General features: G+C 42.9%; 5 protein-coding genes and 1 long non-coding RNA gene across 25 annotated transcripts; 3 read left to right on the forward strand and 3 right to left on the reverse strand.

The window, feature by feature from the left end:
* Positions 1 to 576: 576 nt before the first annotated feature.
* Positions 577 to 48,191, forward strand: LRRC72 (leucine rich repeat containing 72). 11 transcript variants are annotated; one of them, XR_005594043.1, is made up of 12 exons: positions 577 to 664; positions 803 to 867; positions 3,584 to 3,657; positions 16,233 to 16,322; positions 17,600 to 17,669; positions 21,460 to 21,541; positions 24,841 to 24,954; positions 36,424 to 36,513; positions 39,756 to 39,920; positions 41,287 to 41,826; positions 43,119 to 43,146; positions 46,511 to 46,623. XR_005594043.1 is itself a non-coding variant. In XM_039524456.1 (12 exons), the coding sequence occupies exons 3-12, from the start codon at positions 3,630 to 3,632 to the stop codon at positions 46,674 to 46,676; spliced, it is 894 nt and encodes a 297-aa protein (XP_039380390.1). In that variant the 5' UTR covers positions 592 to 664; positions 803 to 867; positions 3,584 to 3,629; the 3' UTR covers positions 46,677 to 48,191. The 11 variants fall into 11 exon arrangements, 10 of the variants coding, with proteins under 10 accessions (XP_039380393.1, XP_039380387.1, XP_039380392.1 ...); XM_039524456.1 differs by lacking the exon at positions 41,287 to 41,826 and adding an exon at positions 9,431 to 9,491 and having other exon boundaries at positions 592 to 664; positions 46,511 to 48,191; XM_039524453.1 differs by lacking the exon at positions 41,287 to 41,826 and having other exon boundaries at positions 581 to 664; positions 46,511 to 48,191.
* On the reverse strand, positions 5,970 to 28,815 carry LOC120397865. The gene is made up of 3 exons (XR_005594051.1): positions 28,750 to 28,815; positions 14,686 to 14,833; positions 5,970 to 6,193 (listed from the first exon to the last, which is right to left on the reverse strand). It is a non-coding gene; the product is annotated as an uncharacterized LOC120397865 (long non-coding RNA).
* A 2,003-nt stretch (positions 48,192 to 50,194) lies between the features above and the next one.
* Positions 50,195 to 81,096, reverse strand: ANKMY2 (ankyrin repeat and MYND domain containing 2). The gene is made up of 10 exons (XM_039524440.1): positions 80,874 to 81,096; positions 71,343 to 71,407; positions 67,354 to 67,492; positions 62,208 to 62,306; positions 60,767 to 60,927; positions 59,158 to 59,372; positions 58,217 to 58,352; positions 55,145 to 55,273; positions 52,676 to 52,817; positions 50,195 to 51,089 (listed from the first exon to the last, which is right to left on the reverse strand). Exons 1-10 carry the CDS (start codon positions 80,938 to 80,940, stop codon positions 50,866 to 50,868), a joined length of 1,377 nt encoding a protein of 458 aa, XP_039380374.1. The 5' UTR covers positions 80,941 to 81,096; the 3' UTR covers positions 50,195 to 50,865.
* A 131-nt stretch (positions 81,097 to 81,227) lies between these two features.
* On the forward strand, positions 81,228 to 175,409 carry BZW2 (basic leucine zipper and W2 domains 2). Of its 8 annotated transcripts, XM_039524433.1 has the most exons (15): positions 81,240 to 81,346; positions 82,176 to 82,353; positions 84,332 to 84,409; positions 87,029 to 87,078; positions 119,973 to 120,037; positions 126,519 to 126,695; positions 131,707 to 131,810; positions 135,751 to 135,816; positions 146,991 to 147,126; positions 152,158 to 152,267; positions 154,228 to 154,398; positions 154,802 to 154,948; positions 160,492 to 160,630; positions 167,718 to 167,840; positions 174,958 to 175,409. In XM_039524433.1, exons 5-15 carry the CDS (start codon positions 119,980 to 119,982, stop codon positions 175,011 to 175,013), a joined length of 1,287 nt encoding a protein of 428 aa, XP_039380367.1. In that variant the 5' UTR covers positions 81,240 to 81,346; positions 82,176 to 82,353; positions 84,332 to 84,409; positions 87,029 to 87,078; positions 119,973 to 119,979; the 3' UTR covers positions 175,014 to 175,409. The 8 variants fall into 8 exon arrangements, with proteins under 8 accessions (XP_039380369.1, XP_039380365.1, XP_039380367.1 ...); XM_039524435.1 differs by lacking the exon at positions 82,176 to 82,353 and having other exon boundaries at positions 81,228 to 81,346; XM_039524436.1 differs by lacking the exons at positions 81,240 to 81,346; positions 82,176 to 82,353; positions 84,332 to 84,409 and adding an exon at positions 109,603 to 109,669 and having other exon boundaries at positions 86,851 to 87,078.
* A 23,547-nt stretch (positions 175,410 to 198,956) lies between these two features.
* TSPAN13 (tetraspanin 13) lies at positions 198,957 to 218,228 on the forward strand. The gene is made up of 6 exons (XM_039527813.1): positions 198,957 to 199,166; positions 207,816 to 207,983; positions 212,084 to 212,164; positions 215,880 to 215,993; positions 216,379 to 216,489; positions 217,045 to 218,228. The coding sequence occupies exons 1-6, from the start codon at positions 199,104 to 199,106 to the stop codon at positions 217,117 to 217,119; spliced, it is 612 nt and encodes a 203-aa protein (XP_039383747.1). The 5' UTR covers positions 198,957 to 199,103; the 3' UTR covers positions 217,120 to 218,228.
* A 4,072-nt stretch (positions 218,229 to 222,300) lies between these two features.
* On the reverse strand, positions 222,301 to 237,576 carry AGR2 (anterior gradient 2, protein disulphide isomerase family member). 3 transcript variants are annotated; one of them, XM_039521137.1, is made up of 8 exons: positions 237,465 to 237,576; positions 229,535 to 229,675; positions 229,109 to 229,172; positions 228,831 to 228,883; positions 228,227 to 228,300; positions 227,732 to 227,795; positions 223,552 to 223,635; positions 222,301 to 222,619 (listed from the first exon to the last, which is right to left on the reverse strand). In XM_039521137.1, exons 2-8 carry the CDS (start codon positions 229,665 to 229,667, stop codon positions 222,570 to 222,572), a joined length of 522 nt encoding a protein of 173 aa, XP_039377071.1. In that variant the 5' UTR covers positions 229,668 to 229,675; positions 237,465 to 237,576; the 3' UTR covers positions 222,301 to 222,569. The 3 variants fall into 3 exon arrangements, with proteins under 3 accessions (XP_039377071.1, XP_039377070.1, XP_039377069.1); XM_039521136.1 differs by lacking the exon at positions 237,465 to 237,576 and adding an exon at positions 234,502 to 234,674; XM_039521135.1 differs by lacking the exon at positions 237,465 to 237,576 and adding an exon at positions 231,403 to 231,533.
* Between the last annotated feature and the right edge of the window lie 30,534 nt (positions 237,577 to 268,110).

Consider the following 268,110-nt stretch of genomic DNA (forward strand, 5'->3'; position numbering starts at 1 on the left):
CTGCAGTGCTTTCCCCATACAGCTGTACGAAGACAGATTTAACTCCCAGCGCTGTACAGCTGCAAGTGTAGCCATACCCTAAAAAACCCACCTCCATGAGCGGCGTGTGCGCCCGGCGCTGGTACACTCTTTACGCTGGCACATTACAGCGCTGAAACTTGCAGCACTCGGTGTGTGTGTTTTTTCACAGCCCTGAGCAAGAAAGTTGCCGCACTGTAAAGTGCCAGCATAGACAAGCCCTGAGATTAGCTATTTCAGCTGCTCCCACTTCCTCCCACATAAACCCCTCGGGATCTGCCTTCAATCCATGGGCCACTGTGGAGGCTTAGGGGCCACTCTACTGTTAGACCTTTGCCTATTTCTTCAGGGGTGCTGGAACCATTTTTATAGTGGGGCCGCTGAGAGCCACTGACTGAAACAGTAAACCCCTGTATACAAGGGAAACCACGTCAAGCCAGGCCGGGGGCGCGGCACACCCCTAGTATTTCTTTTAGCTAAGCGTCCAGTCAGTTTTAATACATTATTTAGTCCCCATTGTCGCCAGCGCTGTCACAAACCCCCATCATGCCCCTCCCCCCAGTCACTACGGCCAAACCTCCACTGCCCCGATCACTGTCCCTCCCTCCCACACCGGCCCCTCGCTTTCCCCCCGCGCGCGCTCCCGGTGAGTGAGATTCTTAACTGGGCGCGCCCCCGTCGCCCCGCCCCATCTCGGCTTCCTGGGCCTTGGCTCTCCGCCCGTCTCGCCCTCGTCCCCCTCCCGCTCCCCTTTGACGCCTCTTTGCTCTTTCCCCGCCCCCAGGAGCTCCGGTCGCTTAGGAACAGGAAGCCAAAATGGCGGCTAGTCGCAGCGGCAGCAGCTGCCAGGTGAGCCCCTCCGCCTCCCTGCGCGGGGGTGGCCGCGCCACGCTCTTGAGTCCAGCCCAGCCCAGCCGCCAGCCTCCCGACCCTCAGTGGGGAGCGGGCGCCGAGCCGCTAGCCTCCCCCGCGACCATCCTGCGCAACCCCGCTTGGTATAGCCCCGCCCCTAGCGCCCCCGCCCCGTATAATCTCGCAGCCAACCCACGCGCCCCACGGTCGGTCGGTGTACGGGGAGAGGCTGACACGACCTCTGCCCTTTGGGGTGAGACACTGACCCCTCATCATCTCCCTGAAGGAGAGAGGCAGGAACCCCCACAGGACCCCCCACACCCACTGCATGGGGGTAAAACTGTGACCTCACAGCAACCCCCAAGAGGGGTGAGACCATGACCCCCACAGAACCTGCCCCCATGCCCTCTCCATTGGGGTGAGACAGTGACCCCTATGCATCCCATCCCAATGGGGGTGAGAGAGTGCCTCCTCCCCCACAGCAACCCCATGCATCCCATCCCAATGGGGGTGAGACAGTGCCCCCCACAGCAACCCCATGCATGCCATCCCCATGGGACAGATAGTGACTCCTATAGTAAGGAGATAGCTCAGTGGTTTGAGCATTGGCTTACTAAACACAGGGTTGTGAGTTCAATCCCTAAGGGGGCCATTTAGGGCAAATTGCCTGGGGATTGGTCCTGCTTTGAGCAGGGGTTGGACTAGATGACTTCCTTAGGTCTCTTCCAACCCTGATATTCTATGAGTCTAACCCCCATGGGGGGTGAGACTGACCTCCACAGTAATTCTCATGCCCTCTCTATTGGGGTTAGAGAGTGATTCCTTCCTGCACTGTTCCAAGGGAGTGAGGCAGTGACTCCCACACAGCAAAATCACTTTCCATCTCATCCCTATTGTGGTGAGAGAAAAATGTACAGAAAATCACCAAACCTTGCCATGCCATCTGAATAAGACTGCCTACTCTTCCCTTATGCCATTTTATCTCTAAAGGGAAAGGGTCTTTGATATATGCAGCAACTTCCCCTCCATCACATCCTTACAAGAAAAACCTGTAAAATAAACAGCAACATGTCACCTCTCCATTTCATCCTCAAGGGGTTAGAAAGAAACTGACACAACAAGTATAATGAGATGTCATGGATTATCTCAATTTTAAAGTCCCAGATTCAATCCCACTAGTATTAGCCAGGCAGCTGGATTATCAACTAAATGCCCTATCCATCCCTGTATGCTCTAATTCCTCTGTTTGCCGCTTCCTTGTAAAATTGTGCTAGATATGGATGCTCAGTATGAGTTATCCTATAAACCACTTTTTGGTAGTGAGGGAGATTCCATGAGGAAATATCTGGTATGGAGAAGCTTCAAATCTGGGCCCTGTTCAAGCACAGCTGGAACCCGCCTCAGGAGAATGGGCAGGAAGTTTTAGCAGCAGTAGGACCAGGATCTAGATTCATCATGTTCCTGTGGAACACGGAGAGGGCTGGTTGGGAAAGGGGAGGCAGCAGGGAGGATTGCATGCTTACATGAAGGATAAGGAGGGAATGTGGAAGGAGGCTGAAATATTGGGATTTAAACTGTCTTTAACCTTCTCCCAGATGTCAAAACCGTGCTGTGCATGTTTCTCTTACAAACAGTTGTGCTGCGCAGTTGTCCTGATTTGCATTTTAAAAACATCTGATCATTATTACCACTGGACAGAAAACATTTTTTGTGCAATACATTTTCCATTTTTCATTAAAATTTCTACCCAGCTGTAATTACTCTACAAACTGCAAAATCCTCTATCCTCGGAGAAGCAAGGTTGTAATATACTCATATTGCCATATATCAATGTTCCCAAGCAATTTTGTATTTCTAAAGTAAAGTCAACATCTGTGTTTACTATATACTATAGATAGATTAACTTTTTAGATGTTTTGGACCACACTAATCTCAGATATAATTTACTATATACTATAAATAGATTTTTTAAGAAGTTTTGCACCAAACTAGTCTCAGACACATTGCGTATATTGCAGTATATAGTAAAAACCTTGCTAATTCTCCCATAGTAAACCTACTGATTCTGGCAGAAAAATCTCATGTTCTCTGCTATGTTTCAGCAAAGTCTTAATAGCTGAGAGCCATAATGATGCTTCATGTTGCTAAGACTTCATTGCTTTTGTAAAATATACCATGGTAATTTACTGGTATAGTATACCATGAAAAATCACAATTAAAACTACATTTGTCAAAATAAATGGACAAGTTACATTTTGTGATTAAGTAGTTGTGTTTTTTTAAATCCTGTTTAATCACTTAGGTTCCAATCCAGCACAATTTATCTACGTACATTAATGCTCATTGTGTACAGTTAAGCTGTATATGTGTTTGCAGGTTCTGCACTTTATTAATATTTAAGATTTGATCATCTACAAGGGTCTGCTGGTCATTAGCAAGAATTAGTGTGCTGGTTTTATTCTATCCCAATCCTGCCCTTGAGAATGCACTACTTGTGCAGTGGTGTTTTCCCCCAGATACGTAGCAATGTATCTATGTAAAGAAACAAATATGACAAGGATAAGAAAAACTGGAGTAAATGTAGGTGTTTTCTTCTTATCAATTTAAAGCAGAAACTTCCAGTTTTACCTCTCTTTACTTTAGACCTTATTGTTATTGCTTGCAAGGTCTTTACTTGCAGGGATGAAGTCTGACAAATTAATTTTGTTATCAGGCAATAGAAAATCAGCTAAAGATATGTGGCTTTAAGAGGGACATGGATGTCTCAGTGTTGTACCTTGCTGGACAGTAAGTACAATTTATATTACTAATACAGAGGGGTTTTGTATTAAATAGATCCAGATGACACTGTGTACGTTAGTTTTTTGTAGTGCTGTGTATGTCAGATATTTTGTGAAAGTTATTTATATATGAAGCACACAGTAAATCATACTTACACAACAGATGGTCGACCAGGTATAAAAATAGAAAGAAATAGTGAAATTTTGCTGACATATATAGGCCAACTAAATTCACAGCTAAGTAGTTCACTTCCTCAGCCGTCGATGTAGATCCAGCTGTAGCAGTGCTTGAAGGTACATGAGTTCATAGAGCTCTGCATGACCTTCCAGCACAAGAAGGAGAGAAATCAGGCTAATAAGAACATAAGAACGGCCGTACTGGGTCAGACCAAAGGTCCATCTACCCTAGTATCCTGTCTACCGACAGTAGCCAATGCCAGGTGCCCCAGAGAGAGTGAACCTAACAGGCAATGATCAAGTGATCTCTCTCCTGCCATCCATCTCCATCCTCTGACAAACAGAGGCTAGGGACACCATTCTTACCCATCCTGGCTAATAGCCATTTATGGGCTTAACCACCATGAATTTATCCAGTTCTCCATGGGCTGCTCTTCACTTGTCTGACTAGCTTGTAAAGTTGGGTGGGAGAAGCAGCAAGAAGGCAAGCACAAGTTGAGGGTACAGGAGCATCATTGGCTAAGAACCTGCATATCTGTCTTTATGTTGTCCATCCCTCACTTCCTGCAATGGCCCTGGAGTTCCCAGGCATGAGAGCAATTCACTGCTATCTAGAGAAGTAGTAGGATAGCTATAGTGGCTTCTTTTACCACCTACTGTCAATTGTCAGAAGTAGCCAGAGATTTTTGGGAAATGGGAAGGAAAGGGAGAGAGACCATAGCACAGTGGTCCCCAACCTTTTTGTGACCAGTAGCACATTCACATTTTCAGAAGAGCGTGGCGGGCGCCAACAATTTTTCAAGGCTTATTTTGTATTTGTATATTAAATAATACAAAAAACATATTTAATATCACATAATATATGAATCCAGAGAGAAGAGAGAAGCTGGAGAAAAGCCACAAGGACAGAGAACACCGGTGCCCACAGCCCTGGAGTACTCTGTCCCCAGCAGGCGTGGGGCCCCAAATTCTCTTCTCTGTTGGGCACTAGGTGGGCCCCGCACCTTCTGGGGACCAAGAACACCAGCACCTGCAGCCCCAGAGTTCTCTGTCCCCAGCAGTCGCGGGGCCGTGGCTTCTCTCCCCTGCTGGTAACTAGGCAGGCCCCGCATCTGCCGGGAACAGAGAACACCGCACCCGCAGCCTGAGTTCTCTGTCCCCGGCAGGTCCCCTGCTGGGCACTAGGCGGGCGCACATAAATGCCCCGGCGGGCGCTATGGCGCCCACGGGCACCACGTTGGGGACCACTGCCATAGCAGTTGGGAGGGGTCAAAGACACCAGGAAGCTTATGTGGAGAAGAATGACAGATTATTAGGTGACATGTTAGGATGAACATTTTGATAGGGTGCCATAAGATATAGAGTGCAGAAAAGAGGACACTTAAAAGTTGTTTAGAGGCTCACTTTGAATTTCCGATTAAGGACTCATCCAGAAATTGTTGTACTCCTGGCTACAACCTCACAATTGCACTGTGCATATCATGTTTACACAGCTACGTTAGCGTAATAATATAGGGCCAGTTTTTAAAAGGTATTTAAGTGTCTAAAGGTATGGATATGTACCTTCTGGGATTTACATTGATTGCCCAGATTGATTTCAACGGGAGTTAGGCATGAGGGGCCAGACTTAGGCCCAGATCCTCAAAGGTATTTAGGCCCCTAACTCTCATTTATTTCAATGGAAGTCAGGAGCCTAAATACCTTTGAGGATCTTGGTCTAGGTGCTTTTGAAAATCCTGCTCAGTGCTTATCTGTAACTTGGGTACCTAAATATTTCCAAAAATCTGCCTTATCTCCTGAATTGCACCTAAAAGACTCATTCCCTGAATTGCATTCAAAAGGCTGTGCTACTGTTTGAAAATAAAATGTATTGTACATTGGTGCTGAAAAATTATTAAAATAAATGTTAGAGAGAACTTAACATATAGAAAGTATAAATCAATAAAGATATAAACCATTAGGAAAATAAAATTAGTTTAAGTATAAACTAATGGAAAAAAATTAGAAGTGTCTATGATTGTAGAAAAATATATGTGATATTATTTTGTATTATTTGACTAATAGGTGATCATGTAATTAAAAATTATTATGCATACACATAAGGGGGCAGAGTTAAGTCTGCATGTAACCTTACCAGTTGTGTTTCCTGATTTTGGAGTGATAAATGTGTAACTATAGTGCTATTGCAACAGTTTTTGCTCAGGAATAAAAAGAACAGATCAGATGGCAGATATGGAAATGATCAGTATGCTCAGCAAGGGATCGTTTTCCCCATTCCAGTGTACGCAATCCTTGAACCTCAGCCAGTCTCAATATCAGATGATATCCCCGTATTTTTGACTTGACATGATGTTCTGCTGGCTAAACTAAGAAGAAAAATTAATTATTAAAATCTGTCAAACTAGAGATGAAAATCATATTTTAAAACCAGTGCTATTAAGGGGACATGAAAAAATTTACCTTTGAACACCAAAAGCTGGAAAGAAATGCTGGAGGCCAAAAAGGATGACTTTGTAAAAGACATGCAAAGGCTGGAAGGCATATGTAAAGGGACAGGCTCTTTTAAAATGTGAAAGGAATTAATCTCTACTTGGGGCCATTTAAATGCCTTAGTACCAGAAAGAACAGAGCAAGAGTCAAGATAGTTAAAATGAGCATATTATTAGGGAGGGAAGAAAATGAATTAAAATGTAGTTTATAAAATTAAGAGTAGTGCAGGAAGTGCAAAGACAATTCCTCTGCTAAGAGACAGTAAAGAGAAACTTCAGCTTGATGGACTGAAATAATGCAGGATTTGATCAGTAAAACTATATAAAAGAATCATATAATAGCCCTGTAAAAGAGTAGTCTAAATATGAAGATCCTGATCCAATACATTTTTTATTTCACTACTTCGAATAATCTACTTACTGATTACTCACCTTAAAGCATGTGAGTAAGTGTTTTCAGGATCATGTCTATGGATTATTTTAAGGAAGGCCGATTTACCAAATTAACAAAGGACTATGAGTCTGTATTGGACTATCTAGGCTTCAAAAAATGGAAGCATAAGCGCATAAACCCAGATTAAAGGTATGCCTGTGCTGTGAGTGGGGGTGTAATTCCCAGATCAAGGAGACATACCTGCTAGTTCTGATGGTGTGAACAGCTAGCTGCCCCAAGTACATACTTATGGTCTCGGACAGATACATACTCGGAGTAGCTAACCTCTTGCATCATCGTGGCTACACTCCTACTTTTAGTGCACTAGCTTGATTAGAGCTAGTGCAGGTATGTCTCCTTGAGCAGGGATTGAGCTGGGAATTACACCAGCTCGTAGTATAGATGTACGCTTAGTTGGTGGGGTATGCTTCAAGCAGATTATTTTTAAAAACTGGACTAAGCAGAGGTGCCTAGTCTCATCTTTCCTCTTCTCTTTTTCCTGGATATGGAGCAGTTTGCATGGAAGATTAGAGAAAAATCAGATACTAAGTTTTACAGTTCATTCATAAACAAATCAATTGGCACTTTAGACTGATGATATGATGTTAGTCATTTCTGATCCTATTGCTTCCTTACCAAACACAGGTCCTGATCCTGCAACTTGGTCAAGTCCATTTACAAAATCAATTTTAAGATAAATATCATAGGGGAAACAAAAATCCTTTATGGCAGTGAAAGATGAGGGAGAAGCAAGTATTACAAAAATTATTGGGCAGCTCAACTCGGGTTTTCTGGTGATGGAAGTTTATTGTCATTTATATTACCCTAGTGACCTAAGGCCCCATTGTGCTAGTTGCTGTATAAATAGAAAAGAGACAGTCCCTGACCCAAGGAGCTGACAGTCTAATTTAAAACAAGACACATCAAGTGAGTGTAATTAAAAAATAGGAGGGAATGCAGGAGAGAGGAGGAGTGTAACAGTAATCATAGCTTCTTCTTTGAATGATGTCCTTGTGGGTGCTCTGTTTGTAGGTGCGGGAGTGCCACCTGTGCCTGAGATCTGAGATCTTCATCAGCAGTGCCCATTGGACTGCATATGTGCCCCTCCCCCTTCTTGTGCTGTGAGCAGGATGCAGATATATCACTGTGTGGTCCAACCACCCCGACTTCCTTCTCTACCGACTTTGGTCTAGGACGGAATCCACTGCAGAGCCTGCTTCTCCTCTTACCTCACTAGATAGTCCCTTACCTGTTAGTGTAGTTAGTATTTTCTTCTTCACCTTTCTTCCTTCTATCTATAAACATTTTTTTTTGTTTTTGACCCTGCCAGCAGGTAGGGGATCTTGGGGGACAACTACTTTACTGGTGGGGTGCAAAATAAGCTTTATTAAGAAAAATGCAAAAACGGAAAATTCAGTAGTGAGGGGTGTGGGGTTTGTTAAGGTAGACAATTGGGGAGGGGTTTCTTTTAGTAAATAGTATAGGGGGTTTCAATAGTGGGGTACAACACAGTTGGGTACAATACAGTTGGTAAACAATTAAAACTGAAGTATAAATGTAACAGGTAGCTAACAATTTCTATGTAAAGGGTGTGTCACAGCAGCATATAACCAACTAACAGTTAAGGGTAAAATGTGTTAAATAACCAACAACTCTAGGTAAAAATGCGTTACAGTGGTGTAAATGTAAAATGTGAGGTGTGTCAGAGAGAAAAGGGGTAACCAATGGGGTTTTATGCTAGAGCAGAGACCAAAGGCATAGGCGCTGCGGAGGGAGATTTAAACTCAGGGAGACACAGAGAACAGACAGGCTGTAAGTGACTGGGGAAGCCCGGGGCAGGGGGGCACGGGAAGAACGGGAGAAACACAATTATACAGAACACAACAAGGTCTTTATCTATGATCTAACTTAACCAACACTACACAAATTAGCAAGTAACAAAACACAATACAACAATTCTCTAAGCCTAACTTACGGAGTACAATGCAAACAATTTTCTAAACCTAACTTAACCACAGCTATGCAAAATTAAATTACAATTTATCTAGACTAAAGGCTAACCCTAACCTAATGGGTGCACCCCTATACTAGGGGTAGTTCCAGAGGGCAGAGTGGTGTGTGTGCCCAGGATACAGCTCCAAGGGGGGGGGTTTAAGGTGGTGGCTGCAGCAGTGGGACGACTGCAAGTAGGCTGCCCAGGATAGAGTCCAGGGAGGCACAGCTTAGCAGCGGCACAGGTTTATTCCTAGCAGCAAAGGCGCTGCGGAGCTAGAAGCAGAGCAGTTACAGAACACAGACCACGGAGTTAACTTGGGTCTGCCTGCTGGGGGAAGAAAGCCAGCAGTTAGAACAAGGGGAGTGTGCAAGAGGTTTTCCTTACCAATCCCCAAAGCAGCAACAGGAACAGCAGTTTTAGCATCAGAGGACGCAGATTATTATTCGCTTACAATAATCAGGAGATCTCCAGGCAAAATTCGTTGTTCGTGGGAGGGGAGTTTAAAAATGGGGGTATGCTCAAAAACAAACGAGAGCGGGGAGAGGGCCCCCCAAAGACCCCTAGCTGATCAGACCAGGTGGCAATGCAGGAACCTCTCCGGGGGTCTGATCAGAAAATGTCTAGTTTTAAAGGCAAACTCAGGCAGTTTCCCGCCAGTAACTCTGATTGGTTCCCCTTGTTACAGGGGAGGAGAGAAGGCTGCAGGTGAGCACAGAACATGCCTGGGCAAGTTTTTTGAGCCACAGGTATGACTCATACACTCAGCTATTTGGCCACTTTAGGTCTTGCATTCCTGGGCAGAGCACCCTACATCGAGCCGGGTCTGAACAAAGAAGCTAGACAAAGGAACAAGAAGCCCCCCTCCCTGAGCAGAGTAATGGCTCCAGTCAGTCTGCACAAGCCATCCCCATGAGCAGGGCCAGGCTGTGACTTTGGTCAGTTCAAGGGCCAGGGGGGCGGCCACTTAGCACAAACAGAAAGGGGGGGGGGAAAGGAATCCAGCAGGGGGACAGCTGTAACAGACAGTTTTAACTTTACTTTTACAGTTATTTCATAGCTTAGGTTTCTGTTTTCCCTGCTTTCCACCCTTCCTGACCAGAAAGCCTTTTTCCTCTATCCTTATGCCCAGATCCCCTGTGTTTAAGAGGTGTGTTTCTTGTGGCTCCACCTTCCCGGTAACAGGTGACCCCGCACCGTGTATTCACTACCTTTCCCTGAAACCCAGAGCCAGAAAAGACCAGGACATTAGATTAAAACTTCTCCTCATGGAGAAATTGCTGCAGCTGGCATTGGACCTGGGCCCAGACTCTTCCCCGGAGAGGCCTACATACTCTGTGAGGTCATCTCTAATTCTTACTCCCCACATCCCTTGAGGAGAAAGTCATCTCTTTCTTGCTTGGATGAAAAGAAATGGGCTCCCTCCTCACACTTTGAGGCACACCCTCTAGAACACCATCCCTGGCAAGATCTGTTGCCTCAACCTCATCTGATGGGGCACAGCTCCAGGGCCTGTTCAAGTACCTCTGGTATCAATATGAAGAAATAGTCTAAAGACCCTAACTGGGCAGACCTACAGCCCTTGGCTCCGCTTCCCAGCTCTGGGGAACAAGACAGGCCAACTTCAGGAGCTATTGCACCTATAAACTGCTAGCACCTGTGCCCTTTCTGACACCGACGAAGCCATTGGCACCGAGTAAGCCCTCAGCTCTATCGAAATCATTGGCACTGGTCACGTCATCAGAACCGGCCAAGTCATCGGCACCAACCAAGTCTCTGGCGCTATCTACAGACATTTTGGGAGAATACACCCTTTCTTTGACACCGAATCATACATTGGCACTAACGATGTTTTTTCCCCATCCACAAGACTTTAGATACCCTAAAGACCTGCTGGTCTCTAACATCTCTGAGTCTCCACTCCTTCGACTTGTCCCCCCCCCCACTTCCACCCTTCTCTCCAGACTCATTACATTCCTCCCTTTTTCCATTGACAATGGCACCTCTCTTCCCCAGTGATGAGAAGGAGGAAGAGGAGAGCTCCATTGCTCCCTCATCTACTAGGCAGATCAGACCTGCTCATCCTCACTATCCACAGTCTACATCTGGTCCACAATCTTCACATGAACCACTTGAGATGCAGCCACATGTTACACTCCCTCCACATTGGCCATATTGGGATCCTTGGGCCATGTACAGAGCACAGTTCAGGACCCCCTGAGACCTACACCTCTTCCTTCTCCATTGGTCTCTCGCCCTCCGCTGGTTGAATCCCTGCAGATACCAAGTAAAGAGGAAGATAAGGAAGAGGAACAGGAGGAGGAGGCTCCACCAACATTACATTTTTCCTCCTCCACCCCCAATATCTGCTGATGACTTCAGACATTTTCAAGACTTATTCTGCAGGATTGCAGACTCCCTGCAGATTCCTTTGGAGGAAGTCAAGGACCAGCAGCATAAACTGCTTGATATTCTCCACACATCTTGGTGTTCCAAAGAGGATGGAACTGGGCTGTTCTCAGTGGTGGCAGATGACAGAACAAGGAGCAATGGTCTCAAGTTGCAGTAGGGGAAGTCTAAGTTGGATATTAGGAAACACTATTTCACTAGAAGGGTGGTGAAGCACTGGAATGGGTTACCTAGGGAGGTGGTGGAATCTCCATCCTTAGAGGTTTTTCAGGCCCGGCTTGACAAAGCCCTGGCTGGAATGATTTAGTTGGTGTTGGCCCTGCTTTGAGCAGGGGGTTGGATTAGATGACCTCCTGAGGTCTCTTCCAACCCTAATCTTCTATGATTCTATGACCTACTGGAGACCAAGAAAGAGCAATTCCAGTCCCTAATATTGGAAGGACACCTCCTAACCTGTACAACCCTACAAGCCTCGTTAGAATATGCAGACACCACTGCCTAATCCTTCATGACTGCTGAGTTCATGAGGTGTGCATCATGACTCCACCTCTCAGGTTTTCCTAAGGAGGTATAAACCACAGTAGAAGACTTACTTTTTGAGGGCCAGAAGCTATTCTCAGAGTGCATGGATGATTGTCTGCACTCCCTTAAAGACTCCCAAGCTACACTTTGCTCTCTCAGAATTTACATGCCAGCACCAAAGAGACACTCCCAATCACAGGAGTACAATCCTCAACAGCATTATGACACCCAGCACCGAAGACAAAAGGCCTCCTATGAAACATAGACAGCCCACTCCTCAAGGGGCTACCTCTCAGGCACTCCCCACTGAAACAACAATTTTGAAGGTGTGGTGGAAGCCCCAAGAAGCCTCCCCCTCTTCCTATCATTCCCACCATCTTTGACATTCCACCAGGTTGGTAACTGACTAGCTCAATTTTTCCCATCTTGGAGACTCATCACTTTGGACAAGTAGGTTCTAGAGATAATCAAGGAAGGATACTCCATCTCCTTCTTAACTATCCTGCCCCACCACCTCCTCTCCCCATCCCTTTTCAGGGACTCCTCTCACGATTCCATTCTACGGGGAGAAATAAATCATCTTCTGCAATGGGGAGCCATGGAACCAGTCCCTTCCCAGCACATGGGACAGGGTTTCTACTCCCACTATTTCCTGATCTGGAAGAAATCTGGTGGCTGGCAACCCATCCTGGACCTCTGCAATCTAAACAAGTTAGTCAAACTGCATGCTTCAAGATGGCTACCCTCTCAACTGTTAGTGCAGTACTGGAACAGGAGCACTGGTTCTCAGCCCTCGACCTCCAACACACATGCTTTCAGTATAGTTTCACCCATTTAATCCACCTTCCTGACTTGTGGTGGAAGACTGGGAAGGCAGTAGGGCAATACCATGGCTTATGTATTCTGGGGAAGATGTAAAACACTAGTCAGACTCTATGCTACTGACATTTGGTGCATCTCATTTAAGGAGACCATTTATATCAGGGGCTCTCCCAACTTCATTGCACTGCGACCCCCTTCTGACAACAAAAATTACTACATGACCCCAGGAGCGGGGACCAAAGCTTGAGCCTGCTCGAGTCGCACCACCCCATTGCTTCAGTTCTATGGATCAATGGTTCTCAACCTTTTTCACACAGTGCCCCATACAACAACAGAAAAATGTTGGGATCACCCCCTCGTCTAGCCATAAAGAAAGGAGGTGTGATCTCACTGCCCTGGACCTATTCATCAGGGGTTCCCAGCCTGGTTTCAGATAGCTCTACCTAAACAACACTCTCAAAGAGCTGAGCACACACTGCTATTGAGTCCCTAAAAGGCCAAAAGACTCTGAGAACTCTCTGAGAACTAAGACTTGTGGGCAGTCCAGAGTGCTAACATGCCTATGCATTGCACAAGGACTTTAAGTTATAAGATTTCTGTCACTTAAGAACCACTGGATCCACTATTATTTCGTGGTGAACATACTCTGGGATTGAAGGCCTGGAATGGAAAAGCGAATTCAGCAGAAGGTCGCACAGGGTCCTCTTCAGCTTGTGCCCCAATTCTTCCAGCAGATTGCTGCAGTCACAAACACAAACAGATTCAGCCCATTTAAAGGGGGAGGGATAGCTCAGTGGTTTGAGTCTTGACCTGCTAAACCCAGGGTTGTGAGTTCAATCCTTGAGGGAGCCATTTGGGGATTGGTCCTGCTTTGAGCAGGGGGTTGGACTAGATGATCTCCTGAGGTCTCTTCCAACCCTGATATTCTATGATTACAATACATCCTGCCCACAGGCAATTTCTCTGATTTGTCATGGGCAATGACCAGTACAAGGTGCTGCCTTTTGTACTGTCCATGGGTGTTCTCCAAGATTCTTGCAGTAGTCAGTGCCTACCTAAGGAAACAAGGAGCTGTCATCTTTCCATACTTGGATGACTGTCTTCTCAATGCCGCATCTGAAACCACGCTCTGTGAGCCGTTCACATAACAATGGACCTGTTCATGAAGCTGAGTTTCCTTGTGAACCTAGAAAAGTCCACTTTAATGCAATTCAACAACTGGAATTTATCGGGACACAGTTGGATGCCATACAAGCCAGAGCCTTCCCACCACCTCACTGATTCTCATGTATGGTATCCAATTCACAGATTTGCCCCCAGATCTCTGCCAGAACATGCCTAGGCCACATGGCAGCAGCCACTTTCGTGGTCAGTCACGCAAGACTACACAAGCAATGTCTTCAGGCATGGCTGCGTACACTATATCTCCCCCACAAGCACAGTCTCCACAAACTTTTATCCATGCTGATGAGAGTCAAGGACTCACTACTTTGGTGGACACAGCCTAACAATGCCTATGTTGGAGTTCCTTTCCTCCAACCACCACTGACCACGATCCTAACAACTGATACCTCCCTAATCAGTTGGGGAGTGCATCTCCATGATCACACAGTGCAGGGGAGATGGTAGTTAACCGAACCCAAACCACACATTAATCTCCTAGAACTACAGCAGTCTGCAGTGCCTGCTGACATTTCCTCCCTCCACTCAGACCATCAGAGTCATGATGGACAATCTCACCTGCATGTGTTACACCAATAGGTAGGGTGGAGTGAGGTTCCACTCTTTATGGTCAGAGGCACTCAAATTGTGGAACTGGTGTATCCAACACAACATGATCATTTCAGTAGCATACCTTCTGAGACACCAGAACAGCACTGTGAACGTATTGAGCAGGAGGTTCTCCCACGATCAGGAGTGGAAACTGGATATGTGAGCGCTTCAGCGCATCTTCAAGTGATGAGGATTGCTACCATAGATCTTTTTGCCACATAGCACAGCACCTGCTGCCCTCAATTCTGTTCCAGAGTGAGACTGGGACATGGATCTCTTGGAGATGCATTCCTCAGAACATAAGATGCCATTCCTTTATGCCTTCCCTCCCCGGCCCCTCCTATTTCAAATACTTAGCAAGATACAGGAGGATCAAGCTCATGTCATACTAATAGCGCCAACATGGCCACAACTTACCTACTCCACATGACGGTATGCCAACCAATCTCTCTCCATCTAATTCCGTGGCTCCTTTCACAGGACATAGGATGCATCCTCCATCCCAATCCACAGATGCTGCACCTCAAAACCTGGCTCCTCTGTGGTTCTGGGATTCAGAAATAACCTGTTTGGATGCAGTCAAACAGATACTTTTGAATAGCAGGTGTGACACAACTAGACGCACTTAGGTTCACAAATGGACTAGATTTCAATGCTGGTGCGTCTCCCACCAAGTTGACGTAGCATACACTTATCCTGGACTACATGCTACACCTTAAAGTATCGGGATTATCCACCAGCTCCATTTGTTACCCACAGTTCTTTCAACCCAGAGCTCTTGGTAACTTTTACTCTGTGCGAGGAGGTGTCAGGAAATAAATCAGGGGAGACACAGCCGTCTGAACGATAGATGGCTGGCACAAACAGGACAACACAAGAGTGCTTTCACTTAAAGCTAAACTTTACTAGTCTCAAGCACTTACACACGTCCGCAACAAGATTAGTAAAACACCCCCAATCCTTGATAATTACCAAAGCTGAGTGTGGCTTTCGAGTGACACAGCAGCATCCCATCTGCCGCTGGGGAACAGAAGATGCATCCAGAGGAAGAGACCAGTCCCGAAAAGTCCCCAAATGAGTTCCCTTATTTATACATTAGTAATAGAATGACATGTCCCTTAAAGAAACCTTGTTAAGTAAGCATTTCAATCATCAAGCAAGAGGTTCCTTCTGATTATTGATTAACCAGGTGTGGGTTATTCCAGAACTTGCAGCCTTGAGACCTCAATAGACATTCCAGGGGCATATCCTACTCTTTTAAAATGCATGTATCAGCAACTTCAACACAATTCTTATCAGGAAGGACGTGGGGTCAAGCTGCCCTTCCGTGGCACCCCAAAACCCCCTCCCCTCCTGCCTTGGTCAAGCTGAGTTTGCTGAATGGCCAATTTACAGCTTGCTGACTAGGTTGCTTTTTAACAATAAGCCATAGTGGTTTTAGGCACTTTACTGGTTTGCCAAAGTCTCCCTGTACACATTTGAGTACACTTGGCAGCAGTCATTACTTTTCACTGCCCCATAGATGGTCATTCTGTTTTTACACATCCACTTAGGAAACGTTTTCTGAAGGGTGTCCACAATCTTTATCCATACATAAGAGACCCAGCCCCTGCCTGGGACCTTGTCCTCATCCTACGTTCTCTGACTAGACCCCTGTTTGAATCAATGAAAACTTGTTCTTATGTGCATCTGTCAATGAAAATGGCCTTCCTTGTTGCCATCATTTCTGCCCGACGAGTTGGTGAAATCATGGCCCTTATGGCATATCCACCATACAGACTGTTCTATAAGGACAAAGTTACACTACGCCCACATCCAAGATTTCTACCTAAGGTTCCAGCATCTTTCCCTCTCAACCAACCAATACACCTTCCTTGTTTCTTCCTGAAGCCTCACAGTAATCAACAGGAGGCAGTTCTACACACCTTAGATGTGAGACTAACATTATCTTTTTACTTGGACAGGACTAAACCTTTCAGAAAACCACCACGATTATTCCTCTCCATCATCGAAAGATCCAGAGACACAGCCATACCTAAACAACGCCTTTCAAGGTGGATCTCGCAGTCTATGCATTTATCTTACAAACTCCACAATAGACAAACTCCTACCACAATCAGAACACATTCCACATATTCATTATCCACCTTGATAACTTTTCTCAACAATGCCCCTATTGCTGAAATTTGCAAAGTGGCTACATGGACATCAACAGACACTTTTGCATTACTATGTTATTACGCACGATGCTGCAGCAGACGCTCTCCTGGACCTAGGACATGCTGTCCTATCATCAATAGTAAATGTCACTCCAAAGACCCAGCCTTCCAATTAGGGGCACTACTTTCTAGTCGCTTACAAGTGGTGCACCCATAGGGACATCACTTGAAGAAGAAGAGAAGGTATTCACCCTGTGCAGTAACTGAGGTTCTTCGAGATGTGTGTCCCTATTGGTGCTCCACTTCCCATCCTCTCCCCCTTTGCTTTGCAGTCAAAAACATATGCTCTGCGGCAGGGAAGAAATGGGGGGTGGTCGGATTGCACAGCGGTATATATCTGCCCCTCTCACAGTGTGATGGGGAGGGGTGCGCATGTGCGGTCCGATAGGCAGTGCTGATGAAGATCTCCAATCCCAGGTGCAGAGGGCACTGCTGCACCTACAAGTGGAGCACCCATAGGGACACACATCTCAAAGAACCTCAGTTACTGCACAGAGTGAGTAACCTCCTGTGTTTACATAGCCCAGGTAATTACATGACATATATTGAGTACAACACCAATTCTTAATGAGAATTTGATTTAGAGAAGTAATGTTTAACCCTAGAAATATCAGGTCTGCTCAGAAATTTGTCTATCCATTTGTTGGGTTTCAATTTTCCATCTTTTTCTCTTTAGAGCCATGTCTGGTAGCTCCAGGCCACACCTTCAGTAACAATTTTCCCATTGGCTTGGTGGCCTCCCAAATGTAAGAATTCTCAAGGGTTATAAGCAGTATTTCTTTGAAATGCAAAGCAGCTGGGACTCCTGCTGTAATAATAATTTTTTTAAATAACTTTTTTTCTTCAGAGAAATTGAATTCAATTTGGAGAAAATTAAGATTTTATTTTCTTTACAAAAGAGTTTTCTTTACTACTTTGGTTGCTTGCATTCCCAAGCACTGATCATAACTACACTACCACAGTCATATTATTCTGTATGTCTTTCTCTATTAAAGGCTCTGTTAAATTGTTGCTTTATAATGTTTGTATAGTATAATTTGACTGAAGATTAAATTATATTTACAGAATAATTATGAAATATTGAAGTTGGACAACTTTTTTTTTCTTCTCAGGGGACTAAAAGAAGTCCCTAATCTGTCACGATTTCAGATCTTAAGGTATTTGTGGCTTAACAACAATAAGGTAATAAGACACTTTATTAAAATATGAATACTGGTACCTAAAATAATTTTTTATTACTACCTAGTGCTTTTGCTATTACAAAACATTTAAAAATTACAAAATTGGTAGATATAGTTGTTTTTTTAAAAGATTATTTCTCATTTCTTTACAAAAATAGGAATCAATTAATTTAAGTGATATTTTTAAGAAACCTGTTTTGATATACATATTAGAGTATAAGTTGACATTTTCCCCTTTAAAATAATAATGAATTATATTCATATTTAGTTCATCGAAAGGGTTAAGTATCTCTACCAGAGTTATAAAAATAGAGAGATTTTAGAAAGATCTGATCTATTTTCCAAATCAAAGACCTTCCAGAATTAAGGTACTGAAAAATGTGTTTGCTAATATACCTAAGATTGTCAGTTTCTGACCTTACCAGAAGGCAGTAAATTGTTTTGCTGCTCCTAGAGCACCCTCAGGGGAAAATTTATTATGACTCTGAGGCACAGTTTCACTGTCAATCTCCCTGCTGTTTCAGGGAGGGAGTAAACTGTAACAGGTCTATACCTGCCCCAGTATATGCTCTCCGACAAACAAGGGTAACTATCCTGGTAGACACTTTGGGGACGGCAGTAGAGTTGAGATTCTGCCCACCCCGCCCTCCTATCTATCTCTACAAAGGGGAGATATAGCAGCTCTTTGGAGCCTGCTTCCCCATGTGTGCAGAAAGTGGTGGTATAAGGAAATAAGGGGGTGCCTTGCGCCAGCGTGCTGGACAGGCCACAATCTCTCCCTAAATCAGTTGCTTGTAAGAACAAAAGACTAAGAGCAAGACCCTCAGTTACTGTAAGTTTACCTGTGTTTTGTTTCCAGCTCATTGACTCACTGTGTGACCCTAAGTCAGTCACTTAGGGTGGCAGCCATGAAGGGACTTAGGTTTGTGACACTGAGTGTCATGGTACCTAACTTTTACATGCCTAGAAAAATCACAGGAACAATGCTGTGATCCATAAAGCTGACTTTGGGATGTAGGAGACCAAGGTTCAATTTTTCCCCTCCCCTGAGTGGGAGAAAGGATTTGAACAGGGGTCCCCTGCTTCTCAGGAGAGTGCTCTAATCACTGTGCTATGGGACATTCTGATGTGGGGCTTCCTCAGTCTCTACAATTGAAGCTGTTTTCTTCTGGATAAATAATTAAAGGGTGATTGGAGCAGCGGGACTGGAGCCTGGGTCTCCTATCTTGGTGCCCTAACCACTGGATTACACAGTCATTCTTTCTCTCTCTGGCTCAGTGACAGTTCCACTGTGGATAAATACTTAAAAATGCATTGGACCATAGAGAGACCGATGTTCAAATCCTTTCTCCTCCTCTGACAGAGGCTGGGTGGAATTGAAGCTGGGTCTCCCACATCCCAGGTGACTGTTCTAACCAATGGGCTAAAAGCTATAAGGTGTTTTTTACCACCACATCCTCCTCCTGAATTTTGAATGAGACTGGCTCCAGTAGGTGTGCTCAGAGGCCACCTAACAGATCATGCCTCGCATGCGACTTACGTCTGTCTTTCCCTGAAGGCCTTTATTTCCCTAGTTTGTGAACTACTCTGGGGCTTAGATGGAAGACAGGCGTCTGGATGCCTAGAGGGAGGAAGCAGTGAGTGTGCCCAGAGGCAGAAATTTCTGAAACCAGGGAACTTTTACCTTAAAAATGTAGGCACTAGTGAGTTTAGGCACCTACAGTGTACAGTGGGAGCTTTGTGGCTTGAAGTGGAGGCAAAACTGGGTTTTAATCACCTAAACTTGAGCTTTAGGCACCTAAGTCTGAGGTTTAGGTGCTTAACTACTTGTGTCCTAGGGGTGGTATAATGAAGATTATACTACTTAGTGTATACCATATGGGCTTTGAGGCAATTTTGTAAAGTACTCAGGACCCTCAGATGGAAGGTCTGATATAAATGCAAAGTATAACACCCAAAACCAAAATATTTCAAAAATCGGCTAATTGGCAACAAAACCAGCTCTTCCTTGCTCTTACCAAGTGCAAATCTGCACATTTATTCACTGATCTTTAAAAAAATGAAAATAACTATCAATTTGTACTGAAAAATTGATAACTCATAGTAGTTTAAAACATTTAAAACTTATTTATAAGTTACTGTTCTGTAGTTCACATGATTTCTCAATGTGCTCAGTATCTGAGGACTCTGTGTGCAGCAGTACTTGCTAAGATAAGTATGCAGTTTTGTGAAGAAAAATTAGTATACATTCCACATAACTTAGGAGTGTGTGGATTTCTGCTGCCTCAAGCCAACATTAATTATAAACCATCTCATGTCAACTCTGTTGAAAGACTTGTAGTTATTCAAATGTTTAAAAACTTTTAATGATGGAGACATAAATGAGCGGAACTAGTTCATGGCATTGCTGAACATTTCTGAAGGACATGAAGTGTGAGAAGATAGGACTTCTTGATTACCAAGCAATATTTAACCTGCTGATCAACAAGACAAAAATCAGACCCATTTATCCATATTCCCCATCTTCAAACCTAAACAGTAACAAAGACTAAATTAAAAACAACGAGGAGTACTTGTGGCACTTTAGAGACTAACAAATTTATTTGGGCATAAGCTTTCGTGGGCTAAAACCCACTTCATCAGATGCATGGAGTGGAAAATACAGAGGCAGCTGTAAATACACAGCACATGAAAAGATGGGAATTGCCTTACCAAGTGGGGGGTCAGTGCTAATGAGCCAATTCAATTAAGGTGGAAGTGGGCTATTCTCAACAGTTGACAAGAAGGGGTGCTGCTGCCAACAGCAGCAAAGAAATAAGGGTGGCAATACCATACCATGCTACCCTTAGTTCTAAAATGCTGCTGGCGATGGTGTTGCCTTCAGAGCTGGGCACCCAGCCAGCAGCCACCACTCTGCCTTCAGAGCAGCCGCCGGTCTCTGGCTGCCCTTCTCTGAAGGCAGTGCAGGAGTAAGGGTGGCAATACCGTGACACCCCTACAATAGGCTTGTGACCCCACCAGTTTGAGAAATGCTGTGGAAAAATCATACATTTTTCATGAGTTGGTTACAGCATAAGTAGCAAATTTGGCATTTATACTGTGACCAACCTGCAAAAAATGTGTGATTCTCTGTGATTTAAGTAGGCCCCTACTTATATGGAAAAAATAAGAATTCTCATAGACTAAGATTTCATCAGAGGATAACACAGTTGACTCTCGAGGTTGCTATACATACAGGTTTTGCTATAATTATAATCTGTTTGGGTTTGGAAGCCTAACTAAACTTCAAATGTTTTCAGGAAACCTAGAACAAATACATGCTCCCTCAGATCAGTTGGTGCTGGTGTAATTTTTAATTTGGATGTTGAGTTTATTCTAAGGATATTACCTTTGAGAGTATTCTTAAATCAACACAGAAATGTTATATATTATGAGAGGAGATTCTTCTCACAATACAAATATTTCAGCTGAACAAAACTTCTCGATAGCTAGGAAAGTTTAATTGAACACCAGTAATTTTCAGTGAAAATGTGTTCCAAAATACAAAATCTAAATCACGGAGTCAGAAGGTTCTATAAGAATTTTCTATAAGGTTATTCTATATGTATTTATCACACATAATTAATATTATTGACAAGTTTTCAGCTCTCAAAGAAGTCCTAAAACAAGGGACCATTTTCACTGAAACAAGAACAAATACTTCTTTAAAAATATACTATATATTAATATATAGTTCTCCAAAATTAAAATTTGACTGACAGGTACCTATTTCCCTGATTCTCATATTTCAGATCCAGAAGCTAACATTCTTGATCAATAATTATCGCTTGACAGAACTCTACCTCAACAATAATGAGCTCATAGATATAGCAGGTATTGTCTTACATTTTAAACTTTAGAGCAAAAATGTGAAGTTTTTTTCTGTGTATCAGCAAGCTAAGTGAGTTTGATTTAGGTGGTCTGTAGTCAGTGACTGACCGATAGTAGCTGAAAATAACATCCCACAGTTTATAACAGCATACAGACGCCCCCCGACTTACACAATTGTTCCGTTCCGGAAAGCCTTGCGTAACTCAAATTTTGCGTAAGTCAGAAACATATACCTGTACGTTACGCAAAAATTTCTGCAACTTGAAAATCCTATTTCTGGCTTATGGAACTTTTTCCGTAAGTGCGAATTTGCGTAAGTCGGGTCTTGGGTAACCTGGGGAGTGTCTGTGCACAAAAATGATGTTTTAGGAACATGATTTATTACACTACACTTGAATTGTTATATAGTGATATTTAGGGTCAGATTCAACCATGACGTAAGTGGGTGCAGCTTCATTGCATCTACTTCAGTCAGGGATAAATTTGCCCCTTACTCTGTAACTTTTGTTATTAATTGGCTATTTTAAAATGTAAACAGTAGTGTAGTGGGGTGTCTTGCCCTGTAAGGGCCAGAGGCATGGAGCTGGCCAACCCCATACAATTAGTCCTCCCTGCCACACCTGGGATTATGTATGAGATTTAATTAGAACCAGCTGGATATGGAGGAGCTGACTCCCCCATAATGGGCAGCAGAGCGATACATAGAGGGAAGGCGGCCTGGTCTGAGATGAGGCAAGACCAGGCACGACACGACACCAGGGGAGTTTGCGGGCTGTGCCCAGCTTAAGGCTGGAGGGAAGATTTTTGTGTTTATTTTTTGAATTTTAAGTTAAACCAGACTCTGAAGAGGGCTGTTGTTATTAGATTTGTAAAAGACTCTTTTTGAGTTTACTGAGGAACCAAGATTGGAAACTGAGGTGAGGGGCTTCTTGCAGGGCTGCCCTGAGGCCACAAGGGGGTGCTTGGAGGAGGCCACTTGATGATAAGTAGATTGAAATAAACAATACTAATTTAGTAAGACTGCATTTATATTTTTTGTTTAAAGTGAACTGAAAATATATTGATTCTGGAAGCATAGTACACCATTTTGGTGGAAAAAATCATGCCGTTGAAATACATTTCAGATCTACTGTGGCAAGTTCTCTTATTCAAATGAATATGCAAGATTTGCTGGTCAGACAATTCATAATTAATTAAAAGTACCCTTTGGAAACCATATAAATGTATATGATAGTAAACTGATTAGCAAGACTGACAGACATACCATGAAACTAAAGGATAGTAAAGTAATAGATTGTCTCATGTGTAGTATGTCTGCAAAGGCTCTGCAATTTTCCTACCAGTATAATTGTCACTTACATTTCAAGTACAATTGTACTCTGTGAAGTTACTCCGCAAAACTGGCTTCTTGTGAAGCTCCATCTTTATCTCTCAAGGACTTTTATTTTAGTTTTGTCACAGAATCTGTCCCTTAGTATTTAAAAAAATTGTTCATGTTAATATTTTATCTCTCTCTTTATATAATGTTAGATTGGAGAAGGAAGTTAAATGACATTGGTTAGTGTCTTTGAGACTTATGGGAAATGTGAATCTTTAAGAAGGGAATGGGAGGTTATTCCAAGCATAGGGGGCAGTATGGAAGAAGGTAACAAGATGTGGGAGAAAGAAACAGCAAGGCTGGCTTCACTGGCAAAACAAAATGGGTGAGGGGTAAGGTTGCCAACTTTCTAATCACACAAAACCGAACAACCTTGCCCTGTTCCTGCCCCTTCCCTGAAGCCCCACCCTACCCCACCCCTTCTACGAGGCCCCACTCCTGCTCACTCCATCTCCCCCTCTGTTGCTCACTGTCCCCCACCCTCACTCATTTGCTCATTTTCACTGGGCTGGGGTGGGGTGCTGGAGTGTGGGAGGGGGTGAGGGCTCTGGATGGGGGTGTGGGCTCTGGCGTGGGGCCAGAAATGAGGGGTTCAGGGTACAGGAGGAGGCTCCGGGCTGGGGCAGGGGGTTAAGGTGCGGGAGGGGGTGAGGGCTCAAGCTGGGGGTGTGGGCTCTGGGGTGGGACCGGGTCTGAGTGGTTTGGGGTGCAGGAGGGGGCTCTGGGCTGGAGTCGAGGGGTTTGTAGTGTGGGAGGGGGCTCTGGGCTGAGGAAGGGGTTTGGGTTGTGGGAGGGGGTGGGGCTGGAAATAAGGGGTTCAGGTTGCCGGAGGGGGCTCCAGGCTGGGGCAGAGGGTTGGGGTGCAGGAAGTGAGGGCTCCAGCTGGGGGTTTGGGCTCTGGGACGAGGCCTGGGATGAGAGTTTTGGGGTACAGGAGGGGGTTCCAGGCTAGGGAAGGGGGTTGGAGTGTGGGAGGGGGTGCAGGCTCTGGGTGGCTCCCCAGAAGCGGCTGGCATGTCCGGCTCCTAGGCAGAGTCATGGCCAGGTGGCTCTGTGCGCTGCCTCTGCCCACAGGCCCCACCCCCGTAGCTCCCATTGGCTGCAGTTCCCAGTCAATGGGAGCTGTGGAGCTGGTGCTTGGGAAGGGGGCAGCGTGCAGCGCCGCCTAACCGTGCCTCCGCCTAGGAGCCAAGGGACACGTCGCCACTTCTGGGAGCCAGGCAGAGCCAGGTAGGGAGCCTTCCAGCCTCGCACCAACTGCACTTTTAATGGCCTGGTCAATGGTGCTGAGCAGAGCCGCCAGGGTCCCTTTTCGACTGGGTGTTCCAATAAAAAATTGGACATCTGGAAACCCTAGTGAGGGGAGTGACATAATCTGAGTAGGCAAGTGAGTGACTGGTGGTGACTTTTTTTTTAATGTAAGGTTATTTGAGGTGGAGCTAATGTTCCAGAGGGAATGGAGTTTAAACTGGTTAATATGGAGCCTGTGAGGCAGAGGTGGTAATTGGGAAGGGTGAAACCGGTATGATAGGATGGGGATGATAGATGATCCAAGATCGTTGTGGTTATCAGGGGAAGGAGGAGGCAGTACAGGTTGGATGTAGATTTTTGGAGGTGAGGTTAGGGAGAGAAGTAGGGGAGCAGGGATGGGAAAGAAAGAGATGAAGATGCAAATGCTGTGATTAGAAAAGAGGAAATAAGAGATGCAAAATTTCTGTGATGAGGTAGAGGAGGAGGAAAGACAAGAAGTAGAGTTGCTGAAACAGAGGATGAGTATAGTCAGCATGAGAAGTGTTGTATGTAGTGGTGGGAGTGGATGGATAATTAGGATGGCAAACTAAATGTGTAGCATAGCTAAACAAATTAGCAAGTCAAGGTAGTCAACTATGGTGAGAATCATTTATAATAATACATTTTATTTCAGGTGCTCTGAAACATTTGCATGCATTGCAGATCTTGCTGCTTCACAACAACCAGCTGAAAAACCTTGACACAACAGTGAAGGAATTAAAGGGAATGATAAGTCTGCAGACCCTCAGTAATGTATCACTTTTTATTATGCATAGCTGCAATCAGTAACATTGGAAATTAGGGAAAAACAGACATTTTTGTAAGTAGGAATAGAACTAAATCATTCAGATGTCCAAGTTATTTTCCTCCTCTTTTCTCCAGAGTAAATGGATTCTCACATACAATAATAATATTTTTTTTAAATTAAGCATTCCAATATCTGTTTAACTAGTGTAGGCATTTTGATTACTGTGTAGAGTAAGTGGTAAATGAAATAACTGTAGTCTCTGAAATTTCAAATTAACATGAACAAGACAGTGCTGGCGCCACTAAGTTGTACTGTGTGAAGTAGCCTCAAGGGAAGTAGGATTATATGCTATTAACCTATTGAAAATGAAAGTATAAGCAATCTTTCTCCATCTTTCCTAAAGGAATGTGCTCATAGATCATACCAAGCTCTCAGAACTTTAAGAAACAGGAAACTAATTTCATGTCTTAGTAACATAATTAATGGAGGTGTATAATATCATCAGCCCCTAGCTTATGCATTCAAAAACCTGGATGTTTGATGGCAAGAAATAAAAAGATGGCTTGAAAAGTACATTTTTAAATTGAACCTGAAACTGAGCCAAGAACTGAAAAACAAGTCAAGTGTTATAAAGACAACATACCAGTCAAATTATTGTAAGTTATTCCATTATGTGTAAAATCTAAAAATAGACCTCTAAAAATGAAGTTGTTTGAAATGATTAGACAAAGTTTGGACAGACATCCCATTTCTCAGTGGTCCTGTCACTCGGATTTAGTGTTACAGCGAAAGCAATTAACAGGGAGCTTCAACAAGCACAAACAGTTTGCTTCACAGTATTGTGAAACAAACAGTAATAGCAAGAATTCAAAGCAGGGTTCTAATGCTGAACTGATGCATACATCAGTTATAATGACATGGTAATGTAGTTCCCATTGGTCCAACCACTAGCAAATAAAAATAAAAGATAGAACACTCCAATTTGCTCTGATACAAAATTTTATTCTCATTTATGGATTCAGGAAAAAAGTCCATTTTATAGGGGAACATATTATTGCACTATACAGTATATACTCACTGGACTTTATAACCCATACAAGAAATTGGCAATTCCTTTCAGTCAAGAATTTATATTAAGGTTATAAAGGGGTCTTATATTACGAAGACTATTATTTTAATGAAATACAGTATACTACCCTTCATTATCACATTAGAAGAAAATGACTGTCAAACAAATGAACAAGTGTACATTTTTAAGCAGTATCTTTACTTCATAAATAATATTGGTTTGGTTACTTGCTAATTGGCAGCGTTCAGAAATTTGAACTGAGCCTACCAGCCTTTAGTGTGAATTAGCCAGATTCTGTGGCTATCCTTTATCAAATATTATTCTTATTCCTAAAGATTACTTTAGGAATAAGAAGATACCTATTATTGCTAGATGGTTCTATTTTATTGTTGGATAGTCCAATTAAAAATAAAATGTACTCAGCACCCTTCAGTGTAACATCTGGACATATAACATATAACATCAATTTAATATTAAGCATCCATGGGGGGATTATTATTTGAGCAGCCTAATAAACTGTTATTGTTTATAGCCACATCAGTTACCAAAGTATCCTACTTCCCTCCTTTAGGGCTTTTAGACACTGCCCTACATTGGACATGGTATGCAGCAGCCCTGCTGCAGCAGGAGTTCATGGAAAAAACTGTACCTCCTGAAGTTCACAGGCTGGCTTTCTTGCTAGTGCACGCTTTCAGGGGATGCAGCATGTGCAGTAGAGGGCATGGTCATGGCCTCAGTTCATCCCCACCCCATCTTTTTGGCATACAAACTCTTTGTGTTCCCTCCAGGGTTCTCCTGTGCCAGGCCAAGCCACAATCTGGCCTGGGCTCAGTGAAAAAGACTGACTTAATAAATGCACCTTTCACTGTGCCGGAAGATCACCAGACTCAGGTTCTTGCAAACAGCAAGAGGCAATAAGTTCCATAAATATGAGTCCTCAACAGTACCCTGCTGCTACTTCTAACTAGGTGGTTCTTCTTCTTTTCTATAGGCCTATAGGCTCCAGCCAAGATAAGTTTCCCATTGTGCTACATTCTAAATGAACAAGATAGACAAGAATGGGGAAAAAGAAAGTATTATCCCTAATTTATGGATGGGGAACTGAACCACAGAGATTAAAGGCCTGTGGCCACAACGAAATTGTGTGGTGGAGCCAAGGAACTGAACCTAAATCTCTTATACAATGCTACCATGCTGATGGACAGAGCACCTAGAGAGATTTATTTTTGGAACTGACAGCTGTTCTCAAACAAGATGACAGGACCCAGAGGGACCATATTGGTGGCTCAGTGGTGAGGGAGGTGCCTAAGTGTCTTTTGTAAATGGGAATTAGGTACTTAGCTGTCATTTGTGCATTTGAAAATCTCCCTTTCTGAAGCCCCACTCCATTCCAAAATGATATTACATCAAATCGAAAACGAAACCAAATTTTCCTAAGGATTAGGTTCTTCTAAGATTCCCTTCCTAAAGACCTATTTCTCCCAAACAGTAGCATTCATTTTATTCACTAGTGTAGGCTTATGAGCTATATATAATGTTTTAGAATGTACTGACTGAACTCTGCAGCAGTAAGAATGGAACTCTTTCTATTACTGCCATCTTGTGGTTCTCCTAATACAATTAGATGCAGTGATTTAAAAAAAAAATCTGATCTAAAAATCACCCTACCGGGAGCATAAGAAGAATGCAGATATTTCACAGAGCTCTCCTCCCCCCCCCCCCCGATATTTTAAACAGCCATTTCCAGCATGGAGAAGACCAATTATCCATTCCCATATCCTGCCTATGTCAATGGGCCCCCAAAACACAACTGGCCAGTAACATCTTTCTATAACATAAGAGAGTGTCTCTTCACCAGTCCTGTCTGACAATTGCTTTATGCCCTGAGGAAGAAGGATTGACATCTTATAACTTTCTAACCTGTGTAGAATATCTGATATTCTACACAGAGAGATTCTGTGTTTATTCAGTTAAGTGAATAATCCTTTATGAATCTCACTAAACTGTTTGCTTCAATATCTTATCCCTCTTTCCATAACCTTATCTTTATCCTTATCCTTTCTCTCCATAACCACTGAAGTTGCATAATCCACAGGAGTTGTTTCAGCCTTAGGGTATATCTACACTGATGTGCATACCTGAGTGCTGGATTGTATTCATGCAGGCGTGAGCCAGGCAAATCTGCCCCGAAAGTCCACATTTGCTGTGCTGGACATTGTACAACAATATGTACCTGCATTCATACTGCTGCTCTAGGTACAGGGGTTTAGCACTACCATTTCAGGGTTCATATCCCAAGGTTCTTTGTGACATACAGAAACACTTTAAGAACTGATGTGTGGTGTGTTGTTGGACTGGAATATAGTATTTTCCTGGACACCTGCACAGAAAACAATTTTCCCCGCTTTCCCATGTGTGCCAATGGCACTTCCAGATTATGTGGCCCCTGACTTCTATCCTTGCAGAACTGGATGGAAGTCATGGATTCATTGGATGAGCTGGTCCTACTCTTGCTCTTTATTGCAAGAGAAATGTTTATGCAGTGAGATAGGCACTCACTGAGACACTGGATAGCCTTTTGACAGCATTTTCTGACTCACTGAAGACAACAGGCCATGAGGAATGAGGGCAGTTGATTTATGGCAGGCTGGACAGATCTGATGAAAGCTGCTATTGCCATGGAATACCCTTTGGTTTATTGTCACTTCTGGTATAGGAAAACTCACATGGTGTGGTTGGATCACATCGTTTTGCAGACTTGGGACAACGCAGCAGTGGCTCCAGGTCTTCTTCATAGAGCTATGTGAGGAGCTTGCACCAACCCTCCACCACCAGAACACTCAATTGAGGGAGTCATAATGATACAAATGTGTGTCACTATTGCCCTATCCAGACAGCTACACTATCCCGGACAGCTACAGGTCTCTAGCAAATCACTTTGAAGTTGGAAACTTAACTGTTGGGTTCATGGTAGTTGAGGTTTGTGAGGTCATTAGCACTGTCTTTACCTCTGGTGGTTGGCATAAGAAACATGCCTGAAATAATAGCTAGTTTTCAGAGGACGGGGTTCCCATTCTGTGCTGGGACCATCAATGGCACTGGTGCTCATAGTTCACCCACCAGAAGGGGCAAATGAGGATGAGGACTGCAGAGGGTAATATTCCACTGTTATGCAAGACTTGGTGGACCACAGAGGCAAGTTCTTCAACACCAATATGGAAAGTATAGGAAACATTTGTGACATTAGGCTGAAGAGATCTGGTTTGTACCTGAAGGGGAAAGCAGGGACCTTAGTCCCTGGAAATGTTATGAATGGGGTATCTGTGCCAACTATTATTTTGGGGGTCCTGCATACGCACACCTGCTTTGGCTGATGAGACCATACCCTGATGTAAGTGGCTCTGGAAAAAAAGGAATTCAATTTCAAGTTCAGCAGCTGCAGCATTTGGTAGGCTCAAGGCTCGTTGGAGTTGTCTACAAATCCATCTGGGTGCCAGACAGAAGATGATGTCTCACTTGTGCAGCTGCTGTGGGCCACCTTTCAGTAAAACTAATTTAACCTTGCATGATGTTACATGCCAGCCTAGGTACAGATCACAAATTCTGTTCACGTGTTTTGTGTTTATCTGGCTGGGGTTTTTTCTGTGTTTGTGCTTGTGACATTGCGCACCTGTATAAAACCCATTGTTACAGGTTTTATTAAGGTTGAGGCTGGAGGAGACTGTGATTGATTGGGTTTCCACTAGGGCAGTCAAGTGATTAAAAAAATTAATCGTGATTAACCGCACTGCTAAATAATAACTGGATACCATTTATTTAAATATTTTGGATGTTTTCTACATTTTCAAATATATTGATTTCAATTACAACACAGAACACAAAGTGTACAGTTCTCACTTTATATTTATTTTTGATTACAAGTAATTTGAACTGTATAAAAACAAAATAAATAGTATTTTCTAATTCACCTAATACAAGTACTGCAGTGCAATCTCTTTATCATGAAAGTTGAACTTACAAATGTAGAATTATATAAAAAAAACTGTATTAAAAATAAAACAATGTAAAATTTTAGAGCCTGCAAGTCCACTCAGTCCTACTTCTTGGTCAGCCAATAGCTCAGACAAACAAGCTTGTTTACATTTGCAGAAGATAATGCTGCCTGTTTCTTGTTTACAATGTCACCTGAAAGTGAGAACAGGCATTCACATGGCACTGTTGAACCAATGTTGCAAAATATTTACAGGACAGATGCGCTAAAGATTCATATGTCCCTTCATGCTTCAACCAACATTCCAGGGGACATGCATCCATGCTGATGACGGGTTCTGATCGATAACAATCCAAAGCAGTGTGGACCGATGCATGTTCATTTTCATTATCTTAGTCAGATGCCACCAGAAGAAGGTTGATTTTCCTTTTTGGTGGTTCAGGTTCTGTAGTTTCTGCATCAGAGTGTTGCTCTTTTAAGACTTCTGAAAGCATGCTCCACACCTTGTCCCTCTTAAATTTTGGATGTCACTTCAGATTCTTAAACCTTGGGTCGAGTGCTGTAGGTATCTTTAGAAATCTTATATTGGTACCTTCTTTGCATTTTGCCAGCTCTCCTGTGAAAGTGTTCTTAAAATGAACAACATGTGTTAGGTCATCATTTGAGACTGCTATAACATGAAATATGTGGCAGAATGCAGGTAAAACAGAAGAGGGAACATACAATTCTCCCCCAAGGAGTTCAGTCACAAATTTAATTAACACATTATTTTTTAATGAGCATCCTCAGCATCAAATCATGTCCTCTGGAATGGTGGCCAAAGCATGAAGGGGCATACGAATGTTTAGCATATCTGGCATGTAAATACCTTGCAATGCCAGCTACAAAAGTGCCATAGGTTATGCTTGTTTTCACTTTCAGGTGACATTGTAAATAAGAAGTGGGAAGCATTATCTCCTGTAAATGTAACAAACTTGTTTGTCTTAGTGACTGGCTAAACAAAAAGTAGGACTGAGTGGACTTGTAGGCTCTAAAGTTTGACATTGTTTTGTTTTTGAGTGCAGTTATGTAACAAAAAAAATCTACATTTGTAAGTTGCACTTTCATGGTAAAGAGATTGCACTACAGTATTTGTATGAGGTGAATTGAAAAATACTGTTTCTTTTATCATTTTTACAGTGCAAATATTTGTAATAAAAATAATATAAAGTGAGCATTGTACACTTTATATTCTGTTGTAATTAAAATCAATATTTTTGAAAATGTAGAAAAACATCCAAAATATTTAATGAATTTCAATTGGTATTCTATTGTTTAACAGTGCGATTAAAACTGCAATTAATCGCAATTAATTTTTTGAGTTAATTGCATGAGTTAACTGCGATTAATCGACAGCCCAAATAATTTTTATTTTTTTGGTGCAGAATTTTTAGTTTTTTGGTGCTGAATTCTCCTAGGGGCAGAAAGTGTAATGGAATAAAACAGAGCGGTGGTATTGTCATGCACATTAGTCCTGGACAGCCTCACTCCTTGCATTTATAGCACCTATCCCATTGACAATGATGTGTTTTGAGGTACTTGGCTGTGACTTATGTTTTCCACTTCATGTCATTGTATGGTCTGGAAAATTTTGCAGGAATCAATGTGAAAAACTGCTGTAATCTCATAATAGTTGGATAAAAATCAAGGCTGGAGAAAGTTTTAGGAATATTTGCTGTACTTAAGCAAATTTTTTACTTTTCAGAGAAGCAGTTTCCTCCGCTTACTAAAGAAATTGCAGATTTTTAATTTTTGAAATTTCTTTATTACACTTTTTACAACTGAAAAAAACACATGCTCATGGAAAATCCTAGCAGTCACAAAATGGCTGCATCTGTCCTTGCAGCAACCTCACCCCACTCTGTAAACACAATCCAGGATACCTGATAAGAGGGGTTCCAGGCACCTGTGAATTGTGTCAGGCACTAAACAGTGGAAACTAGGGCTGTCAATTAATCACAGTTAACTCACTTGATTAACTCAAAAAAATTAATGGCGATTAATCACAGTTGTTAATTGCGCTGTTAAACAGTAGAATACCAATTGAAATTTATTAAATATTTTGGATGTTTTTCTACATTTTCATATAGTATTCTGTGTTGTAATTGAAATCAAAGTGTATATTGTTTTACAAATATTTGCACTTCAAAAATGATAAAGAAATAGTATTTTTCAGTTCACCTCATACAAGTACTGTATTGCAATCTCTTTGTCGTGAAAGTGCAACTTACAAATGTAGACTTTTTTTGTTACATAACTTCACTCAAAAATAAAAAACAATGTAAAACTTTAAAAATTCTTAAACCCAAGGTTTAAAAATCTGAAGTGCTTTCCAAAATCTGAGAGGGACGAGGTGTGGCGCATGCTTTCAGAAGTCTTGAAAGAGCAACACTTGGATGCAGAACTACAGAACCTGAACCACCAAAAAAGAAAATCAGCTTTCTGCTGGTGGCATCTGACTCAGATGATGAAAATGAACATGCATCAGTCTGCATATCTTTTGATAGTTATTGAATAGAACCCATTATCAGCATGGACACATGTCCTCTGGAATGGTGGTTGAAGCATGAAGGGACATATGAATTTTTAGCGCGTAAATATCTTGCAATGTCGGCTACAACAGTGCCGTGCAAATGCCTGTTCTCACTTTCAGGTGACAGTGTAAACAAGAAGTGGGCAGCATTGTCTCCTGCAAATGTAAACAAACTTGTTTGTCTGAGCGATTGGCTGAACAAGAAGTAAGACTGAGTGGACTTATAGGTTCCAAAGTTTGATATTGTTTTATTTTTGAATGCAGTTATTTTTTGTGCATAATTCTACATTTGTAGTTCAACTTTCATGATAAAGAAATTGCACTACAGTATTTGCATTAAATGAATTGAAAAATACCATTTCTTTTATTTTTACAGTTCAAATATTTATAATAAAAATAAATATAAAGTGAGCATTGTACACTTTGTATTCTGTGTTGAAATTGAAATCAATATATTTGAAAATGTGGAAAGCATCCAAAATATTTAAATAAATGGTATTCTATTATTGTTTAACAGGGCGATTAATTCTGATTAATATTTTTAATTGCTTGACAGCCCTAAAATTATGCATACAATATTTTAAAAATCTGCATATTTTATTTGTCAAAATAATTCAACATAATCATGCCAGTTTACATTATTTTGGTCATTGATTTAAAAATACCTGTCAGTAAATATGTCTGTAACAATACAGACAACAAAAAAATCAGGAAATGTTTTTTGACAAATAGATTCCTTACTAGGCATATTAATACAGAACTTTGAGTAATAATTCATGTAATTACAATACAGAAACGTATTTCCCACACCCCTTAGAAGGTATGCAAAGGCTTGGGTGAGTCAGTGCTAACAGAGTAGCTGATGGAGAGGGAAGTAGGTGCTGGGAAGAAACCTAGGAGTGGACCTGGAGGGTTGTTGGTAGAACTATGGGAAAAGGTTTTTTTTGCAGGGGTCGGGGGAGGATTGGTAGGAAGTTGGGGAGCCTCTCCCATGCAGAGCCTGGCTGACCCCTGGCCTCTTGCATTCAGTCAGGCACATCTGTCCCTGTCCCCATGTGTTCCTGCACTCTCCCTCCCCCATGTTCCCAGGTGGCCCTGCATCCCTACTTCCATTCAGCCCCGGCTCAGTGTTGTGACCCCACTAGCTTCTGTGACCCCGGCTCTCTGCCCCAGTCTCTCCCCCCATTACCTCTTCTGAACTCCAATCTGTGTGACCCTACAGCAGCCTCTTGTGCCCTGCTCTGTCAGTTCCTTCCCCCTCCCATGCCACCTAACCTGGCCCTGCAGGCAGGGCACTGTGAGGAAGGTAACCTCTGCCCCTTCCCTCTCCATGGCTGGCTGCTCCAGCCTGTCAACCAGCTGCTTTCTTTTCTGGCATCACATCAGCCCCTGGTGGGAAAAAGGTGTAATTGCAGCATGACCCCTCTCGCAGCTTCCCTTCACCTCCCTGTCAGAATCAGTTATTCTGCGGTGGGGGGCAAGGACATTAATTCTGTGCTTGCACAGTGACGCAGAATTCCCCAAGGAGTAACTTTCACCACATTTCAGCCCTTAAAAGATAAGGTTGTACACCACAGTTTGGTGTTCATTAGTAAAGTAAGGTTACTGGAAAAATTAAATAATGCATTAATCGGCCTTACTTCAGTGATTTATAATGAAGGGTAATTGAACAGCTTTTTAAATGTATACAGTGTCGTTGTAGCCATGTCGGTCCCAGGATATTAGAGAGACAAGGTGAGTTAGGTAATATCTTTTATTGGACCAACCTTCTGTTGGTGAGAGAGACAAGCTTTCGAGCTTACACAGAGCTCTTCTTCAGGCCTGGGAAGCTTACTCAGAGTGTTACAGCTAAATACAAGATGGAACAGATTGTTTAGCTTAAGTTAACACATATTTCAATGGACTATTCAAGGTGAAATTGACCATTTACATGAAATGGACCAGTCATAAGGAGAAAATGGGTGAGGGGAGAAGAAATCTTTCCTGAACCCCCTTTTCTGGAACACCCTTTGAACTTCCCCTCCATCACTCTATATCTGACCTATACAGTCCTCATTCTCAAAGGAAAGCTGCACGATGCTTTCAAAAAATGAGTCTGGGGGCTTAGATTCATAACTTTGCTAGACACTAAAAAACATGGACTGACTCAAGATACTGAATTTATGTCTTATTACAACAATCTATAACCCATTAATAAGTCCCTCAGAGCCCCTCCCTATGACTGGCAAGGTATTAATGGGCCACTTCACCTTGAATGGTCCCTTGAAATATGTGTTAACTACTTATGCTAAACAATCTGTTCCACCTTGTATTTAGTTGTGACACTCTGAGGCCAGGCTACACTATAAACTTACATCAGTACAACTACGTCGCTCAGGGGTGTGAAAAATCCACCCCCCTGAGCAATGCAGTTATGCTGACCTAGTCCCCGGTGTAGACAGTGCTCCCACTGAGATAGCTACTGTCTGTTCTGGAAGTAGCCACTCCTTCACCACATCCACAGTGCTAAGTGAGCTGGTATGGGGCTGAGCCACAGCTCATCCGGGCACGTATCTGCTCACCCAAGCACCTGTCCATACCGCCTCAGGTGAGCTAGCTAGCTCGGCATCTACTTGCCCTGAGACACGCGCTTCAGGGATTTCTGGGTGAACAATAGGGTGGTTTGGACACAACTGGCCATATGTAGAGTCAGCAATGTAGATACCCCTAGAGTAGCTGTGTATCTGCCAAACAGGTTCTAAGAGAGGGAGGAAAATTCCAAGGTGACTTATAGGCCCTCTATAATGGTGGTGAAACTAACGGGTTTGGGGGATTTCTCTTTCACCTCTAATCAACATGCAGGGTGGGTCCTGCTCCACTACTTAACTCCTATACTTTCCTTTTGAAATACTGTACATTACAGTAGTTATCTCTGGCCAGATAGCACCTTCTCTTCTACATGGCTGACAGACACAGCTGTCACGTAAAGAGAAGAAATAGGTTTGCTGCACAACCCATTTTATAAACCATCTCTTCCGGCCTGTCTGCCAGTCAACCAGGGAATGAGCTGGACTCCATTTTGGTGTGCCCACTGGATTTCACTGTGTCCTGTGACGACATTCCCATGAACCCAAATGGTCTGGCATTTGATCTAGGAAGACTTTGTGTGTCCACCCCTGGCAAAATGGCAATATTGGGCTGATACATATGTCTCTCAAAGAAAAATAAATGTCTTCCATTAAAAGGGCTTGTTTATTCACATAAATATTATGAACTCTGAGTAACTGAGCCAAATTTTGAAAAGAGCATAAATGATTTAGGAGCACAAGACCTAGAGTCGTACAGGACTTAAGCACTTTTGAAATTTGTATGCTTCACCCATTGTCCGATACGTATTTGGAGTTGTCTGAGGCATTTCCAACTAGATATAGTCAAAAGTCAGAAAACTGTCATTCACATTTTATATTCCATGTATATGGTAAAACTGCTGTGTACTTAAGTATATACTTATCTTACAGTACATACCAAAATCAAAGGCAAAAAATGTGTGGCTTTGTCAGTATATCAAAAATCTCCTAGTTAATCATAAAAGATCAAGCAGGAACTTCAAAGGCTCAGCACCTTAGGTGGCACCTTAATTCATTTATTTTCATTGAACATTTCACAATGGGCCAAATCTTGCAGTCCTTATTAAGGCAAGGGAATTTGTTTGACTAAAGACTGCAGGGCTTGGCTCATAGTATAAAAACAATGTGGGTGTATTTAACTGTATTTTCTGCAATATCTTTGCCAAATGGTGATAATTTTCCCAGGCTTGTTCATTTTTATATTTTTTCTTCCTTCCTTAAACTTTTGCAGATCTATTTCACAACCCTCTGTCACAAGACCCAGGGTACCGTCTTTATGTGACATACTTCCTTCCCTCAGTACAGCTCCTCGACAGGAAGAGTAAGGACTGCTTTCCTCTTTTCACAGTGAATTGACAGTCACTTAAGACTCTAGCCCATTTAGAAAAGTAGGTGAATTCTTCCTGTGGCTGTTCTCCTTCTTCCTTCTCCTTCTTGCTTATATACCAAAACGTATAATGAATGTAATCCAATTAATGGTGAGATTTTGCATGCAGGTAGAGTTTGTGTGAACTAAACAATTCTCTGCTTGATATCAGACCTTTCATGTTGAAACTGACTAAAAGATTTGGCTTCTTTGCTATTTAAAATGTGTGTGTCTACAGTCTGAGATCTCATTTGTCTTACATAAAATTCTGTGGAACAAATTTAAGAGAGGTTAATGTCAGTGTTCAGAAATATGAACCTACCGTCATGTGTGCAAATTGGGTAAGTGCATGTACAATGGCTAGTTTATTTCAGTTTGTGCTCACCCAGAGGTCTGCACACCTCTGTAGCTTTTAAATAAATGCATGCACATTTCTTAATTGATCTTATCCACATAAAACTGGCTAAGCCCACCAGAAATAAAATTATCATCCCTATATCCCTCCCAGCAAGCCCTCAAGGTAAAACCTGGGCAAGTAGGGCTCTGTCTGGAGAATAAACAGAAGTAGTAAATCAGATACATACGTTAATGACTGGATCAGCTAGGTTCTTGTAGATGCCACAGAAGAAATAGATCCTAAAGATCAACTTCTTCAATAAGTGCCTAAGTTGTGTATTTACCAACATGACTTTTTTGTCATCTGAGTGAACTGTTCAATGATGTGGAGGAAGGAGGTTGAACATTAGGAGGAGGAATGTTGGGAGACAGTGGGTATGATTCTCACCCTGCTCCAGTCCCTTTATGCTGGATGATAGGGCTGGAGTGGAAAAGGGGGCCCTTGAAGCCCCAGATCTGGCCAGGGGAGAATTCTCCTGGTGCAAGACCTGAGGCTCAGCACCCTCTCACCAGTGTTAGTGATGGGGTGTGGCTGAGATGGGAGGGGTCAGGTGGTGGGAAGGGCCACAGCACACAGTGTTGTGGAGATTCTGGGCAGTGGTGCTGCCATTCAGGGAGGCTGCCATAATTTGGACAACACCCCAGGATGTGTCTAAATTATGCTGGAGGCCACTACAGACCTGGAGTAGCTCAGAATCAGGAGGGTGTAAAGTGACTTAAAGTCATCTTTGACCTTCCCCCTCATCCTCCTCAGCTATCTGTTCTTTACTGTGCCTCTTCTACAACACAAAATGTCACCCATAGTATTGAAGCTGGGAATTACTGAAAGGGAGAATGAGTGAGTTTAATTCTGGTGGGATGAGAGGAATTTAGTTTAACTTTAAAAATCTACAATACAACTCTGTAACTAATAAGACTCATCTATCATCACATTTTGTCTGTATGGTGCATCACGTTTCCCCTTTGAATTTTCAGTGTACCCTCTTCCAGACAGAAACCTGTCTCTTCTGCAGTGTCTGAGAACAGAGTGCAGAGTTTTGGCTCCACCACAATCTAAATATTAAAAATAAAATAGTTCTATTGACTTTGCTGGTTCTACTTGAGAAAGAATTGTCCTCACAAGTAATGGTTCGCAAGATCAGCCCCACGTGACAATTTGTATGTGCACTTCCCTGTTATACACATACAGGTTTGCAAGTGGACCTCAAGCCTATTTCTGAACATAGAAATGTAGTACTGGAAGGAACCTCGATAGATCTTCTAGTCCAGTCTCCTGCACTGAGGCAGGACTAATTATTAGCTAGACCATCCCTGGCAAATGTTTGTCTAAACTGTTCGTAAAAACTTCCAGTAAGGGAGATTCCACAGCCTCCCCAGGTAATTTGTTCCAGTGCTTAACTACCCTGACAGTTAGGAAGTTTTTCCTGATGTCTAACCTAAATCTCCCTTGCTGCAATTATGAGCCCATTACTTCTTGTCCTTTCCTCGGTGGCTAAGGAGAACAATTTATCACCCTCCTCATTATAACAACCTTTTATGTACGAAGACTATTATCATGTCCCCCCTCAATCATCCCATCTCGACTAAAAAAAAAAAAAGTTTTTTCAATCTTATAAGTCATGTTTACTAGACCTTTAATCATTTTTGTTGCTCTCCTCTGGACTTTCTCCAGTTTGTCTATGTCTTTCCTGAAGTGTGGTGCCCAGAACTGGACACAATACTCCGGTTGAGGCCTTATCATAGTACATTTGGCATTGTTCAGAATAACTTTTTCAGTATTCAAGACAGTACTTCTCTTACTGTTGCAATGAGGATCATTGCTGGATAGAGGAGAACTGGCTATAATTTAATCTAGGGAAACTATATTGATATTTACAAAGTCCAGAGATAATCTTGTTAAATTCATGGACTTAATCTTCTTTTAAATACAACCATAGTACAATGATCATTCCTGAATTAAGTTAGGCAGTATTTTTTACCAAACTTTAACCTTGACTGTAAATTTGAGAACTATTTCTTTAACATTACAAACTCCTGTCTTTACTATGCAATATTACTAAAATATACTCCTGTCTTCCTCATTTACACAAGACACTTAGTCACACTTTTGTACCCCCAGGCATAACTACTGCAGTTCCTTTCTAATTGGTCCCCTAGACATCAATGTAAAAAGACTTTACCGAATTCAAAATACTTCTGCCAGAGTTTTTTGTTTTGAGTCTTTAGTTCACATTTATCTCAGTTTGAAAGTGCTGAGATTAGTAGGTGGTGCATATTCTTAGTGTCAAAATTCTCCTTTTGATTTATAATCTTAACCTCTTTGTTTAAAATTTACAAGTGATCTTCAAACAAAAGGGCAAATGAAGCTGCAAAACTTTTTTTGATTGTACTCCTACAACTTTCTGTAATTGAGTGGTGGGAATTATTACTGACTTTGAACTAGAATTCTGTTTTATTGTGAATATGAATCTTACAATTTAAGACTTCATTTAGTTCTCTAGTATAATGCATTTAAACACCATGCAAACAGAGTCTAGGGATGAAATCCTGGACCCAGTGAAATTAATGGGAGTTTGGTATTGACTTCAGTGGGCTCAGGATTTCACCCTAACTCTTCAGGCAGTATAAATCAGTATCTCTCTCTATTGAAGTAAATGGAACTATACAAATTTACACCAGCTGAGGATCTGGTCATAATTCTGTAGAGAAAATAGTTTTCATCTGAATGCTAGCAAGCAGCTAAGCTTAGATTTTATTCCTTGGTATAGAAAGGGTAATAGTTTTTATTTCTCTTTTAACAGAAGTTACTCAAAAAGAAAGGGAATCCGCTTTACATATTTACAACCATGAAAGGTCCCGTGTTCTCCAGTCTATAGGTTTTGGAAAGAGAATAGATATGCCAATGGTGGCTAAGACAGTATCTACCAGAACCACTCCATGTGCCAAAAGTTTGCTGCTGTCTCCAGGTATTTATAATGATTTAGTGAAAGCATATATTTCCAGGTAATTTGAATTAGAAAGAATAATTTTCACCAACTTGGTTGTAAAATTAATTAGATTTAATAATGTAATAGATATGCTTTATGAACTCAGTCAAATTGCTTCCTTATTTAATTAACAAACTGTAGCAACATGCAGTGAATGTGTCCTTCCTACTAATTTGTATATTACACTATGTATTTTAATCAAACTCTGGAACAACAGAATTGCCTTTAAGGCAGCTACTCAAAATAGAATTTCATTATTTTCAAAATGTATTCTCATTGGTGTTGAAGTTTTTACTTACATTTTCTGTTTAATAAACAGATTTAACAGGGAAATTAATTTTTCCAGGGTACTGTACCTATGCACTGACCATGAATGTCTGTATGCAGTGTTGGTTTAGTCATGTCAGTCACAAGATATTACTGAGAGAAGATGGGTGAGGTAATATTTTTTATTGGACCAACTTCTGTTGTGTAAGTAGGACAGTTTGTCTCTCTCACCAACAGAAGTCTCATGAATACCTGTCAGACAGATCCGGCTGTTTAGAGTTTTGGTGCCCTCTGGTGCTTGTTTGACATTATAGACCTTTTCAGCCTTCCGAAGAAAGAGTTTTTCTCTTAAATAGTGTTGCAGATGGTGCATCAGCCTTTTCTGTAGCATCTGAATACACAAGACTCTAGGTCTGGATCCTTCTGCTTAAAATATGTTAGAAATATATACATATTAGAAATATCAGTCACACAAAAGTTTGTATTTTTAGTAGACTTACATACTTAACATCTCTCACTACCTGTTTTATTTGTAGAAGTTTAAAATGTGGTTTTGCTTTGAATTGTGACTTTCTAAAAATAGCAACGTAGCATGTCATGTTTGTTGAGTCTGTGTGAGTCCAGATGAAATTTGATCCCTTTAAAAGAAAGATGTTTTTTCTAACTCAAATTTAGAAGGGGCTTTTTGTCTTGCACACCGTCTTTACTAGTAAAAATCCTGCAAATGAAATTCTTTCATAAGGTAGACATGAACCATAGTGGCTTCAAATTATGTTCTCAGTGACAAATATGCAATCCCATTGTTTTCCATGGGGTTGAGCAGGTGTAAATGACTGGACTTTGGGTGTGCAGTTGGAATTTAATTAACGATTTGCTCATTCTAGACAAGCTGTGATCTTGTCTATACAGGGAGTTAGATCTTTTTGTGGAGACTGCTAAGCAGAAGTCTGCAAGGGTTCATGACCATATACCAACCAGTACCAGATAAAGAGCAAACCGCTCAGGAGGACCTATATTAAAACCAGGGATGAGAGGAAAAAATCCATCAGGAGACATGAAACCTATCCATTTTTTGAAGGGTTGGACAGGATTTTCCACAACTACATGACCACCATACCCAGAAAAAGTTTGGAGCCTGCTGCATGCTTTCTTCCTCACTCCACCAAGGACAACTAGCAAAACTCATTGGAGGATGAGCATGAGGAGGCCACTGACACATTGCAGGGTCCATGCTGGCTGACAGCAGTTTGAAAATGGCACTAGCCCACCCAGAAAGGAAGTATGGGGTAGAGACAGAGGAAGCCTGTGATTTTTAAAAAATTTGAACCTGCCTGGCATCCATTATGCAGCCCACAATGCATAGCAAGAAAAATCCCAGAATGCATACTGCTTAGCAGCAAAGCAAAGGATAATGGGATACTCTCCAAGAACACCATGCCCTTAGTACTCAGCAAACCACCATTGTGTGCACAAAATAATGATGCATATTAAAAGTAGGCACACTGTTCCACATGTACGATATTAGTGTGGTATCCGTCTTTCACATTACCTCATGCACATCAAAAAGCTGCAGATTGACCCCCCACCTCCCATAGACAAACCCTGAAATATAATCCAGGTAATTCTCTTTTATGTCTCTGAATTTAATGGAGCAAAAATAGTCAAAACTTTCTTTAAATCAGGCTGGTAGGCAGAGATGACTCTCTCTCTGAAGTGCTGTTATACATTTATTTTAGTAAGCTCTACCACTGTAATGCAGGGGGTGCTTTTTTTTGTATGGAGGAATTTGTTAAGAGTTGTTAAAATATCTGCTTGAACAATGCATTATGGCCCTGGTGAAGCAAAGCACATGATTAACATTAAGCATGTGAATTAGTCCCACTGAAGTTAGTGTGAGGCTGAGTGTAGGCTTTCTTAAACAGCAAAATATGGAACTCAGGAGCCATTGAAAATGGGTTTATATTATAACCAAAATGACAACTTTTTACACTGCTGCAGCTTCACTGCTACCAACAGCGGATACTTTAGTAGTAGAGAAAGGTCACAGGTGATTCTACTGTCATGTCATCTGAGCCTGCTCTAAAAACTCTCATGCCCTATCTACAATACAATACTGTGTCCACTATAGATAAAAATACTTACAAATTTTCTCATTGTAGCCTTAACATCATGCAGTTGGTTATAATAAACCAATTTCAGGAGTTCAGAGTGCGACATTTGGACTTTAAAATAAGTTAATTGCAAGTGATTTTGGAGTGTAATGTTTTGCAGTTTTAAATCATATGCAAAACAATGACTATAAGTGTTACTAGTTCAATAATAATTTCTAAAATGCAGGTTAAAAGAGTTATTTTTAATCTTTTTCCTCATAGTTCATAAGGACCCCTGGGAAGTTAGAAACTGAAATCTTTGACAGTGTATCATATGTTCACATTGCTTTGCTATTGGAGGGTTGGTGCTATCATTTCTTTTAAAGAAAAAGAAAAAAAAAAAAAGGAAGGCAGTATTTTGAGGGGGGAAATAAAACATGAATAATTACACAGCATAAGCAGTCAGAAGAAACCATTTAGTAACCAGGAAGCTGGGACCTGTGTGGAGCAGCCCCCGACCCTGCTCCCTGGCTGGAGTGCTGGAGGGGGGCATGCCCCAGACCCTGCTCCCCAGCGGGAGCTCGAGGGCCAGCTTAAAATGGCTGACGTGCCAGATGCAGCCCATAGTTTGCCCACCCCTGCACTAAGTGCTAAAAATAGCCTATATTTTGATTTAACTACAAATATTCAGTTGTAATGGCTAGCACTCCTAGGGATTGATTTTGCACCATTCAAGTCAATGGGAGCTAGAACAAACTGTAGTTCTTAAATGGTCAAAGTGATGTAGAAATATTTACTTATTATAAATTTGTTGTTACAGGTTATGAAGTTGCAAATCACATAAATAAGTAAGTAGTTTGCTTTGTGCCTATTCACTCAATCCTCTCTGCCCCCCTCACTCCCCCCAAAAGCAGTAACTTTTAAAAAATATTCTGCTCTTTTTTTTGTGGTGGGGTAAACCACTGTGTCCATCAATGGTGAGACAATCCACCTGCTGCTATCTTCAATACATTTTCAGTAGTATTCCTGATTAGGAAATGAGGAGTATCATAAAATGCAGTTCATTTTGTAATATCAAACACTAAGTCCGGGGTGGGCAAACTTTTTGGCTGGAGGGCCACATCTGGGAATAGAAATTGTATGGCGGGCCATGAATGCCCACAGAATTGGGTTTGGGCTGCGGGAGGGGTTTGGGCTCTGGTTGGGGGTGCGAGCTCTGGAGTGGGGCCAGAAATGAGGAGTTCAGAGTGCAAAAGGGGGCTGCAGGCTGGGGCGTGGCAGTGCTTACCTCAAGTGGCTCTCGGAAGCAGCGGCATGTTGCTTCTCCAGCTCCTACGCAGAGGCGCGGTCAGGCGGCTCTGCATACTGCCTCGTCCTATTGGAGTGCTGGAGGGGGCCATTGGAGTGTGTAGTAGTCGGAGGGGGGCTATGCCATGCCGCTGCTGCTGAGAGCTGCGTGGAGCGGCCCCCGACCCTGCTCCCTGGCTGGAGCACTGGAGGGGGGCATGCCCCAGACCCCGCTCCCCGGCGGGAGCTCGAGGGCCGGCTTAAAGTGGCTGGCATGCCAGATGCAGCCCATAGTTTGCCCACCCCTGCACTAAGTGCTAAAAATATTGTACATTAATGTATTAGAGCAGCCGAGTAGTTCTGCTATAACATGGATGAGACAATTTCCTTCTAACCGCCTATTCTTAAATAGGCACCTTCTTGGAAAAAATGCTGCTCTGTGGAATGAAATTTCTCAGCCCACAGTTGGCTTATTTTGTTGGATTTTTCCATGTATAATAGAAATAAAGATAAAATTTAGTCCTCTCTCTGTGTTGTGATGGGGAAAAAATGCTATTAATGCTCTGAGACATTTTTAGATGCATTTTTTTATGAGGCAACTTTACAAGTTATTTTAAAAGTTCATGCTTGTTTTAATTTATCAGTGAGCAACATGTGTGAGTAGCTATGTTTTTAAACATAGACATTATTGAGAAATATATTTCTCAAGTTAGCATGTACACATTAGTGCACATAAGTTCACTACCATTTCCTTTAACAATCTAAGTATACGGAGTTATCCATTTTGAGGATAGCCCTACGCAATCAGGCAAATCATAATGAAAACACTTCTATGCTGGTTTCAATACCACCCTGCTTGCTGCATGTACTTTCTGTAGCTTTTAGGTACTCAGGTGCCAAATTCCACAAGGTACTTAAGCACATGCTTAACTATAAGCACTGGAATAGACCTGTTGAAGTCAGTGGAACTACTCACATGGTTAAAGCTACGCACATGCTAATGTGTGTACATGCCTTTATGCAGAAATTCTGTTCAGTTTTTATGCTGTGCCCAACACCTGAGCACCTATATATGAGAATGACTGTACTACCGAGTTTCTTTCTACCTCTACTCTCTTCACTGATTTTGTGAGTCTACAGCTCACATCTCCCATGGTACAACTAAAGTATGACATGCACAAAACGAGCAATCAGAAGTTTGCACCTTGATTATCCAGAAGACTAACAATGAAATAAACATCAGTTGCATTTGCCTGAGTGTGCGATCACTTACATCTGCAAGAGAGACTATAAATACAGTGTAATGATTAAGATTTTACATGTTCATGTAACCCTTCTGCCAGGTGGGGCCGGCAGCAACCAGGGCTGGGTTTCAATATCCATGGTTTTCTTTTCAACAATACAACACAGAACTGGCTCAAGCCGCCACTCAATAACCTAGGAAAGTTACACACCACCCCTGGGCGCCTCTGAGGGGCAACACTTTCCCATATGCAAGCACAGAGTCGGTGTGTAGAAAAGAAACTTTTAATGAGAGAAGTCACCTGGCATGAATTAGGGAAAATGCCACAAGGAGGATTCATAAACATAAAACTGTCAGCAGGACACCCACCCCAGAGTGCATGGGGCAGAAGATGATTTTCTACAACCAAAAGTCCCTTTACTGTGCCCCCCTCTGCTCCCTTACCATACCCCACTCACAGTGGTTGTCCTTGGTCAGCGAGGACCTAGGGTTCAGAGGCACATCTGTGTGAGTTCACCTCCCACCTGGAGAAGAAGGCACCTTGCTTGCACTTGCCCTGGCTGGCTGCCCTGCCAGTCGTGGTTCCTTGCTGCCTGGCCATCCCACCAGCCAACTGTTTGCCACTTTTGCTGGCTGCCCATCAGTTACCTTCTGCTGCCACCTGCCTCTCTGCTCTGACCTCTGTAGGTCAGTCTCTTAGTGACTTTCAGTAGGCTGGGCAGAAATGCTACCCTACCACAAGTGATTTCGGCTCTTATTGAATATTTGAAGTAACAAAAGGCTCCTAATTAAGCCTATTTAGCACTGTCTGTGAGCAGTAGAGAAAACAGATTAAACCAGATCAGGGACCCTTAAGGAGAGTCCACACCTCATGGCTAGGACACCTATCTCCATCGCCTCTTACTTTCACAGGGGTCTAGCATTCAAGCCCCTGGTTTTCAGCTGAGGGTGATCCCCTCATTTGGGATAGGTTAAGGACAGTTCTGCTCCCCTTTATTCATACAATAAAGACAACATTGATAACAACATTTCACTACCCCTGTATTCAGTACTAAAGGGGTTTGTAACCCAACACCAGCCAAAGTTGATCACTTTGAGCAACACAGCTCTTTCTGCTGTATATCTTGGCAGAATAGGTGTGTTCATGTAAATACAGATTGCTGCTGAAGTCTCTACCCCTCCCCAGCTAGCTGTCAGAGGAGAGTTCATTCAGACCCTGCTTACATAAAATTGTTACAATTCCTACTGTAACCAGATCTATATGCACAGAATCATATTCCTGTGTATAAATGCAGCAATTTTGTGAAAGTCAGCTCTGAGCAGTTAATATTATATTAATGTATCTTTTTGCACTGAGTTCACTTGTTTTTTAAAGTTAAGGAAAATACATTTTAATTAGTTTCTTTATTGTATTTAGTTTAATCAAAAATGAAGTTTCTTTTACTTGGACTTCTATGAGTCTGCCTTTTTTGATTCTCTTTTGTTTTGTCTCATTTTGATCTCAAGTTTTAGAGAGGAAGCGTACAAAAAAAAGTTGAGTAGTTATAGTCTAGTCTGTTTAATCAATAATTGCCTCTACTATTACTTTCCACATAACTGTTTCCAGAAATTATTTCCAAAGCAGTTAGGAAAAATTGTTTTTATCTTGTCAGTTATTTACATTTGTTTTGTTATTTTTGTAGAGTTCCATTTGAGAACCCTGAAGATGCTGTTTTTGTGAGGGCAATGAAGAGATCTATAATGGAATTTTCCTCTGTGGATTGGAATAAAATACCCACCGGTCTAGGAATACGCCTTGAAAACAAACCAGAAGAACCCCATGAGAAACTGACAGTCAAATTCAGATAACTCTTTGGTTCCTTAAGAAAATATATACCTACATGTTGGATATTAAACTTTTGTTGTAAGTTAATATCCATAAGACATGTATGCTATAACTTATACTTGATTAAAAACTTTCAGCAGGAAAATTTTAAATTCATTTCCTTTGATCCCAACTGTGGGGATTCAAGGATTAAAGTTAGAAAATGCTGGTCACAGATTTGCTGTAACTTTATCATAATGTTGCCACTAATTGAATTCTCATGAGTACCATACTGTCTGTTGTGACAAATTAACAAAGCACACCTGTACATTAATTTTTAGGACACTAAGGATGAATATATTCATGTTTGATAGTCTTTGCTGGTGGCTTCCTCTTTTCTAACTTAATCAGGTTTCTCTTACCACCTTAGTTTCTAACACTTCCAGGTAAGATTAAAGCTTCATGTGGCCTCTCTCTTTCCCAAATGAAGTTACTGCAAGGTTCTCTGCGTGTAAGGTTGTTATATAGTCCTTATTGTGGTTATCTTAATTTTTTCCCCTTTCCCAACTCCTGCTACAATCCACTTTTGTTCTTTGCTGATTGTTCAAAGGAAAGTGTTTGGAACTGGCGGCAGGGAAAGCTAATTACATTAGGAATGTAGAGAAGATGCAAGGTAAGTCCACACTGGCTTCTTACAAGAGTCCCAACATTTCTTACCTCCTGTTAGCCAGAAACCTTTCTTGGCAATTGTTCTCAAAGTGGTCAAGCTGAAACACTAGGAATTAGCCAGACAGAGGTGTTAATCACTCCTCATGGGAAAACTCTACTGCACTGCTCTCATGGAGAACCTCTTGAGCTGTTCCATCAAAGAAAAGGCAGGATTTATCTCCCAGTGGATGTGGGGTAGGGGAGAGCTTTTGGTGGATCAGAGAGCCATGATTGAGTGCACAGAGCCTAGCCTGCATCCCAGCAGTTAAACACTGTAGGTGCTTTATCCCAGGATGTACAGTTAGAAGGGATCTAATATTTTATCTCACAGCAGTATGAAGCTGAGTGTGGTGTAGAAGAAAATGTCAGTCTCCGGGGAAGAGGGAAGTACATTGCACTGGGACAGTTGCAATGTAAGGTTACGCTCTAATTTACCCAATTACAGAAGTAAATTTCGTGTTGTTAAATTCTCTGAAGATTTTGTTTGCACTGAGAATACTCCAGCCTAGGACTGTAGGGACACAAGCATGACTTTCCCTCTAATTGCTCCTCCCCACTACCAGGGACTGATGTGCCACCAAGCATTGGAACTGACAGCAAGGAGACTGTCTCTCCTGTGCTGTCAATGCCCCCCCCCCCCCGCTAATATGGAAGAGAAGGAAGAAGCTGCCTGACTGAAGAGAGATACATGTGGGGAAGGTGGCTTGCAGGAGTCAGAGGGTGAAGAGGAACAGAGTGGGGACAGCAGGAACAGGAGCTAGTGGAGGGAGACAGAAGCTGTAGTGGGGTGCATGGAGAGGGAGAGGGGCTGAAGGGGTATATATATAGGCACAGAACAGGAGGAGGGCATAAACCAGAGGATGGAGGGGATTAGATAGAAGCAGAGGGGGGCAGGGGCATGAGCCAAATGGGGGACTGGATGGGAGCAGAAAGGGAGGGAGGCAGGAACCAAGGTGGGATGGATAGAAGTAGAGGCATACCCCTGCCATACATCCCCCTTCATCCCTCTCCCCTTGAGGCAGCCCCATACTCCTCTCACCCATGTTTTCCCCCACTTCTCCACCCCATAAATGGCCCTTGGTCTCCAGGCCACCAAGCATTCATGTTCTAACTTTTTGGTTTAAAAAGAAAAACAAAACCAAAAAACCCCCTTTGATTACATTCTGCCAAAATAATGTAACTCTGGTAGGAGAAGTGAGAAGGGGGGTCAGGTGAGGGACATATGGGGGTGACCACTAACTCCTACCAACAAACATTCCTCTAACTCTTTAGAAAACTAGGAAATTAAATGGCAAAAAACTTCCTTAAGACAGTGTTACGGTTGCCAGGTGATAGCTCATGCTCCTCCAGACTGTTAAGATCAGCCAAACTCAAACTTATGAAAACTAGGAACGGTAAATGAAGTCAAGGTGAATGCCCATTCACCCTTAACTCTTCCCTCTTTGAGAAATGCCCAATACATCCCTCACATCCCCTCATCCCCTCTGCTTTTTCACTGTAATGGACAGGTGCTACCTGCGCTTGCCCTCTCAAACACTGAGCCGACTGCCTTGACAATGCCACACTTGTAAAATTTAACAGTGACTTCATACCCTTTTACAACCCCTTCACATTTAGGATACCACCTAAACCTATGCTTTCCTCTATCCAGTCTTAAATCCACGGATTGTTCTCATATCCCACCTCACTACTGACAATACCCATAGCAAGAAGACCCCAGTGCCCTGTTACGGACAACCTACACAATTCTATAATGAAGTGATGCAGACTGGAACTTCAAGCGATACATAAATCTCCTTCGTTGATAACACACAAAACGAGAGGTGGGGGGAAGAGGACTCAGACACAGAATTCCTCATATCATAATCACAGGTCTTCCAGCCTGGTCCAACTTACTCCTTCGCCATTCAATATAACTACACCTAACACAGCTGGAGTTTCCAGTGGCTATTGCCAGCTGCATGGGAGCGGAGTTAAGGTTGTGTGGGTGTTTACCTTAACCCTGAATTTCCCAGATTTCAGAAGTTTGAGTTTTGCTGAACTTGACGTTCTGGAAGGGCACAAACTATCACCTGGCAACCTTAACTCCGTGTTAAAATTTTTGCCATTTAATTAAATGGCAACTGGTATACATGCTCTCTGGGATATTATTTCTTCCTTTAGATTGACTAGGGAGTCCTGTTTTCTCTATGTGAGCCTTTTAAAGACCCAATCCTACACACACTAATTACTAAGCATAGTGATTCCTGAAGCCCAAATTCCGCTACCCTTACAAAGGGTGAGTGGTACCTTACTTTGTGAACTGTCCCTTTGATTTTATGACATACTGTACCACTCATCAAATATAAGGGTGAGAGAATCAAGGGTGACTAGGAATTTTCCCATTGGCTTCAATGGGGCCAGAACGTCACCTTTTTGTCTTGTATGGCCATCAAATGTGTGGTCAATGCTTACCAAATATTTCAGAAACATAAAATCTCACTGTTCTAGGAAGGAAACCTTTCCTTAAAACGAAATTTAGAAACTATCCCACTCTAGTCAATGTAAATGTTTAATATTAAAAACTTGGGGCTAATCTTTTCATTGGTCTGTGACAGACTTGAATATCTTTGAAAAAATAATTGCCCACTTCACTTGAAATGGTCTCCTACAGCATCTGTGAACCACTTACCCGTAGCAACTTGTCCCACCTTGTATTTAGCTTACACACACTGGTTAGCTTCCCCAGGCCCAAAGAAGAGCTCTGTGAAACTCAAAAGCTTGTCCCTTCTACCAACAGAAGTTGGTCCAATAAAAGATATCACCTCACCTGTCTTGTCTCTCTGAACAAATAAGTAATTATTTGAAAGATACATTTCACAGTCAACTTGAGACAGCTGGATCAGCTGTATCATTTAATGAAAATTGTCACAAAACAGACAAATTATATATTGCTCTGCACCAATAGCGGAAACTAACTAATCACAGTGAAGACAGTGAAGAGTGTTCAGAATCTAGATGAAGACTCAAAAAAACAAAAAACAAAAAAAAAAAAGTCATGAAGAGTTTTAAAGCAATTTAACTGCTCAACTTCCATATGACTTCATAAGACTCTCTCAGCTTCAATTTTATTGCACGTGGAGAAAAATCTTTAAATTTACTATATTTAGGATTTTAATTTTTGAAAACAAGGATAATCCAAGTGATTTGAATGTTTTCCCATTTCACTAGCAAGTGGCTTATTTTCCACAGATATTCATAGGTTTACTACACTTATTGTAGGTACAACCAGAGGGATATATGAAAATATAGTATTGACCAGAGTATAAATGACTTGTCTTGACAACCTATGATGGAGTTTAAAGTATGTGATTATGCTGGCCTATTTCTTAACTCAGGAAAAAAAGAGACATATGCTATCTCACACAGGAAGTCTTGCATATGCTATGCAGTGAGGGCTATAAACATATTCCACATAGAATATGCATCGTGACACTGAAGTACAGGGACTTCAGCCAAGACCTTAGTCCCCTGCCCAGCATCATCTTACTCTTCAGATTCTTGAACTTTTTGCACAGCAATGTCAGCTAAGCTGGTCTCACTTTCAGACTGATTGTCAGGACGAGGTTGTGGGGCCGCTGGCTCATTGTTAAGCACACTTTCTTCTGTTCTGTCAACTGCATGATTTGGATCCACTTCTTTGGTAGCTCCTGGATGAGGGTCTGACTGCTCCTCATTTGTGGAACTAGGATCAGCTACCTGTGCTTCATCTAAAAAAAAAAAAAAAAAAAAAAAAAAAAAAAAGACATATACATCTCATAAACCCCATCATTAACAAACCCCTGGAACACTCACACAAGAAGCAGACGTTGTTATTCTTAAAGCTGAATTTGGCAGGTACTTTCTCTTTGTTTCACTGAGAAGTTTATTCACCCTTCTATCAAACAAGTTTCCTAATATTTATTCTTCTAAAAGTAATAAGGAAGCAGGACTACATTAAGTGACCTTAGACACAGGAATTCTGCCTAAGGCAGGGGTAAGCAAACTATGGCCTGGGGGCTGCATCTGGCCCTCGAGCTCCTGCTGGGGAGCGGGGTCTGGGGCTTGCCCCACTCTGTGCGGCTCCAGAAGCAGCAGCATGTTCCTCCTGCTCCTAAGTGTAGAGGCAGCCAGAGGGCGCCACAAGCTGCCCCAGCTCCAAGTGCCACCCCCTGCTGGGAACTGCAGCCAATGGTAGCTGTGGGGGCAGCGCCTGTGGACAGGGCAGAGCACAGAGCTGCCTGGCCATGCCTCTGCTTAGGAGCCATAGTGGGGACATGCTGCTGTTTCTGGGAACTGCATGAAATAAATGCTGCCCGGAGTCTGCACCCCGACCCCCTCCTGCACCCCAACCCCCTGCCCCAACCCTGATCCCCCTCCCACCCGCCGAACCCCTTGGTCCCAGCCCAGAGCACCCTCCTGTACCCCCAACCTCTAGGGTCTACTCAGGGGTCAGAGTGATTAAAAAAGCCCATTTTGGCTCCTTAAATTTTACATGAGATGGTCACTAGGTGGAGTTGTTTTCTGATACACTAAACTGCTCTGCAGTAGTATTTTCATAGCCCAACTGAGGAGAGCTACTCTCCTGTGAGTAAGGCAAGCATGACATGGCTCCTGTATTTTGTAACTGCCTACAATAAAGTTAAAACATATAAAGTAGTGATAATAAAATGGGGAAGGGTGGGCTAAGAGATAGGAAGTGAGAATGAGCACGCATGCTACTTCAGGGACTTTCCGTTGAATTACATACAGAAAAATTGTTTTGGAGGAAGGGTGTTACGCATTTTTACTCTGTTGCAGGATCTTCAGAGTTTGTCATTTTGTTAGTGGTTGAAAGGAAAGAACCAAAAAAAAAAAAAATAGCCACCCCCTACATACTCACACAAGAGTTCCTCTCCCTATACCCACAATATAGCAAAGAATTAACTTCGGAGTTAAACTTTCGGACAGTGGGTTAGTGTGTGGGTTGGCAGTTTTGTTTTTATTCAACTTGTCAGTTGGTCTTCCAGTTATACAGTGAAGTTATACAGTTAGGATTTCAGGTTTTTTGATCAGAGCTTTAAGATTTGAAACAGCAAAGTTAGAATTCTTGGTGCCCGATTGTACTCAAGCGTCATGTGTATTTCTGGTATTGTATACAAAAAGTTATGCTTTCACAAATAAGAAGTCAAGCATTCCAACAATTACTGCCATTTTTTTCTATCAACCAAGACATTCTCTTAAACCTCCCTTAGCAGTAACAGAATTTACTTTTGCTTCTTGTAGTAGAATTTGTTAGTGCAGCATTAATTTTAGTTAGCAAACTGTAGATCCTAACCTCTCTCTTGCTTTTTTTCTTGTCTCTGTTTTTCTTTGGCAGCTTCTAGCTCTTGCTTCTCATGAGCTTCCTTCAGCGTCTTACAAACTTTTTTGTGGGTAAACCAGTGTATTTTCTGGCAGTTCTGGTCACAATAAATAACCTGAAAAAGTTTCCAGAGCCATTACTTCACCTTCATGTAACAGGGCTGTACAATAGTTTAACTTTAAATTTTTAGCTTTATCTCCCTGTAGTGGGGTGGACTGCCCCACTCCCTGCGAGAGTGGGCTGTGGCAGGCCAGGACGCCTGTGCAGACAAGGATCCAATCAGAAAAGGGCTTATGGGGAGCCAATCAGGGCCCAGATTGGAGGGAGCCAATCAGGGCCAGGCTCAGCCACATATAAAGGCTGTCCAGGAAGGGAGCAGTCAGTCTGTCCCAGGCCTTTGAGAGGGGAAGGTCAGTCTCCAAGGGTGGAGACTAGCACAGCAGACAGTGCAGTGCTGGCCAGGCTTGGGGAGGCTAGAGAGCTTGAGCCCATAGCCGCCAGGCTGCAGGCCCTGAAGGGAAGGGCCTAACGGGTGCAAGGGGCCGTAGGGAAAGCAGCCCAGGGAAGCAGACAGACGAGGGGAGAGAAGGAGGACAGTGAGGCTGCTGCCAGAGGGTCCCTGAGCTGGGACCCAGAGTAGAGGGCGGGCCTGGGTGTCCCCCCCCTTCGCCCCTTGCAGTACACCCAGCCATTGGCTGTAGGGAGCGGCCATTATACTACGCCAGATCCCTGACAAGAGGGATTGGACTCAGAGGGTGGTTGGACATGGTGGCTGGGGTGTGAGACTGCTGATCACAGACCCCCGGAAGGGGGTGCGGATGGACTAAGGGGCACTGCCAGAGGGCAGTGGCCTCGAAGAGGACGCTGCCGAGCAGGGAGCAACGCAGGCCCAGAGACGCCAATGGAGGGTGGAAAGACGGACGAAACACCACCAGGAGGGGGCGCTCCGCTGGACAGAGCTAATTCCCAGATTCACCAGCAGGAGGCGCCAGGTGGTGAGGCCCCAACCTGTTACACTCTCCATAATCAGGATATTGGAACAATGTTTTATAGCCTAAGTACTTCTTTGAAATTACAATTATAAACTGTTAATAAGGTCACACAGAGTGGATATTCTATACATTATCTCAGAAAGGAAACTATTGTTTTCCTGTAATTAATTTAGGAAATCTACAATGTATTGTAACTCTGCCCTCTAACCCACACAGTCTTATTTGGGACTTTAAATATTCCTACTTCTTGGATTCAAGATACCTGCACCACAAGCAGGTGTTTTGTATCTCCTGAGTCTGAACATACAAGTATTTCTGAAAGAGCTACAATTACTGGTAAGTAACCTTCCTTTTCCAGACTGGCAGTAATATATTCAGAGATTACAAGGCCAGAAGGGACCATCAATTGTGATTGTCTAGTACAGGAGTGGGCAAACTTTTTGGCCTGAGGGCCACATTGGGGTTCTGAAACTGTATGGAGGGCAGGTGTAGTGTATTCAATTGCTCCCTGTACGAATGTGCTACTTACAGTGTACTACTTACGGCTGCCAGTCCTGGTGCTCTGAATGGCACAGTAAGGGGGCAGGAAGCAGGGGGGTTGGATAAGGGGCAGGGGTCCCGGGGACAGGGGCGGTTAGATAGGTGTGGAGTCCCGGGCCTGTCGGGGCGGGGGTGGATGGGGTCGGGGTAGTCAGGACAAGGAGCGGGGGGGATTGGATGGGGGTGGGTTTTGGGGAGGGTGGCGGTTAGGGGCAGGGGTCCCAGGAGGGGGCAGTCAGGGGACAAGAAGCAGGGGGGATTGGATGGGTCGAGGGTTCTGAGAGGGCAGTCGGGGTGGATAGGGAACGCGGGGGCCAGGCTGTTTTGGGGAGGCACAGCCTTCCCTACCTGGGTGCAGTGTATTAAATTGCTCCCTGTAGGAATATGCTACTTACAATGTGCTAGTTACGGCTGCCCGTCCTAGTGCTCTGTAATTAGCACATTCCTATGGGGAACAATTTAATACACTACAGCAGGCGGCTCTCGCAGCCATGCTGCCCGGCAGGACCTCGTAGCCCTGCCGCCCAGACTGCTGGTGGCATAGTGAGCTGAGGCTGCGGGAGAGGGGGGACAGCAGGGGAGGGGCCGGGGGGCCTAGCCTCCCTGGCCAGGAGCTCCAGGGCCAGACAAGATGGTCCCGCACACCGGATGTGGGCCGTAATTTGCCCATCTCTAGTCTAGTATGACCTCCTGTATAGCGCAGGCCATAGAACTTCCCAAAATAATTTCAAGAGCATCTCTTTTAGAAAAACATCTGATCTTGATTTAAAAATTGTCACTGACGGAGAATCCACCCTGACCCTTGGTGAATTGTTCCAATGGTTAGTCTCACCATTAAAAAATAGGCAAATTCAGACTGGAAATAAGGCACATCTTCAACTTCCAGATTTTTTAAACTATAGTCTCTTACCATTTTACATACTGAACATCTTTTGTCTGCTCCCTTTTCCCCACAGGTTGTACAGAATTCAGCATCCACAAACCCCACTTGGCCAGTAATTGCTTGTGTAAGTACAGAGAAAGCAGTAGGATCAGAGCCCTGAGGGAAGAGGAAAAAGTTGGGCAAAAAGAAGGGAAAAATACATAATTTAAAGACTGCAGAAATATGACATGTATATTTATTTCTCTTTGTTTCACTGAGAAGTTTATTCACCCTGCTATCAAACAAGTTTCCTAGAAGAAGGCGGCACGCGAGCTGATTTTCAGTGGCACTCACATTGCCCAGGTCCTGGCCACTGGTCCGGGGGCTCTGCATTTTAATTTAATTTTAAATGAAGCTTCTTAAACATTTTAAAAACCTTGTTTAATTTGCATACAACAATAGTTTAGTTATATATTATAGACTTATAGAAAGAGACCTTCTAAAAACGTTAATGTATTACTGGCACGCGAAACCTTAAATCAGAGTGAATAAATGAAGACTCGGCACACCACTTCTGAAAGGTTGCCGACCCCTGGTCTAGTCTGCAGTTTCTAAAGAAGGGGAGAAAAAAATATTTTATTTAATCTTAGAAGCTTAAATCCAGTTTTAGGCTAATCAGTTTAGAATGAATATTTAAACCCACATTCCAATGCTGCCATCACTTTAGAAAGTAGTGGATGTGCAAAATCCTCCCTCACCATTCCTGTCCACCATGTGATCTGCAAAAACTCTGATGGCCAGGATTTCAGAGCTTTTATAGTAGCTTTCAAAATACTGTAGCTGGTCCAGTAAGTCTATGATACAAAGTGCCAAATTCTACCCTTGGCTAAACATGCACACCTGATGACTTCAAGGGGAGCTGTGCAACATTAGTCTTGGACAGAATTAGCCCGAAAGGATAACAGTACACAAACACAGCAGCATCTAAGCTTCTGATGAAGCATATCTAAAGTTGAAAAGCTGTATCTCCCAGTACCACTTTAGCATTAAGTGTGGCTTTAGATAGAGCACAAAGGACTTCTTAATGTCACATTTAATATTTTCTTATTGTAACCCCTGCACTTACTACAAAGTGTCCTTTGTGAGCCTATAAACAAAAAGCTTTTTCCAATGGAATTTTTTTTAAAACACTTATGTGCCATTGCTTGAGGAAATGTTAAAAGAGAATGTCTTTCCCGATTGAGGTTCTTTCCCCATTTGGAAACAATGGATATTGTCCCTGTATCTAATGCTGCTGAAATTAACATACTTTTGTTGTATTCACTCCCATTTGTGGCATCTGGTGAAGCAGTTCTCCAGTATATCTGCATAATGGGGCACCACTTCATTTTATTTCACACAGATGCCCACGTGTCTTGATATCAGAACATATGCGATGTTCCATTGTTTTAGTTGTTTTGTCATAATTAAAACATCCTTTTAATGTATTTGTTGGCTGAATTAATGAACTGTACTTTGATATTCTTTTCACTTAGGGTTGGCAGTTTGTAAAGAATATGCAACAGGATTGTGCAAACTAGTGTCTGTACTGGCTAGAATGAGAAGTTTCTCTTGGCACTGACATACTGGAGTGTTCCATTTCTTCAAATATTCCAAACTGAATATTTGCAACCTGGAAACTTTAAAATACTAGATACAATTTGCAGACATCCTGCTCCTTCAAAAAGTACAAGCAGTAGCCATCATTATATGCTACTCTGGTAATGTTATGAAAGTGTTAAGAATCCCTTCCTGGAATGATGCTAACACTGGAGGCGGGGGCTGAGGGGAAAAACCAAACAAGTTGTTCCAGCTCAAAAACAAATCTAAAACCATTTAATCATCTGAGAAAGATAGTAATTGCTACACAAGAGGCTGGGTTTTTCTCATACTGAATCTGCATAATTATGCATGCCTAAGATCAAGTACTCCTGAACAAATGTAACTGATAGCACAGATTCTTCTAGTGTTTTATAGGTATGCCCAAAAGAGTCAAAGCCTGTGCAATGAAACAGATTTATTTGAAGGGAGTCGGTAGGGGAAGAGGAGAGTGCCAGGAATAGAGGGAAAAAAGTAGAAGCCGCCACTGTAAGGGTGCCTTAAACAGTTTGAGACAGAGTATGAACATTCAAATCATTATGCTGTCTTTTGTTCTGATCTAGATAAATTGTTCGGATTACTACTGCAGAAATTAAACTATAGAACAGTCAAATGTATCGGATCCCTGTAAGATGAAGGATATTTGTAATTCATTAAAGTGTATAACAGTTGTCACAAAATTAATCATCCTTATCTTAACACACATACTGCATAGCTTTCAGAAACAGATGCTGATGTGCTTTCCTCTGAAAAATAAGTCTCTTGTACAAGATTTATTATTAGCCAATTAAAACACTCTTTAAAGACAGTCTCCTATCAGACACATCTGGGAAGATGTAAAGTTAGTTTTCTTACTAGGCATCCATGACACTGGATACCAACAGCTGTTCATTTTGCTTCTTCCGTTTATAAAGGCAGTTTCAAAAAGATGCTTTTCTTCCAAGTTACCATCACCTATTGCCATCCACTTCTGGCCCATTGGAAATAATGACTGCAAGAGTCCCAAGAGATCCTGCAGTCCTTACACCCCTTGCTGTTTTGCCCAAGCGCAGTATAAGGCTACTAAGCTACATAACACCACTGAATTTATGGAGTGAGTTTTGCAAGGAGAAACAGGGAGAGAGAGTGTATCTCTCGCCTCCTCGCCAAATAGAGAGAAATACAAAGTACTCTGCTCTAGTTTTCTGATGTGAAGATTTTTAATAAATAATGTTCCACAGTCAAAGCCACAGTAGGGGAACAGAAACCCAATTGTCAGGGGTCAGAACTTCTACTATATTTGTTAAAGAAGTAGAATCCCAATTTTTTTTTTTTTTTTTAATATCTCAGGGGACATTCAAAACTTTTGCATCCTAGGGAACATAACTCAAGGGACACAAAGACATGTTAAATTCAACTGAATAATTGGGATTTTACTATGTGGGCTATCTAAGTTAATCTGTTTATAAAATAGCACTTATTTGCTTAATGGGAGACACTTACAATTTCAACTGGAGCAATACTTCTCACCAGCTGCTGGAGCAGGGTAGCTTCACAGTAAGGAAACTTTCGAATGCACTCTCTGATAAGCTTCTCTTGATACACAGGAAAACCATCTGTATCTCTGCCTTTCGATAGACTGAAATTTTTAAAGCAAAAATTAAATGAAAATCCACTAGCAACTAATGATTAGCATTTACTAACAAGCATGGTCCAGGCTGTTGTTTACTCCGCTGTCCCCCTGGCTGCCTTCCTCATACTGCAACTTTATGCTAAAATTCAGATTCAAAGTAAATTCTGTATTCCCAAAATCACAGTGAAGTTACAAATGCAAAAGAAGCTTTTTGTACGTAATTACACAATTTTGAAGTATAAAATAAACTTACAGCTAAGTTCTGGAAATGTAGATCCACTGTATTTCAACTACCTAGCCCAATATTAGCAATGCCAGATCTACAGCTTATTAGAGAGGCTTTGCTTTGTTTTAAATGATAAGACATGGAGGTACAGTTCTTGTTCAAAATATCTCCTCTTTTCCCTTATTTATCCTCTTAATTCTTGAATCACGGCTGTATTAATTGATTTTAATATTTCAGAAACAGGGTTATTTGCTTCATTTATAACCCAGTTTTCAGAAGCACCTACACATCCACTGAAGTCAGTGGGAACTCCAGATGCTCAACACCATTGAAAGTTAAGCACCTAAATCAAAATAGCCTATTGGTACTTAGGCATGTTTGAAAATCCCACCCAAGATATATACAAACCCAACTGGCTTAGAAGCAAAAATTCCACTGGCTTTAAATGGGACTTTTGCTTCATGCCTGCTCAAGTCTATGCTGGGGAGTAATAGACATCCTAATAGACACATTATTTTTGATAGGTATAAAATTAATTTATGTATAGATCCTCAGATTCCTTTTAAATTCTGTATAAATGCATACCTTTTGATTAATCCATCCAGTTTATCCTCTCGCTCTTTGAGAAAATTAATACATTTCTGGAAGATGCAACTGATATAGTGCATTTTAATAGCCAGTACTTCATTCATATCTCTCTGCTTCATGCATTTCTCACAAATCAGGTCCAACACTCTGTAGCACTTCAGCAGTGCTTCTACTTCTGCCAATAGGGGGTTCTCTTTGACCAGCAGCACAATCTACAGGGAACAGTGAAGAGTGTTTAATGTAATGAGAAACCCTTTTTTCCTTTAAGCATGTGAGTTAAAACATGTAGGTTAGATGGATGAAAATAGCTAACTCTGCCATTTTTCAGTCCATTTTCTCTTCCTATGTTGTGCTTCCTTCCTTTGCTAATGGAGCATATTACTGAGTAATAAATATACTGCAATTCATAGTTACCATCCAAGACTTTCAAAACTAAGAGCAAGACTACACCCCCCGAGCAACACAATTTACAGCAATCTAAGTGCTGTCCACACTGGTGTGATGTTGGTGTGAGACACTCTCCTGCCTACATAGCTTCTGCCTCTCACGGAGATGAAGTAATTATGCTGGCAGGAGAGCGCTCTCCCATCAGCATAGAGCGTCTTCACTAGATGTGGTGCAGCTGCACCAATGTAGCACTTCTAGTATAGACCTGCCCTAAGACTGATCAATAACAGCAAACAGATCTAAAAAAGGAAAGTTGTATCAAGAATTAAAATCATTTACAGTGTAACCAAAACACTATAATGATTACCCTGGCCCAACATCCACCTCTCTCAGGTGCATGTACAAGATGGCATTGCATGATATAGGTTTACCACTATGGAGTTAGCCTAAAGTAAGCCTAGAGTGCAGTAAACAGACTGTTCATAGATTGAACTGAACACTTTCAAAAGACAGGTGCCCAAACTGCTATTCTGAGTAATGCTGTACATAATTACCTGCTTGCACATGCCATAGATACCACAATGGTACCTGAACTATTTCCTATTTTAAATGCAGATGAAAACTATGGTATCTCAGATTGGTGATAGCTGACAAATGCTAACTTTCAATGGCAAGCTGTAGGAATTTGGGGCTACTTATTTCCTGAGCTACACAAAGAAATAAGCCATAAAATATAGCTCTTTTTTTTTTTGACTGTTATACCAATAGGTAAAAACATAAGTCAATTGCACATATGTTCAAAAGTTGCAGCAACAGACATTACTGCAATGAAATAGTGATTAAAGAAAAAAAAGTAATGGTAAGACATCTGCTGTGACACATTAATTGAACGAACAGTGAGCTTAGGACTGGATGGTGCCTGTTTAAGCATTTATTTCAAGAGTATGAACCTCTGTGACCAGAGATGTGAGCTCAGTTTGTGACTTACCTGTACCATACTAAATCTCATGATGTCTTGCATGAGCATGAAGTATAAGCCATAGTATGCAATAATACCACTTAGTTTGATATCTCAGATTTAATATTCGTAATTATGGGCCAGATTCTGCCATGCCTTCTCATTTCAAAGAATGCCTTATTTTGCAATAAGATAATTCTCAACACAAGAGTTACAGAATCTGGTCCTATGCCAATAAAGAAGATGTATACATTACTGCACCTTAACAGGATGCAAGTTTGTAGTAGTAATAATTTTGTGAAGAGGCCCAGCTAACTTCACTGGCAGTTTCGGTTCTTTATCAAGTCCTTGTGGTTTAGTGTAGTAGTCTAGCCTTTCCCGTGGAAAGAAGTTGTTGATAATGGTCACGCAATCATGTTGACCTAAAATTTTAAAAAAAGCTATTAAGAGTGAAAATGTAATTTAGTTATTACTCTCCCAACCCCCAATACCCACAGGAGCTGGTTTGGCACAATTTTTAAACTTTTGGCACTAAATAAGTACATATAAGATGTCAGGCTGTAGGGACTGAGAGAGAGAGAGTCCCTTAATTTCTTCTCCCCAAGATCCTTTAATAATATATTTAATATTAAGCATGAGGGGAGTCAGTATTCCTCTCAATAATCCCCACATATTTTCTTATTCAAAAACATACAGGGGTCTGTCATATTGGTGTCAGCAAGTTTTCAAGAGGAGCTCTCTGGCAATTGCGCCCTCCTGCTATTCATTTTGAGAGAGTAATCTATTCACAAAAGTAGGTCAAAGCATTGTCTATAGGATGCATGGGATGTAAGCAGGGGAGGGGGGACCTTTCCCCAGGCCTAAGACACATTAGAACAGTTAATCAAAGTTGTGTTAAGAGAAGAGACGAGATGAGACACTGGTTGTTGGAACTGGACATCGATCTCAGGATTTAGAGCACTAGTTAATTCATGAGAAAGGAACAGGTAACCAGAGAAACTAGAGAGTCTTAATCACATACCTTCTTTTGGATGGGAGGAGAATAGGTGCTATATTAATACTTTGTATATGGATAATAAGTGCCATATAAATATCTCAAAGCACTTTGCAAAGGTGCATAAGGATCTTCATTTATAGATGGGAAAAGAGAGGCACAGACTGGCTTTGTGCTTTGCCCAAAGACACACAGCAAATCAATAGCAGAGCTGGAAACAGGTCTCAGGTCTACAGTACCCTGCTGTAACCATTAGATAAGTAAAACTTGCTGGACAATTCTCCTAACACATCTGGGATGCAGGCTGGTAAATATTATTATTTCCCTTTTTATAGGTGGGGAAAGCAGAGGGTGAAATGACTCATCCACAGCAAGTCAGTGGCAAAGTCTACATCAGAACTTCCCAGTCTGTCTTATGGTTTGGAAAGTGATGACCCAGTGTAATTTACACACTTTTAGCACAATAGCAACTATCTTCACAGATTTCAGCAGAGTGGAGGATCATAGATGTTCTAACATTGTTTAGAATGAAATCTGACTGTCTGCTCGCTCATTATAGGAGGAGACATGGGATAAAATCTAATCCCCTGTTTTTAATCAATTAATGCAGAAATGTGAAGTAATGTTCCTCCAAGAATAAACGGCGTAATCCACCAAACCATATAATCTTACAGCCCTGGTGAAAATTAGGAGATAATTTCAATTTACCCACAAAGGCAGCCATCTGAGCTGCTGTCCTTCCCACAGAGTTGACAACATCAGTCTCTGCTCCAGCCTCTAACATCATCCAGGTGATTTCTTTGCTGCCTGTATTTGAAGAGAGAAGACATACAGAGTTTTGTTTTGTCTTTTGTAGATGCACATAATTTGAGAAGACCAGTAGCTAACTTCAAGTTGAACTTCAAAACCTAAAAGGGACAACATTGACACAACAAATCCTTGATGTCCTTGGTTTAAAACAGTGGATTAAAGAGCCAACAGTATTTTTCTCTTATTTGCAAAGCCCAAGGAATAAAAATTCACACTCCCAGGGTCAGATTCTCCCCTCAGTTATGCATGTTCAATTCCCACTGAATCAAGTGTGTATCTCTCAGTGCCAAGATTTGGACCCCCAGTGGGTAGCAATATAGATGCAAGGCCTGCTATTCTAGTTTGATAGTACAACTACAGCATCTTGTCTTCTAAAAGAAGAACAAATTCAGTACTATTATGGAGCAGAAGCGTAGAGCAGAGAACAGATGGTTTCTTTCTTCCCAAGGGGAACTAGGTGTTCAGGCTGGGATAAATACCAAATAAATACGATGAAGCTAAATTTGATGGCAAAATTATATCACTTAACTGGTGCCCTTCAAGGAGACTAATAAAGACACCTGTGACCAGGCTTGTTGGTTCTATTTTCCAGAGGTGCTCTTCCTTTACTTTCTGTTTTTGTGGGACTGCTGACTAGGGTGGCATGACTATAAAGGAGGAAAAAATATAAATGTTTCTTGCATTTGCTCTAATCTTAAAGTGACACTGCTTCAGCTGTGCTCACATTTTTTTTTGAGCTCAAAGATTAAAAGGCTGAAAACTAACATCCAGGAGTATTCATACTGGAAATTGTGGACCACTGATTTCACTCTACGTCTAACTAATATTTTACACTAATGTCTCCACACCTAGCTAAGAGTTTATATTAATTTCACTAGGAATTATGCTTTGGAAAAGATTTGAGTGACCCAGAAAGGAAAAAGTTTAAAAAAAGAGTCAAACTTCCCTAATCCTTATCTTCTACCCCTCATTCAGAGATTTAAAGCCCTTTTCCTGATTGTAAGAGAATTATTGCTTATCTAAATCAGGGAACAGAAACAATACCATATGACCAGTGACAAATAATAAATTGAGCTCAAAGTTCAAGAATCAGATACATGCAGTGAACTGTTAGTGATCAATCCCTAGAGGAAGGAAATTGGGTGAGGGATCTATCCCTTGCCAAAGTTTCGCTAAATACATTCAGAGGAACTACAATCTGCTTGCAGCCATTATTTGAACAGAAAGACTAAATCTGACAAGCCTCAGAAGTATTAAAGTGGCATTGCTTATTAAAAGCTACAGTTGGAGAGTCTTAAAACTCCACCCATCCTTCAGTAAGGGAGTGTCTTTCATAGGAACTCAATGTAATTAAACAGAATTCACCCTGCTGCGCAGGAAAATCATTGCATGACAGATGGAATTTTAAGGTTCCAGGACTAAGTACGGCAGTATTCCTCCCTATACACTAGGAATTATATAGCCTATGCCTCAAATAGATGAACAAATCAACTTAATATAGGACAAAATAAGTCATAGAATCATAGAATTCAAGATCAGAAGGGACCATTATGATCATCTAGTCTGACCTCCTGCAAGATGCAGGCCACATAAGCCGATCCACCCACTCCTTAAGCAAGTGACCCCTGCCCCATGCTTCGGAGGAAGGCGAAAAACCTCCAGGGCCACTGCCAATCTACCCTGGAGGAAAATTCCTTCCCGACCCCAAATATGGCGGTCAGCTGAACCCCGAGCATGCGGGCAAGACTCTCCAGCCAGACCCTCTCGAAAAAGGCTAACAATATCCTATCATTGACCCATTGTACTAATTACCAGTGTGGCACTTTATTGACCTATTGACTAAGCCAGTTATCCTACCATACCATCCCCTCCATAAACTTATCTAGCTTAATCTTAAAGTCATGGAGGTCCTTCGCCCCCACTGTTTCCCTCGGTAGGCTGTTCCAGAATTGCACTCCTCTGATGGTTAGAAACCTTCGTCTAATTTCAAGCCTAAATTTCCTGACTGACAATTTATATCCGTTTGTCCTCGTGTCCACATTAGCACTGAGCTGAAATAATTCTTCTCCTTCCCTGGTATTTATCCCTCTGATATATTTAAAGAGTGCAATCATATCTCCTCTTATCCTTCTTTTGGTTAAGGAAAACAAACCGAGCTCCTCAAGTCTCCTTTCATACGACAGGCTTTCCATTCCTCGGATCATTCTAGTGGCCCTTCTTTGTACCCGTTCCAGTTTGAATTCATCCTTCTTAAACATGGGAGACCAAAACTGCACACAATACTCCAAATGAGGTCTTACCAACGCCTTATATAACGGGACTAGCACCTCCTTATCCCTACTAGAAATACCTCGCCTAATGCATCCCAAGACCGCATTAGCTTTTTTAACGGCCACATCACATTGCCTACTCATAGTCATCCTACGATCAACCAGGACTCCTAGGTCCTTCTCCTCCTCCGTTACTTCCAACTGGTGCGTCCCCAGCTTATAACTAAAGTTCTTGTTAGTCATCCCTAAATGCATAACCTTACACTTCTCACTATTGAACTTCATCCTGTTACTAATACTCCAGTTTACAAGGTCATCCAAATCTCCCTGGAGGATATCCCGATCCTTTTCCGAATTTGCAGTACCTCCCAACTTGGTGTCATCAGCAAACTTTATCAGCCCACTCCTACTCTTGGTTCCCAGGTCAGCGATAAATAGATTGAATAAAATCGGACCCAAAACCGAACCTTGAGGAACTCCACTGGTAACCCCCCTCCAACCCGACAGTTCCCCCTTCAATACGACCCTCTGCAGTCTCCCCTTTAACCAGCTCCTTATCCACCTCTGGATTTTCATTTCGATCCCCATCTTGTCCAATTTAACCAGTAATTCCTCATGCGGTACCGTATCAAACGCCTTACTGAAATCAAGATATATTAGATCCACCGCATTTCCCTTGTCTAAAAAATCTGTTACTTTCTCAAAGAAGGAGATCAGGTTGGTTTGGCACGATCTACCTTTCGTAAATCCATGCTGTAATTTGTCCCAGTTGCCATCGGCCTCAAGGTCCGTAACCACTCTCTCCTTTAAAATTTTTTCCATGACTTTGCATACTACAGATGTTAAAATAACAGGCCTATAGTTACCCGGGTCACTTTTTTTCCCCTTCTTGAATATAGGAACTATATTAGCTAATCTCCAGTCAAACGGTACAACCCCCGAGTTTAGAGATTTATTAAAAATCATCGCTAACGGGCTTGCAATTTCACTCGCCAATTCCCTTAATATTCTAGGATGAAGATTGTCCGGGCCCCCCGATTTACTTCCGTTTAGCTGTTCAAGTTTGGCTTCTACCTCAGATACCGTAATGTCTACCCCCATATCTTCATTCCCATCAGTCCCTCTATCACTATTCCTTAGTCCTTCATTAGCCTCATTAAAGACCGAGGCAAAATATTCGTTCAGATATTGTGCCATTCCAAGATTATCCCTAATCTCCACTCCGTTTAAAGTTTTAAGCGGTCCCACTTCTTCCTTCTTGGTTTTCTTCCTATTTATATGGCTAAAAAACCTTTTGCTATTGGTTTTAATCCCCTTCGCTAGGTCCATCTCCACTCGGCTCTTTGCCTTTCTCACTGCTTCCCTACACCCTCTGACCTCAATAAGGTAGGTTTCTTTGCTGATCCCTCCCATTTTCCACTCCTTGTATGCTTTCTGTTTTTTCTTAATCACCCCTCTAAGACGCTTGCTCATCCAGCTCGGTCTAAAACTGCTACCTACGAGCCGTTTTCCCTTTCTCGGGATACATGCCTCTGACAACTCCTGCAACTTCAACCTGAAGTAACCCCAGGCATCATCTGCCTTTAGATCCCTAAATATGTTAGTCCAATCCACTTCCCTAACTAGTCGCCTTAATTTAGTAAAGTTAGCCCTTTTGAAATTGTATACCTTAGTCTCAGATGCAATTTTGATTATCCTCCCATTTATTTTGAAACTAATTAGCTCATGATCACTCGAGCCAAGGTTGTCCCCTACAACTATTTCCTCAACAAGGTCCTCGTTACTCACCAAAATCAGATCTAAAATGGCATCCTCCCTCGTCGGTTCAGCAACTACTTGATGAAGGAATTCATCAGCTATCACGTCTAGGAAAAGCTGAGCCCTATTATTATTACTAGCATTTGTTTCCCAATCTATATCCGGGAAGTTAAAATCCCCCATGATCAAACAGTTCCTATTAGTATTTACCTCCTTAAAAACATTAAAGAGCTCTCTATCCATATCCAGGCTATATCCCGGTCTATAGCACACCCCAATTACTATCCCAGGGGAGGCTCTAGTAGTTTTCTTCCCCAATGTGACCATTGCCCAAACAGACTCGGTATTATCCATTGCATTGCTAGTTATTTCGTTACATTTCACCTCATTATTGACATACAATGCTACTCCCCCACCTTTACCTTTGCATCGGTCTTTCCTAAACAGCACATACCCTTCCATACCTGTACTCCAGTCATGGCTACCGTTCCACCATGTTTCGGTTATTCCTACGATATCCGGTTTCAATTCCCGGACCAGGAGCTCCAGTTCCTCCATTTTGTTACCTAAGCTTCTCGCATTGGTGAACAAACATCCTAATTTTTGCTGTTTGGCTCCTCTCACCCTTTTCACCCAACTTGGTAGGGACACAGTACTACCAGTATGACTTGTTGATCTAGTATCCGTCCCCCCCCTCTTCCTTACACCTAACCGTCCCCCTCTGGCTGTATCTGTTGTTCTCCTGTTGTTCTCACTCCCAATGTATAAATTTGGCGTGGAGAGCACCTGGACCTCTCCCAACCGTCTCCCCACAACAGCATCTCTCCTGCATACTGGGTAGTACTAGTACTTCTGCAGTTACACAGACCCACTCATTACTTCAGTAATAACGTCTTTTTATTATTCCATCCTAAGGCAGTGTCCTGAATTATGAACTATTGCAACCTCTTCATAGGCCTGTTGTCCAGATAGCAGTATTATAAAAATTTGAAAATACAAATTTAGAAAGAGTTTACCTGAGAGTCCAGCAAACATCAAGGCAGTATATCCATGTTCGTGTTCATTGCAGTTAACATCCGCTCCGTGTCGCAAGAGCAACCTGCACATGTCAACTTTCGCTTTGTATGCTGCATGCATTAAAGGGGTCATGCCATGCTAATGAGAGAAGAATCAAGAAAGAAATATACTCACTTGTGGTAATTACATTTATAGCTCTTTGTACTGCTCAAGACTCCCACCTGGTAATTACATACCCATGTACAATGCCTCATTTGATGTGTGGGTTAACAAAACCAAAACATAAAGCAAAGTGTGGGGTAAAAGGACTATACTGTATATATAATGGATTTCACACTCATTCATTACACTGTTTTATTTGCGTATCTTTTATTCTGTACTATTACCATGCAGTCTTCAAAAAACAAAATACCTATCGCCATTTGCCAAAGGTCTCTACATGTACTTAGCATTAAAGACCCATTATACCCTATAAACCTAGGAAAGTTGCCAGTCTCCTAGGTTGGCAAATGAAAGTTTTCTCCACTGCACACATGTGGGAGTAAGAATATTTAGTTCAGGCTCCTCTCAGTCTTTCTATTACCAAGATTTATAGACACCTAACTGTGAAAGTCATGCTGTCAATTCTTAATTATAATTGATGGAGCTGTAACTATATTACCCCTCCTCCCTCCCACTTACTACCTATACACAATACCAAAAATATGAGGGAAGGATTCACCCAGTAGCTGAAGGTTTTTCCCAAGAACTTCTCTGGTGTAACTACAGCAGTGTAGTTATATGGGTTCTAACTCCTTCTGTAAACCCACTGCAATAGTGCAAAAAAAGGGGTAAGCTGCAGTAAATGGTTCAGTGTGTCTGCATTAGGGGTTTGTATTGATGCAACTACAACTATGTAGCTACATTAGTGTATACTTCCCCACACTAGCCTAATCTTAAGGAAAGCTTTAGCAACCAGGATGACTTGTTGTGAGGACTATAACCTGACCTTGATTGAAAAGTGAATGAAAATTACAAACACTTCTAATTGAACAACTTATGCCCAAATAAATTTGTTAGTCTCTAAGGTGCCACAAGTACTCCTCGTTCTTTTTGCTGATACAGACTAACATGGCTACTACTCTGAAACTTCTAATTGAGAGCATGAGGTATGGCAGTGTACCTTCTCCTAATACTGGAGAATTGAGAGGAACGCATTTTAGCGAGTCACGATTTCTAAACGAAAGTGTCAGGACGAGACAGTCTCCATTTTGTAATCCAGATCATTGAATTCAGACAACTGTGTGGATGCAGCCAGCCCTGCATGAGGAAAGGTCACAAGTTTGAAATAATCTAATCAGGTGGTTAGTTTAGTGTTCAGTCTGGGGGATAGTGTCTAATGCTATGCAATAGGGTTAACAGTGAGCATATGAGCATTAAGGCTGCAAATCTGTCATGGAGGTCACAGATTCCATGACTTTCCGGGATCTCTGTGACTTTTGCTGACGTGGCTGGCCCAGGGGCCCCTGAACAGCTTGGGAAGCCCCTGGACCAGCCGCACTGACTGCTGCTGGGGTAGTCTGAGGCCACCGCACCCCTCCCTGCAGCAGCAGCAGGAGTTTGGGTGTGGGAGGGGGCTCCAGGCAATGCTTCCCTCAGGGGGCTCCCCGGAACCAGCGACATGTCCCTACCTCGGCTCCTAGGCAGAGGGACCAGGGGGCTCTGCGTGCTGGCCACACCCGCAGCTCCCATTGCCCACGGTTCCTGGCCAATGGGAGCTGCAGAGCTGGTGTTTGGGGCGGAGGCAGTGCGTGGAGCCCCCTGGCTGTGCCTCCGCCTAGGAACGTGTCGCCATGCGGAGCCAGGTAAGGAGCCTCCCACTCCCACCCCTTCCCCCAGCGGCAGCACAAGTCCCAGGCCACACACTGCCACCCTCCCGCCGAGAAACCCCAGGCTGCCCACCCCCCCAAGCACCCAAAATTTAGTCTGGGGTATATAGTACGAGTCATGGACTGGTTATGCATTTTACTGCCCATGACCTGTCCATGACTTTTACTAAAATACCCGTGACTAAAATGTAGCCTTAACGATCATTTCTCAAGAAAGCATCCAGAGACCTTGACTCCCCCGCCCCGCAACTGCATTGGGCCAAATATAGACAACAATTAACATCCTGCATAATAATCCTTGGGAGCAGATATCCACTTAAAATTGTAGTATAGTTTTGAGGCTTAAGGGTTTTGGGGGAGGGGGGCAGAAGAGGAAGTGTAGCTTAGACTTAGGCAATGTCTAGGGGTAATGACTCTACAGGGTGTGATTTTTAACATGCACTAACACAGGGTTACCATATTTCAGGTTCCCAAAAAAGAGGACACTGCTACAGTGGGGTGAGGGGGAGCTGAAGGAAGAGGGGATCTGTAGCAGGGTGGTCCCCTGCTCCTGCCCTGAAGGGCTTGAAACAGCCCAGGAGAGGGCTGTGGCTGGCCCAAGAAGCCTGGGCTGATTGGGGAAATTAGGCTCAGCTGTGGCCATGCCCCAGTCAGGCCCAGCTGGCCCCTATAAGAGGCTGTGAGCCAGAAGCCCAGAGAGTCTTCCTCTGCCTGTAGAGGGAGAGGGCCTGGCTGCAGGGAGCTAGAGACAGGGTACTTGAGTGGAGCAGGGCTGGGGAAAGGCAGAGGAGCTGGGGAGCTCCAGCCTGCAACCTAGCATTGGGCTAATAGGTACTGGGGGTTGCAGAGGGCAGCCCAGGGGTAGGCCAGGCAGCAGGTCCAAACCCTACTTGCCAGTGATGAGTTGGCTGATACTGTAGTCTGCCCCAGGGTGTGGAGGGCTAGACAATGACTGGCAGTAGCCGTATACTGAGACAAGGTGGGGATAATGGGTGGGGGTTTCCCAGGGAGGGGAGACCCTGAGAGAAAAGGGGTTGCTGCCAGGGAGCAGCACCCCAGATAAAGTGGCACAGGGTCCTCGGAGGGACACAGGGGTCAGAAGACAGGCGGACCACTGGCCTGCAGAGGGCGCTCCTGGCTGGCAGTGAGCTAATTCCCAGAAGTGACCAGCAGGCGGCGCCGCAGGGGTGAGTCTGCTCGTCTACAGGATCCTATTGTCATGGTAGTAGGGTGGCTGGTGTAAGCCCAGGATGCAGCAACAGCCATCACTCAGCATCTCTCTGCAGGACCCCCTCCCCATGCCTGGAAGCTGGGGCCTGGGTGGGTGAGATCTGGCAGCTGTGGCTTGCAGGGGACTCAACCAATCAGATGCAGGGGAAGGACCAATCAGGAAGGAGACCAATCGGGGCTCTTTCTGAGCTGCAGCTTGTCTGCTCTGCAAAAACCCTGGACATTTCCTGTTATTTGAAAAATCTGCCTGGACAGAGAAAGGAAGCTCCAAAAGAGGCTGTGTCTGGGAAAACCCGGATGTATGGTAACCCTAGACTAACATGTTGCATATTAAATGCTCTGTGTTGGTTCTTGAGACTTCTATACTGTCCTCTCTCTTTCCTCCCTTCCCCTAAAGAGGGCTGTACCCACTTCAGAGCTAGTCAATGCCACTGGCTCCTTAATCAGCCAGCATGCATGTTGTGGGGGCAAAGCACCGTTGTTTTGATGGCACAGTTATCCAATAATGCAGAATTTGCTTGAAAATGCACGGATAACCTGTGATAGCATGACTTCTTTCAGAATTAAAATTTAGAAGAATTGCAATAGGAAATGCAGATTATAAACTCTTTGTGGGCTTCATGTTATACCATTTCACCTGTCAATAAAGCCTGTAGAGAATTTGAGAGAAAACACATACTATATCTAAGCTTAAAGATATTAATCCTCTGAAATACTTTTATAGATTAAGAGTAGTTCAGAGGCTTACTAATAGCTGCAGGTTGAAAAGCTATTCAGAAGTCTGCCACTTAGCTCCTTGGAAGCCTGCAGATCTCTAAATAGCTTTCCAACCTGATATTTCTCCTTGATAGACCCACTAAGATACTTTTAATTTAGAAGTTTTGTTGTACCTCATCCAAGCAATTGACACGGACATTCTTGCTGCCCAAGAGCCTTCCAGCTTCTTCAGTGTTTCCTTAAAAATAAATAAATAAGCGGTTAAAAATAAAATAAAATGGTGTTCATCAAAAGTAAGGGGTTAAAAGGGAGAAATGAAGAATCAAAGCAATGCAAAATCTTTCTATTTCTGATCTTAAATGAAATACTCAGACTAAATTTGTCAAGTTATCAAGCATGAAGAAACTCAGGGATGAATAATATTAAATTCTAGAAGCTAAAAGCCAATAAGTTTTAAAATCAAAGTAAAGTAATTAGAAGACTTGCATTAATGGGAACTGACTGCCCAGGAAGGAGTACTGCAGAAAGGGATCTGGGGATCATAGTGGACCACAAGCTAAATATGAGTCAACAGTGTAATGCTGTTGCAAAAAAAGCCAGCATCCTTCTGGAATGTATTACCAGGAGTGTTGTAAGCAAGACACGAGAGGTAATTCTTCCACTCTATTATCGTATATACTCATTCATTAGCCTGTTCGTTTATAAGCCAACCCCCACAAGATGGTTAGGTAAAAATAGCAAAAACTGTATGAGCCTTTTATAAGCCGACCCTATATTTCAGGGGTTGGCAAACTTTGGCTCCCATCCTGTCAGTGTAAGTCGCTGGTGCGTCGGGACATTTTGTTTACTTGGAGCTTCTGCAGGCATGGAGCCTTTCAGTTCCCTGTGGCTGTGGTTCGCCGTTCCCAGCCGATGGGAGCTGCGGGAAGTGGCGCACCCTTGGCTGGGAATGGCAAACCGCGGCCACAGGGAGCTGAGGGGCTCCATGCCTGCAGACGCTCCAGGTGAACAAAACGACAATGTATTAGATATTCAATTCAATGATTCCATAGAGTTTTAAATCATAAAATTTTGGTGTAGACCCATTTATAAGCTGACCCCCGCTCTCTGATGTGTCATTTTTTTACCAAAAATATTTGGCTTATGAACGAGTATATATGGTAAGTACAGTAGATATGGGTGTGTGTGAGAAGAGACTGAATAAGGGAGGGAAGTGGGTTCATCAGTGACCAAGGCAAAAAATATTGGAGGAAAACTCTAAGTGCATTTAAACATGGATATTTCTCTGGTGTGTGACAGATTTCCAGGTTGGAGTAAGAGAATGGTTTTGTTGTTTCTGGATAGTACTTTCATACTTATGTCTTAAGCTGATTTTATAAAAAAGCCATTCATAAAATAATTTTGATGTAGCTTTCCTGTTGATCATATTTGTGCTGTATACAAATTAAGGTGTGTATTATGTTGAAGATGTTTGATTTTATAGCTACTATTGATGAAGAAAGTGGGGTGCGCAAAAAAGTAAGCTGATAGTAAAAATCCCAAACTTAAAATAAAAAGGTTATGAACTACATTTTACAAGAATGCAGGGTAAATATCTCACTTTTGAGATTCAAATTCTAATCTTTTAAAAAGCCTGGTTCTGCTTCATTATTCTGACAGTAGTAGCAGAAGATCTGAAATCCTAATTCATCAAAGACAATGCAAGTGATGATAGTACTGTATTAAATACTAAATTGTTCTGACCTTGGTTTCAAAGTCAAATTAGTGGGTCATTACTACTATAATATATCTATGTCAGACATAATGACTGTATTTCTTGTGCAAGTGGTCATCAAGACCAAAAGCCAGAACTGTGTCTAATCTCCAGCGCAGCCCCCAAACTCCCACTCTACCAGTGTGCTAAACATATATTGATTATTTAATGACAAACAAATTAAAGACCATCCATTTTTTTATGGGACAAAAAGGATAAAAAATGACATCATAAAAATAAAATTACCTGGCATGAGCTGGTTAAACAAAGACGGATACTAATAAATACTTCAGCAGTTAGGTTGTGGGAATGTTTGTTTACCTTGTGCATAAGCAAACCAAAGTGCAGCCAAGTTATTTTTTTAAAGAGTAATTGTTTAGAGTTCGAAGAACAGAGCAGGCAGTGCCTGCATAAGTCTCAAACTTTTGCCTACAAAATCCTTTCAATTGAGCCACAGGGATACAAGCTTGATCCAAAGCCCACTGCAGTCAACGTAAAGACTCCTTTAGGTTCTACAGGCTTTGGATCAGGCCATAACTGAACAGAAAATAAGGCTGCAGGGAAAGTGGGAGAATGAGGGGAAGAAAGTGGTCTCTATAATTAAAAAGTTCTAGAACCTTTTAAATGAATGATAAAGCTTATTTTGACCTGGGGGATGGGGTGTTGGAGAATGAGATATGTAGGTGTTCTCTAAGCAACATTTCAGCATAACAATACTTGAGACTGTCTTTAGTTCATCCTCTCCCCAGGAAAGCATGCCAAGTGACAGATCATTTGTTTTAAATACTGCACTAAACAGTTCAGATCACACCATAACAAGCTTCCTTTTGTGTGATTTTCCAGGAAATCTGGGTTGTACAAAGAGGGTAAATCTAGAGACATTTTGCCTCAGTGTTCTTCACAGATATGCAGCTAAATATGCTGAGTGAAATGAAGGGCCATTGTCCATTAGTTTAGCCCCAAAATTAGTTTTTATTAAGTAAAAACCCCCCCAGTATTATTAGAACTGTTAAATTAAGGGCTTGGCTACACTTACAAATTTGCAGCGCTGCAGCAGGGTGCAGGCAAACACCTGCTGCGCTGCCTGCTGCAAACAAAGCGCGCACAAGTGGCCCAGCCCCAGCGCCAGCCCAGCGCCCAGCGCTGTCCCGTCCCGCCCCCCAGGGGCTGAGGAGCGGGGAGCGCTGGGGAGTTTTTCCCAGCGCTGGCGGCGCTGACTTAGCGCTACTTCAAGCGCTCAAAAGGCAGCGCTGCCGCGGCAGCGCTTTGAAGTTTAAGTGTAGCCATAGCATAAGATATTTAAAAACATTGCTGTTTTGTTGAAATGTTTAAATCCATTGTGGTAACATCTGAGAGCCAGACATTTTAGCTTTGTTTTGTTTTTTGATCCAAGCTGAAGGGCAAGTAAATCAAAACCATTAATGATGACAAACATTTGATTGTTAAGTGCATCACTTAGGACCTCAATCTTGCAAAAAAGACCCATGCACAAGCTTATTAACTTTTTGACGGCCAGCACATCCCTTGGCCCACGCCGCTTCCCGCAGCCACCATTGGCCTGTACCTGCGAACCGTGGCCAGTGGGAGCTGCGATTGGCCAAACCTGCGGACGCTGCAGGTAAGCAAACCGTCCCGGCCCACCAGCAGATTTCTCTGACAGGCTGCGAGCCAAAGGTTGCCAATCCCTGACTTACACTTATAACAAGAATTGGATGAAAATATTTTAAAGCTTATCTGTGTTTTAAGATGTGGTCTATATTCTTATGGCAAAGAATTAAAATTATATTACTTGCCTTAAAGTTTTATTTTTAAGTACACCTCTTACCCCGATATCACACGGTCCTTGGGAGACAAAAAAAATCTCACCGCGTTATAGGTGAGACTGCCTTAACTCAAACTTGCTTTGCCCCCCCGCCCCCGTTCCTTGTTCCCTGACTGCCCCCTCCAGAGACCCCTGTCCCTAATCACCCCCAGGACTCCACCCCCTACCCAACACTCCTGTTCCCTGACTGCTCCGACCCCTATTTCCCCCCCACCCCCCAACAGGCACTCACCGGCAGCGGTGCGAAGCAGAGCAGCCCGGCCCCCGTCTGCTCCACTCAGCCAGCTCCCAGCCGTGGCACTCCGCTTCCCGCCGCCGATGAGTGCAGGGAGGTTGGGGAAAGGATGCCCTCCCCCCGCCCCCGCACTCACCTACGGTGGTAAGCGGAGTGACGCGGCCCCGGCCCGCTCCGCTTTCCTTGCCCCAGGCACGGCGCTCCACTTCCCGCCGCAGGTGAGTGTGGGGAGGTTGAGGAAAGGACGCCCCCTGTACTAACCTGTGGCGGGAAGTGGAGCGCCGCGGCTGGGAACTGGCGGAGTGGAGCGGGCTGGGGCCAGACTGCTCCACTTCTGCCGCTGCTGGTGAGTGTGTGTGTGGGGGGGATCCCTTCTCCCAAGCCCCCTCCCCCTCGCGATACAGCTGGGGCTGGGGCAAGGGAAGCAGAGTGGGCTGCTCCCAGCCCCCTACTAATTCCCCGGGCCACTCTGTGACTGTGGGGCCCCCAAAAGTGCCCTCCCACAGCTCCTGCCCCCCAGACCCTGGGGAGGAGGGGAGCCCTTGACCACCCCCAAGATCCTCTGCCCCTTATCGAACCCCTCGGCCCCGGCACCCTTAAAACGCTGCTAAGAGCAGCGTGTCAGAGCTTTACTGCCTTGTATGCGAACCCACGTTGTATCGGGTCGTGTTATATCGGGGTAAAGGTGTAATTATAATTGTGCAAATTGTAAGTAATTGGAAAATACTGTGCTCATGTTCATTTTTCTTAGAGGAGCACTGTCAACTATTTGCAAGTTGTTTGCTTACTATTGCTAACAGTAGCTCTGAAGATTACTGTAACTGACAGAAATTAGAAGGAAAAAAGTCTGTTTCCTTTCCCCTCCCACCACACTCAGTTGGGTTACTTTGTGCATTTGATTGCACTCTGGTTATAGTCAGTTTCCCCGTTTCCCTTGTAAAATCAGTTTCCTCTATTTTTGTGGGTCTTTCCTATGCTAATAGGTAAAAGAAAAACATTATAATTTCCTGTTCTGGCATTTAAAAAGTCAAGAGCAGATTAAAAAAAAAATTACTGGATTTCAAGATGGTCCCCCTCCCTCAAAGTCTCTCTGCAGAACAAACATGCAAACAAAAACCTAAGGCCCCTCTTCCACTTGCTGTTTATGAATAGCAAGTGATCAGCATCTGGAACTACATAAGGAAGCTGACATCAGCAATGTGTTGAACAGGCTCATCCTCAGGTCATCTTCATATACACAGACCCAGGAAACTACATTTTGAATCCTGTATGGCCACAGATCAGCGTGAAAAGCGATGTCATTTTCCTTAGCCAGGACAGTAACAGATGAAAAATATTAAGGGCCCAGCAATCCTATTATTTGATGGGAAGTGTTTTTGAGAAGTTAACGCACTGAAACACACTACAAAGAGGCCACTAGCAGTTTATATATTAGCCAGAGAACATGCTAGTGCAATGCGTACAATAAGAGGGTATATGTGTGTAAGTGTAAAAATTTGCAGTGAGGCATCCCCATATCTACCAACTACACAATATAATAAATCCTCTCTAAATCTGGGGCAGGACTGATTCAGAACCTGAATTATGTGTTCCCCCATGTAGAGCTAGGATAAGAGGGAAAGGAGCCAGCATTGTGTGAGCCTTGTCACCTCCAACAGATATAAAAATCTGTTCGCCCATGTGGATCCCTGTGAGCAATAGGGTGTGAGCAGGACCAGGTGGTGTTCCCCCTCCATTTGTTAAACTTTTGAATACCATATTTTTTTATTGCATTTGTAGCTCATTTCATGACTTGGATGCATGATTTGCAGGCATACTTTATCCCTGTCGTATAAGATGATAAATTTGCATGCTAGGATATGTAAATCTGTATTCCTGCCATATAAAAACGAACAAAAATTTGTTTCCTCTAAGCTTATAGAAGCTATTTAATTTTAAGAATAACTGAAATATACTAACATCAAGAAATTGAACTGTACACCAACATTGGGTGGACCAGTATTAAATAGTGTTACAGTAGGTGACAGCCTTAGAATGTTAACCCTAGTCCTTTAGTTCAAAAGGTCGCTTTTCTTGCCTTTGCCCTCACAAACTGAAGTACCGCATCAGAGAGATCCAAAGACTGGCCAATGGCATTCTCAAGCAATAAAGTAGCAAGTAATGTCAGTCTTTCATCGGCCATCGTCGACTGAAGATATGTTTTAATGAATCTTAGCTTCAAAAAGCTGTGCTCCACTTGCGACTGACAGCATAAGCAGAATCCTCAAAGCTATTCACAAATTAGGAAAAGTGTCCTTCAGCTCTGCATCATAAATTAATTGAGAACCTGGGGTGGAGAGTGCTTCCTGTGTGGCAAAATGTGATGGATGTTGTCCAATTCAACATAGAGGTCTTTATCATCAATGTCCAAACATTCCCATGTCAGCATCTATACAATTGTTCAAAAGTGTTTTCCTGTCCCCTAGCAGCTTACTAAGGTCATACAAAAACAGATCTTTTCATGGTACTTTATTTATCCGAACCTTACTTTGATGGACACCCAAGCAGTGTCAACAAAAAACTCCCTCGAATTTTAATTCTGAGCTTGCCATCACGTCATCTCTGCCTTCGTAACCAAACGGTCTTGTCTTCTGGTGAATACAAGCTTAACTCCTAAGTTTTCTACCATTTCTTTAGCAGTGATAGCACCTTAAAATCTGTTTTCTTTGCAGGCCACAACGAACTCAAGACAGCTTCTCATCAAAGTAGTAGTGGTGGTCACGATGTCCATTGACTGAGTTTGTAATGCCTTGCTTACAACATTTACTTGGAACAGAATATTGTGCCCAACCACATTTGAGACCAGAAATTTGAAGTCAGTGATCTGGTTTGCCAGGCTTTGTGCCTCATGTCAGATTCCAGCCTTGACTTTATTCAACTGTACCAGTTCCATCAGGGTTTTGTAAATCTCAGTCACTTGGTACCTCACTGGCCTTATGCTGTCAATGCGGCTCTCCCAGCAAGTGTCACTTAGAGGCTTCCCGGTCAGATTTGTAACACTGTCCATGAGGATTTTCCACCTGATGGTTGATGCTGAACAGGACATATATCCTTTCAGTATCTCTCTTCAGAGTACTGCAATCTAAAGAAGATGACACAGCATCTGACACAACCAGACTGAGGGAATGACAGCCACAAGGCATGAAGAAATCTCTTAGATTCAATGCAAGGATCCTTGCCTGGATGCCACTATTTCTTACCTTCATGTTCATGCCATTGTCATAGCCTTGGCCACGGCAATCCTGAAGCTTTATTTTATTCTCATTAAAAATATTCATAAACAGTTCTTTTAGGCCTTTTCCAGTGGAGGCATTCACAGTCCGGAAACAGATCAAGTGTTTATTTGGATACAGACATCCTTGTCAACTAATCTTACTGTAAATGACAACTTTTCACGGTGACTAATTATTTGTTTGCAAGGAAGAGGATAATTGAGATCAGACGCTCAAGCACGTTCTTCCAGTGCTGAGTTTCTACATTAACAACATGCTGGTTTTCTGCGTCTGTGCATTTATTCAGCTTGAGCCTGGTCTTGACCTCCATCCTTTTGGAATAGGCCACAAAATGGTGGGGTTGCTTCAAAGCATCAGCTAAATTATGCCAGTAACTGTACCCAGAAAGTACAAGCAACAATTTGGCATTCTTGTCAAATATTTTGCAACAAAACCAGAACACATTGTCAGTTAATTTCAAGTAAACTAACCAATGCCAATTCAGTTTCTCACCATTTTCCAGCACTTTTTCGCAGTGTGCCTTTGAGAACTGTTCTGCTCATTTACTGGAAACATCATATCCTCCATTTTGCTGGCATGATCAATATCTGTAGAGTTTAGGATTGCCAGGCATAAAGCAGGCTCTGATGTATTGATCTGTAGTGTGCAATTTTTCTCACGGCTGTTTCTGTCATCATATAAGCCTAATTCTTCTTTATAATTTCTCTCCTTTTCATGTGAGCCACATTCTTCTTTATCATCATTCTCCTGTACATGGCCAGGAAAACTGGATGATTTTCCACCACTTTCCTCACATTTCCATTCCTTATCTTCATATAAATTGAATAATCCTTAATAATAGGACTTCCATCATTTATGCTTTGCTCAATTTTTTCTGCACTAGGACGATCACTACTGACCTAAAGTCCGGTCTATGTTGTTCTGTTTCAGATATTTTCCCACCAAATTTGCTCCTTGCTGCAAACTAGATTGCAATTGAGCTTTTTACTTCCTACATTGAGCTCCTGAAGGCTTCTTTGGGGGAATCTTATTTTCTACATGGAAAACAGACAGTATTAGGGAGTGCAAAAGTCTATGTTCTGCAATCTTAGAAAGTCATCAAACATTACATGTTAAGCATGGCAAAAAAAAGTAATAGTATTTATTTTATATTGCTGTATAGATAGGGGTTCGATAGGTATCTCTGGTGTCTCATTAAATATGTCTTTTATTAGTCGCTACTTACACTCTTCAAGTCTTAAAACACAAATTCACTTTCACAATTATACAATATCGCAGCTGGGCTCTCACTTCACTTTGATTCAGTCTTATGTCTCACTGACTGACTGGTGACACCCTGTCCCTTATATACCTGCGAGGGCATGGCTAATAACACTGTAGGATCTTCAAGGAAAATGTAGTTCTCAGAAAGCCTGGAAGGTTCTATGAGATGCTACAAAGGTCTAGGCTAGTGAAAAATAAATCCACATACGGAATACCTGCAGGGACAGCTCCAGGCCGCAGCACGCCAAGCGCGTGCTTGGGGCGGCATGCCGCGGGGGGCGCTCTGCCGGTCGCCGGGAGGGCGGCTCCGGTGGACCTCCCACAGGCGTGCCTGCGGGAGGTCCACCGGAGCCGCGGGACCACCAGACCCTCTGCAGGCACGTCTGTGGGAGGTCCACTGGAGCCACGGGACTGGCGACCGGCACAGCGCCCCCCGCGGTGTGCCGCCATGCTTGGGGCAGCGAAATGGCTAGAGCCGCCCCTGAATACCTGAAACATGTTATTTCAAACATTATATTTTTCCTGGTGCCCCTAACAAGAAAAACAGCACCCAAGCCTGGCGTCCCCCCAAGCCAGGCACCCCAGGCAGTCACCTACCCCTAAATCTGGCTCTGGATATGAGGAAAACGAGCAAGAGGGAAAGTAACAGGGAAGAGGGCAGCTGGTCCCCTGGGAAACTGATTAGACTCTTCTCTGTTTGCTCAAGCAGAGAACTTGCGATGGAAATAGGGCTGCAGTGACCCACACCTGTTGGGTTTGCAGCCTGGGGCAGAGAAGAGAGGCAGGAAAGTCTGCAGCTCCCGGCCCTTCAGGGCGCGGGCGGTTAGAGTTTCAACCCCCAGTGCCTTTGGGGGGGGGGGGAGGGAGAAACGGGCCCAGCTCCCAGCCTGCCCGGGAACACGGCGGTCAGTAGCCCAGTCAATCGCTGGTTTTTCCCGCGGGAGCCGCCACGCCAATGGGGCTCACTCCGCGCCCGCGAGCAGCTGGGCTGACCGTGGAAGCGGAAACACCCATTCCCCTGGCTAGTGTCGGTCTCTGCGGGGGAGAGACCGAAGCGCCAAGGCGGCACTATCCGTGCCCGGCTCGGCCCCGGCCAGCCAGAGCCACCCCGGGCGCTGCCCCGTAACCCAGCGCGAACAACGCGCCCAGGGGCCGGCGCCGCAGTGACGCTCACGCCGCCCCCAGCCGAGCGGCCCCGGGCGCTACCGCGGTCCCCAGGCGCCGGAGGGCTCCCGGGCTGCCGGCTACTCCCGGCCTTTAGTGCGGGAAACCTCCTCCCCGCCCCCCGGGCCGGCTCTAGCCGCCCCAGTCCGAGCGCCGCGCCGGGCGGGAGCCCGCGCTCAGCAGCTAAGGCCTCACCTTGGGCGATCACCGCCAGCAGCTCCTTCTCCGCCGGGCTCAGCTCACCCCTCCGGGGGGGCGCCATGGCGCCTCGCGGCGGGGCCGGACACAGCGCCGCGCCCGCTACTCCCCCCGCCTCGGAGCCGCTCCATCCCCCGCCGGGGGCCCAACCATTCCTCCTCCGGCGGCGGGGGCGGCCGCCTCTTCTGCGCACGGAGGGTTGATTTCCGAACACAAAGGGCCGCCCGCGCTGCCTTCTGCGTGGGGGAGGGCCCAGGCCCCGCCCTCGGGGTGGTGGGGTCCTGTCGTCTCCATTCCAATCCGCCCCCCCCCCCGCGTTAGCGGACTGATGGTACGGCCCGGGGAGGAGGGGGGGAGAGAACAGCTGGGTCGCTAATGTATCTCTGCGGCGCTGTCCTTCGCCGCTTCATTGTGTGTGTGGCTGCTGCTGCGTGCCGGCTGGTGCTCCCGCGGCCCGGCAGCCCCCAGAGGTAAGGGTGGCGGGGACCCTCTGGCAGGGAGAAGCGGGAGGGAGTTTGGCTGGGGGGTTGCGCCTCCATTCTGGACACGCTCCTCCGCAAATTGTCTTGGGCATCAGCCGGGCACCGAGTCGCCTGGCCCCTCTGGAGCTGGGGTGGGTTATTGCGTGTGGTGGTGGTGATGGGAGCTCTCCGGGCACGGCAGCCCTGCAGGGAGGTGGAAACGAATGGCTCAGCCCTGCGGTGCCCCTGTGATGAAGCAGGTGGCTGCTTAGTTGTGTAGCGTAACAAAAAGAAGAGTTTGTGTGGAGCGGTGGGTCGGTCGGCTGCTGGGTACGCTGCAGTTTCAAACAGGGATGCTCACTACCACCCTGGGAGATCAGGGGATCGCAACCTTTGCATTATAACAACCACCCTCACTCAATTGGTAGGTGGATTCCCCAGCTTGGTTGTGTTTTAAAATATGCCTCCTGTATGAATTATAGGCTGTGAGGTCTGACCTCTGTGGTATTATTTTAAATATATCACTATATAATTAAAAAAAGACTGCTGAGGTTATTTTTCAGGATTGCAAGCTACAAATTGTGGTTGCAGGTGTCTGCTGACCTGTTGGTCAGAAACACCTTTGCGTTTTGTTTAAAGTACTTTTATTAACAGACTTCATTTATAATATGTCCAGTTCTATTTCATTTTTATGCTCATAGAGTTAATTACCTTTCAAGTAGATGGGGTTTTTTTTCGTTAAGACTCAAGGTTCAAGGCTTGTGAAAATACGCAGTTGGAAATTTTACTAAATATGCATTTATACTCTTTATACCTATTTATACCCATCTATCAAAAGGAAATTGCATTGCAGTTATAAGAGGATGGATTAAAGGCCCAATGTAAAACTAACAGATCCATGAAATACAACAGAGTCTGTTCAAGTTAAATTGTCAACTGGAATTTTAATCTACCATATCCTGTACTACCTAATAATAGACGTGAAATGGATTAAAGGACTTGTAAAGAAAATATAGGTTTGTGACATTTTGTTGTTTTTCTGCTATATAAGAAGAGCTGTACACTTCTTGTTTCTGCTTTTCCCTTCCCCCATTAGTAATTTAGTCAGGGTGGATTTAAAAAAAAAAAGTAAAATCCATTTTTAAAAAATCTATTTAAAATTAAATTTGAAACTGACAACCTAGGTTAAAGCCCAAACGTATAATCTATTAAAACCATTTAAATTAAATTAAAAATATTCAGGCAGTATATGTTTGCTGCTAACACTTTAAAGAATGTCAGTCTACTGTGCTGGTGGAAGTCATTGGCTAAGCACCTGGCTAGAGTGTCTTGAAGTGCCAAACCAGCTGTAGACAACAGTATCCTCTTCTGTAGGTGTACAGAGATTATCTTCATTTCAGTTTATTTAGCTAATTCAGTTCAATAACTACTTCATTCAAAGCTGAGAAACTGAGCGTTGAAAAAGCTACAAAGCTTGTTTTCCTCTTCCAGTATGATTAAAATAAATTGTGAGAGGATGAGATTTGTAATTCTAAAATCTTGAAGGACGCGGTGACCAGGAACATTCAGTTCAATCCATTAACTACAGATAATACTTTCTGTTATTTAATAAATAAGCTAGTTTTAGATGCAAAAAATGTTAAACTTTTTTTTCTTGTGTATACAGCACATTTAAGGTAGTTTTATTTAACTATAAAAACAATTTAAAAATGCTTATTTTGTACATGCAGTATTTAATTGAATTCCAATTTCAAGCCAAATGCAGCTTGACACAAATCATGAATTAAAATGTTAATCATCATCTAGTAAATAAGAAATGCATTATTTGCCATTTTCTAACATAATTAAAGTAAAATTGAGAATTTTAATAAATCTGTTAATCTATAAAATTACTTACACAATATCTATACACATTTATTTATCTCCTTGTATATCAAATTATGCCAACTGATAAGAATAATCTTTTCTTTAGGATAAAAACAAAGTAAAAATGCAAATCAATATTAAAATTGAGTATTTAAATGAAAGTTTCTTGCTTGATGAATTAAATTACTTTGAATTACAACTCTACCCCGATATAACACTGTTCTCGGGAGTCAAAAAATCTTACCGTGTTGTAGGTGAAATTTATATCGAAAGTTGTATCGAACTTGCTTTGATCCACCGGAGTGTGCTGCCCCGCCCCGGAGCACCGCTTTACCGTGTTATATCCGAATTTGTGTTATATTGGGTTGCGTTATATCGGGGTAGAGGTGTAGTTAATCCACCTTGAATTCAGATCTTTTCTACTTAAGAAGACTCTGGCTCACTGAAGAACCGGTCGTATTATGGCATCACAAGTACCTAGGAAGTGTAATCTGATAAATTTCGAGGGGAAGCAACTTTCATTCAGATTTTTAAAAACTCTTTTATTTTTGTAGTTTATAAAGCCAGAAAGAATCATTGTGATCATCTAGTCCAGTGGTCCCCAAATTTTTTCCACTGTGCTCCCCTGCCCTCTTAATGGAACCTGTCTGCACCTCCTCCTGGGAACTAGGGCGGCGGCTGGGGCTGCAGCAGAGCTGGAGGCAGAGCAGGCCTGGGTGGTGCTCCCTCCCCACCCCCTGTGAGCACTGGCCTGGGCCCCACTGCACCCCCCTGAACGTTCTTCTGTGTCCCCTGAGGGAGTTTGCCCCATAGTTTGAGGACCACTGATCTAGTCTGACCTCTTGCATAACACAGGCCATAGGACTTCCCTGAATTAACTCCTGTTTGAATTAGAGCATATCTTTAAAAAAAAAAAAAAATCCAATCCCGATTTAACAATTGCCACTGTTGGAGAATTCTTCATAACACTTGGTAGGTTGTTCCAATGGTTCATTATTCTCACTGTTTAAAAAATTGTGCCTCATTTTAAGACTAAATTAGTGTAGCTTCAACTTGCAGGCAGTGGATCTTGCTATACTTTGCTAGATTGAAGACACCTCTAATACTGCATTTCTGTTCCCTGTGTAGGTACTTACAGACTGTGATCAAGTCACCCCTTCACCTTTTCTTTGACAAGCTAAGTAGACTTTAATCTTTCACTATAAGGCATGTTTTCTAATCCTTCAATAATTCTTGTGGCTCTTCTCTGAACCGTCTCTATTAAAATACTCAAGGATCAAGTGCTTTTTGTTAAGGCTTCAACTCTCCATTCCTCTAACTGAGGGCTCAGAGAGCTTCCAATATGCAGTTCTTAGGCCGTTTAAATCAGTTTTCAGTTTAAAAACCGGATTAGATCAATTTTAGGCACAAACGGCCCTTTTTTTTTACAACCTTTTTTACATTTTCCTTGCTCTTTTAACGCCTCTCCTCCGTAATTTTAATGTAAGCTAGTGGATGAGGACATATCGGATGAGGGTATCGTATTATCGGATCGGATTATCGGTATGGCCTCGGGCGCTATCCTGGGTCACACCCCTCCAGTGACCGTAGATGCAATGGCTCTGATGAATCCAGTGAGTAATGGAGAAAGCCCAGAAAACAGAAAAAGGCCGAGGATTTTTTTGAATATTTCCTGTTTTGCCCAGAGGAGCCATGGTGGCAGTCGATGGACAAAATAAAAAATAAAAATGCAATCCAAATCGCATGCGCGGATGCTCGCGCCAAGAAAATCGTCTAGGCAAATCCGTTCTACAGAAGAACAAAGAATCAGAGCAAAAAAAATCAGCACTGCGGCATTCAGGGACTCCAGAGCCGGCAGAGCGCAGACTGGCGCGGAAAGCCAAAAATGGAATGGAATGGATGCTCATGGACGGGGGACTGAAATCCTGCATTTTCTTTCAGCCTCGAAAGTATTTGCATTCTGGGCTGAGCTCCAAATGCTTCTGAGGGTCAAACACTGTGTCAGTGGGTCATCAGGCACCTTGGGGCCACCCACACCACCCACCACCCACCCACCCCACCACCCACCCCAAAATCCTCTAATATTTTTTGTCACCTCCTTCTTATGCAAGTGCAGCACTGCATGCGAACATCCCTGCTCCAACACAACATCCTCAACTCCCCCCCCCATGCTGATGGTACATAACAACATTGATGATCATCCTCATCATCATCCTCCATCATCATCACACCATCAGCAGCCATCATCATCATCCATCTATTGATGGAATTTGCAATTTGGCTGTGGATGGCATATTGGCTTGGACAATCCTCATCATAGCAACAGGGCTGAGCTCCACCAGCCCAGCCCCCACACAGCAAAAGACCCATGAGCCTGGACCTAAAGTGGGATCTGCCCTACACTCTCCTACACTGTCTGCTTAATGTCCTGTCTGCTGTTCTGCAGCACTCATTCACCTTTCACTCATTTCTCACTAACATCTTTCTCACTAATAAGTCAGTGTGTCTTATTAATTCACATTTTGGGGGGGGGTCACACAAGTGGGGACAATGTGGGAAGAGTGGGGGATGGGGGGAAGAAACAGGTGGAGCCACCCCCTGTGAATACATGAATAGCATGCATTTCTGCTACAGAGCACACAGGCTCAGGCTCTCTCTCTCTTCTAGCATCTGGTGGTTCTCTCTACTATATATGTTTATAGGCAGCAGATTCTATTATTAGATAGCAAAAAGGAGATTTTGGGAGAGGAGTCATTCCTTTTTCCCCTTTTTTTTTTGGCTGATCGGGCCCCAGGAGCACTTATGACAGCAGCTAATGAACAAAAACTATGGAAACAAAACGATGGAAGGTGCAATATGGCTAATAACCAATCTGCTGTTGGCCAGGGCCACTACCAGCAAGCAACAAAAAAAACTGTAATCATGATCATCCTCAGTTCCAATATCAGTTTTATGGAATGATGGGTGGGTTATGGCTAGTAACCATCTCTGCTAAAAGCAAAAAATGCAAAAGCATGCATCTGCGCTGCTGAATCGCCGCTGCTCTGGCATCTGGACACACAGTACGTGAGAGTGAGACAGCGGCAAAACAACAACACAAGCCATGCATGCCATGGCATGGCATCTGCCAGCAATCCAGGGGAAAAAAAAAAAAAATGAAATTGCGTGCTTTCCTCCAGGACGAGGAGTGTGACTGATTTCATACCCCAGAACCACCGCGACAATGATTTTTCCCCCCATCAGGCACTGGATCTCAAGGGGGAAGGGGGAGGGGGGGCGGTTCCATGGGAACAGGGGGATAGCTATAGCTATGCACACAGCCAGTGCCAGAAATCCAAAACGCCGCTAGACCGACCCACACACCACCAATGTTTAATGTAGTATTTAGCTCCACGCGCGATTTTATATTTATCAATTCTGTTTTACAAAACCGGTTTATGCAAATTCGGAATAATCCCGTAGTGTAGACGTACCCTCAGGCTATGTCTACACTAGAGAGCTTACAGCAGCACAGCTGTACTGATGCAGCTGCACTGCTGTAAGATCTCTTATGTAGCTGCTCTGTGCTGATGGGAGAAGCTCTCCTGCCAACATAGTCCTGCCCACACCGGCGCTTATGGTGGTGTAACTTATGTCGCTTGGGGCGTGTTTTTTCACACCCCTGAGTGACATAAGTTTTGCCAACATAAGTGGTAGTGTAGACATAGCCTTAGTCACTGAGAAGCTTAACAAAAACAGGAAAGTAAAGTCTCTTCTTCTCTTAATGTTTCTTAAGAATTTTCAAGATACATTGAGTTTGTGCTCTTTTTTTTGTTTCTTTTATAGGTAATCTTTTAAGAGATTGTTTAATCAACCAACTGAATTTTCTTCTATTGGTAGGTGCAAGTCAAATCATTATCATTTTATTTGAACATATTTTTGTGGTGTTTAAATCCTGCTCCATTGTTTCAGTGGTGTGAATTGCCTCACTGAGTTTCAAAAATCAATGAAGTCCATAGATGTGTAACGTATGTCTTGTTTTGTTGCTGCTGTTATAATAAATATACAAGTGCTTGTGGCTTCTGTTTTATTGTACCCATACATTCCAGATTACCTCTCTTCTGTCCACTAGTTTTTAATTACTGGGACTGTTTGGATTGCCATGCTTTGCCATAGTCTCTTCCATTCATAATTTAAACAAAAAACTTTAGCTGCTTTGTAAATGTGCTCTAACTAAATAGATTGAGAAGTGAGGGAGGGCTGGTAGTGACCCCTGTGTTGAGGTTGCCTACCACTTTCCATTTAAAAGGATTTGTGCCTTTTTTTAATTTTGAGAAGCTCTGACATGGGGTTTCCGGAGCCCACAGTAAGGTACAAGGAATGGTGGAACAGTACTGGCTCAAGAAGGCCCTGCCTTTCAGCAGCAGCTGAATGGAAGAGACTATGGCAAAGCTGCTGGGCATACTCCCTATGCAGGATGGTGATAATCAGGCAAGAGTGGAGGTTTTTTAGGTACCTGATGAGGTCTGAGATCAGGGAACCTCTGGGAGGGACTGCTATCAACACCAGAGATGGAAAGAGAGGAGAGCCATAAGCCACAGCAAGCATAGGTGAGGAGTACCCAGGAGAATGAACGGCAGCCTCCATGCATGTCATGCCACTCAAGGCAACATCGACTTTCCCCAAAGGGGACAAATAGGAGGAATTAAGTGAGCTGTCAACAACTGACATGTTTTCTGACAATCTGTGTTTCGTTGAAAAACAAATAAATGACCCAAAGTTGGAAAGCGCCTGCGAACAGGTCACCTGAGTCAATGGCGAGTTGCTGAAACCTCGATTCCTGAAACAATGGCCATACTTCAAGCTAGAGGTGAGAGAAAATATATAGAGCAGAGAAGGCCCATCAGATGGGGAAGGTTAAAGTGCAACTGCTTGTCCCAAAAAAGTACCCCAAAGAAATACTACACCTGGCACATGCCCTACCCTGTGAGGGGCACATTGATTCGGGGGGAAAAAACTCCTAACAAAGTTACTTTGTTTCTATTGGCTGGTATGAAAGTACTGCATCTCCTGCCTGGAATGCCAGTGGACAAATCAAGGGAAAGTACCCTGGGCCCTGCTGATACCCCTCCCCGTGGAAGGGACCATGTTGGACCTGGTGGGCCCATTGGAAAAGAATGCACCTGGATTCTAGTCATATTAGTCTATACTACAAGGTACTCTGAGGCACGTCTTCTCTGCTCCATGAAGTAGAGCTCATGAAAGTGTTCAACCAGGTGGGGATCCTTCAGGAGCTAATCACAGATCAGGGCACCAACTTTGTCCCAACTTATGAAGGAACCAAGTAGAGTATTGAGGATAAAAGCTTTAAGAAGATCAGGGTGCCACCCTGAATCTAACTGGCTGGTAGAGAGATTTAATAAGACCTTGAAAAGTATGCAGAAGTTAGTGGCCTTGGAACTTCACAATTGGAACCAATTACTTCCATCACTCCTTTTGCCATCCCCAAAGTTTCTCAGGTGTCAAAATGGATTCTCCCCATTTAAATTATTATAATAGAGACAGGTGAGGAGAGTAGTAGACCTCCTTGGGGAGATGTGGAAGGAACTAAGTTCCAAGGTCACGAACTCGGTACAGTATGTGCTGTGGCTGAGAGAGAAGTTAAAGACCTTTAGAGGAGTATGCGAAAATCTAGCCAACGTGCAATGGGCAAACACAGGCATACAACAAGGGAATCTGTATCTGGGAGTTCCTGCAGATGGAGCTAAGGCAGGAGATCCAGCAACTCACCCAGTCTTTTCTGCAGTTCTGGGACAGACTCACCTGGTGTTCTATCACATAGAGATCGAAACAGGGGGGAAAGGATGAGAAAACTTTCGGTCATTGCCAAGGTGCATGTGGGAAATGGTATAGAAGGAACTGCAAGCTGTGTTAGGTCTTGGGGTGGTTGACGAGTCAGACAGTGAGTGGTGAAGCCCTATAGTGTTGATAACTAAACGTGATGGGTCAGGCAGTTTCTGCACAGACTTCTGGAAGGTCAGTGTGGTGTCCAGGTTGACACCTAATGATGTCACCACCCTTGACCTACCCAGGGGTTACTGGCATATCCCCTTTACTCCAGAGTCCTAAGAAAACATACCCTTCTAGACGTTGTTTGGCCTGTACCAATTTAAGATAATGCCGTTTGGCCTGCGTGGCATGGCAGCCACCTTCCAAAGGCTTATGGACAAAGGTTTTGGCCTCATGGTCAGTATGCAGTGCATACAACTATGGCATCGTCATCTCTAGCAAGTCCTGGAATAAACATTTAAAACATGTTGCAGTGGTTTTGCGGGCTCTCCGAAGTGCTGGACTTACAACTAACCTCACCAAATGCCACCTACCTAATCAAAAGGTGATGTACCTGGGATATACAGTGGAGGCGGGGTGGGGGCTGTGGCCATTGGTAGGAAAGCCCCGAACCTACCACAAAGTGTAGATACAATGCTTCCTTGGACTGACAGGCTGTGTAGGTGGTTTATCTCTAATATCGCCATGATTGTGGCTCTGCTACTGGACCTGGTGCTACAGCTCCCCAGAAGGTCCAGTGAAAAGATCAACTGTGTCAGGAACCCGTCCTGTTTCACCCTGATTTTTCTGAAACCTTTCATCTTGCAGACGGATGCCTCCAGTATTAGCCTGGGGGCCATGTTGTCCCAAGAGGTGAAGGGAGGAGAACACTCAATCCTTTACCTCAGCTGGAAATCGTTTCCCAGGAAGTGGCATACTCAGTGATAGAAAAGGAGGCCTTGGCAGTAAAATGGGCCATTGAAGCACTCTGCTATTATTTATGGGGACAGCCATTTCATCTCATGACGGATCAGGCACACCTCCAGTGACTTGAGTGCCATGAAAGACCATAACCCACGGATTATATACTGGTACCTTTCACTACTGCCGTATGAGTTTGAGGTACTCTATCGAGCAGAATTTGACTAGAAGAATGTGGATTTCATTTCATGGGACAGATAAGACTCATTTTTGCAGGCTGACCCTGTAGTGCTCAGCCTGGATGGGGAAGAGTGTGATGGAATTTACAGACCCACACTAAAGAACAATATTGGGCCAACAAGGCCCTGCCCCTCAGCAGTTGCTGGGGCTTGCTCCTATGGAGGACCTGCTTAAAAAGGAACTCTGGTAGTTCAGTTGGGGAGTCGGGAGCAGCATGTATGAGAGACTGGCTGCAAGAAAGCAGACTGTCTGCAGCCACTGAGGCAGAGCAATCTACAGGGGAAGGTCCAAGACCATGAGTAAGACTCAGCCTGAATTCCTCTTCCCCCTGACTAAAGGGGAGAGGGGGCAACTGGACTCTGAGGGTGAGTTGGGAAGCATCCCCTACCCTGCACAGCTGAAGCCCTGAGCTACTGAGACTGTGTAAGCAGAAGGCTGGGGCCACACCTCAAACTGAAGGGAAAACTGGGAAGGTAGGAAGCAGTCCAGGGGAGGTTGTTCTGGAGTGGCAGTCAGAAGGGACTGCCCCTCACTTCTTTCTCCTCAAGCCCTGGATTGGGATTCAATGGAAAGGGAGGGCTTGGGTCCCCCATCCTCCCCTGATCTCCTGAGACATCTCAATGGATTCCAGAGAGACCAATGAACTGGGGCTTGCTTGCCAGGCCCCTAGACTGCCCAGAAAGCCTCCTCAAGGCTCAAAGAAGCTGTTTTGCAAGCTACTAGCTCCCACACCTCTATTATTTGCATCAGACTTTTCCCTTTCTGAATATTAAATGCTCTCAGACTACAGAAGTACCTTAGTTTCTGCTTAGTGCTGGCACAAGGCTGACAGAACCCCAACTCTACTAAGAAGACTTTAAATGGTCTCTTGCTGGATCTTTGTGAACCCACTGTGAACTTTCCAGTCCATGGTGGAGGGTTGAACTTTCCTCCCTGACCTTATTGGGTTCCTTGGCCTGCTTCTAAAACTTCTAGGCCCTCATTGGCTACTCAGGACAAGGTCTTCTCAACCTCCCACTTTATTGGAACTCTCAGAGAAGACATTGGAAAAACCTCTCCTGTCCCCTGACCCCAAATATCTCAGCCTCATCTGGAGAAGAAATCACTCCACAGTCAACATTGCCTCCTCCTGAGGACTTCACAGTTTTTCTGGACCTCATTAGGAGAGTGGCCACATCTGTGTGAATACAAGTGGAACCATGTGCAAGATAGTCTTCACAAACAGTAAAACATTTTGAAACTCCTGCTTCTGGAAGGGGTGCCCTTCCCATTAATGAAGACTTTTTGGTAGACATCTACCTTTATCCCACTCGCTCCCAAATGGGTGAACAGATATTACTAGGTTCCTCCACACAATTTAGCATTTTTCTTTACCCATCCCATCCCAGATTCATTAGTGGACACAGCAGCTAACAAGCATTCAAGGTAGCCTCACCCTAGGCCACCCTGAAAGATACAAATTATAGGAGACTGGACCTGTATGTCGGAAAGGCATATACCACCATAGCCTTCATATGAGGATATCAAATTTTCTAGCATTGTTGTCCAATTATTAACTGGTCAGCAATTTCAAAATTCACAGGCCATTCACAACACAGGGATTTGTTTTTGGCCACAATTTTGAAATGTCATCTCATTGCTTGCACATCTCTCCACGAGCAGTGATTGACGTGTCCGATACTGTGTCTTGTTCTATGGCTACAGCCATTTCAATGAGACACTGTTCTTGATTGCAGGCCTCTGGCTTTCCAAGAGAGCTGCAAAACACAATAGAAGGTCTACCATTTGAAAATGCTAAATTGTTCTTCCCAGAAGACTGATGATGCAATACATATGTTGAAAGATAGTTGTGAAACACTGTGATCTCTGTGTGTATACACTCTAGTAACAAAGAGGAAGCAGTGTAAGCCACAAATGCAGTACAGGTGTTACTACCAGCAGAGGCTTCAGGAGCCCCATAGAAGACAGACCTTCTAAACATTGCCCTTAGGCATCCTCTGTAGCGGCGAATCTCTCCATTCTTTGGTGACTTTTGAATAGTGTTTTGATACATTTGTTGCGGACAATATACCAATTGTCTCATCTCTTGCATCACACCCCTCGTCCCCCACATTTGGGAGACCTCTCTCTTTTAGGCCTTATCTACACTACTACTTTACAGTGCTGCAACTTTCTCACTCAGGAGTTTGAAAAAACACCCCCCTGAGTGCTGCAAGTTTCAGCACTGTAGACAGTTCACCAGTGCTGGGAGCTGCTCTTCCAGTGCTGGGAGCTACTCCCCTCATGGTGTTGGGTTTCTTTATAGTGCTGGAAGAGCTCTCTCCCAACGCTGGTGCCGCCACTACACAGCCACGTTAAAGCGCTGCCGTAGCAGCACTTTAATTTTGCTAGTGAAGACATACCCTTAGTGTGTGGACAGAGATTACATTGGACAAATTGGGTGCTCAGCATAGTAAAGTAGGGATACACATTTACCTCCCTCCCTGTCCCTTTCCAGGGACCTGTCTTATGAGATTGTTTTGACATCAAGAAGTCCCATTTTTTGTTAGTATTGGGAGCAATAGAGGAAGTTCCTTACCAACACAGAGGGGAAAGTTTCTCTGCCTGCTTCCTGATTCACAGAAAGAAATGGTCTTTGGTCCATTCTGGACTTAAGAATGCTGAATTGATTTGTCAAAAAAATCAAGTTTAGGATGGTAACCCTTGCTTTTATTATCCCTTCCCTGGATGCTGGATATTCTGCCCTCGACCTGCAGGACACTTACTTTCACATGACGGTTCATCTGTCCAGTGAAAGCTTCTTTGATTCATAATAAATGGTATGCACTACTAGTGTACAGTCCTGCCCTTCAGTCTCTCCTCATCCCCAAGGATATTCACAAAATGGTGGTGGTGGGCCATCTATGCTGTCTAGGAATTCAAATTTTTCCCTACCTGGTTGATTACTAGTTTGAGAAAGAGTGAAGTCCTGTATCCAGAACAGCATTCTTGTTATTAGAAATCTGTTATCTCATCTAGGTCTAAGGCTATGTCTGTGCTTATAGTGGCATGTATTGTACAGCGACTGCACGCCTGACTAGCACAGATATAAATAGCAGGTAAACGGGTGAGCGACTGCTTAGGCGTGCAGAGTACAGACATACCAGAACCTTTGCATATACCTACATAGCTCTGTCCATGCATATACTGCAGAAAGTGATCTGGGGGTCATAGTGGATCACAAGGTAAAAATGCCTTTGGTTTGGCTCATGAGGAAAAAGGGGGCACATACATTGTCTACTGGTACAACTGGGAAAAGTCTGTGAGTGGAGTGAATTGGGTGCACATACATCTACAGTGGAATGTATAGGTGTGCAACCCATCTCGAAGAACAGCTGTTACTGTACAGGTAAGTAACTGTTTATTTTTCTTGATCAGGTCCTAAATCATAGAAGATTAAGGTTGGAAGAGACCTCAGGAGGTCATCTAGTCCAACCCCCTGCTCAAAGCAGGACCAACCCCAACTAAATCATGCCAGCCAGGGCTTTGTTAAGCCAGGTCTTAAAAACCTCTAACGATGGAGATTCCACCACTTCTCTAGGTAACCCATTCCAGTGCTTCACCACCCTCCTTGTGAAATAGTTTTCCCTAATAGCCAACCTAGACCTCCCCCTCTGAAACTTGAAACCATTGCTCCTTGTTTTGTCATCTGCCTCCACTGAGAACAACCTGGGAACCCCCCTTAAGGTAGTTGAAGGCTGCTATCAAATCTCCCCTCACTCTTCTCTTCTGCAGACTAAATAAGCCCAGTTCCCTTAGCCTCTCCTCATAGGTCATGTGCCCCTGCCCTCTAATCATTTTTGTTGTCCCTGCTGGACTCTCTCCAATTTGTCCACATCCTTTCTGTAGTGGGGGCCCCAAAACTGGACGCAATACTCCAGATGTGGCCTCACCAATGCCAAATAGAGGAGAATAATCACTTCTCTCTATCTGCTGGCAATGCTCCTACTAATGCAGCCCACTATGCTGTTAGCCTTCTTGGCAATAAGGGCACACTATTGACTCATATCCAGCTTCTCGTAATCCCCAGGTCCTTTTCTGCAGAATGGCCGCTTAGCCAGTCGGTCCCCAGCCTGTAGAAGTGCATGGGATTCTTCCATCCTAAGTGCAGGACTCTGCACTTGTCCTTGTTGAACCTCGTTAGATTTCTTTTAGCCCAATCCTCCAGTTTGTCTAGGTCAGTCTGGACCCTATTCCTACCCTCCAGTTTATCTACCTCTTCCCCCAGCTTAGTGTCATTCGCGAACTTGCTGAGGGGCAATCCATTCTGTCATCCAGATTATTAATGAAGATGTTTAACAAAACCGGCTCCAGGACAGACCCCTGGGGCACGCTGCTTGATACCACCTGCCAGCTAGACATCGAGCTGTTGATCACTAGCTGTTGAGCCTGATGATCTAGCCAGCTTTCTGTCCACCTTTATATATGACTATTTAGGATTGCTTTGTGCACTGAGTGATTATCAAGCTCGTCTTGCCTCTTTACTTTTGATGTTTTCTCAGCTTGTTCATAGAATTTTCATTCTGCTTGCTCAGATTTAAGGACCCTTATTTGTGCTGCACTGAAGGCAATAAACTGTCATCTATGTGTGTGTCACTGTTAGAGCCTACAAATAAGAACAGTTCCATACTGAGATGTCAGAGATGCCATACATTTCATCTCAGGGTTGATGTGGGCGAATATTTTAAACGTGGGCTTGGGTAGAGATACAATTTGCTTGAATGCTTAAGTGATCACTGAAAAATAAGATTTCTTCCCCAATTTGTTAGTTGTTTTTCATTATTCTGGAAATACTGATTATCCATCCAAAGGCAACTGAAATATCCAGTAATAGTGCCACATTGGAAATAAGTTGACAAATGAAAAAAAATTATTTGTTCTCCCTGGAGTGTGTGTGGACTATATTCCAGTTCTGTGATGTCTAAGGACACTTCTAAATTTGTTGTACCATACCCTATGTTGTCAGTAGCTACCGGTGTGGTGTGGTGCTCTGCTCTTGTTCGCTGATAACAGTCGGCTGCGTGCGTGTTCCCTCTGTGTGCTGTCCTGGCTCTGCACAGACAGCAGACACAGCAAACCCCGAGAGAACCCCCAAAGACCACAGACTCTAGTAAGGTACGAAGGAACCTGAGCCAAGTTTATTGTCAAACGAAGCACAGTAATAGTTTCCTATAGACTCTACAGGACATACTACGAATATGTGCCCCCTGGCAATGGACACAGCTCAGTCAGTGGCAGGACTTTCCACTGCCCCCTAGGCTGGACAAAGATGCGCACTCCGGGACCTACTTTTATACAGTTACAGGACAGATTGCTCATCCCTCCTGACGTAATAGGTTCAGCCCCTTGGCTAATTAGGGTGCTGTCTCCCCTTTGATCATGTTATTCCAGACAAACAGATCTATCCATCATGCTGTCCTGTCTTTAAGATGCACCTGCCTGTTCCTTGTTATGTCTGTGAAGTGTCCTGATGTCATCTTGGCACAAGTTCCTCTTCTCACCAGTTCTGTGAGTGAGGCCTGCCTCTGGCTCACAGCCCAGCTTTTGCTTAGTAATGCCTGGAAGTACTTTGGTTCAGGCTTCAAGCTTTTAGGCCTCAGACTAGGCCTCTGACACAAGAGTTTGTTTCAGGGCCTCATCTTACTACACCCTAAATATAATTAGGTGATAGGCTAGCTAGATGAGATGTGCAAGAAAGCTGGTGATTTGTAGGTATACAATGTTTCAAATTTCTCTAGTTCAATTTGTTCCCAATCCAGCAGAGGATATGCTCTTCTCGTATAGTAACTTTTATTTATATGTTACATAGGAAGCTCTTGGTGAAAGTTTTTACATGTTGTATTACTCTTCTGTTGATTTTTAGTTCCCAAGAACACAGGAAAACTCTGCCAGGAAAAATAATTGGTATTGATTCTTACCACATGATAGAAATCTTGCTTACAGGCAGCCATTTGTTTCTATGCTTCATAGAGCTTTGGCAGTTGGAAATTCTTTTTAAAAAGGACTTTCACACAGTGAACATCTTTAAATTCATTGCAACAGGATGATCTACGTTAGGTCTATGCCTAGGAACGTAGGTCTCCTGAACTGAGTAATCCTGATGACAGATCGTTGAGTCTTGCATAAAGGTGCATTATAATTAAGTGATGAGTCATGCTAGCAGATGGATCTTGTTAGCTCCAACCATGCTATAAAAGAAGAAAGAATTAGCTCCAACCATGCTTGGCCAGCAGAAAGAATTAGGGTTGGGAAAGTCATGCAGTGAAAACCTTAGGAACAGAGAGGTCATGCAGCAAAACCTTAGAAAAATGGGAAAGATGTGGAGACAGATTAGTGGCGTTTATACTTAGTGGTTCTTCTAGTTGACAGTAAAGGTAAACTCCAGGAACATGGCAAATAGACAATATCAAATACATAATCTGTTCAGAGGAGACAAGGGAAAAGGGGGAGAAATTGGTAGCCCTACCTACACAGTTCTAGACCTCTGCAGGTGTGTGGGAGAAGGTTATTGGTGACTTCATGTTTATAGTCAAAGCCCAGCGTATCAGGCGGTAAGTGGAACAGGATTTCTTTAGCTTTCCAATATGGCAGACTGGACATTGTATGAATGATTCAGGTAAACTAAAAAATGAAGATATTTACTGAAATTAATATAAAATTGACTGTTTTACTGTTAATGATTGTATTGTTCATTTCTCTTACTCTGCCTCTATTTTTTTTATTTTCAGTGTGCTGCAAATTTTTATATAGATAATTAATAACTATACACGTGTAGCTATCTAGAAATTGTTGGGGGGTAAACTGGAGATCTAAGCATCTGAGTAGGTGACTTAAGTCTTTTCACACACAAGAAGGGTTGAGATGTGTTTTACGACTAAGATAATTACAGTAGTTGATTATCTGCTAAAATGATTAGCAGTGACATAGCTAGTAATCTTGACATTTTAGACTGACATAATTAGGCTTCAGAAATAACACAACTTAGATGAATTCAGTGATTCACACTTCTCAAACACTTTTTCAGTCTGTACACATGGAAAAACTACGTTTTGGTTCACGTTTGGGAGGGGAGGCTTTCTTCACAACCTTAAATGTAAGATATAACTTAAAAGCAAAAGCTCATGCTGAAGAACAGTTATGTGGCAAATTGTGTTTCTGTGGCATGGGACCCTGCCCATAAGTTCTGTGTTCTAGTGACAGTGTTTTATTTAGTAGTTTTCTAGAACCAAACCTACTCCCTTCTTTAGTGGAGTCAGGTAGCTGAAGCACTGGAACTGTGCAGGTATCCACTTCCCCATCTCACTGCTGCAAGAGACGACATTGTCAGTAAATGACTTATTCTTTCTCTCACTGTCTTGTGTTAAGCTATGACCCATACATGGCTTTGAAATTGTTTGGTACTAAACAGTTCTCTTTCCCCGCCCCCTTTGGTGGTGTCGGAGAAAAACTCAGTTCTCACTTTTTGTTTGAGTGCAGCAAAATCAAATACTTTATTTATTCTCAAGCAATTGCATAGAGGGAGGGAGTGCCCTAAGACACAGGGTTGCCCCAGTCTCAGGCAGGTCTCTCAACAGGTAAACAATTTACAGCCAGCATTTATACTTTTTGTTACATACAATAATAAGCAACAGCTGCATTTTGTTTATACATAGGCCATCCTGATATCTTATTTTTCTCACTTCTATTTAGATGCCAGTCTACATTCTTCATTATCGACACAAGGTCGCAACAACTTCTCACACAGTTCTTTCCCACTCGCCTCACACCATCCCCTCTTCTACAAATTTCACGTTAGTAGGGTTACAGCTAGCCTAACTCTTGCTAACAGAGACTGTCATGCATTAAGATCCCCTACAAATCTCTGTCAGTTCTTTCTCTACTTCCACAGTGGTATCTTCGGAGAATAACTCTCAAATGAACAGTTTAGTCCCATCTCCATCCCCCATTTGTGAAAACCCCAGCTGACAGTTTTATTTTATTTTTCTGTCTTTTGAGTTTGGACAGATTATTTAGCCCTAATACATTTTTCAGTCTTGGGATGATAAACACCAAAGTAGTCCAAGTTGATTGAAGCATAGTTGCAGCATTTAACATTTTCCCAGGGACACTGTTTTGTTTTCCATTGTGTTGTGTCCCTTTTGACTCTTTCATTCTGTACCCAGTGGCTGCAATTTACTGTTGGTTGATAGATCTTGACAACATTTGAATGTTACAAACACCATCGATGTGGGTAGAAAAAATGGCACACACCTTTTAACTGTGCTGAAATTCCTTGGTCTATGAATAATTTTTGGACTGATGGGGTGGGTGTATGGTAGGATTTAACTGAGTACTCATGGTAGCAAGAATGTGCAATAAAAATAGGAACAACTGGCACACGTGAGTTGTTGTCATTACAGACTTCAAGTAGATGCAACCTAAAGAGTTTTTATTGGGATTTGAATAAACACTAATAAAAAAACAAGCCCCACACACAACCACAAACCAATCTAAGTGCCCCATTATTTTGCTGATTTCATACCTGAAAACCTGCTGCCACATCGTACTGTTCCTATAGAAAATTTTCAAGTAATTTAAAAAAATAAATGGACTCAATACTGACATTCAATTTAGATTGTAACAGTGTAATTTCTTACCGAATAAGGCATTCTACTAGGGATGAAATTTCTTAACAATATGGATAATCAACGGCCCCACAGTACCATAAGTGAAGTGAAACAGTATGTCATCTTTAAATTCACAATGCAGGCTATGCTAGGGAATTTTACTCCACAATTTCCCACTGATGTTGTGCTGGTGTTAATGTGGTGGGAGCTCTTCTGTAGACGAGGCTTTAGCCTTTGACAGTTTATGGCATTTTTGCCACCACATCAAGTAACCATGCTCCAGTCTTGCCTATAGTAGGGCTCCCACTTGTGTAGGTGAAATAGTGGTAGTTGTGTGTGTGTGTGTTCATACAGTTCTGGAGAACCCAAACAGTATTTTTAAAGTGATCCAGCACACTATGCCACAACTCAGTTGGCTTTGTTTTTAATCTGATTGCAGTGTTACTGCATGTCAGTAATACAGAAAAGTGGATACAAATTAGAGAAGGGACATGCTAATCACTCTGCTTTCTAGCTCTTAAGGTTTACACTGTTATTTTATTTTGACTTTAAAGTATAAAACTATTTCTCAACCTGAAATTTGTCACATTAATGTACTATACATGTGCAAAATGTATGATCTGATTGTATTTACAATTAAAATAATAAATAGTTCTGCTTTTCACAAATATCGATCAGATTCATGGGTAATAAAGCAAAGCTAATGCATGATTTCATCCATTGTCGCCCTCATCCTCTCTTTTATTTGTCTGTTCCTATCACTTGTAGTGCTGTTTAAACTTAGGATAGGTATAACTACAAAGTTTTGTTCGAATAGTTATGTCAGTCAGAGGTGTTTAAAAGCAAGCAAACAAAAAAAAACCACACCCTTTAGCTGACATACCCTTGCCAGCCAAATTCCTAGTGCAAACACAGCTGAGTGCTTCTGTTGGGGAAGCTAATGCCATTTGGGGAGATGGTGTTATTAGGCCAACAGAAAAATGCCTTCTGTAGTGTGGGAAGAGATTAATAAATGGAAACTGGATTATTCAAGTTTAAAATTTTACAGGGAAAGTGTAATATTTTATATGTTTTTGTGGTTGTTGTTGAAAATTTAGTTCCATATACCGCAGGAAAAATAACACAAGGAACAATCTGTCACGCACAGCATAGAAAAGCAGATAATCAAACATGTTGGGGATCCACCAAAAGTCTGCGTCGTCTTGGCATTTCCTATACCAACACAGTGTCTCTTCTGTTGCAAACCTTCATTTCAGAAAATGTTATGTATATCAGAACCTTACTGAAAGTATTCTTGATAGAAATTGTATCTTTTCTTATACCATTGTTTTACAATCTTTTCATGAAAGGTATTTTTTGGATTTTGCTGCATCATGGAAAAATTTGAAATAAATATTGGTTAAAAGCATATCTAACTTTATATATACATTGTCTTCTATATTAATTTTTCTTACAGAATGCATATGCATGAAAACAAGGTCTTTTTTGTCTTTATAGTTTGCTCCTGCTGCTTAATCCTTAGCTGAAGTGATAACCCTCTGTTTGACATCAACTGGTTGCTGTGGAAATTCTGATGTCAATAATATAAAATTGACTTCAGGTGGGAAATAAACAGCGGGAGCTGATTAAATCAAATAAAGATTCTGCTTTTGTGAAAATAGTTACTATAAAGAGTGAAGAGGAACACAGAAATGATTCTAATCAGAATGAACCAAAATCTGTTTACCTTGGGGTAAACTCAGACTAACTGCATTGACTTCAGTGAGTTACTCACTTCTGTTGGGACTACTCACGTGCAGACGGTTAAACAAGTATACATTTCTTAAGGCATATGTTTTACTTTTATTGACATTTTACTAACAGACATTTTTTTAAGACATCTGTAAAAATGAACTCTTCCTTGAGTAACTTTTTCAAACCAAGAGATTCTGCTATAATGAGGTCCAGATTCTGTATTACTGACACCAAGAACACTCCAGGAGCCCCAGCAGTGCACTTTTCACATTGAAAACTCCTATTCCAAAAGGCAGTTTTGTATATGCAAAATCAACTGCCTTGCTGAAGGATTTTGCTTGTGGGAGGAAGGTGGTGGAGAAAAGGAAGAGGTCTGAATCCAATTTTAATAGATGAGAAATCTCTGAGAAGATGAGAATTTTGAGGTTTTTATCCACTCCAGAGGCTGGGTAAGTTACTGGCATAATATATGTCCTATAGTTTTATATTTCTGCTACCAAAAGGCTGTTGCTTGAAGTCACAAATGCACAAAAAAAGTATTCATTACTTGTGACAGCATTCAGTTTGGAATATTATAAACCTGAATGTTGAGTCTTGTGGTGAATCAAGATGACTGGCCCAGGTCAGTGTATTACTTGTATTTGTCCTGGTGAGAGAACCTCTAGTTTAGGTTGGCTTTCTTAAAGGGGGAAATGTTGACTCAAATTCTGCTCAGTTACACCAGTGTAAACCCTATGTAATTCACTGAAGTCAGTGGAGTTAGTTGGAATTCACTCCACTGTAAGTAGATTTTGGTCCGTTCTGATTAGAATAATGTATTCCTCTTCACTCACTCTTTATAATGGTAAATACTTTTGTGAAAGGAGAATCTTTGTTTGATTTCATATACTCCTGCTGTTTGTTCTCCACCTAAAGTCAAGCTTACAATTATGACATCAGAATTTTCACAGCAACTAATTGATGCCAAACAGAGGTGAAATGTGTGCTTTCCCCCGCCACCACAGTCAAGGCATTTCTGAGGCAAATTGATTTCACTGAATTCTTTCCACAATTTTTCAAATGACTGTCCACACCAGGAGAAGAATTTTATAATCCTAGATCTGAAATTTTTCAAAGTGATGACCTGTCTTCATTATTGTCCCTTCATACACTGGTATCTTCATCCTCAGCACTACATCATAACATACCTATTGGTGGAAAAAGGAACAACCTCACCACCATGTTTGTTTTATTTAATTATTTTAATTCCAAAATGGGCATGAGCTAGGTATTTGTGTAATTCTGAATTTTGGATTCTCTATATCAACTAGATAAGCTTTGAGTTGAGACACCCTTTAATCACTGTTAAAAGTAATATCCAAAGATATGTCTTCATTGTTTGTGCACAATCTCCTTTTTCTTCCATCTGTTTTTAACCCCCTTTTTTCCCTCCACCAATGTTCCTTTTAGAATATAGACTCCTATGGGCTACTTGCCATCTAAATGATCATGGTGAAATTGCTTTGTTAGGTGAGCAGGTGACCAGCAAATGTTAGCACTGTGCCGAATACAGGGGTTCTCACAACAAATTTTTTGGTGGCCTCAAAGTGCGACCACCAACTCTTGCTGGTGGCCGCACTGACACTTTTCCCTAAAATTATTTTTCCTAAAGTTAATAAACTAATGCACATATATTTATTTATGGACTTTTTTTGCAGACTGCATAATAAAAATCCTACACAGTTGTCACTATTCGTTACTGAACCTAAGAGAATAGAAACACAAATAAGGTGCTTTGCATGTTCTTGTCTTTTTTATTATCGTTTCTTTTGCTTTTTTAGTAAAAGTGGTTGTCTATATAACAATTCTGAAGTAAATTTAAAAATGCTTTTGACATAATAGAAGTCCAAATAATAATGAAAAACATCTCTGGGTAGCTTGGGTCTGGGGAGGGAAGGGACAACTGTGGCTGTGGCTGGCCCTGGGCTCCTTGGGGTGCTCTGGGCTTCAGCCAGCCCGGGGCTCCTCCAGGCAGGGGTGTATGTGTGTGGGTGGGTGTCTCGGGGCTTCAGCCAGCCTGGGCTCCTCTGGCCACGGAGGGAGGGCGCTTGTGGCTCAAAGTGGAGGGGGTCTCAGGGCTCCAGCTGGCATGGGCAGAAGGGGTGAAGTCGGGGGCTAGCCTCTCCAAAAGGGGGCTCTACCTGATGCCCATACACCCACCGTTCACCTCCTCATCCCATGCCCAGCTCCTGTATCCCTCCTCACTCTCCCACTTGCTACTCGCCTATGGTGTCGCTCACCCCAGCCCGCTGCAAGAACCTCCACTTGCTGGTGGCTCACCACTCACCTCCCCACTCCCCCACTCATAGTCAGGCCCACCTCGTCTCCCTGCCACTTGCCTCGCTGCTTGCTTCACCCCCTGTCTGCCTGTCACTCACCTCCTTGCCCCCCCCGCTTGCATCTAGCTCCCCATGCCCACCTCATCATGCTGCTGCTTGCCTCACTGCTCGCCTCCTTACTCCTCTGCCAGGGCGCCGCTCGCCTTGCCGCTTGGCTCCTCACCCCCCCCCCACTCGCAGCTAGCCCGCCCGCCCACCTCATCACCCTATAGCTCGCTTCGCCATTCGTCTCCTCACCCCCCTGCCGCTTGCCTTCCCACTCGCCTCCTCACCCCCTCCACTCGCAGCTAGCTCCCCCGCCAGCCCACCTGCCTGCCTCCTTACTCCCCCTCCCGCTGCTCATCTCATCACTCGCCTTCTCACCTTGCTTCTTAAGTGGTGTGTGTCCCACCTGTGTCTCTAGAGAGGCGGTGCATACAGGAGCAACAGGGAGGAAGGGGAGAGGCTGATACTCCCGCCCCCACCCAGGAACCCCCCCGGTGGCTACATGCATCCATGATGGCTGCATTTGAGAAATGGTGGAGTAATATTTGCTCTAATGCTGTAGGTGAGGGGCGGGCAAACTTTTTGGTCTGAGGGCTGCATCATGTTTCGTAAATTGTATGGAGGGCCGGTTAGGGGAGGGGGTTGTGGCCTGGCCTCCACCTCCTATCTGTCCCCCTAGGACTCTTGCCCTATCCAACCCCCCCGTTCCTAGATGCCCCGCCCCAGGAACCCTGCCCCATCCAACTACCCCTTCTCCCTGTCCCCTGACCGCTCTCAGAACCCCTGTCCCTGACTGCCCCCCTGCTGCCCCATCCAACCCCTTCTTCCCCCCTGACCACCACCCCAAACTGCCCTCTATCCAACTCTCCCTGCTCCCTTACCATGCTGCCTGGAGCACTGGTGGCTGGCGGTGCTACAGCCATGCTGCCCCACTGGAGCCGAGCCATGCTACTGCCACTACACAGCACAGAGACCAGGTCAGGCTGGGCTCCATAGCTGCACTGCCCCAGGAGCTCACAGCTCTGCCACTCAGAGCATTGCGCTGGTGGCGGGGTGAGCTGAGGCTGCAGGGGAGAGGGAACAACAGGGGAGGGGCCTGGGGCTAGCCTCCTGGGCCAGGAGCTTGGGGGCCGGGCAGGACAGGCCCACGGGCCAGATGTGGCCTGCGGGCTGTAGTTTGCCCACCTCTACTGCAGGTAGTATATTTACCTAATGAGCCCAGAATGATGATTTTAGCTGATTATTCAGGTGCTTTATGCCACATGATGGCATAAAGCACATTTATGTAGATTTTTGTTTTGCTGTTTGCATTTTGAATGATTGCACATCAACTTCCGAACGACTGCCACAAAATTGCTTATGTATTTACAGCTTGTATTGAGCAGAATTATATCAATAACTGCCTAGAAAACAGAAACTGTTTTCTATGTATGTCTGATAAAGTGGTCTCTGTGCATCTGAATATTTACTGGTTTATATCATGGACTTTAGAAATAACTATATCACCAATGTTACTGGCCTCTCTGAAAATATCTATCTTTTCTGGATTGTAACTAACCAACCATGAGAGAGAAGAAATAGCCACAGGGATTAGGAGACTGGTAATGAGATATGGAGTGTTATTAATTGGTTGTAGAGTTTCTCTTTCCTAGTGAACATTGCTCACAGCATAATTGATGTGAACTGACATTTTTGGAGTATCTGAGTTAGTTTCTACATATGCATAACATCCAACATCACTACCGATTACATCCTGCACTGTATCTTTTTAACCAGGGAATATTAGAATTCCAGTTTCCCAAAACTGGTTTATTAACCTGAGGTTAAAAAGAAACACGTTAACTTGGTGGTCTGCCTTATCTAGCACATTTTCTCAAAAAAAGGAGAGAATCCTCCTCAAAACTTGCATTTGCTGCTTATAGCAGTTGGCTTTTATTAAAGCAGAGGCCTTCACCGCGTAAAAGAATATGAATATCTTGCCTGTTAATAATAACTGTTTCCTGTATGTGTGTTTTAGTTGATGAAATAAACATGTAAAAGTGTAGGCAACACATTTATGTCAAGTAAGAAACCTATATATACAGAATAAATGAATAGTTTAACAAAATGCCCCCCCCCTCTTTCTCCATGACAGATAGGAGCTGCGCTGAGAAGTCAGGAAGGTAGATTCCCTTAGAGGAGTATCATTTGCCACTAGAGTTCTTGCTGTATGGTTAGTGTCTGAAAAATCCACATAATGACAAGCAGGGAATTCCCCTGGCAGTTGGAGGCATTGTTTTCTGTAAGAATCTACACTTGACTCTTTTTTTTAAATCGCTGTTCCAGGCCAATGGGGGCTGCTGGAAGTGGCACGGGCCAAGGGACATACTGGCCGCCACTTCCAGCAGCTCCCATTGGCCTGGAGCAGCAAACCGCGGCCAGTGGGAGCCGCGATTGGCCAGACCTGCAGACGTGGCAGGTAAACAAACCGGCCCGGCCCTCCAGGGGCTTTCTCTGCACAAGCAGTGACCCCTGTTTGAGAAACCCTGCTTTAGCTCTTTATCGTTCTGAAGAAAACCTACAGGATTTCCACTACTACACTGCTGTATTTTTGAGTCAGTGGACAGCCCCACTGCCTTTGCTGATGCTTAGAACTTTAAGTATCAGAAAAATGAAATTGTGAAGTCTCTCAGATAAGTTTTACTGGTGCTATTAATTGCAGCAGTACACTGGGAAAAATGTCATTCACTCTGCTACTTCTGGAGAAAACTAGCATAAGTAGAGGCAAGTACTAAAAGCTATTTGTCGGGGGAGAATGACCTAAGAAAGCAGAAGAGATGGGTAGTGTAGAAGAGGCCCCCACTCTCTCATACCAGCCAGCAGCGTGGTGTTGCTGACAATAGCAGAACCCAGTTCTGTCCAATAGTCAGGAGACTCAAGAATTGGGAAGAGAGGACAGAGGGAGAAAATAGATCCTTCTAGCTTCCAGCACGGGGATGGGGCGTTTCAAACTCATCAGTTACCTACTAGCCAGAGATGATATGTAGCCATCTAGAAGATGAAGCACTTCAGCAGGGTCCCAGGACAGCACCCTGGTGGGAATCTTTGCCCTCCCCTTCACCAATTGGGATGTGTGTGTGTGTCGGGGTTGGAGGGGTTGCTGGTGCTCCCTTTCATCACCCCTAGCCTCTGCCCCCAACTGTGGCCCAGCCGCAGCTCTGTTCCCAGCCCCACCCTCAGCCTTGGCCCCGATGGATGCAACTCTGGCCCCAGATCCTGCCCCACCCCCAACGGGCCCCCATCTCAGCCTCCATATGCAGTCTGTGCCCTGCTCCTGGCTCTGAGGTGCAGATGGGGTAAGTGGGAGAGTGACCTTAAAACTTTGGGGACCACTGATCTAGATAATACTTGAGTGCAGGGGACTGGACTAAAAGACCTCTTAAGGTCCCTTCTGGTCCTATGATTCTGTGACTCTGTGCCACTGGAGTCCTGGAGCTCATACTTGGTAGTTTAGCTCTTAAAATCTGAGCTGGAACCAAAAAAAGGTGCTGCTTTGACTTTTGTGGTGATGGTGAGAGATTACAGACATTTAGTACATTTCTTGGAAGTATATCATAAGGGTTGGAAGGGACCTCAGGAGATCATCTAGTCCAACCCCCTGCTTGAAGCAGGACCAATCCCCAAATGTCCCCCTCAAGGATTGAGCTCACAACCCTGAGTTTAGCAGGCCAATGCTCAAACCACTGAGCTATGCCCCCCCATATATAGAGAGGCTCAGAAATCTAGTCATGGTATCTGATCTTCCGCATGCAGATTAAAGATGGCCAATTAAAGATATAGGTGGGAGGTTCTGTTTCTCTGTAACTTGATGGTGTGGAGCACTCATGCCTTCTAGGTCTTGTCTATACTGGGGAAAGAATTCCAATTCTTGCTAATGTCTGTGCCAGTGAGAAACCTAGTACTAATGGTGCTCCAGCAGCTCTTTTAGCATTGTGGCAATCAAATGTTCTCAGCACAAGTCTACACAACATGGTGTTGAGCGCCACAGCTGGAACCAGAAGACTGTCTATACCTAGTGTCGCAACCTACCAAAGGGGATAACTTTTTTGTTAAAATTCCCAGTGTAAACAGACAAAATCTCAGCAGAGTTTAAGCAATCTCTCACATTTGACAATGCCTGGCATTGATTTTTCTGTAGTCATTATAGTGAATTTTTACTGCGGTGGACCAACTGTTGTATATAACTTGATCTTGGGCATATTAATAGTGTTTGGAGAATCTTGGATGCTTCAGAGCTTCTGTTAAGATAACTAGACTAAAATAATGCCTTTTAAAAATATGTGGTATGGAAATAGGTTTCCAATATTTCCTGTTTTCAGTCCAAGCTTGATATCTTGCAAGAACTGAGGCTTGTGTAGATATTTCAGCTTCTAGTTTTGACAGAAAATGAAGAGAGCTATGAAGGTTTTAGACAAACTAAAAGTTAATTCTTGATTTTGGTTTTCTCTCTCTCTCTCTCTCTCTTTCCCCCTTCCCCACCCCAAACCTCAGATTGTGTTTTTGGTTCAAGCTTGTTGCTTTTCTTTTATCTGAACCATTTAGCCTGTCACTGTTTGTTAATTTAGGGCTCCCATAAGCAGGCTCAAGGCAATGAGGGCATTTGAGTACAGCTGTCAGTATCTAATTATAAAGACTACTAAACAGCTACAACTGTTTGTTTTTGCCCCTTTCACCATGTGATGTTAGCTCAAAATAGGTTAAAGAGACAGCAAAGTATAAATTTCACAAGTTCAACCCACACAGTTTTCAGAAGAATGTAAGCAACTAATGCTATTTCATTTTGCAACAAAAGACCTGTCCTAGATATATCTAGGGCAGGGGTGGGCAAACTACGGCCCGGGGGCTGCATCCGGACCTCCAGACATTTTAATCCAGCCCTTGAGCTCCTGCTGGGGAGCAGGGTCCAGGGCTTGCCCCACTTTGCGCAGCTCCCAGAAGCAGCAGCATGTTCTCCCTCCGGCTCCTATGCACAGAGGCAGCCAGAGGGCTCCACACACTGCCCCAGCCCCAAGTGCCACCCCGGCAGCTCTCATTGGCCAGGAATTGTGGCCAATGTGAGCTGCAGGGGTGGCACCTGCGAACAGGGCAGCATGCAAAGATGCCTGGCCATGCCTCTGCTTAGGAGTCATAGGGGGACATGCCACTGCTTCTGGGAGCTGCTGGAGGTATGCGTTGCCCGGAGCCTGCACCCGTGACCCCCTCCCATGCCCCAACCCTGATCCCCCTCATGCCCTCCAAACCCCTTGGTCCCAGCCCAGAGCACGCTCCTGCACCCCCAATCCCTCATCGTCCTCAGTCCCACCCCAGAGCCCAGACCCCCAGACAGAGCCTTCCCCCTCCCTCCCTCCCGCACCCCAACCCACAATTTCATGAGCATTCATGGCCTGCCATACAATTTCCAAACCCAGATGTGGCCCTTGGGCCAAAAAGTTTGCCCACCCATGATCTAGAGAGAGTTATGAAAGTTCTGAGTTCTTACTGCCATTTCAGAGCCATCCATACTAACATGCATGGGGGGAGGACAGAGAACCCAAGGAACTAGGCAAGGTTCATCTTATAGATTTTTTTTACTGTTCAGTGGATTTTGGAAATGAGTTTGAATAGGTTCCAGTCTTTGCTTATCCCCAGGATCCATAGGAACCCTTCTGGGATGTGATATGGGTTGCCCTGTGATATTGTCCAGCCTGCTCTGCCCCAGGCAGCCTAGCTCTGCATTTGATATACTCTCCTGTCTTGGAAGTATTTTTGGATGTGGAGCAGAAATCAAGACTGCCCTTAGCAGCATTAACTTCTACAAAGAAATCTTTTGGGTCATGAGGAGAGAATCAAGAACAAGTGTGCCCCAATCTCTTCCCAGCCACTCCTAACTTTTTTGGAACTCCAGTTGGGTGAGAGAGGCATGCTGAAAAGTCACTACTTCCTGTGTTCCTCCTTTCCCCAATACTTCTCTACTCCCAGAGACAATCACAGTTCTTCTATCTGGAATTACAGAACACTCATATCCTTTGGTACTGAGCTTCCTGAAAATGGCTCATTTCAGTATGGAGATCTTATGTAAAAGTTCAAGGTCCTGAGTGTTTTGTTGCCTCATTATACATTACAGGTACATTTTGTTGTGAGCAACACATTGTATACAATTTAAAATTCAAGATGTGTATGCTCTTTATCTGCAGTCCCTATAGTGTTGACACAGGAGTTGCTTTAAAAAAACACTTGACAAAGTTTTCCCTTATGGTTAGAATTTAATTTCAAAACTCTTTTCTTTTTTAACTGGAAACTTTTCATCCATATACATTTTATTTATTTGATAACAGAATTGTGAAATCAGACTTTCAGTGTCTTACATCGTCTGCACTGTGGATGGGTGTTAGATTATTTCTAAAGAGCTAAATCTGTTTTGCTCAGGCTAGTGCTTCTGCAATTTCCTAATGAAAGTGCTTTTGCTCCTGGGCCAGTGCTTTAGTGAGTACCTTATAAAGGCTGGCCCTCACTAGGGCAGATTAGAGGGCAATGCATTTAAAGCTAAATATAGAACAAGGCAAATCCTATGCTCCTCCTAATAACTACTCAAGAGTTACTGCTGTTGTACTGAACCTTTGATTAAATTTACTGCAAGTGGTAAGTCTTGTTTTGTTCTGTTTGTTCCCAGGTTCTATTAAAGGGCATCTCTTTGATGTCCAGAAAAACAATATTAAAATCTAATTGTCAAGCTTCAGGTATGTGAAAAATGTTTTTTAGTATTGGAAAAAAAAGACCTCCCCATCCCCCACAACAAGGAAAATGTGCAGTAGTAGAAATTAATGTAAAAACAGAAGACTGCACAGCTGCTGGGAAGTCTTATCTACTGCACTGTGGGGAAGGCAGGCTGGCTTTCCATTCCGCTACCCCAAAGGAAAGCTGGTGTTTTTTCACCGAAGGAGTTAAGGTGTATGTATTCAAGTCTGCTGGCTTATTTATGCTCTGAAGGGTTGTGACAATAGGATTAATTAATGCGTATTGTATAGTTAGCTTTGTTTTCTTTCCCAGGCTGCTGTAAGGTTTCTGTATCCTCTTGAAACTAACATCATGTTTGTTGCAATGAGAGAACATTCTTCCCAACCAAATGAGATACTATGACAACTAGCAGAACACAAACATAAAATCCACTGTTAGTAGCAGACTTACGGAAATGCAGATTTTTTAATTTATTTTTTTTAGTACACATCAAACTCTTTCACAAATGATTGGTTGTTAGACAAAATAGATATGTCAGATCTAGCCGGTCACTAGCTAGAAAACTTAAAACCTGCAGGCACTGGTGGCAGTATTATCTGCCTACTTCATGTAGAAAGCATGTACTGGTGATCTAGATATGTTGTCGGATGGTAAAGGGCTATATCTGTCTTTCTCCAACCTCCTCCTCTGAAGTTCCTGAGCACTCCACAAGAGAGACTGCTGGACTCTGCTCATTGGAGAGCCTCAGCTCCTACAACACTTTCTAAGCTTCACTGTGCCATCTCATTCACCATCCTTGATTTTAAGTCACAGAATGCAAGTAAGAACATAAGGACGGCCATACTGGGTCAGACCAAAGGTCTATCTAGCTCAGTATCCTGTCTTCAGACAGTGGCCAATGCTAGGTGCCCCAGAGGGAATGAACATAATAGGTAATCATCAAGTGATCCATTCCTTGTCGCCCATTCCCAGCTTCTGGCAAACAAAGGCTAGGGATACCGTCCCTGCCTATCCTGGCTAATAGCCATTGATGGACCTATCCTCCATGAATTTATCTAGTTCTTTTTTGAGCCCTGTTATAGTCTTGGTCTTCACAACATCCTCAGGCAAGGAGTTCCACAGGTTGCCTGTGCATTGTATGAAAAAATACTTTCTTTTGTTTGTTTTAAACCCTCTGTCTATTAATTTCATTTGACCTCTACTTTGTGTGTTATGAGCAGGAAATAACACTTCCTGATTTACTTTCTCCACACCAATCATGATTTTATAGACCTCTATTATATCCCCCCTTAGTCATCTTTTCTCCAAGCTCAGAAGTCCCAGTCTTATCAATCTCTCCTCATATGGCAGCCATTCCATACCTCTAATCAAGATGTCTTTCTTGAGTGGTAACGGCTAATTTAGACCCCATTTTTTTATATGTATAGTTGGGATTATGTATTCCAATGTGCATTACTTTGCATTTATCCACATTGACTTTCATCTGCCATTTTGTTGCCCAGTCACCCAGTTTTGAGAGATCCTTATGTAGCTCTTTGCAGTCTGCCTGGGACTTAAGTAGGCAAGTACATTGCCAGAAGGTTGGCGATGCAGTTTAACTGTACCTTCTTTAAATGTTCTTAATTTCTGGTAAAACTGTAGCTTGTTTTTTGGGTTTTTTTGAGAGAGAGGATATTCTCAGTATGCAAACTGTAACTGCTGGTTGGGTCTTTTCTTATGTTACAACTTGAAGACAGCAAAGCTAATCATGACTCTAAACTTTTCTGGCTCTTTATGCTTTCTCTCTCAGGCCTGGTCTACACTAGGACTTTAATTCGAATTTATCAGCGTTAATTCGAACTAACCGCTCAACCGTCCACACCAGGAAGCCATTTAATTCGAACTAGAGGGCTCTTTAGTTCGAATTTGGTACTCCACCCCGGCAGGTGGAGTAACGCTAAATTCGCACTTGCTAGCTCGAATTAGGCTTGGTGTGGATGCTAATCGAACTTAGCAGCTCCGGGAGCTATCCCACAGTTCACCACTCTGTTGACGCTCTGGACAGCATTCCGAGCTTGGATTCTCTGGCCAGCCACACAGGAAATGACCCGCGAAAATTTGAATTCATTTTCCTGTCTGGGCGGTTTGAATCTGACGTTCTGGTTGCACATCGGGGCGAGCTCCGCAGCACCTGCAACGATGCAGAGCTCTCCAGCAGAGGAGTCGGGCAATCCCAGAATAGAAAGAGGTCCCCAGCATGGAGTGACCGGGAAGTCCAGGATCTGATCGCTGTGTGGGGCGAGGAGTCTGTGCTCTCGGAGCTGCGCTCCAACAAGCGGGCAGACCTTGAGAAGTTCTCTAAAGCCATGAAAGACAAAGGATACAGCCGGGATGCGATGCAGTGCCGCGTGAAAGTGAAGGACCTAAGACAAGGGTATCAAAAAGTCAGAGCGGCAAGCGGACGCTCGGGCCAACCCCAGACATGCCGCTTCTACGAGGCACTGCATGCCATTCTAGGTGGGTCTGCCACCAGTGCCCCACCAGTGACGGTGGACTCCGAGGACGGAATAGTGTACGGGACAGTTCCCCCTCCTGTTCGCGATGGGGAAGATGAGGAAGGGTCTTTAGAGGACGGCGCAGGCGACATCGAACCCACTCCCGCTTTCCCTGACAGCCAGGATCTCTTCATCACCCTCACAGAGATCCCCTACCAACCGTCCCCGCCCGTTAACCAGGACTCGGAATCAGGGGAAGGATCAGGCGGTAAGTGCTACAAACAGGGAAACATTTATTTTTTTAAGAAACAGGGATTTATATAAAAAATAGAAATACTATATAAACATTTTTAAATATGAAACTAAACAAACAGCAGGTCTACACAAACAGCAATGGAGCAATAGTCCTCTGGGGATATTTCAAAAAAGCTCTCAGAGAGCAGCTGGAAAAGCCTCAGCAAGAGGTTTCTTGGGAGAGGTGCTTTATTGGGTGCTCCGTTGAAGCACACTCTTCGCGCCATGCCATCCTCAGGTAGAGGGGACCATCGCCTCTCTGAGCATGGCAGCGTAGGGTCCTGGTCTGTGCAGGGCTTCTATTAACATCCGCTCTCTCTGTGTGCCTGACACGCCTCAGGGTGATGTCGTTGTGGAAGTGCTGCATCTAATTAGTGGAATTAGTGTACTGTTACTATTGTGCATGGTAGACTTTTACTTTGCATAAGAATGACCCTCGCTTAACAGAGTTTTACTTTGCATAAGAATGACCCTCGCTTAACAGAGTTTTACTTTGCATAAGAATGACCCTCGCTTAACAGCCACGTGTTGCAGGCCTCAGAGGAAAAGCATACAGGGGTCTTTCGCGGTCACTGGCGGGAGATGCCGCATAACGCTCATCTTTTCTGCTTTGCACATTGCCTCCAGCAGGAGAGCACAGCTAAGCACTATCTGATAAGCAGTCTGTACTGTAAGGCTTACCAGGACTTTGTGCAAGAGGATGCAGCTGTCTCTCCTCGCATGCGCTATCCAGTGCAATCGCGCCGCCAATGAGGCGTATTCGAAATCTCGGACTAGTTCGAGATCTCCTGAGACTTAGTTCCCTGTTTGGTCTTCTTAACTGAAAATGACTAGACTGTGTTTACTGTTGGCAAACATGTATTTGTTCAAGGAAATCACCTACTTTTGCATCACACAGCTTGGCTCCTTCACGGACTGCCCGCCATCCCCTGCAGAGGCTGGCTCAGATTAGGCGCCGAAAGAAAAGACAAGGGACGACATGTTCCAGGAACTGATGGCCAGCTCCAGAGCGGAGGCGGCAGAGCAGAGACAGTCGAGGAGAGCCTGTGTCAGCAGCATCGCACACACCTGGAGCGGGAGGATAGGTGGCGGCAGGAAGACCAGCAGGCGACTCAAGCGCTGCTTGGTCTAATGAGGAGCAAGCGGACACGCTCCGGCGCCTTGTAGATGTTCTGCAAGACCACAGGCAGGAGGAGAGCCCCCTGCAGTGCATCTGCAACCGCCCTCCAACGCCAAGAAGTCCTGTCCCCCTCACCCAAAGTGACAAGAAGGAGGCGGTAGGGGCCGTGAGAACTGTCACTGCACCAGCAGGCGCTAATGTACAAGACACCTCTCGCTGTAAATTTGTAGAAGTTCTTCCCTTACAGGATCACCCAGTCCCAAATCCAAGTTTCAACCCCCCACTGTGTATAACATTATTAAAAGCGGTTTGCTGTTACTCTCTGTTTCCGTCACGTTTCTCGTGTCAGAAGACTTTGTGGGGGGGGGGGATTTTTAATTACAGTGCATAGCCCACATTACCAGGGTACAGACTTGGGGGCAGGGTCAACTGCAGGGCCCACCCAGACTGCAGGCACTAGGCACCAGGGACAGTGTGTGTGGTGTATGCTGCCCGGGTCTTTCCTTGATGTGTAGGGTCCTGGTGCCTGACATCTCCGAATGTAAAGGCAGGCTTCCCTTCACATGCATTTGGACCGTAGTCACGATCCTCCCCGGTGCCCCGAGCCCCAAAAAGAGACCTCATCCAGGGGCAGATACTCACCCTTCCCCCACACCCCTCACCCCTTCCAACGCCCAAACCCACAGCCATCATGGTAACCCCTATCCAAGGACGGCACCCCTCGCCCCTTCCTGCAAACCCACCCATCAGTGCACACCTTAACCAGCACAGAATGCTTCCATGTTTCAACGAATAAACAGAAATGCAAAGTCAACGAAAGATTTATTATTAATTACTAAAACATGTCCTTAGTTTTAAAACGTCCTTGGGAAGTGGGAAAACTTGGTTTATGATCAGGCTCTCTTAAAATCAAGTGGACAGTCACAGGTTACCCTGCTCTGCGAGGAAACTCGCTTTCAAAGCCTCCCTGATGCATATCGCTTCCCGCTGGGATATTCTCTCAGCACGGGTGTCTGGCTGATCATAAACAGCAGCCAGGCGATTTGCCTCAACCTCCCAAGCGGCCAAAAAGGTCTCGCCCTTGCTCTCACAGAGATTGTGGAGCACACAGCAAGCAGCAATAACTACGGGGATATTCTTTCGCTGATGTCCGGCGAGTCAGTAAGGTCCGCCATCTCCTTGAGGCGTCCGAAAGCACACCACCACCATTCTGCACTTGCTCAGCCGGTAGTTGAAGAGTTCCTTTTCAGTGTCCAAGGCGCCTGTATAGGGCTTCATGAGCCAGGGCATTAGCGGGTAGGCCGGGTCCCCGAGGATCACTGTAGGCATCTGCACATCCCCAACCGTTATTTTGTGGTCCGGGAAGAAAGTGCCTGCCTGGAGGCGTCTAAACAGACCAGAGTTCCTGAACACACGCGCGTCATGAACCTTGCCCGCCCACCCGACGTTGATGTTGGTAAAACGTCCCCTATGGTCCACCACAGCTTGCAGCACCATTGAAAAGTAGCCCTTTCGGTTAATGTCCTGGTGGGCTGGTGCCAGGATAGGGATGTGAGTCCCATCTATAGCCCCACCGCAGTTTGGGAATCCCATCGCGGCGAAGCCATCTATGATGACCTGGACATTTCCGACAGTCACTACCTTTGAGAGCAGTTGCTCAACGATTGCGTGGGCTACTTGAATGACAGCAATCCCCACGGTAGATTTGCCCACGCCAAAGTGGTTCGCTACTGACCGGTAGCTGTCTGGCGTGGCAAGTTTCCAGAGGGCTATGGCCACTCGCTTCTGCACAGTCAGGGCTGCTCGCATCCTTGTGTCCTGGCGCTTCAGGGCAGGGGACAGCAAGTCACACAGTTCAAGGAAAGTGTCCTTACGCATCCTGAAGTTTCGCAGCCACTCTGTGTCATCCCAGACCTGCAGCACTATGCGGTCCCACCAGTCTGTGCTTGTTTCCCGGGCCCAGAATCGCCGTTCCACACCATGAACTTGACCCATTGCCACCATGATCTCCACTGCCCGGCGTACCCTGCTTTCTGAGAGGTCTGCGCCACTCTCCTCACCGTGCTGCGGAGCCTCCTCGCCCGGTTTCTCAGCATCTGACTGTGGAAGAGGTGGGCGATAACGTCGCGAGGAGTTGACAACGGCCATAAGTGCAGCGATGATCGCAGCGGGCTCCATGCTCGCAGTGCTGTGGCGTCCGGCGCTGTAACCGACCAGAGAAGAGCGCGAACAGATTTCCGCCTGCGCTTTCAAGGAAGAGAGGGAGGCGGGATTGACGGTTCAATGGCGACACATTTTCCCCCAGCATGCATTGGAAATCCCTAATTCAATGGGCAGCGGGAGTGCGGGAACTGTGGGATAGCTTCCCACAGTGCACCGCTTCCAAAGTCGAAGCTGGCCCGTGAATGTGGACTCAAGTTCAAATTTGTGTATTTAGTATGGATACACAAATTCGACTTATTAAGGTCGAATCCACAAATTCGACTTAAGTAGATTCGAAATAGTCCTGTAGTGTAGACAAGCCCTCAGATGTGCTGGCATTTCCTAACTCCAGATAAATCATAGTTCTGGACTAGAAAACACTGATCTGCTGAGTTACAAAAGTGAAACACTGTTGGAATGACCAACAGAGGGGCCAGCTAGTGACATCATAAGAGTTGTTAAATAATTAAAAAATAATCACAATTAATTCACAACTATTTTTTAATCGCAATGTTAAACAATTATAGAATACCAATTTAAATATATTATAAATATTTTTATATGTTTTCAAATATGTTGATTTTAATTACAACACAGAATACAAAGTGTACAGTGCTCACTTTATATTTTTATTACAAATATTTTCACTTTAAAAAAGATAAACAAAATAAATAGTATTTTTCAATTCACCTCATAAGTACTGTAGTGCAATCTTTGTATCATGAAAGTGCAACTTACAAATGTAGAATTTATTTTTTTACACAACTGCACTCAAAAACAAAACAATGTGAAATTGTAGAACATGCAAGTCAAAGTATGAAGGGGCATACAAGTGTTTAGCATATCTGGCATGGAAATACCTTGCAACACCGGCTACAACCATGCCATGCGAATGCCTGTTCTCATTTTCAGGTGACATTGTAAATGAGAATCGGGCAGCATTATTTCCTGTAAATGTAAACAGAGTTGTTTGTCATAGCGATTGGCTGAACAAGAAGTAGTACTGAGTGGATTTGTAGGAGATGAATTGAAAAATACTATTTCTTTTGTTTATCTTTTTTACAGTGAAAATATTTGTAATAAACAATAATATAAAGTTAGCACTGTACACTTTGTATTCTGTGTTGTAATTGAAATCAGTCTATTTGAAAAGTAGAAAAAATCCAAAAATATTTATATGTTTAAATTTGTATTCTATAATTGTTTAACAGTGCGATTAAAACCGTGATTATTAACTCAATTTTTAAAAAAAGTTGTGAATTTGTTTTACATTTATCACATGCCCTAGCTGTGATTAATTGACAGCCCTAATTATAACTGGAAAAAATAGACATCTCAGAAATTGGAGTAGATTATATCACTAGCATATTGTTGGGAGGGCTGTTCAAAAACTAATTTCCTTGGATACAGAAAACCAATTAACTGGCAGATTCTACCAATTAACTGTACAGTAATTTGTAATTGATAGAATCTGTCCAGCTGTGAAACCAAGAATTCACTTTGTTCAGTCTAGGAGGAGGTGATGTAGTATAGGTGTGTAGTGTATGCTTTGAAACCAGTAGCATGAGTGAGACTTGCTGTAGAATAAATCTTCTCTATAGCATCTATAAACAAATGGGCCTAAAATGAGGTAGGGTGTCTGTGTGTAAATGTGGGTGTGTTAAACTTATTGGGTTGTTGTGTTTTGTTGAGTTTTTTAGGTGTTTTTTTTTTGTTTGTCACTAAAACTTGATTTGCGATAGGTAAAACTTTAGGGTGCTCTCAGATGAGTCAAGAATCTTGGTAGAGTTTTATGTCCTGAATTATGTGAAATGGCTTACCCAGTCCAAACAATTATCTCCTCTGTGGGGAGGATGGGGGGAGATGTAAGAGAACTGGTAGGTACAATGAAACTTCATTATATTCACTCTTGTGGCAAATTCAGGCCAATTAGCTACCTGGAGAGGGGTAACAATTAGCCCAGAAGGCTTAGCCAGCAAAATAAGGTTCAGCTGGGGCAGGGGTTAGGAAGCAACTAATCAGGTTCAGCTGGCCCCAGTTGCTAGAGACCTTTTAAACCCTCCCTGACAAGCAGGGGCGGCTCTAGGCACCAGCAAACCAAGCTGTTGCCTAGGGCGGCCAAATCTAGGGGGCGGCAGGCTGGGCCGGTGGACCTGCCGCAGTCATGCCTGCGGGAGGTCCACGGGCCCAGACGACGGACCTGCCGCAGGCATGACTGCGAGGGGCGGCTCGGCTGGACCTCCCGCAGGCATGACTGCGGCAGCTCAAGCGGAGCCCGCGGGAGGTTTGCTGTTCCCGCGGCTCGGGTGGAGCTCCCGCAGTCATGCCTGCGGCAGGTCCGCTCGTCCCGGGGCTCCGGTGGACCTGCCGCGGGAGCTCAACCGGAGCCGCGGGAAGAGGGGACCCGCCGCGGGACCGAGGAAGGGCGGCGCAGCACACCGCGCTGCCTGGGGCAGCCTAATTTCTAGAGCCGCCCCTGCTGACAAGGAAGCAGAAAGGGGGGAAGGAGGATGAGAGAAGCAGGGCAGCTGCCAGCAAGGAGGGACAGCTGAGCTCTGAGACTCGTTGCAGGACGGAGGGCATTCTCCCCAAGGGGGGGGAAGAAACTAGAGGGGGGGCTGAGAAGGAATCAGCCCGGCCTTGTGAGATTGAGAAGGGTTTTCTTTTCCCTTGTGCCCTAGCCTGTGCCTCTGGGGCTGGGAAGGACTGAGCTAACAAGCAGAGGGGCAGGTATTTTGCCACACTCTATATTACGTATTTGCATTTGTTTAACAATATAGGGTGTGAAGCTTATGCAAAATATAGCTATGTAATTAAATCCATTACACTAATATACTCAAAACTGAAGAATAGCGGTTCTCATCAGATAATATGCTACAGTATTTAATAATTATGATTGAGTAAAGGTTTAATCAAAATTGCCATATTAATCTCACATTAATTGAGGCCTGTATGTAAGGAATACTCTCCAATACTTTAGGCCCAATATTCGTCCTAGCTTGAAAATCTAGATGGCATTCTATTAAATAATATCAAGTATCTATTTAAATACAGAATTGCTGATGGAGGAAAACTAGCTACCATTTTGTGCGGGACACAGAAGGCGATGACTTCTCTTCCCAGTTCTTTAGTAGCTAATAAGCAAGTCATGGTTATAAACACTTGAATAGGGCAGGAAAATATATTTGGTATTTGGGAGAAGTATTTGCCAAAGACTTGATCCTGTAAACATCTTTGTTGTAGAACCCATATTGATTTCCATGGGACTCTGTAAGGCATGAGTTGTCATTTATTTTTCATCACTAAGGGCTAGATTATTGCAGCCCTTTGCTGGTTGTGCAGGGGAGTCAGGTTCCCCCTGATTTTCTTGCTCAGATTTTTAGTCTGCTAATGAGGACAGCAGGGGCTATTCTCCCTGCAAGCTAATAGGTAGTGAAGCGGCAGAGAGTGGGAGGATCCATGCCTCCGTGCTCCCCTTCCTGCCAGCCTGGGTAGTTGACTGGGTGCACAAGACAAGAGTAAGTTGCTCTCTGAAAAGGTGTGAAGTAATTTACTCCCTCCTCAGAGTGAGGGGCAGTCGGGAGGAATTGTGACTTTTGTAAATCACAGTTTGGTCTTTCCTGAACCAGTGAAGCACCTGGTTGTCCCCTACCAGGTCAGATAATAAAGTTTCAATCTAATCTTAAGTGTTTCTGGGTTTTAATTTTGTTTTTATCTTAGAAATCATCTAAATTATATAATGATGCCAATATATATTAATTTACAAATCATGATCCTATAGAAGATCCTATGGCTGGTTAAAGCTGGCCCTTATTAGAGCTAGGATTATTCTTGGTCCTGAGACTCATTATCTAATACTGTAATTAATTTCTCTACTTTACATCTCTTGAAATAGAGGCAAGACAAATGATATTGTGACAATACAACTTTTGAAATTATTTTCTGGTACATTTCTGTGTAGAATGAAAGTTTCCATTTTTATAGTATTGTCATGAATCAAGCTTTGTCAGGGAAACAAATTTCAATCCAATTATGCTAAAATTATAGCTCTGTTTGTCTTTAAAATAACAAAAACTATTTTTTACAAGAATTTTTCATCAGTGTTGCTTGAATCTATGAATTTCTTTTTTGCTTTACTGTCACGTTACCATGTTGTCTGTAAGTACTCTGATTAAATTGATATATGTAGTTAAACTATTTTTCTTTCTCTTGCAGAAATTTTATGAATAAGCATCAGAAGCCGGTGCTAACAGGCCAGCGGTTCAAAACTAGGAAGAGGGGTAGGATTAATGCTTTATTTTTTTTCCTCTTCATGAAGATGATTAGAATGATCACAGTCATATAAAGCATTGATTGCTGTCCTCTCATTTGAAAGTTTAGTAGGATTAAGGTGTCCCCTCCTACCCACCACCATCCTCCCATCAGTGTTAAGGATACTGTTAGTGTTTTTAATGTAACTAAAGTTTATGCTTTTTGTATACATTTAGGACTACATATAAGACACTTGGAGCTTGGCTTTGTTTGTATTAGTGTGCAGTAGCCTCCGGAAAGAGCAAGTTTTTAACCAGGATTACAGAAGATTTGGATATTAGGAAGCATGGTTGATGATGATTAGACACTCCTTCCAGCTGCCACTGTAAAGGCACATTTTTTATTAAGAAAGCACAACTACCAAAAGTTTCTTAAAAGACAAGCAGTATTCAGAAATGAACTTCAACTGGTAAGGTTTTTAGAGTCAAATCTATGCAATCCCCCAAAATGTGCCCCTAATTTCTACCCCCTGAAAGTGGAGGTGTGTTCTATACTTAGATTTCATCAACCAAGTAACAAGTATGAACTTCTCAGAAACTATAATAGCCTTAATAGGGAGCCACAGACAGTCCCCATGAGTAGTCCAATCTATCTTGCCACACAGGCAAACCTGCCTCTGTGATAGATGGTCCCTTACACCAAAAATCACAACAATATCCAGGTTACTCCCAGTCCCAAAGGACCAGTCACTTACCCCAGGTCAAGTGCATCCTAGATCTCTCACCAAAGACAATGCGTATAGCCAGTCTTACAATAGGTATAAGGCTAAAGCAGTTACACACGTACAGTGCGATACAATCTTAGGTTCCAAAAGATGATAGTAGCTGATATAATATGAAAGCTTTATATGCCCTTTAGGGCTAACTCAAACTAAACAGCTGAAGATCTCTTGCTTATGCTTAGAAATCTTCGCATCTTCAAGTTCAAGCAGCATAGGGATATCAATTTCTCAACATGTATTTTTATTCCCTTCTCATAGTGATCAAGCAGCGATGGGATGGGGCTTGTGCGTTATCCTCTTCAGAGGTGTGGGGGAAGCAATCTATAGAGTCTTTTGTCCACAGTGGCTTCTCTGATGTCTGTAGACCTTCTTTTGTTGAGAGAGGAGACAACAGCTCTTGTTATAAACTAGCACTTCACACTTGGTAAAATGCTTCTTCCCTGACTGTGGGATTTACAGTTTTAGCAAACATTTTAAAGTTGCAGAGCCAACATTTAAACATTACTTTATAATATGGGATACAGATATTATAAGTAGGATTAATACATGTGGCATCCTACAAGTTTCCATAAAGTTTTAAACACATTCTTATAAGTGTAATATCTATTTTAACAGTACTACCACACAGGTAAGCCAGACAGGTTTCCAGCTATGCATTTGTCAGTGTTCAGTGAGGCCTGGGGACTTGGTATGAGCTGGCACTGGGTTTGCCAAAATCACCAAGGTATTCTAGTGAAATATAACCTTTTACGTGCACAGATGCATCTCATAATGTATTTTACAGCTCACTGGCTGCTGTAGGTTGTGTTTAGTCTGGGAATTGCACCAATAAAGGGCTGCTTACCAGTAGTTCACTTTGACTGTGAAGAGAAACAATTGGTAATAATGGATGTGATACTACAGAAACCACTGTGAGCAAAATGTGTGTGTGTGTGTGTGTGAGAGAGAGAGAGAATATGAATTATAGATATATCCTCGCTGCTATAGTAATTTATTCTATTATCTGTAATTTAACCTGGATTTTAACTGCTCTGGTTTACAATGGATTTATCAGAACAGTTACATGATATTGTTTTTTTGCAGCTAATTAAAATTAGTTTCAGTGTGTATCCTTTTAAATTATTGGTTTATCTCTTCTGGAGAGGCTTTTGGAGCTGTATGTCTCTTGACCACTCCTCCAATAAATTATGATAGTCTGCTCATAGCTATAATACATGTCTTAATGTGCCACTCGTATGCACGTTTCATTGGTGGCACTGTTGTTTTTAGTGCTTTTTTAAAAAAAAAGAGTTCTCGTGTGTCCTCGGCAAAACTAACCTTCCTTAATTAAGTGGTCCAAGAATCAAGTTCAAGGTCCTCAGTGGCCTGGGCCATTAGTGGTGGTCTGCCCATGTGGTGCTCTAGCATGTTGGCTTCTGAAAAGGGATTTAGCCTGATGGGAACCATTGCTGCTACTCTCTTCCCAGCTGTGTTTTGTCTGTTTGGGCTCCCCTTGCCCTCTGCCTACCTCCCAACCCTGCCAGAGGAGCTGTGTGGAACATGACAATTCCTTGGAGGCTAGCCTGCCATGGGACATAGAAAGAAACAATTTAAGATGGTTGTGGACATTCCTGGAGGGGCATGTACTTGCATACCTGGCCATTGGGCAGTGGAGTTCAGAACAGTGATCAGAGCAGTCACGGTAGGACACCTCCTGGAGGCTACTAAAGTCGATGCAAGTAACGCAGCGTCTACACTGACACTGTGTTGACCTAACTACGTCAACCTAAGTGCAATATTAAGTCAGCGTAGCATGCGAGTTACATCGGCAGGAGCGACATTTTAGTGTAGACGCTTACAGAGTTAGGTTGACATAAGCTGCCTTGCATTGACCTAGCTCTGTAGTGTAGACAAGGCCAAAGTGACTGGATTCTGGGTGGCTCGCTTTTAGGGTGCCAAACTTGGAAAAACCTTGAAGAAGCCTGTTTTTTTTCAGGAGGCAGTTCTCAGCTTGCTTCTTGCTTAGCTGTTATGTTGTATTACAGCAGTGCTCCAAATGTGTTGGGTGCTGTGGAGACATTTAGGAAGACGTAGTTCCTTCCCTGAAGAGCTTAGTTGTCTGCTGGCAACTAAAGAAATTGCTAACATACATCTGTTAACAGTGCTTTAGTTGCCAGGAGTTAAAATTACTAAAGCGGGAGAAGGGAGAGTGCGGGGAGGGGGCAACTGGAGTGGTGTTGCAATGTGTGATAGTCTAAGATGCAGTCCCTCTTTGGGCTTCCCCTGGGTGGGGTGGCTAAATGTTGCACTCTGGCCTCTACTATCTGGTTACTTGCACAAATAGGAGAATTCTAGTGAACTCTTACTCAGTGCAGTCTTTCCTATACTCCTGAATGCTGTTTTTTCAGTGGTCCTATCTGCAGTAGTTGGGATCAGGCCAGGATTTGTGGACATGCACAGATATACACAAGCCTACCATATTGGAGCATAGATGTGACTGCACAGAGTATTCCTTTCCTCTTGTGTTTCAGGCTCCTGTGAAATGAGAGAGAAGGTAGGATCTGGAGCAAAATCACCAATGCCTGACCAGGCTGGAAAAACACATGCCCACATAAAACACTGTAGGTGTCACATGGGCCCAGTGGCATATTGGCAATGCTTCATGCCAGCACATGAGACCCAGATCTATTCCTGTGATATCAGAGATGGGAGTATATCCTTCAGAAACACACAGTCTGGCAAACTAAAGAACCATGCAGATGCTATTAGCCAGAAAGTTGGTGAGAATGGGTAAACTGCAGTATAGGAGGAAGTGAAGAAAAAGGAAATCCAGGTGCCATTCAGGAAGAAAATTGTTCAGTAGAAAGTCAAAATAAATACTAATACAGTAAAATGAGGTCAGAAAGGGGATGGGATGGATTGTGTGGAGGAATGAATTCAGTTTCCCTGGCTTGTGAGCCTTTTGTTGAGGATTAATTTGTTAAAGAGGAAGATTCAAATGTATTTTATGATGTGGTGCATCTGTACAGAAGGGAAGAGGGTGACTTCTAGAAACAAAATGAGTGGAACTGCTAGCTGGCCTAATTATGCACTTGAAAACTTCACATACTGTTCCTATTCCATGATGACAGCTTCTTATTCAGCTTGTTGTGCTGGTTCAGCACTTCACTTCTAGGGATGCAAGTTGTTAAGAGAACAACATTTCACTAATGATGTGTATCACTCTTCGGGCAATTTAAAAAAAAATCCTCTTCCTACACATGTTAAATTGCAACAGAGAAGAAAATATTAGGACATTCCAGATGGGAAGAGACTTGTAGGCAAGAAAAGTATCTGGGTTTAAAATAATTGTAGAAAATATTAGTGGTGGTTGTGTTTGTGTTGCACTGTGATCCACAGCCCCCATAGTGCTAGACACAGTGAAGCCCTCGAAATTTAACACATTGAGTATTTTTAAACCTGCCTGTCTGAAAAATATAAAAACATCCATACATTTAAAACTCTTAGGGGTACGGACTTTGTCTTCTTAACTGTCTGTAAAGCACCTAGCATGCTGTTGATATCGTGTGAATAATACATATTCTTGTGGTTCCCCAAGGAGGAATAGTTTGTACTTCCTTTGGTTGTTTGGTAGCATTCGTGATTCTTCTCCTGGTATTGTGTTTCTTGTGCACAAATAAAAATATTTTGGGCATTAGTACACATAAGGTGAAATGATTGCTTTTTATAGTCCTTGCTGAGAAGAACTCTAGGAGGCTCAAGATATCTGTGAATAAGCAGCATGACTGCTCAGAATGACTCTGCTACAGTTTTTCTCCATGGATTTTCCTGGAGCACTAACTTCCACACTAAGCCCTTTCTTTTCTTTCCATTCCCTTTAATGCCCTGCCAAAATCCCCACTGAGTTACTCTCGTTATCAATACCTGCACTGAAATTCCTCACAGACCATTGCAGAGTATTTTCATTACATGCCCCACAGCTCCTGGGACCTGCTCCAGTAGGAGGTATAGTTTGAATAGGGCTAGTTTAAGGGTGCAGTGGCAGAACCATTTGCTTGATCTAGGTTTTTAATAGATCTTCATTTTTACTAGTAAATGAGAGGTTTATTCCTTCACGTGCAGAGTCTATTATATTCTTAAGTAATTATTGCTGTTATGTGATCATATGACTTGGCACCAATATCTAAAACAGATGACAAAATGCTATGTAAAATTCATGATTGTTTCTGTTTAAACACTCTCATGCCTGGTCTATGCTGCACAGGTAGGTTGGCGGCTACACACTACAGCCTTGTCCCACTGATGTAAGTGCATTACACCTCTCGTGGAGGTGGAGTTACGTTGGTGTAGTTAGGGCGATGCAGTGTCTGTGTAGACACTGCATTCCTTACATTGACTGTTGGCTGTCTTGTCAATTCCAGGGCTCTGCTGGATCTCTGCTCCAAGCCATGCTGCTGCCCAGGCTCCCCTCTGGCTCCTCGCTTCCTGCCGGGACCACGGCAGCCGACCAGACTGTTGGTTCCCCAGCAGGAGCATGGCAGCTGACTGGACTTCGGGTGCAATTCTCCCGGCCGGAGACGAGAAGCCAAGGGTGGTTGCCCCCCAGCTCTGGGCAGGGAGTGGGGAGGCGAGAAGCCCAGGGGGACAGCAGGGCTCCCAGCGGGAAGATGCGTGGAACTGAGAGCCCTGGCTCTCAGCCCCCCACACTCCCTCTCTTTGGTCAGTGGAAGTGCTCTGGTGAGGACACACACCACTGACAGAAGGAGAATAGTGTGGACATCAGCCACTGTAGTAATTACTGCAGTGGCTGTAAATCAACCTAATCTAAGTCGATTTAAGAGTATAGTGTAGACATGCTCTCAGACATAAGCCATTCAAAGCGCACAAGTGTAAATCCTTGCTTTGCTGGGAGGTTTCAGGTGTACATGGCTCCCTATTAGCACCTTGTTAGTTTATCAAAGAAAGAAGAAGCAATAGGAGGTATATGTGTATGTGTCTAAGATTAATCTAGATTTGCAAGTGCATCCATTATGACTAAAGATCTTGATTTAGAGATGCTATCTGAAGGTCAAAGTGAGCATTTTAATCAAGGGTTTCTACCGGGAACTGAACTAGGTGATGCATCATTGAATGTCACTCTTCTCTGTTTCAAGAGCTGCTGCTCTCTGTCAATCTGGGGAACAACTGGTGACAACACCATGTAAACCCCCACTCACACTCCTCCGTGCTGATAGAACATAGGAGTTTGTTGGCTGTTGTGATCTCTTCTCTTCGCCAAGATTTGCATACGTCAGTGCATGAATTAAGTTGCAGTTAAAATTCAAAGAAGAACATCAGAAAATGAAAGTTCCTGCCGCACTTTTAACTAGGCAGCTTTGCACAGCCTGTATTTTATCATCTAATTTAACAACATATATAGTAACATATTGAGGAATGCATTTAATAAGAGAAATAGCAATAGAAAATTGTACATATATACAGTTTAATTTTGCATTAATGGATTTCTTCTATTTAATTTCCCCAAGGTAGGTTGTGCATATTCCTTTTTAGTTTTTGAAAAAGAAGGGGGAGAGAAAAAAGTACAATTCCCAGAACTAACAAAAGCCACTGATACTTGTGAAATAGGATAATCAGAATGGGAAATATGTTATGCTCCCATACCACAGACATGTCAGTTGTTGTCTAATATGTAAATCTAAGCATATAGATGGTTGGTTGACTTTTTTGTTTGTTTGTTTTTCCTTTCCTAGATGAAAAGGAGAAATTTGAACCCACAGTTTTCAGGGATACAATCATCCAAGGCCTCAATGAAGCTGGGAATGATCTGGAGGCTGTAGCCAAGTTTCTGGACTCAACAGGCTCAAGGCTAGATTATCGTCGCTATGCTGACACGCTGTTTGATATCCTGATAGCTGGCAGCATGTTAGGTAAACTTTGCGCATCTTGTTGATGCTAGAAAATTTCTGTACATAACATTTTAGTGGAGGAATGTGGTTAAATAGTGTACACTTTGCTCCACAAAAGCTATTAACTCTGCCCTCAGTACCATCTATCTAGGTACTTATTTAGTCTGCAATCAGATAGGTGGTGGTATTATTTATTATTGTGTTATGGTAGTGCCTAGGGACCCCAGTCCTAGATGAGAATCCTACTGTGCAAACAAAAAATGGTCACTGCCCTGAGGCACTTAAAATCCACATATAAGAGAGGCAACTGATGAATACAACAGAAAGGCCAAATGTGTTGGCATGAACAGCACTGGTACAGGAGGAGAGGAAGACGCTAAGGCAGCTTTTTGTATGAAGTGAAGAGGAGAAAGCTGCTGTAATCAAAGGGAAGGATGATCATGATTTGGGCAAGGGCTTTTTGCAATAAAGATGAAAGAGAGAAGAACTGTTGTTTTGTTAAGAGCTGTTTATGTAGAGGAGGAAGCAACAGGATTTGGCGACAGCCTGAATGTGGGAGGAGAATGCAACACAAAGGTAGTGAGCCTGGGTGATGTGGCAGACAGTGGAGTTGTCGGTGGGAACGAAGGGGGTTTGGAAGGAAAGTAAGCTGAGTGTTTTGTGGTGTTGAGTTTGAGATGGTAGCAAGTTGTAAAGATGTGATTGGGAGAAGGGTATCTGGAGATGCAAGACTGGATGTATGAGGCAAGGTTACTGTTAGGTACATGTAAGAGTCTGAATTTAAAGATGATAACATTGGATAAGTGAAAGCAGGACCGGCTCTAGGCACCAGCAAAACAAGCACATTCTTGGGGCGGCACATTTCCAGGGACGGCAACCTAGAGCCGGCCCTGGGTAGGAGCCCTGTAGCAGAAGAAGCCCTGCCTGTTAACCGTGAAGGTGTCCGTGAACTCAAAGTAATAAGCCAGCATCACGGTCCCTGCCATGATCGCCAGCTGGAAGTAAAGCATGCTGGTGAGCGCAGAGGGCACAGGCACTCTGTCTCTGGCAGCCGCGGCAGCCCCCCTCCCAGTCTGCGCGGTCCGTCCGCTCCCCGGCAGCATCCACTGGGGGAGGAGGCAGGTAGTCCCAGCCAGCAGTGGCGGTGGCACCTGGGCGCAGGCTGGAGCACATGGGCTGCGCAGGAGGCTGGTTAGTTCCAGGCAGCGGCTCAGTTCATGGGCTAACGCCGGGCAGCTGCACAAGCACAGCCCTGGCACAAGCCCATGCCCATGGGCTGCTCCTGTCAGGCAGCTGCGCCTGGGCACAGGCTCGTGCACTGGGGGAGCAGGCGGCAGCTAGACCCAGGCAGCAGTGCCAGCTCCATCCGGGCACGTGCAGGGGGAGGCGGGTCTCCTCCCTGGAGCAGCCCCTGGCCGCTGGAGTGGGGAGCCCGGCTGAGAAGCGGATCCAAGGGTTCCCCTCTCCAGTGGCTCTGGGGCCCCAGTGTTTGAGCCAAGCCCGCCCCCGGGCAGGTGCCTGATGCCTCTGCCCAGCACCAGCCTCCCGCAGGAGGTAGGGGAGCGGGAATCCCAGTCACTCCGAGCCCACCAGCTCAGCCCGCATGATCCTGGCTCCTGGCAGGCAACGCAGCCGCCGCTCCTGGGCTGCCAAATCCACCACCCTTTTCCCTCTTAGGATTTTGTGTCTTTGTCCAAACAGCTGGAGCAATAATTGCCCGTGCTGAGCAGCCTTGTGCACAGCCCCTACTGCCACCTCCTCCACTCTAGCTACTTGCTAGACTTGGCGGTGCAGAGCTGTCCTCCACGCCAGCGATGCCAGCCCATGAGAAACACACACACGCTGTCAGACTCCTCATCATCTGCTTTAACCTCGCTTTCCAAATTGCTGCACGGGGATTCCAGGGAGTTTAGCAAAGGGGGCACCCCCCTGCCCCAAACCCTGCCCAAAACTTTGCGCTATTGCAGTTTGTTTGCAAGACAAGCACGTTGATGCTGCCTCTTTAGTGCCAACGCTGGGTGCAGCTCGCGATCAGCAGGCAGTGGGCAGCTCCCTAGAGGACCCTCGAGGCAGTCCCACCTGGAGCACTCCAGTGGGCAATGAGAGGGAGGGAGAGCCTCAGAATGGACTGAAAGCTCCCCACAGCCTATTTCACCACCAGGCTTATCGAATTTTAATTTAGTTAACAAGGTTGGTCTATAAGAGGCTGATCCCAAACCCACTGAAGTCGGCAGCCCTCTTTCCATTGTCTTTAGTGAGCCTCTGATCAGACCCTAAGCGCACACTTTCTATGCTCTGCTTCTTATGTGAAAACAACTTCATTCCCAGGACAAATATTTAATCAGATGAGCATTAAGAATGTTTACATTTCTAATAAATGCTCAGAAACCATAATATATTTCTCAATAGTACTATAACAAGTACTATACAGCAGTACAATGATTAAATGCTTTTACTGTGTTCTTTAAATGCTTTATATGTATATTTCCTTCATATAAGCTGCTGAATAAGCACATATAAGCACATGAATAGGATCTTACCTGAAAGAAGACAATGTATATTTAACTTTGGTAAAATAAAACAAATAAATATTCCATCCTTTGGGGAAATCACACTTACAATATAAATGGAAAAAGGAGTCTTATTTAAAAATGCAAGCATTTTAAAGATTAAACAAAAAATGGTAAATTCTTTTACAGGTGTACCAATATATTCTTCAAAAAGTTATGCTCTGAGGTCAGAACTCCAAAAAATAAATACAGAAGTGGGCTGTAGCCCACGAAAGCTTATGCTGAAATAAATTTGTTAGTCTCTAAGGTGCCACAAGTACTCCTGTTCTTTCTGCGGATACAGACTAACACGGCTGCTACTCTGAAACCTACAGATAACAAGTAACTTTCAGGTTGTGCCCCAAAAGGACAAAAGCCAGAGACTGTAGTCAAAAAGCTCAAATGGTCTTTTTCAAGGCCACACTGTTAACCTTAAATCCATTTTAAACTTTACTTGGCTTTGTTACTACAATCAGTCAGTCTGATCTCAGTTGTAAACCAGATTTGACAGTTATTTTTCCCCCTCTCCTGCCAGAGCAAAGGAACCTCCACAGATTTTGTGTGTGCTTTACCTTTTTTCCTGTGCCATACTAACAAGAAATACTCCCTACGGAAGGACTGGCTTAGCATAGCATGGAAATGTGGCACTGGAACAGCAATAGGGCTGGCAGATTCTGTCACTTTGGTAAAGAAAGTGCTGAATAGGAGAATATATTTAGAAAATGGGGAAAATTATTCTTTCAAACACACATACAGCTTTGAGAAAAGTCAGCTTCACTTATACTGAAAAGTTGGACTCAGAATGTAAATTATTCACAGTTGATTAGACCAAGACAAGCGTTTCTCAAACATTTCTCAATGCTTAAAATTAAATGAGGCACTAGTAGGAAATTGTTTTATTTCACTAACTACAAATTCTCTGTTTTCATTTTTTTAATTTTAAACAGTCAAAAAACAAAACAAAACAAAAACATTGCAAAGTGCAAACATGTAAAAGCCAAAAAAAAAAAAGCAGGGGGAGGAGCCAAATTTTTTTTTGCTTGGAGCGGCAAAAAGCCTAGAGCCGGCCCTGAGTGAAAGGGACTAAAGGAAATCACGCAGGGAGCGAGGGGAATGCTCAGAGGATTACTGACATACAGATTAGTTACTAGTATCTCAACAACTGTATTTATAGCAGTGAATTTGAGTGTGCAGCAGTATTTTCCCTTTACTCTTCAGTTACTTTGACTGCGGTTTCTAAAACAGTGGTGGGCAACCTGTGGTCCCTGTGGCCTGCCGTTTTCCACAGCTCCCATTGGCCGGGAACGGTGAACCACCGCCACTAGGAGCTGCAGGAGGCTGTGCCTGCGGATGGTCAACATCAGCAAAATGTGGCCCACAATCAGCTTACCCTGATGGGCCACATGCGGCCTGTCTGCGGCAGGTTGCCCACCACTGTTCTAAAAGGAATAAGCTCTGATCCCATTTACATAGTTTCTGGATGAGCTATATAGAACCAGCCCACATCTACTTCAAAATATTTCAGCATAATGGTATTGGATGAAAACTCTATTGTGTCACTACCTCCAACAGCCACTGGAGAACTGAGAGCGAATAATCTGCATTATTGACTGCAGAAGCACAGATTTTAGCCCTTGATGTACCAGGAAAACTTCCACTATAATTCCCACCCATGCTATAGCTACAAAAGCAGCTTGAAATATGGCTGCATGATTCCTGGAATAAGGGTGGAAAATCAAACTTGAGACATTCGGAAATGCTGTCCCAACTTGTGAGTATCCTCAAGACCTCACAGCACTGAGGATTTATAGATTACAAATGGGAAAGAAGTACAAACAAATGCAGACAGTCTGTTGAAAGGGTGATCAATAGTAATGATGCAGAAGAGAGATGATGTTTAAGAAAAACAAACACAAATTGAACTAATTTGTTGGGGGAAGATTGGTAGGCAGAAATAGTTTTCAATAAATAATCAGCTGCCTAGCACCTGTGTCTGAATTGCAACTCTGTGTTTTTCCATTTTATATTTAGTAGATTTTCCTGAAGCATAATGGTCTATATTTTCAATATTAATTTTATCCGAGACACTTTTTTTAAGCATCTTTTATGTTCAAATTCTGTTTGGGGTGCTTGATTACAAACCTGTATCAATAACCTTTTTCATACCGTAACTTTATCTAGTTATTTCCACTGTTTGCTTTTTCCTTTAGAAAAAAAGTTAGTTCTCCCCGCTGTTCCCTGAAACTCTGTATTAATATATTGGCATAAAAATGGTAGAGGAGACAAAATGTTTGACCTTAATTCACTTGACTTCAGTGGGGCTGTTCACATGCTGAATTGAGGCCTATTTTTGCTATTGCTTCTGATGCCCATTTTCATTCCACCTTGCACTAGTGATACTGAAGAGGTTATAAGCTTTAGTAAGTTTAGGGGGCCTTATCTGAATGGTGCATCTTTATTGTGCTTTTTCTCTTTCTTTTTAGCCCCTGGAGGGACACGCATAGATGACAATGACAAGACCAAGATGACCAGCCACTGTGTATTTTCTGCAGATGAAGATCATGACACTATCCGAAACTATGCTCAGGTTAGGGTAGGAAGGGAAACCCATTATTGACAGGCCACTGTAGTCTGTTTATAAGTCATTAGAAAAGATAATAATGATAAATCTGCAGATTGACCTTGCAGTAGACTAATTACAAAGCAATTAAGTAGTATAGTTGTACTAATCTGCCTTTGTCCCCTCTAACCTATAAGCATTAGATAAGAAAAGGGATTTCTAGAATTATCTGGTCACAAGTCCTTTAAAAGACAATTATAGGGCTGTCATACATTTATCTTTGATCCTATTTCTTGTGAGGTTTATCAATCATTTCCTATTCTTCTCTTTAGTTTGGGCTGTCCTTTTCTACATACAGAGTTATTTTATAAAAGGTTTTAGCAAGTTTATATTTAATTAACAGATGGTACATAAGAGTAATGACTGAAAAATTTAAAGCCTAATCCTACAACTCTTCTTCAGGCAAGTAATCGGGATTTGCACAAATAGTCCAGTTGACGTCAGTGGTCCTCTACAAGTGATGAAAAAGGTTATTCACAAGAGTAAGAGTTTGAAGGACTGGAAAAATAGGCCTATGTGAAATAAATATAAATAAGCAATGAAACATAAAACATTATGCAAGAATATCTCAAATCCCGTAACTCCTTAGTGGAGTATAACAAATAATAACAATGAGTAATAGCAGTGCATCATAATCTGTAATATTCTAATAAGGATGAGTATTGTCATTACAGAAAAATGAGCCACCCTATAATTCTGCATATAAGTAAAACTAAATTTAAAAAAACAAAATCTCATTAGTGTGTGTCCAGGTATAATAAATAACAATAAATCTGTTATTTTGTAAATAGTACCTATGTAACTAATTATTATTGTAACACTGGATACAATACATGAAAGAATAAGAACCATTATCCCTGCCGATATGTTCAGGTGATGTACAAACCCTCGCAAGACTCGTACAAAGGGCACTAGCATCAAGAATTGTTTCAATAGAATATGTTGGCTGAGATGTGCGAGGCTACTTTAAAAATCCACCTGGAGGAGTGAAATTATTTTGTGTAGCAAGCAAAATGTTTAGCCACTCCACCCCATGTTAAGAATATGCCTCTCTTTTTAAGAACATCTTTATTCATAATATTTATTACACAAAATTGTTGCTTTTGGTTCTTCAGCTTGGATAGGTTTTAAAGTTGTCTGGTAATGACAACTGAAAATATAAATCTGAGGGAGAGAAATTTAGCTTTGCTATTGAATCTGCATTTAAGTGTAGAGGCAAGAAGTTTGAGGGACTAGAAATGCAGCACAGTCAAAGTAGTCATACCAAAAGTCAGCAAAACAAATTAGTATTTTGTAGTTAATAACTGAATTGATGCTTCCATTACTGACTCTGCCAACTGTTTTTGGACTAACAGGAAACAGAGGTTTGACTCTAGCATGAAGAAGTGAAATTAAGGCTAAAATAACGATTAAAGTAACACTCAGGGTCTGCTTTAATCCTGCAGACCAGTCTTATGTCAGTGCATACTTGAAGACTCTTAAATGTGCCAGTGATGCCACTACTTGCACGGCACTTTGCTGCTCTGTGTAGACAAGCCCTGTGTGCACAGCAAGGGTATGATTTCTAAAGCGCACTAACATGTTGCACGTTAGCTGGTCCTTGTAGATGCTATCGTTGCACATTAAGATTATGTCTACACTAGAATAAAAGTCCTGCAGAACGACCGCAGCTGGCCCAGGTCAACTGATTGACTTGGGCTCATGAGGTGGAAGGGAAGGGTCCCAGAGCTCCGGCTGGAGCCTGAGCCCAAAAATCTACATTGCAATTAAACAGCACCTTAGCCCGAGCCAGAGTCAGCTGCCACAGGCGAGCTACAAGTGCCTAATTCCAGTGTAAACATGCCCTAAGTATCCCAAAGCACTTCTCCACATTTCAAATTGTGTCATAATATGTAACATTTTCTTAGTTTTTTAAAAGGCAAAAGGCTTAAAAACCCTAGCTCAGGGGTCGGCAACCTTTCAGAAGTGGCATGCCGAGTCTTCATTTATTCACTCTAATTTAAGGTTTCGCGTGCCAGTAATACAATTTAACATTTTTAGGTCTCTTTCTATAAGTCTATAATATATAACTAAACTATTGTTGTATGTAAAGTAAATAAGGTTTTTAAAATGTTTAAGAAGCTTCATTTACAATTAAATTAAAATGCAGAGCCCCCTGGACCGGTGGCCAGGACCTGGGCAGTGTGAGTGCCACTGAAAATCAGCTTGCGTGCTGCCTTTGGTGCGCGTGCCATAGGTTGCCTACCCCTGTCCTAGCTCATGATTTTCATTCTCTTTCTACATCTTAATTAACTATACATTTCCATATTTCATCCTTTATTTCATTTTCTGCTGCTGTGCAACAAGAGTGCCAGTCATAGGCTCTTGACACCCTCTTAAAAATACATTATCGAAGTAAATGGATTCTATCATTTACCCTCAGGTCACAATAACCTGGCAACAACAATAACAAAATTAAATTATATTTATTGTAAACCAGCTCCCCATCCCAGTTGAATCCCACGTCAGTCACAAGCCTGGTGCTGGCTCTGCACAGTGGTGAGAGCACTGATTTTCAACCTCTCTCCTCTCAACACCAACACACCCAGGCTACTGCAGCCAGAGTAGCAGTATGTTACCCTCCACCTTTTACCTGTGCTGCATCAGATGGAGAGGACAGGGAACAAAGGATGAAGAGACAGAACAGAGACAAATGATAGGGAGGCAGTTATGGAAGGGGAAGAGAGGGAAACAGACAAGTGGAGGACAGACATGAATAGAAGGCAGAAGTTGATTTGAGGGGAAAAGATCAGAGTATCTTGGGGGAAGGGGAGAGACTTGGGGAGCCGCTAGTGGGAGGAGACCTATGTCCCCTCAGGAGAGAACAGGGAAAGGCCCACTGCTGTCTCTTCCCAGCCATCCACTACCCCTATAAGAATTAAAAACAAACTCTGAGAAGAGAAGGGAGATGTTCCTGAAGATGCCAATGTGGGGAGAAGGGGAAACCTCTAATGCTTATTCTCTGAATGTACCAGAAAAGGATATGTATGCATACACATACAGACATGGGAAGAACCTGCTGAGGAGAGGAGGGGATTTTCGGTGGGGAAGGGAGAAATGCAAGACTCTTTATGAAAATTCCAAAACTTTTGAGGCCCAGAATTAAGATACTCCTATTAAAATAATCTGAAAGTTACCAGAATGTGCCTGTTACACTCCGGTAGAACTGACTGTTGGTTTCTTGCAGAGTTGTCCCTGAAAAGATTTTTAAAATAACTTTGCTAGCACTGTAAAGTATTCTCCCTCTCCCTCTGATCATAAAGCATTTTATGATACTTTGGTAAAGGTCTTTGTTAATAAGCCTGCATCTACTAAAGGTATTTAGCCTTAACATCATGGCATTACAGGCCCACCTCAGTTTGTTCAATCCCCCAGCCTTCCAAGGCAGCTAAGTTGTTAGAGGATGTATGCAAAGTGGGGATATCCCCATTGTTTCACTCCTGCAACTGGAGCTATGAATGGGGTAAAAAAGGGATGATGGGGCACTGGGGAGAGAGAGAAGAGAGGGGAGCAGGGATGAGAGGTTGAGAATCAGAACATTTGTCATGGTAGCTTGTGAGACAAGAGATTGCTGCACAAATGCGCACAGCACCTGTTGTACTGGGTAGCTGCTACTTTCCTGGAAACACTGTATATTTGGTCATATTTAAAAGAAAATCATATAATAGGACATAAAAGCTTAAGAAGCCACTAATCCCTACTTCTTTCTCCTCAGAGCTGGAATAGGTCTTCTTTTTTTTAAAAAATTCTGTATTCCAAGGGTTATCACAGATAAGTTATGGGTGTTCTTTACTGACTTACAGGAAACAGTGCTAGTTCCTGGCCTCCTACCTGTAAAATATGCTGACTTAATCTATTTTGTATTTAGGTCTTCAATAAACTAATCAGGAGATATAAATATTTGGAAAAGGCATTTGAAGAGGAAATCAAAAAGGTAATGGTGCCAGTATCTCTCTGGGCTTAATATCACCTACCCTCTGTCCAAAGTAACTGCATATTCTTACATCCTGGGAGGGCGGCATTTGGCGGGCAGCCTACTTTGTAGAGCCGCCCCTGATTCTTACATGCTGTTGTTGTTGTCTTGATTTAACTTGGCTGGGTCAGAAAATGCAAATTGCAACTCTCAGAAGTGGTAGCTTTAGTTTGTCATTGAGGGTCTATAAGAGCACTGCCTGTGGAGATTGTCCAGGATACATGCTGAGTCAGTGCAGCCTTGGCTCCTCAGACTACCCCGACCCCCACTTTCTCATCTTAGCCTGTGGTGCTCTGATGGCTATGGAACCACTTGGAGAGCACTCATTGGGATGAATTTCACCACCAAGGCCCTATATCAACAGAACCTAGAGTTGTCTCAAACTCTTAGCATATATTTTCTATATAGCGAATGCAAATCTACCATGCATTGAAGTAAGATTGCTTGTATGAGTAGTGACTAGTCTGGTGTGTATAGGTTGCAGAATGAGCCCTAAACCAAGTTTTAGGTGATTAGGAGGCTTTGAATGCATTTCTGTGACATATTAAGAGCAAGTATCACAACGACAGAGTTGTTATTGTATTTGCTTACTTTAGACTTCAGTGAATGTGGTGGCCGTGTTTTGAATTGTGGCATTTACTGAATTATATGGAAACCTGAAGAAATCTGTGAAGAAATGTTTGGATTTATTAATTCTGGCCAGAATTAATATATAAAATATATTGTAGGTTAATGGTTGGAATAATAAAACTGTGGTCAGTGCTGATGTGTGTATAACTGCTCCTGTGGTTAAAATACCTCCATTTAATAAAAATGAGCAAGAATATGGAATACTGTTCCAAGTATTAAATATCATACAAAGAAAAACTGAGGAAGTGTCTTTCTGATGTCAAAATGACTCCCTTTTACAAATACAGTGGCTTAGGGATATTGGCTCTTATTTGCACATTCTTGCTAGTTCACGAAGCTGTTTTTATAGTTGTGGTCCATATACCTTTTAACTGATGCTGATTGCTTAGTGCATCACTCATTGTAGAACTAAATTTACCTCTCTTCCCCACACAAATCTGACATTCTTGCTGTTAATTATTATAATCGTTGACATAAGAAATGTTGACTCATTCAAATTACGGAAAGCGTTCTGCATATTTAACAAAGGAATACCATGTCAATTCAAACCGCCTCTTCTTTTTAACTTGCTTTGTAATTTGCTTCACTTCGAGTTTTGTGCATTTTTAAGAGAGCATATTCCACAATCGTGCCACTTACAGATTGTGTTCAATACAAAGTCATTTGAGGCTTTATCAATCCATTAGCCCATTTTCTTTAATCATCAGTTCAAATCAGTAATGACAAAGTAGCTACCTAAAATGGATTGCTGGTGTTCTAGCACATGTGAACTGGTACCAATCCCATCTCCAGTGGCAAGTAACTCAGCTGAAATAAGAATTATAGTTGGCACTAATAGTCACCCTTATCGGCAATGTCAGCAGAGACTCCAACACTTAACTGGGTGTGGAAATATTATTCTTACCATTCATGGTGGTTGTTTGATATTAGGGTTGAAGCATGTTGTCAGAGCCCTGGTGGAAATCTTGCACTGCTGCTCCCTAAAATTGTGTATTACTGGAGGATATTAGTCTCTAGGACTGGCTATTTTTGCTTACCCCAATTAACAAATAAGACTTACTTTTCAGCCATACCCAGTGATGAGCTGCCAAAATCTTTACAACCGGTTCCCTATAAAAAGTTCTGATTTAAGGGATGTGCCACAGTATGTATTTTTTGTACCAGTAGGGTTACCATATGTCCGTATTTTCCTGGGAGGAATTTTTTAAAATTTAAAAATTCCTCCCGGACGGCGATTTAAGAACCAAAAAGCCTGACACGTCCGGGAAAATACGGATGTATGTTAACCCTACTTAAAGTTCTTTTTTTAAAAGATGGGCCTGAGCTAGAAATGAGCTCCATTTCACATGTGTGGGTCCCCGCCACTCCCTGGGGGTGTGCTAGGGTGACCAGATGTCCCGATTTTATAGAGACAGTCCTGATTTTGGGGTCTTTTTCTTATATAGGCTCCTATTACCCCTCCACCCTCTGTCCTGATTTTTCACACTTGCTGTCTGGTCACCCTAGGGTGTGCACATGTGTGGGTCCCAGCTGCTCCCTGCCCCCCTCTTTGAAGCAGGTGTGCAGGGTTACTGTCCTGGGAACTGCAGGGCACCAGTGGACGTGGGGCTGGCTGCAGACAGGGGCGTGGGGCAGGGCTAGCTGGAGGCAGGGGTGCGGGGCTGGCTGTGGGCAGGACAGGGGGTGCGGAGCTCGCTGGAGAGAGGAGGGTGTGGGGCTGGCTGGAGGCAGGGCAGGGGCTGACTGGAGGTAGGGGCTGGCTGCAGGCAGAGCAGGGGTGTGCGGGGCTGGCTGGAGGCAGGGCAGGGGTTGGCAAGGCTGGAAACAGAGGAGTGCGGGGCTGGCTGGCTTCAGGCAGGGGGTGCGGCAGGGGTTGGCTGGAGACAGGGCAGAGGGTGCGGCAGGGGCTGGCTGCAGGCAGGGTGGCGGGTACTTATGGGGAGAGGGGCTCGGAGCAGCCCGAGCAGCAGGACGCAGCCCAGGCCCAGCAGAGCAGCCAGGGACCCACCAGGCAGCAGCATGAGCCCCCCGGCCAGGGGTCGGGGGAGCAGCAGCGGCAACAGGGCCAGGCGGTGGCCCACATGGCTCCTGCAGTGCAGCACCCCTGGCAGCCAGAGGAGGAATTACATCACTTCCTGGCCAGAGCCCATCAAAGCCGCAGTGCCCTCTCCTCATAGGGAAGTGGTTTAACAACCGGTTCATGTGAACTGGTGCGAACCAGCTCCAGCTCACCTCTGGCCGTACCTCCGCAGGCTATGGTCTTCTCAGGTCTCACAATTTAATTAGATATCAGGCTGAGGGTAGATTAGTAGTTGGATGAAAGATCTCAAGAGCCTACTCTGGTGCTGCATAGTGAATAGGCTATAAGCCGGGGTGGGCAAACTTTTTGGGCTTAGGGTCACATTGGGGTTCCGAAACTGTATGGAGGGCTGGGTAGGGAAGGCTGTACCTCCCCAAACAGCCTGGCCCCTGCCCCCTATCCGCTCCCTCCCACTTCTCGCCTCCTGACTGCCCCCCTCAGAACCTCCAACCCATCCAATCCCCCCTGCTCCTTGTCCCCTGAGCATAGACACCAACTTCTGCTGTTCCCGGTGGGTGGTTGACTCCCCTCCGCCCCTGCACCGCCCTCACCCTGCCCCCATTCCACCCCCAAGTCCCTGCCCCTGCCCCGCCTCTTCTCTGCCTCCTCCCTTGAGTGCGCTGCGTCCCCGCTCCTCCTCCTCCCTCCTGGAAAATCCTAAGGTGCTGTTTGGCAGCGGGAAGCGCTGGGAGGTAGGCGGAGGAGCGGGAACATGGTGCACTCTGGGGAGGGGGAGGGGGTGGGCAGGGGAGCTTGGCTGCCAATGGGTGCAGAGCACCCACTAATTTTTCTCCGTGGGTGCTCCAGCCCCAGAGCACCCATGGAGTCGGTGCCTGAATGCCCTTCCCAGGACCCTACTCCCTATCCAACACCCCCTGCTCCCTGTCCCCCACTTTGTTCTTTTTTGTGCACCTACTCTGCAAGTAGGCACCATCCAACCCATAGAGTAATTCAGTTTAAGGGCCATTGTGGTAGTATTAGGAAGACATGAGAAATGATGCCTTGATGATACCATAAGAAATGGTTGTGACTGTCCCAGCAGTGAAGTTGATACTCTGGCAGTTACATCATCCAATTTAGAGTGTTCAGGTAGTGCTGGTGGAAAGTTCAGCTAAGGTAAGAGACAGTCATGCCGAAAATCAGGGCCAGACCAGCAGTCTCACTTTACTCAAGCAGGTGGTATTTGGGGAATCTTTAATTTTTTTTTTAAGGTGAGATTGTCTCAGATGGCAATTTGCACTGTAGTGCTTGCTTTCACTGGGTCATATTTTATTCCTTCCTGTTCATAATTATTACAAAAGATCATTGATAGTCCTGTGAACCTTGAGAAGCATTTCCCTTTCATGTCTGCTTTTGGCTTTCAAATCTTATTGTAAAAGAAGTGAGACTTAAAAATAGGATTTTTTTTATAAGGACTTCCTCCCAATTGTGTAAGTATGCCACAGATTTCAGTAGCAATTTCTCTCTGATAAGCAATTTTTAATCTAGACTTATTTCATGCAAGGAATTTCAAAAATTGTTGGAAATCATGTCCTGGCACAGTGACTAAATTTACTAACCCCCTACTATTAATATTATCAGTTAAAGTTCATGCCAGTAGTTCACAGATGCTCGGCAACATGGTGAATTGTCACAGCCCAAATAAGAGAGACAAGGTGGATGAGGTAATAGCATTTATTGGACCAGCTTCTGTTGGTGAGAGAGACAAGCTCTCGAGCTTCCTCAGAGCTCTTCCTCAGGTCTGGGAAAGGTACTCTGTTCCACCTTGTATTTAGCTGTGACACTCAGATTGTTTAGCATAAATAGTTAACGCATATTTCAAAGGACCATTCAAGGTGAGGTGGGCTGTTAACATCCCTCCAGTCATGGAAGCAGGGGAGGGAGAGAAGAAGGCAGGGGAGGAAGAGTGGGATTGTTCATGGGTTACAGATTGTTGTAATAAGCCATAAATCCAGTATCTCTATTCAGTCCATGATTTTTAGAGTCTAGCAAAGTTATGAATTTAAGCTCCCAGGGACGTATTTTGAAAGTGTTGTGCAGGTTTCCTTTGAGGAGGAGGACTGATAGGTCCGCTGTAGAATGATTTCTTTGTGAAAAGTGTTCACCCACAGTTTGTGGTGTTTTTGTCTTTTATCATTTTATTATTATATTATCATAGTTGTTGTTCAGGCATTTAGTGCACTGTATGAGGTACACCATATGTTGTGATAGGCATGTGTAGGACTCATAGATCTTGAAAGGTGTGTTGTGAGAGGTGTTGATCATTGTAGTGATGGAGATATGTCTGCAAGTTTTGCATCTGTTGTTCTGGCAGGTCTGGCACTGCTTCGAGTTAGTGTGTCCTAGTCTGTGGGGAGCTTGCTTCTGATGAACTTGGAGAGGTGGGGAGTTGTTTGAAGGCCAGAAGAGGGGGTTCAGGAAATATTTCTTTCAGGATGCGGTCCCCATCAAGTATGGGTTGTAGTTGTTTGATGATACCCTGTATGGGTTCCAGTTTGGGATGGTAGATAACTAAGGGTGTGCAGTCAGAGGGGTTTTATTTCTGTATTGAAGTAGGTTCTCTCAGGGAATTTGGATGGCCTATTCCATGATGTGATCTGCTTCTCTGGTGGAGTGTCCTTGTTCGGTGAAGGTGGTTCTGAGGGCTTTAAAGTGTATATCCCAGACTTCCTCTTCAGAGCATATTATGTGGTATCTGAGGGCCCGGCTGTAGATAATAGATTTCTTTGCATGTTGGGGTAGTTACTAGATCTATGAAGGTAGGTGTGGTGATCCATGGGTTTCTTGTGTATAGGTGTCTGTAGGGTTCCATTATTGAAGCTGATCATCACGTCCAGGATGTTGATGCTAGTGTGGGAGTGTTCCATAGAGAGTTTAATGGACAGGTGTTGGTTGTTGAAGTTGCGGTATAAGCCTAAGTTTATTTACTACAATTAAGATAATGCCTAGGAATCTGAGGAATCCTAAGAAAGTACTTGGGGCCAAATCCTGCTCACCTTACTCTTGTAGGTATTCCTGTTAAAATCAGCGGGACGACTCATGTATAAAACAAACAGGATTAGCCCCATATACATGTGCATGCATTAGCCTGATGTTCTTGTGTCTATCAGTAAAACATAATTATATATATAATATATACAGTAGATATAAATGGTTCAGCCTTGCAGCATTCTACTTGCTGGCTATCTTACCTAACTTTTTTCAAGGCTAAGGAAATATATTTTTCTCCATTATAAACATCCATTCTAAAGGGCAGATGTGTAGATTTTTGTACTTGCACTGGTAAATGTTAATGAGGCGTACAGGAGTATGTGCAAGTAGTGAGATATGGTACAAGGAACTTTGGTCATTTTTCCTCTTTCCCTAATGAAAGTAATTGCTTGAAACTATGTAGAAGGATACCAGAAAGGTGGCTTGCTGAGAGATCAAATATGGATTAGGCATAAGATGCTGTGCAGAACAGAACTGACACAATCATGGGATACTGTAAGAAGCTCGCTGTGCTTCTCTGTGGATATGTAAAGTGCTTTTATTTTGCAATGCTGAAAAGTATTTTTAAAACAATTGTGTGAATTTTAAAGCAATAACACACTTCAGGAAGTGGGGTTATTCAGGAATAACTGCACTTTGTAGGTGGATGGAGGCATTTAGTCTTCTCAACCTTTGTGCTTTTCCAGATTACAAAAGAAGTCCATATACCTTTTTGTTTACATAGGATATGTGTGGATAGTTTATACGGCACAGAACTTCACTTTAGGTTTAAAAAAAACAAAGAAAAATTTAAAATGTCTTGTAACACAGCACAATAGACCTGATCCTGGGCCCATTATGCACTTAAAATTCCCACTGAAATAAGTAGGAGTTGTAGATGTGCTATGAATATAGTACTGGAGTCAGTTATACTTCTTATTTTTCATACTGGGAACCAATTTGCATTCAGAACCAAATGCAGTAATAGACAAGTGATGCTATCAGTGGGAGGTTCAGAACTATTCTGAAATAACTTGGGCATTTTGTGACTCCCCAACAGAGGTTAGTAACAGTGTTAGTAAAGGAAGAGCTCTTAAAGTAATCAGTAATGAAAATCTGTAATAACAGCTTAGATCTGAATATCTTGGTTTTTTAATTGTTCCTAAGTGGGTTAATTAAAGATTTTGAAGTTTTTCCTTAATACTTAATTAAGGCTGCATTTTGCAACTAAATGAGGATTGTATAATAATACCCTGGAATTAAGAAAATGATCCTGTACATAAGCTTCTTAGAGCTATCTTTTTAAAACTTCATTAGTTCAAATATTCTTATAGCATCAACAGAATATTAGGCATTTGCAGGCAGGAAGGCAAGGTCCCTGCCCCAAAGATATTGTATTGAAATGTAATAAACTTAAAGAGCTTTTAATTAGAACCTGTCCCAAAAGACCTTTTGTAAGCAGAAATTTTGGTTTCGGGTGGGGTCTGAGAAGAAACAGGAAACATCTTAAACAATATTATGTGACTTCAGATCTTGTAGTAACCTTTAAAAAAAATGCTAAAGTTCAATTTGTAGATTTCTGAAATTCAGAAGGATTGATACATGTTAATGTTGTAGGTTTTTAATACTATTATACGTGATTTTTTTTTCCTATGGAAAGAGGTGTAACAAAGTTTTTTCCATGTGTCATTTTTCATATGTTTGTGAAAAAGTGTTTCTGAATAATACCAATGGGTTCCTATTATTATTAGTGCTTTGGTAGTTAAAGATGTTTCTGCTCCCTTTATAATCTCCCTCTCTGTGCAGCCTATAGGAGTGTAGAACTCTGCTGCCAGTAGTAATGGCTTTAAAAATAGCAGCTTTTTGCCCAGAATTCAGACCTGGTGCTTGGGACGGCATTCTGCAAGGGGCGGCAGTCCCTGTTGTTTTTCCGCCAAGCAGCGCACCGAATTGCTGCCCTGGGCGGCGGGGGCAGTCCGTGTGCCTTTAGGGCGGCAGGCGCGTTACCGTGGTGAGGACAATTCAGCAGTGGCTTCTATGTTTAGCTGTCCGGGGCAGCTTCAGCTAAACATAGAAGCTGCCGCCGAATTGCTGCCGCTGCGGAAACACGCCTGCTGCCCTAAGGGCACACAGACTGCCCCCGCCGCCTGGGGCGGCAATTCGGCACGCTGCTTGGGAAGGCGAAAGCTGTAGAGCCGGCCCTGTGTGAATGCATGCAGTTTCACTGAATTTGTCCCAGGGATCTTTATGGGTCACATACACAACAATGCAAGCGGCACATCAGGAGTAGGATGGTCAAAAATTAATACTGGTTTGAAGTGCTAAAATAGTGCATGCACTCAATTTGGCTACCATTGGGTGTACATAATCCTTCTTATTTATTTGCCAAAATGGGGACCAAAGAGATGGGTGATGTAGCAGGAAAAGCAAATAACTCCAGGGGGGAACTAAAGATGCTGCCCTCTTACTAACAACTTTGCTGGTAGTCTCAAACTGGAAGGTCTGAATTACTTTAGCTGTCTCCAAGTCACGTTTCAGGTAGCACATTTATAGGCTTGGATCAAGAAGATTTAGGTCCCCACGGCCATCAGTCAAATAATTTGTACTGGCATTACATTGGAATATTTTAAAAATAGATTTCAGCTTTCACACTAAATCTGGCTCCTGAGAGTTTTGACCCTGGCCATTATTTTACCATTGGCATTTCTCTGCGTACTTATAGTCTGAACACTTTGAGCTCTATATAAAGAATATTAATAGGTCTCTTGATGTCAGTGTTCCTGTGGCTATTAATCATAATTCACAGTTACAGTAGATTAAACAAAGGCAATTAAAATGCACGTTTTAGATCGGTACTCTAAAATATAAATCCCATTTTTCCCCAACCTGGATCTGTTGGTTTTGATAACGTTCTTTAAATAACTTTTCCTGCTAACCAGTTAGCTGCTGTATTAAGCTGGAATCAGTCTGCACCTTCTTTGGAAAAAACAGCATAGCCAAGTATTTTCTCACCCATATATTTATAAATCTTCTAGACATCTTTATCCCAGGTTTTCTTATGTTTTCTGTTTGAGTCATAATTTGGCAGAAAGAATAAAATTACACTTGAGATTTCATTTTCAATTCATATTTTTTTAAAGCTAAAATAGCATGGTGCAAGCAGATGCCCGCTAAAAAGCCAGATGATGGATTTCCTTTGGTTGAAGCATTTAGGGCCTGTGTAAACTATAATTTAAAGCTATGTTACATAATCACTACAGTGTGAATGAGGAGAGCTTCATTTTTGAGCTTACAAATATACAGCAGAGTTATTTGCAAGACATGATGGCTTTTTAAAAAACGTATTTTATGAGTGATCTTGAATTTTAAATTGTCACTATATTCAAACAGCTTATATTTAACAGGAAACTTCTTGGTGAGGGTGACAATGAATTTATTGTCAGCAGGAAGGTACAGGAGCACACTTGGTATTCTGTCTTAATCACATGGATATCAGATACATTTAAGAGGTAATGCCCCTGATTTGGAGATAGGATAAGAAAATGTGCATGCTAGCATGGGCTGCTCTTTATCGCTTCAGTGGCTATCTCCACAGGCTGCATGTACTGTATAGATGGGGGAGGGGAAGGGGGAAAGGGCCATGACAGTGGTAAGGAGTAGGCTCAAGTGTTGGTAGCTGGAGATGAAGAGGAGTTAGAGAAATGCCAGTATTTTTATAAATCGATAATGATATCCTAAATTCTTGTTTTTTCTCCTGCTGAATGAACTTGCTTCTGATGGAATCTATATTTTGCAGGAAGTGAGTTTTCCATTGGTAGAAACCGTTTTTAGCCACTCCTTTCCCCCAAGACCATCTGGTTTAACAAAAATGGCATGTTTTGCCCTGGGAAGAAGTTATTTTGCACAGCTTTGTTCTGGTAAGGATGGGAGATGATAAACTGCATAGTAAAATTAAACAAAATGAAAAATATTCATATATAAAATGGGGAGGTACATTAAAGGAAATTAAAAGTAAACGTAACACCCACATAGGTTTATACAGTACTTGGACTCCAGGTCGTGCAAAGGGTTTGTAATTGCATATCTGAAAACAGCTGATAATAAACAGTAATTTTTAGAGACCCAAGAGATGTAAACTTGACTGTATTTTCTCTGAACAGGTCAAATCTTCTTTTGCTTCACACAGCAGGGAAGCTTGTATTTTCTTCTCAAACCAATTTGCTGCCTTACTGTAATTAGTACTGGGAATGATGAGGTCTCGGCAGCAGCTTACATTCCTGCATTTCCTTTGTCAGCTTTATCAAGAATATCAGTATTGCTTAAGTTAAGAAATTATTTTGAATTTCAGCTAAGAGAGAATCTGTTGTAATTGCATTCCCTGCCCCCAATCCCCATAGGAAGAACTGAAAGCTCTCATATTTCTGTGTTCTCTTAGCATGCTTGATAGCTTTGATAAGTCGGTAAAGCAGTGTTCCCCAACCTTTTCGTCTGGCAGGTGCCAGACGAAGGACCGTGGCGGCGGTCGAGCATCCGCCAAAATGCCACCGAATTTCTGCAGCATTTCGGTGGCGACGCCTCTTGATGACGTCGCTTGTCCGCGTTGGGGACCCCTGTGGTAAAGGAACTGCAACTGTGGGCCTGATCCAAATCCCACTGAAGTCATCAGTGGAAAGACTCTGATTAGCCAAATGAAGTCAATAGAAAGACTCTGCTAAAAGCATCCTATTGACGTCAATGGTCTATGGATCAGGCCCTTAATGAGAAACCATCCATAACTTTAAACAGTGAAGGACAGATCTGTCAGTCTTACTCATGTGAGGTAGTGCCTTACCCTGTGAGTGATTTTATATTCTTCAGTGAGATGATCTATGGCAGCATTTCTCAAACTAGGGTCTGCGGACCCCTGGGGACAGGGGCAGTGCATGGGGCCCTCTTGGCCACCCTGTCTAGGAGCTGCTGCCAGAGAGATGTGCTGGTCGCTTTCGGGGGCCAACCAAGGGAAGTGTTGCCCATCCGGAGCCCACCCTCTCCCGCACCCCAACCACTTGCCCCAGCCCAGAGCCTGCACACCACACCCAAACTCCCTCCCAGAGTTTGCACCCCTTCCTGCATCCAAACTCCCTCCCAGAGCCCACACCCCTTTGTCAGCTTTATCAAGAATATCAGTATTGCTTAGGTTAAGAAATTATTTTGAATTTCAGCTCAGAGAGAATCTGTTGTAATTGCATTTCCTGTAAGTGTGGCAATGTCTGGTGCTAAACTCTTTAGGTCAGATTCTGTTATGGTTCTGGTGAGTAGCACTTCACTCCACTAGCATTCCCATTGACTTCAGTGGACTCTTTGAGAATTAAGGGGTTCATAATCTGGCCCTTAATGTTCTTCACGACACGTTGTCATTCTCTGTGGTAACTGTATAATGGCTCAGATATATCTGTTTGTCTGATCTGATCCACAGCTCCTGTTGTTCCTTAAAGCCTTTTCTGAAACAGAGCAGACAAAGTTGGCAATGCTCACTGGGATCCTGTTAGCCAATGGAACACTTCCTGCGGCCATATTGACAAGCCTTTTCACTGACAATATTGTCAAAGAAGGTAAATTTTTTGTGTGGCGTGCTTTTTATTTTTAATGGTTTTTCTGATTTTAGCTTTAATAGGTTTGGGGAGAAATGTATGTTGTAGCACATACATTAATATTCGAGACAAGGTGGGTGAAGTAATATCTTTTTAATGTGCTAACTTCTGTTGGTGAAAGAGACAAACTTTTGAACTCCACAGAGCTCTTCTTCAGGTGAACAGTTGGGGTCTCTGATATCCTGGGACCATCACAGAAACAACTACACTGCAAATAACATATTAATAATGCCTTCCCTCCAAAAAAAAAATAGTTAGCACTGCACGGCAGGGTGAGACACCTCACGCCAACCATCATGGCAGACTCTAAACAAGTGGTTCCCAATCTGTGGGGTGTGCCCCTCTTAAGGAGGCATGGAGGAACATTTGAAGGGGCCCAGTGGGGCTTGGGCCAGTCCTTGTGGGGGGGTGGTGAAGGAGGGAGCACCACCCAACTCTGCTCTGCCCCCAGCTCTCCCCTAGCCCCAGCTCCAGCCTCAACCCCTGGCCACAGCTCCAGACCCAGGTGTGGCCCCGACCACAGCCCTAACTCCAACTGAAGTTCTGGCTGCAGCTCCACTCCCGGCTCCAGCTCCAGCTCCAGCCCTGGCTGCGGCTCTGGTCCCACATCCGGCCACAGCTCCCAGGGGGACATGGGCAAAGTCCATTATGGGCAAGGATGGGCTCATGACATAAAAAGTTTGGGGACCACTGCTTTAAACCCTCAGGATTTAAACCCTGCCTGACCTGTGCCTGACTCATCCCCCCGATTGATGAGCATAACTGTTCTGTCTGGGGGAGAGAAACATTCCTGGTAGATAGGTGCTTGGTATGCAAATCCTTCTCCTCAAGGACTCACAAGTCTATGGAGGTGCAACTCACCTGGCAGCCAGCAGACTTCTTGAGCAGGTAACCCATGTCCAATCATGAATGATCCCTGCAGATATTCCATATTTAGGGAATCTCCATAATACTTGTTTGTTACCAGAGACAATGCCAAGTGTGAGAACTTTTGCTCCAGATGGGGTCTAACTGTATGATTATTGCCAGACGCCTTCCCCCCTGCAGTGTATGAGAGGCCTGCTTTATGCCTGTCTACTGATTCCCTTGATTCCCAGAGTGATTTCCAAGATCAAAAGGTCATTCTTGTAGCTTATATTGGCTGAGGCAGTTTTGGCTGATGTACCTATTACAGATGACCATCAGTCCCGGATCTCACACTGTCCAGACCTGATCTCTCAGCCCCATGGCCAGATGCTCCACCCAGACCCATAGTCACCACATTTGGTTGCATGGCTGTTGGCTGGCTGAGTACCATGGACAGGGACTGCTCTCTATAGGTCAAGGAAATCCTGATAGAGAGAGAAAAACATCCACCTGAAAAACTTTCTAAATAGAAAAGGTTCTCAGTAAGGGCAGTCCAACATGGTCTGGACCCTGTCCAGCCCCCAGTACCAAGATCCTTGGCTACTTACCGCATTTAAAGCAGGCCAACCTTTTGTTCATCTCTATTAAGGGCACTCTCTGTAACACAATACATCTCGCTGTGTTACCATCTGGTTGGTGTACCTTTACCATAAAACATCAAGGCTGCAACGTGGAGCAGCCCACTGACCTTTCGCAAATGCTATGCCTTGGACTTAGCTGTAAGGCCAACTTCAGGAGAGCAATACTTCAATCACTGTTAGATACAGCTGAAATTCCTCATTTCCCACCATCGTGAGTGGATCAGCACAGACCCATACTCGAAGAAGAAAGAAGAGTTACCCTGTATTAATGGTGTTCTTCAAAGTGCTGTTAGTGTGGATTCCCAGACCTGCCCGCTATCCCCACTTTGATTCCTCAGCAAACAAAGTCTTTAATATATGAAGGAAGGTCATGGGCACGCTGCCCTTTATGTCCTTGCATGGGAGCACACAGTGCACATATGTGACCCCAGTAGACACTCCTGTTAAAAAAATCTGAACTCACGTGCACCTACAATGGGATCCATAGTGTTACATCACCTTGGAGAACCACAGCCAAGGTAGGGCAAGTAACTGTTCTTTCAATCTTCTGGTGCATTGTGATATTTCTTCTGCTTTGGAGACTTAATATTTTTCCAGATGCTTTTTTTTTTTCACATTTGTTTCTCTGTGAATGTGGGTTTCCCATCATAACTCATACACGTATGGCAATGTTGTACTTTTTTTTACAAAAGTATTTTTTTAAATGAATCAGTGTTCACTGCAACGTATTGCAACTGTTCAAAGCAGCTGTGAGTGGAACATGTTCTCCTTTACAGCATGCTAACCCTCATCACATTTGTTTTCTAAATGCCACAGAAAGAAAGGACACAGCTGCAGCCCTGCTCTGCCATCACCCACAGCTTTCACAATGCGAATAAATCTAGGAGAAAATCCAACCAAAAGCACTAATCTATGTTTTAGGGTAATGGCCTGTAGTGCTTTTAAATGACAGCCTGTGTTAGTTACAGGAACAAGAGGCATCTGGAAACACAAAAGCTTAGGATTTATTTTTACCTTAAACTACTATAAATCCAGAGCAAAAAACCTTACTTTATGAACCCATATTCTTAGGCGTTTTAAACTTTTGAGAGCTCCTTTTTATTCCTAGTGCTTTTGGTTCTTGGCATATATTTAGCCAAAAACGTCCATGTTTTTTCTGTTGCTTTTTGCAACCAGTCAGCCTTTTGCTGTTGCACACAATAATATTGATCTGTTCCATACAATGAAGTATCGTGACTCAAGTAGCTGCTGTGAGGTATCAGACTTTCAGTAGAAATATGTGTTTAAAGCAAAATCCTGGTAATAGCTATGCCAAAAGGCATTGCTTTATGAAAAGTCCTTATGGTAACAAAGTGGAATGTTTCCCTCACCTGAGTTTACTAGAATGTTGTATTGTATAGCGTGTGGTATGTATATAGACCAGGGGCGGGCAAACTTTTTGGCCTGAGGGCCACATCGGGTTTCGTAAATTGTATGGAGGGCCGGTTAGGGGAGGGGGTCATGGCCTGGCCCCCACCTCCTAACTGCACCCGCCCAGCCCCCCCCCCCCCAGATTCCCACTGCCCCATCCAACCTCTCCTCTCATTCCGGATGGCCCCTCAGGGACCCCTCCCCCATCCAACCACCCCTTCTCCCTGTCCCCTGACTTCCCCTGGAACCCCTGCCCCTGACTGCCCCCGGCCGCCCCATCCAATCCCCCCTCCTTCCTGACTGCGCCCCCTCCACTGGACCCCCTGTTCCCCCCCGACCACCTCGACCCCTATCCACACCACCACCCCAAACTCCCCTGCCCTCTATCCAACCCCCCTGCTCCCTGCCCCCTTACCGTGCGGCCTGGAGCACTGGTGGCTGGCGGCACTACTGCCGCCGCCACCACCACGCAGCACAGAGACTGGGTCAGGCGGGACTCTGCAGCTGCGCTGCCCCAGGAGCTCACAGCCCCACCGCCCAGAGCATTGTGCCAGCGGCAGAGCGAGCGAGCTGAGGCTGCAGAGAAGGGGGGAGCGGGCGAGGGTCTGGGGACTAGCCTCCTGGGCCAGGAGCTCGGGGGCTGGGCAGGACGGTCCCGCGGGCTGTAGTTTGCCCACCTCTGATATAGACTGTGTATAATGAGTTCTAACTATAAATGACTTGTGTTGTCTTTTATACAAATTCAGTTATAGATTTGGAATGAATAATTTTTTTAAACTTCGGTAGAGTGAGCTGTGGTTAAAATGAGCTATTTTGCAGATACATAATCATAGGCATGCATTGTTCATTAAATCTTGTGTTAGTCAAGCACACTCCCACTGCTGAATAGTCAGAGGCTATGTAACTGTGTTTTTGCTTCATGTCAGTTTCAACTTGATATACAAACATAAAAGTAAAATGCAAAGTAAAAAGTCTTAGGCCTGATGCTGAGAGGTGTTGAGCATCTGCAGTTCCATTTAGCACTTGTCTCATGCTCATGCCCCACAGCCAACATTCCACTCAACAAGACTGGAAAACCTGCCGTAGCAATGTCATTGAAAATCATGCATGTTCTTTCTTTCTCTTTGGGGATGCTCAGGGAATAATCTTTTCAGAAGATAGTTTATGATTCGCTACAAATGAAAAGAGAGAAAATGAGCATCTGTAAATTGGCAAAGAATAACCAAGTCATGCTCGCTTCCTACCTAGCTATGTCCTATTTTCATCTTAAAACCATATGATTTTGAGGTGAGGGAGAAGATGATGAATACTTGGGAACAGGGTGGGGCAGCTGTTGTTTATTTTTATGATGTTAGCACCCAGGAGCTGTAGTCATGGACCAGAACCCCATTGTGCTAGGCATTGTGCAAACACAGAACAAAAGAAGGTCATTAAAGACCTGTAAAAGACTCAATTTCAAAGAGAATGCACTCCTACTTTAAGATATTACGTAGGTGTTTTGGATAGCTACAATCCCATGGTGATTCTAGATACAGGAACACAGAAGAAAATATAATACATACTATATATTTTTTCCTTACATTAAGCTAAACCATGTACAAAGGAAGTAGTGTTGTTTGGTTTATGATAATAAAGCACTACTGTATAACTCTGGAGGGTTTTCAAGTCTCCTCCAGTGAGTACTTTAAATTCTTTCAAATTATTTAGACAGTCAAGTATCCTTCTACTTAAACCGATTCCCTATCTAAATCTGTCAAAATTAATTTGTTTTTTTAATCATTGACATATTCTATAAATGAAAACAAGACCAATTCCAAGAAAAACAATGGGGGAAATCTGAATGGTCCAGTGCAGATAGAAAAACAGCATGTTTGAAAGTACATGTGAACTTTGCAGAATAATTCAGAAAAATAAGATTGCATTTAAAATAAAAATAATCTAAACACAAACTGTAAATGCTTGTTATCGTTGACAAAGAATCCACAGAACACATAATCTTGCTTTCTACCTAGTTTGTTAACCCTCTTAAGCGTTGCTAATTCATTCAGAAAGTTGCTGAAGTGTGTGTTCTTGTTTACTTTATTTTCTTAAATAGGAATTGCGGCATCTTTTGCTGTAAAGCTTTTCAAATCATGGATGGCAGAAAAAGATGCCAACTCAGTTACCTCCTCTTTAAGAAAAGCCAATTTAGACAAGCGATTGCTAGTAAGTACCATGTATTTTCTGGGAGTTTTTGTTGTTTGTTTTAGGAAAAGGAGGATATGTAAAGCAGATGCTACTTTGTCATAAATGTTAATTCCCACTAATGCTCCGAAAAAAAACCTGACACATTTTGAATCACATCAATAATGTTAGAGTTACTGTCCCTGCATCTTTGTTAAAGCATCAGGTCCTGTAATTTTTTTCCAGTCCACTTTTGTTTTTCCATAGCAGAAAGCCTTCTGGAAGACTGAAGAATATAGTTTAAAAAGCCAGAGAATTAACTAACTTTTATTTGTCACTGTCCACTGAAACTCTGGTAACAGAGTATAAATAACAAGTATGTGTGTATTTGGGGCTTTTATTTTATTGACGTGGTTTGGTAGTTGCACAAAACCATGAGTGAAGCAACAGTGGTTTATGAAATTATTATACTCTTGAAAATGAATTATAACTCTATAATTTAAAGTAAAATTTGTGAAATAGTGTTGGGATATCATCATAAAGTGAATAAAAGACTAAGCATTTTGGTAGAGTCAGTGGTTCTAAAATGATAGTTGCAGAACCACTAAGAGCAGCGTGTGGTCAGGCCAATGGCCTTGTGGTTCATGCATATAATTCTTGGACCATAGCAACAGCCTGAAGTGTTGAGAATTGTGGGTTCCTGGGAAGAAATAGTAGATTCTTGCTGTCTAATGTGCAGGTCTCTTCTTGCATTTGCTTGAAGACTCTTAGATTATAAAAATGGATTATAAATCTGACTTTCTGCATAACACCGACCAGAGAGTTTTTCACCCAGTAATCCCTGTTTCTAGCCCAATATGTAACTATACTAGAGCGTATCTTTCTGTAAAGACATCAAATCTTGATTTTTAAAAGTCCAAGTGATTGGAAAAAATTTACCATATATCTTGGAAATCTGTTCCAATAAATAATTACCCACATAGTTAAAAAATAAAATAATTTTTTTCCGTATTATTTCCAGTTTGAACATTGCTGTCTTCAGCTTTTAGCCACTGGAATGTATAATGATACTGTCTGCTAAATTAAAAGGCTTCAGTATCAAATGATATCTCCTGTGTAGGTACTTGTAGACCAAGATAGATAAGTAAATAGAGTGTGCTCCTTTAGTGTCTATTGTAAGGCCTGTTATCCAGATCATGAATCATTCTTTCAGACACTGGGACTTGGTGTGTAAATAACTGCCATTGTGTCCTTGACAAGATGAGGTGCTAGTTGTAGTAGCAGACTTGGGAGTTGCTTTTTTTTTTTTCATAGTTCGAGTCTCATAATTCACAGGTCTGCTATTGCTGTGAATTATATGGGCTGAATGATGCCACCCTTGTGAATGAGTTATTTTAATAGTGTGCTGTCTATTAAATGCAGTAATTTTCCCTATTTGTTGGATGGCGCTCAGAAATATTTCTATTTGCCTTTGTGCAATATATGGTAAATAACACACTGATATATTCTCTCAAAATGTAAATATGTAGAAATGCTTTGTGGTCATGGTCACTGATCTTAGCATGATGGCTTTATGGTCTACATTTGTGCTCACTAGTACACAAGGCTTCTGGAACTAGGTGAGGTGGGGGAGGAAGAGAGCTTCTTTCTCATTCTGTATAATGTCTCTGATAATTTTGTTTTGAAATGTTATCTTAAACTCAAGTTTTTTTTCATGAATATGCAGACTTAATATTAATTTGTAAATTACTTGTCTTTTCTTTGTATATAACCTTAAGAGTTGTAGTTTTCTCTCTCTAACCATCTTTAAAATAAGCCAATATAAAAATTAATGTGGTTTCTCCACTGAAAATGTAAACATTAATTTTCTTTTAAGTCCATTGCCAGTTACATTTTTTCATTTCAATTTGAGGTCCCTATGTTAATTTTTAACCAGTTCTCCTTCATCACCATAAGCATTCTTGGTTATTTATTTAACAGAGAAGCATTCTCTGCCTTCTAGGAACTATTTCCAGCCAATCGGCAGAACGTGGAGCATTTTGCTAAGTACTTCACGGATGCAGGGCTAAAAGAGCTCTCAGATTTCCTCCGAGTCCAGCAGTCACTGGGAACTCGTAAAGAACTTCAAAAAGAACTACAGGAACGTCTGTCTCAGGAATGCCCAATTAAAGAGGTGGGGAGAGGTTTTTTTATTTTTTATATTCATACTGTTACCCAATTAGGCAAAGACTTAAATGAACAGTGACTATAGGGAAATATGTGTATACCCCCACAGGCTTCCTCTAGCCATCTTAGAATTATTTAATTTACTCCTTATTTAATTCTGCACAAAAACATAATCACAGGGCTTCTGTGTTGCCAAGAATGGTGCTAGAATTTAGTTTTACATTGTACATAAAGACTTGAAAAATGAACAAGTTTTACTCTGTAGGACATTTTAAGGAAAAACCATTCCATACATGATTGCAGTTAATTCCACTTTTGTTGTCTGTTATAATCCATACCTTAGATAAAATTCTGAACTATAAATACACTAACTGTACAAACTATTGTGGAAAGTTTCTTTCTTCCACCAGGTAATGCTTTACGTAAAAGAGGAAATGAAGAGAAATGATCTGCCAGAGCCTGCAGTGATTGGACTCCTGTGGACCTGTATAATGAATGCCGTTGAATGGAACAAGAAGGAAGAGCTGGTTGCAGAACAAGCACTTAAACATCTAAAGGTGTGTATGCGTGTTCATGTGCCAGGGTTGTAAACAACAAGAAAATATTCCACAGGTGTCAGTAAACTTTTTTTGACATTTAAATCTGGAAGGCATAGAAGAACATGGTGTCACATTGATATTAAGTATTAGAACAACATCTTGCATATATGGGGAATAATGCCCTGTGCCTGCTGTATGGTGACAGTCAGTGCTTTTGGCCAAAGTACTGAGGAAGAGAAGGTGACCTCATAAGGATACAAACACTTTACAATGTGGCTGAAATGTATTCAGAGGCATTTTAAAAAAAACCCCACCAACAATATTATGGCTAGTACTCCCCAACTGAATTGGGAAGAACTGTAAAATAAATATCAGGCACTTGAATTGGGGAGGAGAGCATAATTCCACTGAAGAGTTCTTGTGAACTTGTAAACTCTGAGTGTGAGGCTATTATGCTCACCAGTCTTTTAAGACCAGCATATTTTGAGTGATGGTTGGGAAATTGCTGAACTTCCAGTTTCATGTATGATGACATGGATCTGTGCTTTGCACACAATGCCTCTTACCTTTCCAAATCTCTAATGTTGGTTGCCCACTACTGCTGTCCCTTCTTCCTCAGTTCCTTCTCCTAAGGTTTGTATACAGCATACACAAAGCACGTGGCTGCTTGGGGTCCTGCATCCCACATAGGTTCTGCACCTTGCATGCTGGTTATGGAGCCTTTTCCAGCTGTGGGACCAGATGGGAAGAAAAATTCAACACAATTCTCTTCCAGCAGGAAGATGCATTTTGGAGTTCCAGCAGTGACTTTATTTACCACTTTGTGGTAGTGATTGGTTTAATCACTTAGTTCATAGTTTGTAGCATGAGGTCAGGTTTTTGTTTTTTTAACATGAGGTGTAGTATTAATAATGCAGTTCGTGTGTTAAAGTACAACTTTAAGAATATTAACATTGGAAATAAATAGACAAGTTGTTTTTCAGTACATTGTGATCTACAAATATTGTTGTCTTGTAATCCAGTCCTGCAAAATTTACTCTCAGAAGAAGTCCTTACTTATGGGAGTAGTTCCATTGAGACCAGTAGGATTTCATGCCTGTGTAAAGGTTGCAGGCTTGGCCTGTTGATATGCACATTGACCTAAACCCACTGTCTCAACCCAGAACAGCACATTTTCTGTCCATGCTGGAAGGAGGACAGGAGGCCATGGCCGTGGTTTAATTAGGATACAGCTTTATTCACTTAAAATATCTGGGAGTACCTGGCAACAAATAGTACAGTACAGGAAAGAGGGGGTCAGCTCCCTGCTGATCCAGACAACATGCTTGGCTGCCTTCTCACCTCCCTCTCTAGGTTTCCTGAATGTCAGATTCTTTCCTTCCTTTTTTTCTTTTTTTTAAACTGAGGTGAACAATAGCTGCACTCAGTGTCCACTCCCAGACTGCCTAAGAATGTACAAGGAGCGTCAGCCAGTCCCACAGCCTGCCTCTCTTTCCATGCCAGCTCAGGACTGCCTCACTCCGTAGGCCCAGCTGTGAACTGCCCAATACCGTGGAGGCTCCACCTGTGTGCCCAGTATACAAAGTCCACCCCACCGCTCAGTTGGCCAGTCTGCATGATTCTGAAAGTGGAAATACAAGAAAATTAACCCTGATTCTCTACCTGAGGTCTCACATATATCCTGTATGCATTTGAATGCTATCGGCCAATTGCCTGAATCACTTTGGCCCCTGACCTTAGCAGGGCTGTAGCTGTTGCAGCTCCTATCCGGAAAAAGTGGGAACCAAATTCTTGCACTGGTAGCCCAAGGTTTGTAAGCCCCTTTTTGAAAACTGTAACCAATTGATATGTTGTGAGGAGGGGGCCTTCCATCATCATGAATAAAGAGGGGCCACTCTTCAATGGGTCTCTGTGCTGTATAAGTCCTTCAAGCCGTTACTGGGCAAATCCTTGCCTTGGCCTGCTCCTATAGCATTATGGAATCAGTATCACCTCCCTACACCCCCACAGATCGGTTTTTGAGAACTGCAGGGTTAAGAAGACTGATTGCTCTTCCCACTGTAAATCCCTCCACTCTAAAGCTCTTCCTGAAGTATCCCTCACTGACCCAGGCACTAGTTCACTGACTTTAAAAGCTGCAAAAAAACAACCTTGAACAAGGCTACCTCCTGTCTCCATCTGTGTATTTGACAGAAAACTTGCACCAAATTTTTAAGTTTTTGAAGTGGGATGGGATGACATGGATCCTCTATAGGGCACGTGTCCTGAGACCAGTCTACTAAAAACCTCAGGACTAAGAACCTTTGACAAGGATCTGGATAACCATTCATACTACTGGCAAAGTTAAGGCCTAATGGATGCAGCCAGCCTTCGGGGTGCCAGAGACCCCATGTATTGAAATATCTGGTCTTCTGGAATAAGCGATATCATTGCCAGATCCTCCCTTCTCTGGAATTGCACAAAATTATTAAAACTTCTGTCATAGACCCTAAACTTTCATGGTGCTACTGAGCTCTGTGCTACCCTGAGAGCTATCATAAGGCCAGGTTCCAGAGTGCTACTGCCATCCATTCTGGTTCCTTGTTGGCCTGTGCCAGCTCCCAAAATTTGTTCATCTGAAATTGAGGCAATGCATCAGCTATGCCATTATCAATCCCAGGCACATGCTTGGCAGAAAAACATATGTTAAGATTTAAACAATATAATACAACTGCCCTTAATAGCCTCATAACCCTGGGTGATCTAGAGGACTAGCAATTGATAACGTACCACTGCCAAGTTGTCACTCCAAAAATGTACTCTTTCTTTGGCAAACTCCATTCCCCAAATATTACTGCTACCAAAATGGGAAGGAATTCCAGGAATGTTATATCCTTTACTATACATTTTTGTATCCAATCTGAGGACCATTTCTGGGCTCACCACTTGACTTTGCAAAATACTCAAAACCCATTCCTCCCAATGCTTTTCTTCAAAACCAAAACCAACCAACCAAAAAACCCAGTCCTATTACAGATGGAATGTGCCAGGTAATTGATTCTCGTATGACTGAATTTATTAGGTAACTTGAAGTTACAAAACATGAAGCAAAATTTTCAAAACCATGTAAATCCCATTTTCAAAATTCACTTATGAGCCAGAGTGATTGAAAGGCAATGAGATTTAGGCTCCTAATAAGTGACTTTTTTGAAGATGGGACTAGAGATCCTAAGTAAGTTTAGATGTTTGAAAATTTCATTACAAACCTGTAACCTGTTGAATTGATTGACCCTATCAGTCATTGGGTAAAAGAGAAATGTGAATGGAGTGGATAGAACACTGAAAGGATCAAGGTCTCCCTCTATAAACAGAGAATTTGGGCTATATTTTTAAAATAAACTCCTTAGTATTTATGTAGCAGCAGGAGACCATTAATCTCTGGACAATATTGGAGTCGCATTGACATTATTGAATAGAGACATGTAGCGTGTATTGTTAAGTCTCTCAACATCTGTATCCAGTTAAACAAATGCTGGACAATTGAAGGGCCAAAGAGGGAAGGATCTCAATACCCCAAGCTTGCACCTCAGGGTTGGCACTGTTGTTGCCAAAGTGATAACTGCACTGTTGATAAATATTTGGGTATACTGGAGAGTGAATATTTTACTTGCTAATATTAACTAAGTTCTAGCAATTTTTGTACTTGTAGTTGCTTGGTGGGAGAGGTTCAACACTTAAATAAAAGTTGGAAACAAGAACCTTACAATACTGTACCTCAAATTACCAAGCTCGTATTACAGACTGTGTAGCTTGTGTCTCTGCCTAGGAGAATAGCTGATGAATCAATTTTCAAAAGAAACTCTGAATACAGTAACTCCTTGCTTACCGTTGTAGTTATGTTCCTGAAAAATGCAACTTTAAGCGAAACGATGTTAAGTGAATCCAATTTCCCCATAAGAATTAATTTAAATGGGGGGAGGGAGTAGGTTCCAGGGACATTTTTTTCACCAGACAAAAAACTATATATTATATAGATATACACACAGTATATGTTATAAACAAACAACTTAATACTGTTCACAGCTATGATGATTGTGAAGCTTGGTTGAGGTGGTGAGTTAGAGGGTGGAAGAGCGAGGGATATTTCCCAGGGAATGCCTTGCTGCTAAATGATGAACTAGCACTTGGCTGAGCCCTCAAGGGTTAGCACATTGTTCTTAATGTAGCTTCTCACACAAGGTAGCACAAACACGAGGGAAGGGAGACAGCATAGCAGACAGAGACAGACACACACCTTGTGTGTGTGAGAGAGAGAAAGGGAGATGCACACTGCCCCTTTAAGTACGCTGACCTACTGTTAAAGTGCATTGTCTTTTTAAATGGATCAGGAAGTTGAGACAGCAGCTGCTGCCGCAAGCTCTCTCTGTCTGTGTCTCCTCCCTGATCTATATGGAGAAGGGGTAAGTGGGGTGCAGGAGCAGGGGGGAGGAGGACACCCTGAAATTATCCCCCTCTTCCCCCCCCCTGCACAGCCAGCAGGAGTCTCGGGGAGCAGCTCCAAGGCAGAGGGCAGGAGCAGCACATGGCAGTGGGGGGAGGGACAGCTGAACTGCCGATTGTTAGCCTGCTGGGTGGCTGTAGCACAGGGAACTTAGGGAAGCAGGGAGCTGATAGGGGGGCTGCCGGTCCACCCTGGTTACAAGCCCCCACCTGCTAGCTGCAACGGGCTGCTCTTCCTGCAAGCAGTGGACAAAGCAGGCAGCTGCCAAATGACATTTGAAGGGAGCATTGCACAACTTTAAACAAGCATGTTCCCTAACTGATCAGCAATGAAACAACGTTAACCAGAACGACTTTAAATGAGGAGTTACTGTACTTGGCCCAAGTCCTTATGCAATTTTTACTCAGTTCTATTCCTGTTGACCTTATTAAGTAAGAACTTCAGTGTACTATATTAAATAGTTTAATTTTGTGTACTGGAAAAGCTATTGTGTTCTTTGCATAAGGAAAGGTCACTTCTAATTCATGGCCCAGCATGGTGAGTCACATGCTACTAATTTGTTCAAGTTAATGGTTTTCATATACTGGATTTTATTATGATCTCTGAAGCCTCCATGAAACCGGGGATTTAAGATTATCAGGAGCATCAGCTCTGGGTGTGTGAAATTGTTGGTGCTCCCTTTGCAACATGTAGCATCCAGAATATTGTTGAAACATCATACATCATAGTTGCTTATCTTTGGCTGTACCAAACAGCGTACAAATGACAATACTCCAACATAATGGGTCTTATAACTTCACTTTACACAATTCAATAGCAAAGTGAAACATTAAACTAATCCATAGCACGTGCACCAACACTGTTTTACAAAAGCTTGTGTATATTTGTGTAAATGGCACTAGGGGAAGTGAACATTAGTGGCAATAAAATCTGTGTAAATGTAGCAACCACATCTTTCTCTAGGTGATTGTTTTGCAAAGATGAAATTTACAAGGAGTTAAATTGTAGTAATGGTGTCTGTGATTTTTCACTTTCAGTACTTCTATATAAAATAATTTGCCTTTCCCCCCGCCTCTTTCAGCAATACGCACCCCTGTTGGCTGTGTTCAGCACCCAAGGCCAGTCAGAGCTAATTCTTCTCCAGAAGGTTCAGGAATACTGTTATGACAACATCCACTTTATGAAAGCCTTTCAGAAGATAGTGGTACTCTTTTACAAAGGTATATGTCCATATCTGCCGTAGTATGGTGTACGGTGAACATTGTGTCCTGTGCCTATTGGAACATACTGTACTAAGATATTGAGTAAGTTTGGCATGTATTTAGATTCTGAAGCTGGTCTCTCAGGTCTGTGCAGAAATCACTTAAACCAGCCAGAGACAGAATTGCCCCTGTATAAGGAGATTCTCCACTGCCGTAGAGATGGAGGAGGTGGCATAGTCACTTCTTACACCAGCCACCCCTTCGCCGATGATGTAAGTATGTGGGGAGGGGGACGGAGAAGTTACAGGCATTTTGTGTGTTGGAGTGGATATGGTAGACCTGAGTTCTGCTAGACCTGCTGGCATTAAGGACCTTATACCAGCAGTAAGCTAAAGCAGATTCCTCCTGCTCTAACCTATGGTGGTGCTGGGTGGCCCTAAATCATGAAGTCATGAAATCATGGGGGAGGGGAGGGCTAATCAATGTTATCTTGAAAAGAACAGTGATCAAGGTTTGTCTTTTGGCTTCTATATGGGCATTATTCTGTTCCCATTGATGTCCCTGGAAAATCTTGCCTTGACTTTAATGGAAGCAGGATCAGGCCATAGCTAGGCACTGTCAGATCCTTGGAGAAGCCAGGATTTCTTTTTTTTTATAGTATAGATGGTTCCTTAGTAGGTTTATTCAGTTCAGGTTGTCATAGAGACTAATAGTCTTGCACTGCATGTGAGAGGTGGGTGATAAGCAGTTTGTTCTGACATTCTTGCTATAAATAGTTGAAGGGGGAAAATCAGTGTGAATAGAAATGCTCGGTATAGATTTTTTTGTTCATATTGTGTTTTCACGTATACTTTCAAAAACACACACAACTGATGACTAAAGTATTCATATAGGTTTTCAGAAAGCAGAAATAAGTGAGTCAACAATATTTATTCTCATCCTTATTATGTCTACATAAACTGACCCCAGTAGCTTAAAAAAATAGAAAATGTGACCATTTGAGAAATATTAAGACTTAACAAGACACAAACATTCTAATTTGATTTTCTTTCATGCATCCTCAATATTGTGTTCCATCCTTAGTTCACTCTGTATATGCTGGATGAGCATTGTAGCTTTTCTGAATGTTATTTAAGTTAAGTACCACAAATAAAAACATAAATAGTTTAAGTACGTTTGTCTTCAGTTTGTGGTGTAAGGGACCTAAAATGAATTTAAATAAGTAACAATGCAAATGTGAGAGAAACAAAGCTATTGAGAATTATTTGTACAGTTGTTATGGATAATATCTTTAATATACATTTCCTCATAAAAGCAACATAAACATATCTGGTGAAAATTTTTAACAAGTAATAGACACTTTCTTTGCCAGTTTGAACCCAGTTCAGAATATGGCAGTGATTACAGTCAGGACTGGGACAGCCAGGCTGTCCCCATCTTCTGATGCCCCCAAAACTGCTCAGACTTGATTTTGTCTTGTGTGCGAGCTGTATTTTATTCTAAGCCTGTCCACCAACCCCAGTACAGTGAAACATCAGAGTTTTAACTTCACTTCTTTCAGCCTTTCTTTGCCAGGGTCCTAGGAAGAAAGGAGGTCTCCCTCACTCTAGGGAGCTCCTTCATTCCAGGCTCAGCTAGCCCTGTCTTCCTCTCTCTTGTAACCCTTCCTTCGTGGGTTTTTATCAGGTTGGTCAGCTGAGGGCTAATTAGTCCCTTACCTCCCCAGCTTCTCTTTCTGATTAGCTAATTATTTAATCAGCCACTGATTACGGGGAGGGGAGGGGGACTAATTGAGGCTACAGTGATCAGAGTGCTGACCTGCCTGCCAGATCTCAGCAGTCTGTCGCAAGGTCCACCAATAATGATGATAAAGAAGGGTTTTTATATCCACACTTGCTTGGAAATAGACTCCAGGCTGAATTTGACAGACTGTACGGTGTTGATGGCCTCATGGATTATTATCTATGTTCTTACTCTAAAATCTGTCCCTTTTGTAATGTACAGATATAGGGCCAGATTTCTTCATGCAGTGTGGCAGCTTTGTGCCACGTTGCTTGGCATAATCTGACCTTTAAAGACAATTTAATGAGCCCAGAGAGGATCATCCTAGTGTAAAGGTGATTCTCTGGTGATTTAGAGATGATCTAGGGGGCCCCTACATTATTACTCCTCCCTGCTGCTGGCATAGAATGGAAAAGGGATGTGACCAGGATATCCCTGAGCTATGCCAATCCTAGACTGTAGGTTCCCCCCCACTCCCATTGCACCCCAGTGTAAGTTAGATCAACACAGTCCAGACAGATGAACAGAGCAGGATCAGAGGAGTCTGAAGGTGAGCCTTAAGCAAGTTTTGAACAACCCCCCTGATCCATACGGCGTTCATTTCAGCCTCAGCTGGAGGGTCTGGGTGCTAATCTTTCATTACTGTTCAAGAGAGTTTGCATATATAATCTCTTTTAGTTGATATAATTGTAAACTCATATTCAAATGTGGTAATTATTTATAAGGACCTCCACATTGCTGATCCACTGTCAGTTTAGCAGTAAAAACATCAACCACATTCTTCCAACTTTTGAAAGTCTTAAATCCAGGAATGAATAATAAAACAAGACCTTTAAGAAGTTATGTATTATAGCTCTAATTATAAGAAATTCTAGGCCACATAGGGCCTCTAAGACCTGATTCAAATCCCATTGAATATGTTGGGAGTTTGCTATTGATTTCAACATGAGAAGGGTCAAGTCTCTTATCAGTGCAAAAGACCAAAAATATTCTGTTCTGTGTATATATTTTATTTATAAGAAATATGTAAAAGAGCACCCTTTACACTCTTAAAAGTACAATTAATGATAAACAGAGGCTGGCAATTGCTCAGTGGCAATACAACCCCAACAGCAACACAGGTCTAATAAAAAAATTAATAAGCCTCACTCTTCCCCCAGATCTGTACTGGCCAGCCATCATACGTAGGATGATGTAAGCTTTCAGTCAATTCTAAATCACCTAGAACATCTTCATTTCTGGCTGAACTATAGTAGGAAAATAATGAACATAATTAACATTGGATTACATATTACACTACGTTCATTAACCACAGAATCCCCTGTAGCTCTACTAAATTTATCTCTAACTTAGAGATCCGGGGTGAAATCTTGGCCACACTGTAGTCTATGTCCAAACTTCTGTTGACTTGAGTGGATCAGGATTTCATCCTTGAAGAACAAATGTTCCTGACATGGAATAAAACCTTTTTTCTGTTCTTTAAAGGCCACTAAAGCTACATTTTATTAAGTTTCTGGCCTGCAAAACCTCCTGAAGAGATGAAAAGAATTGGAAGTTCCCATGGGAGAATACGCCCACTTGCTGCACCTGACTGAGGCCTTAAAGATGCTAATGATTTTATTTTGCTCTTGTCTCCATTTTGGAGTCTTTATAACAAACAAACATTCGAGCCACTTCTCTGAACATACAATCTATTAATCCTCCACTTCAGGAGGTCTTCAAACTATAATTTACACACAATAATTTTCCATGGGGTAAATTTCATTATCTCTACTCAATTATTCCAATTTCCTTCCCTAGGAAGTGAAAGATGGCTTATGAATCTTTCACAGCAGAAAATACACACAAAAGAAATGCAAGCATTTGGCCACAATTAAACTGTGGGTAACATTACTTGAATAATAATCATGATAATCCAGAAGCACCATCTAAGGTTCTGTCTTTGCTGCAGTTAACTCAAATTAACTCCTTTCAAGTTAGGCTGCCTCGAGTGAGAGCAGCCACACTGCGAAACAACACATGAACTACAGTGCGATTGTGTTAGCAGCTGACAAGTTGTGCTAAGTGAACCTGTAGTCTGTACCACCTTATGGGCTCCTTAACTTGAGTTAAAAGCACCACCACACTCAAGGGTTTTTGTGTCTGGACAGGACTTGAGCTAGGGGCAATACTTAAGTTATAGTTCAAGTTAACTCTGCAGTGAAGACATCCTTATGAAATGTGCCTTGGGACCTCTCCCTTTCACCTGGGGCGCTAGTGCTGGGTGGCTGGAGTAGTAGTTAGCTGCACTGGCAGGGAAACCAGCTCTGGATCTCCAGGGCTGACATCACCCGTGGCAGTGGATGTAACAACACAGAACTGTACCAACAACAGCATTCAGCTGAAACTATTGCAGCACGTAAAAAGTAATTGTCATCATCTTTAATCAGAAATAACTAAAATAAATCACCCCCAGTATTCCCATTGCTTCAGAGCAACCCAGGGCTATCATTAACTACACCCTGCCCTGGCTGATTGCTTAATTGAGCATCTCTGCACTGACAGGAGAATATTATCCCTTACACACACTGGGGGCATGAATGAACTACCAATGATGTTTCTCAGAAATGAAAAGAAAGACGTGATTGTCATTTCTGTAACTGAAAGTATTTTTATTCCTTCTCTGGGTGCATTTTCTGTCAGTGCAGGAACATTCACTTCATTTTAGTGCCAGAGAATCATATGCAGGCAAATCTCTTCCCCATCATCTGGGGGGCATTCTCATCTTTCAGGCAGGTAATGAGACGTTGCTGTCCTGGATTTAGAGCTATCTAATTTTTGTAATGCTTGGCCACTAGAATGGGCTCTACTATTGTTGCAAATCCATCATCCTCAGAGCCCAAGTTTAGGAAAACACTTAAACATGTGCATAACTGTAGGCACTTACTTACATGGTGTACTGAATAAGGGTTCCATTTGCAACATTTTCCATGCCTATGACCCCATGTTAAAATATTTAATCCCTTCCCCACCCCTGCTTAGCCAGAAAGAAATGGAGGCTAGTCACAACATCCTTCTCTCCCAGGGGTTATGATGCACAGGTTGAGAATCTATATCATAGGTTGCTGTATTTCTTAGAATTTCATGCATGCGCTATACAGTATATTGGAGTACAGTGTTTTTTCATGAAGAAATTATATTTGTAATCTCTATTAAAAGTGCCATGTAAGTACTTTGAAGCTTGTATCTTGTACACTCTAAATCAAAGTCCAAATGTGTGTTATAGACATAATGCCAGCAAAATGCTGGAGCCATAATAAAGAATATTGGGTTGACATTTGTTTAATGCCAAATGTCACATCTTCCTTATAAACTTTATTTAGTTCCTGTATCTAATTTTTCTCATGACTCTACCATTTTTATTACTTTTGAGTACATGTTCCAAGTGCAAAATAGTGGATTTTTTGTTATTCAGCTACATTTTTAGTTAAATGTTAGAGCTGAATTTTTACAAGGGGAGAGAATGATAGTTGTTGGTACAAGTAGTCATAGTCTTAAACAGGAATTTTGTAGTCTTGCACGCACACACACACCTGTCCCACCACACTGTTTTCAAAAGGAGCGACACTCCTGCTCTTCATCTACCTTCAGCTTATTTGTTTGCTGATAATGCCAAATTGGATGATAGCTTTGGATAGTAAAAGGTATTTGTGAGACGAGAGACTTCTAAACACATTTCACTTGTTTTCACCAGATTTGAAATCTCCAGGGAGACCCAAGTGTATTCAGCTTCCACTTATGAGTGACTGGTTGGCTTAGAGCAGGGGTCGACAACCTTTCAGAAGTGGTGTGCCGAGTCTTCATTTATTCACTCTAATTTAAGGTTTTGCATGCCAGCAATACATTTTAATGTTTGTAGAAGGTCTCTTTCTATAAGTCTACAATATATAACTAAACTATTGTTGTATGTAAAGTAAATAAGGTTTTTAAAATGTTTAAGAAGCTTCATTTAAAATTAAAGTAAAATGCAGAGCCCCCTGGACCGGTGGCCAGGACCTGGGCAGTGTGAGTGCCACTGAAAATCAGCTTGCGTGCCGCCTTCGGCACCCGTGCCATAGGTTGCCTACCCCTGGCTTAGAGCATTTGTAATTAGTCCTCCATTATCAGCTCAAATAGTTCCAGGTCACTACTATCTATTTGCTGTTCCATAGCTTATGTGAAGTGAGTCTGTGGTCTCAGTCCTGTTTCCATTTGCACAGATGTTTTAAAGATGTTTGTTCATTTATTTCATTATAATTGATTCAATTAATTTTCTTCTGTCCTTCACTGCTGGCATCTGCCTATAATCTTTGTGCTACAGTAGAATATGGCTGTGTCCTGATATTCAGCAGGGTAGCAAAGGCTATACCATATTCCTGGTATACTAGGCAACACTGAAGAACCTGATGTAAATCACTTCCAAAAATGTGCAGCTTGTGAGGGGCAGGGGAGGAGGATGTTAGTTTGACCAGTACATGAAAATGAAAATGGTGGCGACACCCAAAGGTACCGTTTTTATTCTGGCCTCCATGTCATCCAATGGCCCTGAAGGCTAAAGTGCATCACAGATATTGGCTTCACGACAGTCACCTATTCAGCTGCAAGACTTCATTGGATGGCAGAAGTTCTGTCACTTGGGCTAGAGGCTTATTGTTTCACATCAGCTAGGATTAGTGGGCATCCTGGCACGGTTTATTCAGCCTGATGTTCCTCTTGTCCTCAATTATTTTGTTCTTGACACTTAAAAGAAGAGTTTTGGGAGCATGCTCCTTTTAAATGATTCCCCTGATGACTGCTGTTTAATCAGCTGGGAAAGATAAGACACTTCACATTATGATGGGATTTTTGTTAATTTTTTTCCTTCACAATTCTAGCAGTTTTACTCTTGCATAGCTCTATGAGTCAACAGCAAGAGAAACTACAGTATTTCTTACTGAGGTGAGTCCTAAGATATACAGGTAGATTTTATTGACGTCCTTTGCAATTGGTGTGTCTTATCTCTCTTATTTAAAGCCAATTGAATAGAGGAGTAATTACTATTTACAGAAGCATGACACTGAATGGTTTATTTTAAGACTAGCCTATTTAGTTAATGACTGACTTTACAGTATGTGACACAGCTGGGATCCCTCTAATGTGACATACTGCAGTTATAGCCTAGTGTCAGGTACAATGCTGATTCAAAGCTCACCTCACTCTGATCAAAGTGATTCACTTCTTACTGCCTCAGAACCTAGAAGTTTTTCAATTGTCTTCTGTCTTATAAAAATATGCTGCTCTCTGCAACCACTGCTCTGAATTTCAGCTGATGTCCTGAGTGAAGAAGCCATCCTGAAGTGGTACAAAGAAGCACATCTTGCTAAAGGCAAAAGTGTATTTCTTGACCAGATGAAGAAATTTGTTGAGTGGCTGCAAAATGCTGAAGAAGGTACAGTTCCATTTAAGTTAACAGTATTTAGTAGCCTCTTGGCAATTCCATTTTGCAGATGTTAGTTGTATTATAGTAGTGCCTACAGGTTCCAGTCATGCCCATGACCCCACTGTGCTAGGTACTGTACAGAAGTATGGTAAAAGACCGTACCTGCTCTAAATTGTTTACAATCTTAGTCTTTAGAAGGCAGGCACCACTGACTATTTTTCAGGTCATTAATGGAGTCCACATAATAGAGTCTTGAGTTCTTAAAATTCCATGTGTCCTGCAGTGTGAATTTCACTGAATTCCTGAATGAGAAGAGCAATCATAAAGGCACAAAGACTGTAGTTACTGTTAAAAAGGAATAATGGGAAGGGAAATGAATGGGTGTTTGGGGCCACATTTCCTTTTTTCTGATGCCCTACAATGGTAAACACTTTCCTTCTGGTATAAGAACAGGAGAACTGTCTCTTTAAAGCAGGGATCGGCAACCTCTGGCACACGGCTCACCAGGGTAAGCCCCCTGGTGGGCCAGGCCGGTTTGTTTATCTGCCGTGTCCACAGATTCGGCCAATCGTGGCTCCCACTGGCAGCGGTTCGCCGCTCCAGGCCAATGCGGGTGGCGAGAGGCAGCTCCATGGGCACCAGGGCTGTGATGGGCTCCTCCTACCCACTACTGTAATAGAGTGAACCTCTGGCTGAGTTACTGAGGTCCTCAAATCGTGATTTAAAACCTTCAGGTTACAGAGAATCCACCATTTACACTAGTTTAAACCTGCAAGTGACACAAACTCCGTGTTGCAGAGGAAGGCGAAAATCCTCCAGGGTCTCTGCCAATCTGACCCACAGGAAAATTTCTTCCCAACCCCAAATATGGTGATCAGTTAGACCCAGAGCATCATACCATCCCCTCCATAAATATATCAAGCTCAGTCTTGAAGCCAGTTAGGTTTTTTGCCTGCACTGCTCCCCTTGCTCCCTATTCCAGAACTTCACTCCTCTGCTGGTTAGAAATTTTTGTCTAATTTCAAGCCTAAACTTGTGGATGGCCAGTTTATACCCATTTGTTCTTGAGTCCACATTGGTGCTCAACTTAAATAACTCCTCTCCCTCCCTAGTATATATCCCTCTAGTGTATTTATATAGAGCAATCATGTCTCCCCTCAGCCTTCTTTTGATTAGGCTAAACAAGCCAAGCTCTTTGAGTCTCCTCTCAATAAGGTAGGTTTTCCCTTCCTCGTATCATCCTAGTAGCCCTTCTCTGCACCTGTTCTAGTTTGAACTCATCTTAAACATAAGAGACCAGAATTGAACACAGTACTCCAGATGAGGTCTCACCAGTGCCTTGTACAATAGGACTAACACTTCCCTGTCTCTATTTGGAAATACCTCGTCTGATGCATCCTAATACTGCATTAGCCTTTTTCACAGCCGCATCACAGTGGTGGCTCATAGTCATTCTGTGATCAACCAATACACCCAGGTCTTTCTCCTCCTCTCACTTCCAACGGATACATCCCCAGCTTATAGCAAAAATTCTTGTTGTTAGTCCCTAAATGCGTGACTTTACACTTTGCACTATTAAATTTGGCCTGAGAAGTTTGGTTTGAAATTGAATTGCATTTGCAACATACTTTCCTCAGAGGTGAATAATAAGTCAGAGATTCAGCATAATGTAAACTTTTTCACTTGATTTTAGTTGGCAGTTTGGGGATGTGTGGTGTTTTATTTAGATTTTTTATAGCAAATATTTGACGTGTGTCAATCTAATTGTACTGCCACTACAGTTCTGTGAACAGACTGTGTATCATAATAGTCTTCAGAAACTGATTTATCTGATAGGGCACATCAGCTGCAGTATGTAACTTGTATTCTGGACAGCAGCAATCCCACCTGGACATATAGATTAGTTATAGATGGATAATTATTATTTTTTATTAAATTTAACCTGTGTATACTTGAACTCACTTTATTTTGTGGGAAAGTTAGGTCTAGATTATCCATAGTGAATCAATTCTGTTCTAAATCTAGACCTGTACAACTGAGAGTAGAATTAGGCGTTCTGTCTGCAGTATTCAGAGTGGTAGCCGTGTTAGTCTGTATCAGCAAAAACAAAGAGGAGTCCTTGTGGCACCTTAGGCCTGGTCTACACTAGGACTTTAATTCGAATTTATCAGCGTTAATTCGAACTAACCGCTCAACCGTCCACACCAGGAAGCCATTTAATTCGAACTAGAGGGCTCTTTAGTTCGAATTTGGTACTCCACCCCGGCAGGTGGAGTAACGCTAAATTCGCACTTGCTAGCTCGAATTAGGCTTGGTGTGGATGCTAATCGAACTTAGCAGCTCCGGGAGCTATCCCACAGTGCACCACTCTGTTGACGCTCTGGACAGCAGTCCGAGCTTGGATTCTCTGGCCAGCCACACAGGAAATGACCCGTGAAAATTTGAATTCATTTTCCTGTCTGGGCGGTTTGAATCTGACGTTCTGGTTGCACATCGGGGCGAGCTCCGCAGCACCTGCAACGATGCAGAGCTCTCCAGCAGAGGAGTCTGGGCAATCCCAGAATAGAAAGAGGTCCCCAGCATGGAGTGACCGGGAAGTCCAGGATCTGATCGCTGTGTGGGGCGAGGAGTCTGTGCTCTCGGAGCTGCGCTCCAACAAGCGGAACGCGAAGACCTTCGAGAAGGTCTCTAAAGCCATGAAAGACAAAGGATACAGCCGGGATGCGATGCAGTGCCGCGTGAAAGTGAAGGACCTAAGACAAGGGTATCACAAGTCAGAGCGGCAAACGGACGCCCGGAGCCCAGCCCCAGACATGCCGCTTCTACGAGGCACTGCATGCCATTCTAGGTGGGTCTGCCACCAGTGCCCCACCAGTGACGGTGGACTCCGAGGACGGAATAGTGTACCGGGACAGTTCCTCCTCCCTGTTCGCCGATGGGGAAGATGAGGAAGGGTCTTTTGAGGACGGCACAGGCGACATCGAACCCACTCCCGCTTTCCCTGACAGCCAGGATCTCTTCATCACCCTCACAGAGATCCCCTACCAACCGTCCCCGCCCGTTAACCCGGACTCGGAATCAGGGGAAGGATCAGGCGGTAAGTGCTACAAACAGGGAAACATTTATTTTTTTAAGAAACAGGGATATATATAAAAAATAGAAATACTATATAAAAATTTTTAAATATGAAACTATACAAACAGCAGGTCTACACAGATAGTAATGGAGCAATAGTCCTCTGGGGACAGTTCAAAAAAGCTCTCAGAGAGCAGCTGGAAAAGCCTCAGCAGGAGGTTCCGTGGTAGAGGTGCCTTGTTGGGTGCTCCGTTGAAACACACTCTTCCGCGCCAGGCCATCCTCAGGTAAAGGGGGACCATCGCCTCGACGAGCATGGCAGCGTATGGTCCTGGTCTGTGCAGGGCTTCTGTGAGCATCCGCTCTCTCTGAGTCCTCCTGACACGCCTCAGGGTGATGTCGTTGTGGAAGTGCTGCATCTAATTAGTGGAATTAGTGTACTGTTACTATTGTGCATGGTAGACTTTTACTTTGCATAAGAATGACCCTCGCTTAACAGAGTTTTACTTTGCATAAGAATGACCCTCACTTAACAGAGTTTTACTTTGCATAAGAATGACCCTCGCTTAACAGCCACGTGTTGCAGGCCACAGAGGAAAAGCATACAGGGCTCTTTCCCGTTCACTGGCGGGAGGTGCCGCAAAACGGTCATCTTTTCTGCTTTGCACATTGCCTCCAGCAGGAGAGCACAGCTAAGCACTAACTGATAAGCACTCTGTACTGTAAGGCTTACCAGGACTTTGTGCAAGAGGGATGCAGCTGTCTCTCCTCGCTTGTGCACTATCCAGTGCAATCGCGCCGCCAATGAGAGCGTATTCCGAAATTTTGGACTAGTTCCGAGATCTCCTGAGACTTGGTTCCCTGTTTGGTCTTCTTAACTGAAACTGACTAGACTGTGTTTACTGTTGGCAAACATGTATTTGTTCAAGGAAATCACCTACTTTTTCGCATCACACAGCTTCGGCTCCTTCCCGGACTGTCCCGGCATCCCCCTCGCAGAGGCTGGCTCAGATTAGACGCCGAAAGAAAAAGACTAGGGACGACATGTTCCAGGAACTGATGGCCAGCTCCAGAGCGGAGGCGGCAGAGCAGAGACAGTCGAGGGAGAGCCTGTGTCAGCAGCATCGCACACACCTGGAACGGGAGGATAGGTGGCGGCAGGAAGACCAGCAGGCGACTCAAATGCTGCTTGGTCTAATGAGGGAGCAAACGGACACGCTCCGGCGCCTTGTAGATGTTCTGCAAGACCGCAGTCAGGAGGAGAGAGCCCCCCTGCAGTGCATCTGCAACCGCCCTCCAACGCCAAGAAGTCCTGTCCCCCCCTCACCCAAAGTGACAAGACGGAGGGGCGGTAGGGGCCGTGAGAACTGACCCTGCACCGCAGCACACCGATAGTGTTCGAGACAACTCTCGCGCTGTAAATTTGTACAAGCTCTTTCCTTACAGCATCAACCAGTCCCAACTCCAAGTTCAAACCCCCCACTGTGTACTACATTATTAAAAGCGGTTTGGTGTTACTGACTGTTTCCGTCACGTTTCTGGTGTCAGAAGACTTTCTGTTGTTCTGTGTGTGTGTGTGTGGGGGGGGAATTGTAATTTCACTGCATAGCCCACAGTGCCATGCTACAGACTTGGCTGCAGGGTCAACTGCAGGGCACACACAGACTGCAGTCACTAGGCACCAGGGACAGTCTGTGTGGTGTATGCTGCCCCGGGTCTTTCCTTGATGTGTATGCTTGTTCAGGGTCCTGGTGCCTGCCATCCCCGAATGTAAAGGCAGGCTTCCCTTCACATGCACTTGGACCGTAGTCATGATCCTCCCCGGTGCCCTGAGCCCCAAAAAGAGACCTCATCCAGGGGCAGATACTCACCCTTCCCCCACACCCCTCACCCCTTCCAACGCCCAAACCCACAGCCGTCATGTTAACCCCTATCCAAAAACGGCACCCCTCGCCCCTTCCTGCAAACCCACCCATCAGTGCACACCTTAACCAGCACAGAATGCTTCCATGTTTCAACGAAGAAAGAGAAATGCAAAGTCAACGAAAGATTTATTATTAATTACTAAAACATGTCCTTAGTTTTAAAAAGTCCTTCGGAAGTGGGGGAAACTTGGTTTATGATCAGGCTCTCTTAAAATCAAGTGGACAGTCACAGGTTACCCTGCTCTGCGAGGAAACTCGCTTTCAAAGCCTCCCTGATGCATATCGCTTCCCGCTGGGATATTCTCTCAGCACGGGTGTCTGGCTGATCGTAAACAGCAGCCAGGCGATTTGCCTCAACCTCCCAAGCGGCCAAAAAGGTCTCGCCCTTGCTCTCACAGAGATTGTGGAGCACACAGCAAGCAGCAATAACTACGGGGATATTCTTTTCGCTGATGTCCGAGAGAGTCAGTAAGGTCCGCCATCTCCCCTTGAGACGTCCGAAAGCACACTCCACCACCATTCTGCACTTGCTCAGCCGGTAGTTGAAGAGTTCCTTTTCACTGTCCAAGGCGCCTGTATAGGGCTTCATGAGCCAGGGCATTAGCGGGTAGGCCGGGTCCCCGAGGATCACTGTAGGCATCTGCACATCCCCAACCGTTATTTTGTGGTCCGGGAAGAAAGTGCCTGCCTGGAGGCGTCTAAACAGACCAGAGTTCATGAACATGCGCGTCATGAACCTTGCCCGCCCACCCGACGTTGATGTTGGTAAAACGTCCCCTATGGTCCACCACAGCTTGCAGCACCATTGAAAAGTAGCCCTTTCGGTTAATGTACTCGCTGGCCTGGTGGGCTGGTGCCAGGATAGGGATGTGAATCCCATCGCGGCGAAGCCATCTATGATGACCTGGACATTTCCGAGAGTCACTACCTTTGAGAGCAGTTGCTCAACGATTGCGTGGGCTACTTCAATGACAGCAATCCCCACGGTAGATTTGCCCACGCCAAAGTGGTTCGCTACTGACCGGTAGCTGTCTGGCGTGGCAAGTTTCCAGAGGGCTATGGCCACTCGCTTCTGCACACTCAGGGCTGCTCGCATCCTTGTGTCCTGGCGCTTCAGGGCAGGGGACAGCAAGTCACACAGTTCAAGGAAAGTGCCCTTACGCATCCTGAAGTTTCGCAGCCACTCTGTGTCATCCCAGACCTGCAGCACTATGCGGTCCCACCAGTCTGTGCTTGCTTCCCGGGCCCAGAATCGCCGTTCCACACCATGAACTTGACCCAGTGCCACCATGATCTCCACTGCCCGGCGTACCCTGCTTTGTGAGAGGTCTGCGCCACTCTCCTCACCGTGCTGCCGGAGCCTCCTCGCCCGGTTTCTCAGCATCTGACTGTGGAAGAGCTGTACGATAACGTGCGAGGAGTTGACAACGGCCATAAGTGCAGCGATGATCGCAGCGGGCTCCATGCTCGCAGTGCTGTGGCGTCCGCGCTGTAACCGACCAGACAAGGGCGCGAACAGATTTCCCGCCGGCGCTTTCAAGGAAGACAGGGAGGGCGTGATTGACGGTTCAATGACGACACATTTTTCCCCCCAGCATGCACTGGGGGGAAATCCCACAATTCCAATGGGCAGCGGGGAGTGCGGGAACTGTGGGATAGCTTCCCACAGTGCACCGCTTCCAAAGTCGAAGCTGGCCCCGTGAATGTGGACTCAGAAGTTCGAATTTGTGTATTTAGTATGGATACACAAATTCGAATTATTAAGGTCGAATCCACAAATTCGACTTAAGTAGATTCGAAATAGTCCTGTAGTGTAGACAAGCCCTTAGAGACTAACAAATTTATTTGGGCATAAGCTTGGATTTTAGCCAATGAAAGCTTATGCCCTAATACATTTGTTAGTTTCTAAGGTGCCACAAGAACTCCTCTTTGTTTTTGTCTGCAGTATGTTTCTTGCTGAGCTGCTTTCAATGATCTGACTGCCCTCCCTAGGAAATGTGATATGATGCAAATCTTTATTCAAATATTCTATTGTTGCTGTTTACAGGAATAATGATACAACTGTCACTGTAAATCGAGTTCAAAAAGAGCAGAAAAGTTTTTTACTTTTTTTTTTTACCTCACAGAATCAGAATCGGAAGGCGAGGAGAACGAAGATAGTTCAACAAAGCACAATCTCTAGGCTACTGCCAAATGCTCTTTGGGAATGCTGTACTGTTCAAGCAAAACAGGTTTTACTTCAGTGTCCTACAAAAAAATCAAGACTAGGCTTTCCTTTTGTTTAGAAGAATAAAGTTCTTTAATGGAGCTCTGAGGCATTAGATGCTCTCCTTGGGACTCTGCCTACGTTAGTGTACAGTGAGTCAGAGTTAAAGACATTCAGCAAGGAGCCATATAGGAAACGTGAAATGAAATACTTATAGACTCCTTTTTCTCAGCAGTCTTTTTAGGTACTGTGATATGTGAACACTCCTATGTCTGTTTATAGAATTGGTTGATCTGTGTTTGTAGCTTAATATTAGCTTGTGTATGTGACTTGACATCACTTTTTTTTTAATAAATGGCTTTTTGTATCTTAGTTCATTTGTTCTCAATGCATTTGTTTCATAGACTTATTGTCTGCCACTAAACACATTAAGATTTATTGTTCCTTAGGTGAAAACTGAGTAACAGGCTATTCAGAGACTTCCTCTACTCATTTTTTTTTGTATTTTTAAAGTTCACTATTCACAAAGCCACAGTCAGTTAAGGATAGGCAGCAAGCCCATTTTCCCCCTCAATTTTGTCTGATCCAGTGTGGTTCTGGTCAAACTATCCAGATACCTGGACAAATCTTGGTATTCTCAATCTGTTAATAACACAAAGAAAATACAAAACTGCAAGCTGTGTTGATCTGGACCTTTACATGTATAGTATTTGCACATGCAACAAATCAATATTGTGGGCTCAATCTAATGGCATGCAATAATTGGTAATCACCAGATTTTCATGAACAAAATAATTCTACATATAAATCTGGTGGTTGCCAATTTAAATATATAACTGAAATTTACACATGCAAATTTGAGGTTTCCTATAGGACTATGTAGGTTAATGCCCCCCACCCACTAGTCACTTGTGCAGAGAAAGGTCCCTATTCACCCCATGAAACCAGCATTCTTTAACTATTCCATTGGCCTAGATTTTCATTGTTCACTATTCTAATACCTCCACAATAACTGTAATACAGAGAGGCCCCTTCTTGATAGCTTGTATGCAAATAATTTTTAAAATGTATGTTATATACTTAAATCTCTTAACTGATCTGAAGTCTTTGCTATGGTAATAGACATATGAAGACTAAAACAATGATGTAGTGAAAAGCTACTGCAAGTGTGCACTTCACAATTTTCAAATATATAAACCTCCATTTGTTGTTTTTATTATAAAGGGGTTAAGTCCACATTGTGGTGAATGATCCCAGCAGAGTTTAGAAAGTCTTTTTTAATCATGGAAGGGCAAAAGTGCATCATTAACCAGAAAAGTAGCAATGCAGTTGGTAACTCTAAAACTATCCAACAGATTGGGGTTTGTTTGAAAAGTATTACATGCCAAATGGTTCCTGGTGCATCCAACAGATAAATTCTTGCCTCAATATATACCCAGCCTTAACTGCAGGCAGCATGCATCAAGCAGAGAATAAATTCTCTTGTATGCCACCTTTCAGCCAAGAACAACAGTTTTGCAGCAGAAATCGATCTAACAGAATATATAAAATAGACCTTTTCAGTAACTATAGTAGCACTAGCAGGCACCAGGATAATCACATTATAATGGAAAACTGATGCAATGACAGAACACAGCTGAACCTAAAGGGGTTCTTAATGTCTACAGAAACGAACTTACCACAATCATTATTGCCCTTGGGTGGTATTTGCATAAGCTCTGCTGCTGAACTGTTATATTAATATAATGTTGCTTCTGAATAAGTTTTTATCAAAGCATAAATTGAACATACAGTTAGGGTACGCAAAATAATTATACATTTGTGTTAACCTGAAAATCAGGATGCCTTCAAAGGTGCCAATCCAGGATAATGTGCAAAAAGGTTTAATAATCCTGCCTTCAGTGTGTCGCTCTCTATCTATCGAGGAAGACCTTGTCAAAGGTGGGCATGAAAACCATGCTCACAAAATGTATATGCACCTTTTATCCTCCCTAAAAATCTTTGTCTGTTGGAAAAAGGGACATGCCCACATGCACGTGCAGTTACATATCATTCATGTCCAGGTACAGGTCTTCACAGGTACCGTGTGGATATGTATAAACTACTGGTTACTGTGTTGCGTCCCCCTCTGTGCCTGATGCAAAGAGAAGGTGAGCCTGTTAAAGCCCCCCCACTGACAAATAACTGGCTCTGTAGTTCAAGCTGTAGAGACGCATGCTTTTAGCTTCCCTTCTGCAATCCCTGGAATCACTCCAGATGGTGACTTTCCAGGTGTTTTGGATGCAACAGGTGAATTGTCCTTTAAAGACCTTGTCCAGTGTATGTTCTGGAAGCTGAATGTTGCTCTTCTAGATAAGTATTTTTAGAATAGCTTTTCCACAAAATGAATTGATGCATTGAAGTGTATATAAATTAAGGCCTTGACAAAAGTCTCAAATGAGAATTTGGGCAACAGGTTGAATAGAACTTTTTGAGATGGGTGGAGAACAATGTTTATCTTGATTTTTATTTACTGACTCTTGGTCAAATGCTCAGCATTATTGGAACACAACATTTAATTTCAACAGACTTGGATCAACACTTCAGGTGGCATTAAGATCCAGGGTTAGTCTTCGAATGGTGTGATTGTTGAATAAAAATGTTCTGTATATAAATATGCTTCACGATACAATAGCATGTTATTTCAAAACATCAGTAGACAGTGTTTAAATGCTAGAACTAAAAATATCACTCTCTTTAAAATAGACCACCATGTGGGGAAGGAGCTTGGTGTGACCTTGGAGGGTTGTTGGGTATAGGTGGGAAAAGTATGGAACAGGGTTGGGGGGGCAGGGAGGGATTGTTAGGGAGCTTCTCCCATGCAGACCCAAAAAAGCGAAGCACTCGTTAACTCTACTAATGCACATCATCTTTGAAAATCAGGCTACTTGTCTTCAAAGACGTTTTAAGAACATTTGAATCCTTAATCTTAGGCTGATACATGACAGCGCAGCAAGAGTTCTTTATGAGGGCACGCTTTTAATATTTCACACTACAATTTGACAGCTCCACACAGAGACACTTGGACTGCTGCTGTGAGTGCGGTTTGGTGGATGGGTAATGTGTACTACTGGAGGAATTCTGTGTCACTGTGCAATGCAGAATTTGTGCACAATTAATGTACACAATGTCATGTTTCCCCCCACAGAATTGAGGCCGCAGAGCTGCTGGCGGCCATTAGGGGCTGATGGACTCTGCAGAGCCTAGCTCTCCAACCCACAGTGAGCGAAGCACCCACCCTAGTGTGGATGGAGGCGCTGAACACTTTGGCTGACCAGCTTTGATTATCTTCTACCCGGGGACAGGAGAGGGTCCAGGAGACCCAGCTCTGGCAAAGGGTGAGGGAGGGTGGGACCACACAGTGTCCCCCAGTGGGATAGAAAATAAGCTGGAGTAAAGGCTCTGGGGAAGGGGGGTGCTGGTGTGTGGGCTGGGAGGGTAGCCCGCAGCTGGGCTCGGGAGGAGGAGGTTGCGGGTGTCTGAGCTCTAGGGGATACCACACAGCACCATCCAGCACACCCCAACTGGAACTAGGTTGTCATAGGAGTTTCTTAAACTCTCTACTCCTGGGGGGGGGAATATTTTTTTGTTGCCTGAAACATTGACATACTTGTTGACAGGTATTTTGAAATAAATTACCAAAATAACAAACTGAAGAGATTATATTATTTTGACAAATAAAATATGCAGAATTTCAAAATATTGTGTGCAGAATTTATTATTTTTTGGCACAGAATTCCCCCAGGAGTAAATTTGGTATGGCCAAGGGACTATTACCTGAGGGACTCTCTCACTAGCAGGGGAAGAGAGTTAGATGGACTGCTGCCAAAATTACTTGGGCGGGGAGGGTGTATTTTATGCTTAATTTACCTATGTAATGCTGACAGCCCCTGTTGTCATTAGCCAGGATCAAACCTGTGATCACTGGCACTTAATGCATGAGCTTCTATTGCATGAGGTAAAAGACACATCTCTCTTAGCCAAGGCTATTGCAGACTCATCATTCTCTAGCTGTTCTAACTACCACTAGAGGGTGATAGAGTACCACACCAAGCAGGCATCTCTCTCTCTCTCCCTCCTGCCCCCACCCCAGGTTTGTCCATTTTCTTCACCCCAATAAAGATTTATTTCTGTCTGATAAGGGCACCCAGGGATCTATTTAGTTTTTGCAGGTTTCTGGGTGAGGACTTGAGGCAGTTTGGTTTTGTCAAGAGGGACCCAAAATATATTGAATCTGACCATTTTTGCTGCCAATAACCACCTGATGGAAGGGTTACACACATCTTCATCAGAAGCATCTACGTCTTTACCCATAGGTTCCCAAATTATTCAGTGCCTGTAATAAAACTGGGCCCTTTATAAATAGCTGAATTTCAAGGTACAGTTTAAAAAGTCTCAAACTCATCCATGGTAACAGGGAAATATACTGAGAAAGTGGCTTCCAAAAAGGAGTCATTTTATTCATGGTGCCATTGCATCAGTATGTCTTGCAAGGGTCATTTTTTAGAATGGAGAGAGGTAAATAGTGGTGTCCCCCAAAAGTCTGTACTGGGATCAGTACTGTTCAACATATTCATAAATGAGCTGGAAAAAGAGGTAAGCAGTGAGGTGGGAAAATTTGCAGATGATACAAAACTATTCAAGATAGTTAAGTCCAAAGCAGACTTCACTGCAAAGAGTTACAAAGGGATCACACAAAACTGGGTGACTGGGCAACAAAATGGCAGATGAAATTCAGTGTTGATAAATGCAAAGTAATGCACATTGGAAAACATAATCCCAACTAAATTACTGTTGCCACACACAGAGTTCTTGGAGTCATTGTGGATAATTCTCTGAAAACATCCACTCTGCAGCAGCAGCATTCAAAAAAGCAAACAATGTTAGGAATCATTAAGAAAGGGATAGACAATAAGATGGAAAATATATTGCCTCTATATAAACCCACGGTACACCCACAACTTGAATACTGCGTGCAGATGTTGCCCCATCTCAAGAAGATATATTGGAATTGGAAAAGATTCAGAAAAGGGCAACAAAATGATTAGAAGTATGAGTGCAGTTTCTGAATTGGAGCATTTCAGGCCCCGAGGGCCTTCATTACACGTCTTTTCAGTCAGCAATGAGCACTGGAGCTAATGACAGATCATCTAATGTGAAAGGATTGTAAGGTGACGGCACCATTTTGCATCTTGAATCTGTCACTTCCATGTTGCCTAGCTGCTAGAATCCTGATTCTCTTGGCTCAAGTACTCCATTTAGCAGCTCAGCATTAGCCACCACAGTTGAATGCTATGCATACCTGGCCTTTACATTTACAGCACCACACCACTTCAGAGTGCATCTATGCAGTACTATGCTTATTTTCATTTATATAAGATCATGATCCAAAACGCCATATGCTGGCACTTATTCATGTCAAATATTTTTGCAGAGCAAGGAGTTCATATGCATCAATAAAGCAAATATGTATACAGTTCTGGTGAGAACCACCACACCAGTGTAATCCCAGTATGGCTTTGGTTTGGAAGTGAAGAATCCCTCCTCCAGGGGCATTTTTGTTAAGTGGGATATAGTTAATTTGTGTGAGATGCTAGTCTGAGGAAAAGTGACATCAGAACTTTAATGAATGAGGAGGAAGGATTTTGGGGTTATAAGCCTAAAAAATAAAACACCCCCCAACATCGGAGTGGCCCATAAAAACTACACTGATTCAGAAGGTAGAGAATACTGCATTCCTAACACCTCTCCCTGCAATACCTCCATTTCCCTAGAGATTTCCTCTACAAGTAGTGACTGGAATTGACCCTGATAATTTATGAAAGTTGATTAATTTTCTCTATATCCCTAATAGTTACTGCTGGGATGCATAACATTTTGCATAACCCAGGTACTCTTAAAAGATGGTGAAAGGTGGGATAAGAGAACTCCAAAGTCTGGTTATCAGACCCTTTGTCATAAGTTCAAAGTCATGCCACATCAGTAGTGACCAAAAGTAGTCACCATCTAAAGACTACTTGGGGACCCAGGTGAAGTAAATTGGTGCACTCAGTCTCCTTCTAATGGACAAGCATCCATAAAACCCACCACCCTTGCACTCAGTTTCCAGTTGGTACTTTCAACTGAAAGGCCACTGCCTTTAAGAGCATGAAGATTAAACTTCCCTCTTGCCATTAAAGGTGGTTCCCCTCCATTGTAAGGCAGATGTTCGTTGAGGAGAAGCTAGAGAGAGGCAGGAGCAGTGAAGCTTTCACTACTGCCATCTGCGCTGTACCTGTCCTGTGGATAAATAGATTTAAAAAAAAAAAAAAAAGCTTTCTTTCACCTTTCTCCCCCTGCCTTTTCTATTTACATTTTGTATCTCTGTGTAGATAGAGATTCAGGCACATCCTTTTTCAGTACTTTGGAATTCGTATTCCCTGAATTTTTGAGTTTGATTTGAATGGAGCTGGAAACCTATAATAAAGTTCTGTTTGAGACCATCAAGTTGTATCTGGCTTCAGATCAAGATCATGGGTCTGATCCTGAACCCCAGCTATGAATACCCTGAACTTTCCCAATTCAAGCACTGCCACTCAGGACCACCTCTTGCCACCAAAAAGATTTGTTTTTCATCCATCTCCATCACTTGGCCCAGCCTTGCTCACACCTGGCCTGAATTTTCAAAAATATCTGTGAACAATTTGTCAAACATGCTCTAAATTTTAGGTTTGTTGTGAAACAAGAACCAGGCTTGATTTTTGTATCATACAGACGTGTTAAATGGCTATTACATGGATGATTTCAGCATGCTGTATTGGGCCAAGTCCATACCTGGTGTTAGTCAAATTCTACAATGAGGAAATTATGACCAAATGAAACTGGCCCATTATTTGTTAGCATTTTAATCCATTTGTTGAAAAGCTATAGCATCATTTTGGGAATGGAATCTTAGTGCCCTCTAGTGAGTATCAGAGGCTGAGGCACACTCTATAAACTGTGTTTCCTTTTACATTGTTTCACAGGACTCTGAATGTAAAACAAAAAAAGACAGTGCCACTAAAATCTCACCACTGTGCACATTCCACTGCAAGTCTATTGGTTACTCAAAATGAAGGCAGCTGTCTTTTACCTTTCAAAACTGATTGGCTGTGTGATGGTGTGGATCCTTGTTAGGCAGGTCTTGGTGTCCGAATACCTAGGAGCCCTCATCTTGGTCACTGTAGCATCCAAACGCCTGTTCCTCAGGTCTCTTTTCTGTTTTCATGAGCAAGTCACATGGTTCCACAGCCTGCCACAAGGGAACAGAAAAGGGACAGTGTCTGCATACATGCATCTTTACATGCCTAAAGAAATCCAGAGCAATGCAAAAACCAAATGAACATCCCAGAATTATTATTTGTATTACAGCAGTGCCTAGAGACTCTAAACAGGGACGTGCAATCAAGTGTGTGGAATGACTGCCCATGGAAGGGGTCTTCCACCCTGTCACCTCGCATGAATGGAACTGACAAGCGGGAGGGAGAGCAATTTGTCAGAGTAACTGGGTGACTCGTGCTGACATGCTGTCGCCATTGAACCTAAGCAGTACCCATGTACTCAGAGTTTGAATCCAGCTCTGGGCAGCTTTCTGACAGCATGTGTGTTGTAAAACATCAGTTACTTTCCACTTACATTCTAGAGAATGAGGATGGGCTAGGAGTCAGGGCACTATTCTGAGACTCAAGTTCAATTCCCTGCTCCATCATAGACTTCTTGTGTGACCTTGAGCAAGTCACTAAGCTGTGTTTCAGTTTCCCCAGGTGTAAAATGGAGATAATAGTATTGCCTTAGGTGTTAAGGATCAATACATTGAAGACTGTGGGGTGCTCAGATCCCTGATGATGGGGTCCATGTAAAAACCAATGTTTTTAACAGAATGAGCAAATGCTCATGCATGGATGTAAATTTGTGCCTGAAACCCAGAACCTAACTGATAGGCCTAAATTTAGTTTTTTTAAATAATCCTTTTACAAAAAAGAGTTCTTGGTCTCTGCCTAAAAGAGAGGTGCATGTTTAACATATTGATTTAAAAAAATGTGGTGACTGGAACTGGTTAAAATGTTCATCAGTTTTTTTTTTAATGAAAAATTACTTTTTGATAAATGGAAACTTTCATAAGAAAATTTCTACTGGGGCTTTGTTTAAAAAACACCAAAATATTCAGTTTTCAGTTGTTGAAAACCTGAAAATTTCAGTGAAAAATTCCTAACGAAAATGAAAACATTTCATTTTCTTCAAAATTTAATGCAGAATAAAATACATTTTTGAACTATGTTTTGAGGTAACAATTAATGGGACACTTTCAATTAAAAAAAATCACACTTTTATAACAATAGTAAGTATTTACATTCATACAGGTTACACCAAAGGTTACTGTAACAAAGATTAGAGAAACTATTTCTCTTTCTTTCCAGTTTCTTCACTTTGTGCATTCAACATTGCTTTGTGGAGATTTAGTTTCACTGTTTCCCTTATACAGTCATCTTCCTCCCTTTTGGTTGTGTGGTCTTTCACACAACAGGGAGGAAAACCTTTATAAAAAATGTGACTGTACTGCCACAAATATGGGGAAAGGGATTTAAGGGCAGGTATAATATCAAACTACTTCAAATTCTACTAGAGTAGAAATTGAGTAGAGCTTAGGAGTTATGAGAGTATGAAATAGCTCAATTGAGAGGCTTAGGACAAAGAGGCTTCTGTGTGAGTTATTGGAATTGTACCATACAGTAACTGCAAGAAATGGGGAAATGGCCACTGTGATCGCATAATCTCCTGTAGACACAAACACAACATCTTTACAACCTAAATCAGAACTGACTTGGGTACGAGGCACAAGATGAAAATATCAGATATACATTGTCAGTAAATATGAATCTTTTTGGTCCTTTTTTTCTTGTATATTACATTCATTTGCATATTAACCATTCTCCCAGAATCTTTATGATATTGCAAAGTGTATCTTGAATTCTAAGGCCCAGAGCATTAGTTCTTTACCTGTGAGTGACCTGTACTCAGGAGTTTTTAAATGTGATTGAGTGTTGGGCTGTATCTAATTATCATCAGCATCTCCAGGTCTGTGGGAATATAGATGTTCAGGGAAAAGACCCCTCAAACAAATAAAAGTGTCTACAGGAGTATGTTATAAACAAAACTGGGTGACTGATAAGGGATAATTGTTATTGCAGATGGGTTCTGTAGTGGGTAAAATAATCGCCCATTGAAAAATGGGTAACTCATTAAGAACTGTTGGTTGTCACAGTTGTTAGTGTATATGATCAGGTTAGAGAGTCCTTTTTACTCATCAGTCAAGTAAACTGAGGATCATACAAGAAATTTCATGAGTAATTAGGAAACAGTACACATGGTAAACTCCCAAAAGCAGTTTCTTGTCTCACACCCTATAAAAGGAACTACTGTTGGAAAGTTAGTTTGAGAATGAACACTATCAGCATTGCACCAGGTACAGAGAAAGGACCAAACTACCATCTCTTCACCATCTACAGGGGTATGTCTTCTTTCTGTATAGTGCTGTATGCATCTTTGATTAATCATCTTTGACTACATAATTCCATCTGAGTCTGCTAGCTGAGCATCTCAAATCCTTATCCTATTCAAACAAGTAACATCATAAGAAACCAACGTGGATGAGTCAAGTTCTTACTGATACCTTACTGAAGAAATGTTAAAGCAGCTGGCTCTCAGGATTTTAAACTGCAGTGGTTTTCACAAAGGTTAGGAAGAATTTTAAATATTTCAAAAGTTGGTAGCAGATGGGTTCTGAGTTGGGCACATGATGATGGTGATATTGCAAAACAATCATGGAAGCTTTTAGAGTTGAAAATTCCCTCATTTTGTATCTCTGGGATAGGTGCTGACTCCATGGGTGCTCCAGGGCTAAAGCATCCATGGCGGGAAAAGGGGGGTGCTCAGCACCCCCCAGCCACAGTTGTTCGGCAGGGCCCAGGGGCTGGCTTCCAGTCAGCTGTTTGATGGCTGGTGGGAGGTGCTCCTGGGAGGACTGAGAGGAGCCAGCCGAAGGCAGGGGGCATCTTGGTGAGGGGGCTGAGAGGAGTGAGTGAGGGGTGGGCGGGGAAGCCTGGGGGAGGGGCTGGAGTGGGGGCAGGAAGAGGCAGAGTGAGGGCCTCTAGTGAGCACCACCAAGAAAAATAAAAGTCAGTGCCTGGGCCTCTGGGTGAATGAATTAAATAATACTTTGTTCTGAAGATGCTGTTTCTGTGTCATTTCAAACATATTGTCACAAGTTCCTGAAAAGAAACTTCACTGGAACCAAATGCAGTTGGGCCTGTCACATTAACATGATTGGAAAACGGGTGGGCTGCAACCCAGAGGGCCAGTCTCCTAGTGGTTGAACTGTAGGTTTCCATGCAGATAGGGGTTAAGATCATGAGGCCTGTCCCTTAAAGGATGCACTCGAGGGATTAAAAGAGGTCAGTGATACACAATAATGCTGATACAAACTTACAATAAATGTATCATTCTCCAAAAGCAGCATGTTTAAATCTCATTCAATTATTGTATGGAGTATACATTGGATGGGGAATAACTCAGGCAATATTGCTCAAGCAAGTGGTCTTCAACAGAACCTTCTGAAAGACTACTTCATCTGGACCTGGATTCTTAGAAATATCAAATGTTCCCTGCAAGATGGATGAGATTTGATGGGGCTCTGGCATCTAGCAGGATTGGGTTTTTAATATCCTAAGAACAGGGGGGAACAGGTGTTAGGTAAGAGAAGCTTCCATCATCACCATGTGTTTGGATCTCAAATTTAGGATGGGGGTGGGGGGAAATAAAAAGGTCAAAACCCTACCCCAAGCAGAACTTTCAATAACCTAGAAAGGAAGAAGCTGCAGTGGCTCCATGAAGTCCAATAGGTAATTTGCTATTACCCATCTAATTACTGTAAATGGCTCTCTGATAGCCAACTATACAAAAGCTCTGTCACAGCCCAAGCCCTGCATGGTGCACTGATTATGAGATGGGAGAGATCAAAAATGTTTTGCTCTGTTATAATTAAAAACACTAAAATGTCAGTGAATTCTAGTAAGATTTTTTTAAAGTCATTCCTGCCTCCAAATTCACACTCAGTGTGTCCCACTAAGAGTTCCCCAAATCTTTCACATGCTTTCATTTGCCTCCTTTCCTCTTTCACACAAACTACAGTTGTGTATTATCCATTTACAGAAAAGGAAGTTTAAACCATATGGTGGGAAGCTAAAGAGCTTTCAGGCTGTAAAGTGCTTCTCCAACTCTGCTTTATTGGACAGCATTCCCCTCTCCCCCTGCCTCAATTTGTGATGTTTTATTTAATGTTAGTCAGCACCAGAGTTGCCACTGCTGTCAGCTATTGCAGATTCTCTTACCGTCAGTCTGTCACCACCAGAAAAAGTGTAGAACTCTACATATATTGCAGTCTGCCTTGTTGTGATCTGTTCTAAGGGATCTGTTACCTGTAAGACAAACTGCTACAGACTTCCAGCTGAATAGCCACAGGTGGTGACAAGCTGACATCTCCCAGAGCTGATGCAGGCCAGTGCTAAAATAAAATGTACAAAAAGTAAAATGAAGCCAAAACACTTTCCAGAGCCCTCACTGCTTTTGAATCTAAACTATCCCTATCAATTACATTTGCTTCAAATCAACTGAAATTAGCCCTAGAGGAATTGTGGCTTCCATTTAGTCTTTTTTTTTTCCTTCAGTGTAGTTTTCTCTTATTGCTCCCACTTCTTTCCTTCGCCTTTTATCAAAATCTCACCAGCCTCATCAAAACAGTACTACACTTAAAGCTAATGGTGGGGGACTTTCAGAAGGTTCTAAATTGTTATGCTCTGCCAAATCTTCAATGCTGTTAATTTTCACCAAATTTGGTGTATTTCTGAACCCTTTAGCTCCTGGACTCAGATGTTCATGTGAGAATTTAAAATAAATAAATTGTTTCTAGAGCTCAACATTATGAAAGAAAGCTGGAAAATGTGACCCCCCCAAAGGCTCAGAATTCAGAAAGCAAATAAGATCCCAGTTGTTTTTTTTTAGTATCATGTTTTGGGTATCTGACTCACGGTTTTGGAGTGAGATGGGGCAGGCAGTGAGGATGCGAAGCAAAGAGATCCTTCCCCACTGCCTCTTCCCACACCTCATATTCCCCCCTTGCCCTTCCTGTCCCCTCACTCCACTCCCCACAGGCACTCACTCTAGTACAGAAAACAGGATGCTGACTTGCAGGGCACCCAGCACATGTAGAAGGGGAAGCTGACCAGCACTAGAACCCAGAAGGCAGCGTCCAGCTGCAGAGGCACCGTTGGCAGAAGAAGCAGCTCCATACTCCTGCTACTCCCATCCCAGGTCTCTGGGGAGGCAATGCCCCCCCCAACCTCAAACTATGCCCATGAACTCCAACCGATGCTGCTAGGCATCATCCTGGGGTGGGAGAGCTGATGCTGCTGGGATCGATTCTGTGCCCTCTGTTGGCTCACCCCCACCCCGCTCACCCAACCCTAGTTACGGCTGGTGAGATTTTCTGTTTACTTCTGATTGTTGGATTATTTTACCTTCTTGTGACCAACACTAATCCTTGAAGAAAAGGCCTTGCTCACTGCAACTGTATTTTTTCTGATTAGTCATTCTGCTGTTTTACAGCATGTTACCATCTTCATTAGTTCAGAAGTATTTATCTTATGTCCCTCACATTCTTATTGTAGCTGTTAATGTAACAAAAATATTCCTTGACTGCACAGAATGGGGTCTCTCTAGAACATCCTATGTTCACAGCTGTCCCACTTTCCAGTGAGTGGGAGCCACATCTTACATGATTTTTTTGCTCACATCTTAAAGATTTTAGTCAGCTTTGTCTCTTTAGGTGCCCAAGACATCCAAAGTGTGTGCATGCCTGAAAAGCTTTCAAGACATCACTTCATGTGCCATGGTGTAGTGGCCCCTTGCTCTCAAACAGGGAGGGAGGCCTCACAGGATCAGGCAGCAGCTCAAATCCTGCTGTTGGGGCTGAGCGGTAAGCAGTCTGTAGCTTGTAGCCTCCTAGCAGAGGCAAATAACTGTTAACTGTCTGGCACTCTAGCCCCCTCGGGCGGGGCAGAGCAATAAGCAGTCTTTAGCTCAGTGTCCCCTCGGCAGCAGCAGCAGGTGGGTCCCCCCTGTTAAGCTGGCCCATCCCCCCCCCAGAACTGGCTGCTGCAGGTACCCCCTCCAGTGCCCTCCAAATACCCCCTCCAGAACCCTCCAACTATCCTTCCCTGTACAGAGGCATCCCTCCAACACCCCACAAATACTTCCTCCAGTTCCTCCTTGCCCCGATTGTGTCCTCTATTTGGGAACTAAAAATATGGTAGCCCTAGCGGTCACTCTCTTCTCCCGGACTTGGTTTCCGGAGCTGGTGGGAGCGCGTACACCCTGCCTGAGCTGCCTGCCCCCAGTGCCTGGGCTTGGCACCAGGCTCACATGACTGAGCTCAGACTGCAATCCTGGAAGCCAGGGGGCTGGGAGTGTGGGGAGACAGGCTGCAATGGCAGGTCCCCGAGCAGTGAGCAGGATGTGACGGGGCTGCTAAGAGGCAGGTGTCCAAGGGGGATGAGTACTGCAGGGAGCACCTCAGGGAACATCTCATGGCAGCCAGGCTCCAGGGGCAGAGCCCAGCTCCATGGAGTGTTTCCAGTCACCACCAGGCTTCTTTTTGTCAGTGGCTTGGGGAGTGTCCGGATGCACAGAAGTGGCCAGCTTGGGGAGCAGGGCAGGGAGGGCTGCTGGGCAGCCAACCAGTGCCTCAGCTCCCACAGCACACAGCCAGGGACCTGAGCGGGCTGGGCAGCTCCCATCAGCTTCCGGTCCGCCAGCTCCTGGCAGGAGTCAACTGTTTTCAAACTGTGGGACTCATTCCCCTGGGGAGGTGCGCCCCACATTTTGAAAACCTCTGTGCTAAATGGGAGGCAGATATTGGAGGGGGAAAACACATAACCCCATGTATCCACTCACACATCACCTGTTGGGGGCACAAATATGATTGCTTGTCTTGGGCACTAAATGCATAGTTAAGGCTCTGCAGAAATCTGTCATTCTCTGCAGCTCCCGGACTAAATGAACCCAGCCTGTTCTGGTTTATATAATTATAGTGTGTTTCTAAATCCCGGCCTAAACTGAACAAACTACCACGGGCTTTGGATCAGGCCCCTGCTGTGTACTATTAGTAACTTGAGGAAGACACTTCCTTAAAAATGATGTGACACTGTCCCTTTAAGCCCCTAGTTGCCTGCCTCATAATATTCTAGGTGAAACATACTTATCCTTATCTTAATCCTCTCTTCTCTTAATTCAAGATGGATTTAAAATGTGCCTAAAGGGAATTCTTATATTCAGATACAAACAAGTTTCACAAAATCTCAAGAACTCATCTCAGATCTATAAAGATAATATTTATTTGCCTCTCTCTCTCCGCCATTCCCACAAGGCATCCTTCTGAAATGAAAGACATCTTAATAATAGAGTCAATATGCATGACTCCATGGATCTGAAGAAGTGGGTTTTTTACTCCACGAAAGCTTATGCCCAAATAAATCTATTAGTCTTTAAGGTGCCACCGGACTCCTTGTTTTTGTGGATGCAGACTAAAATGGCTACCCCTCTGATACTTTATATGCAGTTGGTGTTTCAGTTCTTTTCTCTCTTGCCTTCCACCTGTCTACATACATAACAGCCTTTCTGGAAAACGGGGAGGACAAACTTTATCTTTTGTCTAGCAAATGCTAAGGATCAGACCATTCAAAAGAGAAGGGTATCAATAGAACTATAAATTCTATTGTCCTCCCAACCAAACTGTTACTTTTACCCCGTACATGCACAGCTGGAGAGGATTTCTATGGGGAAGGATTAAAAAGCCAGCCCCAAAATTCAATGGCTCAGTTTGAGCAATTCATTCATTCTTGCCTATAGCTATACTTATTTGAAAAGAGCCTCCATTTTATATAGATTTTCAAAAGTGATTTAATTTTCCTTGTTTGACTGAAGAGTATTATGCAGCCTTGATTTCAGTGAATACGTTCCTCAAAAGCACTAGTATATTTTCAGAATACTGTATTCCCATTAATAAATTTGGAACTACCTGTAATTTCATTAGTAATCAGCTGTAAATACTTTCCAGAATTATTATCCTGAACACTTTCTCTGTTCAGATGACATAACCAGTAGGTCTCCTAACCTTTGGTAAGCTAGTTTCTGTTCTAGGGGTAGGTTGCAAGGTAGGGGAAGGTCTGCAGCAATGGATGCATTTTCCTATCCTCTCACAAACAGGTGGGTTGAGTGTAGAGCATAATCCATTTTGTCAACAAATGCTTCCTATATGCTCCCTTCCTTCTCTTCAAGGAAGAATTTTAACTTGCATAACCGACACACATTTATTTTCTAGCAGAGTTAGCATTTGCTTCTGTTCGATTCAGGTTCTTATACTGCACTCATCCCTGTAGTATCTGAGGCTCAGCTCCACAAAGGTACTTAGGTGCCCAAACCCCCAGATTTAGGCACCAAAGGCCCAAATTTAGGTGCAACTGTGATCCACAAAACTCCTGCTTAGCTGCCACCTAAACTTGTAGGCACCTAAATTCACTCCGTGCCTACATTTTCACTATAAAAGATCCCTAGGCACCTACATTTTGGCTTCTGGGCATGCATACTGCTGCCTCTTTCTAGGCAACCAGATGCCTATTTCAACGGTTCTCAAACTGTGGGTGAGGAGCCCAAAGTGGGTTGCGACTCCATTTTAATGGGGTTGTTTTCAGGACTGGTGTTAGACTTGCTGGGGCCTGGGGCCGAATCTGAAGCCCAAGCCCCACTAGGGTTGCCAGGTATCTGGTTTTCGAACAGAATGCGTGTTTGAAAAGGGAGCCCGACAGCTCCAGTCAGCACTACTGACCAGGCCATTAAAAGTCTGGTTGGTGGCACAGCGGGGTTAAGGCAGGCTCCTGGCCTGCCGTGGCTCCGCATGGCTCCCAGAAGCAGCGGCATGTCCTCCCTCCGGCTCCTATACACAGGGGCAGCCAGGGGGCTCTGCACACTGCCTCTGCCCCAAGTGCCGGTTCCCATTGCCTGGGAAACATGGCCAGTGGGAGCTGCGGGGGCAATACCCATGGAGGGGGTAGCACGCAGATCTGCCTGGCCATGCCTCCGCATAGAAGCTGGAGGGGGAACATGCTGCTGCTTCTGGGAGCTGCTTGAAATAAGCGCTGCCCAGAGCCTCCACCCCTGACCCCTCCCCCGCACATCCCCCCAACTTCCTGCCCCAACCCTGATCCCCCTCCAAACCCCTCAGCCCCACCCCAGAGCTCCCTCCTGGACCCCAAACCCCTCTTCCACAGCCCTAGCCAAGAGCCCTCACCCCTTGCGCACCCCAACAACCTGGCCCAGCCCCCTCCTGCACCTAAATCCCTCATTCCTCTCCCCACCCAGAGTCTACACCCCCAGCCGAAGTCCTCACACACCCCAACTGCCTGCCCCAGCCCGGCACCCCCTCCCACACTTCAAACCTTTCAGCCCCAGCCTGGAGCCCCCTTCTCCACCCCAAATCCCTCATCCATGGCCTCACCCCAGAGCCTGCACTGCCAGCCAGAGCCCTCACCCCCTCCTGCATCTCAACCCACTGCTTCAGCCCAGAGCTCCCTCCCACATTGAACTCCTCATTTCTGGCCTCACCCCAGAGCCTGCACTGCCAGCCAGAGCCCTCACACCCTCTCACACCCCATCCCCATGAGCCAGCCTGGTGAAAATGTGCAAGTGAGTGAGGGTGGGGAGAGTGAGCATTGGGGGGGTGGGGGGAATGGAGTGATCAGGTTGGGGCCTCAGAGAAGGGATAGAACAGGGGCGATGCCTTGGAGGAGGGGCTGGGAAGGGGGTCAAGGGTTTTCGGTTTTGTGCAAGTAGAAAGTTGACCACCCAGGGCTGAAGCCTGAACCCCATCACGCGGGGCCAAAGCCAAAGCCCAGGGGCTTCAGCTCTGGGCAGCAGGGCTCAGATTACAGGCCCCCTGCCCAGGGCTGAAGCCATTGGGCTTCAGCTTTGCCCCCGACACCTGGGGCAGTGGGGCTCAGGCTTTGGTCCCCCCCTCTTGGAGTCATGTAGTGATTTGTGTTGTCAGAAGGGGGTCGCGGTGCAATAAAGTTTGAGAATCACTGGCCTATTACATGCCGGAACTCCAGCATGATCCACACCCCAGAGGAAAATAGGTGGGGGTCACCTATCTTGCCTACTGGGCCCAATTTGGAGCACATCTACTAAATCAAGACCCATTCAAAATCTGGTGGTGAAGCCACCACCGTCCCCTTTATAACTAGAGCCCTGTGTGAAATTCTTTTTACAACTTTTCATTTTATTTTTCAGGAACTTCCTGTTGCTTTATTTTATCCAAGGGAAGGGGGAGCGAATTCACACTGAAGCCCGGGGGCTCCTGTTCCTCAGAGCTGGACACTGTGACTTGATGCATGGGGTCACAGCACCCCTCACTCAAATTTGGCCCAGCTGCCTCTCCATCACAATGACAGAGGGGCGGCTGGGCCAAACCTGAGAGGCACTGAGACCCTGTGTGCTGGGTCACAATGTTTGGAGCAGGGAGCTGGACCCAGCCCCAAGGGACAGGAACTGCGGTTGTGGTGTGAGGTTTTTTCATTTTAATAGTTTTACATTTTATTTCACATTTGTGAAGAACACAGGGCTCTACTCACAGCACAGAGGGTAGAACACTCACCCAGAATAGGGGAGACTACGGTTCAATTCCCCCTTCTGCATGATGGGAGACAGGATTTGAACAGGAGATTCCCATCTCTCAAGAGAGGTGCTCAAACCACTGGGCAACAGGGAATGCATAAGTCCCTTTGTGGATCTGGGCCCGAGCACCGTATTCACTTGTAGAATCATAGAAATTTAGGACTGGAAAGACCTCAAGACGTCATCTAGTCTAGTCCACCCCCCAAGGGAGCAGGGAACAATCCCACACAGTCTCAAGCCTACCTCTCTCCCTATGCTGCTTTCTTCCTCCAAAGCATGTGAAGAGGCTCTCTGAGGGTTGGAATGACACAGGGCTAGTACTACTTTCCTCGGCACAGATCTGCTTTTTTTCTCCTAGATGCAGAGGGGAACACGTGCCTCACTGTATGCAAGTGGTTATGGTGATGCCAAACCTATTACAGGCCAGTTCAAGTAAATATCTAGTTACCTAAAAAAACGATTTGTTTCATGCTGACTGTAATGATCCCATAGTCAAGAAGGAGCAAACTACAGAAACACTAATGACATCTATGCACAGGAGCACGTTTTAAGGGCTAGATCCTCAGGTGGTACAAATCTGTATATTTAAACTAGCTGAGGATGTAGTCTGTCATGTATACTATTGACTGGGAACCCAAATATGAACATCTAAAAAATTCCAATAATGTATCCAATTCTGACAAACTGCAATGCTCCGTTTGTTTTTTGGTCATATGCAATAATCTGTAAAAACAATCGTATGGGGCATTTTTGCAAATGCTGAAGGACATGAGAAATTCTCCAGCTGTGACATCATCATAGCCACAGGTCTGAAATGGAAATGTAAAATCACTGATTTTACCATTCCCATTTGTAGTTTTACTTATAAGAACAGAGAATCCAGGCTGCTGAGACCTGGAATCAAGCCAAACTATCAGAGTCACTTCCACAAAAATTAAACCACAACAGCTAAAGAAGAAAGTTTGCATGAGGCTTCTGTTAACCTTGCTGAAAATCTTAATGGAGTTAAGTAGGATATTAACCTCAGTATTCATTATCCCAGCAGCCCGTTTATCAGAAAATTGTCAGTTCAACAACAAGCAGCCCAAGTCTGATTTATTTTGGATTCAACTAACATCATCAAGCTGTTTATTTTTCCTCTCATAACCAAAACTTTGTTTTTCACTTAAAGGAATAAAGTCAAGTTGAAATCTAGCAATTAAAAAAAGATTTATAATTTAGTTTAAGGTGTTACTCTTTCCATGAGAGCACCTACTAATTTTTTCTGGTCACCTCTTTTTTATTTTTTTCCCCTCCTCCTTTGCTACTGTGTGAGAGACCCACTCAAACAGGGGAAACTGACTAAACTGGATAAAGAGTGGAATTGACTATCCACAAAGTGCTGTGAAATGCTCAAAGTATCACTAGCGCAGGGGAAGGATATCTCTGTCTAATCTTTCATTTACAGTGTTCTTAGCCGTTTTCTGTAATAATAGTAGGCAAAAAAAATTCACACAAACGGCTTTTCAATGTTATGGTTAGATCACTTATTAAATAAACACTGATGCCATGGAGACTTGAATTTTGTACCATGACACTGTTACAGATTTTCTGATCTCATGACTCTGACTTAATAATATTGATTCATAATTAACTGAAAACTATCAGAGTCTTGCCTCATTAAGAACTGAGTTTGCACCTCCTTTCCCATATTGAGGCCCTCAGAATATGGTTTAAAATTTTATTAAAATTACATGAAGATATGCAATATATCAAAATGAATGGTAAACTATAAAAATGGCTTAATTCAAAGCCTGTCCTAAATTGTAAGCAGTGTATTGGCAGTGGGCCATGGTAATTCTGAATTTACCCTTTCTCCTCTGAATAGCGCCACACTATGCCCTGATCTAAACTACAAACTTATGTCAGTACTTCCACACCCCTGAGCAATGCACTTATACTGGCTGAACTCCTGGTGTAGACAGCGCTGTGTTGATGAGATGAGATAAGTAGTGTCTTCACTAAGCACTGCAGTTGCGCCACTGCAGCACAGTAAGTGTAGACAAGCCTTATGTGTAAGTACATTTTTCTCAAGGATACTCACAGCAACTACAGAATTACAAGTGACCAGTCTGAACTGTCACACTGTTGCATTTTCCCATGGAAGAACAACCGATTCACACTTTGTATAGCTTTTCCTATTGCCACTGACACCACTGAAAGATGCCAAAGAGAACAAGGGGAAGAAACAAAGACTATATAAGGAAGACTCAGAAAGAGTGAGTGAAGAAAAAGAGAAGGCAAATTCCATCGTCAGTTACACCTGTATGACCCCAAATTAAGAAAACAGAACTGTGCCAGTGTAAATGAATACGGAAAGACAAGAGGGAGAAGAGACAGGTGCATGCTATTGTCAGCTGCACCAAATGCTTAGAGAAACTAAGCCCAAATAAAAATGTTTTAATTTTTTTAAAGTGGAAGATTTTCCCCCAAATGCAAGGAAAGACTGCTTTCTGTAACAGCATGTAGGGATGCATTCACAAAAATGAAGACAATCTAGGCCCTATTCTCACTGAACAGCTCAATGTACCAGCTCGATCCATGTACAAAAAAGATTACTCAGCATGATTTTGGTTAGCAATACAGACCCAGACCAGTTTGATTTATGAACCAAGCTGGAAGAGCATATGGGACAGACCGCTGCTAGTATGAATTGTCATAACTCCATTTACTTCAGTGGAGCTATGATAGTTTAGACCTGTTGAGATCTGTCCCTAAGGTTTGGTTGCTGGGTGGTGTCGGGTGGGGATGCAAGCCATATTGCAATAAATATGTTTGGACGTATTCATATTTGAAAAATAATTTCAAATGTTGTTATACACCTAAGGGTCTAATCCTGTAGAAACAACTTCATGGCCTGTTAGACATTCAGTGTAGGATTAGATCCTTTATGAGAAACACTGTCATTAATTAATGAAAACTGGAGCATCTCTTAATTATTAACAGAAGAAATGGATCTTTCAAGAAGGAGGACAGTGGGTAATGTTATTGAATAATTCAGAAGTATGACAAATGGAACAAGGATACAGTAACTTCATATCTGTATTTGCATTGGTCCAACAAAAACACCTGAATATCAGTTTTTAAGACTTAGACTTCTCTCCCATAAAGGTTATAAAATCATGTTACGATTTCATACAGAAACAACATAAAGCAATTTTGGAATCCTCCTCAAAACACAGGGTAACTTTCTGACAAATAAAGAACTGTTACATATCTTTCTATTGGGTACTAGAATATTCCCAATGTGGATAAATTGTTTTACATTGGAAAAGCAACTATATACCCGTATAGCGGAGCTAAGAAATTGTTGTGTGATTGATCTGTCACGGGAATAATAATAAAAAAGGAAACTCCTCAATGAACGTAATGACCAAATTCAGAGCTGGTGCAAGATGGTACAACTTTGTTGAAGTCAGTGGATTTACACTAGCTTACACTAGGTCTGAATTTGTCTCAAACTGTGGGTATTGCTAGAAAGGTGGCCCTGTAAAGACAGCATATTGATACAGCAAACATATGTTTCCCATGGGCCAGATTCACCCATGCAACCAGGTTAGTTTACTAGAAAAAGACATTTCACTGGATCATTTTGTCATCTTACAATGGGCATAGCTTCACTCCAAGAAAAAGCTTTAAATCTAAACACTCAATAGCTGCTAAATTTGTGGCCATAAGGATTGCTAGATTTCAACTTGATGCCGGGTTGGCAACTGAAAGGTAAATATCCATCAGTAGGAAAATGGGGAATCATTAGTATTGTCGGAGCAAAACGTGGGCTGTATTTAATTGCAGAAGCCTGGCAAAACATGAAAGAGCGTGGAAAAAAAATGCAAAGAGACTAGATCACAGTGACAGACCAGAAAGACAAAGCCTGCTGCTGTTCAGCCTTTTTGTCTCACTGCTGGCTGGGATTATTAGCTTGCTGTAGCTTTCCTCAACCCGACAGGACCCAGCCAAATTACATAAAACAAAATTATTTGGAGTGCCTTCTTAAAATGCCTTAAGAACTGTTGCAAAATTCATCAGGAGGAAAATGTAATTTTCTATGTTTACCAGGACCTGGCCCTCACACGTTTTTCACCAGCATGCAGAGATGACAGAGTAAAGTTATAGTTCTATCCACTTGTCATTAGATCACTACAACCATGTATGTAGTCACAACTAAGGAACGTGTGACTCCCTTCTTATCTCTTTGTAAGCTCCACAAGGAAGACTAGAAAGCCCCAATCCTGCAATGTTTATGCACATGCTTAACTTTACTGCTGTTAGTAGTCACCCTAATTTCAAATGTAGTAAAGTATGTGCATGAAGTGTTTGTAGGATTGGGGCCTTGGAAAGTATTAATAAAATTGACCTATGCAGCAGCAGGTGTCCCATTCTATTGAACTCTCAGGCAAAAAATCTTGGTTAAACTGAAGTTAAGCCCTAGACCTGGATGAATTTTAAAAATAATTCACTTAACCATCTCTAGTAAATCAATTTTCCCCTTCAGCTACTGAAATACATTTTGCACACTTTAGTGTTCTCAAACAGCCATAGGAAACCTACAGTATTTTCAGGCAGTGATGGGCATCCACCGTGCTTGAGGATGGTCAATGTAAACACTGTCTTGTGGCCTGCCAGCGGATTATCCTCATGCTGCAGGTTGCCCACCACTTTTTAAAGTAGTTAAAAAATAGAAATTATGGAGCTGCACAGTTAATATTGCTACAACAATTTTAAATCAAAACCTTTCCAGTACTCACATGGGACCATATCATCAGTTATGGCATGGTCTCTCTCTCTCTCTCTCATTATTACTGTCAATCACAAAATGCCTTCTCAGGGACCCATGAAATGCCACAGAATCCTACTTTTTAATTTATGAATAGGCAAAGAACAGAACAAAGACAGTCATTCCCCACCATTTAGAAGCATGTTTTTGTTGCCAACCTTAAAGGTGCCATGAGACATATAGTTGCTGTGCTTATGTATACAAATGTCCCATTCAGCTATAATCAAACCATGTCACTTACATTGAAAAAGCATAACTTAGCATAGTTACAGTTTACTTTATAAGGTGTTCTGAGAATGTTAGGCCCCTATCCTATAATACAATGTATTACAGAACCTTATTAAAGTCAACCGGACCCAGAGATAAAGGAATTGGCCAAACACATCAGAGGGAACGATCCAGAACCTTAAAATGATTTTGTACAGCATTTTGAAGCTATAACTTTCTATAAACTAGGAAGTTCTAAATAATTTTATTAATTTTTAAAGGGCAAATAAAATGGATCCAAACACAGTATACAACAGCCAGAAATCTAACATGGAAATTACAAGGATATATTCCATACAGAAAACATTCTTATATATGACACAATTAAAATTATTTAGTCATCCTTTCAGTTTTTACTTCTGCAAACCCAGACCAGGTTTCCCTAGGTACCTTCCCTTTTTCATTTATTAACATACACCGCTTGGAGGCTTGCACTACATTATTTCACACTGTCTATGCTTAACTACTTATTTAGCATCCAGAGTTGTATATTGATAGTTTAGATCTGTGGGCATCAACCTTGTGAAGCTTGATGCCCAAGGGTTGAATCAGGCCTCCAATCTCCTTGCACCTGTGTTTTCAGATCTGCGCATAGTGGATACGCGGGCGGAGGATGAAATTCAGACAGATGCACCCTGCTACTAAAGCCGGGGCGCACAAATGCAAGCCCCGGGGCGCCCCAAGCTAGTGGGAACCTACCAGGGCAGATGCACCCTCAATAGTGCGCATCTGGCTCGCTGCGTGTCCCCATTCGCTCCCCAGGCTGCAGCTCCGGCTCCCACCGCCCTCACCTGGGCTCCCCGCGGCTACCGGGCCGATCCCCTCCCCCTCCCGGATTCCAGCCGCCGCCGCCGCCACCACCCTTCAGCGCTCCACTCATTTGCATATTTTTACCTTTGTGGCCGAAGTGCAGCCAATCAGCGAGCGCGGCCGCGAGCGCAGCTCCCCCCCCCCCCCAACCCCACCCCCCAAGGAGGTGGCATAGCCGGCGTGAGGGCGCGTGAATTCCCAGCGCACTGCGGGCTCGAGCTGCCACCTGCCCAGCCGCTCGGACCGCAGGCACCAGCCCTCGGGCCCTCGCCGCTCCTGCCTGCGCTCGCTCGCTGCAGCCCCCTTCTCCAGCCGCGGCCAACGGCGCTGGCGAGATGGTTTGCGGCGGCTTCACCTGCTCCAAGAACTGTCTGTGCGCCCTCAACCTGCTCTACACGGTGAGTAGCTGCCGCCTCTCCCGGCCCAGCGCCAGCGCCAGCCTCGGGGGGCCCCGGGTGAGTGTAACGCCCCCGCTCGGAGGAGGAGGAGGGCGAGCAGCTCCCTGCTGGTCAGGCTGCCGCCTGCGGCTGCCACAGCCTCGCCGTCTGCAGCAGGAGAGGCTGGGGCGTCGCGCCGGTTCTTCTGCCTCCCCATTAGCCAGGGCACCGCCGGAGCCAGCTTGGATCCACAGCGAAACGGCTCCCCCTGCCTCCCCCGAGGAGCCTCCAGGGATCAGCAGCTGCTCCTGCCTGTGCAGCACCTGCAGGCAGAGCGGAAAGATCGGCCAGGGAGTTAAAGCACCGGCAGCTGCTGGGGTCTCCGTGTCCTGCTTGCTCACAGTCTCCCTGAAGGGGGAAGTCAGCCTTGAATCTTCTAAGAGACAGACAGGATTGTTTGACCACGCATCAGGCTTGGATAGGGATGGTGCAGAGATCTGTGTGTTCCTAGGGTTGGGGGAGGGAAGGAGCTGGGGTTGGCATGGGCATGTGAGCCTATCTTGTGGAGCAATAGTCTCCCAGGGTTCAGCAGAATCAGTCTGGTTGCTAATGCGAACTAACTAAACTGTTTTAAAAACCACCCTGTCATGGTGGTGTCTTGTAAACTGGAGCAACGTGTCTTGTTTCAGATCAAAATCCACCTTCCTCTCCTTGAGACGGGTGCTTATCGTGTTTAGTTAGTAACTGCTGACGCTGACCAGTGCACTTTAGGCTCTGGAAGGTGGTGTTCTCCCTCCCCCCCCCCTCAACTTCCACGTGACTAAATCATCTTGTGTCACCTGGACCTATTACCTTTAGTTTCTTATTATTATGTTATAAAACAAGGCAGACCAAGAAAGTGAGAAAAGAGCACCGCAAAGCCTGAATGTTGTTTGGTTAAAGTTGAGAATAAATGTGCTCACACCTTTTTTACTTAGAAAGATCTCCTTAGCCAGTCAAGGAACGAGGAAGGCTCCTTTTTTACATTTTTGCCATGGTGCTTAGTAAGGTGCTAAAAGAGGGCTCTTTGACATGATAACATATAAAACTTCTGTACTTGTATAGTATGTAGGCTCTGTAAAATATTTTATCTAGGCTGCACATATGAGCAAGTTGATTCAATAGACACTTGTACATGGGGGTGGGGAGGAAGGTATTAAAGAGCCTCCAGCTATTGAAGCAATAGGGGCTTAGAAATGCCTATAATAGCTTCATAAGTCAATTTCCTTTTTTAAAATGAGTAATATTTCAAAGAGTTGTTGTGTAGGGTACTGGCAGGAGGGGGAGGTATAAATTATTTTATTTTTTTACTGGATTTAAAAGTTGTATGTGCAAATGACTGACTCCCTGCAATGCTCAAATTTAAAAAACAACTCTCTAATTTTACCTTCACCTTCCCCTAAGCAGCTATTTCCAACATATAAAAGAAAACAAAATTTGCAACTATATTTTTATTATAAGGCCTTTTGGTGCAGAAACAGGGAGGAGTGTAGGGGGGTGATATAACTGTTTCCTTCCACAGATCTCCTAAAAATCTAAATTTAATTGTTATAGCGTGCATTTAATATTTTTGGTTACTTTAACGAACATTTGACAATAATATACGCAAAAGCCAGGTCAGCCTGGAAATCACTTTTGGAATCACCTCAAGTTCTGCATACTTGCACCTTTCTGGCGATAGCATCTTGTTCTCTAGAATCTCAGCTTTAATTTGACAAACAAAAGTAAGTTTCTAGCTGTTACAGATGTGAAGAAAACCTCAAATATGTAAGAGTGTAAACTGATGCAAAGATGTTTATCAGTCCAACATTGTTAACTGTACATTCCTCATGTAAGGGGGGAAAGAGAGAATCGCAGGTCTATACAATGTACTGAGTGACATCTCATTTTGGTGTCATGTCTGCAGTGGTGTTTGGAAGATAACTCCTACTTTCCTCCTCTTTTCCCTCCCCCTTCATCCCCCAGTCACGTAGTAGCCAAGCCCAAGGAGCCCTGCAGAACCTATGGGCAGATCAGCACCACCAAGGGAAAGCTGAGTTCAGAGAGCTATGTGATCATGGTTTAAACACCTGCACAGTCTAATGTGAGAAGGTTTCATTTTGACAACTTGCATTTTATTTTGTTTGTTTTGTGAAGAAGAGCATTGCCACCCCTATATCCCATCTGACCCCTGCTGGAAATGTAATTGTAGTTTTAAAAAAAACAAATGGGACTTCTCTTTACATTAGTGGTGGGCAACCTGTGGCACACAGCCCATCAGAGTAATCTGCTGGCAAACCACAGCCACTGGGAGCTGCAGACAGGACTGCAAATGTAAACACACACATTTCAGGTCCATGCTAATTTTTGAGGTATTTGCAGTTTCCTTTTTTAAAACCTGTTTTTCTCCTATTGCTATTCCATATGGTAAAATGACTGTCAAGTAGAAATATGTGTGTTTGTGTATAACAAAAAATATGCTGCTAATCTTTCAGTTGGTAATTGCACTAATATTAGCTTACATAAATGAGGATTTTCTTTAAGTAGATAGTCATTAAAGAGGAACTGATTAAGTAAAACTGTTGGTAGTTAATATCTTGTTTAATAAGTTTTATTGGAAGGGGAATATGTCCCAGTTAACAATCAAAAACTAAAAAGGTAGCTCCACTGTGAGGATTAGTTGAACTAAAGACCTGCTGACAACCATCCCACCAAAAACCACTTGTTTTATATCATCTGAGCAGCAGCCTAAACAGTTACATTTCTGCTGCTGCAGGAACTATAGGGACCCAACTTTGAAATTTTAAAAAAGTTTCAATATTGCAACTTTGATTTTTTAAAATTTATTGAATATGTTTTACTTAACTTACATATTTACTGTCGATATGGCTTCCTTTTTTTCCAAAGTATGTAATTTTAGCTAGTACAGAGCTGATTATGTAACTGCACCTTGTTAGATTAATCTAATCAATGGAAAATATCAAATACCTGATTAGAAAAATCTACAGTTCATATAGTAGTTTGCTGGTAATTGAGCTCACGTTTATCTACAGAGGGTATATAAAACTGTCTTATACTTTAGTATTACTTTGAAATTATGTCATGCTTTGCATACAACTATATATTTCTATAACACTGCCTGTCATGCTAATGGATTATGGTAACTACAGCTGCTGTAATTACTGGATTAATACCACCTCCTCTCTCTGTTTTTCAAAAGTGTTCCCTTTTCCTATCTCCCAGTATAACCTGAAAATAAAATTTGCTCTGGATGTCACACAAGATTTTGGATGAGGACAGAAATTCTCATATTGGGGAAGACAACCCTTTGCCAGCCTGGCTGTTAGTAAACCATTAGCCAAGTGGGAAGTGGACATACATCATGGGAAATATCTTCCAAAGCTAGTGAATCTGTCCCTTTATCCTTCTTCAAGGATTCCCTCTCTATAGGAGATCCTAGTGTAGCCAAGAAGAGTCACCATATCAGTTTCTTTGCCACTCCTCCCTTACCCATGGCACAGTGGGTTTTCCCATGGTAAACGGGGCAGGTCTGGGTATACCAATTTCTTGCTGTTTCAGTAGCTTCTTGGAGTCATGTGCTATCAGGCATAAGTTAAAGCAACCAGAGGACTGCTTTAACTCTGTGCCAGGATGGGACAAGTTCTTATGGGGTAATGGGTTAGTGCATAGTCTGTAGGAGAACAGAGCAGCAAATTTGAGTTAATATGAAAATGAATTTTGCAACCTGTGATGTAGATAAGCAGCTACTAAGTGACCACGCTACTTGTTTTTAATGGATTTTTAATAAAAAGTTTGGGAGTGCAGTGCCAAGACAGTAAGGGGAAGTTTATGCAGCAACCGCTTGTACTGAGCGGCCCTACTTCATCTCTTTGATATTCGTAGATATTCTGTTTTCCCATATTTAACACCTCCACCCAAGGTAACTTTTTGAAGGTAGCTTTATGAGATGGACTCAGTTTTTATGTCTATGCAAAATGATTATACAGAAGCTTCTAAATATTTAATACATATTCTTGTTAACCTAAACTAAATCATGTTGATCCATTGCATGGCTCTTGTCACCAGTTTCTTTGTGCACATTTGATAGTGCATAAAATTGGCTACAGAGGGCCTAGGAATATTTCTAAGATTCATGTGACAAACTTGGAAATTTCCTTGGCTTTACCATACATCAATCTATTACAAGGTTTATGTCAATTCCACTTCTTATTTAATTGTTTAACTGGTATGGAGACAGGCAACTTCCAGTGTTTATGGTTCCATATTAATAGCCTATTTATTAATTATTATATTTCATCTTAATAGCTCATGCAAATAACTTAAGCAGAGCATGGTGTCTGTATTTAGGTAGAGAGGTGCCAAAACATGAGATCAGACTTTACTTTGTGGTAGAAAGGCTGCTCAAGCAGGTAAAAAGTTAATCTCCATTGGCTTCTTGTTTTTGGTTTTGTTTTTAAGTGAAATCTGCAGTAAACTGCTAGTGGTAAATGCACTATGACCGTACTGCTGATGGTATAGGTTCTACTGACTCCACATACAGGTCTGGGGGAGCATGAATTGTGGCAAGAATTGTGGAGTTATTAGGACTTACCAGAAGCCTGCACTTTGGTATGGAAATTATGTAGGATTTTCAATAAATCATGGTTTTGTCTATATAGGCAACCATGCTAGAATTGTCTTTCTTGAGGAATCTCCAAATACTTGGATGAAACAAGAGGTGGTCAAAATAAGACCTCAGAATTTGGCTTTGATTTAACAGATGGGTGTAGGTTTGTGATGGTTTGCTTGCCTATTGCTGCTATATAGTCTTCTACACTTTGTGTGGTACTGTACTTTTGATGAGAGTTTGAAGAGAAGATTTGGTTGAGACACAAACAGGGCCGGCTCCAGACCCCAGCGTGCCAAGTGCGCGCGTGGGGTGGCGTACCGCGGGAGGGCGGCAGGTGGCTCCGGTGGACCTCCCGCAGGCATGCCTGCGGAGGGTCCGCTGGTCCCACGGCTTCGGTGGAGCATCCGCAGGCATGCCTGTGGGAGGTCCACTGGAGCCGCGGGACCGGCGACTGCCAGAGCGCCCCCCGCGGCGCGCCGCCCTGCTTGGGGCAGCGCAATTCCTAGAGCTGCCCCTGGTCACAAAAGGTGACTTTAGTTGTAACCAAGCAGTTGTTTGGTTAATAAACTTAAGGTCAAAATTTCAAAAGGGTTCACTAATTTTGTGTGCCTCGATATTTGGGAGTGGAGCATAAGACACACCTGGGCCAGACTTCTGCTGTACTATCCACCTCCTTTATGATGATATAAAGAGGGAGGAAACAGGTCTCTGAGAAATATCCTCGGTGTAAGGAAGTGATTGGTATGTAGCTGCCAGCACAGCTACAGGGGGGAAATCAAAAGTAGGTGAGAGGAGGGAGGGGCACGGAGTGCACTATAGTCTGGCCCTTCTGAACCAGCATAATTTAGAACACCCCTTAGGCTGGCCCCTAGCAAGGCCCAGAATATAGGAGGCACAAAGGTGGCTTAAAGATGCCTTTATGTTACCCCACTCTCCCATTCCTGCTGTGGAAAAGAACATGAGGACTGAGTCCTCCATTATTCTGAAAATATGGTACCAGGTGTCTCAAGTTGGCCACAGAAAACCAACAAAGATGAAAATACAGGCACCTAGATTTTCTAACAGTTCCAAAAAATGAATGGTTCTCTAACACCTGTATACTAAACATCAGAGACATTTTTGTTCCAATTCCTCTGAAAAGGAGATTATTCTTTCAGTTAAAAGCAGCAAACCCATCTTGCTCTGAACTAGAAAGTATTATACATAAGTAAGCTGGACTGTCATGCCAATGGCAGAACCGGCTCTTCTGACTTGCAGCATTCCTATCTCCTTTCACATATATTGCCTGTGTCACATCACAAAGTTGTTCAGTAACTAGGCTTTGATCACTCCTTTAGTTAAACAAGTGACCTACAGGTGAAATTTCCTGTTACCAATCCCCATGAGTCAACCAATCCTTTCATTATAGCTGCTTCAGTGCTCACACAAACTTTAATGGAGAGAAGTTTTTTCCAATATCATAGCTAAAGTCAGCATTACAGGTGGGCTACTATATAAATGAGATGGGAGGCTGCTCAATACCCCAAACCTCTATGGTGTGCTGTGACTTGGAGGTACATGCTGTAGGTTAGAGGACCCCAGAGTGGTGGGATGTGCCCCCCATGAGGGCATGGTGGGGTCTTTGGGGGGCACAGTAGGTTCAGGGCAGCCCTCATAGGGGAAGAGCACCACCCAGCCCCTCCTCACCCCGAGCTCTGCTTTGGCCCTGCCCCCAGCCACAGCCCTGGCTCAGTGCAGCTCTGCACCCAGCTGGGAGCCTGACTGCAACACTGCTTGTTCCAGCCGGGGCTGAGGCAGGGCTGGTCCAGGAGTGGAGCCCCACAGGGCCCCGGCTGCCGGCCCCCACTGCAGCCCATTTGCGACTCCGATCCTGCACCTGGCTGCAGCTTGGTCCCTGGCCCCGCTCCCAGCCTCAGCACCCTTACTCCAGCCACATCTCCCCTCCTCTTTTTTTCCCCACCCCCAGCTGCTCCCCGCTCTGAGGGGTAGGGGTTGTGGACAGGGATAAGAGGGGGGCACTGGTATAGGTGCTTCAGCAGGTAGCGCTAGCCCTGGTGGATCCCAATAGCCACTCAGACACGTGGCTAAGGGAAAAGGTATTTAGCTAGGACTGTCAGGAAAAAGAGGTAGCAGATATCTTTGGTACAGAGACTTAAGAAGTTACAGTTCAAAGTGAGCAAAAGTGGCTCTTGTTTGGGTCTTGTTTGGTATTTAGAGACTTATGCAAAGTCTATCTTTACCTCTTTGAACTTTTCATTGTCTTTCTTTATGAAAATCAATACAAAACAAATTCCCTACCTCCTCCAGAAAAAGGCCTTGAGAGATATTGGGCTGTTTGCCAATGTCATTCAGAGTGTTCCTCACTTAGTTTTATTCTAAGACTAGTTCAGTAAAATTAATTAATCTGGTGGCTTGGATTTTTCAACAGCATTGCATCCCCATGTCGATGCTGTTCAGAGTTAAAGTGGCCTTAGTTTGGCTTCTCTTAATTCACCTTGGAAGTGAATTCAACTAAACTGAATGAAGGCCACTTTAATTTGAATGAGAGTGTTCATACAGGAGTTTAATGTAGTTTAACTAACCCATTTCAAGTTCACACCTTAATTAGTTTGGATTACTTTTCCTGTATGTCCCCCTGTAGACAAGCCCACTAGTCAACCCGAATTAGACTAGTGACATAGTGGATTTTTATATGTCACAAATAGCATTTTGGAGCCTGTGTGATTTTTGAACTTCCATAGTGGGACTTCTGAAAATCCCAATAGGTGCCTAAATACCTTTAAAAATGGCCCTGGGTAACTACATTGGAACTGAGGCTGGGTTGGAAATCTTTTGTTTGGGGTTGTAGAGGCGGCACAAAGGTGTCTTCCTGTAAATTTGTTTAACTGAAAATTGAAAGCCACATGTAGTGCTCAGATTGCATTTATGTGATTAGTAAAATCAAATAGTTGTACTAGGCAAAACACTTACAGCTGCACTTAATTACAAAACTCAATTACTTTTGGCAAGGCCAGAAGTGAGCTCTCCCTCCCCCCCCCCCCACTTTTTTTTTTCTTTGCAGCTTGTCATCGTTTGTTTAGGGCGCTGATTATTTGTAGTCTACTTCCCTCCTTCATATTCCACCCTTGATCTAACTATCCTGGAGTTTTTTCTGGCTCCAACACTTTTCTTTGTGTTAGAGTGAAAACAGGAAAGGCTGGACCTTCCTGCTCATAAAACAATATCTCTAATAAACTGGCTGAACCACAATCTGCATTTTCAGAACACCATCCTTTGAAAGGAAGGAGACTGCTTACTGAGATCGTTTTGAATTTGTTGTGATTATTAGAGTAGTCTTTACTTCATAGTAAAGCTGATTTCCCAAAGGAACATTCCTCAAGGACAAGACTCCTGACTGTTTGTTTTTGCTGTCTGCAGTATTTGACACGCATCATATTTGCATTTGATCTCTGTAAATGTGTGTTGTCCCAACATCAACAATTCAGAAAATGTTGAAGATTAACACTGGTGTAGTGGTGATTGGATTATATGTCTAGAAAGTAGGATATTTTTTTCCAACCTGTTCACATAGCAACGGAGCCAAGTATATCCTGTTTCTTTAAATAGACCTTGCATTTCTCACAAGGTATTTGGAACTCCTAATTTATTTCTCAATCTGTGGTATAAAGCTGTTAATCCTTGTTTCAGATGCATGTTCAACTCTGTTTTAATCCCCATTGTTATATTGGCGTCTCTGGTATGAGACGTTGGTCTTAAACTGGGGATGGAATGTGTTGGAATATTCACAATATTGAAAGATAAATGTACACTTTAAATTATGAACAAGAGAACTTTCTACAGGCGCTTATTTTAAAATTGCTAACCTCACTTTTTGGACTTTTGTTTTTCAGTTATGAGTGGGGGAAAGATGTATCCTCTTTTAATGGCAGGAAACATTAGTGCTAGGAGCACTAGCAATCTAGACCATTTTTTGTTTACATACTAATTGTCTTTTTTTTTTTTTTTCCCCTCCTCCCCGGTAGCTGGTCAGCCTGCTGCTGATTGGAATTGCAGCATGGGGTATCGGCTTTGGCCTCATTTCTAGTTTCCGAGTAGTTGGTGTGGTAGTTGCAGTGGGGATCTTTCTGTTCCTTATTGCTCTGGTTGGACTGATTGGGGCAGTCAAACACCATCAGGTGTTACTCTTCTTTGTATCCTTTGATTGGGAATTTACAAACACAAGTTGTGGTGGTATGGGGGGGGGAGGGAGTTGTGTGTGTGTGTGGGGGGGGGTTGTATTAAAGTAATTCCTCATTGTGCTAGATGCTATACAAACAAAGAACAAACATGTGTCCCAACGCTCCTTCCCAATTTGTGCCACAAAATTAGTTCTCCATAATGCTCCCCTTCATCCACTGTAGATTTCTTTAAACCTCTTGCTTCCTTTTCATTTGTATGATGAAAATGTTACTTCTGTCAAGGGCTCATCTACATCACATCTATAACAGTCGCAGGAGACTTTTACTGCATGTTTGTCCCCTGACCTAATTACAACACAGTTCTAACTCTAGATTAAAGTAAACTCAACTGTGTTGTGGTGGAGTCAGATGACAGTCCTGGTATAACAGGTTTCCCTGAATTTATTATAGGAAAATTTAGATATTTCTCAAGCACCAATTGGGTTTTTGGATCTCTATGAAGCGGGTGACGCATATTTAATTCAGCATCCTTTTTGTTTTCATTCACATCTAGTCCTTTGTCAGCCCGAATTAGAATTGAGCATGTGAGACACTTTCTCGGGGTGCCCAGGACTGAGAGTCTCCTTGTTACCCTCCTGCCTCACTGAGAGGAAGACTTTCCAGTGCTTAACAGGGTGTCAGCTCCCTAACACCACTAACCACAATCTCCACAGGTTAACAATAGGTGTATCCAAGCCCCCGGGAAACATCCCCCTGCAGCATCCAGCCCCTCTAACTGGACACCTACAGAAATTACCAGATTTCCTGTCCCCAAAGTAACAATATACACACAGTTTGTCTGATACAGTTCAGGAGCAGGTCCTTGATAACATCACTGAGATATATTTATAGTAAAAACAATCTTAAGTTTATTATCAAAAGCCGCGACCCAAGACAGTGAGTAAGGCTGACAAGTGGAAACAGAAATGGTTACATATAAAACAAAAAGTATAACACAATCCTTAGAGTCGAACCTTAACTTTAAAAAGCTAAAATCCTTGTCTAAAGCAGTTACCCACCTAAAGCAATCTTCCAGCATCACCAATCAACAAGACTAGGATTCCACTGTTTTTGGCACTTCAGTGAAGGATAAAAAACGTGTCCTCTTGCTGCTTTGTTACACCCCCAAATCTACGTTTTTTTGTCCGTAGAGTCGGAATGACCCCTGTGGTTTACTCCCTAGTGTGCTGGTTCCATGGTGCTTTCACATCTTTGTGTTGATGTTGTGTGCCAACCGACTTCCATTGTGTTGGCTTAAAATGCTTACTTACAATGCAGACAGGTGAAGCTACATCTTTGTCTGACAAAACCTGTTTGTCAGACCTACATGGGTCACAGATTCTAAAATATAATTTCAGTACATAGATACATCCTAAATATCACCCACCCATACATCTCAAAATGATTAAGATGATCAGTAGGACATACGCTTTTATTAGATACTTCACTTGATCCTCTTTGGATATATACTATGAAAGCAGTGTGGTGGGTGTAGTGAGTTTGTCCGGCCTGATAGCAGTTGCTGTTACAGATCAGTGAACCCTTTGTCAGATGGCACCAAGAGGTTCTTGGGGTCACAGCATGGACTTTGTCTAATGCTATTGACAACGTGCCGTGTTGACGCTATGTAAGTAGTTTATGGTGATTCCCTCCATGGTTAAATCTTGATAATAGTATTTAGCTTTCATTCTGGGGTTGGCGAGGGTGGGTAAAGATTCATCAACTCCAACTTTATTTTTCATTAGTGGACTGCACCCAAAAATCAAAGAGTGACTTTTAATTTTGCTAATACAGTAGTTCAGTTTCCAGAAAGATACAAATCTGTCAATGAACGTCAGAAAACTAATTACAAACTTTCAAAATTTGCCTCTTCAATATTTAAAAATAAAGGTTTTTCCTTTCAGAATGATGCATTTTAAAAAACAGATTTAAGAAAACAAGAGATGTTAAGATCCTGTATTGTAATAGTATCTCTCCTGTGTACGTTTTTTTTTTTTTGTTTGTTTGTTTTTTTTTGGTGCAGGTTCAGGTTACTTTCTGTAAGAAGGTGAGACTCTGAGTCATGGAAGGAAAAAGAATGTTTGAACAAAGGGTGCTGCCTACCCACTAAGACTGCCTGGAAAATTAACTGCTTTGTGTACAGGAAATCTGTCATTTAAACCCTTACTAACTTTGAGTCTGGGACTAGCAATGGGAGTATGGAACTTTCCACTTCTAGGTCAGCTGTCTGATGAAAATTATTGCAAACAGTCCTCTGCATCACAAAAAATATTGCTGATCTAAATTTGCAACCTTGTTAACAAGGTCAGCAGATAAATGTTCTCTGAGGCAGGGACTTTTTTTCTTTGTTTCATCTGTAAAGCACTTAGCATGGCTGGGTCCTGATCCATTAGTCAGGTTCCTGGGTGTTGCTATAATACAAATAGATTAAATAGGCATTAAAAGGCAAGTAGACATGCCCTGTTTTGGCTAGATATTTTTCCATTCTGTCCAATGTATTGCAGCAGAGTTATGGCTTGCTATTTTCTCTCCAAACATACCTTTTTGTCAATTTTGAATATTTTTTTCTTTAGACAACCTCTAGGAGCCTCTCCTGTAGTACACAGAAGGCCATAGGTTATACCAGGGTGGATTTGATTACATCAATTTAATTTAAATCATGATTTAAATCACTAGTCAGGAAGACTCAATTTAATCATGGTTTTCTACATAAAAGTGCATTCTTGTTGGTTGTTATAACCTTAATACATATTCTTCATAACTCAGAGATGTAGGTTTCATTTTTAGAAGGTACACACTATACATTTTTAAAGTGATTTATTTTGAAAACTTCTCAGATTAGTTTTACAGCTATACCAGAAAATGAATGATTGTTTGGTTATTTCATTTACCAAAGGTAATTGAAGCAGATATTTCTGAAGTCATTGGGAGGTGAACTATCTCCAATTCAACAGGTTAATCATTAATATTTGGAGGATTTTCTTGCCATGCTGTATTAGGAGGAGAACATTACCAGACAGATAGTTAAATTGTTTTATTTAACTAAAACAACATTAAGTATTCTGGATTTTTTTTCTTCAACAGCAAACATATAATATTTTAACAAAACAAGCATATGTCCCTCGCTTCTCACATTTATCTCCAGACTTCTTCTTGTCCAGATCTATTCTGCCCACAACAGTCTTCTATTCATTGAACTTTTTGAAACTTCTTACTTTTAGAGAGAGGTAAGGGATTGACTCTGTGTACACAAATTTTGCAGAGGGACAATAGAGTTGAGGTCTGTTATTTCTCACCTCTTTTATTTTATTTATTTTATTTGAAAACATTTTTACTGTTAACAAGCATGTTACCTGAGGGGGGAGACATCCACAGTTTGAGAACCACAGACCTAAGCATCTCTGATGGTATCTTCTTGACTGAGCACTGAGTCCCAATGGGTAGATAGATTATTTAGGTTAATCTTTCTATACAGAAGCCCGTGGAACCCCATAAGATTGGGTCCCTAATCCACGATCTATTGGAACTCATTTACAAGATTTTTCTTAAACATTACATGAATATATTGTCTCATACTATAGAATTAGAATTTATAACCCCTATTCCATGGGATCTTTAAAATCATGTGACCTTGTAGAAAACAAACACAAAGCATTGCAATTTTTTTCTTTTAAACTTGTATCATAAAGCATTGTCTGGTTGAGCTCTTACTTATTACTTCCAAAAGATGGCCAAGCCCTCCCATTTAGATGCTCAATAGTTTTTATATTCTTAAGCACCATTTATGTACATACACTGATACCTCGGTATAATGCCACCCGATATAACGCACATTTGGATATAATGCGGTAAAGCAGTGCTCGGGGGGGGGGGGGCAGGGCTGAGCACTCCGATGGATCAAAGCAAGTTCAATATGACACGGTTTCACCTATAACGCAGTAAGATTTTTGGGCTCCCGAGGACAGCGTTATATCGAGGCAGAGGTGTACTTGACTCTGCATGTAACTGTTAAGCACATGCTTTGCTTACCTAAAATTCCTTTGAAAATTTAACCTTAACTGTTTTTTCTTCAGTACATGATTATTCTCTTGCTAGTGTTCATTGTCCAGTTTTCAGTCTCCTGTGCTTGTTTGGCATTGAACAAAGATCAGCAGGTAAGAAATTTCTTCTGAATTTTCAGTTGAACAAAAATGTTGTGTTGTAGATAGTTTTGAGCTATGTACTGCTGCCTAGACAAGTTTGATCAAACTGTAGTATGCATAGTATAGTATATTGATTGTATTATATCTATAAAGGATGATGGGGACCTTCTTCACATGCTTTATTAAGCTAAGGACTACTGCAAAATCAGTGCTCAGTGTCAGCTTCCTAGGAGGAAGCTTATGCCGTTTATATTATGACTCTAGTACTTTTAGACTTTCCTGGTTACATTTCTGTTCTCAAGTATGTCAGTTATGTGATGTGAAGTTCAGCAACTTGAAGCAAGCTGAACTAATATGCACTAATCTAAATTGAAGATAACAGCAAAGGAGACTAACACTGAATTACTTTGTGTATAAAAAACATTTCTATATAATAAAATGAATAATCCAAAAACTATGGCTATTATAGGTATATTCAGTCCAATCCGTTACACCTTAAATCAAATAGGGTTTACATGCTTTGCTTATCTCCTTCCTCTATCCACAAAAGTCAGATAATTGACCCCCTGCTTAGTGACTGTCTAGTAGTACACTGGCATATGGAACCAGCCCCATCCCCTGGCAGGGGCGGCTCTACAAATTTGGCCGCCCCAAGCAATCATGCCCGGGAGGCGCCCCCGAGCCGCGGGAGCAGCGGACCTGCCGCGGCCATGACTGCGGAGGGTCCGCTGGTCGCGCGGCTCAGCTGGACCTCCCGCAGCTGCGGACGGTTCGCGGGTCCGGCGGCTCCGGTGGACCTGCCGCAGTCATGCCTGCGGGAGGTCCAGCCGAGCCGCCGGACCAGCGAACCGTCCGCAGTCATGCCTGCGGCAGGTCCGGTCGTCCCGGGGCTCCGGTGGACCTCCCGCAGGCATGACTGCGGCAGGTCCACCGGCCCAATCTGCCGCCCCCCCCGGGAAAGGGCCGCCCCAGGCGGGTGCTTGCCCCACTGGGCTCTAGAGCCGCCCCTGTCCCCTGGGCACGCAGTCTGCCTCTAAGAGCCAGTCTCTTTTTTTTTTTGTTTTGTTTAAGTTTATACCCTGTTTGAACTGCTAGACTTCACAAATCTGTGCCATTTATTAAAGGTTACCTCCTTGATTCAACTTCATTTCTATAGCCCAGCTTTGTAACCTAGTGAGGTTTACACAGTGGATAAGATGTTATCAAGCATAGTTTGTGCAGGAGCTACTGATGACAGTGATCACACCTCTCAATGTGGGGGGAAAAAACCAGGGACAGCTGTCATGGGATAAAGGGGGGTATGTGGCAGGGCTTTGATTGATGGCTGTGTGTGAGGTGAAAGTAGGAAAGTTGCTCCCTTTGTTCTCTTCCTCACCTTTGCACCCACCCTTTCTGAAAGCTTTTCATCTTGAATTCATTGATTTTTGAAGGCCAGAAGGGACCACTGTGATCCTCTAGTTTGACCTCCTGTATAGCACAGGCCATAAACTTCCCCAAAATAATTCCTAGAGCATCTCTTTTAGAAAAACATCCAGTTGTGATTTAAAAATGGTCAGTGATGGAGAATCCACTGCAACCCTTGGTAAATTGTTCCAAAGATTAATTACTCTCACTGTTAAAAATGTACCTTATTTCTAGTCTGAATTTGTGTAGCTTCAACTTCCAGCTGTTGGATTATGTTTATACCTTTTGTCTGCTAGATTGAAGAGACCATTATTAAATATTTGTTCTCCATGTAGGTACTTATAGACTGAATTGAAACCCCTTAGCCTTCTCTTTGTTAAGCTAAATAGATAGACTCAAGAAGCTCAATCACTATAAGGCGTGTTTTTTCTAATCCTTTAATCATTCTCGTGGCTATTCTCTGAACCCTGTCTAATTTATCAACATCCTTCTTGAATTGTGGGCACCAGAACTGGACACAGTATTCCAGCAGCAGTCACACCAGTGCCAAATATAGAGGTAAAGTAACCTATTTGAGGTTTCCCCCATTTATGCATCCCAAGATCATATTAGCACTCTTGGCCACAGCATCACACTGAGAGCTCATGTTCAGCTTCTCTACCACAACCCCCAAATCTCTTTCAGAGTCACGATTTCCCAAGATAGTCCCCCATCCTGTAAGTATGGCCTACGTTGTTTGTTCCCACATGTATACATTTACATTTAGCCATATTAAAATGGATATTTTTTGCTTGTGCCTAGTTTGCCAAGTGATCTAGATCACTCTGAATCAGTAATCTATCCTTGTCCTTATTTACCACTGCCCCAATTTTAGTGTCATCTGAAAACTTTATCAGTGATTTTTGTGTTTCAGGTCATTGATAAAACTGTTAAGTAGTGTAGGGTCAAGAACGGACCCATGCAGGACACCACTGGAAACAAACCCACTTGATGACAATTCCCTTTTCACAGTTATATTTTGAGACCTCTGTTAGCATCTATGAAATTGATTTAAAAACAGGCTATGTTAATCAAAATGTCATGTCTAAGTATATTACATCAACGCTATCACCTTTATCCAAATTTGTAATATCAAAAACAGATGTCAGGTTAGTTTGATAGGATCTGTTTGCCAGAAACCCATGTTGATTAGCATTAATTTTATTATTTTCCTTTAGTTCTTTATTAATAGAGTCCTGTATCAGCCGCTCCATTATCTTGCCTGGGATTGATGCAAGGCTGACATACCTTTAATTACCTTGGTCATGCTGTTTAGCCTCCTTTAAAATTGGGAAAACATTAGCTTTCTTCCAGTTTTCTGGAACTTCCCTGGGGCTAACTCAGTGCTACTGTAATTACTACAGCTTCTGGCTAACTTCCTGCTGTGGAGGAACAAGAGTATCCGTGCTAGGTCCTAGCTCCAGCAAACTTGCCCATTACATTTACTATGTTTTACTCTATGTTGGATTTTATGGAACATCTTCAGTTAGTGCCTCTTAACTTTTAGCATTAGTATCTGACACAATTCAATCACCCGTCAGCAGCAGCAGGGCGTGAATAAGGGCATGGTAACTAGATGATCAGCCACGCACAGTGTTGGTCACAGTAAAACCAGTGTTTCACTAAAATCTGGTTAATGAGAGATCTGAACATAAGAATGGCCATATTGGGTCAGACCAACCAGATCTAGCCCAGTATCCTGTCTTCTGACAGTGGCCAATGCCAGGTCCCCCAGAGGGAATGAACAGAAAAGGTAATCATCAGGTGATCCATCCCCTGTCACCCATTCCCAGCTTCTGGCAAACAGAGGCTAGGGACACCATCCCTGCCCATGCTGGCTAATAGCCATTGATGGACCTATTCTCCATGAATTTATCTAGTTCTTTTTTGAACCCTGTTATAATCTTGGCCTTCACAACATCCTCTGGCAAGACATTCCACAGGTTGACTACGTGTTGTGTGGAAAAAATACTTCCTTTTGTTTTGTTTTAAACCTGCTGCCTATTAAAATTCACCTTGCCACTTGGCTGGTGATACAACTGTAGATCTGAAAAAGAGTGGTGATAATCCATTAGGACTGTGAACCTTATATACTGGATATTTTTCTTGCTTTAGCTATTTGGGCTATTTGTACACTATATTCATGATATTTGCTTGTTTTAGACTGTAAATATATCAGGGTGGGGCTGTGTCTGTGGGTATCGTGTACTATGTGGACACCAATGAAATACAAAAAACAAGGGTAGCATTTATTAAATGATGTATGTGTTAACTTGTCTTGTAGCGCCAACTTCTAGAGGTTGGATGGAACAACACAAAGAGTGCTAGAGAAGATATTGAGAGGAATCTAAACTGTTGTGGTTTCAAAAACTTCAATTCAAGTGAAACCTGCTCTGCTGTAAGTAGATTACTGAGTTATAACTTTTGTTACTTTCACTCATTCTTTTCTAGAGAAGTGTGCAACCATATTGCCATTGCTTGGCAGCTTAAGTAGATCACATTTACAGGAATACTGTATAGTTTGAAAAATCATTATCGAAAACACAAGACAGAAATTTGTATCAATTCATTTTATGGTACTTACCTCTTTCGTACTCAAGCACTTTGAGATCTTCTGATTGAAAAGCATGACATAGGAATCAAGTATTATTTACAGTCCAATTTATTAAAAATGCCAGTCTTGGACAAAACTAAGCCATCTAAAGACTAGGTGCCTCTGGCTAGCTTCCCATGTTTGTGCTACATTTTTGATAATCTAAAAGCTGTAATTTCTTCTGTTACAGGCTTGTGTTAAAGTTAACCAGTGTGTAACATGTGAATCTATAATAGAAGAATATTCAGGAATGGTACTGAGATTTGTAGGTGGCATAGGACTCTTCTTCAGTTTCACTGAGGTGAGTGCACTTTAGCATAATTGTTTCCAAAAAAAAAAAAGTCCGGTGTATTAGGAATTTACTACAGAAATTTCTAACACTATTATTCAACATCCATTTAACTTTTCTGACTAGCAACTCAAGCAGAATGGATAGCGAACAGACACTGTCAAGAGGCAGGTTTGTAGATACTCAGCACTGGTCTCTAATCTTTAGTACGTATGGTAGCCATACCTTTCAAGTTACATTGTTAATACTGTAGGTAAATGGATAAGCAATAATTGTAGATATTGGTGTGGTCATAGGGAAGTATGTGCCAACACCGCACACGTTGTATATGGAGGTTTTTTTCCTTGTTGCTAGAATGAATCCTCTCGCAAGATATGTCCTCCCACTAGTAATGAAGGGACTTGTGGGGTTTTCTTGTGATTTAAGTGCCAGTGCAAGCATGTCCTGAACTTACATAAAATTTACACATGCATCACAACACTTGGGAAAATATTTTGTTCTTTAAACCAGATGCCTGGGGCCAGGGGGAGATAAAAGCACTGCTAAGTGTCTCTTCTTCTTTTGCAGATTTTGGGAGTTTGGCTGACTTATAGATACAGGAACCAAAAAGATTCTCGTGCAAACCCTAGTGCATTTCTTTGATTGGAAAATTTCTCAAGGACTGAATCTTTTTTTCCAGTTGAAATATGAATTCTCTAGCAATTGGCACTTCTGCATGCTAAGGATCTGAAAGAAAATGATTTTCCTACATGGAGATGTTTGAGCTTGTTATCTTTAGTTTCCCATCTTCACCTCTGCATTCTCTATCTGGAAATAGATATATCTATTCTGTAGCTGAAAAGAATCTGAACAGTTCTGAGATGGTTAAATAACTGTTGGATCACAACAATTCCTGAAGTCTACTGTTTCAAGTTAGTTTTATTGCCTTTCTTAGTGGGTTTGTTTGTTTGTTTGTTTGTTCCCAACCAAACCACAAAAAAATACAACCAACATATATTCTGACATTACCACTTTCTTGTGTGGTGTGTGTGTGTGTGTTTTTTTTAATACAAAAAACCACAAACAGATGCATCATTTTAATGGAAAAAGTATGTTGAATGCCGGTAGGGTGAAATACAGTAAATTTGTTTTTTCTATTGAATCACTGTTTCCCATTCTGCTGTGTGGGTTTAAATAATAGAGAACATCTGAAATATTTAAACTTATCAACCCTTTATTTCGTTTCGTTTCTTTAGATAAATTCAAGATACCATTTTAGATCATGGATATAAACATATGTTAAATGACTTCTATAGGCTTTAGTTTTGACATCTTTAGAATTGCATTTAAAGGGAATAAAAATATTTTTTCATATTTGTATCTAAGCAATTGAGAATAATGAGGAAAACCATGAAAATTAACCTATTGATATTAATTTTAAAAGTACTTTAAAAAAGAAACTTTCTTGATAGATGAATGAACCTGGTACTAAGACAATATCAGAACTGTTATTGATCCATTTTGTTAGTGTAACAAATTTTGATTTGATGTCCAAAGATTTCTTATAAAACTATTTTTTACAGGTAGTTTAAATTCATTGTTGTAATAACTTATAAAAGTGTGATACTGACATTCATTGTCAAACCTGACCCACCTTCATCCTTCAGTATCTATTTAAAATACTTGATTTGAAATGTAATTGTAAAAAATATCATTGTGTCATTTTTGGTAGTTTAATAAAAATAATAATAATAAAAGTGCTTGTACAGGAATGCTCTCTAAAACTTCAGAAGAAATCATTGGCCTTGACCAAGTTGTTCATATGCTAAAATAGATACACTGTCTGACACCGTGCACTAGATGATTAGAAGACCTAATCTTTGAAGTGCATGATATGTTTTTAGCATGCAGTCTTTTCTCTGAATTATGATTAAATGTTGTCATGTCTTCAGTGAAGGATTTCAATAGAGCTGCCCCTCTTGGCTGAAATTCCTCCTCTTCTCCTTGTATGACACTCAACATGAAAAATTGGGAAGATGCACAAAATGAATATTTAGGAGAGCAGCTACAGAAGAGCGCAGGCAGCACAGGTTGGAGAGTGTGAGGAAACAAGTATAATGTGGGTTGGGGTGGGATTTTTGAAGGGCCTTCACTGAATAGGAGATAACTGAACTTAGTGTAGTAAGCAGGTGCTCAGGTACAGAGGTGATAAGACCCATATAGGCATCCATATGCTCAGTTTTTTTCTAAACTGAGATTGCATAAGGATATCTAGGTGGAGATTTGAGATGGGACAGAAGGGAGAAGCATTAAGAACTTCATGTACAGAGCTGCAGAGAAGAAGTTATTTGCAGTGCACAAGTTTTTTATTCATTCTACAAAACCCAGCACCGTGCTACATATACTTGAGTGCAGTCTGACATTTTATCTATTAGCTCAGGTGCGGAGGGGTGTGTGCATACTTAAAGGCAAACCTCTCTTTTTATAGAGCACTCCAGTAAGAAGGTGGAAACAAGTGGCTTTGGGAGACCTATTATTGCAAAAGCAGCATTATAAGTTAATAAGATACTGTCAAGAAGGGCTTATAATTTAAGGGTCAGTTTACACTAGGAAAATGGTTGGCAGCAAAGCCCTCTTTCAGCTGGTCCTAAACTGTTTTTTGGCTTAGCTACAGCAGTAGCACAACCATTTTTAATACCACTTCAGAGGGGAGTCAGCAGATGGCTGTTTTTCAGCAACAGGTTAATTTCCGTATGTAGCCGGAATCCATATTTTAGAGAGAACACAGCTAATAATAAATGAGAGGAATGCTGGGAATGTGAAGGTTACAATAAAAGTATGTAGTTGCTCCCATTTGTGATTGTTTGTTTTTTTACAATTCTTGCTTCATGGTAGTGCTTTAAGTAATGTTGCTTACTCTTAGTTGTATTCTTCCATAACTGTGGTGACTGAAACCATGTAATGTAGGTTTCCTGAGAGACTAGCAATTTGCCAAATCATGAGACTTTATCACAAGACTTGCAATATTTCGTGGTGGTTTATTTTTTGTGTGGGTTTTTTATTGAAGCTTCTGTAATTACAAGAGAATCCCTTCATCATTATATAAAAAAGTTTCTATCTCTGGGGGTTGTGGAGGAAAGTCTGAAAACTAGGGCTATCAAATTAATGATTAATTGTGCTGCTAAACAATAGAATACCATTTGCTTAAATATTTTTGGATGTCTTCTACATTTTCAAATACATTGATTTCAGTTACACAGAATACAAAGTGTACAGTGCTCACTTTATATTTTTATTACAAATATTTTCACCCAATACCAATACTGTAGTGCAATCTCTTTATCATGAAAGTTGAACTTATAACTGTAGAATCAAAAATAAAACAATCTAGAACTTTCAGGCCTAGATCTGGTTCAGCCAATTGCTAAGACACAAGTTTGTTTACATATGCAGGAGATAATGTTGCTGGCTTCTTGTTTACAATGTCACCTGAAAGTGAACAGGCATTTGGATGGCACTGTTGTAGATGGTGTCACAACATATTTACATGCCAGATGTGCAAGTATGTCCCTTCCTCCTTCAGCAACCATTCCAGAGGATGTGTCCATGCTGTTAATGGGTTCTGCTCTATAACAATCCAAAACAGTGCAGACGGATGCATTTTCATCATCTGAGTCAATTGCTACCAGCAGAAGATTGATTTTCTTTTTTGGTGGTTCAGGTTCTGTAGTTTCTGCATCTCTTGACTACTGTGTCTCAGAACTGTCTATTTACAGCAGTTGGGACTAATAATGTCCTAAAGTAGTGCCACCCACCTTCAAATCTACTTGCAAGCTATCAGCAGTAGTACCTCCTGATCTGAGTTTTAGACTTCAGAAGCATATCTATTACCTGAGATGGTTAAGTGAGCAGGGGTTCTTTTGTGGTCTTATTTGCCCTTCTGTAAATAAGATGAGCAGTACATCAGCTGTAGACTGCATCCAACTGGGAGCACTGAGTTCCTTGTAAATCAGGTTCCTTCTTTGCTCATAAATCTTTTGGCCACTAAGAACAGAATCAAATTTTGCAAAAAAAATGGTTACAGTTGTTTTAAGGGGGATGGGAGAGTTTGTGTTCCCCCTAAAAACAAAAACTGGCCAGCTCTAGAATCATCTTAACATGGCTCCACCTGCCCATATCAGTTACTCATCTCTGCCTCCCCTAAACAAAAATTCCAGTCACCTCCAATGTGTACATAGTCATCTCTCACTTCTTATTTGAAAATGTATCATACAGCTCACTGGCACACAGTTGCTTTTTGTGGCTGAGGTGGGAGTTAAGGTTTTCTATTGTAGAGTCAAGAGTAATAGGGTAGATACTGTGCTACTGCCCATGTCAGAAGTATGAGACTAGGGTATTGTCACTGAATATTTTGCTTTCAGGGGCTTGTGTGGGTGGTATCACAGCTCCAGGGGCATGCCCTCTCAGGCTAGTCACCAGACTGCTGTGAGGCAATTTAACAATTGAATTCCATGTGCTTTATGCTGTCTATATTCTGACTGAGTCTGCACACTACCCATCTTGGGAGTTCTTGGCTCTCACTCCAGTGCAAGTACCTATCTAGAACTACCTCCTGAGACCTTGCAGTCCAAGTATCTAGTCCCTTTGTCCAGTACTGACCCCTCAGTCTCCTCCCCTGTAGCTTAACCACACATTCTCCCAGAACTCTGGGTGTGGTGGGTCCTCAGGTTAACTTCTTCAAAGGCCTGAGAGGTATAGCAACACAGACTTTACATAGGATTTGAAACCCCTATTACTCTTTAGTTAATTGCATGAGAAATACATTTTTTTTTAAAAGACAACACCTTACACACTGGAGTCAGAGTCCTCTGGGGCTATTCAGGGTCAGTTTGCTACAGTATATGACCTAGGCTGGTCAGTGCCCTTCTTCTCTCCTACCCAAAGTTTCCTGTCCCAGTGAATCCCTTGAGTTGTATATGCCCCTCCAACAGCACCTACTGCTTTTGTTCTCCTGCTGGTAATTTTCCATTATCCAAATGCCAGCTCCTTACAGGAAAGCTGAAGGAGATGGCATCTCCCAGCTCCAACAATACCCTTAGCATACTTATTGTTTGGTCAAAGAACAGTCGTTAAGGTTAACATGTCCCCCTTGTACCTAGTCTGGGAGAAAGACACTTGAAGTCTTGTCAGCAATGATGGATACATACAGCAGTTCCATTAAACAGTTTTTATAAACTAGAATTCATAATTGTACTGACAGGCCCCAACTGTCAGACTGGTGTTCCTCTTACTAAACATGCCAAAAGAGTCTATAAAATTTCTGAAGACAAATAATTTTCATGTTCAACATTAACAAGTATAATTTTATACTATTTAGTTTTAAGTAATAGATCTGGAAATAACTTCTGGGTTAGTATTATGAACTAAATGTACTATGAAGTTACTGCAAATAATAACTGTTTCTCTTACTATCTTAGACATTTTACTATAACTTCCTTAGAATTTGTAAGAGGTGGTCAAATCAGTATTGCTGGCTGCTGCTGTTCTTCCCTATCCTTGCAGTACACTTAAAACCAACAACAAATTTTTAAAGAAAATTAATGTTTGAACTAGGAAATACACTCAACAGGAGCCTGAGGAATAGGAATCTTAGATGGCTGGTAAAACTGTAGAGATGAAGAAGCCTCCCTGGCTTTCAAGTCATAATCTGTTTTAGCATCTGGATGTTACAGTGGGGAAGTTGCAGCCTTTTATAACAAAGTAGCCTCTCTTTTGTTAGTGTTGGATGACTATTTGAATACATTGTTGAGTAACACCACATAAAATAAGACAACATACACTGTGGACACCTTAATGTATTTATTTCTTAAAAAAAAAATCAAGGTTTACAGTTGAAGTATACAGTGTTCTGTCTGCTTTTTTTAAAAAGCAACCAGTACTTAAAATCCCATCCAGTACAAAAGTATTAACAAAAAAACCCATACAGTTAGTTATGCATATAAACCAGTGCTATGCATTTCTAAAATCAACCTAAAACGTCTTCACTGATGCCAGTGAGTAGAGCAGAGCAGGAAGATCAGATATCTTGGCTGCATATGGGCTTTTCTGCTGCCTTATAATTCAGTCTTCAGCAGTTTCAGAGCTTTCTGCATATTTGAATACACTAGAAATGAAACATTAAGAACTGTTACATTTGTGCAATTATACAGCTAGTGACAAATTACTTTAGGGAAAGTGCTGTTACTACTGAAGAGACCTTTGTCACAAGCTCCCTTATTGTACTAACTCTTCATCCATCATACATTTTACAGTCTCTTCCAAGACTTCTAAACAGTCCTGACCATGTTTTAAATTAGTTTCTGCAGAAGCTACCCTACTAATATGATTTCCAAAGAGGAGTGGGAGGAGTCCAGTCATTCCACACAATTTAATTGCTCTTGAACTGTGAGGGGAACACACACACACACACACTGAATTTCCATTACAATGATGGGTCCTCTTCTGCCGCAAGATACTAATAACTCCCGTTAACTTTAATAGGATTCTTATCCTGTGGCCCCACAACGGCTCTGAGAGCACCAGTGTTCCACCTATCATGCAAAGTGAGTGCCAATGAAATAGGCAACTTCCTACAAAAATGTATTATCTTCCTTCCAAACAGGTAGAATTTTAATGCTCTAGAACCATACTGCTGGTGTCCCAGGATCAATTATGTGAAAATAATTTTAATGTAATGTCCCTTTATATATTTAATTTCTTGTTAAAGCTGCTGTCTGTACCCATTTTATATATAAACTATTGAAAAATGAGCTGTAGTTTTTATGAGCCTGATTCTGGCACCTTTATACTGTAAGTGATCCTATAGATCCTATAGATTGCAAGTATTTGTACAGTAAGGCACAGCTGAGTGTGAGGGTGTCAGAGTTGGACCCTAAATAAGCAAGAGGTCATGAAGAATGTAATTAGGTTTGGCTATTAAATCATGTTTCGACCAATATTAAGTAAAACAGGTCTAGCATTTCTCACGGCTCTTTGAGAAGACATTCATCTGTTTAAATGTATATGCAAGCTTCTGTTGGGAAATAAAATACTTACACAATGAAATATCTGAAGGCTCATATGCATAGAGACGGTTTGAGTATCTTCCAGTAATATCTGCTCTAACTGTCAGGGAGGGATCTGGAAAGAGGAAAGGAAAAGCAGTGGAAGAAATTATTAATTTTAAATCGTCTACAATATTAATATTTTATGTATACAAAGTATAGCTAAGCAGGTCAAAAAAGAATTTGAAGAGCAACAAGAAAAGACAAAAACTAAAACAGCTATTTTTGTTTTCTTTTTGAGTACATCAGAAGCAAGAAGTCTGCCAATCAGTGGAGCCACTGCATTATTGAGGTGCTAACAGAGCACTCAAGGAAGATAAGGCCATTGCAGAGAAGCTAAATGAATACTTTGTATTGGACTTCACTACAGAGGATCTGAGGGAGATTTCTACACTAGAGACATTCTTTTTAGGTGACAGAGCTAAGGAACTGTCCCAGATTGAGGTTTCTATAGGAACTTTTGGAACAAATTGATAAGTTAAACAGTAATGTCGTTAGGACCAGATGGTATTCACCCAAGAATTCTGAAGGAACTCAAATATGACAATGCAAAACTATTACCTGTGGTATGTAAACTATCATTTAAATCAGCCTCTGCACCAGTTGATTGGCACATAGCTAATGCAGTGCCAATTCAAAAAACAAAATGAACACAGTTAGAGGTGATCCAGACACCTGGGATTACTAAAGTTAGGCTTACTGGCTTGTACCAGGCAAATTGGTTGAAACTATAGTAAAGACCAGAAGTATCAGTATGTTGGGGATTATTTAGTTGGTGTTGGTCCTGCTTTGAGCAAGGGGTTGGACTAGATGACATCCTGAGGTCTCTTCCATCCCTAATCTTCTATGATTCTATGACTTTTGTAAAGGGAAATCATGCCCCACCAATCTATTAGAATTCTTTGAGGGGAGGTTCAACAAACGTTGATAAGGGTGATCCAGTGGACATAGTGTACTTGGACTTTCAGAAAGCCTTTGACAAGGTCCTTCACCAAAGGCTCTTAAGTAAAGTAGGCAGCAATGGGATAAGAGGGAAGGTCCTCTCATGGATCAGTAACTGTTTAAAATATAGGAAATTATCAGTTTTCACAGTGGAAAGAGGTAAATAGTGGGGTCCCTCAAGGATCTATCTTGGGACCTGTAAGTTTCAATGTATTCATAAGTGACCTGGAAAAAGGGTTAGATAGTGAGGTGGAAAGTTTGCCGATGACACAAAATTTCTTAAGATGGAGTCCAGAGCTTGCTACTAAGAATTACAAAGGGATCTCATAAAGATTGGGTGACTGGGCAACAAAATGGCACAATAAATTTAATAAGTGCAAAGTAATGCTCACTGGGAAACAAAACTATATATAGAAATTGATGGGGGTTTAAATTAGTGTTACCACTCAAGAAAGATCTTGGTGTCATCATGGATAGGTCTGTGGAAACATCTGCTTAACATGAAGTGGCAAATCAAAAAAGTTAACAATGTAGGCACTATTAGGAAAGGGGTAGATAGGATATTCTCTGTCCTTCCACTGTATAAATCCATGGTATGCTCACACTTCGAATACTGTGTACAGTTTTGGTTTCCCATTGCAAAAGTATATGTATTAGAATTGGAAAAAAGTACAGAGAAGGGCAACAAAAATGATTAGGGGTATGGGGGAAAAAAAAAACTTCCATCCGAGAAGAGATTTCAAAGATGGACTCTTCACCTTAGAAAAGAGATGACTAAGTAGGGATATGATAGAGGTCTATAAAATCATGAATGGTGTGGAGAAAGTGAATAAGGAAGTGTTATTTACTCCTTTTCATAACACGAGAACCAGGGGCACCCAATTAAATTAATAGGCAGCAGCAATTAAAACATACATAAGGAAATACTTTTTCACACAATACAGAGTCAACCTGTGGAACTTTTTGCCAGGGGATGTTGTGAAGGTCAAAAGTATAACTGGATTCAAACAAGAATTAGAGAAGTTCATGGCTGCTAGCCAAGATGGTCAGGGATGCATCCCCTTGCTCTGTATGTCTCTGAACCTCCGACTGCTAGAAGCTGGGACAGGACGACAGAGGATGGATAATTTTGTAAGTTACCCTGTTCTGTTCATTACCTTTGAAGCATCTGGCACCAGCCACTGTCGGATGACAGGATACTGGGCTAAATGGACCATTGATCTGACCCAGTATAGCCGTTCTTATGTTCTTAAAAAGTCTATACCTTTACTTGCTGCATATGTACATATAGGAAGATGGAGTATGTTGTTCCAATAGCTGATACTTCATGTTTTCTAAATGGCGTGAATAAAATCTCAGTGTTTCTGAAACCTGATCAGGAAAATTCAGTTCTGAATAGTGCAGTTGCCCAATTTTACATCCCACTTCATTACAGGATACCTGAATTACCCTGATGTGCATGGTTACAAATATTAATAGTTATGAAGAGACACATGGTCCTTTAGCCCCCTTACTTTGGTCAACAGAAAGAAATAAACTGTCTCAACATGATCCACATGCAAGCCCATCCCAGAACTGGCAAAGGCCCTTTTGAGGTTAGGGAGGGAGAAAGAGGATACTGTAAGTGGCTCTGCCAGCCCCATAAGAAATTTGTCTAAGATTAGTGTCATTTAAGGCTGTATTAAGTCCCAAGTGGAGCTACCTTTGCACCTGGAAATCTTCCCTGGGATTTTCGTTCCCCACCATACCCTTCAGGTTCGTGGTTCCAGGGGCAGCAGTGGACAGAGGAGTCCCCAGCAGTACAGACTCTCTGGAATTATGCTGTCAGGGAGCCAGAGAGAGGACAGAGAGTCCTAGAGTCCATATGGCCTCTTGTGGCTGCCTGAAATCTCTTTTCTAGAGCCAAATGCCCTGTTCATTCTGTGAGGGGAGACGGCAGACTCACCCGTATGTATTGGTGTTATCTGATGAAAACTCCATGAGAGAAACCTCTAGAAGTTCTCTCTCACACATTTATCACCCTCCTGACAGGTTTTGTTTTTTGCCCATTAGAGGGGTATTTTGGGTTTAAAAAAACATGGGTTTGAGTTTAGAAAAAAGTGAGATTACTTTTTGTAGTGAGTGAAAGACAGCTATAGCATTAATGATGTTTTTTAGATTGTGAGGTATACATCTAACAATATAGATTTCAAAGCTATGCATGAGCAGTGCTTACACCATTGCTTGATGTGTGGATGTGGCCAGTTATACACCTAAATATTCAATAGTATGTGCATGTCAGGTACTAATGCATATTAATTAGGCACACAATTCAGTACATCTAGCTTTGAAAGTCTGGTCCTTTACGCATATTGGATCATTACTACTTTTATAATCTCAAGATTTTATTTCAAAAGCGAAAACAGTTTACTGGTTATTCATGTTCAGAAACAGCTTTGAGAAGTAAGAGGGGGGTCAACCATCTCTATATCTGTTCTGAGCATCAATAGCTGCCCTACACACTATATGATGCTCCAAATGTCTCAACAGAGCTTAGATCTCACCCATAGTTGGGAAGATTGAAAATCCGAAGGCAGAGCCCAGTCAGGGGCCCATTTCGTCTTCAAGACAAAATAAAGGGAAGAACACTTATATTAAAACAAACCATGCCTCAGGTGACATGGGCCAAAAAGTGTGTTCAGATTTGCTTGCCTCTTCCCCAAGACTCACACTCTACTGCCTAATTCCAGTTTTGGTTTGTCACATTTGTTCCAGCAAAACAAAATGAAAGATTCTATTCTTCTTTTGGTATTAACCCCTGTTAACAATGCAGAGTGTTCCTTGTTTGTATCATGCTGGGGGAACCCAGCCTCTATAGCAGGGGTTGGCAACCTTTCAGAAGTGATGTGCCAAGTCTTCATCTATTCACTCTAATTTAAGGTTTCGCGTGCCAGTAATACATTTTAATGTTTTTAGAAGGTCTCTTTCTATAAGTCTATAATATATAACTAAACTATTGTTGTATGTAAAGTAAATAAGGTTTTAAAAATGTTTAAGAAGCTTCATTTAAAATTAAATTAAAATGCAGAGCCCCCGGACCAGTGGCCAGGACCTGGGCAGTGTGAGTGCCACTGAAAAATCAGCTCACGTGCCACCTTCGGCACCTGAGCCATAGGTTGCCTACCCCGCTCTATAGCTTCAAAATGGATATCATCCTTGGAGGCTGTGTCATTAAAACCAACAGTACTCACCTATAAACAGAATTCTAGGGACATACTGGCCATCAGGTGAAAGATGTTTGTCAGTTGTTTCATACTGGAACAAAAGTGATAAGGTTCTAAGTCAAGATTGCTGCAGATCATGTTGTATAAAAAGCACAAACAGAACATTTTCTTTCTACTTGATAATTTCTTGGCTATCAAACTTAACATGTAGTTCGAAGTTTTAAAGTTTGAGAAATACACTAACCAAAGAACACGGTAAATCTGCAGATGTCATATTTAACAATGTTTTTATTTATTTTAAATAAATCTTATACTGTTGTGTATATCTTCTTGTAATAGCTATAGAATATACTGTATTTATTGTTAAATCTATCCCTGTTGTAGCACCAGACACTTCTAGTCATATCTGATTAAACTGAAAGAAGCCATAAATAATGATATATGTTTACTGCTTCCAACCACTGTCATGAGTAGAGCTAGTTGAAGTTTTAAGTTTTGATAAAATATAACTGGAGAACTTACAACAAGATTCAGAAGAACAAACTTTTCAGCCAATTTCTGTATTTCTTTGTGTTCAGCAAATACTTTCTTCAGTGCTACAATTAAGAAATGTCAAACAATTGTTACAAATAATAAATAAAATACAAACTTGGGGAAAGAGGGGAAAAATCACAAACATTTGCCAAGAAATGATATAGGAAAAGATTCAGACATGATTTGTGGACTTTCCAAAGTTAGGAGATTTTAGCAAGTCCAACGGAAAGAATTAAAATGGAGAGTTTTAAGCCTGTGTGTGCGCGATATCTGGAACAGAGCTGACGTAACAAATAGAAATGGCATAAGTCTGTTCCCCTCTCCCCTCCAAATTCAAACCCCTTCAAATCTCCTGGAAATTTGAATTTTATCCAAACCCACCACATTATTTTAGTTCTGCCTTCCAGTCCAACTCAGACAAGTCTAGTTTGGGTGTCAGGCCCTGATCCTTCAGTTGGCCCTTAATGCCCACAGAGAACTCTACTGAAGTGAGTGGAGTATGCCACTGAATTAGAGCGCAAGGTTGTATTTTAGCAGTATCTGAGTTCATAAGGTAGAAAATAAGATGGCTTTATGTTCAAAGCTATGTTACCTTGACTATGTGGGCAGTCCTCTAAATGGTGGATGATCATCAGGGGCTTGTTGCTGAAATGGAAGAAGACACCTCATTTTAGACTTTCCTTATTGACAACCTTAAAGCCACTGCTGATGAGGGAGATCATCTCAGACTGTGAAGGACAATTAACGAAAGCACAGATTTCTAACCGTCCTCAGAGTTCTTTCCCTAATGCCAAAGGCATCAGGTAAATCAGATAACACTAGATGGCGCCATTGAAACCTGTGGCCAGGATAGAAAAAATGTTGTTTTACCCGGTCTTGGCTCTGAACAAGGCTTCTTCATAGGTCTGAGTCCAGATCAGATTATCACCCCACCCTAAAGAAAAATGACATACAATTACCTTTAAAAGTTGTTAGCAATGAGAATATTATATCTAGGCTTGAAATATGAAGTAAAGGATACTAAGAAGTACTTTGAGAGAATATGCTGCCAAAAAGGGTATTGTAATTGAATGAAGATGAAATCTCTTCTGGGAGAAAAAAGTACTGGGGGGTGGGGAGGGTTGGTTATATTTAGAGGCCATAGAAAAAAAATATTTGTAAATATATAGGCAGGTGAAAGGAGAGGGACTGCAGGCCAGACAGCTATTTAAAAATGTAATAGGATTTAATGGAAGCAGATTGAGGGGTGAAAGAGTTTCATGGAGCTAGGATTGGGAGAATGAACCAAGTTTTTACCTCTGGAGAGAGTTTGAGGCAGTTTTGGTTTGGTCTCTTTTACTTCTTTTGTATCCCTTTTGCCATCGTTCTTAGCCAGGGCATAAGAGACAGCAACAAGCAGCAGGAACACAGAAATACAACTCTTCTCCATGGCTAGTGCTGAAAAGACAACAAACCCTTAGAATTCTGGCAGTTTCTCAGAATGCCAACTAGGAAATTGCTCAGCAGGATCATACAGTACATGAGCCTTCAGTATATAAATGGCTAAGTAACAAATATGAAGCTGGGCTGAGTCACTGCTAGAATGAACAACTCTTCCTAGTTTGCATTTTCAAGGATGTAATGAATAAGTAGTAAAGTTGATTTATTAATAATTTGTTCGCTAAAAAAATCTATCATCTCCCCAAAATCTTTAAAAGTTACTTGCGGCCACTTTAAAATATGCCCGTCTCATCTCAATGCAGTCATCCTAGATACTCACTCTGATGCGAGTTCTTTCTGTTTTTATTGATGGTGGCTTTACATACATTGAATTCAATCAATAAGACAAATGAGATTTGACAATTAGATAACTTCTATAGTACCATTATTTAATGGTCTAAAGGCACTTGCAAATATGAATAAGTGTCTTAGATATTATAAAACCTTTATAACAGAAGTTGACCCAATAAAAGATATTACCTCACGTATTCATTACTACAGTAAATAGGTGTTCTATAAATGAGAGAGACAAGATATCTCCCAACATCCTTGTAAGGGAGGTCAGTTTAGGAGGGCTTACTCCATTTCTCAGAGAAACTGAGGTACAGAGGGGCAAAATTACTGACCTTAGGGATCTCAGAGTGGCAGAGCCAGGGTTTGAACACAGATTAGAACAGAGGATTTGTTTCAAACTGCAAACGTATCAGTTTAAGGGATGCTTTACTACTGACATATCTTCCTCAGCCTGACTCAGGGAGTGAGGATGGAGCCTGGAAAGTTTGATCAAAAGTTCCTTGATCTTTTAAATAATCCTAACAGGGAATAAACTTAGTACTCTTACTCTGTGAGATTCAAATTTGCTCTCTAAGTTCTCTAGGATAGCATGGGGAGGGGTACTACAGAAAACTTAAGATAAACAGATAGGTATTCCAGAACATACATAGGAAAATCAAAATGGATGCATGAGCTTCAGCAGGCATATTTTAAATGCAGGCTGCAAAAGTGAAAGCATGGTGAGGCTACCTCTTTCCAGGGCTTTGGGGAAAACCACATGAGGGGGGCTTGTTAAGAGGAGTTAGAATGCCTGGTAAATCACCCTTTGCTGCTCTAATGCCCAATAGACTCTGGCTCTCTGCTCGGTCATGGCTTCAACAGCCTAGAAAAAACAACAAGAAATGTTTTTTTTTGGAAATAGGCTGATGTTTAGATTAGAAAAAAAAAGTCTCCTTAGAGGGGAGGAAATCTAGTAAATCTTCATTAGGAAGCCCAGTGGAGATTCAGAGCAGACTCCAGAGACAGTTTAGTTAGATCATTATGTAGGAAATATTGCTTTAAAAAAAAAAGGAACTGGTCAGACAGGAAATCAAAGAGCAAACAAATCTCAGCTTGCTGGCTGATGCAGAATTGAAAGCAATGACCAACCAGCATCAAACCTGCTCCTTAAAGCAGCATCTGTACAAAGCTAGATATTGCCATGATAAGGTTCAAGAGGAAAATAAAGTTTCTGGTTCTTTTAATTGAAGAGACAGTATTATTCCACCTGTCCCCTTTATGGCAAGCTATATGCTTTAAGTTGCCTTATTCTTCCCTTTCCATTTCTCACCTGCCACAGCAATAAGTAACTTGAGTCCAAAGCTCACTGGATTCTAACAGGTGCATTTCTAAGCAACAGCTCATAGCCTTACCTTGTTTATCCTCCCACTTGTCGGAGGAGCTGGGCAAGTGTTCCAAGTTTCAGTGTGAACTGCAAAGTCTCAGTAATACCTATTTATGCACCTTGGCACACCTCAACTCCACCCACAAGCTAGGTATTTGAATACTACACCCTGTGAGCTAACCTTTCTATTTTTTCAAAGAAAATTACATTCAGGGTTAATTTTTGAATCAAATAATTTTACCCTTTCATAGCAATTACCCCATACAAAATACATTTTAACACAGAGACACTTATATGGCCTTTTGGGTGATTTTTAAAAGGTATTTTAAAATATGGGCAAACAGCCAAGTCCAGGTAAGCTTAAATCAAGATTCCTGATTTGCCCAAAGGCTGATTTGTCTTTGCGTGATTGGATGGAAGTTTTAGCCTGCAGCAGGGTTCTTTCATTCCTTTGAGAAAGTCAAAATGATGATTCAGAACTTGAGGTTTCCATCACTGTGGTAATTAAGAGATTGTTTACTGTGCATGCTGTAGTCTAAGGCAGAGCATTGATTTTTTTGGTTTTTTAAACCTGAATCAAATAGGAACATTTACAATGAAACTTATTCTAGTGGGCAGCCATACAGACTCTGTAAACGATCACATTATTTGGGAACCTTAAAAACAAACACAGTTTAAAATCTGATATTTTAAATCTCTCTCTGATTCATGTCCTATGTAACAAAGTAATTCTATATTTATTTTAATTATGTCATAAAAATCCATGATTTTATATTTGATATACGTGCAATATAGTGCAACATTTAGGAAAAGTATAGAATCATTTGCCTGCATAGTGTTTGCTCTATATAATTTGCAGAGCAAAATTATATATATATATATCCATGGTGTTTGCTCTATATAATTTGCAGAGCAAAATATATTGTGTTCCTGATCTGGGCAACATATTCTGAAACTACAGTACATGCCATTTGAGGCCCCCTTAGTGCATTTTGGTTTTCAGACGTATTTTAAGGGACCCAGAATAATGGCCATCTCTGGTAGGGAAAGTTTAGCACTATCCAGAAAGGGAAATGAAACCCGTCAGATATAGATGTCGAATTCATTATGATTTCATGTATCTGCTAGTGAAAAGCAATTTCCAAATGCATTTAGACAGAGTATGTTTAAGAGAAAATACTCTTTACCCTAATACACCACTTTTTATTTTTAGTTTTCCCAACATTTTGTAAAGAGTAACTAGGAAAATGCTGAGCACAGATAAGATGATGATCTCATTTGACTGTAATTATTACATTTCTTATTAATGTAGTTCAGCACTTTGATATGTAATGTAATGTTATGAACTGGATGTTGGATGTGTGATAAACAAGAAATCTAAGTGTTCAAGGAGGTCAAGATTTTTTTAAACTCCATATCAAAGTACTTTATGCTATCTTTATGCATAGACTGATTATAGGTAAATGCAACGAGAGGCAGAAAGTAGTAATATAATGAGTGTTTTACCTGAGAGGGCTTTGCTCCTGTGCTTCTCCCATAGGATGCAGAGCTACATCTTACAGATGGCCACTGTAGCATCTGTCTAAATTAAATCTCCTCTAAGCCAAGATTTTCAGAAATGGGTGTCTAAAATTAGGCTCCTAAATCCACATGTAGGCTCCTGAAATCAATGGGAGCCACTGGGTGCTCAACACATTTGAAAATCAGGTCACTTCTTCAGATGCCTAAATATGGCTCTAGGAGCCTAATTTTAGGCATCCCTTTCTGAAATCTTTGCCTTATGTCAGTCAGTATCTAGACTTTCCAAATATTAATTCAGTGTGTGTTTGCTAAATCTCTTCCCTAAACTGTACCCAGCAGCCTTTAGTAACATAGGTAATATTTTAATTCTCACATCTATTTCCCAGCAGACGTTGCTGCAGTCTACAAATACAAATATGGCTGCCAGGAGAGACCTCATTTCCCAGCAACCTTACTTCCTGGAATCTCAGAGAGGCTAGCTGGAAAGTTCCCTGAGCCTCTCTTGTTCCTCACTAATGAAGGGAGAGGGAAGCTCCAGTCTTAGGCTCTAAAACTGGAGCCAACAGTGTGAATTATGTTATACACTCCAGATTGCTTATCTCAGACCTCATTCTCCACCTCAGTGATTATGTTCCTTGTCCTGTAGGAATTGTTTCATGAAAAACTGGAACAGCATATCACTGGTCCAGGTGGCTTTCCTTTATTCACCATAAAGAGCTTGTTACACTCTATGAGAGTTAATATTTAACTGTTTCAGGTACAATAACTGATTGCTTGATTATTCCTTTGACTTCCATTGCTTGTGAAGGGCTTGACACTCCCTTATTTCATATGGTTAAATAGCAATTCTTGTATTTTTGAATGTTTTTTTTCTTTCAAGTCTTCTAAACAATTTTATTTAAGAGCTCAGATAACATGGGGCCACTATCCTTTTCTTAGCATTTCTTACAGAGAGTTTTTACTTTTTCCATGGACTTTGGGTGCAGAATAGAAAATGCATTTAGGAGTGTACTTACAGATTTAGCCCCTTCTTTCCCTAAGAACATATTCAATATATGCTCCTAAGATTGGTGAGTTCTAGATCTGTGAGATACTTTATAATAAATAGCATAACTAAATGGGAGGAATAAAACAAAATATTACATGTACATTATAAATAAATTGAGCTCAAACCCAAAAACTGCCAAATTTCAGAGCCAACAATTTTCTAGTGCTGCCAAAATAGTAAAGCAGATTTTGAGATTAGCTAAGTGGAATTAGGACCAGACAGTGTGAGGTGCTGAGTGACCCCAATATCCATTAACGTTAATTGGCCCTGCTCTGATTTACACCAGTTGAGGATCTGACCCTCTGTCTTAAATATTAATATATACTCCTGGGGGAATTCTGCACCACCGCACATGTGCAGAATTTATGCCACCCGGAGATGTCTTTGCTTCCCCACAGAAAAATGACTTTGTGACAGGAAAGAAAAGAAAAGCTACAAAAGAGTGGTCAGGTAAGCCTCCCCAGCAGTACGTTTCGGGTGCCCAGGGCAGCTAGCAGAGAGGTACATCACGGTGGAGCAGAAGGTGGGACTGGGGAAGACCCGGCTGGTGTCTCCTACCTTGCACTGGGCTCAGCTGCTAGTTGTGGCTGGGCGGGGAAGGATGGGATTTCCTCTTCTCCTGCACAGCATCCAGGGTCATGTCAGACCCGCCCCCAGATTTCTTCTCCAGCTGTAGGAAGCTCTGCTAATTCCCCCACTGCCACATGCTTCCTGCACCCATCGCTCCTCAGCTGCAGTGGGAGGGGGTCACTGTATAAGGAGTTGCTCTCCCATCCACCCAACCCCCATGCATCCAGACCCCCTCATAGCCAGACACTCCCACAGAGCCTCACCCCTGCACCCAGAACCCCCCCTGATGAGCCCTACTCCCCCTTCACCTGGACCACCCTGATGAGCCACCTGCACCCAGATATCCACCTTACTGAGCCCCAACCAGTTGCACCTGGATTTTCACACCACAGAGCCCCACTCCTCCAGCATCTTGACCCCTCCACTGAGCCCTTCATACCCAACCCCCATGCTGAGCTCTATCCCCCACAAACCCAGACCCTCCCCCTGCTAAGCCCCAACCACCTTCACCTGCACCCCCTTGCAGAGTACCATTACCATTGCACCTAGAACGCCCCCAACAAGCCCCTGTGCATCCACATCCCCCCCCCAACCCGGATCCACCACTGAGCCACCCACACCCAGACTGCCCCCCACAGAACCCTCTCAACCCACACCTGGATCCCCCACACACCAAGTCCCTCCAGACCTGGATCCTGCCTTGCTGAGCCTGCCTGCCCAGACCTGGGGTCTAAATTAGCTGTTACCACTCAAGAAAGAGATCCTGGAGTCATTGTGGATAGTTCTCTGAAAACATCCACTCAATGTACAGTGACAGTCAAAAAGCAAACAGAATGTTGGGAATAATTAATAACGGAATAGACCATAAGACAGAAAATATCGTATTGCCTCTATATAAACCCACAATATGCTCACATCTTGAATACTGCATGCAGATGTAGTCGTTCCATCTCAAAAAAGGTATATTGGAATTGGAAAAGGTTCAGAAAAGGGCAACAAAAATTCTTAGGGTATGGAATGGCTGCCATATGAGGAGAGATTAATAAGACTAGGACTTTTCTGCTTGGAAAAGAGACGACTAAGGGGGGATATGATGGAGGTCTATAAAATCATGACTAGTAAATAAGGAAGTGTTATTTACTCCTTCTCAGAACACAAGAACTAGGGGTCACCAAATTAAATTAATAGGCAGCAGATTTAAACCAAACAAAAGGAAGTATTTCTTCACAGTCAACCTATGGAACTCCTTGCCAGAGGATGTTCTGAAGGCCAAGACTATAACAGGCTTCAAAAAAGAACTAGATACATTCATGGATGATAGGTCCATCAATGGCTATTAACCAGGATGGGCAGGGATGGTGTCCCTAGCTTTTGTTTGCCAGAAGCTGGGAATGGCCGACAGGGGAGGAATCACTTGATGATTACCTGTTCTGTTCATTCCCTCTGGGGCACCTGGCATTGGCCACTGTCGACAGACAGGATACTGGGCTACATAGCCCTTTGGTCTGACCCAGTGTGGCCGTTCTTATGTTGGTGCTCCTGGCACAGAGGGGCAGGGCCCTGGGGTGTTTCTGGGGCAGGTCTGGTCTTTGCGCTATGTCAGGGTTGGGTGCAGCCTCACTGCTGAGCCTGTGCCCTGGAGTGTGGGGAGCTGCACAGTGTTCTCCCACCTCTGTGCAGCCAGTGCCCTGTGCTCCCCAATGCCATGCCGGAGCCTCCACATTTATCTGACAACATTTCCAGAATTTTGAAGAATTTTAAATTATTGTGTGCAGAATTTTTAATTTTTTGGTGCAGAATGCCCTCAGAAGTAAGTATAATAATCAGCTTCCAACTTCATGTCAGTCTAATGCTTTCCCATCTGCAGGTGGGGGAGTTCTTCACTTCACGTGTATTATCTACAGTCTAAACCAATACCTAATATACTGTATATACATTTCTTAAACTACACAGCAAATGTAGATAGATAGCTAGATATACATGAATTGGATTTAAAATACCATATTCTTTCAGGCATCTGACCCACAGGCCGTTCCTGCAAAACCAAAACTCAACCAAACCCCTGTCGTTTTGATTTCTCTGACAGGAATTGTTTCCCACTGGGCGTATATGATGCAACTCAGCATTACTTGATATGAAGTGACAGAATGGAATGTACGTATGAAGTTCTGTCGTCCAACTAGTTTGGGTGCCCTGTAGCATTTCAGATAAAGGTGGGGTTATATCATATAACAATTTATGTCCCATTTTGTGTGCTGGTATGTGCTGGGAGCAATGTTTGAATGACCTAGCTTCAAATCATTTGATGTATCAAACAGTGAGTAGCTCCATCAGATATCTAAAGCTTTCTATTGTTATATAGTTTAATAAACCATCCCACCCCACTACCCCAAGGACTTTAGAATATTTCACCACAGGAATAACAGCAGAGAGAGGGGTGAGGCCCAGAGGCATGAGGAGAGCCATAGAGTTTTGTAAGAATTCATTATTCAGTCTCTCAGGGCACATTAGTGAGATTGTCTTTGACAGACATTTTACAGGGGCATGGAATTTTGGGAGGGCGTTTGTACATGGGGAAAGCGCTTATGTACACATTTTAATGTTTTATACTGTATTTTGATAGACAGTATTTTATAGACCTTTTGGTTGAGTCCTTCCTGGAGCAGTAGGACTTTGCAGTCCAGCTATCCCAGGCCTGGGAACCAGTCCCTTAGACTTCCTATGCCCTCTAGTCCAGTGGTTCTCAAACTTTTTTTTTCGTGGACCACTTGAAAATTGCTGAGGGTCTCAGCAGACCATTTAATGATTTTTCCAAATGTTGCTTGTACCGTTAGCTAACTATTGTAAAGCACTTTGGATAAAAGTGCTATATAAAAAAAACCTTAATAATTAATGTTTTTTGTTCTACAAATAAAAGCACACAACTCATATTTTAATATCAGTAGCTTTACCTTTCTAATGTGATGGATGTGCCCTTTATCTCCTGCCACGGCAGCCCCGAAGCTGAGGCTGGGAAGGAAGGCCGTCTCTCTCTGGCAGCTGCAGCTCTGGAGCTGGGGAAAGTCACCTCATCTCTGGCTGCCACAGCCCTGCACATCCCAAATTCCCCCCACCTCCTCTTCTCACCCCACTGCCCCCTCCCACATACCCCCTATTTCCCCCAAGCCCACCACCTCACCTTACATGTGCATCTTCTCAAGGGTCCGGGCACCTAATTAGTGGAGCCACGCCTGCGCAGCACCACTAATTAGTTGGGTGGCCCTTCATTCTCTTGTGTGCAGCTGCCCAGGCTTGCACCTTAGAGGGAACTATCAGCGGACCACCTGAATGGAGCTTGCACCACAGTTAGAAAACCTCTGCCCTAGTCATTTACACACACTCCCCGTGTGCTCCACCAGCTGTGGGCACTCTGGGGTTCCAGTTTATCCCCTTCAGGGACAACAAGACAGGAAAGCAAGGAACACAGGCTTAGCCAAGGGATTTCTTAACTGCAGAAACTTTACTCTTAAAAAAGAACATGAGAGAGTTACAGACATTTGCAAAACAACAGAAGTCCTGAGACATACTCACCCACCCCATGCCTGTCACCCCTTCTGTGAGTCCAAAGTCTTGTCATTGTTTCAGCTGAGGCAGAATCTCTCTGTCCCTACTGCTTCTCTCACTCCAGTTCATTCTTCAAGCATGTGGCAATAGATGGCCACCCTCACAGAGAAGCACTCCCTCTTAAATAGAGTCTATCTTTTTTGCCATGTGGTCAACTGGCAGACTTGTCCATTCTTGTCCCCTTCATCCCTCTCCCCACATGCTCTGGTTGAGAAAACCCATTGTTCTATGAGGATAGACTGGTAATTGAGACAGTCAGAGTCAAGAGCCCTACATTGGCATATTGATGGCTTCTGAGAGACGATCTTTCAATGAAGTATCAAGCACTTTTCCTTGGAAGGGTAGTTGACTGGAATACGTCATAAAAACTTTGCCTCACCCAAGGATAGACGTGAGTTCAGCACATAGTACAAAATGGAGGTCACAATACAAAATGGAGGTCATATTGTGTCCCAGACATATCCCATTCTGTCACAGCTGATATAGGGCCACAATGAGGCTAATCTAATTGAAATGTGACTTCTTGTATTTATATATTGCTGGCACAGAATGGGTATTGGCTTCTACCCGTGAGGTGGCTGCATTTCATCAGCGTGCAGGTTGTTCCAGTATACAAATATAAATGCAATACATCACACTGAATAGCTAGCTGGCTAAGTGAGCTATTTAGAATGACAGATAGACCCGTGTACTTAAAGTCTTGTTTTAGAGTTACTGCCTCCTGGAAAAGGCAAACACACTCCTTCAAGTAGAGACACTAAATAAACACTGTCAAAGTCACAAAGCTGTCATTCCTCTCTAGGAGGAAGGGTGTTATCCCTATTATCCTGTCCAAATTCCAACTTGCATAATTACATAATCCAAATTTCTCCTTTACTTTCAAATAGCGTACATGTTCTTCACTTCTACTCTTTACAAATGGTATTCATTATTGCTGACACAAAATAGGTGCTGACTTCCAGCCCCAGAGTGCCCGTATTTCCCTGGGAGTTATCTTAATATACACTGGCCCAGGCCCGAGATGCATCTGACCTGCGCTTAGCACAGCTGTGGAGGTGGTGAGGCAAAGGTGGCTGCACAAAACCTTTGTGGCCCCTAGCTTCAGGAGCCAATGGACTCTTGATTTAACTTTCTCCTGGCTGACCATGGCCTCAAGGGGCCATTCCATAGCTGGAATAGAGTGGCACTTAGATAATGTCTTTTTGCTGAGCACACCCCTTCCCTGTGCTGGGGGATACAGCTGCTACACTGGTCTATGCCATGTGAAACTTTCTTTTGTGCAAAGGGAATTTCCATATAGTCAAATGAGCTTTGGTTTGCTTGGTGCCGTTAGAATGGGGAGCTACAATCTGATCCACTGTAAAGTGCTTTAGAATTGTTAAGTCCTAGACATAGGTAAGATTATAGTTATTAAGAGCAACTAGTGACTAAAGTGTTCAAAAAGAGAATTTGGGGTAGGGGGGAAGTTTCCTGGTCCCAGACAGATATGTGGCTGTCAGATTTCAAAGCCTAGTTGGGGTAAGATGGATGAACTCTTTGTGAACCCTGGCAGGCAGGGGTTTAAATTCCTGTCATGTGCAGCAGCTGCTGGAGTTGCAGAAGGAAGCAGACAGCTGATGCCCTGGCTGCTTGCAGTCTAGTAGCTAGCCTAATTGATCAGTAGGTGGTACCTGAGGGGAATATTCAAGACAGCAGCTACCTGTTTTCTAGAGGTTGGAAGATATAAACGAGTAGCTGGGATGCTGTGAGCGGTGAAAGGAAAGTGCCTTGTTATTCAAGATGGTTTAAAGGTGGAGAAAAAGACTTAAGTATGTGTAGAAATCTTGAAAAGGCAGAACACTTGGGCCCATTTCTATTCTAGAGTGTGCTGCTTTGACCTATAAGCTAGCATCCCTGAGGCTTGATAACTGCCCTATTCTCTAGCCTATTTGCTTTAAATATCAAATCTTTCATCAAAAGCAAAGGTAACAGATGACTGACTGTTTCACAGAGGTCCATTTCCCAGGGCAAGACAAAAATTTCATTCTTCAATAACACCCAACTGACTGGATACTCTGTAGATAGAGCATAGAGATGAGAGTAAAAAAACCTGTTGTTTCCTCCCAGCTCCGCTCTTGTCTCGCTACAGATCAGTTTCCTCCATCTCTACAATGTAAGTGGTGAGTGTATTATTTCTATTATATGTAAATGAATGTGATAAATTGAATTGAAGCTGGCTCACTAAACTGAAACTGAAGCAGTGAAGGAAGTTCTGAGGCTTTAGAACCCTGGTGTATAGTTTCAGTAAGTTTTATTAGTGGTTCTGCTCTGAACCCCTGAAAAGCTCTGGGGTTCTGATCAGAGAGTGCCCAACAATTTACAGCTTCAAACATATTTGATATGAGTTCTCAGGCTTCAAGAAGTTCTTATATTGGACTAGTTAGGAAGTCAGATATTGTGATTCTAAGGTCTCACCTTTTGTGAATCATCCTCTTCTATGATACCCCCTTATTGTTCTATTTGCTCTTGTTGTTTGGGAAAGCTAAGCACTGAGCTATAGACGGTGGTGAAATTATTTAAATAGTTTTGCAAATTAATGTTTTTTAATATTCAGGCTTTTTCCTTCTAATTTATGAGGTAGCTTATTTCTAGAAACCAGTAAAACTGCATGTCTATTTCACCTTCCTTGCAAACTTTTTGGGTGACGTGTGCAATATCTCTATGGCTAGCACTGTTTGCATTTGTTTCTCGTGTAACTATGATGCAGAAGTAGTTCCTCTACTACTGTTTTTACTGCACTGGCTCAGCCCAGAAAATAAACATTGGTAGCACTTTCATAATTGGTTTCTTTAAGTCCTAGTCATCATTCCAAAGCTTAGCTGGGCGGCTCTCTCAACGGAAGGGTCTACGTTGGCTGTGTGCATACCAGTTACTTACATCTGCTAGTGCTTCATCTTTTTGATGACTGATATTGTTAGCTATGTCAGTAAAAACTTGAGCATGAATGCTTAACTAAAGGCCATTTTAGAACTCACTGAACTGCAGTCAAACCAGTTTCAAATACATGCAAGCTGTTTCTTTCACTAAGTAATGGGATACTGGGCTTTCCATGCAAATAATTCTACTTATTAATTACTGCAAAACCTTTGTTTGGGACTAACAATGAGTGAAAGTGCCATAGTTTCAGAAGGCTTGGATACTGCTGAGCAGGTGTAGAGATGACAAATAACATGAGAAAAATAAGCACTTTATGTGCTTTCTTTTGTTTTGTTTTTGGAATTACAAGGCTTTTCCTCCTCCTGCCTTGTTCACATAAAATTGAATTAGTCTTATTGCTCTGCAGCCCCATCAAATAAACTGGTGGGAGCAATTTTCAGGTTTGGAATCTGATCCTGCTCCCATTGATTTCAGTGGGAGCAGCCCTGTGTTCTTGGAGTTTTTTTTGTTTGTTTGTCTCAGGTTGATGGATACTTAAACAAAAATGAATTTGCCTGACATCAAGGTATTTATCACATATTTAAAGTGCCAAACCTACCCATGCACAATGTAACTTTATGAAAGATGTTAACCAAAAGACACATGGTATTCCAGAACACTTGACAGAAATACATTTTCATGGCGTTTTTATCTAATAAGGTTTCTTCTCCCTTTAAATCAGAATGTTTCACCACGTGTAAAATTTTGTGAAAGCATCTAAATGGTTGCCTGTTACCTCAACCCTCCCATCTCTAATTGTCTCATTGAATTCATCCTCTGGTAAATTTAAACTCTTGCTCGGTATTTGCAGAACTGGCAAACAGGAATAACTGCAAGCAACAGTACTGGGCATTGTCTTGGTGGTGTTTAGTGTTATGATAATTCGGGAGTGGCTTTGTTTGAATAACAGTTGCAAACTCCCATCTCTTGGCTTTAATTATGCCAAGGTGTGAGTATGGGGTTGTGAGTGGCAGCAGTAGTAAGATTGGTTTTGTTGTGCTGGGAGGTGAATGGCAAATACCTTATCTAGTGTGTGCAGGATAATATTTTATTTCCTCTTTTTTTTTTGTATTATAGGATAATCTAAGTGAACAGTACATCATACAGTGCAGTAACTCACTGCCTTTCAGTGAGCACATATTAAACGTGTAATACTCGCCCATAGAATCACATGGATTTATTGAACACTGCAGCTGCTAACTCCAGCAGACACAAGTGGGACTGAACTTCCTGCTAAAACCCTCAAATCAAATACTACTACATCACTTAACGCTAAGATAAAGATATAGTACAATGTATTGGTGGAGGTGCTGTCTGCATTGATCATTATAACTCTTTTCTTTCTCCAGTTAAATAAGAACTTAAGAGTAACTCCTCGGAATCCATGTACCCAGCCATCCATGAAGATTTCCATGTTGATCTGCCTGCCTGAGTCCTATATTCAGTCATGGAGACATCACTTGTATAGCCCCCTTCCCTCCCTGGGTTACTCAGGAGCAGGCAACACCTGCTGTGGGCCAGGATAACTGATGTTGTTCACCAGTAGGATTTCCAGGATCTCCTTTACTGTCATGTTGGATACAGGGCCAGCTCTAGGCACCAGCGTTCCAAGCATGTGCTTGGGGAAGCCCTTTTCAAGGAGCGGCATTGCGGCACTTTACGGGTGGCACTTTTCAAGGGGCGGCACTCCGGCCTTGCTTGCTTTCTTTCTTTTTTTTCTTTTTTTTTTTTTTGCTTTGGGCGGCAAAAAACCTGGAGCCAGCCCTGGTTGGATAGGCTGGAATCCTCTATCCACTCCTCTGCTGCAGTTTCTTTAGATGTAAAGGAAATTAAAATTGGCGGTACCTCCACCTGGCTGGGCCCTATACACATTCAATTCAATGGCATGCCTTGGGAGCCTCCAGGAATTAACCTAAAATAATCTGTGAAATGGGTCTAGCTCAAAAATACCAATTATAAACAATATACACTTGGATTAGAGTTAACCACACCTTTACTTAACAATTTAAGAGAACATGGTATAACAGATGGCAACAAGGGGCAGAATAATTCTAATTTGGGATCATTCCAAGCTGCACAACCCCTCTGAAGGCTGGAGTTGTTTTAAGCAGATGTCAGCAACTCTGGGTTCTGGTTTGATGACAAGACCACTCCACTTCTTCTCAGACTCCAGCAACCCCGTAAAGTCTCTTTGCTGCCCCCCTTTCCTTGCGAGCACTTTTGCAAACAAGGGTGGTGGTTACTCACATTGCCTTCACTGCAGGCAGGGGCGGCTCTAGGCACCAGCAAAACAAGCTGGTGCCTAGGGCGGCAAAATCTAGGCGTCCCCTGCCACCGGGGCGTTAGGCTGGGCCGGCGGCCCTGCCGCAGTCATGCCTGCGGGAGGTCCACCGACTGGACCTGCCGCAGGCATGACTACGGAGGCGCTTGTCCCGGCTCGGCTGGACCTCCCGCAGGCATGACTGCGGCAGCTCAGCCGCCGGACCCGCGACCCGTCCGGCCGCGGGAGGTCCAGCCGAGCCACGGACCAGCGGTCCTCTGCAGTCATGCCCGCGGAGGTCCGCTGCTCCCGCGGCTCCGGGGCGCCTCCCCCGCATGACTGCTTGGGGCGGCTAAAAACGTAGAGCCGCCCCTGACTGCAGGCCCACCTCAGTCAGCTCGGGGCACAGCAATAGTCTCTGCTGTGGCTCCAGTGAAGCCCATGAACAGCCTCTGAGGCTCCCTGCTTGATCAAATGCCCAGCAGGCTCTTAGCAGCTTCTTCTGGCTTCCTATCAGCAGTTTGGCAGCAGCTCCTGGTTTTGACAGAGCTCCAAAAATCTATTTCAGTTCCGCTCCAAAATGGAGCCTACCGCATGCTCTCCCTGGAAGTCTCTTTCTCTCTCACTCTCTTTTCCCCAAAGCATCATGGAAGATGTAGTCTCAAAGCCTGAATTGCAGTACTGAGGATCTTCCCAGTTAAGTTTAGAGGCCCCTCTAGTAAAGTGTGCCTACATTTGTAATAGGATCTACATTATCAGTAAGTGCAGAGCTCATATTTCCTAAGTCAGGCCTATCAACCGTCCGTTGAAGACTTTAGTGTGAAGTCCTGAGGACACCCTGGCAATTCCCCCTTCACAACTGGTCTCCCACCATGAGCCACAGGAACTTGTTGTGGTGCCTCCAAATACTCTTTTTTGCATCCCTCTGGGATGGTGGTTCAGCATCTTGAATGTTTACCCTACCCTTTCTTTTGATGAATTTGTGCACCAGTTCTTGATGCACTAGAAAGGGGTGAGCTCTTGCTGTCTGTATCAGCAAGGATAAGTTGTTTAGTTTTTTAATTACTGTATAAAGTCCCCTCCAAAAAGGTGCAAGTTTGGGATTTTTTTCAGTTGCGGAGCCACACCTTCCATCCTCCCTGGACGGGCACATAATTCTCCTTTTTCCTGTCATGCTTGCTTGTGGCTCATCAGTTTCTCCAACTTCCTGTAATGCTCCGCTCAAGTCACTCTTAGATTCCACCTTGTCTCTCACCTGTGTAGGTGCAGGAAGCTTTGGTGCCTGAACATTGTCACAAGAAAGTGTGGGTTTGCGGAGTCCAAAAATGATTTTCTAAAGGAGAATAATGGATAGTTGAGTGCGATTTGGTGTTATTTTTTTGTCATCTTTGAATATTCTTCATATTCCAGTCTTCTTGATCTTCTCTAAGGCCTGGTCTACACTAGGAGTTTATGTCGAATTTAGCAGCATTAATTCGATTTAACCATGCAACCGTCCACACCAGGAAGCCATTTAATTTGACCTAGAGGGCTCTTTAGTTCGACTTCTGTACTCCTCCCCGACGAGGGGAGTAGCGCTAAATTGGACATGGCTATGTCGAATTAGGCTAGGTGTGGATGCAAATCGACCTTAGTAGCTCCGGGAGCTATCCCACAGTGCACCACTCTTGATGCACTAGAAAGGGGTGAGCTCTTGCTGTCTGTATCAGCAAGGATAAGTTGTTTAGTTTTTTAATTACTGTATAAAGTCCCCTCCAAAAAGGTGCAAGTTTGGGATTTTTTTCAGTTGCGGAGCCACACCTTCCATCCTCCCTGGACGGGCACATAATTCTCCTTTTTCCTGTCATGCTTGCTTGTGGCTCATCAGTTTCTCCAACTTCCTGTAATGCTCCGCTCAAGTCACTCTTAGATTCCACCTTGTCTCTCACCTGTGTAGGTGCAGGAAGCTTTGGTGCCTGAACATTGTCACAAGAAAGTGTGGGTTTGCAGAGTCCAAAAATGATTTTCTAAAGAAGAATAATGGATAGTTGAGTGCGATTTGGTGTTATTTTTTTGTCATCTTTGCATATTCTTCATATTCCAGTCTTCTTGATCTTCTCTAAGGCCTGGTCTACACTAGGAGTTTATGTCGAATTTAGCAGCGTTAATTCGATTTAACCATGCAACCGTCCACACCAGGAAGCCATTTAATTCGACATAGAGGGCTCTTTAGTTCAACTTCTGTACTCCTCCCCGACGAGGGGAGTAGCACTAAATTCGACATGGCTATGTCGAATTAGGCTAGGTGTGGATGCAAATCGACCTTAGTAGCTCCGGGAGCTATCCCACAGTGCACCACTCTGTTGACGCGCTGGACAGCAGTCCAAGCTTCGATGTTCTGACCAGCCACACAGGAAAAGCCCTGGGAAAATTTGAATTCCTTTTCCTGTCTGGACAGTTTGAATCTCATTTCGTGGTTGGACATCGGGGCGAGCTCAGCAGCACCGGCAGCGATGCAGAGCTCTCCAGCAGAGGAGTCCATGCAATCTCAGAGTAGAAAGAGGGCCCCAGCATGGACTGACCAGGAAGTCTTGGATCTGATCGCTGTGTGGGGCGATGAGTCTGTGCTTTCGGAGCTGCGCTCCAAAAAACGTAATGCCAAGACCTACGAGAAGGTCTCCAAAGCCATGGCACTCAGAGGATACAGCCGGGATGCAACGCAGTGCCGCGTGAAAATCAAGGACCTGAGACAAGGCTACCAAAAAATCAAAGCGGCAAACGGACGCTCTGGAGCCCAGCCCCAGACATGCCGCTTCTACGAGGCACTGCGTGCCATTCTCGGTGGGTCTGCCACCACTGCCCCACCAGTGACCATCGACTCTGAGGATGGGATAGTGTCGACGGGCAGTTTCTCGGCGATGTTCACGGATGGGGAAGATGAGGAAGGGTTTGTGGAGGACGAGGCAGGCGACAGCGCTTACAATACTGCTTTCCCCGACAGCCAGGATCTCTTCATTACCCTCACAGCGATCCCCTACCAACCCTCCCTGGCTGTTAACCCGGACTCTGAATCAGGGGAAGGATCAGTCGGTAAGTGCTATAAACATGTAAACATTTATTTTTTAAAAAACAGGAATAAAAACTATATGAAAAGAAGGTCAATACATATAGGGATAGAACAGAAATCCTCTTGGGAGAGTTCCACGAAGCTCTCATAGAGGTACTCGAAAAGCCTCCGCAGGAGGTTCCTGGGGAGAGGTGCCTTATTGGGTGCTCCGTGGAAGCACACTCTTCCGCGCCAGGCTATCCTCAGGTACTGTGGGAGCATTGCCTCCATGAGCATGGCAGCATAGGGCCCTGGTTTGTGCAGGGTTTCACGCAGCATGCGCTCTCTGTCTCTCTTAGTGACCCGCCTCAGGGTGATCTTGCTCGGCGACTGCTGCATCTAATTAGGGGAATTAGTGTAATGTTACTATTGGGAATGCTTCACTTTTCCTTTGCATAACAATAAGCGTCGTTTAACAGCCACGTGGTGGAGGCTGCAGAGGGGAAGCATACAGGGATCTTTCCCGGGGACAGCCGCGAGGGGGTGGAACAGGGTCAGAGTTTATGCTTTCCGGATTGCCTGCAGCAGGAGGGCACTGCTATACATTAACTTTTAAGCAGCCTAAAGTTTACGGCTTACCATGCCTGGCTGGCTGCTACACGGATTCTGCTGTCCTGCCCCTCTTGTCTCATTTCCAGTGCAAGACCCCAGGCAATGAAAGTGAAGGCCGAAAATTCGAACTTGTCCTGAGAGCGCATGAGATAGGTGCCGTGTATGGTCTTGTTCACAGAGACAGACTAGACTGTGTTCAGTGTTCACAAACATGTATCTTTGCAAGGAAATCACTTCCTTTTTCCCATCACACAGCTGCGGCCGTTTCCCGACCTGCCCCGGCATCCCCCTCACAGAGGCTGGCGCAGATTAGGCGGCGAAAGAAAAAGACTCGGGACGAGATGTTCGCTGAACTGATGGCCTGCTCCAGAGCTGAGGCGGCCCAGCAGAGCCAGTGGAGGGAGACCCTCTCCCAGTACCAGCGCTCACACAGCGAACGGGAGGACAGGTGTCGGCAGGAAGACCAGCAGGCGACTCAAACGCTGCTTGGCCTAATGAGGGAGCAAACGGACACGCTCCGGCGCCTTGTGGATGTTCTGCAGGACCGCAGGCAGGAGGAGAGAGCCCCCCTGCATTGTATCTGCAACCGCCCTCCCCCGCCACAAAGTCCTGTCCCCCCCTCACCCAAAATAACAAGAAGGAGGGGCGCTAGGGGCCATGAAAACTGTCACTCCACCCCAGCAGAGCGCTCATGTACCAAACAGCTCTCATTCCCTAAATTTTGAGAAGTGCTTCCCTTCCTGGCTCACCCAATCCCAAATCCCAGTTTCATCCCCCAACTGTGTAGTTGAGTATTAAAAATAGTTTGCTGTTAAGTACTGTTTCCGTCATGTTTCTTTGCAGAAGACTTTGTGTGAAGGGGGGGGAGGGGTTTGTTAATTGCATAGGACAGCCACCATTACCAGGGTACAGACATGGGGGCAGGATCAACAGCAGGTCACACACAGAGTGCAGTCACTAGGCACCCGGGTCAGTCTGGGAGGTGTCTGCTGCCCCAGGTCAGTCTGGGAGGTGTCTGCTGCCCCAGGGTCCTAGCGCCTGCCATCCACAAATGGCAAGGCAGGCTGCCCTTACCATGCCCTTCCACCCTAGCCATGAGCCTCTCCGATGCCCTGAGCCCCAGCCAGAGCCCTCATCCCCCTACACCTACTCACCCTTCCCACACACCCCTCACCCCTTCCTGCAAACCCACCCTTTCCTGCACACCCTCCTGTAACCATCCTCCCCCCCAGAGACCGCTGTAGGAGCAGGAGCCTGTCATTCCTCGAGTGTAGAAGCGGTCTGTACATCACTGCACACCATACCCACCACAGTCTGCGTCCCTGTTTGAACCCTTTAATGCGAATTCATTAGTAAAGAAAACTTTATTAATTAACAATGTTCCATTAACTTTATTTTTAAATTTCTGTTGGAAGGGGGGAAACCTGGTGAATGGGGTATGTAACCGCAGAAGAAAGTCAACAGTAACTGAAACAGGGGCAGGTTCAGCTTCTCTGTAAAGAAACCTGCTCGCTGAGGAACCTAGCTTTCAAAGCCTCCCGGATGCACAGTGCTTCCCGCTGGGCTCTTCTAATCACATGGGTGTCTGGCTGAGCGTAATCAGCAGCCAGGCGATTTGCCTCAACCTCCCATCCCACCATAAAGGTCTCCCCCTTGCTCTCACAGAGATTGTGGAGCACACAGCAAGCTGTAATAACAATGGGGATATTGGTTTTGCTGAGATCCGAGCGAGTCAGTAAGCTCCTCCATTTCCCCTTGAGACGTCCGAAAGCACACTCCACCACCATTCTGCACTTGCTCAGCCGGTAGTTGAAGAGTTCTTTGTCACTGTCCAGGGCGCCTGTATAGGGCTTCATGAGCCAGGGCATTAGCGGGTAGGCTGGGTCCCCGAGGATCACTGTAGGCATCTCCACATCCCCAACAGTTATTTTGTGGTCCGGGAAGAAACTACCTTCCTGCAGGCATCTAAACAGACCAGAGTTCCTGAACACACGCGCGTCATGAACCTTGCCCGGCCACCCGACGTAGATGTTGGTAAAACGTCCCCTATGGTCCACCAGTGCTTGCAGCACCATTGAAAAGTAGCCCTTTCTGTTAATATACTGGCTGGCCTGGTGGGCCGGTCCCAGGATAGGGATGTGAGTGCCATCTATAGCCCCACCGCAGTTTGGGAATCCCATCGCGGCGAAGCCATCTATGACGACCTGGACGTTTCCCAGGGTCACTACCTTTGTGAGCAGTAGGTCAACGATTGCGTTGGCTACTTGCATCACAGCAACCCCCACGGTAAATTTGCCCACGCCAAAGTGGTTCGCTATTGACCGGTAGCTGTCTGGCGTTGCAAGTTTCCAGAGGGCTATGGCCACTCGCTTCTGCACACTCAGGGCTGCTCGCATCCGGGTGTCCTGGCGCTTCAGGGCAGGGGACAGCAAGTCACAGAGTTCAAGGAAAGTGCCCTTACGCATCCTGAAGTTTCGCAGCCACTGTGATTCATCCCAGACCTGCAGCTCTATGCGGTCCCACCAGTCTGTGCTTGTTTCCCGGGCCCAGAATCGCCGTTCCACAACATGAACTTGACCCATTGCCACCATGATCTCCGTGGCGCGGGATCCCATGCTTTGTGAGAGGTCTGTGCCACTCTGACACTTCATGTCCTCACTGTGCTGCCGGAGCTTCCTCGCACGATTTCTCAGCAGCTGACTGTGGAAGAGGTGGATGATAAGGTGCGAGGAATTGACAACGGCCATAAGTGCAGCAATGATCGCAGCGGGCTCCATGCTCGCAGTGCTGTGGCGTCCGCACTGTCACTGACCAGAAAAGTGCGTGAACAGATTGCCCGCCGGCGCTTTCAGGGAGGGAGGGCGGGAGTGACGGTTGAATGACGACAGTTACCCAAAACCACCCTCGACACATTTTTCCCCCAGCAGGCATTGGGGGCTCTATCCAGCATTCCAATGGGAAGCGGGAACTGTGGGATAGCTGCCCAGAATGCACCGCTTCCAATGTCGACGCTTGCCCCGTTAGTGTGGACTCACAAAGTCGAATTAGTGTCCTTAGTGTGGATACACAAATTCGACTTCATAAGGTCGAATCCACAAATTCGACCTAAGTTAAATCGAACTACTCTTGTAGTGTAGACATACCCTAAGTGTCTCAGGGCTTGCCTACACTTAAAATGCTGCAGCAGTGTCATTCTAGCACTTCAGTGAAGATGCTACCTACACTGACTGGAGAGGTTCTCCCATTGGTGTAGGTAATCCACATCTCTAAGAGGTTGTAGTAAGGTCAATGGGAGAATTCTCCCATCAACCTAATGCTGGAGGTTAGGTCGGTGTAACTGCATTGCTCAGGGGTGTGGATTTTTCACACACCTGACTGATGTAGGTCTACACTAAGAAATTAGGTCAGTAGAACAACTTAAGCATGGAATCAGTGATGCACTCTACATTCTCTGCTCATCTGTTACTCACAGGGTGGGATCACTTGTCCGCCCCTGTGTTATTTGGAGTTGTCAGCAAACCTTATATAACAAGTTCACCTGATCACAGCGGATGCAGCTTGGTGGGCCAAACTGCAACACTATGTGTTTCATCAATGCAGCCATAACTCATAGATGTTAAGGCCAGAAGAGACTATCATGATCATCAGGTCTGACCTTCTGAACGTAGCAGGCCACAGAACCTCACTCACGCACCTTGCAATAGGCCCTTAATTTCTGTCTGACTTACTGAAGTCCTTTATCTTGATTTACTGACTTCAAGTTATAGAGAATCCACCATTTGTTCTAGTTCAAACCAGCAAGTGAGCCATGCCCCAGGCTGCAGAAGACAAAAAACCCTGAGCTTCTTTGCCAATCTGACCTGGGGAAAATTCCTTCCTGATCTCAAATATGGTGATCAGTTATACTCTGAACAAGTGGAAGAAACCTACCAGCTGGACACATGGGAAGGGCTCTGAGTTACTACAGAGAATTCTTTCCCATCTACTGTCCCATCTCCAGTCATTGGAGATATTTGCTAATAACAATTGTAAATGGGCCATATGCCATTATAAGCAATCTCATTATACCTTCCCCTCCACCACTGTTCCAGAATTTCACTCTTCTGATGGTTTAAAGCCTTCATCTAATTTCTTGTGCCAGCATTAGTCCTTAAATGACTCCTCTCCATCCCTGGTGTTTATCCCTCTGATGTATAAAGAGCAATGATATCTCCCCACATCCCTAATTTTGTTAGGCTAAACAAGCCAAGCTCCTTAAGCCTCTTTTTTGTAAGGCAGGTTCTCCATTCCTCTGATCACTCTAGTAGCCCTGCTCTGTGCCTATTCCAGTTTGAATTCATCTTTCTTAAACATGAGACCAGAATTGCACATGGTATTCCAGATGAGGTCTCACCAGTGCCTTGTATAATGGTGACAACATTTCTCTTTCTCTGCTGGAAGTACCTCATCTGATACATCCTAGGATTGCATTAGTCTTTTTCATGAACATATTACACTGGTGGCTCATAGTCATCCTGTGGTTGATCAATATGCCCAAGTCTTTCTCCTCCTCTGTTGCTTCCAATTGATACATCCCCATCTTATAGCTAAAATTCTCATTGTTAGACCCTATCTGCAAGACTTTGCACTATTAAATTTCATTCTATTTCTCCAGTTTTCAACATCATCCAAATCTTCTTGTGTGATATTTTGGTCCTCCTCTGTATTGGCAATACTACTCAACTTTGTGTCATCCACAAATTTTAATTGGCGCATTCCCACTTTTTGTGCCAAGGTCATGAATGTATGTGCTAAATAAGATTAGCCCCAAGATTGATCCTTGAGAGCCATTATTAACCTTCCTCCAGCCTGACACTTCACCTTTCAGCATTCTTTTGTCTAAAACAAAAAAGTTATCTTCTCAAAGAAAGAGATCAGACTGGTCTGGCATCAGGAACAGGTTCATTCTATTAATACCATTAATACCCAGGTGTTTTTGTGATTCCCTCAGATCCCATCATTATAAATATTGGTCACTACAACAAAAGTCTATTCTACAGAGATCCCAAGTTCAGTGGAAGCTGGATTTCTCCTGTTGTCTGCAGTGACCGATGATTCTTCTTCTTCATCATCATCAGTTAATTCCCGAAGTACAAATTTTCTTCCTCTTCAGTAGTGTATGTTTCCAATGGATCAGATTTATTTCAGAACCAGAGTCCAAGAACATTGTGGTTTTGTAGCCAGCAGTGTCTCCAGACACCTTGTACTGTAGCAGGTATCTAGGCACCTCTTCTTGTGGGTTGTTTGTGCATCTCAGTATCTTCTGGTTTCCTGTATTACATTTCCCTCTCTGCTTGGAAAATTGCATCTGCATTGCCTGCAAATATCATCTAGTTGGGAGCCCTCTCAGGAAACAGTCTTTCTTACCTGACCCAGGGAATATCTGCAAATAGCTTGCACCTGGGCTGCCTCTATTTTTTTAGCTAGTTCCCTAGCCATCTTTTCTCAAAGAGCTGCCAAGGAGTCACCCTCGAGCTGGGAATTAACACCTAATACCTTTAAGGAAACCCCAAGTTCTTCTACATTTTGAACTGTGTATAATCTGGTCCATAGGTTTATCCAGTGTGATCTTCCTTCACCAGCAGATTATGAATGGTTGAAACAGGGGAACATCCTACAATCCTCTCATGGTTTACTGGGCACAGGCTCCTTTATGCACTGCCAGTTCCACCTTCATAACAGCAGGTTCTGCTTTGCTCAAGCCATCTCCTGCCCAGGATGGTACAGGGAAAGCCTCATCGAACAGTCTTTGTAATGCACACAAATAATCATACAGGGGTTCTGCCTCCTGGCTTGTTATTTCCCCCCCTCCCCCAGTATTTCAAAAGGACCAATCCCTCATCATAGTGGTTGTGTAACTGTCCATAAGAATCATGATCCAGACTGGGAAGCTGCTGGTAAAATGCTTTGGCAACCAGGGCTGGCTTTAGGCCGATTCCCGTGAATCGGGCCCCACAGCATCCGGAAGAGGGGCCCCGCAAGGTAAGACCCCGGAAGACAACAGCTGCCGAGGAAGGACCCTCCACCGAAGTACCGCCAGAAACAGCGGCAACCGATTGAGCTGCCGCCGAATTGCCGTTGCTGTCTTCAGCAGCTGCTCAATCGCTGCCGCTGTCTTTGGCGGCATTTCGGTGGCAGCTCTTTCTAATCAGGCCCTGCACACCCTAAAGCCAGCCCTGTTTGAAACACCATCCAAAAGCACTGCTTGGTCTGAAGAGAGAGCAGCAAAGTACCTTTAATTCACAATGAGCAGCAGTTCAAAGTCCGTCAAGTGCTATCAGATTACGGTCTTACCTGCATGACCAATAAATTTCTTCTCAGGGGAAAGTGCTTTTGCCATCTTGAAGCGCTTATAAGGATTTATTGTAACAGCGCAAGTACCAAGTCCAGCACGCACGGCTATGACTGACTTTCTGCTAAAACTTCTAGAGACAATGCAATAACATATAAGACAACAGCTTAACACTAAGATACAGATACAGGACTATCTACTGGTGGAAGTGCTACCTGCACTGATCATTCCAGATGGCTACAAATTGGTGCTGGGGTTATTACGTTAGTTACACTATTCCTCATAGCTGTGTCAGGCTGTTCTATTCCAGACAAATGGCTAAGCTGCCCAAAGAACCTCACAGAAATTTGAACTGGCAGGAAGTGCGTTGGGTATAAAGCCCAAAAAGTCCTGCCCCAGGATATCAGGTTTTCTGTTTTACCACTCTTCACTTTTATTGGGGTTTTATTCCCTACCAGTCCACGTTGCTCTGTTTAATGTTTAAACATTCATCTTTAACAAAAGGCATTGGCAAAAAACTCCATAGATGTAGTTGCCAATATTTTTGTAAATTAATGGACGTTTTGATGTAAGTAGTAAGGTCACGCTAGTTCTGTCCCCACTGAAATGCACGGGGAGTGAAATTCACCTTGCGCAGAAGGCTGGTCTAAAGACTATCGCTGGGTCTACACTAAAAAATTAGGTTGACCCAGGGGTGTGAAACAACATCTACGCCCCTGAGCAACGTAGTTAGGCTGAGCTAGCCCTAAGGATAGACCATGATCGGTTATGGAAGAATTCTTCCATCAACCTAGCTACCACTTCTCTGGGAGGTGGATTAACTGCAGCGATGGGAGAATCTCTCCCTTTGCTATAGTGAAAGTTGACATTGTTGTAGCGGTTTAAGTGCAGCTGATGGGAGCTGTGGGGGTGGGAGCTGCGGGCGTGGGCAGCTGTGTGTGTGTGTGGGGGGGCCATGGCTGCTCCACCTAGGAGCTGTAGGGACATCCTAGTGGGAGCTGGGGAAACTACCCCTCCCCCCCTCCGACAAGTAAGCACCGCCAGGCCCTAGCCCTGAGCCATCTGCTGCAGAAGTCCACGGAGGTCATGGAATCTGTGACTTCCGTGACCCCCATGACAGACAGGCAGCTTTAATCATGATTGCTTTGTATATTCTCAGCTGCTCCTGAGAAAGGTGTATCTGAATTGTATGTACTCAGGTAAAAAAAAAGATTTCTTCAAATTTGCATAGAATTGCATGCCTAAGTTGCTTTAGCCCTATATGCTTAGGGCTGTATATGGTACAATTTTTAATCTATTAGAAAGAATGACGAGGATTTGAACCCAGGACCTCTTGAACTATTCACCTGCTGTGGAGCTCAACATAAGCTTTTGCAACCTGAGCCTTTCTCTTCTTTAAAGGTCCCTCTCTTACTTTCCCCAGTGCCTACACAAAACCAGCCAACCAAAAAGGAAAAGAAAACAAATGTATTAAGCCTCTCACCAGTGCAGACTAAAATCCATTCCTTCATAACTACAGGATCAGAAAGAAGCTAAATAATCATAATCATGTATGCAGAAATACTTCCTTACAATGGCTGATTACATGTTTTGTTTGGAGAAGTGGTAAGCGTTTCAAAGTCTAATGACGTTGAAGACCTCAAACCAATTGTTAAAAATGTGCTAAAATAATGTAGACAAATATTTCTGTTCCCTCTGTCATCGAGGTCTGTTCGCCAGCTATCTGCTTTGAGTGCACTGCAGTGAATGTTACAAACACATTCTGTTTTTGAAAAGAATTCAATGAAATTAATTATTTAAAAAATTGTGTTTGGACAAACTCCGTTGTTGATTATGATAGAAGAAACACCCTGCTAAGTGCTATATAGTGTCCCCATGCTCTAAGAAAGACCTAGAAAGGCATGGTTCTTGCCCTGGAGAGCATACAATCTAATAAGCAATGTTGCCTAGACCAGTGTCCTAAGATCAGGATTAGAGGGTGATCTGGTCAGTCAGAGCCCCATGCTGCTATCTATTGCACACTACTGAAAGAAGAAGCAGATCACAATTTAGCTATGAGTGTCTGTCTGGGACATTCCTGTGTTGAATTAGGACTGAAATAACTCCTGGCATTACATTACATAAAATGAGATTTCCCAAAGGGAATTAAATCAGCACACACAAAACCAAGGTTATGTCGATAGGATTTCCCATCTATCAGTCTGAGTGGTGCAGTGCATCTGCCACTTGTTACTCAGGGTTCCCCATTTAGGTCCTTACCTGCTCCTGGGTGTAACAAGTATGGCCAAGTACCTTCTTCTTTTCCCCTACGCCTGCCAAGAAGGGTGTGGACCTTGTTACAGTCATGATATCTTTTCTGTCCTCGAGCCTTTATAAAAGGTGTCCTACATGACGCTACATCTTAAATCCATTTGGAAATTTAAACTGGTGCAGAAAGTAGTTACCATTATAGTGTGTGGTGCTTCATGCAGAGAGCACAATACACTAGTGCACTGAAATCTGCCCTGGTTCCCAATTCACTTCCAGCTGGAGTTTAAAGGGTTGGTTTTGATGTATAGCGCTCACAATGGTTTAAGACCTGTCTAGTGAAAACTTGCCTCAGGCTTGCATGACACTAACACATTTGTGATGAGAGGATACACTTGAGCTAACAACTTGGGTTTTTAAGGAAGCTGGCAAAGCAGTATTTTGTTTGCTATCCTGGACTTTTGAATTTACTTCTTCCTCTTGCAACACTAGGCGAGACCTAGGAATGCTTAACCATTAAAGCTCCTAGAGCGTAGGATAGGCATTGCATAGAAATCTAAATAAATCAAGTGTGAATGCAATGGAGTGAGTATGTCAGAGTAGCTGGGCATGCTGGCAGAAGTGTCCAGGAACTACCTTCCTCTTAGTTCCTGGTTTGTGATTAACTCTCGAGGCTGACTGGATACAATTTATTTCCATTTGAGCTGTAGCCTAGTTTGTGTTTCAGCTATGTTTGAACAACTAATCTCCCTACAATCTATATGTACTTTGTCATGAGCTGAACTAGGGCTGCTAATGTAACTGGAAAGTGTTGGCTGCACTGGCAACATAGTTCATTAAGTGATGATAAACCAGTTCAGAATTCCTGCACTCCCAAATCCATTTCAAAATGCCTGCTGAAGCAGTCTCCTTGTGGATAAAATCAATTTGTAAATGTCCGTCTCCCTATTTCATGTTGCTTTGGTGGCCTTCAAGTCAAGTTTTAGGGCTTCAGTAGTTCTAGAGCTGTATTTATCCAGAAATGCTTCAGTTTCTAAAGCTGCTACTTAAAGTTCAATGGGAGTTCCTTTTTTCTGAAGCAATTTGCTATTGATCAGAACTAAAACATTTTTGGGCTCACATTTCCTAAATCTTATTGACTTTACTCCTAAATCATCCTTATCTCTGTTTTCTTCCTTCCTGTGATTGGTAGCTCATCAGATACTTGCTCTATACATCTCAAGCTTCTTACATTTATGCATCATTGTAGTCTTTTTTTTGTTTTTGTGTGTGTGCGTACGTACATACGTACAAGTCTATGGAGAGACAGTTATGATGAAGTACAGTAGAACCTCAGAGTTCTGAGCACCAGAGTTATGACCTGACTAGTTGACCACCCACCTCATTTGGAACCAGAAGTACACAATCAGGCAGCAGCAGAGACCAAAAAACAAATACACAACTGTTAAATGTAAACTACTGAAAAAAAGGGAAAGTTTATTTTAAAAAAAATTGACAAGGCAAAGAAACTTTCTGTACTTAATTTAAACGAAACAAGATGGCTAAAAGCAGCATTTTTCTTCTGCATAGTAAAGATTCAAAGCTGTATTAAGTCAATATTCAGTTTTTTGTAAACTTTTGAAAGGACAACTTTAATGTTTTGTTCAAAGTTAAGAACACCCTCCATTTCGGAGACGTTCATAACTCTGAGGTTCTACTGTAGTGACATAACTGGCATATCTTCAATTAATGTTAGTAAACCGAAACCATGGGATTTATTTTTTTCTTGAGCCATTTCAAATCCTCATCCTCCACTGAAATCACCACTTGCATCATTGCCAGGTCAGATGCAACTTTTTCATTATGAATGATGGAGACAGACCATCTCCAGGGGGCTTTTTTTTAAAATTGTGATCAACAGCTGAGATTTAATGTAATCTACAAATACTACATATTTCCTTATAAGTGAACAAATTTGATTAGCTTTCAAATAACTCGGAATACTGCCCTTTCACTTATCCTATAGATGGTATTTGTGGTCAGTCAAATTCCTTCAGTCCCAATTTGTACCTCTGAAGACCCAAAGCCTCAAAGTATCACGTTTTGATGTTGGATTATATCATGTTACATCCTCTGGATTAGGTTTGCTGCCAGGGCTGGGGCAGAATTTCTGTAAGACACCATAACCTTAATTTGGCCTTAAGCTAGAAGTTGCTTCAAAAGTTCTGTCCTGGATGGGGATGCGACTGTGGAGGCTGAGGGTGTGTGCAGATTCAGCCCATCTCCACTGCAGCTACCACCTGCAGTGCTGTTATGGAGGACAAGTAGCAACCTCAATACCTGCCCTCCTCCTGGTGAATCTCTCTCCGTTGCAGCAGGCATATCAGTGCCGGCAAGAATGAATCTGTGCACCTACAAAACACACGTGTTCTCTCCACCAACTAGTGGCCAAGAATCCAGTTACAATGGCTGGACTTAAATTGCACGTGTGATGCACGTTACTGAACTTAAGGCTCAGAATGGGCTCTCTGTGTTAGAGAGCCTTCAGCTAGACAGGTGGGGGTTGGCCTCAGATACCACACTGCAGGTGAATGCTTCAGTGCTGACTGTAATTATGTTCTCTTTGATGACCCAGCTGCCAGACACAAGAAAGCACACCATTTTATGAGCTGCTGTAGTCCAGCTGGGAAAATCAATGAAGTTTTTACAGGTAATATTCTATCCCACAAAACCCCAAAACATAGTTGTGTAAAATGTCTGTCTTTTGCACACACTTTTTCTCTTTCCATTTGATCATACTTAAGCAAAATGTGAACTGAAAAGACGTCGTAAGTCTCTGGGACCAGATGAAACATGTATCATATAAAACAAATACATAGGGAGCAGCTCGTCTTGAATGATTCATCATTAGTGCTCTACTGTTTACATTCTCTCTTTGCATGGCAAAAAACTCAGGTGGAAAAAAAAGACCTTTGATCACAACAACGCCCCTAAACTCAGCCTATAAATTGGCAAAGTGAGGCGCCACTTCCTTTTTGCACAGATGCCAACTTCATTGAATGGAGTAGGGCAATCGCCCTAATGTAGAATCCTTTTTTTTAAAGTAAAGTTCACGTGTCAAAATCTATTCTGAAAGCTTACTTTCAGTATTTCATGGATTTCAGTAGCCCTGCGTAAGGTCTGTTTTTTCAGAGTAGGGGTTTCTGTCACAGCTTGAGCCTGTTACGTTTATCGAGCTGGATGGTTGCTCTAAGATGAAGGGCAAAAGTTCTCAGGAATGATGATTTTGATTTGCTGAGTGCTGCCGCCTCTTCCTCATGCACCTGTCAGAGATCCCACTCTTAACAGTCACCAACCAGGGAGCGGGGGGAATTCTGCACTTCTCTTGCTCTGCTACAATCATGGGGCCTGATTGACCTCTCCCACCAATTCTGCGTTCACACTCCTGTGTTGGTGTTAGACCTGCTTTATGCTGAGTGAAGGAGAAGAGAATCAGGCCCACCGTGTACTGTATATTCATTCACTGCTTTAATTTTCTGTAGCACTGGGAAGGACACAGTATTTCCTTTCACAAAATGTCTGTCAAGAACCACAGGAACAACTACGGTGAATCTTCACCTTGGGGAACTGCTCAGCAGAATCTATAGCATTTATGTCTGTATTTATGCTGAATTTCAGCTTGCTCATTTCTTAGCAGTTTGTTTCTTATAGGATTTTTCTTGAGTCATCTGCTCAGCATCCTCTCCTGCAAAGATAAATTGCAGCAAGAATATATAATTGTTTGTTTACACACACAAACCTGGTTTTGAAAATGAGTTGCATCTGTTATAGGGAGCAGTGGAATAACTGGCCAAATATTGCCCTTGTTTAGAAATCTGAATCCTTGTTTGAGTTTGATTATTGGCTTGTTGTCTCCAAAATCTTTTTATTTTCTTTGCCTATCAGTACTACTATAACCGTTAGCTGAAGACCAATGTAATTTATAATGAGGTTTTTTTGGGTGCTGAAAATTCTGTGGATTGTATTTAAAATCTGTCATAGTTACAGCATGAGCATCTAGATGACTCCTAGTTCCTCTTATGTGCACCCTTATGGGGACAGGTTTTGTTATGGTTCTACCTCTCAGAGAGAGGTGAATATGTGATGCCACCCAGACTGGATCTCTGGGCTGCAGCCCCCTTGTTTACTAACCATGTTAACCTGTCAGGTCCTGATGTGTTTGGTGAGCCCTTCTCTTCTAGGAGAATGTGACAGCAACTGACTCATAGACTCTAAGGTCAGAAGGGACCATTATGATCATCTAGTCTGACCTCCTGCTCAATGCAGGCCACAGAATCTCACCTATCCACTTCAATAACAAACCCCTAACCTATGTCTGAGTTATTGAAGTCCTCAAATTGTGGTTTGAAGATCTCAAGCAGCAGAGAATCCTCCAGTAAGCGACCCGTGCCCCATGCTGCAGAGGAAGGCAAAAAACTTCCAGGGCCTCTGCCAATCTGCCCTGGAGGAAAATTCCTTCCCGACCCCAAATATGGCGATCAGTTAAACCCTGAGCATGTGGGCAAGACTCACCAGCCAGCACCCAGGAAAGAATTCTCTGTAGTAACTCAGATCCCATCCCATCTAACATCCCATCTCAGACCACTGGGCATACTTACCTGCTAACAATCAAAGATCAATTGCCAAATTAATTGCCAAAATTAGGCTATCCCATCATACCATTCCCTCCATAAACTTATCAAGCTTAGTCTTAAAGCCAGATATGTCTTTTGCCCCCACTACTCCCCTTGGAAGACTCAAACCAGCTTCTTCAAAACAAAGCATTATTTATTCACCTAAAGGTATCTAGCAAGCAGAGCTAAGGGTAAAAACCAAAACCACCTGTACAGATGGGTATTACATACAAGCTTGAAACAAAAGACTAAAGTGTAAGTTTCTTCTCAGCCCAGTGTCCCCCATCTGTGGCTGGGAGAGACAGAGTACCTGCTTGCCGCAGTTTCTTCTTTTCTCTGTGTGTGTCTGTCAGCATCTTCCCTCCTGGGCAATGGCTGGAAACCCATTCCACCTGTTGTTGTGGTTTGTTTGTTGTTTGTTTTTTTTTTCCCCCATAGGCCAGCATTTTTAAAGTGTTAGTACTACCTTTTGATCCCAGGATTGGCTCTGATAAGCATAAACATGGCCAGCCTAGCTGGAGACAGATAGGGGCTGCTGATGATGGGTGATCACTCGTTACCAAGTATGATCATCTTCCATGGGAGTTATGGGTCCTCAGGTGGTTAATAAGGCCAATCCTTGAACAACAAGTTCTATTACAATAAGGGCAGATGTTTTCAGGCTCAGCAGGAGGCTGTTGACCATGACTGGAGACTGGTCTCTCCTTTCTCCTCTGCCTCCTGTCCTCTTCGGCTTGTCGGTGAGCAAGTTCAAAATGTAGGGGACCATCACGCAGGACTTCATTCCATTTTAAGTGATCCTGGGCAAGTGTCTCCCAAGTGTCAATGTCAATATTACATTTTTTTTTAGGTTGTCCTTAAGCAAGTCCTTATAACTCTTCCATTGTCCACCCATGTTATGGTAGCCTTCTTTCAGCTGAGAGAACAGGATCTGTTTTGGGAGGTGATGGTCTGGCATACGGACAACGTGACCAGTTCAGCAGAATTGCTGACAAGATGATCATTGCCTCGATACTAGTGGTCTTTGCCTCTTCCAGAACACTAATATTGGTGCGCCTGTCTTCCCATTTGATCTTCTTCAGAATCTTATGAAGGCAGCGTTGATGGTGCCTCTGAAGGACTTTCAAGTGGTGTCTATAGGTTGTCCAAGTTTCGGACCCATACAACAGTGTTGGGAGAATAACGGCTTGATAAACAAGAAGCTTGGTGTCTGTTTGAATGTCGTGATCTTCAAAAACCAAGTGCTGTAAATGAGAAAAAGCTACACTGGCATAGCTCACGTGATGTTGAATTTCTGCATCAATATCTGCCTTGGATGAAAGATGACTTTCAAGGTAGAGGAAATGATCATTCTCCAGTGCCACTCCATGCCCCATCTATCAAAATCAATGTAATATCTCATTTGGAGAGGGCTGATAGAGCACTTTAGTCTTCTTAATATTAAGAGTGAAACCAAGACATGCGTAAGCATCAGCAAACACATTCAGGATAGTTTGAAGATCTTTCTCAGAGTGGGTAAAGATTGCATTGTCATCAGCATATTCAAGCTCCACAATAGCTGTTGTGGAAATCTTACTCTTTGCTTTCAGCCTGCTAAGCCTGAACAGCCTTCCATCCATTCTGTAAATGATTTCAACGCCAGCTGTAAAGAATGACAGCAATAAAAACCACAGACATGGTTGGAGAAATGATACAGCCCTGTTTGACTCCTGTTTGTACTTTGAAAGGTTCATTTGATTATTGTTTCATTTCCTGTGTGTTTCTACCATTACAACATCATAAGAATGGCCATATGAGGTCAGACCAAAGGTCAATCTAGCTCAGTATCCTGTCTTCCAACGGTGGCCAATGCCAGGTGCCCCAGAGGGAATGAACAGAACAGGTAATCATCAAGTGATCCATCCCCTGTGTCCCATTTCCATTTTCTGTCAAACAGAGGCTAGGGACACCATCCCTGCCCATCCTGGCTAATATCCTCCATTAATTTATCTAGTTCTTTTTTTGACCCCTGTTTATAGTCTTGGCCTTCACAACATCCTCTGGCAAGGAGTTCCACAGGTTGACTGTGAAGAAATACTTCCTTTTGTTTGGTTTAAATCTGCTGCCTATTAATTTAATGTGGTGACCCTTAGATCTTGTGTTATGAGAAGGAGTAAATAACAGTCCTTAATTTACTTTCTCCACAGCAGTCATGATTTTATAGACCTCCATCATATCCCCCCTTAGTTGTCTTTTTTTCCAAGCTGAAAAGTCCCAGTCCTATTAATCTCTCCTTATATGGCAGACACTCCATGCCCCTAATAATTTTTGTTGACCTTTTCCAATTCCAATATATCTTTTTTTGAGAAGGGTTGACCACATCTGCATGCAGTATTCAAGATGTGGGCATACCATGGATTTATATAGAGGTAATATGATATTTTCTGTCTTATGGTCTATCCCTTTCTTAATGATTCTCAACATTCTGTTTGCTTTTTAGACTGTCGCTGCACATTGAGTAGATGTTTTCAGAGAACTATTCACAATGACTTCAAGATCTTTCTTGAGTGGTAACAGCTAATTTAGACCCCATCATTTTATATGTATAGTTGGGATTATATTTTTCTAATGTGCATTACTTTGCATTATCAGCATTGAATTTCTGCCATTTTTTTTTTTTGCCCAGTCACCCAGTTTTGAGAGATCTTTTTATAGCTCTTTGCAGTCTACCTGGGACTTAGAACTATCTTGAGTAGTTTTGCCACCATACTGTTTACCCCTTTTTCCAGATCATTTATGAATACGTTGAATTAGGGCTGGGCTCAGTACAGACCGTTGCGGGACACCACTATTTACCTCCCTCCATTCTGAAAACTGGGCTGGCCATTTATTCCTACCCTTTTCCTATCTTTTAACCAGTTACCAATCCATGAGAGGATCTTCCCTCTTATCCCATGACTGCTTACTTTGCTTAATAGCCTTTGGTGAGGGACCTTGTCAAAGGCTTTCTGAAAATCTAAATAAACTATATCCATTGGATCCCCCCTTGTCCACATACTTGCTGACCCCACTCAAAGAATTCTAGTAGATTGGTGAGGCATGATTTCCATTTACAAAAACCATGTTGACTCTTCCCCAACAAATTATGTTCATCTATGTGTCTGACAATTTTGTTCTTTATTATAGCTTCAACCAGTTTGCCTGGTACTGAAGTCAGGCTTACCGGCCTGTAATTGCTGATGTCATCTCTGGAGCCCTTTTTAAAAATTGGCATCACATTAGCTATCCTCTAGTCATTTGGTACAGAAGCTGATTTAAATGATAGGTTACAGACTGCAGTTAGTAGTCCTGCAATTTCACATTTCTTCAGAACTCTTGGGTGAATACCATCTGGTTCGGGTGACTTATTACTGTCTAGTTTATCAATTTGTTCCAAAACCTCCTCAAATCTGGGACAGTTTCTCAGATTTGTCACCTAAAGTGAATGACTCAGGTTTGGGAATCTCCTTCACATCCTCAGCTGTGAAGACTGATGCAAAGAATTAATTTAGTTTCGCTGCAATGGCCTTGAGTGCTCCTTTAGCATCTCGATCGTCCAGTGGCCCCTCTGGTTGTTTAGCAGGCTTCCCGCTTCTGATGTATGTTAAAAAAAATTTTGCTATTACTTTTTGAGACTTTGGCTAGCTGGTCTTCAAATTCTTTTTTGGCCTTCCTAATTATATTTTTACACTTCGTTTCACAGAGTTTTTCTTTCTATCTTCCTCACTAGGATTTAACTTCCATTTCTTAAAGGATGCCTTTTTGCCTCTCACTACTTCTTTTCTTTGCTTAGCCATGGTGGCACTTTTTTGGTTCTCTTATTATGTTTTTTAATTTGGGGTATACATTTAAGTTGAGCCTCTATTATGCTGTCCTTAAAAAGTTTCCATGCAGCTTGCAGGGATTTTACTTTTGGTGCTGTAGCTTTTAATTTCTCTTTAACTAACCTTCTCATTTTTGTGTAGTTCCCTTTCTGAAATTAAATGCTACAGTGTTGAGCCACTGTGGTGGTTTTCCCCAGCACAGCGATGTTAAATTTAATTATATTATGGTCACTATGACCACACGGTCCAGCTATAGTCACCTCTTGGACCTGATCCTGTGCTCCACTTAGGACTAAATCAAGAATTGCCTCTCATCTTGTGGGTTCCAGGACTAGCTGTTCCAAGAAGCAGTCAAGAAACTTTATCTCTGCATCCCATCCTGCGGTGACATGTACCCAGCCAATATGGGGATAGTTGAAATCCCCCATTATTATTGAGTTTTTTTTTATTTTAATAGCCTCTCTAATCTCCCTGAGCATTTCATAGTCACTATCACCATCCTGGTCAGGTGGTCGGTAATATATCCTGATTGCTATATTTTTCTCATTAGAGCATGGAATTACTATCCATAGAGATTCTGTGGAACAGTTGAGAAGGCTTAACTAATTAGTAGTGTTCCTTCTCTGCTGGCTGGCCTTCCTTTGTTGGCAAAGGTGTCAAGGGCTTGGCAGCACAACCCCACTGACTACTTGATTTAGTTTTTGATTTTTTTTAACATTGGACAAGTTAAGCTTTTAGAAAAGATACATATCAACACAGGTTATTACAATATTCTACTACTGCCCAATAACCCAGACTCACTATTCAAATCAAGGATCTCAAAACTCTTTACAAATGGTTAGTAAAGCCACACAGGACCCCTGAGAGGCATGTGAGTAACACCTATGTGGACACCTGCTTCTCTGCTGAGAAAGGACTGAGATTAATAGCTTCTCTGTGGATCAACCTGTTTCATAATGATCACTGAATAGCATGGCAATAACTTTTGGTCATTCCTCACCTGGGTCCAATTTTGTGACTGAGACCTGGAGGTAACAAGGCTAGAAATACCCAGCTCCCAGTATTCCATATTTTACTTAATCACATTCAACATTTTTGTATCCCACAGAAAACAGTTCTTAAGGATGAGGGTTTTCCTTCCTATGGACTCCGCGTACAGGCTTGTAAACTTGGCAGACTATTTCTAAAATAAATTAGTCTCCGTCCAAGCTGTGATGAAGATGATTTCCCAGATCTTAAACAGGACTTCATGCAACCAGAGTAGAACTTATTTATAAAGGGACCAGTTTGAAATTCAGTTGCTGTATCTATGGTGCAGTAACTGCAATGATATTTGCTTTGATAATTAAGGATATAATTTCTTCCTCTGGGATATGCATAAAGTGGTAATTAGAACTAATGATGACTGTTAGAATTCCTAAATCTGTCTTTTTATAAATAGATACTCTGTCTACTCCCACAATTTAGCTCCATAAATATCTTTATAGTAGGATTCTTCTTTAAGTACACACAATATACAAATCGTTTCTTTTATGAGGAATAAAAGGAACGATAAAAAATATTCACATGCATGGAGCCTAACATTCCAAAGTGGCTGCTTAAATTGTATTCATACGTCCTCTATGTGTGCAAAAAAATTTAGGCACATATATTGCTTGTGCTGCTTGCTTACTTATGCATACATCTGTAGGAACAAATATAGGATTTCCATATGGAGTTTGTGGTCAAAAATTGAGCCCCTTGTTGTAAACATTCCCTCAAAAGGAATTCTTAGACTCAGATGGTTGGTAACTTCAAAAATCTGCTAAGGGCCAAATTCTTCTCTGATATGGCCACTGATCTTTAAAACCTTTGCAAACAGAATTTGGCTGTTTTTGTTTTTTTAAATAATATTGTCATTGCTTCCCCCATTATGCCCTTCCTAAACTCTATTAAAGAGTTGACCCTCGCCTTATTCCCTCTGCTGCCTGCTTGCAGTTATGACTGCTGTCTAATTCTGCCCAGATGTAAACTGCAGTCCTTCCCACTAACTCAGACATGTCAGGGCAGAGTTTAGCCACTAGATAAACTTCTTAGAAGTGCAAATGCCCATGGGACTATTACTATTACAAGCAGATATTGTACTGAGTTAAACATTTCACTACTCTTTTTTTGATGTGTGTTCCCTGTTTATAGACAGTTTTGTAAGCTATCTTTACTGAAAAGAGTACATTGTATGTAAGAAGGCCTATAAGTTTTCTAATTAAAGTGGAGTTGTGGTGGTAATAGAAAAATGTGTGTGTAACACCTTGTACTCACTAGATCTCATTAGCTTTGAGTCATAGCAGCTTCACTGCAGGCTTGTTGAGATGTATTCTATTTCTTATGCATCATCAAAAGCATTGTGTCTAGATTCTACTGTTTGAATAAATGGCAAAACTCCCATTGTGACATTAAAGGGGCAAGAGTGGACCCTACATTTCAGCTACCAGGCCAAGTTGTTCTCTCTGTTACAATCCCACTGAGGACTAAAGGATTGTCCAGTTGAAACTGAGGACAAATGTAGCCACAGACTCTTTATTAATACTGGTGATACGCAACTGGAAAGAAAATACTTTCAAATCCCCAAGAGTCATATTTTGGGTGTACTATGAATTCATGTGGTTAATTTGCCCATTGAAAGACAACACTCCATAATGTTAATTTTTCAGATTCTCTTTTGGTCATAAGACCTCACTTTAGACTGCTCTTGTGTGTACCTTACCTAGGAAGGTAAGGTGTTAGTAGTGTATAATTTAGTGAAAGAAGACTCCTTCTGTTTTTGGGAAGTATTTGCTTTACTGTCACAAATTATTAATTGTGCTCAAAACATAATATCAATTTCAGGTAAAGATTTTTATGACACAAACTCATATTATTCTCTGCTTTCTTTGGCTGTATCAAGGTGAATAATAGACTCACATTTTTGTAACTGAGGAATTTCAATGCACTTTTTTTTTTTTACTCTAGCTCTCTACAGTTTGACACTATCTTTTTGAATAAGTCAATTACTGGGTAGAAATAAATAACAGTTGCTTCATTCATCAAGTATAATTTGAATGATTTAATTATGTGGATGGAAGATTTTAGTTTTTCAACTTTGCTGTTTACTTCCTTTTTTGAGTAAAGATGATCCACCTAGCATCTTTTTTGGCAACGGAGGAATGAACAAACAGAGCTTGTCAACATTGGGATACTCAGGAAATTTAATCTAAATTAATTAAAGTTGTGAATTTAAAGAGGATTAGTTTAGCTGAATTAAATCCCTGTGTGGTCTTTCTCATCAAATTAAAGCCACTTTAATTCTGAATTTAGCTTAATGTACTAAAAAAAATAATCACTGAAGTGAAGTCATACTTCACTGCACATCAACTGGTCATGAAGTCATGAGTGCTCCCTGCCACTCTTGTGTGTTGTGACAGTGAAAAGTTATACTGCATGCGTGTGTGTTCCTGATTGGTGAGACAGACTGTGGGTTTGTCTCTCCAGGAAAAATCTGCTTAGAAGCCCAAACATTTGCTGGGTTTATGCTTATTCTGGCAGAAAGGAGGTGAATCCAAGGGTTCTCGGGACAAATTATTTAGTGGCCTCAGTGTGGCCACCACCTCTTGCTGGTGGCCGTTCTCACACATTCCTAAAACACTTAATTACTGTTAGGAAAAACAAATATTCACATAGACATGTCCAAGTCCATTGTAATTTATTTATTGCTAATCTGTTGTGAAAAGTGACATTAACAAACGTACAAGTATCACTTTTCACAGCAAGCCTGGGGACAAATTAAGCCCTAGAGGAGGGTTGGGGGAGGTAGCAGAGGGCAAGGACGATTGGGGAAGGGGGGGGAGGGCTGAGGCAGCGGGGCCGGAGGACAGAGCAGAAGCCACGCGGATGGAGCCTGGGGCGGGAGCCTGAAGCCCCATGGCCAGAGTCTGCCACCCCAGGGCTAAAGCCCAAAGTCTGAGCCCCACTGCCCCTGGGAAGGTGAGGAACTCGCTGGCTGCCTCCTCCTCCAGTGTTGTGCCCCAGATGTCTCCAGAGGGGGGCAGGGCCAA

Source organism: Mauremys reevesii, linkage group 2 (genome assembly GCF_016161935.1).
Source record: "Mauremys reevesii isolate NIE-2019 linkage group 2, ASM1616193v1, whole genome shotgun sequence".
NCBI lineage: Eukaryota > Metazoa > Chordata > Testudines > Geoemydidae > Mauremys > Mauremys reevesii.

Coding starts and splice junctions, on each gene's coding strand:
- TSPAN13 (XM_039527813.1), top strand. CDS start 199,104: ATGGTTTGCGGCGGCTTCACCTGCTCCAAGAACTGTCTGTGCGCCCTC. Junction 215,994..216,378: donor CAAGTGAAACCTGCTCTGCT/GTAAGTAGATTA, acceptor CTTCTGTTACAG/GCTTGTGTTAAAGTTAACCA. Junction 216,490..217,044: donor TCTTCTTCAGTTTCACTGAG/GTGAGTGCACTT, acceptor CTTCTTTTGCAG/ATTTTGGGAGTTTGGCTGAC.
- LRRC72 (XM_039524453.1), top strand. CDS start 835: ATGGCGGCTAGTCGCAGCGGCAGCAGCTGCCAG. Junction 16,323..17,599: donor CCTAAACAACGCCTTTCAAG/GTGGATCTCGCA, acceptor TTTTCTTCTCAG/GGGACTAAAAGAAGTCCCTA. Junction 21,542..24,840: donor TGAGCTCATAGATATAGCAG/GTATTGTCTTAC, acceptor ATTTTATTTCAG/GTGCTCTGAAACATTTGCAT.
- AGR2 (XM_039521137.1), bottom strand. CDS start 229,667: ATGGAGAAGAGTTGTATTTCTGTGTTCCTGCTGCTTGTTGCTGTCTCT. Junction 228,884..229,108: donor TTGTTCAGAGCCAAGACCGG/GTAAAACAACAT, acceptor CTTCCATTTCAG/CAACAAGCCCCTGATGATCA. Junction 222,620..223,551: donor GCCTTCAGATATTTCATTGT/GTAAGTATTTTA, acceptor TTTCATTTCTAG/TGTATTCAAATATGCAGAAA.
- BZW2 (XM_039524431.1), top strand. CDS start 81,252: ATGTATCTCTGCGGCGCTGTCCTTCGCCGCTTCATTGTGTGTGTGGCT. Junction 135,817..146,990: donor TTGAAGAGGAAATCAAAAAG/GTAATGGTGCCA, acceptor TCTGATCCACAG/CTCCTGTTGTTCCTTAAAGC. Junction 154,399..154,801: donor AGGAATGCCCAATTAAAGAG/GTGGGGAGAGGT, acceptor TTCTTCCACCAG/GTAATGCTTTACGTAAAAGA.
- ANKMY2 (XM_039524440.1), bottom strand. CDS start 80,940: ATGGCGCCCCCCCGGAGGGGTGAGCTGAGCCCGGCGGAGAAGGAGCTG. Junction 67,493..71,342: donor GTGTCAATTGCTTGGATGAG/GTACAACAAAAC, acceptor TTCTCTCATTAG/CATGGCATGACCCCTTTAAT. Junction 59,373..60,766: donor CAAACTTGCATCCTGTTAAG/GTGCAGTAATGT, acceptor TGTTCCCTGTAG/ATTGTGCTGCTGGTCAAAGA.